At 41.2% G+C, this 204224-nt stretch overlaps 2 protein-coding genes across 6 annotated transcripts; both read left to right on the forward strand.

Annotated features, from left to right (window-relative positions):
• Positions 1-672: 672 nt before the first annotated feature.
• ALG9 (ALG9 alpha-1,2-mannosyltransferase) lies at positions 673-151782 on the forward strand. Of its 2 annotated transcripts, XM_036259035.1 has the most exons (13): positions 673-738; positions 5750-5838; positions 7982-8117; positions 13213-13300; positions 13590-13695; positions 35732-35854; positions 48101-48255; positions 50836-50941; positions 51903-52050; positions 53715-53844; positions 105954-106084; positions 150983-151101; positions 151386-151782. In XM_036259035.1, exons 2-13 carry the CDS (start codon positions 5787-5789, stop codon positions 151421-151423), a joined length of 1332 nt encoding a protein of 443 aa, XP_036114928.1. In that variant the 5' UTR covers positions 673-738; positions 5750-5786; the 3' UTR covers positions 151424-151782. The 2 variants fall into 2 exon arrangements, with proteins under 2 accessions (XP_036114928.1, XP_036114929.1); XM_036259036.1 differs by lacking the exons at positions 150983-151101; positions 151386-151782 and adding an exon at positions 108373-108480 and having other exon boundaries at positions 50812-50941.
• Positions 151783-168045: 16263 nt separating this feature from the next.
• On the forward strand, positions 168046-196835 carry PPP2R1B (protein phosphatase 2 scaffold subunit Abeta). 4 transcript variants are annotated; one of them, XM_036257616.1, is made up of 15 exons: positions 168046-168200; positions 169010-169100; positions 169501-169601; positions 172904-173136; positions 173474-173621; positions 180135-180290; positions 180502-180616; positions 181042-181112; positions 181470-181604; positions 182339-182512; positions 186175-186235; positions 193882-194036; positions 194648-194790; positions 195164-195255; positions 195654-196835. In XM_036257616.1, the coding sequence occupies exons 1-15, from the start codon at positions 168087-168089 to the stop codon at positions 195668-195670; spliced, it is 1806 nt and encodes a 601-aa protein (XP_036113509.1). In that variant the 5' UTR covers positions 168046-168086; the 3' UTR covers positions 195671-196835. The 4 variants fall into 4 exon arrangements, with proteins under 4 accessions (XP_036113509.1, XP_036113511.1, XP_036113510.1 ...); XM_036257617.1 differs by having other exon boundaries at positions 168082-168200; positions 180559-180616; XM_036257618.1 differs by lacking the exon at positions 181470-181604 and having other exon boundaries at positions 168068-168200.
• The last annotated feature ends 7389 nt before the right edge of the window (positions 196836-204224 follow it).

The following is a 204224-nucleotide window of genomic DNA, read 5'->3' on the forward strand; positions in this document are numbered from 1 at the left end:
AACCGATGGAAGGATCTCTCACATCGATGTTTCTCTGTCTCTCAAATCAATTTTTAAAAAATTAAAAAAATATATATATATTTATTTATTTATGGCTACATTTTAAAGAACACAGATAATCATCAACTAGAAAGCTTTGCTATGCTTGCTAAACATAGTGAAGTTTCTCAAAGGTCACAGCATGAAAACTTAAAACTGAAATGAAATCTGGAACACAGAAATGGAGTTGGTTTTGTTTACATCTATATCTATACAGTTGTCTTAAGAGATGCTTGTTGAATGAATAAGCTTTTTATAAGAATTTTTCCACATTTTTTATAACCATAAATTTTAATATCTGTGTAATAATTTATGAAATAGATACAGCATAATTTATTTAACCATTTCCCTATAACTGGACATGTTGTAGTTGTTAAAAAGTTTTTCTAAATTAATAGTGCTGCAATTAACATTTTCATGAATAGAACCCCCCCCAACCCATATTTACTTATGAAGTTACTTCTGTAGGCTAGAATCATAAATATTCATGGTTCTTGATACATATTGCTTTTCATAAGGATTATATCAATTTATAGTGGCATTAATGGCAAATGAGAGTGGTTTCATTGTTAAGATTTTGCTGAGTTGTATCTGTGACCTCTGTTTTTTTGTTCTGTGTTTCTTTCAGATTCTTGTCTTTTACTTTTTACGATGTCTTCTGGCTTTTGTGAGCTGTATCTGTGAACTTTACTTTTACAAGTGAGTATAAAAGCTTTGCTTCTAAAAGTGCTATGAGGAAGCCCAATGTAGCATAGATTATTTTTCTGATAGTATTAGCAGTGTTTAGAAATAGAAAACTCTTGCTAGCTCCTAATATTATATCTAAAATGCAATCTTTTGTATGCAACAAACCATTTGAAGGAGAATACATCTAATTAGCACTTTTTCCCCTGAATTTCATAAATACCATATCTTCATATTAACATTAATTCTATTACTACATATCTAACTAGTCTTCTATTTGGTAGGATTTAGTAGAGCCTTACTTTGAGTCCTAAATATAGATAGGATCAGATTTACCACTTCCCTTCAAGTTTAACTGATAGGAACTTAATCCCAGTGTGGAACTCACTGCTCTTATTTGTAACCACTAAGTTCACTTCACCAAGTACCATTGGTTGATTGAATGTTAGTGGAAGTAGTAAGCAATTTAGTGTTCCACTAATAAAAATTAGCTACATTTTTTATATGAAACCTAACAAACATCTTATTTTGATGATGCTATAAAAGGTATTTTCGCCCTGGCCAGTTTGGCTCAGTGGTTAGAGCGTCGGCCTGCGGGCTAGAGAGACCCGGCTTCGGTTCCTGCTAAGGGCATGTACCTCGGTTGCAGTTTGTCCCCAGCCCTGGTTGGGTCATGTGGGTGGCAAGCACTCGATGTGTCCCTTTCACGTCGATGTTTCTCTCTCTCTCTCTCTCCCTCCCACTCTATCTGAACAAAATATCGAAAAATGTCCTCAGGTGAGGATAAAAAAAAAAAATTAAAACAACAAAAAAGTATTTTTACTTAATAATCACTATTAAAAATCTTGCCCTGGCCGGTTTCTCAGTGGTTGGAGCATCAGCCCACGGACCAAAGAGTTGCCAGTTCAATTCTAGCCAAAGGCACATATCTTGGTTACAGTTCGTCCCCTGCCCTGGTTGGGGTCGTGCAGGAGGAAGCTAATCGGTATGTCTCTCTTACATTGGTGTTTCTCTCTTTCTCTTTCTCCCTCACCCTCTATCTGAAGATTTAAAAAAAAAATCTTCCTACTGCAAAGCATCTAAAAATGTCAGATAAAAAAATCTTGGACCTTGACTCTGGGTACAGTAGAGGAGAAAAAAGAAAGCCAGTTCTACCTTTGAGGATTATAACAAAAAGTTGGTCTTCATATGAACTCAGGACTGAATTCAAATCACACACATGGTCCCCTAACCCCCAAATTGAGAATTTGTTTTAAATTATTCTGGGCTGGTAGTGCCCCCAGGCAGTTTACAAAAACAAATGTAAAATTTCTTTAGAGGAGTGAATTCTTTTTTTTTTTTTTTTTTTTTTTTTTTTATCCTCACCCGAGGACATTTTTCCATTTTTTGTTCAGGTAGAGTGGGAGGGAGAGAGAGGAACAGAGAGAGAGAGAAACATCGATGTGAAAGGAACACATCGAGTGGCTGCCACCCGCACAACCGACCAGGGCCGGGGACAAACTGCAGCCGAGGTACGCGCCCTTAGCGGGAACCGAACCCGGGTCTCTCAGGACCGCAGGCCGACGCTCTAACCGCTGAGCCAAACCGGCCAGGGCTAGAGGAGTGAATTCTTAACCCAGGTGTCAAAGAATTACCACAGGTAAAGTTTTAGTGAACAAAAAATTACAATAAAAATAAATCACAGAGCCCTGGCTTGTGTGGCTCAGTTGTTTGAGCATTGTTCCATGTACCAAGAGATCACTGGTTCCATACCCAGTCAGGGCACATGCCTGGGTTGGGGACTTCATCCCCAGTAGGGGGCACGCAGGAGGCAGTGTTAGATGTTTCTCACATTGATGTTTCTCTCTCTCTTCCCCTGTCCCTTCCTCTCTCTCTAAAATCAATAAAAATGTTAGAATAATAAATCACAGAGCACAAAAGGGAACAAGACACTATGACTGAAAGTCAGCAGACATAACAACAGAAAGCTGACCTATAAAACTTCATTTATTAGGAATTATTAAAATATGAATGTAAAATAAGTATATTTAATATTTTTAAAGAAATAAAAGAGGGAATTGAAAACATGAATCAGAAACAAGAGACTAATAATTAATAGAGTGAAAAGAAACTTACAAAATAGGGGAAAAATAACTGCAAACCATCTATCTGATAAGAGGTTCATTTCCAAAATATATAAGGAACTCCTACAACTCATAGCAAAAATACTGTTAATTTGATTATAAAATGGGCTAAGGACTTGAACAGACATTTCTCCAAAGAAGGCATAAAAATGGCCAATAGATATGTGAAAAGATAATCAGTGTCACTAATCATCAGGGAAATGCGAGTGGAAACCACAATGAAATTACTTCATACCTGTTACAATGGCTATTGTCAAAGAAAACAAAGACAACAAATGTTGTGCAAGAATGTAGAGAAATTGCAACCTGCACACTGTTGGTGGGAATGCAAAATGGTACTGACACTATGGAAAACAGTATGAGGGTCCTCAAAAAATGAAAAATAGAATTACCAGCAATCCCTCTTCTGAGTATTTATCTAAAATAATTGAAATTGGAATCTCAAAGAGTATTTGCACTTCCATGTTCATTGTAGCACTGTTCACAGTAGCTAAGATTGAAAACAACCTCAATGTTCATTGACAGATGAATGGGGAAAAAGGTGGTATATTACCATGGAATATTATTTAGTCTTAAAAAAGAAGGTTTAACATGGATGAACCTTGTGGACGTTTTGCTAAGTGAAATAACTAGTCACAGAAGGATGAACACTGTACGATTCCACTTATATGAGGTTTCTAAAATAGTCATATGGAAGCAAAAGCACAGAATTGTGGTTGCCAGGAGTGGGGGAGGAGGAAATGGGAAGTTGCTAATCAATGGATATACAATTTCAGTTACACAATATGAATTAGTTCTAGAGATCTGCTGTACATTATGCTAATAGATAATAATACTATATTTTATACCTAGAATATCAGTTAAGAGAGTAGATCTCATATTGTGTTCTTACCACAATAAAATTAAAAAGGTAAAAGAACTAAGACTACACAAATAACCAGGCAGATTTGCAGAAGTATCAAACAGAACTTCTATAAATGAAGATATAATCATTGGTATTTAAAATTCAGTGGAGAGTTTAAACAGATGATTAGACATTGCTAATAAGTAAACTAGAAGATTAATCTGAAGAAATTACTAAGAATGCAGTCCAGAGTGACAACAAAAGGAAATTTAAAAGAGGTTAAGAGTGTTCATTGTCACCTGGTCGGTGTGGCTTAGAGGACTGAGCAAGGTCTGATGGACTGAGAGGTCCCATGGACTGAGAAGTCCCAGTTTGATTCCTGGTCAGGGCACATGCTGGAGTTGTGGGCTCGACCCCCTTTAGGGGGCATGCAGGAGGCAGCCAGTTGATGTATGTCTCTCATATCGATGTTTCTGTTTTTCTCCCTTCCTCTCCCTCTAAAAAAATCAATGAAAACATTAAAGAAAAATAGTGAAATTAAAAAAAAAAAAAGTTCATTGCCACACTTCAAAATATCCAAAATTGGAAACAAACCTATATATCCTCTGACATTGTGTACAGTAGAGTTGAAAGATCTGATGTATATCTAATCAGATTCTAGGAGAAAGAATGGGAAGAACCAGTATTCAGGGAGATAATAGATACGAATTTTCCAGAATTGATGAAAAAATGTGCTAATCCACAGATTCAGGAATTAAAAAGGAATAAGAAACTGTGTAGAACTTCAAGAACAAAGATCTTAAAAGTTGACAGTTAAACTTAATAGATTACCTATAAAGGAATGTTCGGCAGTTAGACTGACAGAAACCTTCTCAAAAGCCAAAGATAGCTCTGGCTCAGTGGTTGGAGCATCAGCCCCTCAGACCAAAGAGTCTCAGGTTCGATTCTGGCCAGTGGCACGTACCTTGGTTTCGGTTTGGTCCCCAGCCCTGGTCGGGGAGGCAACTGGTTGATGTATGTCTCACATGTCGATGTTTCTCTCTCTCTCTCTCTCTCTCTCTCTCTCTCTCTCTCTCTCTCTCTCTCTCCCACTCTATCTGAAGATAAATGGAGAAATGTCTTTGGGTGAGGATTAAAAAAAAAAAAAACCAAAGACAAAAAAAAGTAGTATCTTCAAAGTGCTAAGAGAAAATGACTGTCATCTTAAAATCGTATACTCCACTAAACCATCTTTTAAGACCAAGAGCTAAATAAAGACTTTTCAGACAAAATACAAAAGAAAGAAAAAGAAACCAAACAAAAACAGAATTTACCATTAACAGAGCTTCACTAAAGGAACTTCTAAAGGATATATTTAGGAAGAAGCAAAATTATTTCAGAAAGAAGCTCTGAGATGCAATAAGGAACCTGAGAAATAAAATGTTTCACATATGGGTATGTCTGAACAAATTTTGACTTAATGAAGTAATAATAATTTCTAATAATATTTCATTTATAGGGTTTTTGAAAACATACAAGAAAGAAGTAAAAAGAAGTGTATAATTGATTGCTTAAATCTGAGAAACACTGACTTAGATAACGACTTACTAATGCTTTGGTGTATCTCATAGTCTTTTTCTGATTACTACCATTTATTGAGCAGCTGTATGCCAGGCACTCTTTTAAGCACTGTACCATGTATTGTCCTCACAGAGACCTCACAAAGAGGTATTATTATCCTCTTTTTACAGATAAGGGATCTGACAGAATGATTATATAACTAGACAAGGGTGTCACTGCTAGTAATTGGTGGACCCCAAATTTGAACCTGTGCCCATCTGAGTCTGAGGCCTATTATTTTTCCACAAAATCATGCTGTTTTCCTATAATTAATAGACATACCCTTAGCACGGGAAGTATACATTCCCTATACGCACGAACATTGCTAACAAACCTGTGAACCCCATTTGGTATTTGACTTTAGATCAATTTCTCTCTGATGCAGGCATGATTTTGTCTTTTGACTTGAAATTTCCATTCCTAAGGTTTGCTGTGCTGAGAGTCTTTGCCTTTCTTCTAGGGCCGTGTGCAAGAAGTTTGGGCTGCATGTGAGTCGAATGATGCTAGCCTTCTTGGTTCTCAGCACTGGCATGTTCTGCTCATCTTCAGGTAAGTGAGGAGCAGGTGAGGACCTAACAGGTTCACTGATATTTCACAGTTGCATCAAAAGAAAGAACTTGGCCAGATATAGGTTATATCTGTCATATAACATCTGTCATATAGGTTATATTTGTCATATAACATGTCAGTAATTTGCAGGCTACTCTTACCTACACAAACTTGATTGACCTTTACAACATTAAGATATGTATTTTCTCATTTTTGCTGGAGCTTTGATGAAATGACTCACTCAAAGTCAAACAGTTCCTAAGTGGTAGAGCCGTTGTTTTCATCTGGTTGCTTTCTGTTACATTGTTGTACTTTTTTGTTACTGCAAGACTGAAAAACAGGCACCCCATGCCTTTCTTTGTTGTTCAGGGAAGGAAAACCGTTTTTTTATTTTTCTCAAGAAAGCTTTTGTGCCTAAAAACCCTGTTCTTGATGGTTCTCCTCTCTGCCTAATATTTGCAATGTATTCTCTAAAGGTATACATCTTCTGTTGGGCTTTTTTTATACCAAGCTTGTAGAAATTGAGAATAAAAACCTTAATCCAGAGTGGTAGCTTTCCAGCTGGGCTGCCAGAGAACATTTGTGTTCTGTGAGTTGAGCCAAGGTAACCTGCTGCCAAAAGGTAGCCTGTTCCCAATTCTCTGGAAAAATAAGTTACTATATATAACTACCTCAATTGTAATTTCTGCTTGCGTGTACCAGGATCTAGTATACACACTAAATATGCAAAAATATAGTATCCAGCTCAATAGTATATATTTTTTCTTCATTGGCTATCAAAATCGATATGGTTCTACAGTCACCTAAGGGCTCCACGCCCGTATTCTTTGAGAACCAATGTCCTAAATGAGACTGTGCTCCCTCCCTCTGAGCTGGCGGAGACCTGATTCCTCTGCTCCCCTTGCCTCTGTATTCGCAGTTGGAATCTACAGCTGTGGATGGCATCAGTACTATTTAGCACTTATCTGTGAAGGTTGTACCCCACAATTTTTTAGTTACTTTGCTACTCCTAAAATTGATTCTTCTGTGAATGTCTTTAGTTTTATAATCTCAGTTGAGGATGTTAAAGCACAGATCAGTTCAAGGCATCCTTTGATACAGAGCCTCATCTCTTTGCTGAATTTCTTTTTTTTTTATCCTCACCTGAGGACATTTTTCCATTTTTTGTTCAGATAGAGCAGGAGGGAGAGAGAGGAAGAGAGAGAGAGAGAAACATCGATGTGAAGGGACACATCGAGTGGCTGCCACCCGCACGACCAACCAGGGCCGGGGACAAACTGCAACCGAGGTTCATGCCCTTAGCGGGAACCGAACCCGGGTCTCTCCGGACCGCAGGCCGACGCTCTAACCGCTGAGCCAAACCGGCCAGGGCTCTTTGCTGAATTTCTTAAATCATATTGCCTGTTCATTGTGGTTCCTGGAGTTGGCACTGACTCTTTTTCCCCAATGCTAAGTGAGGTAGGCCTCAGACATCAGGGCAGATGTGCATTTTTTGTGTAGAGTTGGTGGAAACATTGATCAAATGTTACTGTTGCAGAGAATCTGAAAATAGTCTTCTGCCATATACAACAGCAAAGTAATGCCAGATGAAAATAATTAGGGGGACATTTAAAGACCAAATTTATCTATGTCCGTGGATGCAGGATGGAGAGCAGTATTGCCATCCAAATCTGGCCCTTGAGAAGGCTTCCTAGAACTCCAGTGGGGTACAGACTGACTGGTACCTGGATAGCCTCAGAAGACTATCAGAAGATAAACTTCTTCAGAAACAGATTGTCAGCAGTGGCTCTAAGTTTCTTGAAGCATATTCCCTGCCTGGATATATAACCTGGGCTTATACCTAGAGAACCTAAAATTCTATAAGTTTTAGATTTGGGGAAAAGGCTGGGAGAGGAATGGCATGGTTGCTGTTGTATAATTGGTCAATGTATTGGTACTTAAAAAACAGGAGTGAGAATATCAGAAAATCGTTGCATTTCATTTTTTTAAAGGTATATCACTTTACTGCCCATTTCTAATATAGCATTGCTCAAAATATGATCCTGGTTATTGACATTTTGCAATGCAGATAAATTTTTAATAATTGATACATAATAAATCTCTTGTCCCTGTTCCCCTTTTTTTCATTTCTTTACTCTTGCAGCATTTCTCCCAAGTAGTTTCTGTATGTATACTACACTGATAGCCGTGACTGGGTGGTATATGGATAAGACTTCCACTGCTGTGCTTGGAGTAGCAGCAGGGGCTATCGTAGGCTGGCCATTCAGTGCGGCTCTTGGGTAAGAAATTATTATTTTTAGCTTTTTTTTTCAATCTTTATTGTTGAATGTATTACAGATGTTTCTCATTTATCCCCCATTGACCCCCTCCTCTCCATCCCCCATCCTTCTCCTGCCTTTTCCCACACTGTTGTCTGTGTCCATTGGCCATGCATATATGCATATAAGCTCTTTGGTTCATCTCCTCCCACCCCCCAAACCCCCCTTCTCTTTGAGGTTTGTCAGTCTAGCAACCAATTTGTTCTTAATCCTTTCACCTTTTTCACCCATTACTCCAACCCCCCTTCCATCTGGCAACTAACAAAATGTTCTCTGTATCTATGAGAATGTTTCTGTTCTGCCTGTTCATTTTATTTGTAGATTCCATTGTCGATAGCTATGTATTCATTGCCATTTTGTTTCTTCATATTTTTTATCTTTCTTCAAAAAGACCCTTCAACATTTCATATAATAACAGTTTGGTGGTGAGGAACTCCTTTAACTTTTTCTTGTCTGGGAAACTCTTTATATGGCCATCGATTCTAAATGACAGCTTTGCAGGATAGAGGAATCTTGGTTGTAGGTTCTTGCTTTTCATCACTCTGAATAATTCTTGCCACTCCCTTCTGGCCTGCAAAGTTTCTTTTGAGAAATCAGCTGACAGCCTAATAGGAACTCCCTTGTAGGTAACTAACTGCTTTTCTCTTGCTGCTTTTAAGATTCTCTCTTTGTCTTGAACCTTTTCCATTTTGATGAGGATGTACATGTCTTGGTATGGGCCCTTTGGGGTTCACCTTGTTTGGGACTCTCTCTGCTTCCTGGACTTGTATGTCTGTTTCCTTCACCAAGTTAGGGAAGTTTTCTGCCATTATGGTTTCAAATAGGTTTTTGATTTCTTGTTCTCTTTCTTCTCCTTCTGGCACACCCCAGATGCGAATGTTGGCACGCTTGAAGTTGTCCCAGAGGCTCCTTACACTCTCCTCATTTTTTGGGATTCTTTTTTCTTTTTGCTGTTCTCATTGGGTGTTTCTTGCTTCCTTATATTCCAAATCAATGGTTTGCTTCTTGGCCTTCCCTACTCTACTACTGAATCTGTGTAAATTATTCTTTATTTCAGTTAGTGCCTCCTTCATTTCTGACTGGTCCTTTTTTATGCTCTTGAGGCTCTCACTAAGTTTGCTGAGGTTCTCACTAAGTTCATTGAGTATCTTTATAAGCGATACTTTGAACTCAGCATCGGTTAGGTTGCTTATCTCCATTTCGCTTAGTTCTTTTCCTGGAGATTTTTTCTGCTCTTTCATTTGGGACCAGTTTCTTTGTCTCCTCATTTTGGCTACTTCCCTGTGTTTGTTTCTATGTATTACTTAACAGGAGGAATGAGGCTAGCTGAGACCAGATGCTGCTTGTTTGAAAGGATTTAGGAAAACCTGAAGCAGGATCCAAGACAGACCAATCCTATGGTTAAGCAACTGGTAACAGCTTGGATGGGCCTGAAAGTTGGGTGGGGCAGGGCCTCAGGGAATCACCAGGGCGGGGCTACCAGTATGAGCCCGGTTGCTGGAGTCCCAGATATGGCTGCTGTCTGTCGCCCCAGGGAAGGGCTCACCAAAGGAACAAAGGCCTCTGACAGCACGTCTGTCCTGGAGAAAGCCCCCTCTCCAGCCCTTGCTCCAATGCCAAACAGCTCAGTTCTTCCCTGTATGTCTTTGGCGCCCTTCAAGCTGCCTCCCCTCCAAGCTGAGAGAGAATGAGTCCGATAAGTTCGTTCACAGGCCTTTTAACAGGAGCTGCCTGGTGGGACAGGGACCCCTCAATCATCAGGAAGGACGTTCCCAACCGAGGTGTCCTCCTGATTTTTATTTGCAACACGTGGGTGTGGGACCAGCCCGTCCTCCTTTGCCCCTCCTACCAGTCTCAATGTGGCTGCTGCTTTAATTCCATAGTTGTAGGACTTCCATTCAGCTTGATTTTAGGTGGTTTTGAATGATGGTTGTTCTGTAGTTTAGTTGTAACTTTGATGTGGTTGTGGGAGGACACGATACCGTGTTTACCTACGCCGCCATCTTGACCGGAAGTCCAGAAATTATTCTTGCATGTATAAATGCATACACACACATATATATACATACCAAAATTCTTAAATAGAATTATTCTGTACACATGTATATCTTCTCTTGTACACAGATTTATATTGTTCTTCATATTGATTGCATAGAATTCCATTATATGGCTGTCCATAATTTATATAGCCATTGCCTTATTGGTAGCAATTTGGTTTTCATTATTTTGCTATTACACAGATTGCTTCAGTGAACATTTTTGTACATATGTCTACAGTCGGCCCTCATTTATCGTGGTTAATCAGTTCCAGACTCTACCACGATAAATGAATTTCCGTGAAGTAGGATTCTTTATTTATATACAGTCGTTCCTCACCACTTCGCACTTCGACTTTCGAAGTGGCGAGGGACGACTATATATATTTGTAGAAATTTATCTATGGAATACATTCGAGAATGGGAGTTACTAAGTCATTGAATAGACATTTTAAGTTTTCTTAATTTTCTTTTAAAGACTGGTTTCTCCACCTTCAATCTTTTCTTCTATTCTGTATATTATCCTCAAATTATTTTATTCTTCAAGATTTTGTTTGAAACTCTCTTCTTTACTCTCTGCTATCTCTCAGCCATCTTGATGATTCCCATACCTTTATATCTAGTTAATCATCTCTTCAGCTTCACTGATATATTCCTAGCTGCCTATTAGATTTCTCCACTTATATTTACAAAACCAAACTCATTACTTTCCCTCCATTACTGTTTCTTTACCTATATTTCTATCTAAGCAAATGGTACCACCATCTGTGCTGAGCCAGGAACCTACAAATTATCTGTGACTCTTCTCTTTCCCATATCCTATTAATTCATTATACCTCCTGAATATCTTTTGAATCTCACTACTTTTTTTTCACCAGTGACTGCTCCTGGATCACTCTATAGCCTCCTGAATGATCTTCCTGCCTCTAGTATTGATCCTTGTAAATCTACTCTCCACATTCAAACTAGGGTTATCTTTCAAAAATGCAAATGATTGTATCACTTTCTACTTTCAAACTCTCTAATAGCTTCCACATTGCTCTGTGTCCCAGAGGTTGGCAACCTGTGTTTGCTATTCTATTCTATTCTATTCTATTCTATTCTATTCTATTCTATTCTATTCTATTCTATTCTATTTTAATTTTGGTATGTGCCCCTGGTGGGAACTGAACCTGGGACTCTCTGGTCTGCAGGCCGAGGCTCCAACTGCTGAGCCAAAACGGCCAGGGCAGTGTGTTTGCAATTTTAAAGGGTTGTTACAAAACAACATACACACAAGAATATGCAACAGAGACAATATGTGGCCTTGCAAAGCCTAAAATATATGCTGTCAGGTCCTTTAAGAAGTTTGCCATCCCCTGTTTTACGGTATCCAAACCTCTAGTATGACTCACAACACCCTATATTTTCTCCTTTTTACCTCCCAGCCACCTTTTTATTAATTCCTCCATTGCTTTTACTCTTTACTCCAGCTATATTGAACTTCGGGAGTTCCCCAGATATCTCTGGTCAGTGTTTTGATTGGTCTTCCTTTAGCAGAGATGAGTAATTTCAGGATCACACAGCCAATTAGCAATCTACCATCATTTATTGCATCCTTTGTGCTAGGCATGACACTGATACTATGAAAAATAAAACAGTTCTGGTTCCTGTTCTTTTGGACTTTGCATTTCAGTAGGAAAAACGGACATTGAACAAGTAATTAAAAGTATGATGACTTGTGTGTACATGCCATTGAGTTGGCTCTTACTCCTGGTGACCCTGTGAGTGAGTGACACCCATAGTGTACTGACCTCAACAATCCTGCTCAGTTCCTGTAGGCTCAAGCCTGACTTCTATAGAGTCAATTCATCTTCTCTTTGGTCTTCTTTTTTTCTTGCTGCCTTCTATTTTTCCTAGCATTATTGTCTTTTCCAAAGAACCCTGTCATTATTAAAGGAGAAATACACCACATGGAAATGTAAATAGTTGGGGAGGAAAAAAAATGAAAACACAAATGTTAATGCAAAATTTAGGTAATAGAATGTAGAAATTCAAATGATAAAAGATAATGTCTGCAGCAGCACATGCTAAGTTAGTGATAGATATATGTGGAGGAGGTGGGGATAAAGCCCATTGTTGACCTTTGGGTGGATTCTGGGTAAATAGACTGGTGTGGGGAGGGAATTCTTTGTGTTGGAGCATGGGTAAAGGCTCAGACTAGCGTTCTAGAGTTGGAAGTCATGGATATTAAGGTGATGTTCATGCAACAGGAGTGGAAATACCTACTGAGAAAATGAGGATTGCTAGGAGAAAATGAGTGTAGAGAAAGAAAAACAGAAGCTTTTGGGGAGCTATGACCATAATAGGCACTACCATGGGGTAGGGAAAAATGAACTCTAGAAAGGAGCACTAGGGAAGAATCCAAAAAAGAACAGGAGCTAGAGAGTCTAAAGAGGAAGGAAGAGATGCATCATGCAAAGTGCAGAAGAAAGACAAAAGGAGATGAGACTTGTGAAGAAGTAGTGGGTGTGGCCAAGAAGTCCGTCTTAATAGCTTGATGCTAGGCCTTAAGGAATAAATAGTGAAGGCATCACACATATTCTTTGTTTAAAGAATTTAAGTGAAAGGAAGAAGAGCAAATGGTATTAGAAGAGGATATATCAGAATTGAAGTCAAGTTTGTAATATCGTATTGTTAAAATAGTAATATATCATGAAAGGGACAAATCAGTATTTATTTGGTAGGGTGGGTGTAGGACAGTAGGCTATATTTACTTATTATATTTTAAATGTCCATTATACATAAATATGTATAAAACAGAGCTCATTCCCGAAGCTTAGTATTTTTATTTCTTGTGATGGGTACTATGAAGATAACTGTGTATTTTTGAGAAGACATTCTCTCATGTACCACCTTTACTCTTCACTGTAACTGCTAAAGGCATGTTATTCTCAGTTCAGCAGGAGGTATGTGTGAATCTGACCTGTCTATATTCTCTAAGTATTTAACTCCCCACTTTCTATTTTTCTGTTAAATAGTTTACCTATTGCCTTTGACTTGCTAGTCATGAAACACAGATGGAAGAGTTTCTTTCATTGGTCACTGGTAGCCCTAATACTCTTTCTGGTGAGTTTTCTCTGTTTCTTGTTTTGTTCTAAAGTAATAATGAAAGCAACTTCTTTTTTAACATTTAATTTAATTTAATTTATTGGGGTAACATCTGTTAAGAACATTATGTAAATTTCAGGTATACAATTTTATAATATATCATTTATGCGTTTCACTGCGTGAAAGCAACTTCTGATGTGGGAAAGAGAACGTAAGGAGTTGATTTTGAAGTGTATCCTATTAGCATTGTGAGAATGTTTCCAGAGCAAAATTCTGCCATTGCTATGTGTTTTCTGCTCTGTTTCAGGTGCCTGTGGTGGTGATTGATAGCTACTATTATGGGAAGTTGGTGATTGCACCACTCAACATTGTTTTGTATAATGTCTTTACTCCACATGGACCTGATCTTTATGGTAAGGCTTTATGAGATTGGGCAAGAATTAAGAGATGGCTTAATTTGCCTGGGCTTTAAAATTTTAATTCAATTGCCTCATTTTATCAAATACGACATTTCTTTTCTGGTAATATTCTTTTCTTATTTAAAAATAAATGTCATTTGAATATAGTGCAGTGATGATATGTTGCCACTAAATATTTTTCCTCGATTAATGTGATATTTAGATTTAGCTTTCTTTTGGCCCTGCTGTCTGGTATGCTCAGTTTCAAAGTAGTGAGGACTCTGTTGGGTAGGCCATAGTTTTTGATACTACCTTTTTTTTTTTTTTTTGAAAAAAAGTTACTTTTTTCTCTTCTCATTAGAAAATTAATATGATAACAAAGTAAGAAAATAAAACCCTGGCTAGTGTGGCTCAGATGGTTGAGCATCATCTGCTGCACCCAGAGGTCATTGGTTAGATTCCTGGTCAGGACACATACCCGGATTGCAGGGGTCAGCTGATTGATGGTTCTCTCTCACTGATGTTTCTCTCTCCCTTCCCCTCTCTCACTAAAATCAATAAAAACATTAAAAATAATAATAATAAAATAAAAACATTTATAATCCCCTAATCTCCAGATAGCGATTGTTAAAACCTTGGAGTATATATTTCCAGACATTTTCTATACATATGTCAACATAAGAAACATTAAAACCGTCCGGCTAGTGTGGCTCAGGATTGAGTGTCGACCCATGCACCAAGAGGTCGCCAGTTCAATTTCCGGTCAGGACACATGCCCCAGGTTGTGGGCTAATCCCCAGTAGGGGACATGCGGGATGTGGCCAGTCAATGTTCTCTCTCAATGATGTTTCTACGTATCTCTCACTTCCTCTCTTTCTAAAATCAATGAAGGAAAAACAAATAAATAAAAAAGAAAAAAGAAACATTCAAACCTATAGAGAATTTTTGTGAATTTGAACCAAACTGTTGACAGTTTCCGGGAAGCAAAATCTCAACGGATTGAGATAATGCTTCAGAGAATGGCAGTTTTGCACCTTATTTGATACATTCCATCAAAAGAAAAGACATAAGTGAGTTACATGAAATCTGGTGATAGATTAGGGAGGTAGGAGAAAGCAAAGGGGGGAAACCTCTGGGATTGGATGAAAAGTAAAATGATAGACACACACATCTTTTGCATAGGTGGTACAGGGTGGTTGAATTAGTGAAGGCTACAGGGGGATAAACTAGAGAGATCTTTCTGATATGATCATGCAAGTCAGTAAACAATTTATGAGACAGTTTTTTATTAAAATAAGTGTAGTTTCTTCTGTCTTAAACTTTTGAAGTTCTTAGAGCATTCTATATGATTGTCTTGGGCCTCTGCTATAAAGCAGGCTAATATTCTCCCTGTGACTCATCAGTTTATGCCATGCCCACCATTTTTGTGTGCTACCTGGCCAATAGAACTGACAGATTGACTGAGGAGATTTAAGGAAGCATATGAATAAAATTTAATTGGGCATCCTGAGGTTGGAGGAATATAATATTTTTTTTTAGATGGCAAATAATAGGTTAAAGCAAAGTGTTTGGTTCAGTGACTGGAATTCACAAACAGCATGGTTAAAGAATAATTGCTAAATGAAGGAACTTCAAAATATTTCTTTATGACTCCAAGATCCCCAAGGGTATGAGAAAAAGCCCCAATTTTAATCATTTGCCTGTAGATGTCTCCCTTTAGCTAGGGAGGCTTTGCATGTTTTTAATTGCCCTTTGCTTTAGCTCACTTATAAAATTTTATTTGCTTCTATAATACAAAGGTGACTTCTTCAGGCTCAGGTAGCACATTAGAAATTGATTTACATGACTTCCCGTCAAGATGGTGTAGGTAAACGTGGTGGTTGCCTCCTCCCACAACCACATCAAAATTACAGCTAAACTACAGAACAGCCACCTGAAATCGAGCTGAATGGAAGTCCTACAACTACAAAAGTAAAGAAGCAGCCACATCGAGACTGCAATCAAGACTCAGTTAAAACAGAAGGATGTAAAGTCCACACAAGGGGTGCACCTTGAGGGCCCAGCTGGATGACCAGGGAGGCTGTGTTATTGGACCCTAGAGGACACCTACTACAACCGGCCACCCTAGGAAGCCTAGGAGACATAGCAACTCTACCTAACACATAGAAACAAACACAGGGAGGCAGCCAAAATGAAGAGACAAAGAAACATGTCCCAAGTTAAAGAACAGAGCAGAACTTCAGGAAAAGAGCTAAACAAAATGGAGATAAGCAATCTAACAGATACAGAGTTAAAAACACCGCTTATAAGGATGCTCAATGAACTTAGTGAGAATTTCAAGGAACTTAGTGGGGACCTCAAGAGCATAATAAAGGACCAGTCAGAAATGAAGGATGCACTAACTGAAATAAAGAATAATGTACAGGGAATCAATAGTAGAGCAGGTGAAGCCAAGAAGCAAACCATCGAATTGAAATATAAGGAAGCAAAAAACACCCAATCAGAACAGCAAAAAGAAAAAAAGAGTCCAAAAAAATGAGGATAGTATAAGGAGCCTCTGGGGCAACTTCAAGCGTACCAACATTCACTTCATGGGGGTGCCAGAAGGAGAAGAGAGAGAGCAAGAAATTGAAAACCTATTTGAAAAAATAATGACAGAAAACCTCCCTAACTTGATGAAGGAAACAGACATACAAGTTCAGGAAGCACAGAGAATCCCAAACAAGATGAAGCCAAAGAGGCCCACACCAAGACACATCCTCATCAAAATGCAAAAGGTTAAAGACAAAGAATCTTAAAAGCAGCAAGAGAAAAGTAATTAGTTACCTATAAGGGAGCTCCCATAAGACTGTCAGCTACTTTCTCAAAAGAAACTTTGCAGGCCAGGAGGAAGTGGCAAGAAATATTTAAAGTGATGAAAAGCAAGGACCTACAACCAAGATTACTCTATCCTGCAAAGCTATCATTTAGAATCGATGGCCATTATAAAGAGTTTCCCAGACACGTAAAAGCTAAAGAAGTTCATTACCACCAAACCAGCATTATATGAAATGTTGAAGCGTCTTCTTAAAGAAGAAGATAAAAAAATACAAACAATAAAATGGCAGTAAATACATATCTGTCAACAATTGAATCTACAAACAAAATGAGCAAGCAGAACAGAAACACATTCATAGATACAGACAACTTTTTGTTGGTTGCCAGATGGGAGGGGGGTTGGGGGTGGGTGAAAAGAAGGGAGTAAGAAATACAAATTGGTTATTGGACTGACGAACCTCAGAGAAGGGGGAAGGTGGGATGGAAGAGAGAAACCAAAGGACTTACATGCATGACCAATAGATATAGACAATAGTGTGGGGAAGGCAGAAGGAGGGAAGGGGGTAAAGGGGAGGGGAAGGAGGGGCATCTATAATTCATTCAACAATAAAGATAAGTTAAAAAAAAGAAATTGATTTACATGGAACCTATTGGAAGCATGATATCTGATATGTCTGGGTGAACAAACTGATAATTTGAGTTTAATTTTGAAAATTTGACATCTCCACTTTTTATTTTATTTTAAATTCTTATTCGAGGATACTTTTTTCTTATTTTCATCTTCAGATAGAGTGGGAGAGAGAGAAATATTGGTATGAGAGATACACATCGATTGGTTGCCTCCCACACGACCCTGACCAGGGCCGGGGACTGAACCTCAACCAAGGTACGTGCCCTTGACCAGAATCAAACCCATGACTCTTTGGTCTGCAGGCTGACACTCTACCGCTGAGCCAAACCGGCCAGGGCGACATCTCCACCTTTTAAATGGGTTATTACATACTGATGTTCTGACTGCTTATTTGTAAAACTTTGTGTTACAGTATGTGAATCATATATATATTTTTTATCCTCACCTGAGGACATTTTTCCATTTTTTTGTTCAGATAGAGTGGGAGGGAGAGAGATGAAGAGGGAGAGAGAGAGAGAAACATTGATGTGAAAGGCACACATCGAGTGGCTGCCACCTGCACAACCAACCAGGGCCAGGGGCAAACTGCATCTGAGGTACATGCCCTTAGCGAGAACCGAACCTGGGTCTCTCTGGACTGCAGGCCGACGCTCTAACTGCTGAGCCAAACCGGCCAGGGCTGAATCATATTTTTAAAATTTATTTTTATTGTTGAGAGTATTACAGATGTACCCCATTTCCCCCCTATATCCCCCTTCACCTGGCTTATGCCCCGCCCAGGCCTTTACCACACTATTTGTCTGTGTCCATGGGCTATGCATATATACATATATGTTCTTTAGTTAATCTCTACATGGTATATGTCTCCACTTGTTTGTATCTTCCTCTGTTTCTTTTTTCCTATGGTTTCCTGAGTACAGGTCTTTTACTTCCTTGGTTCAGTTTATTCCTAGGTATCTTATTTTTCTGTTGCAGTGGTAAGTTTTGTGGGGGTTTGTTTAATTTCTCTTTCTGAGAGTTCATTATGGTGTATAAAAATGTCATTGATTTCTGGATGTTGGTTTTATATCCTGCTACTGTGCCAAATTCATTTATTAAATTTAGGAGTTAATTGGTGGAATCTTTATGATTTTTTTTTTTTTTTTATCCTCACCCGAGGACATTTTTTGTTCAGGTAGAGTGGGAGGGAGAGAGAGCGAGGGAGAGAGAGAGAGAGAAAGAGAGAGAGAGAGAGAGAGAAACATCGATGTGAAAGGGACACATCGAGTGGCTGCCACCCGCACAACCGACCAGGGCCGGGGACAAACTGCAACCAAGGTACATGCCCTTAGCGGGAACCGAACCCGGGTCTCTCGGGACCGCAGGCTGATGCTCTAACCGCCGAGCCAAACCGGCCAGGGCTCTTTATGATTTTTTATGTATTAGATACCATGTCATCTGCGAATAATGAGAGTTCTACTTCCTCATTTCCAATTTGGATGCCTTTTAGTTTTCTTCTTGTCTGATCACCGTGACTAGGATTTCTAGTACTATGTTGAATAAAAGTGGTGAAAGCCAGCATCCCTGCCTTGTTTCTGTTTTTAAGGGAAACACTTTTAGTTTTTGCCCATTAAGTATGATGTTGACTATAGGTTTGTCATACATACCTTTTATTTGTTAATTCCCACCTGAGGATATTTTTTTCCATTGATTTTTATAGAGAATGGAAGGGTGGGGTAGGGGAACAGAGAGAGACAGAAACAGAAAGACATTAATGCGAGAGAGACAAGGCATCAAACTCAAGACCCTTTGGTGTGTGGGCTGACGCTCTATAACTACAGAGCCAGGGCATATATATGGCCTTTATTATGTTGAGGCATGTTCCCTCTATGTCTATTTTTCTGAGAGTTTTTATGAAAAATGGGTGTTATGTTTTGTCTAATGCTTCTCTGCATCTATTGATATGATTATGTGATTTTTTATCCTTCAGTTTGTTTACACGGTGTATCATATTTATTGATTTGTGAATATTGTACCAGCCTTGCATCCCTGGGATAAATCCCACTTGGTCCTGGTGTATGATCTTTTTAATGTATTGCTCGATCTAATTTGCTAATGTTTTTTTGAGGATTTTAGCATCTATGTGCATCAAGAATATTGACCTGTAATTTTCTTTCTTTGTAGTATCTTTATCTGGCGTTGGAATTAGGATTATGCTGGCCTCGTAAAAAGAGCTTGAAAGTCTTTCTTCCTCTTGAATTTTCTGAAATAGTTTGAGGAGGATAGGTGTAAGTTCTTCCTTGAATGTTTGGTAAAACTTGCCTGTAAATCCATCCAGTCTAGGACTTTGTTTGCTGGGAGATTTTGATTACTGCCTCAATTTCATTTGTTATCAGCCTATTCAGGTTTTCTGGTTCCTCCTGATTGAGTTTTGGAAGATTGTATGTTTCCTCAAATTTGTCCATTTTGCCCAAGTTGTCCAGTTTGTTGGCATATAAATGTTCATAGTATTTTCCTACAACCCTTTGTATTTCTGTGGTGTCAGTTGTTACTTTGCATCTTTCATTTCTGATTTTATTTATTTGGGTCCTCTCTCTTTGTTTCTTGATGAGTTCTGACTAAAGGTCCATCAGTCTTGTTTATCTTTTTGAAGAACCAGCTCTTGGTTTCATTGATCTTTTGTATTGTTGTTTTAGTTTCTATGTCATTTATTTCTGCTCTGATCTTTATTATTTACTTTCTTCTAGTTCCTCTGGGATTTTCTTGTTATTCTCTTTCTAATTCTTTTGTTGTAGTGTTAGGGCACTTACTTGAGCTTTTTCTTGTTTCTTGAGGTAGGCCTATAATCTATGAACTTGCCTCTCAGGATTGCTTTTGCTGTGTCCCCTAGATTTTGCATTGTTGTCTGTTCATTTTCATTTGTTTCTGGGAATTTTTAAAATTCTTTCTTGATCTTCTTAGTAACCCATTCAATCTTTAATAACATGCTATTTAGCCTCCATGTGTTTGAATGTTTTTGAGTGTTTTAGTTGATTTCTAGTTTCATGCCTTAGTGGTCTGAGAAGATGCTTGATATGATTTCAATCTTCTTGAACTTGTAGAGACTTATTTTGTGTCCTAACATGTGGTCTGTTTTTGACAGGGTCCCATGTACACTTGAGTAGAATGTATATTCTGCAACTTTGGGGTGAAATGTTCTGTAAATGTCAATTAAAAATCTAGTGTGTCATTTAACGTCACTCTTTCCTTGTTGATTTTTGTCTGGAAGATATCTCCAGTGTTGCCTTTGGAGTGTTAAAGTCCCCTACTATGACTATATTGCTGTCACTCTCTCCCTTAAAATCCTCTAAGAGCTTTTTTATTTAATTAGGTGCTCCTATATTATGTACATACATGTTTACAAGGGTTATATCCCTTTGTTGTATTGATTCTTTGTTTCCTATTATGGCTTTTGCTTTGAAGTCTATTTTGTCAAATATAAGTCTTGCTACCTCTGCTTTTTTTAAATTTCCATTTGTATGAAATAAATTTTCCATTCCTTCACTTTCATCCTATGCAAGTCTTTTGGTTTGAGGTGGATCTCTTGTAGACTGCTTATATATGGGTCACGTTTTCTTATGCAGTCAACTACCCTATGTCCTTTGATTGGATTATTCAATCCATTTGCACTTAAGGTTATTATTGATAGGTACTTATTTATTGCCATTTTATTCTTTTTTGTATTTTTAATTAATTAATTAATTAATGTATCATTAATTAATTTATTTTTGTTACAGATGTTTCTTCTTTATCCCCCTCTGATTCCCCCTCTCCCTCCATCCCCACCCTGTCCCCAGCTTTGTTGTCCATGTCCATTGTCCATGCATACATGCATATAAGTTCTGTGGTTTATCTCTCCCCCACTACCCCCTCTTTTGGGGATTTTCAGTCTGTACCCCACTTCCATGTCTCTGGGACTACCCCATTCTTCAGACTGTTATGTTCATTATATTCCACAAATAAGTGAGATCATATGATACTTGTCTTTCTCTGTTTGGCTTGTTTCGCTTAGGATGAAACTTTGCAGGTCCCTCCATGTTGTCTCAAAGGATAAGAGATCTTTCTTTCTTACAGCTGCATAGTACTCCGTTGTGTATATGTACCACAGCTTTTTTTTTTTATAATGCAAAAACAGGTTTATTTGTACACACACTAATGAAGGAAAGCCATCTTCTGTCAAATGAGACAATTAAGATGCTTAAGTAGCTGATTTTGGGACCTACTACAATGGGAAGACTTGCTTTGTTGCCTTCAGACGTCTGTCTCTTTACCTGACACTTGAGCAGGCTTTTTAAAAGGGTCTTCCTCCTGGGCCTGCTTTTCTAATCTCTTATGATATGCAAGCTGTTGTTCCAGGTAGTTTGTGTTCCTCTTCTGTTTATCCAGGTACTTTCCCATGAAGTGTAAGAGATCGGTTTCCTCGTTGGCAGAAGCCATGGTCTTCAGGTTTTGCAGGAGGTTGGTTAACTTGTTCTCCAACTCCAGAGCAGACTCTAGAGCTTGTATTCCAGTTCTCCAGTTATCTGTGTCAGGCCTCTTTATCAACGGAAGGCAGATTTTACTCTCCCGTTTTCTTAAATATCTTAGGAATTGCTTTGCATGTTCCCTCTTCACCGCAGCTTGGTCTTCAAAGAATGCAGCAAAAAGAGGTGCTCCCATGTCTTGGTTGTAATAACAGGCCATAGATAAATAAGCATCACTGATGTGCAGCTCATAAGATGCCACGTGATTAATAGCCACCCTACAATCTTCAGAGAGGAGGTTGTGCCTTGGGAATAGCATCTCAGCATTAGAGAAAACCAGGCAGAAACAGTGCTACCACAGCTTTTTTATCCATTCATCTACTGATGGACATTTGGGCTATTTCCATATCTTAGCTATTGTAAATAGTGCTGCCACGAACATGGGGGTACATATACTCTTTCTGATTGGTGTTTCAGGCTTCTTAGGGTATATTCCTAGAAGTGGGATCACTAGGTCAAATGGAAGTTCAATTTTTAACTTTGTGAGGTAACACCATATTGTTTTCCATAGTGGCTGCACCAGTCTGCATTCCCACCAGTAGTGTACTAGAGTCCCCTTTTCTCCACACCCTCGCCAACTCTTGTTGTTTGATGATTTGTTGATGGTGGCCATTCTGACAGGTGTGAGGTGATACCTCATTGTTGTTTTAATTTGCATCTCTCTGATGATTAGTGATGTTGAGCATTTCTTCATATGTCTCTTAGCCATTTGTATGTCCTGTCTGGAGAGGTGTCTATTTAGTTCCTCTGCCCATTTTGTAATTGGATTCTTTGTCTTCCTTTTGTGGAGTTGTATGAGCACTCTATATATATTGGAAATTAACCCCTTATCTGATGTATCATTGGCAATTATGCTCTCCCATACAGTGGGTTGCCTTTCCCTTTTGATGATTGTATCTTTTGCTGTGCAGAGCCTTTGAATTTGATGTAGTCCCATGAGTTCATTTTTTCCTTTGTTTCTGTTGTCTTAGGTGATGTATCAGTGAAAATTCTGCTGCATATGATGTCCGAAATTTTGTTGCCTACATTTTCTTCTAGGATTTTTATGGATCCATGAATCACATTTAAGTCTTTTATCCATTTTGGGTTTATTCTTGTGTATGGTGTAAGTTGATGGTCTTGTTTCATTTTTTTGCATGTAGCTGTCCAATTTTCCCAACACCATTTATTGAAGAGGCTGTCTTTACTCCACTGTATGCTCTTGCCACCTTTATCAAATAGTAATTGAGCATATTGTCTTGGGTCCATTTCTGGGTTCTCTGTTCTGTTCCACTGGTCTATATGTGTGTTCTGCCATTTTATTCTTTTTTTTTTTTTATCCTCACCCGAGGACATTTTTCCATTTTTTGTACAGATAGAGTGGGAGGGAGAGAGAGGAAGAAAGAGAGAGAGGGAAACATCGATGTGAAAGGGACACATCGAGTGGCTGCCACCCGCACGACCAACCAGGGTCGGGGACAAACTGCAACCGAGGTACATGCCCTTAGCGGGAACCGAACCCGGGTCTCTCCGGACCGCAGGCGGACGCTCCAACCGCTGAGCCAAACTACCATTTTATTCTTTATGCCTATGTTTTTCTCTCTCTATTTCTTCTTCTAACAATAGTCCCTTAGCATTTCTTGCAATGCTGTTGGGTGGTAATAAACTCCTTTAGCCTTTTTTTTGGTCTGGGGATCTCTTTATTTCATCTTCCATTTGAATGATAGCCTTGCTGGATAGAGTAGTCTTGGTTTCAGACTCTTGCTTTTTATTACTTTAAATACATCATGCCATTCCCTTCTGGCCTGTAGTGTTTCTGTTGAGAAATCAGGGGACAGCTTTAAGGAAACTTGTAGGTAACTGACTCTCTCTCTCTCTCTCTTGCTTCCCTTAAGATTCTCTCTTTGTCTTTAATATTTGCCATTTTAATTATAATGTGTCTTGGTGTGGGTCTCTATGTGTTTATCTTGATTGGGACTCTTTGGTTCTTGGACATATGTGATTTTTTCTTCACCAGGTTATGGAAGTTTTCTGTCATTATTTCTTCAAACAGCTTCTCTATCCCTTGCTTACTTTCTTCTCCCTCTGATACCCCTATGATGTGGATGTTGTTTCATTTCGTTAAGGATTGAGAACCCTTAAACCAACGGTTCTCAACCTGTGGGTTGTGACCCCTTTGCAGGTCGAACGACCCTTTCACATGGGTTGCCTAAGACATAACAGTAGCAAAATTACAGTTATGAAGTAGCAACAAAAATAATTTTATGGTTGGGGGTCACCACAACATGAGGAACTCTGTTAAAGGGTCACAGCATTAGGAAGGTTGAGAACCACTTTTCTAGTGCTTTTCCAGTGATTTGTTTTTTTTCTGCTCTATTTGAGTGTTTTTTTCTACATTGTCTTTCAAATTGGTGATTCGATCCTCTGCTTCTTCAAGCCTGCTTTTAATTCCTTCCAGTATATTCTTGATGTCAGATATAGTATTCTTCATTTCCAACTTGTTCGTATTCATGGTTTCTCTGTCTTTTCGTGCTATCATTCCCACTAAATTCCTTATAGTTTCCGTTAAGTTCATTGTAGTTCTCATCAAGTTCCTTGCTCATTTTTATAACCATTGCTCTGATCTCTATATCTGGTAAATTGCTTACCTTCATCTCATTTAGGTATTTTTATGGACCTTTCTCCTTTTATTTGGGGGTTCCTTTGTCTCCCCAATTTAGTTGTCTCTTTGTGTTTTCTGTGTATCAAATGTACCTGCTCTGCCTCCCAGTCTGGGTAGGGCGGCCTTTTGTAGTAAATTCTTATGGTATTCAGTGGTGTGGTCTCCTTGAACTCCTGAGCTGTATGACTCTTCTGCAGATTATTTGGACTCTCCTGTTGTAATTGGGTCTTGATTGTTGTCCCGTTCATGGGTGGGATCCACTCTCAGGCTGCCTGTGAGGCTTAATCCTGACTACGTCATGCAAACTGTTGTATAGGTGCTGATAGGACAAAACAAAACTGGAAGCAAGGAAAAACACACAAAAGGGCCTGACAACAACAGCAAAAACAACCACAAAAGAAAAGAGAATTAGGAAAGAGAAAAGAGAACCAGAAAAGTAAATGAAAAAAGAAAAAGAAAAAGAATTATAAAATAAAAATAAAAAGAAGACTAGAAGAGAAAGGGGGAAGAAAAAGGATTCTGAAAGGAAAGAAGGGAGAGAAAAAATATAAAGGTAGAAAGGAGGCCCTGGCAAGTGTTGCTCAGTGGTTAGAGTGTTGGCACAATCACTGAAGGGTCTCAGGTTCGTTTCCTGGCCAAGGGCACATATTTGGGTTGCAGGTTTGATCCCAAACTCTGTCAGGGCATATGCGGGAGGCAACCAAGTGATACACTCTCTCATATTGATGTTTCTTTCTCTCTCTCCCTCTCTCTCTCTCCCACTCCCTCCCTTCTTTCCACTCTCTAAAAAAATCAATGGAAAAAATATCATTTGGTGAGGATTAACAAAAAAAGGGGGGGGGAGAATAAAGAGTAGTAAAAGGAAAGTGGTAAAAAAGAAAATGAGAAAAAATTATGAAAAGGTAAGAAGAATAGAAAAAAAACTAAAGTGAAAGAAAGGAAAGGTAAAATACATTTAAAAATTGAGTAAGGAGGGGGGCAATTAAGAGACATTAAAGAAATGAGACAAAAAATAGTAACAATAATAATAATACCAAAGCAATAAAAACAAAAAAGTAAAGAAAATAATGAAAAAAAGCGCCAAAAAAACCAACCAAGTGAAGTTTGTCTTAGAAGATTTTAGTGCCTGCTAGGATTTCCCTTTCGATCCTGCTCTTATGTTGTCTGAGGCTTACTGTTTTTTTATGCTGATTTTGGGCCTTCCAGAAGGTACTTTTGTGTTAGAAGGTACAATGTCAAAGGCTTTCCAAGTTTCGCTCTTCGTGCCCTGTTCAAAGCTTCAAGTGACCCACAACTTGTGGCCAACTCCACTGGGTGTGGCTGCTCACCGGAGGGGCTGAGCTGTGCTCCTCCACCTGCTTTTTAACAGCACAGGGACCTAAGGTGGGTCAGCAAATGTTCAGATTTCCAGGAAGATGGTTGGTGTGTACCTGAACTATTTCCCTGAACTTGGACGGGTAATGTCCCTCTCAGGAAGGCCGGTGGGGTCTGCTGGAAGCCAGGAGTTTCTATCAGCTCTGCAGTGAGAGGGAAGCACCAGCCATGTTCCCGGGAATGTGGCAGGTATGTCCCAAAGCCAGCCACTGACTCTCCCGATGCTCCTGTTCCCTGAGACTACTGCCTCCTCAGCAGAAGTCCAGATGCAGAGTGGGACGTGCTGGATTCCAGAGGGTAGGGTGAGCTGTATTCCAGGGCGCAGGGTATTTGCCTTTCCCCAGTCTTCTGCTGTTGGGAGGGCCTTGTGCCTCTCAGGAAAAATGGCTGCTATGATATGGGGGGGGGGGGGGATGACTCAGCACAAGTATCCCAGCAGCCACCCTCCCAGCAGCTCTCCCCAACTCCTTCCACCCCTGTCTCTCCTTAGGTGACTTTAGTCCACAATGCACTCCCTCTGCCAAAATGTAGGAGTGTTTGAGAACAAAAGTCCTGTGCACCAGCCCTTTTTAAAAAGTGGCTTTGTCCTTGGGCAGTTCAGTTCTAGACAGCTAGAAGCCCGGCTGCTGGTTGCTGCATGGGTAACTCTTACTGGCTTTGGCCATCTGGGTTGGGGAGCCCTGCCTGAGGTCCAGGCCTCTCTTCTCTCCAGGGGAACCCTTCTCACCCTTGGCCCACTGCTCCTGAGAGGTGGGCCAGTGCCTCTTTCAACCCCTTCCCTTCCTACCAGTATCAAGGTGTTTCCTGCCCTACCTTGTTAAAAGTCTCCCCTTCGCCCTGAGTGGTGTGCTCAGTGGTTAGAGCGTTGGCCCATGCACCAATGGGTGGCGGGTTTGATTCCTGGCAAGGTCAGATATCTGGGTGACAGGTTCAATCCCTGGCCCTGGTTGGGGCACGTGCAGGAGTCAACCAATCAATGTGTCTCTCACATCGATGTTTCTCACTCTTTCCCCCTCCCTCTGTCCCTTCCTTGCACATTTTCTAAAAATCAATGGAAAAATATCCTTGGTTGAGGATTAACAAAAAAAAGTCTCCCCTTCAGCCAGTCTTCAGCTGGTATTTCAGGGTGAATATTCTCTAATTTAGTTCAGTTCCAGTTAGGTTCTGGGAGGAGGTAGGAAAAAGATCCACCTGCTCTGCTGCCATCTTTCAATCGCCCTGAATGTTGCATATTTTTTGTAGTCCTTTAGCTTGATGAGGTTTGTGAATCTGGAAATAAGCAGGTTGGTAGGAAGAACAGAAAAGAAAGAATAAACTCTGATTTAAATTTATGTTTCTAGGTTAACATTGGGTGGGTCAAGGATTCCTGGTAGGTTTTGGGATCCAGCAGAGCAGTGGCCAGTCTTTCCCTGAACATTGGCATCTGCTTTCATTTCGGCCAACATTTTACTGGGAAGAATCTCTGGGGCACTGTTTGTTGCTTTGATGAACCTAGGATAGCTTCAGTTCAAATTTTGCTTGGATACACAGAAGCTGATCACTTTCACAGTGATAGAAAAACGTTCGGGACAGTGGGAATTGTCATACTGGGCTTCGGTAGGACAGATGCAGTGCTGTAGTCAGCCAGAAGGGTGGGGTTCTTTTTTTTTTTTTTTATCCCCACCCGAGGACACTTTTTGATTTTTGTTCAGATAGAGTGGGAGGGAGGGAGAGAGAGAGAAACATCGACGTGAAAGGGACACATCAAGTGGCAGCCACTTACACGACCCAATCAGGGCCAGGGACAAACTCCAACCAAGGCACGCACCCTCAGCAGGAACCGAACCCGGGTCTCTCCAGACCGCAGGCCAACGCTCCAACCACTGAGCCAAACCAGCCAGAGCTGTTTCTTTATTTTTGTCTAGGTAATATTGGTTAGTATTAGTATATAAATTTCAAGTGTATAACATTATAATTCTATATCTGTATACTTTATTGCATGCGCACCACCAAAAGTCTGGTTTCAATCTGTTGCTGTATATTTGACCTAGGGGTTTGTTGTTTTTGTTGTTGTTGTTTTTTTCATTTGTTTATTTTTAATCTTTATTGTTGAATGTATTACAGATGTTCCTCATTTTTCCCCCATTAACCCCCTCCTCCCCATGCCCGCCCCCCTCCCACCTTTTCCCACTCTGTTGTCTGTGTCCATTGGTTATGCATATAAGTTCTTTGGTTTATTTCTTCCCACCCCCCCAAGCCCCTTTTCCTTTGAGGTTTGTCAGTCTAGCAATGAATTTGTACTTCTTAATCCCTTCACCGTATTCCCCCATTCCCCCAACCCCCCTCCCATCTGACAACCAACAAAATGTTCTCTGTATCTATGAGAATGTTTCTGTTCCGCCTGTTCATTTTTTTTGTAGATTCCATTGTCGATAGCTATGTATTCATTGCCATTTTGTTTGTTCATATATTTTATCTTTTTCTTCAAAAAGACCCTTCAATATTTCATATGATAACAGTTTGGTGGTGAGGAACTCCTTTAACTTTTTCTTGTCTGGGAAACTCTTTATATGGCCATCGATTCTAAATGACAGCTTTGCAGGATAGAGTAATCTTGGTTGTAGGTTCTTGCTTTTCATCACTCTGAATATTTCTTGCCACTCCCTTCTGGCCTGCAAAGTTTCTTTTGAGAAATCAGCTGACAGCCTAATGTGAACTCCCTTGTAGGTAACTAACTGCTTTTCTCTTGCTGCTTTTAAGATTCTCTCTTTGTCTTGAAACTTTTGCATTTTGATGATGATGTGTCTTGGTGTGGGCCTCTTGGGGTTCATCTTGTTTGGGACTCTCTGTGCTTCCTGGACTTGTATGTCTGTTTCCTTCACCAAGTTAGGGAAGTTTTCTGCCATTATGGTTTCAAATAGGTTTTCGATTTCTTGTTCTCTTTCTTCTCCTTCTGGCACCCCCAAGATGCGAATGTTGGCATGCTTGAAGTTGTCCCAGAGGCTCCTTACACTCTCCTCATGTTTTGGGATTCTTTTTTCTTTTTGCTGTTCTCATTGGGTGTTTCTTGCTTCCTTATATTCCAAATGGATGGTTTGCTTCTTGGCTTTTCCTACTCTACTATTGAAGCTGTGTAAATTATTCTTTATTACAGTTAGTGCCTCCTGCGTTTCTGACTATGCATCCTTAATTTCTGACTGGTCCTTTTTTATGCTCTTGAGGCCCTCCCTAAGTTTGCTGAGGTTCTCACTAAGTTCATTGAGCATCCTTATAAGCAGTATTTTGAACTCAGCATCGATTAGGTTGCTTATCTCCATTTCGCTTAGTTCTTTTCCTGGAGTTTTGTTCTGTTCTTTCATTTGGGACCTGTTTCTTTGTCTCCTCATTTTGGCTGCCTCCCTGTGTTTGTTTCTATGTATTACTTAATGAGAGGTATGGGGCTAGCTGAGACCAGATGCTGCTTGTTTGAAAGGATTTAGGAAAAACTGAAGCAGGATCCAAGACAGGCCAATCCTATGGTTAAGCAACTGGTAACAGCTTGGGTGGGCCTGAAAGTTGGGTGCTCAGGGCCTCAGGGAGTCACCAGGGCGGGGCTACCAGTGTGAGCCAGGTTGCTGGAGTCCCAGGTATGGCGGCTGTCTGCCCCCCAGGGAAGGGCTCACAAAGGAACAAAGGCCTCTGACAGCACGTCTGTCCTGGAGAAAGCCCCCTCTTCAGCCCTCGCTCCAGTGCCAAACAGCTCAGTTCTTCCCTGTATGTCTCTGGCGCCCCTCAAGCTGCCCTCCCTCCAAGCTTAGAGGGAGAGAGTCTGATAAGTCCCTGCGCAGGCCCTTTAAGAGAAGCTGCCTGGGGCTCCAGCCACCTCAGCCTCCCTGAGCCTCAGTTCCAGCTGGTTTTTCCAGCCAGAAGTGATGGGGATTCCCTTCCTGGCACTGGAACCCTAGGCGGGGCACCTGGTGTGGGACGGGGACCCCTCAGTCCTCAGGGAGGACCTTCCCAGCCGAGGTGTCCTCCTGATTTTATCCGCCACACTGGGTGTGGGACCAGCCCGTCCTCCTTCGCCCCTCCTACCAGTCTGGATGTGGCTGCTGCTTTAATTCCGTAGTTGTAGGACTTCCATTCAGCTGGATTTCAGGTGGTTTTGAATGATAGTTATTCTGTAGTTTAGTTGTAACTTTGATGTGGTTGTGGGAGGACGCGATACCGCGTTTACCTACGCCACCATCTTGACTGGAAGTCTCTCTTTTTTTTTAATATTAAAAATTTTTAATTGATTTTTAGAGAGAGGAGGGGAGAGAGAGAGATAGAAACATGGATGAGAGAGAACATCAATTGGCCACCTCCTGCATGCCCCCCAGGATTTGGCCCACAACCTGGGCATGTGCCCTGACTGGGAATCAAGCCAGTGACTTCTTGGTGCATGGGTTGATATTCAACCACTGAGCACACTGGTTGGGCCAGTTTTTCTTGATGGTGGAATTTTTGTGCTTCTACCTCTTCTTTGAATTTGACAGCTTGTGGGGGGTTGCTTTCCATTCTTGTAAAGAACATTAACTTCTTTTTGCTTTAGCAGTCTTGTAGAGAGAATAGTTCTTCCACCTTAAGAGTAGGCAGTCTTTGTGTATTCTAGGTCCTGAATGAAGATTTGTCATGAATGAATGAATGAATGAATGAATGGACAAATTCTGGAGTATCCATTAAATTACATTAATGCCCTGATCATTTTAATGTCCCAGTCTATTTTGGTTACACCTGTTGTGGTATACTAGGTCGGGATTTTCTTGATACCAAATAAGAATAATAAAGGTATATGTACTTTTAAACCCAAAAGTATTTTATGATTGTCAGCTAATTTTGTTATAAGTGATGTGTTCGTTCAGCAGATATCAAAGACTTATCTTTTTTTTTTTTTCATCCTCACCCGAGGACATTTTTTTCCTTTTTTTTTTGTTCAGATGGAGTGGGAGGGAGAAAGAGGAAGAGAGAGAGAGAAACATTGACGTGAAAGGGACACATCGAGTGGCTGCCACCCGCATGACCAACCAGGGCTGGGGACAGACTGCAACCGAGGTACATGCCCTTAGCGGGAACCGAACCCGGGTCTTTCTGGACCGCAGGCCGATGCTCTTACCGCTGAACCAAACCGGCCAGGGCTCAAAGACTTACCTTTTAATAGACGTTTTGATGCTGTACAATTGTCACACAGTGAGACAGCATGTCTTTTGTCATGGAAACTTCAGCTCTTTTATTTTACTTACATGTTGGCACTATTTGGCATTATTTTGACTGTTTTTTGTAAGAGTTTCCTGCTCTGAGATCTTTATTAGTTATGGTAGGCACACCATTTCTTATCTGAAAACTAAAAATGCTGATCCTTTTTTTGCAAACATCCCTTAGTGCTGCTTCTTATATATAAGAACATAATAAGTCTATAAGTAACTTCTTGGATGAATCGATAAGTGGATTTGAGTTAAAGAAATGTTGAATACATTAATTTTGTACATTTATTATGTGTCCTCATAGAACTTACTTTCTTATAAGGCTGCAGACACAAATTAGATAATTATAGTTCAGTGTATTATGTGCCAGAGTGGAAAGATAGGGAATCATAGGAGCAAATCCATCTGGTGGTGTCAGGAAAAACTTCCTAGTGGTGGTGGTCCTTGAGCTGAGCCTGGAAGGAAGAGAAGGGGTTTGCTTAGTAGACCCTCGGGACATTCAGACTAGTAGAATGTCAAGTGTCAGGACTACTGAGACAGAAAGATTGAATATTGAGGGCTTTTAAACAAATTTTTTTTAAACTTAAAGTAGTTTTACAGCATTAGCTGAATTTTAAGTAGAAACTACACAGTCATGAGCAAGATAATTTGTCTCTCCATTGTGACTGTAATAAAGTAAATATTTACTCTCTATGGTTCCTGGTTTTCGGAGGGACCTTTCTATGCTTTCTTGGACAGATAGCATATATTAATGACACATTACAGACCTGCACATGTCTTTTGAAGCCAGGGGAAAGAAACAAAGTTTTCACAGCTATTAGTAGCTTCTGTTTATTGCATGCCTAAAATGTACCAGAAAATTTACACCTACTGAATTCTTCCCCTTACAAAAGCTTTGTGAGATAGGCATTATTTATCCTTATTCTCAGATGAGGAAACTGAGGAAGAGTTGGTGAGAGACTTGCCACATAGTTAAAGTGGCATACAAGAATCCCAGGGCTGTCTGACTGCAAAGCCTGTGCTCTTTCCACTGAGAAGAACCTTAGTAAAACCCTGGAGTTTGGCTATTGAGATTTTACAAGAGGATAAACTTGTAAACACACACACACACACACACACACACACACACACACACACACCAGTTGGGGGTAGTAGAATATAATATTCAATCTATAGAATGGGCAAGAAGTTTCACCTTGAAAGGTCTGGTGCAGTTTGGCGTGGAGGGTGACCAAGAGCCCTGCAGAGCTTCCATGGCCTAGGGCCGTGTGCACTGGCAGGCTCCTCCACCAGGGAGCGCTGCGCCAGGCCCTTGTCAAAGAAAAAGAAGGTTTGGATGAGGGAAAGAATACTTGGCACTTAGGAAACAACGTAGTGTTGACATAAAATTGCAAAGTCTTAGGTAAAACATCTCTATGGGGTCAGAGATTGAGAGATGAAATTTAGTGTTGCAGAAAAGAAAGTGGGCTTGGCACTGAATTTGCCTCTTATCCTTATAACATTTCCGGTCCTCATATGTTGAGGTTGGTAAGCATTTTGTGTGGTGAGTGAAGAGTGGTGCTTTCTGAGTACAAAGGCCCGCGGAGGGTTGGGGAGGACAGGTAAAACACGCTCTTCCCTCCAAAATAATAATGGGTCTGCGGCTTAGGATCTGATCCCTGACTGTTGTGTGTTTCATCAACATGTGTCCAATCACTGAACAAGACCTTTCACAGGGTAAGAGGGCATGCCCTCTGTTCAGAGGCCCACAGCTTCCCCTTCTTGCGGTAGCAGAGGACGCAGCCGCAGTGGAATTTTCTGAGGCCTGCTTGGAGTGGACTGCCAGCAGAACTCTTCCAGAGCCTTCGCTCTTGTTTGGTTGAACCTCTTGGTGGTGCAAATTTGACATTAATAAGGATGATTGACTATAATTTTCTACCTACAGTTCTATAAAATTATAGGCCTATAGAGCAGTTCCCTTCATTCAGTCTATGGAGCAGTAAACATCCCTTCTTTTAGCCTTTCTCAAAGCTCCCTTTAGCTCATTTGAATGAAAGGAATCGACTTTTCTAAAGAGAGAGGTTGGTGAGTCACTTCCTGCAGAGACCCCGCTTCCAGCTTTTTTCCACCTTGCCTTTTGCACCAGTTATGTGTTTAGCTTGTCATTCTGACGCAGTTTTTCTGCACAGTTCAGCTTTGATTCTTTCTGGGCAGCAGCACTGAATATCTCCCTGGAGATAAAAGTTTTTACTCTTTTCTCTTTTAAGGCAGAAGTCTCATCAAGTAGGGGAGGATACTGGCTAACAGAATTTACTCTTTTTGTCCCCCTTTGCCCTTATTTTTAATACTGTTGTCACTGGAACCTTTCTCACTCTTGGCTTATCCCCCAATTTTTGCCTCATCCTCCAGGAAAGTAATAGTCTATTATGAAATATTCACAGCATAGCTGTGAACTTGGCTCTGTGAGCACTGAACACAAAAAGAGCTTACCAATGTAAGTGCTTTCGGCTCTGCATCTGAGAGTTCAATGTACCTAGGTAAAAAGATAGTCAGCCTACAGGAAGATATATAGTAAGTTGTGGCAGAGACAAATATTTGCTGGAAACTGAAAAGCTTTCCTGAAAAAACACTATGTATTTGCAAGAATCAAAGAGAAAGAGGCTTTTTTTCTGCTGATGTTTAGCATCTGTAATAGATGATGTAAAGGATGACCCCTTTTCTCACTGGTCACTCTGATTTTTCTTCTTGGGCTCCAATTCCCAGAATTTGTGAAGGGAAAGGCGGGTCAAAGTTGATAGCACTGCCCACAGCTGGCAGTCAGGTGAGGACTGAGCAAAACCCTCTCTGGAGTTCTCCTAAAGAACTCCATTTGGTGATGTGTTGTTAAACAGTAATTAAAATCCAGAGAAGACACATACAGTTGGCGCTCGTTTATCACGGTTAATCAGTTCCAGACTCTACCGCGATCAATGAATTTCCACAAAGTAGGATTCTTTATGTATACAGTCATTCCTCGCCACTTCGTGCTTCGACTTCCGTGGCTTCACTCTATATACTATATTTGAAAAAACCACGATAGGGTGAAGCCACGAAAGTCCAAGCGGGAAGTGGTGAGGGATGACTGTATTTCTGTTTTGAAAGTAAGACCATTTATTTGTTTTCTGTAACCCAAAAGGTTATTTGTAAAGAATACAAGATATAAATGTCTCTAATGAATTTGGCCTGGGTCGGAACCTCTGTTCTTGAATAGTATCAGTCATTGTATTTCGACAGGAAGGAGTGAGCTTTCTCAAAAGGTGATACACAGTTGAACTTGAGTCCTTCCGCAGGGTACCAGCCTCTCCTGCTTATTCCTCCCCTTAGTGTCTCTAGCATATGGGTTTGGTTTCTAATCTTATTTTGCTGTGCAAGCTACAAAAATGTCAGGATTTTCTGACTGTTCCTCTGCCTTCTGATTACCCTTTTAAGCAATGCTGATTGCAGGAAATTGCAGTGGTGCGAGGCGGTGTCACAACACCGTGATTAAAACCTGGGTGTCATTCACTGCCTGATTGAAGTAATCACATGGAGGAAGAGCAGATGAAAAACCTCTCAAATGTGCAGAGGGGGCTGTTTCTCATCATTTGGGTTTAAAGATTTTGAGTTAAAGAATCAAAGCTAATGTGAGTTAGTCTTGTGTTTTTAGTCATTTTGTTTCATTCTGAATCTTCAAAATTTCTGAGCAGGGTCTGGGTCTCTGAATGTTGTTTTCCAAAGGAAAACAGGTTTTGCTATTTACCAAACACAAGGTCCCCTATATACATGATTATAAAGTAGTGATTGAGCATATCAAGGGGAAAGATACTAGAATGTCAATGGGATGAACAGGTGAGAAGGAAATGGGAAAGGTCCCTGTAGCTCAGCTCTACAAGACGGCCCCTTCCACCCCCCACCCCCTCTTCAGATGCCAGTGGAAAATCCAAGTGGTCACCTGTCCTTCTGATCGACCAGCTATAGATTGGAACTTACAACAGCCCCCTCCTTGGGTTCAATTAAGTTGCTAGAGTAGCTCACAGAACTTAGAGAAACATGTACTTAGGTTTACCAGTTTATTATAAAGGGATAGAAGAGAATAGCCAGATAGAAGAGACACGTAAGGCAAAGTAAGTGGGAAGGGGCTCAGAGCCGCTATGCTCTCCCTACACCATGTGTCCACCAACCTCTTGGATTTTTATGGAGGCTTCATTAAATAGGCTTGATTGAGTAAATCCTTGGGCATTGGTGATTGAACGTTATTGCCAGCCCCTTCTCCTCCCCCAAGGTCAGAATCCAGGGGGTAGGACTGGAAATTAGGACCCTCTCATCACAAGGTTGGTTTCCCTGGCACCCAGTCCCCAGCCTTAGGTTATTTAGGGGCTTTCCAAAAGTCTCCTAATTAACATAACAAAAGATATTTTATCACTCTCCTTACTTGGGAAATTCCAAGGGTTTTAGGAGTTCTGTACCCAGAATGGGGATGAAGACCAAATACATATTTTTTATCATATAAATCACATATCACCACTAACTTATTTAAATTATTTGGTTGTTCTGAAAAAGTATTAGTCCCATTTGGGCATTACTATTTGAACTAGATATAGTGGTCAGTATAGAAAATACATCTTAATATTTGAAACTTGATTTCTGTGTAAATCATGACCAATCCCATTCTCTTCCCGGCTTCTACTCTTTGCGTCCTGTGTGTGGCTGAGCCTGGAAAGAGTGGGTTTGTGGACTCTCTTTAACTCGGGGCATTGGATCATCAGTCAGCATTACTCAAATGAAGAGCATTGTGAGTCCAACACTGTAACAGGTAACCACTAATGATTTCTTATCTCTTTGTCTCCCTCAGGTACAGAACCCTGGCATTTCTATTTAATTAATGGATTTCTGAATTTTAATGTAGTCTTTGTTTTGGCTCTCCTGGTCTTACCACTGACTTCACTTATGGAATACCTACTGCAGAGATTTCATGGTGAGTGCCACAAGGGGAGATTGAGTTTTTTGGGAGGAAAGAGCAAGTAACAGTATACACCAAGAAATGAAAAAGAATCTGCTTATTTATTCCCCATTTTCTCCCAATGGAAATGGTTGGTTATTGATTTTTTTTATCGGATTGTGTAGATTATTTAGACCCCTGTGAAGATTTGGTTAAAAATTGCAAGTTAAACTGACAGGGAGGAGCTTTATATCCCTTAAAGTGAGGAAGTCAGTATAATTTGCAGATCCACTCAGAGAGGCAAAAACACTTATAAAATCTCAGAAGGTAAGCCTGTTTGATTGTGTCTTCTGTTTTTTTTTTTTTTTTTTTAATCCTCACCAGAAGAGATTTTTCTCTTTATCATCAGATAGAATGGGAAGGAGGGAGGAGGAGAGAGAGAGAGGGAGAGAGAGAAACATGTATGTGAGAGGAACACGTCAACTGGCTGCCTCCCACATGACCCCAACTAGGGCCGGGACAAACCACAACCAAGGTACGTGCCTGTGACCGGAATCAAACCCTCGACTCATTGGTCTGAAGACTGATGCTCTAACCGCTGAACCAACCCAGCCAGGGCTTGTGTCTTCTGTTTTTTAAAGAAGTGTGTGTTAACATAATCAGTATTAGAGGCAAACATTCTTTGGGAAATTACTTCCACCCCAAATCTGAAAACTAAGCCATTTAGGGATTCCCCCAAACTGGATACTGAAGTGAGAGAAGCTTTGGACTTCCTAAAAAGCATGATATTTCTCTTTGCTCCATGTTGCTTTGCTTTCCTCACTGTGGAAAGCTTAGGTGGTCATGTGTTTTGCTCACTCTGTTTCTGTATTGTATAGCCAGTGTTTTCTTAGGTTGCCATGGCTTTGTGTAGCTAGTGCCCATAGATTCTTTTATGGAAGACAGATCTGAGCAGACATTCATATGAAATTTAGAAAGAGGTTTTATTTTAGACTTTTTAGTCTGATTTGGATGCCATATGATTGAACCCCTCCACCCCACCCCTTATTTAGCTTGTCTACTATACATGATTTATGAAGAGTTTACTGTACTATGATGATAGAATAGGAGGGCAGCCTTCAGAGTCACTTTTGTTTTGTGTGAGGACTTTTGTTTTAACATAACCATGTGCCATTATTCTAACAAAATTAAGTCATTCCTTATATCATCTAATATCAAGTTGATATTGTCTGAAAAATAGCTTTTTACAGTTATTTTGTGGTTAAAGCAGGATCTAAACAGAGGTCATATACTGAATTTTGTGCTATGTTTCTTAAGCCTTTTAAGAGGCGCCCTACTCTCACCACTTTTCTCCTGAAGACTTCTAAAGAAATTAGGTGGTTCATCTTACAGTGACCCACGCCTGGGCTCAGCCTATGTCCCACTGAGGTGGAACTCAGTGCTCCATTCCTTGTATTTCTTAAGGATCACTTTTTTTATAAGCGTCCTTTTTTTCTTTTTCTTTTTACTATTAAAATAATTTATGCTTGTGGAAAATTTGGAAATGCTTGTAAGTATAGAAACAGTATATTAAGCTGTTTTCTACAGTATGAATCCAATTTTGGTTTAAAATGTATAATGTACACACATATCCACCTAGTAAGAAAAGGAGTGCTTTCTGTTTTTATTTATACTTTTTGTGTATTTTATTATAGGAACAATACTTTTTTAAAAGAAAAACACATAGAAAAATAGAAAGAAGTTGGAAAGAAACTACTCATTTATCCACATAACCATATATAGTACAACTGTGGTTATGATTTTGAATATTATATGGAGGACATTTCAAAGTTAAAACTTTGAAAGGCCATATTAAAATTATATTTGTTAGCCTTTGAGATACAGAAGAGAAAATGATTGTTTAAGAAAATTCCAACCTAAAATACTTCCTGGGAAGCGATCAATTCTAAATTATAGCCTGAAATCTCATGATAAAATTTTAGAGTGGAAAATTTAAAAGATAAGCTTATTGTAGTTCAAGAATTTTTATCTCTGAAGAGTTTCTTCACATATACAGATAACTTAGGAATGCTCAATTAGGCATCCTAATATGGATCTTTCTTTTAATATCAGAAAAGTCTTTTTTTGTTGTTGTTAATCCTCACCTGAGGATATTTTCTTCATTGATATTTTTTTTTAAGAGAGAGAGAAACATTGATGTGTCTCACATTGACTGGTTGCCTCCTGCACATACCCCAACTGGGGCCAGGGATTGAACCTGCAAATCAGGTACGAGCCCCTTACTGGGAATCAAACTGGAGACCCTTCAGTGTGAGTGCCGGAACTCTAACCACTGAACCACACCAGCCAGTACAAAAAATCAGTTTTTAAAATTTTTATTCTAAATTGGATTTTGATGACAATCATATTATCTGGATTTGCTCATTGTAGACATTGCGGACACCAGGTGGCGCTTTCTACCTACCATTTGCCAGTGATCCTATGCACTGCTCTTGATATTCATACAGTCGGCCCTCGGTTATTGCAGTTAATCACTTCCAGACTCTACCACCATCAATGAATTTCTGCAAAGTAGGATTCTTTGTTGGGTTTTTTTTTTTCTTCACCAGATTCTTTATTTTATTTTTAATTTTATTTAATTTATTTTTCAGTTACAGTTGATGAACACATATTACATTAGTTTCAGGTGCACAACCCAGTGTTTAGACATTTATATAATTTACGAAATGATCACCCCATCTGACACCATATATAGTTATTACAATATTATTAACTATATTCCTTATGCTATGCTTTATAACCCATGACTATTTTGTAACTACCAATTTATATTCCTTTTTTTTTTTTTTGAATCCTCGCCCGAGGATTTTTTTATTTTTATTTTATTTTTGTTTTTGTTACAGATGTTTCTCCTTTTTTACCCCATTGACACCCTCCTCCCCATCCCCCCGTCCCGTCCCTGGCTTTGTTGTCGATGTCCATTGGTTATGCATACATGCATATAAGTTCTGTGGTTTATCTCTTCTCACCCCACAAAACCCACTCTTCTGAGGGTTGTCAGTCTGTACCCTACTTCCATGTTTCTGGGTCTATGCTATTCCTCAGACTGTTATGTTCATTATATTCCACAAATAAGTGAGATCATGTGGTATTTGTCTTGTTCTGCTTGGCTTGTTTCACTTAGGATAATACTTTCCAGGTCCCTCCATGTCGTCTCAAAGGATAAGAGATCTTTCTTTCTTACCGCTGCATAGTACTCCATTGTGTATATGTACCAAAGCTTTTTTATCCATTCATCTACTGATGGACACTTGGGCTATTTCCAGATCTTAGCTATTGTAAATAATGCTGCTGTGAACATGAGGGTACATATATTCTTTCTGATTGGTGTTTCAGGCTTCTTAGGGTATATTTCTAGAAGTGGGATCACTGGGTCAAATGGAAGTTCAATTTTTAATTTTTTGAGGTAACACCACATTGTTTTCCATAGTGGCTGCACCAGTCTGTATTCCCACCAGCAGTGTACTAGAGTCCCCTTTTCTCCACACCCTTGCCAACACTTGTTGTTTGATGATTTGTTGATGGTGGCCATTCTGACAGGTTGAGGTGATACCTCATTGTTGTTTTAATTTACATCTCTCTGATGATTAGTGATGTTGAGCATTTCTTCATATGTCTCTTAGCCATTTGTATGTCCTGTCTGGAGAGGTGTCTATTCAGCTCCTCTGTCCATTTTGTAATTGGGTTCTTTGTCTTCCTTTTGTTGAGTAGTATGAGTACTCTATATATTTTGGAAATTAACCCCTTATCTGATATATCATTGACAATGATGTTCTCCTATACAGTGGGTTGCCTTTCCATTTTGATGGTTGTTTCTTTTGCTGTGCAGAAGCTTTTTAGTTTGATGTAGCACCATATGTTCATTTTTTCCTTTGTTTCTGTTGCCTTAGGTGATGTATCAGTGAAAATTCTGCTGCGTATGATGTCCGAAATTTTGTTGCCTACATTTTCTTCTAGAATTTATGGATTCATGGGTCACATTTTAAGTCTTTTATCCATTTTGATTTAATTTTTGTGTATGGTGTAAATTGTTGGTCTAGTTTCATTTTTTTTGCATGTAGCTGTTCAATTTTTCCAACACCATTTATTGAAGAGGCTGTCTTTACTCCACTGTATGCTCTTGCCACCTTTGTCAAATATTAATTGAGCATATTGCCTTCGGTCGATTTCTGGGTTCTCTAGTCTGTTTCAGTGGTCTATATGCCTGTTCTTGTACCAGTACCAGGCTGTTTTGATTGCAGTCGCTTTGTAGTATAACCTGATATCTGATATTGTGATCCCACCTACGTTGTCCTTCTTTTACAAATAGCTGTGGCTATTTGAGGTCTTTTTTGGTTCCATATGAACTTTTGAAGTATTTGTTCTAGTTCTGTGAACTATGTCATTGGTATTTTGATGGGGATTGCATTGAATCTATAGATTGCTTTGGGTAATAAGGACATTTTAATGATGTTAATTCTTCCAATCCATGAACAAGGTATGTGCTTCTACTTTTTTGTATCTTACTCTATTTCTTTTATCAATATCTTGTAGTTTTCTGTTAATAGATCCTTTACTTCTTTGGCTAAGTTTATTCCTAGGTATCTTAATTTTTTTGCTTCAATGGTAAATGGGATTGTTTTTTCAGTTTCTCTTTCTATGAGTTCATCATTGGTGTATAAGAATTCCGTCGATTTCTTGACGTTAACTTTGTATCCTGCTACTTTGCCAAATTCATTTATTAAGTCTAGTAGATTTTTGATGGAGTGTTTAGGGTTTTCTATGTATAATATCATGTCATCTGCAAATAATGACAGTTTCACTTCCTCCTTTCCAATTTGGATCCTTTTTATTTTTTCTTCCTGTCTGATTGCTGTGGCTAAGACTTCCAGTACTATGTTAAATAAGAGTGGCAAAAGTGGACATCCCTGTCTTGTTCCTCTTCTTAAAGGAAATGATTTTACTTTCTGCCAATTGAGTATGATGTTGGCTGTAGGTGTTTCATATATGGCCTTTATTATGTCGAGATACGATCCCTCTATTCCCACATTGCTGAGCATTTTTATCAGAAATGGATGCTGGATTTTGTCAAAATTTTTTTCAGCATCTATTGATATGATCATGTAGTTTTTATTCTTCATTTTGTTTATGTGGTGTATCACAATTATTGATTTGCGAATATTGTACCAGCCTTGCATCCCTCGGATGAATCCCACTTGGTCATGGTAAATAATTTTTTTGATGTGTTGCTGGATCCAATTTGCTAGTATTTTGTTAAGGTTTTGCCATCTATATTCATCAGGGATATTGGCCTGTAGTTTACTTTCTTTGTAGTGTCTTTTTCTGGTTGTGGAATTAGAATTATGCTGGCCTCATAGAACGTGTTTGGAAATCTTTCTTCTTCTTGAATTTTTTGAAATAGTTTGAGGAGAATGGGTGTTAGTTCTTTTTTGAATGTTCGGTAAAACTCCCCTGTGAAGCCATCTGGACCTGGGCTTTTGTTTGCTGGGAGAGTCTTGATTACCTCTTCAATTTCCTTAGTTGTTATTGGTCTGTTCAAGTTTTCTATCTCTTCCCAGTCCAGTTTTGGGAGACTGTGTATTTCTAGAAATTTGTCCATTTCGCTTAGATTGTCGAATTTGTTGCCATATAATTGTTCATAGTAGTTGTTAATGATCTTTTGTATTTTTGTGGTGTCGGTTGTTACTTCTCCTCTTTCATTTCTGATTTTGTGTATTTGGGTTCTCTCTCTTTGTTTTTTGGTGAGTCTAGCTAAGGGTCCATCTATCTTGTTTATCTTTTCGAAAAACCAGCTCTTTGTTTCATTGATCCTTTGAATTGATTTTTTGGTCTCTATGTCATTTATTTCTGCTCTGATCTTTACTATTTCCTTCCTTCTACTTGCTCTGGGGTTTTCTTTTTGTTTGCTTTCTAATTCTTTAAGTTGTGAGGTTAGACAGTCAATTAGAAATTTTTCTTGTTTCTTGAGGTAGGCCTGTAGTGCTATGAACTTCCCTCTCAGAACTGCTTTTGCTGCATCCCATAGATTTTGTGTTGTTGTGTGTTCATTTTCATTGGTTTCCAGGAAGCTTTTAATTTCTTCCTTGATCTCCTCGGTAACCCATTTATTGTTTAATAACATGCTATTCAGCCTTCATGTGTTCAAATGTCTTTGCCTGTTCTTGTTGCAGTTGCTTTCTACTTTCATGCCATTGTGAGCTGAGAAGATGCTTGATATGATTTCAGTCTTTTTGAACTTGTAGAGATTTAGTTTGTGTCGTATTATGTGGTCTGTCTTTGAGAATTTCCCATGTGCACTTGAGAAGAATGTGAATTCTGCAGTTTTGGGGTGTAATTCTCTGTAGATATCTATTAAATTCATTTGGTCTAGTGCTTCATTTAGAGTCTGTTTGTCCTTGCTAATTTTTTGTCTAGAGGATCTATCCAGTGGTATCAACGAGGTGTTGAAGTCCCCTGCTATGAGTGTATTGCTGTCGATTTCTCCTTTGAAGTCCTCCAGAAGATTTTTAATATATTGTGGTGCTCCTATATTGGGTGCATATATGTTTATCAAGGTTATATCTTCCTGTTGGAGAGATCCTTTCAATATTATGTAGTGGCCTTCTTTGTCTCTAGTTATGGTCTTCATTTTGAAATCTACTTTATCAGATATGAGTATTGCTACCCCAGCTTTTTTTTTGCTTTCCGTTTGCTTGGAAAATTTTTTTCCTTCCCTTCACTTTCAACCTATGTGAGTCTTTTGTTGTGAGGTGGGTCTCTTGTAAACAACATATAGATGAGTCATGCTTTCTTATCCAATCAGCTATTCTGTCTTTTTATTGGAGCATTCAGTCTATTTACATTTAAGGTGATTATTGATATGTACTTATTTATTGCCATTTTTGTTTAGTTTGGTTATATTTTTCTTCCTATTTCTTCTACTAATTACAGCAGTCCTTTTAACATTTCTTGTAGTACTGGTTTGGTGCTAATGTATTCCCTTAGACATTTTTTTGGCTGGGAAGCTCTTTATTTGACTTTCTATTTTGAATAACAGCCTTGCTGGGTAGTTTTGGATTCAGATCCTTGTTTTTCATGACCTTGATTACTTCATGCCATTCCCTTCTGGCCTGTAGTATTTCTGGTGAGAAGTCAGCTGAGGGCCTTATGGGGTTTCCTTTGTAGGTACCTGTTGCTTATCTCTTGCTGCTCTTAGGATTCTCTCTTTAATTTTTGGCATTTTAATTACTATGTGTCTTGGTGTGGGCCTGATTAGGTTCTTCTTACTTGGGGCCCTCTGTGCTTCTTGAACTTGAATGACTTCTTCCTTCACCAAATTAGGGAAGTTTTCTGTCACTATTTCTTTGAATATATTTTCTAACTTTTGCTCATTTTCATCTTCTTCGGAGACTCCTATGATGCGAATATTGTTACGTTTGCAGTTGTCCCACAGTTCTCTTAAGCTGTCTTCCTGCTTTTTAATTGTTTTTTTCCTTTTGGTTTTCTGATTGATTGATTTTTTTTCTACCTTGTCTTCTAATTCACTGATCCAGTCTTCAGCTTCCTCTACTCGGCTCTTTAGACCTTCCAATGTGTTCTTTATTTCTGATATGTCATTCTTGATCTCTTCTTGGTGGTTTTTAATTTCCAACTGGTTCATTTTCGGCATCTCTATGTTCTTACTCATGCTGTTGAGCTTCCTCAAGATCATGGCTCTGAATTCTAGTTCTGTTAACTTGCCTAACTGCTCCACATTGATTTTTTCTTTGGTGGAGGTCTCTTGTTCTTTCATTTGGCTTTTGTTTCTGTGTTTCACCATTTTGGCTATCACAGTGGGCTTTGGAGCCTGCCAAGTTTTCCCTGTGGGTACTGGTGTTCTGCACTTTGTGGCTCCCTCTCCTGGGTTTAGATGAGCGAGGGAGTACCCACATTAAACACCACTGTCAAGTCTTACTTTCCTGGTTAGAGTTGCTAGCCCAGGAATGGTACTGTTATTCTCTAGCTTTCTGCCTGGAGGCTAGCAGTTAAGGTTACTTGAAGAATTTTCACTTGTTAGTTGATTGAAAAACTCCCGCAGGTGCTCAGAGTAAGAGGATTTCCGAAGGGTGGAGCAGATGCTGGTTGTTTGTGAGCCTCAATTTGCATTTCAGTGGCCCACAGGGTGGGGTTGAATCTCTGAGGGAGGTGTCGCTGCCTCTCCCCAGAGCCCTGGGAAGGAACAAGATGGCCACCATCCTTTGTGGCTGCACTCAGCAAAAGCTGTGAGCGCCCTCCAAATCCCCAGCGTCCCCACACAGTTCCAGTTCAGTCTGCCCTCCCTCTGCTGGAGCCCAAGGTGAGTGGCTGCGGCTATTATAGCCTCTGTCCCGACTCTGTGCTGTGGAGCTGCTTGGGACTTTAACCCCAGGGCGCTGCTCACAGCTAAGGCTGCTGATGTCTGTGGGCTCCCAGACCCGTCTCGCGCCTGCGCAATCCTACCAGGATCGAGTCAGTCTCCCTGGTTATATGGTCCTTGCAAGCTGCTTTTCTTTTGCTCTTTCTCGTCAATTTGTCTGTGTTTTAGTTGTAATTCCAGTTTGGTCCTGGGAGAGGGTCTATGTAGCTTCCATTCACTCTACTGCCATTGGATTCTTTGTTTATAAATCTAATATTTTTGTAGTTAGAGCATAGAAAACATATTTATGACTTTCTAAATATGTTTTAAAAATTATTAGAGCCCTCCAGACATGAAATAATATCTTTAAGTCACCATTACACTCATATTACCCAATATATTAGACAAAATGAGAGAAAATAAGACATATTAGACATTACAAATATATTATTATTATTGTACATTTAATTACACACACACAGTTCTTACACACAACCACTAACCTATGAAAATAGTGCAACTTGTTCAATGATGAAGTGATGAAGATGAAGAGATGTACTGCACAGCAAAGAGAGCAAGGTTACTGCTCCTCTGAAGGCACGACCTCAGTAGGAGAGTCTTCAGGTGGTGCAGAATCAGTATCATCAGCAGGTGCATCATCGTCTTCTTCCGCTGAAGGAGCACTAGGAGTAGGCAGTGGGTGACTGAGTGCGCGGCTGAAGAACATCGTGAGAGGCTGTTGATGCTGTCTTTTTATATGCGTGAGGAGGCTTACGTAGGGTCTATCGCTACATCAAGTGCATTCCGGAACCGCAATGTAGGCATCATTTGTGGGTCCCATTCGCCAATCATGTCCTGCACTACCTCAATAGTTCTCACAACTTGCGAGAGATGCTCAAGTGGAAGGCCAACTTCCTCCTCCTGACCCCCAGGAACCTCTGGCTGCTCTTCCTCCTCCTCACTCGCAGACTTAGTCATCTCCACCAGATCCTCATCCGTTAAGGGATCTGAATGTGTCTCCGGCAGCTCATCCATGTCATCGCGGGTCATATCCACGACACCTTCTCCTTCCAGCATCCGGGCTAGCCTAACTCCCTTATCCACTACTGAGTTATTATATCCTCTGGAGTGAATCCTCTATAGTCATGGACAATTTCAGGCCACAACGTCTTCCAGCTGGCCTCCACGGTCCCCGTCTTTATGTCCTTCAACACGGCCTGGATGTTCTTCACACAGGTCGCGATGGTATACTGCCACCAGTACTCCTTCAGCAAGAAGGTCCCCTCAAGGTCCATGCCTTCGATGAGGTGCTGCAGGGTGTTTTGCATGTAGAGGGCCTTGAATGTGAGAATAACACCTTGATCCATGGGCTGGATCAGCGAAGTGGTGTTGGGAGGAAGGAACTTGATCCGCACACCGTCGTAGGATAGGTCTTGAGCATGACCTCCAGTACTGTCCATGAGGAGAAGGACATCAAACTCGAGTTTCTTCTCCGTGAGATACTGCTTGACTTTGGGTATGAAGCACTTGTGGAACCAGACCGATGACAGCTGCTCCATGATCCAGCCCTTGTCGTTGTGCATCCAATGCACTGGCAGCAGGTTCTTGTTTCTATTCTTCAGGGCCCTAGCGTTCTTGGCCCTGTAGGTAAGGGCAGGCTTGAGCAAAAGTCCCTCAGCATTTCCACACATAACCATGGTCACGCGATCCTTATATGCCTTGAAACCATGGATGACCTTGGCCGCATCTTTGAAAGTGAATGTCCAGGAAGGCATTCTTTTCCAGAACAGTCCTGTTTTGTCCATGTTGAACACCTGTTCTGGATGATACTTGCCCTCCTCAAGGGTCTTTGGAACATTTTGTTCACGTAGTCTTCTGCTGGAGGCTGGTCAGCAGAGGCAGCTTCTCCGTGGAGAACGACACTCTTCAGATGATACCCCCTCTGGAACTTCTCGAACCAACCCTTGCTTGCCATGAAATCCATGAACCTTGCAGAAGAGGGTCCTGGTTGAGGTTCGTCTGCCATAAAGCGCTGATAAAGCTGCCTCGCCTTCTCCTGGATGACCAGAGAATCCAGGGGAATGTTTTTCTTGAGACTGTCGCTGATCGAAATGGCTAGGACAGACTCCATTTTCCCTATGAACTTATTATGACTTGTCACAACGCGCTTTGTTTCCTTGTTGAAAGAGACAGTAGCCGTTGCACGGATGTTCTTTTCATCTTTACTGATGGAGTGAACGGTAGACTCATTCAAGTCATAATGGTGGGCAGCCTCCATGATTTTCTTGCCATCTTTGCTCATACCCAAGAGTTTCACCTTCTCCTGGATGGTAAGCATCTTCCTCCAGCGCTTAGTTTCATTGTCAGAAGGCTTAGAAGAAGCGGCACGTTTAGGAGCCATTGTGGGGCTTAGATAAAAGTTCTCAGAAATCACAAACACTTGCAAGAGCAGAGATGCTTCTGATGCTTAGTGATGTAGAAGCGTGTATGTGAGAAAGGAACTTGCATGAGGCTGAGCCAATCAGTGGCCAGGAGAGGAGAGGATAGGATAGCCAATCAGTGACCAGCATGTTCTAATTGGCTCAGTTTCACCACACCCAATTTTTTGCGAAAAAGTTTTTGCCCACATTCAAGGAGTGGTGGAGTGGTTGCACCTGGCGTTGACAGATTTGTGGGGGTGCTCGAATACATAGGCTTATAGTCCATACGTACAGTAATTTTAGTTTTAATTGTAATACAGGGGTGTATAATTGACTCAGACAACCAAGCATGCACTGTATCATTTTCACTGTCTCAATCCATTTATATTTGAAATAACTGCGATAGAATTAAGCTGCGAAAGTCGAAGCGTGAAGTGGCCAGGGACGACTGTCTAAGCACAGTAGGGCATGTCATCACTGTTGCAGCTTATCACGTAGTGTTTATGTGCCTCACCACAGCAGCTTTCCAGCAGGTGCTTGGTCTAAGTGTGCATTAAATTCCTTTAATTTTTTCATATGCTTTAAGTATATTTTGGTTCCAATTTTGGGATTCAGAGTGGATCGGTATTTGCAGAAAAATAACTTGATTAGTAAACTTCCTTTAAGAGTGTTTTTATTCCTGGCTGGTTTGGCCCAACGGTTAGAGCATGGGCCTGCGGTCCAGAGAGACCCGGGTTCGGTTCCCGCTAAGGGCATGTACCTCCATTGCAGTTTGTCCCCGGCCCTGGATGGTTTGTGCGGGTGGCAGCTACTCGATGTGTCCCTTTCACGTCGATGTTTCTCTCCCTCCCACTCTATCTGAATGAAATATGGAAAAATGTCCTCGGGTGAGGATTAAAAAAAACAAAACAGTGTTTTTATATGAAACATGGTCTTTGTCACTTTTGGTTTGTCAAAAACCAGTGATGGGTCTGAGAATCAGGCTTTTTTTCCTTTGATCTGTAGCTATTTGAACATACCAGTTGCTGTATAAGAAGATTAATGTATTAAGTGGAACATATGAAATGAGTTTTTGTTAGGCTTTTGGTTAATCTCAGGCATCTTTAGTCTTAGTGGCAGAACTCATTAGAGAGAGACCTTTTTTTTTCTTCATTCAATGTAGAAATTAAGCTTTTTTGCCCATTCACCTGACTGTTACTTGTTCTAGCCAAATCCAGTATTGTGCCCCCTTTCCATGTTGGATCTCTTGGGAGAGCTAAGGAGTACAATACCTCCTTGTACTTGACTCCTTAATTGCACTGGAGAAAGTGTGAATATAAGAGCTGAAACATTTTATGGGGTGCCTGCCCTAGGGCTTGTTTTCATGTCTGAGATCAAAAGAACATTGAAACTCAATGTGTTGTTTTGTTCTAACATGGTGAAAAGTGGATATTTTTCTCTGTCTTACAGTTCAGAATTTAGGCCACCCATATTGGCTAACCTTGGCTCCAATGTATATTTGGTTTATAATTTTCTTCATCCAGCCTCACAAAGAAGAGAGATTTCTTTTTCCTGTATATCCACTTATTTGTCTCTGTGGCGCTGTGGCACTTTCTGCTCTTCAGGTGAGTTTCAGGGAAATATATATCTGCTGCATTCTGTTTCACTTTTTAAATTGCTCCTAAAGCTTAAAGGCAAATTACAGAATGCTTCCACCTAAGATATTTTATCCATACAGTAAACCTGATACAGATCATGTTAAAGCTTTATGTAGTGACTGCTTAGCTGTTGATTGTACTCTTTTTAGCTGATTACATATTTGCAGTGTTGATTTATGTGTTATTTGTCTCTCTTGTCAACAAGAATCCATGTATTTTTAAGTCATTGTATGGGCCTCCCACAGAATGGTGGCACCCAGTAGAGCTAATGGAATGTCTGCTCTTCAGTGAGATCAGAATAAAACTTGCTCAGCTGTTTGGGATAACATCAGGCAGTTAGCAATAAGGGACACTTTGTAATCCTGGCTTAAGACCTGTCTAGGTCAATTGCCTGTTAGAATTAATCTTAAATATCTCTATATTTGTGACCCCAGAAGCCTCCAGACTCTTTTTTGAACTCTGCTACCATTTGCAAGTGGCAGGAAAGAATAATTAGGGTAATAGGTTTTCTCTTTAACAGATTTATGGAGATAATTCACAAACCATACAATTTACCCATTTAAAGTGTACAACTCTTGCCCTGGCCGGTTTGGCTCAGCGGTTGGAGCGTCGGCCTGCGGTCCCGAGAGACCCGGGTTCGGTTCCCGCTAAGGGCGCGTACCTCGGTTGCAGTTTGTCCCCGGCCCTGGTTGGTCGTGCGGGTGGCAGCCACTCGATGTGTCCCTTCCGGTCGATGTTTCTCACTCTCTCTCTTCCTCTCTCTCCCGCTCTATCTGAACAAAAAAATGTCCTCGGGTGAGGATTAAAAAAAAATAAAAAAAAAAAAAAAAAAATAAAAAAAAAAAAATAAAGTGTACAACTCAGTGGTTTTTAGTGTACCCACAGATATGTGTAACCATCACCACAGTCAATTTTAGAACATTTTCATCACCTCAGAAACCCTGTACTCTTTAGCTGTTGTCACTCCCCTTTCCCGTATCTCCCCATAGCTACTACTAATCTACTTTGTATCTCTGTAGATTTGCCTAATCTGGGCATTACGTATAAATGGAATCATACAACATGTGGTCTTTTGTGACTAGCTTCTTTCACTTAGCATAATGTTGTTAAGGCTCATTCATTGTTAGGATAACGGTTTTATTTTATTTTTTTAAATAAAATTTTCTACTTGGTTCCTCTAGTAGAAACTTTTTTTTTCTTTATTGATACTAGAGAGAGAGAGGGAGAAAGAGATAGAAACATTGATGAGAGAGAACATGGATTAGCCGCCTCCTGCATGCCCCCCACTGGGGATCTGGCCCACAACCTGGGCATGTGACCTGACTGGAAATTGAACCCGTGACCTTTTGGTACATGGGTCGATGCTCAACCACTGAGCCACACCAGCTGGGCAGGATGACTGTTTTAAATAATTTTAATTATAAAAGTAATTGAACTTCATTGCAGGTAATTTTTCTTTCATGACTTTCTAAATTAGTCCTACTACCCTAACAAAACGCCTTCCAGATTGTTGCCTGTCATGCATCAAAGTATATGTGGTTGTAATCTAAGTGTACATATAACTTCATATTCCTTTTAATAAAATTACATATATCATAACATTCTCTATGTTGCCACATCTATACCCCTTATTTTGATAGCAGTGTAACGTTCTGAACCGGCTATAATATATAACATTATTATGTAATTTATTACATATTATATAACATTGAATCAATTGTATATAAGGTAATGATTAGATATAATTTATTTAGAGTTTAACTTGCTTACTTATTTCAGTATTATAAATAATGCTAGGATAAATAGCTTCATTTAGGTATTTGTATTGTTTCCTTAGGACAGATTTCCCAAAATATGAAAGAATTCAAACATATTTATGGCACTTGTTATATATTGCAAAACTGCTTTCCAAAAGTAGCTCTAGTCTAGGATGGGACGAAGGAAGGAAATAAATCTAATAAGGTGGTACTCAAAGACTGTGCAACTCATGCATGGATAAATACATTGTAATAATATTCATCCAGTTTGTAAAGTAGTTTAGCAGATAATTGATTTTTCTAACGTTCTATTAGAGAAATTATTTTTTCTTTTTGTTTGGTCATGAGATATTTTGTTGATTCTGAAAACTTTTCAGCAAGGAAAGTAAAGACTAATACTCATATATCAAAATAGATTAATACTTCGTATATCAAAGCACTCCCAAGAAGCATTTTGTTCAAATTTTAAAAAATAAATCATTAGCATTTTAAGCATTAGAGAAATATCCAAATAATTTTCCTATGAAGCTACTGAGATTTCATTCTTGAGAAACCTCCTGGCCAGGCTAACCTGAAGATAGTCTCATGGAGTTTGCTTCAATCTTAGAATTTGGAGTGGGCACCTCACTAAGTGTTTGCAAATGCTCAGACCCTCAATAGAACCTCTTTGCTGCTTTTTCCATCTTTGTTTTACTGTGATGTCTTCTGATTATGTATATTCTGCAAGTTATGTCTTTTTTTTAAATACAGTTTTCTTTCCTTCTAGAAATGTTACCACTTTGTGTTTCAGCGATACCGTCTGGAGCATTATACTGTGACCTCAAACTGGCTGGCATTGGGAACACTCTTTCTGTTTGGACTCTTATCTTTTTCTCGCTCTGTGGCACTGTTCAGAGGTAAGTGTACTGAGCCTTAACCCATAGTCCTGAGGCACTTTACCTTGGGTTTTGCTTAATGTGTGATTGTTGAATACAATTTAGCTTAAACTGGGAGGGGGACTTTGCTATAGGGGATCCTGTGGATTTACTATTAAGACTGGGATGGGATTTGCGTATTTTAGGATTGAACAGAAGATTGAGAATTCCTTTTAATGTGGTTAACTAATTTTTCTTTTTTTTCTTTTTTTATTATCCTCACTCGAGGACATTTTTCCATTTTTTGTTAAGATAGAGTGGGAGGAAGAGGAAGAGAGAGAGAGAAACATCGACGTGAAAGAGACACATCGAGTGGCTGCCACCCGCACAACCAACCAGGGCCGGGGACAAACTGCAACTGAGGTACATGCCCTTAGCGAGAACCGAACCCGGGTCTCTCTGGACCGCAGGCTGACGCTCTAACCGCTGAGCCAAACTGGCCAGGGCTGATTAACTAATTTTTTATCTCTATTCTTGTTGACTTTTTTACCTTTTATTTTTATTTTATTTATTTATTTATCCTCACTCGAGGACACTTTTCCATTTTTTGTTCAGATAGAGTGGGAGGGAGAGAGAGAGAGAGAAACATCCCTGTGAAAGAGTGGCTGCCCTCCCGCACGACCCAGCCAGGGCCAGTGACAAACTGCAACTGAGGTACGTGCCCTTAGCGGGAACCAAACCCGGGTCTCTCTGGACCGCAGGCCGACGCTCTAACCGCTGAGCCAAACTGGGCAGGGTTTTTTTTTTTCCTTTTAAAGGATGAGTTAGGGAAGTTTTAAACTTAGGATGCAGATTTGGGGCTCAACTCCTGTGATTATATGTTTTGTTGTAATCTTTAATTTCACATAGATTGCAGTGGGACATTAACATGCATCACAATTAAATGTCAGAATCATATGTTACTTACTTATCTTTGGCTTTCATAAACCTTTCTTCCTTCCAGGGTATCATGGGCCCCTTGATTTGTATCCAGAATTTTACCGAATTGCTACAGACCCAACTATCCACACTGTCCCAGAGGGCCGGCCTGTTAATGTCTGTGTAGGAAAAGAGTGGTATCGATTTCCTAGCAGCTTTCTTCTGCCCGATAAGTAAGTTGTCCTTTAATCCCAGAGTTTTAAATCAAGGAGTAAAATAGCAATTCTATGGCAGTGTCTTCTTAATTTTTCTTTCTTTTTGGATTTTTCACAAGAAGTTGTGTTTTTTTATCCCCACCTGAGGACATTTGCATTTATTTTCAGATAGAGTGGTAGGGAGAGAGGGATGAAGAGAGAGAGAGAAACATTGATGTGAGAGAGACACATTGACTGGTTGCCACACACATGACCCCAACCGGGGCCAGGGACAAACTGCAACCAAGGTACATGCCCTTAGTGGGAACTGAACCAGGGACTCTCTGGTTTGCGGACTGACGCTCTAACCGCTGAGCCAAACCGGCCAGGGCTCACAAGAAGTTTTTTGTTTTTTATCCTCACCTGAGGACATTTTTCCATTTTGTTCAGATAGAGTGGGAGTTGAGAGGGGAAGAGAGAGAGAGGGAGAGAGACATCGACGTGAAAGGGACACATCGAGTGGCTGCCTCCCACACGACCCAACCAGGGCCAGGGACAAACTGCAACTGAGATACGTGCCCTTAGCGGGAACCGAACCTGGGTCTCTCTGGACCCTAGGCCGACGCTCTAACTGCTGAGCCAAACCAGCCAGGGCACAAGCGGTTTTTTAATTATCATCTCAGAGAACTGTGGGATCTGCACTGTGCACCCATTGCCTATGTTCAGTGGACTGAATGCTGCGTCTGGTTCTATACCCTGCACTGCCCTTAACACAGAGCTCTGGGGAATCCTAAAACCTCTTTGGGTCCCGGGTTCCTGCTAGTGGCTCCTCCTGAGGATTCATATTGAAATTTCTATAGTGATCTGATATTAATTTACTTCTAAAAGTGGTCTAGAAACTTTAGCAGGAAGAGTTTTTAGAGAAGAAATGTTTAATCTCACAACAGTGGAAGTTTTCCACCAGTGTATGGACACTAGGGGGAGCTGTGGTTGAGACATCTGAACCACTTTCCTTTAAGCTGTCTGTTGTTGGATGTGATAGCATAGGTTCTGGATTTCCTTGTATTGGCTTAATTCGGACACACAAGAGTGCTAGTTCAGGAAAAGGAAGTCAGGTTAAGGGTCATGTTGCTCCATTTGGGGACTGGCTTCAACATATTAGCTGGTGGTGGTATTTTGTGCTTGATAAAGATCCTGTATCAGCCATCAATGATTAAATAAAAACTTGTTTTTTTAAATGTTAACTTTACCTTTGCCTTTTCCATTTGAAATAGTTTCATAACTAAAAATACCTTTGGGGATTACTTAGGAACAAAGTCCTTTTCCCATAGTGAGTTCTTACATTTCACTCTTTTCTCTATACTCCTAATGAATTTGCTTTAATCTGGATAAGTGGTAATTGGCAATAAACTTTGATGCTTCTCTGGTTGTTTGATGGTATGACTATTTGGTTATATATTCATTGCTGAGAGTTGGTGAAATAGGTTGAGAGACCTCTAGTTTAAAATTTCTCAACGAGTTTGGACTGAATTGTGACCTCTGCCTCTCTGCTCCTGGGTTGAGGTTTTAGTAGAAATATTTTTTCTCCAAGTGAAATGAAATGTTTTTCACATGATTTTGTTTTTGGCTTGTTTATTTCAAGTACATTTAGCAATATGAATTCTCTGTGTTTTTCTTACTTTCCTTATTTGTGTTTCTGACAGTTGGCAACTTCAGTTCATTCCATCAGAGTTCAGGGGCCAGTTACCAAAACCTTTTGCAGAGGGACCATTGGCTACCCGGATTGTTCCCACTGACATGAATGACCAGAACCTAGAGGAGCCATCCAGATATGTAAGGACAACATTCTCCTTTTACTACTGTGAAAAGAGTTCTACCCTAAAACCTGTTGGCAAACATATTAGAACATTGATAAAATGGGACTTTCTTAGAAAGTGATTTCTTTAGGGTGAGGGATATAGCAACTTTGTTGAGAAAGAATGAACAGTATCACTTTTATTTTCAAATTACCCCCTTTATTTTCTAGGTAAAACATATAATTCACTATATTTTCTAAGCTGGGCTGGAAATTTTCTTATGTAGAATTTGAATCATCATTTTAAAACACATTCTGAAACTCTTTTCATTCCTTGACCCATTAAAATACTTAGTGGGGGACTTTCAAGTTCTCAGTAGACCTTTGGCCTCACCATCAGTATATTCTGGTTTTAGCAAATGGACAGTTATCAAAGGCTATTTTCTCAGTTTGTCCATGGAGCAATGTCTCTCAGGACTTTGCTCTTCTACCCACTGGTCTTTACTCACTCTGAGATTCCATGAGGATTTTATTTGTTTCTTTTAAAGGTGATGCCATTTGGTACCAGTAAAATTCTTGATTGTGGATAAGGTGAGAGCAATAAAGACAGTGCTTTGGTTCCAAGAGTCAATAAAAGATTATTTTATAGATTGGAAAGCACATTGTTGGGCAACATTTAACAATCTAAATGTAAAATGCATTTTATTTAGGTTTTCTTATGTCACATACTTGAAATGGGAAATACCGGGTCCTAGTTCCCTTCTGAAGCAAACCGCCAGCCACATCTGGCCTTTTGTCTTCTGTATTGGGGCTGGTTAGACTTCCATGGAGATCCTCAGGGCTTATGAGTGAGATTCTTATTGTGTGAGCTTTAGCTATAAGCTATGAAAATAAACATCATAAGATATAAACTTGGTTTGGCCCCCTGAGAAGGTAAGATATGTATTCTACTAAGTGGCTTATATTAGAGCTTCCTAACTTAGCCTCTGATTCCTGGAACAATGGAAGTACCCCTGAGCAGAGTAAACTGTTATTGGTCATTTTCATTTTAGCTGAGATACCCTCCTGAGAGCCGGCTTTGATGCACAGGGGATCACATCACCATGGGGACACTGGAGAGTTCAGAATGGCAGAATACACTGTGATGGGGAAGATATAATTTGAGCGTTGTCAGAGCTATGTTTTAGGAAGAGGTAGCATGGGGTAGTCAAAAAAGAGCATGGACTTTATAGTCAGGTAGGCCCAGTTCAAATCCCAGTTCTGTTGCTTATCTTGGTGATCTTTGACAAATTAGTTAACTTCTCTGTTTAATATCAGTTTCTGTCTGGAAAATGGGAATTGTGATACCTACTTTGGAAGATTATTATGAGATTAGATAATGTATCTCTTTGTCATATTTAGCATAGTGTTTGGTACATTGATGTTTCCACAAATGTTCTTAATCAGACAATGGCTTATGAGATGAATTAGAAGTAAAGGAACTGCTTCAGAGGATTTATGGTCTGCCTGAATTTAGCTCTTCTTCCTTACTTTTATTGTTCCTAAATCTGGTTTTTATTTCAGTTCATCCAGACCTATCATTTCCTTTTCTATTCCAAAGACTTTGCTTATCTTGATGACTACACTTATCTTCCTTCTGATGCTATCAAAACTCTCTTCTCTGAAACCTTTCCCAATTATAAGTCCATAGTGAGCAGTCCTTCTTAAATGCCTTAAATAGTTATCTGTATAGCTCATTTAGCCATTTAATTTTGTTGTCTTATGTTATTTAAATATTTCTGATATGTATGTCTTATCTTTCCCCATCATATTGTAAATGCTATAAAGAGAATGACTGCACCTTATTTCTTTTGTATTCTCCACAGCATCTAGGATAGTGTTGTACATCTAGTAGTTAGCCTGTGTATTCTTCCTTGCTTGAGAAATGAAAATTGACCAACATTGGGCTAGTGATGTTGAGAGAAAGCCTTTTGAACCTTTTGTAGATTTTTTAGACTTTGGGCACTGGTTGTCTCTGTGTGGATCTGATTTCCATATTCTCTGCTATCAGACACTGCTAAGTGGCTCTATATTAGGTGTACCTAAACGGTAAAGATTTTTTAGGAGTCACTAGAATGCTGGCTGATAAAAGCAGGGACAAACGAGTCAGATGTATCTGCTGAGGGTACAGTGGCTATCATATGTTCATCCACCTTCCTGTGGTTGAGAGTTTCCTACAGAGTTCTCTTTGGATTTTCCTGCATGGTGGGGAAGTGCCCTCCAGATCCAGTCTATTCACCTTTGACCCTTTGGAAAGCAGAAGAGCTGTTTGATGGCTTACTATGAATTCCACATGTACTATGATCGGGGATTCACTTGTTTTAGTTAACTGTTTAAAAAGATAGTTATTTTCCTCTGAGGATAAAAGTAATATACACTTATTGTATAAAATAATGAAAGCTATCAGTAAGGAAAGTAATCTTATAATCTCATTAAATAAATATTAAACCACTGTTAGCATTTTGATGGTTTTTTCTTTTTTTTTACTTTTTTTCTTGCATACGTATATAACATGTTTGTATGTAAAAAAAAAAAAATCTCAGTTATTTTTTAATAAAGTGCTGTAGTTTTTAAAAATGGTGCCAGGATCAAGACTGTAATGGCTAAATAACTTAGTCTGACACAGAGGAGGCCATGCTGTACTACCTCTACGTTTGTTATTTCTGGTATCATTCTTAAACGATATTTAATCTGGGTTCATTCTTAAAGGAAAATAATTGTTATTTCTCTTCCCTGAGCATGCCAAATAGCAACATTATTTTTATCTGCCCCTTGGCTCTGAGTGACAGGTTTTAGCCAACCCTTCAGTGCTGAGTGATTTGGATCTGTCTCCTGTTTCTAGTTTGCATGGAAACCAGTAAACATGTGTGACCTCCCTTTACCTCTGAGTTTATCAAGAATTAGGAGTGTGTGTAAAGGTTCTGTGGTTTCTACTGCATTGTTCTAACTATATGGCAGAAATAATTTTGCTTTACTTTCTCCTATAGCAGGTATTGAGTAGCTATTGAACATCCCATTATTGAGCAGTTAATAGTTTACACTGGTACATGCCAACATTTTCAGCCAGAATCAAGGTCTGAATTTAGAAGATGCATTTAGTTGACCTTGAAAAAGACCTCAAGTTTGCTCGTGGAAGTGGCGTTGGAAGGGTTGCAGCTTGTGAACTAGTGAAAGGTGTTCTGAAATATGACAGAAAGTTATAATACCAAATATATTGAGTGTGGCTCATAACACAACGAACTGAAGAAGCTGGGAGGTCTTTGAGTTGTGTTTGTATGTACTTTGCATATTCTTATGCTGAATGGTTTAACTGGGTGCAGTTTTCTGGAACACCAGTTTTTCTTGTGGATAAACTGACAGATAAGCAAAAGCATAAATTGAATTATGCTCAAATTGTTCCCTAATGTATCAGTTGGCATTAGAACAAATTTGCATTTTCAAAACAAATGTTACAACTTGTAACCAACTGTATATTCAGTCAAAGTTTTTCATATCTAGTTCTTCCTTATCCCTGCTTTTACCATTTAAACAGTGGAAAGAATTTTGGACTTGGAAAGAACTTAAGATATCATAAAGTCTATGATCTCTTCATTTTATGGGTAAAGAAACTGAAGCTCAGAGCGGTTATAATGTGACAGATTAGTCCTAGGATAAGAAGCTTTGTTTCAGGATTCCCCGATATTCTTTTCACTCCTCCTCTGTCTTCCAAAGCCACTTAGAGCTTATACCATATGGTATATCATTTGAATATATGTTTTCATGCAATGGTTCATCATTCTTGGATGGTTGAATAGACACTAAGAAGCTGAACATTACTTTTTAGAAAAATTACTTTCCATTTCTAGAGCTCTGTTATATATTTTCAGGTACTGTATGTAGTAATTATTGTGTTTATCAATTAATAGAAATAATCAGGGTCCACTCCCTTTTCTTTTTCTCTCTTTTAACTTTTTTTTTTTTTTTTTTTATCCTCACCCGAGGACATTTTTCCATTTTTTGCTCAGGTAGAGTGGGAGGGAGAGAGAGGAACAGAGAGAGAGAGAGAAACATCGATGTGAAAGGGACACATCGAGTGGCTGCCACCCGCACAACCGACCAGGGCCGGGGACAAACTGCAACCGAGGTACGTGCCCTTAGCGGGAACCGAACCCGGGTCTCTCAGGACCGCAGGCCGACGCTCTAACCGCTGAGCCAAACCGGCCAGGGCTCTTTTAACTTTTTATTCTACCCTTTTTAGAAGTCCTTATTGGAGGAGGAAATAAATTGCTCTATAGATAGTTTTACTAATTTTTATCAGCCTTGAGTATCAAAGCAAGCAGGTTCAAGTTGCTATAATATGCATCATGGAATAAGATTGGAATTCACTAAGAATTTAGGTGAAGGCTGTTCAAAATGCTTCTTTGACATTTATTCCCTAGTATCCATTGTGTTGGCACTTAGAAATTAAATGTTTCATCCGGCCTATGTGGCTTAGTGGGTTGAGCATTGTCCCATGGACTGAGAAATCACAGTTCAGTCCTGGTCAAGGCGCATGCCTGGGTTGTGGGCTTGATCTCCAGTGGTGGTGGTGGAGGGGAGGGGGAGTTCAGGAGGCAGTCGATCAAGGTTTCTCTCTCTCCCTTCCTTCCCCTCTAAAAAATCAATAAAGGCATATTTTAAAAAAGAGAGAGAGAAATTAAATGTGTCCATGATTTTCCACTGAATGACCAAGACATTTTACCTGTGAGTTTACATTGTTACAGTGCAGTGAATTTTACTTGTGAATTTAAATATTCAATTGAGCCCTGGCAGGTTTTGCTCATTGGTTAGAGCATTCTCCCACGGACCAATAAATATTCAATTGACAAATATATATTTAGCAAGGCTGAATGGGAGGTAATAAAACTATAAGACAGATTGTGCTACTTTAAAATTTTTAATTGGACTATATATTTTTTTTTAAATGGAAAGTCAGAAGAATACTTGCAGTCTTCCCTATCAAATGGTTCCTCCTAGGCCCAAGTATTCCTATTTCAAAAAAAGGAAATATTATAAGAGAATATTAGTGGCCAGAAAAATGGTGCAGTGGCAAGAACATTGAACTGGGAGTCAGGAGAACCTGCGATTCTTTTCTGGAATTGAATGAAGTGTGTTTTCTTATATGCCTTTGTGAGTTTCCAAGACCCTTTAAGTAGCTTTGCATCCTCTCTTTAATTTGCTGTAACTACACCTGAAATCCAGTTGCAGTGTTTAGAATTTAGCTAATTCCATTACCTGTTTTCTAATCAAATATTTTATGATGGCAGAGCTTATCTTGAGCCATGATTCTTGGGCCATGGGACCTAATGACCAGCGGTGGAAGTCTGTATGCTGCTTTTGTCCCAAAAGAAATGGTATCTGCCAGGGGCACCCTGTGCCGTGTCATGCTACCTGAGTGTGATATTGATGTTTGAGAGTTGAGAAGATTCCACTGAAGTGTTCATCCCAGGCAGGATCTCAGTAACAGCTGATGAGGAAAAGCTGTGAGAATACTGCCTATTGTCCAACTCCCCTTGACTCACTCCTCTCCCGACAGAATGTTCACCTTTTACATGTATTGACCTCTGTATCAGGCCTTCTTTTTTAGAATATGTATTTTTATTTACTTCTGAGGTGGTGGTAAATTTTCATCTTTAATCTATATTTATTGATAAGATGCAAACAATGTGATGTTGATTATCAAATTAGTTTGAATTTCCCCACCACCAGCTTTTTGTAGTTTAGAAGTACTGATTTGTTCTTCTCCAAAGCTTCTAGTGGGTTGTTAGAAAATGAAAGAAGTCACATTTCTTTCATAATGAGTCTTAAATGCTTGTATTTTATAAAAATTTAAACTAAGGCATATTTTTAGCTCTGACAGCTGGCTGATATGTAGCCTGTGACTAATGAAATGAAACACATTTTTGTTTCATGATCATGTGTTAATGTCACCCTACAATTTTGTTATTTTTGATGTAAGAAAGGATGATTAAATCTGAAGATATAAAAAATGAGCTCTTTAGTTACACTCTAAGACACTTTAAGACAGATTTAAATCTAGTCTTTTGATTTTGCTTCATAGATGAGGCAGCTATGGCGTGTGGTCTCAGATTTTGCACTGTGAGGTGATGATAAAACTGAGAGAAGAAACTGTTCTGTCAGATTCTGGCTCTTCGACTTAAGGGGCAGTAGTCACTTAATGTTACCAGGGAGTCAAATTGAGAAATGTCAAACGAAAGATAGAGTAAAACAGTGTATTTAACATTATCAGATTTTGTGAGAAAAAAATTGTGTCTGCAGAGAAAAAAACCTGGGACATATTCTAACAGGTTAATGGTGATTTTCTTTGGGTGGTAAGATTATTGCTGATTTTTAAAAAAAATTCTATTGTATATATGTACCACTACTTTTTAAAAAAACTTATTCTTGCCCTGGCTGGTTTGGCTCAGCGGTTAGAGTGTCGGCCTGCGGTCCTGAGAGACCCGGGTTCGGTTCCTGCTAAGGGTGCGTACCTCGGTTGCAGTTTGTCCCCGGCCTTGGTCGGTTGTGTGGGTGGCAGCCACTCGATGTGTTCCTTTCACATCGATGTTTCTCTCTCTCTCTCTGTTCCTCTCTCTCCCTCCCACTCTACCTGAACAAAAAATGGAAAAATGTCCTCAGGTGAGGATAAAACAAACAAACAAACAAAAACTTATTCTTATTGTTGAAAGTATTACAGATGTTCCCCACTTTGTCCCCCATTAGCCCCCTCTTCCCTGCTCCCACCCCCCTCCTGCTTTCCCCACACTATTGTCTGTGTCCATTGGTTATGCATATATGCATATAAGTTCTTTGCTTTATCTCTTCCCACCTCCACCCCCCTTCCCTTTGAGGTTCCTCAGTCTAACTGTTATAAGGTGTCAGCGAGATAACCAGAGATGCACAGCCGAATTGTAAAGGAACACTTTATTATACCGGCGGGCTGGGGGTTTTCCCTAAATCCCAGCCCCCAGCCTTCTTTGTTGCCCACTTTTAAAGGCACAAACTACAGAAAAAAAAATTCATTATCTTGGAGCTGCTTTTGGCACTGTTAAGGGGGGTAACTGATAGAAGGGGGGCGAGAGGAGCTGTTACTAAGGTCAGGGCAACCATTAATCTCTTTCTTTTCATGATTCCTCTGAGTTTTCCAGGGCTATCATTAACCCCTTATCTTTATAGTTTTTGGGGGGTTTCTCAAGACCCTTATGTTTACAGAAAAGAAACTGCCAGGGTGTGTACGTGCAGTAACTGAGGGTCAGAATGGAGTTATTACATAACAACCAATTTGTACTTCTTTAAAAAAAATTTTTTTTTTCTTTATTAATTTGAGAGAGAGAGGAAGGGATAGGGAGAGAGAAATATTGATGAGAAAGAACATTAGTTGGCTGCCTCCTGCATGCCCCCCACTGGGGATCAGGCCCATAACCTGGGCATGTACCCTGACCAGGAATCAAACTGGCAACCTCTTGGTGCATGGGTCAATGCTCAACAAGTGAACCACACAGGCTGGGCCCAATTTGTACTTCTTAATCCTTTCACCTTTTTCACCCATCCCCCACCTCCATCTGGCAACCAACAAAAAGTTCTCTGTATCTGTGAGTCTGTTTCTGTTCTGCTTTTACATTTTGTTTGTAGATTCAACTGTTGATAGCTATGTATTTATTGCCATTTTATTGTTAATATTTTTTATCTTCTTCAATACTGGTTGGGTGGTGATGAACTCTTTCTTACCTAGGAAAATATATATCTTGCCTATGTAAATTGATGCTAAATGATAGTTTTACAAAACAGACTAATCTTGGTTGTAGGTCCTTGCTTTTCATCACTTTGAATATTTTGTGCCACTTTCTTCTGGCCTACAGAGTTTCTGAGAAATCAGCTGACAGTCTTATGGGAGCTCCCTTGTAGGTAACTAACTGCTTTTCTATTGCTGCTTTTAAGATTCTCTCTTTGTCTTTAATATTTTGCATTTTGATGATGATGTGTCTTGGTATGGGCCTCTTTGGGTTCATCTTGTTTGGGACTCTCTGTGCTTCCTGGACTTACTTGTATGTCTCTTTCCTTCACCAAGTTAGGGAAGTTTTCTGTCATTATTTTTTCCAATAGGTTTTCAATTTCTTGCTCTCTCTTTTCTCCTTCTGGCACTCCCATGATGTGAATGTTGGTATGCTTAAAATTGTCCCGGGGCTCCTTACACTATCCTCATTTTATGGGATTGTTTTTTCATTTTGCTGTTCTCATTGTGTGTTTCTTGCTTCCTTATATTTCAAATCGATGGTTTGCTTCTTGGCTTCCCCCACTCCACTATTGATTCCCTGTAAATTATATTTTATTTCAGTTAGTGCATCCTTTATTTCTCACTGGTCCTTTATTATGCTCTTAAGGTCCTCCCTAAGTTCCTTGAGTATCCTTATAACCAGTGTTTTGAACTCTGCATCTGTTAGATTGCTTATCTCCCTCCATTTCATTTAGTTTTTTTCTGTTCTTTCATTTGGGGCATGTTTCTTTGTCTCTTCATTTTGGCTGCCTCCCTGTGATTGTTTCTATGTATTAGGTAGAGTTGTTATGTCTCCTAGGCTTCCTAGGGTGGCCTATTGTAGTAGGTGTCCTGTAGGGTCTAGTGGCTCAGCCTCCCTAATCACCCCAGCTGGGCCCTTGAGGTACACGCCTCGTGTGGACTGTCCACCCTTCTGTTGTAACTGAGTCTTGATTGCTATTGGCTCATCAGTGGGAGGGATTTACTCAGGCTGTTCAGCTACAAGGACTGGCTGTGCCCACTGACCACTGACCTCTGACTACCTTGGAGGATCAGCTATGCAGGGGCCCATCACACAGAACAAGACTTACTTCAGCAGGGCTCTAGTACTCACTGACTCCACTCCTTGAGTGTGTTGCTTATAGAGGTGGTTGGGTGGTGAAGCTTCAGTGTGGTCTGAAGCTGTCCACTGGGTGTGCTGGCTCTGGGGCAAGGTCAGCCACTGACTGTGTTAAACCTGTGGCCACCAGGCATAAGCTACAAAGCAATCTGCCAATGGCTACTTGTGCTGGGCTTGGAGGTGCCCAGGCAAAGCCAAGCTGTGATCCAAGGCTGGCTGCTTCTAGTGCCAGGCCTGGGGCCACTTAGAGAGAGGTATGGGGCTTACTATGGCCAGATGCTGATTGTTTGAGAGAATTTAGGAAAATCTGAATCAGGAGCCAAGACAGGCCAATCCTATGGTAAAGCCACTGGAAATAGCTTGGGTGGGCCTGAAAGTTGGGTGGGGCGGGGCCTCGGGGAATCGCCAGGGTGAGGCAAACAGTGTGAGCCAGGTTGCTGGAGTCCCACATACGGTGCCCCTCTGCCGGTCCCATTGGGGGAAGGGCTCACCAAAGGAACTCTGACCTCTACCAGTACATTTGTCTGGGAGAAAGCTGCCTCTCCAGTTCTCACCTTTGATGCCAAACAAGTCAGTTCTTCCCCGTATGTCTCTGGTGCCTTTTAAGCTGCTGCCCCTGTTCTGAGCTCAGAGAGCGTGAGTCTAAGTTAAGTCTGGGCCCTTTAAGTGGAACTGCCTGGGGCTCCAGATGCCTCAGCCTCCCTCAGCCTCAGTTCCTACTGGTTTTCCAGCCAGAAGTGATGGGGACTTCTCTTCCTGGCACTGGAACCCAGAGCCGGTGGCATTATGTGGGATTGGGACCCCTCACTCCTCAGGGAGGACCTTCCCTTCCGAGGTGTCCTGATTTTTATTCGCCACACGTGGGTGTGGGACCAGTCTGTCCGTGCCTCCGCCCCTCCTACCAGTCTCGATGTGGTTGCTGCTTTAATTTTGTAGTTGTAGGACTTCCATTCAGCTTGATTTCATATGGTTCTGAATGATGGTTGTTCTGTAGTTTCTTTATAAATTTGATGTGGTTGTGGGAGGAGGTGAGACTGCGTCTACCTACCTCCATCTCGACCAGAAGTTCCTATTGCTAATTAAAAAATTTTTTTAAATATTTTTATAGCCACATTTTACTTTCATTATTAAAAGTAAATAACCATAATAGGGGCTATAGATAGCAAATCTTTGAAACTATCAAGATCTCTGGTGTGCTTTGCAGACAGCACTGAGCATGCTGCTAGTTGACCTCTGGTTTCCTGTCTTTGAGGATAAGAGCTTCAGCTTAAAATTGTGACATAGATTCTCTATTGAGTTAAGTAACTTCAGTCATTATATCTGAGACTACTTTTGCTGCTCTTTCTGCAAACTAGATCTAGATTGCTTCAAAGAAATGAATTTGGCTTACCTATTCCAGGCTATGAGGAAAAATATTTTTAAAAACCAGAAGTAAAGAGGATGTTGCTGTGGCAAATAGACTATTCAAAAGAGAAATTAAAAAATTAAATGAAAATTTAAATAATGTGCTTACTGCTGAGGTTTGGACAGAAGGCCTGTCATCTAGTGCCAGAGACTGACTACCTATTGGCAGGGGCAGTCCCAACAGTGCCAAATCATTGGCTTAAGGAGACAGTGACCTGCAAATCTTATCAGCACAGTATCATTAACATCTAATCTTTTTTTCTTTTTCTTATTCTTCTAAACTTTGCTTTTATTTTTTATATTTATTTTTGTTACAGATGTTTCTCCTTTTTTCCCCATTAACACCCTCCTCCCCATTCCCCCCACCCTGTCCCAAGCTTTGTTGTCCATCCCCATTGGTTATGGGTACATATATATAAGTTCTGTGGTTTATCTCTTCCCTTCCCTCCACCCCCTCTTCTGCGGGTTGTCAGTCTGTACCCTACTTCCACATCTGTGGGTCTACTCTGTTCCTCAGACTATTATGTTCATTATATTCCACAAATGAGTGAGATCATGTGATATTTGTCTTTCTCTGCTTGGCTTGTTTCACTGAGTATAACACTCTCCAGGTCCCTCCATGTTGTCTCAAAGGATAAGAGATCTTTCTTTCTTACAGCTGCATAGTACTCCATTGTGTATATGTACCACAGCTTTTTTATTCAATCATCTACTAATGGACACTTGGGCTGTTTCCAGATCTTAGCTATTGTAAATAGTGCTGCTATGAACACTGAGGTACATGTATTCTTTCTGATTGGTGTTTCAGGCTTCTTAGGGTATATTCCTAGAAGTGGGATCACTGGGTCAAATGGCAATTCAATATTTAATTTTTTGAGGTAACACCATAGTGTTTTCCATAGTGGCTGCACCAGTCTGCATTCCCACCAGCAGTGTACTAGAGTCCCCCTTTCTCCACACCCTTGCCAATACTTGTTGTTTGATGATTTGTTGATGGTGGCCATTCTGACAGATGTGTGGTGATTCCTCATTGTTTTAATTTGCATCTCTCTGATGATTAGTGACATTGAGTATTTTTTCATATGTCTCTTAGCCATTTGTGTGTCCTGTTTGGAGAGGTGCCTATTTAGTTCCTCTGCCATTTTTTAATTGGGTTCTTTGTCTTCCTTTTGTTGAATGTATGAGCACTCTATATATTTTGGAAATTAACCCCTTATCTGATGTATCATTGGCAATTATGGTCTCCCATAGAGTGGGTTCCCTTTCCATTTTGATGGTTGTTTCTTTTGCTGTGCAAACATCTAATCTTTTGCCCTTTTTTATTCTTTTTTTTTTTTAATCCTCACCCGAGGACATTTTTTGATCTTTTGTTCAGATAGAGTGAGAGGAAGAGAGAGAGAGAGAGAAACATCGATGTGAAAGGGACACATCGAGTGGCTGCTACCCGCACAACCCAACCAGAGCCGGGGACAAATTGCAACTGAGGTACGTGCCCTTAGCGGGAACTGAACCCGGGTCTCTCGGGACCGCAGGCCGACACTCTAACCGCTGAGCCAAACCAGCCAGGGCTGCCCTTTTTTATTCTTTATCACTTTTCAATGTTTCTGATTCTGTTTCTTTATTGGTTCATTCATCCACCCATTCATTTAAAGTCAGGAACTTTTTATTGTTCCTGACTATGTGCTGAAAATACATAAGTGGCAAAAAAAAAAAATAGTGTCCAGTCATTTAAGACAAGTCCCTAGCAAGGAAAAAAATCATGGAATTGGGAAAAACAGAAACAGTGTAGGAAGCTAAAAATTTTTAAATAAAAGTAGTTTATTGATATCTTAGAGAGAGAGAGAGGAAGAGAGAGGGGGGAGAGAGAGAGAGAAACATCAGTTGGCTGCCTCCTTCATGTCCCCCGCTAAGTATTGAGACCCGAAACCCAGTCATGTGCTCTGACCAGGAGTCAAACTAGCAACCCTTTGGTGCATGGGACGATGCCCAAACAACTGAGCATACCAGCCAGGGCTGAAAAGAATTTTTTTTTTTATCCTCACCCGAGGACATTTTTCCATTTTTTGTTTTGTTTTGTTTTGTTCAGATAGAGCAGGAGGGAGAGAGGGGAAGAGAGAGAGAGAAACATCGATGTGAAGGGACACATCGAGTGGCTGCCACCCGCACGACCAACCAGGTCTGGGGACAAACTGCAACCAAGGTACATGCCCTTAGCGGGAACCGAACCCGGGTCTCTCTGTACCGCAGGCCGATGCTCCAACTGCTGAGCCAAACTGGCCAGGGCTGAAAAGAATTTTTAAACTTTTTTTTATCCTCACCCGAGGACATTTTTCCATTTTTTGTGCAGATAGAGAGAGGAAGAGACAGAAAGAGAGAAACATCGATGTGAAAGGGACACATCGAGTGGCTGCCACCGCATGACCAACCAGGGCCGGGGACAAACTGCAACTGAAGTACGTGCCCTTAGCGGGAACCGAACCCTGGTGTCTCCGGACCGCAGGCCGACGCTCCAACCGCTAAGCCAAACCGGCCAGGGCAAGAATTTTTAAACTTTTATAATTAATGTTCCCTGATAGGATAAAAAAATGTCCTGGGGCCATTAGACAAAAACATAATGCTTTGAAAAGGGAAGAAATGGAAAATAAGAGCTCCTGGAATTAAAAATAAGATGATGTAGATTTTAAAAAATTACATCAGAGAATAAAGTTGAGGAAACCTTCTATACCATGAGTGTACAAAAAACAAAGAGGTAGAAAGTTGGAAAAGGAAAAAAGAGATCAGAGGAAACGATACCTAGCCAATAGGAGGTCCAGAAAGAGCAGGACAAATGAAATGGAGGAGAGAAAACCACCAGAGACTGAAAACATTCCCTAGTGGAAGGACGTCACTGTCCAGCTCGAAGGACCCCGCAAAGTGTACCTAAAATGACTTGTGAGAATGATCCATACCAAGGTGTATCAAGCACCAAAAGAAGTTAGTATGTATTATTATTCCATCACTGAAAAACCAAAAACCAAAAAGGAGAAAAAGCTGGAATAAGTGTCTTTAGGAAGTGGGACCAGGAAATCAGGAGGGTACTGCTATTTTTTATAATAAGCTTCTTGTACTATGTAAGTTTCAAATTGTGTACATATATTCTTTTGATAAACCTGAAGATAAATTTAGAAAAGGACATAAATCTTGCCCTTCGAGTCCATAGGAGAGACAGTTCTAACACATTCAGCAGTGTAATGAGTGCCACAGTATGCTGTGGGAGCAAGAGAAAATAGGACAGATTCTTCCTACTTCTCAATTTGAGAACAGTTTCTCATAAGGGGTGGCATAGGATCTGGGTCTTAGAGGAGGATTAAGAATTCTCTGGCAAAGGAAGCGGAAATTCACATTCCTGTCAAAGGGAACCACATATGCAAAGGCTTGAAGTATGAAAGAGTCTGGAGTGTTTAGGGGAAAATAAATGGTTTGCGGCGTCTTGATTTTAATTAATTGGGCAGAACATTGTTCATTTCTTCCCGATTTCATTTCTTCTAATATATTTATGTATGTAACTGTGTTCTCTGCTAAATTATACATTTATTTAAGGACAAGGGTTCATGTCTTTGTCTTTAATGTTTGAAACCTCCACAGTATCTAACATAGGGCTTATACACAGCAGATGATTTAAAAATTTTTAACTAAAATAGCCTTTCATTTACTCTTCTTGAACTCAAGAGAGGCCTCCTGAAATCCTGCTAATAATAGAACTCAGGACTCAAGCTCTGTCATTCGTCAAGGTGCAGGTATACTGCAGCCAGGACGAGGTCACAAGCGCCAGGAGAAGAGAGACCACGTCCTTTCCATCACCGCCTCACCCACATGGCCCAGCACTGGATAGGTGGTTATTGAGTGAACCTTTTCAGTCTTCATAAACAGATCTGAAACTGGAAGACTTGCCTCTCCTGCTTCCTCTTGTTTCAGTTTGATCCTTAAATTGCCCCAAACCCTGATTTCTGTAGCTATCTCTGCCTACCTTTAGTAAGGAGTAGAACTAGATATAGGTTTATGTTATGTACCAAGATGCCAAACCACTAAGACCGTTCAGATTATTTATTGCCTTAATATAATGGCATTAACCACAAAACTGGTTAGCAGTTTATTTTTTAGAAAACAAAATTGGTATCTCTCTCTCTCTTTTTTGTTTTCTTGTTATTAACCCTCATCTGAGGATATTTTTCCATTGATTTTTAGGTAGAGTGAAAGGGAAAAAGGGAGGGAGAGAGGGAGAGAAACATTGTCGTGAAAGAGACACATCGACTGGTTGGGGACAAGGATAGAACTTGCAACCCAGGTGTGTGCCCTTGACCAGGAATTGAACCTGAGCAAGACCCTTCAATCCATACGCCAACACTCTAACTGCTGAGCTAAACCAGGCAGGTCTTGTATCTCCTTTGATTGATACTTCTTTTCTATTTTCCTTCAGGTCTCATCAGCATATTCAGTCTTCTCCATTTCGATTCTCTCTCTCTTTTTTTTAAAAAATTTTTATTATTTTTAATTTCTTTAGAGAGAGAGAGAGAGACATCAATGTGAGAGAGAAACAGTGATTGGCTACCTCCTGCACACCCCCTACTGGGGATCGAGCCCAAAACCTGGGCATGTGCCCTGACCGGGAATCGAACCGGGACCTCTCAGTCCACAGGGCAACCCTTAATCCACTGAACCACACTGGCCAGGCTCTCTTTTTTTTTTTAAATGAGACTCCCTTTTTAAAAATGTTTTTATTGATTTTTAAAAAATTAATTAATTTATTTTTGTTATAGATGTTTCTCCTTTTTCCCCCACTGATTCCCCTTTCCCCCTCCCTCCCCATCCTGTCCCCAGCTTTGTTGTCCATGTCCATTTTTCATGCACACATGCATATAAGTTCTGTGGTTTATCTCTCCACCACCACCCCCTCCTCCGGGGATTGTCAGTCTCTACCTCACTTCCAGGTCTCTGGGACTACCCCATTCCTTGGACTGTTATGTTCATTATATTCCACAAATAAGTGAGATCATATGATACTTGTCTTTCTCTGTTTGGCTTGTTTCGCTTAGGATGATACTTTCCAGGTCCCTCCATGTCATCTCAAAGGATAAGATATCTTTCTTTCTTATAGCTGCATAGTACTCCATTGTGTATATGTATCATAGCTTTTTTTATCCATTCGTCTACTAATGGACATTTGGGCTGTTTCCAGATCTTAGCTATTGTAAATAGTGCTGCTATGAACATGGGGGTACATATATTCTTTCTGGTTGGTGTTTCAGTCGTCTTAGGGTATATTCCTAGAAGTGGGATCACTGGGTCAAATGGAAGATCAATTTTTAATTTTTTGAGGTAACACCATATTGTTTTCCATAGTGGCTGCACCAGTCTGCATTCCCACCAGCAGTGTACTAGAGTCCCCTTTCCTCCACATTCTCACCAACACTTGTTGTTTGATGATTTGTTGATGGTGGCCATTCTGACAGGCATGAGGTGATACCTCATTGTTGTTTTAATTTGCAACTCTCTGATGATTAGTGATGTTGAGCATTTCTTCATATGTCTCTTAGCCATTTTTATTGATTTTTTTAAAGAGAGAGGAAGGGAGAGGGAGAGAGAGATAGAAACATCGATGAGAAAGAAGCATCAACATCAATTAGCTGCCTCCTGCGTGCCCCCTACTGGGGATAGAGCCCAAAACCCTGGTGTGTACCCTGACTAAGAATTGAACCAGTGACCCCTTGGTGCATTGGTCAGTGCTCAACCACTGAGCCACACCAGCTGGGCTTGACTCATTTTCAACAGTTTTCATGAGGATTTCACATGAGTTTTGCTATTTAGTTTATATTATTTCAGTTTGTTTTGAGAAAGTTAACTAGTTTTAGTCATACATACCATGCCCCCAAATCTTGAGTCTCTTTGATGCCTTTTTAAAAAAAATTTTTAAAAACTTTTTATTATCAGTCCCTGACTGGGTAGCTCAGTTGGTTAGAGCATCATCCCGATATGCCAAGGTTGCGGGTTCAGTCTCCAGTCAGGGCACATACTAGCATCAACCAGTAAATGCATAAATGAGTAGAACAACAAATAAATGTTTCTTGTGTTCTCTCTCTCACCCCCCTTTCTCTCCCTCTCTAAAATCAATAAAGAAAAAAATAACCTTTTTACTTTGAAATAAAGGTTCACAAGAAGTTACAAGAGAATACAGAAGTGTACGTGTACTCTTTATCCATTTTTTCCCAGTGTAACTATAGTTAATTCCCAAACCAGGAAATTGACAGTAGTATAATTTTGTGTCGTTTTATCACTTGTATAGATTTATGAAACCACCACTACATCAAGGTATAGAACTTTTCCATCACCACAAAGGTCTTCTTTGTACTACTCCTTTATCATCACACCCATCTTCCTCACCCCTAATTCTTGGCAACCACTAATTTGTTCTCCATCTCTATAATTCTATTATTTCAAGAATTTTTTATAAATGGAATTATATAGTGTGTCACCTTTAAGATTTCTTTTTTCTCTTCAGCATAACACCATTGAGATACATCTGAGTTGTGTGATCAATAGTTTGTTCCTTTCTATTTCTGAGTTGTATTCTACAGTGTACAACTTGGAATACCACAGTTTGTTTTAAACATTCACATATTGGTCCTATTGGAAGACAATTTGGCCCTGGCCAGTTTGGCTCAGCGGTTAGAGTGTCGGCCTGAGGTCCAGAGAGACCTGGGTTCGGTTCCTGCTAAGGGCATGTACCTTGGTTGCAGTTTGTCCCTGGCCCTGGTTGGTCGTGCAGGTGGCAGCCACTCGATGTGTCCCTTTCACATTGATGTTTCTCTCTCTCTTTCTCTCCCTCCCACTCTATCTGAACAAAAAATGGAAAAGTGTCCTCGGGTGAGGATTAAAAAAAAAAAAAAAAAGAAAGAAAGAAAGATAATTTGGCTCTTACAAATAAAGCTGTTATTAGTCTTTCGTGTGGATCTACCTTTTCTTTTTTCTGGATTAAATGTCCAGGAATGTGATTGCTGAATCATATAGTAGGTGTATGTCTAGTTGTTTAAGAAATTGCCTATTTTCCAGATGGCAGTGCCAGTTCGAGAATTATAGAGATCTTACCTCCCTTTACCTGCCCCTGTTTATAATTGTCTTAAATGTTTCCTCTATATATGTTATTATTTTGTTTAACCTTTAAACTTAATTTAGAAAACTTGAGATGGAAAATCTATTGTTTTTATCCGTATCCTTACTCTTTCTGTTGTTCTTTTTTCCTTCCTAATGTTCCATGATTCCTTCTTTTATTATTTTCTTTCTATTTAAAAAATTCTTGTAGCTGTTCTTTCAGGGTAGGTCTACTAGCAAAAATTTTTCTTGATTTTCTTTTATCTGAGATTGTCTTGATTTTCACTCCATGCCTAAAGAATTATTTTCTTCTGGATATGGAGTTCTAGTTGACAATTCTTTCCTTTCAGCACTTGAAAAATATTGCACCCCTTCCTTTGGCCTCCATGCTTTCTGATGAGTAATCTGCTGTCATGCTAATTGTTTTTCTCTTATAGGCAAGGTGTCATTTTTCTCTGGCTGCTTTCAGAATATTTTCTTTGTCCTTAGTTTTCAGAAATTGAATTATGATTTGTCTCGGAATGGATTTCTTTGAGTTCAGCCTGCTTGGGTTCACTCAGCTTCTTTATTCCATAAGCTTAAGTCTCTTCCCAAATTTGGGGAGCTTTCAGCCCTGCCCTCTTTCTCGTCTCCTTCTGGGACTCAATGACATGAATGTTAGATCTTTTGTTACTGTTCCACCAGCCCCTGAAGCTCTCTTCAGTTTTGTTTTCAGTTCTTTCTTTCTTTAAAAAAAAAAAATATATATATGTATATATATTCTTATTGATTTTAGAGAAAGAGAGAGGAAGGGAAAGGGAGAAACATCGATGAGAAAGAAATATTGATTTGCTGCCTCCTGCATGCCCCCTACTGGGGATTGAACCAGCAACCTAGGTATGTGCCCTGACTGGGAAGTGAACCCACCACTTTTTGGTGTACAGAATGATGCTCCAAACAAGTGAGCCACACTGGCCAGGGCTCAGTTTTTTTTCTTCCTGATATTCAGGTTGTGTAATTTTATTATTGTTTTCCAGTTCACTGGTTCTTTCCTCTGATTCCTGCCTTCTGCTGTTGAGCACATTTACAAGCTTTTTATATCAGTTATTGTCCTTTTCATTTCTAAAATGTCCTTTTGGCTCTTCTTTACTTCTATTTCTTTGCTGAGACTTTCCCTTTTTTGTTTCAAGCATGTTTGTAATTATTCATTGAAGTGTTTTTATCATGGCTGCTTTAAAATCTTTGTAGACAATCAATTCTAACTAATCTCTTTTGTTGTTATTTGTCTTGCAAGTTGAGATATTCTTTATTCTTGGTGTGAGTGAGTTTTCATTGAAACCTGGACATTTTGGGTATTATGTTATTAGACTCTGGATTTTAAGTCTTTCTGATTTATCTGACCTCTCTGACTCTACACTGGTGGGGGAAAGGGAGTGTTGCCTTGTTACTGCCAGATGGGAATGGAAGTCCAGACTCCCCACTTGACCTCCCTTGATACCCTCCACTGATGCTAGGTGGCAGCAGGAGTTCAAGCTCACCTCTAGGCCTATACTGATACCACCTTGGCCAAGACAAGCGGGGTGCCTTGTTACTACTCCCCATGTAGCCTCCAGTGATACCATGGCAGGGTGACCTCATTACCCTTTGACAGTAGTGAACATTCTGCCTCTCTACTAGACCTTCTCTGTACAAGGAAGGGTGCCTCATTTCTACCAGGTGGGGTGGAGGTCCAGGCTTCCTGCATGGTTTCCAGTGATACCATGGGTGGTAGAGAGGGGGCTTTGTTACTGCCCAGCAGGGTTGAAAGTCCTGGTTCCTGCTTGGTCTTTTCTGACAGCATCCAGGCCAGGAGGAAGGGGCCCCTCATTATATTCTGGTGAAGGTGGAAGTCTAGGCTCTCCACTGGACATTTACTCTCAGAGGTATGGGTGAGATGACAGTTTTTTGAGGGAGAGATGTTTAGCTGGTGCATTAGTTAGGATTCTCCAGAGAAATAGTCCAATAGAATGTGTGTGTGTGTGTGTGTGTAGACATATATACACACATACACATACACACACGCACATTAGAGAGAAGGAGAGACTGATTTATTTTAAGGAATTGACTCATACAGTTGAGGGAACTGATTAAGTCTGAAATCTACAGGGTAAGTTGGAAGGCTGAAGACCAGGGGAGAACTGACACTATAGCTCTAATCCAAAGGCAGTCTAGGGACAGAATTTTCTCTTCCTCAGGGCACCTCACTTTTTTTCTATTTAAGTCTTCAATTGATTAAATGAGGCCCATCCACATTATGAAGAGTAATCTGCTTTGCCCACAGTTTACTGATTTAAATGTCAATCTCATCTAAAAAAATGAGTGTTTCACCACATATTTGGGTATTGTGGCCTAGCTAAGTTGACATGTAATATTAATTATCACTGCTAGAATAGAATGATTATTGTCTGAAAGTATTGGTCCTTGGGTTCTAGCTGGCCTGCCCTCTTTTCTCTACCGTTTGGAGTCATCTTATGTTTGTTTCATACATAATGTTCAGGGTTTTTAGTTGGACTTAGCAGGAGGAGTATGGAAAAATGACTGCTTTTGCCTTTTATGTGTTGCTGATTTTCATCTGGGTGGGATTTTTTTCCTTCCACTTTCAGATTTTAATTAATTTTTTAAATTTAGTTGGATGTTTCTCCAAGCATGCTATCTCTATTATTGGTGGGATGCATTCTGACCCTTGCCAGGAACTAATTAGCCCATAAGATATAATCCAAAATACAGTCCTATGATTTGACTCCATTGTTTATACTTTACTGTTCACTTTTCTTTTATTTCTCTTCCAACATCTCAACCTTTGACTTGAAAAGAAATTGAAAATATCATCTTTTTGCTTCAAAGAAGCAAGTTTCTTACCTCTGACCTCAAAATCACTTGAGATACATACAGTCTGACTTTCTTCTGTCATTTGTTTCTAATGTGAATTGTCAATGTTTATTGTTTGGCAGATTTGTGTTTAGCTGGTTCCCTATCAAGTTTAATATATTGGAGGAAGATGGAATACTTTTCTTTTAATTATGTGAGGTCTGTTTTTACGTAGATGCCTCTTAACTCCCCAGTCAAGGTTATTATTATTATTTTTTTTTTCATTTTTTCAGATAGAGAGGGAGGGAGAGAGAGAGAGAGAGAAACATTGACGTGAAAGGTACACATCGAGTGGCTGCCACCCGCTCGACCCAACCAGGGCCTGGGACAAACTGCAACCGAGGTACGTGCCCTTAGCAGGAACTGAACCCCGGTTTCTCTGGACCGCAGGCGGATGCTCTAACCGCTGAGTCAAACCAGCCAGGGCTTATAGAAACTCTTATTCAAATCCTAGGAGCCTCCTAGGAGCCATAACTTGCCTCACATAACTTAGCTTCTTCCACCTAGCCTGTCTGTTTCACTTATACCTGTGAGTCTTTTTTTTTTTTTATACTCATCTGAGGACCTTTTTCCATTTTTTGTTCAGATAGAGTGGGAGTGAGACAAAGGAAGAGAGAAAGAGAGAAACATTGACATGAAAGGGACACATCAAGTTGCTGCCTCCCTCACAACCCATCCAGGGCCGGGGACAAACTGCATCTGAGGTATGTGCCCTTAGGGGGAACCGAACCTGGGTCTGTCTGGACCGCAGGCTGACACTCTAACCGCTGAGCCAAACCGGCCAGGACAAGTCTTTTTTTTTAATCCTCATCTGAGGCCACTTTTTCATTTATCTTCAGATAGAGTGGGAGAGACACATTGATTGGCTTCCTCCCGCATGACCCCAACCAAAGCCCGGGACCAAACTGCAACCCAGGTATATGCCCTTGACCAGAATCGAACCTGCGACTCTTCTGTCCGTGGGCCGATGCTCTAACCGCTGAGCAAACACTGTCTGGGGCACACCTGTGAGTCTTTACAAATGAGTTTGCTATTCCAGTAATGCCACTCTTTTCTGTTACCTTTCCTCCAGCTAGTCTGCCAATCCACTAAAGATCTTGTTTTCTATGGGAGTTCCTTGCAGATTGAGCAAAGGAGAGGTACTGATATTATTATTTTGTTACTGTAACACAATTTTCCCATGTCCAATCTTTCATTAATTATGTACTATCCGTTTCTCTTTTAAAAATCTAGTTAATCTTTTAAATCTGTTCTGTAACCCGGCCAGTGTGGCTCAGTGGTTGAGCATAGACCCATGCAACAAGAAGTCGCTGGTTTGATTCCTGGTCAAGGCACATGCCCAGGTTGTGGGCCTGATCCCCAGTGGGGGGCATGCAGGAGGCAGCCAGTCGATGTTCTCTCTCATTGATATTTCTATCTCTCTCCCTATCCCTTCCTCTCTCTCTAAAATCAATAAAGAAAAAAATATTTTAAAACATAAAAATAAAAAATCCATACTCTTAATACATGTAAGATAACCAGCCCTCAATTATCTGTGTTAATAAAAGAAATAGTACATAAATAATCCTTACTCCTGAATACATTTTTCTTTTCTTTTTTAAATCATGTGCAGATTTTATTTTATTATTATTATTTTTTGTGGTACATGCCCCTAGCAGGAACCGAACCCGGGACTCTCTGGTCCACAGGCCGACGCTCAACCGCTGAGCCAAACTGGTCAGGGCCTGAATACATTTTTCTATTAACACTTTAATATGAGGATATTTGGGATTTTGCAGAATTTGAAATAAGCTAACAAAGTTACCCATTGAAACCCAACATAAGATTCACCAGAAAATTGGTCACCTTCAGTCTATTTCCATAGGCTGATTCAAATATTAACCAGGGTAGAGCTTCATCTGTTGAATTTATACCCTTTGAGTGATGAAAATTAATGTGAAAGGTTTGAGTTTAAAAATCATCCTCTCTCCGTCCGCCTCCGGTCCGGAGAGACCCGGGTTCGGTTCCCACTAAGGGCATGTACCTCGGTTGCAGTTTGTCCCCGGCCCTGGTTGGTCGTGCGGGTGGCAGCCACTCGATGTGTCCCTTTCACATCGATGTTTCCATCTCTCTCTCTTCCTCTCTCTCCCTCCCACTCTGTCTGTACAAAAAATGGAAAAATGTCCTCGAATGAGGATAAAAAAAAAAAAAAAATCATCCTCTCTCTAGCCCTGGCCAGTTAGGCTCAGTGGTTAGAGCGTTGGCCCATGGACCAAAGAGTCCCGGGTTCGGTTCTCACTAGGGGCATGTACCTAGGCCCCAGTTGGGGTTCTGTGGATGGCAACCAGTTGATGTGTCTCTTTCACATCGATGTTTCTCTCTCTCTTCCCCCTTCTCTCCCTCCTGATCTATCTGAAGATAAATGCAAAAATGTCCTCGGGTGAGGCTTAAAAAGAAAATCAGCCCTGGCCGGTTCTTCAGTGGTTAGAGCATCCACCCACAGACCAGAGAGTCCCAGGTTTGGTTCCCACCAAGGGCACGTACCTCAGTTGCGGTTTGTCCTTGGCCCTGGTTGGGGTTTGTGGGTGGCAACCAGTAGATGTGTCTCTCTCACATTGATGTTTCTCTCTCTCTTTCTTCCTCCCTCTCTCCCTCCTGCTCTATCTGAAGATGAATGCAAAAATATTCTCGGGTGAGGATTAGGGAAAAAAAAAAATCATCCTCTCCAGAAACTGATCATAATGTCAATTGACTGATTGAGTAGAGAAAATTATAACAGCAAAAGATTCTTTGAGCATGTTTTGCCAACTTTGAATGATTAAAAATTAATTTCCTGTTACTTTGTGTTTATACTTTGGAATAATTGCTTTATTCTATTGGGTGAGTGCCATTTAAAGTTTCTTTTTTTATTCTCACCTGAGGACATTTTTTTTTTTTTTTAAATCCTCACCTGAGGACATTTTTCCATTTTTTGTTCAGATAGAGCGGGAGGGAGAGAGAGGAAGAGAGAGAGAGAGAAACATCGATGTGAAGGGACACATCGAGTGGCTGCCACCCGCACGACCAACCAGGGCCGGGGACAAACTGCAACCGAGGTACGTGCCTTAGTGGGAACTGAACCCGGGTCTCTCTGTACCGCAGGCCGACGCTCCAACCGCTGAGCCAAACCGGCCAGGGCCACTTAAAGTTGCTTTATCTGGTATTGTTTGTATTAGGTAGTAAGCTCCTTAAAGGGTAGGTATATATAGCTCTATGTTCATCTTCTGGTCCTGTTTTAAATTATAATGACAATATAAAAACTTTAAAGAAAAAAATTGAAAAATTTGACAAAACAGTTTATAGCTTTTTGTATACATGGTTCAACTTTAAAGTAGTAATACTCTATGAAAGTTGTGATTTATTTTTCTTTTGTTTCCTAATTTTGTACTTTTCTTGATGTTCATGATAGTGACTTTAGTTCTAAAAATGAATGAATTTTATTTTTTATTATAGATGTAGTCTTAAACTATCTCATATAAACCGATATTTTGAAAATCAAATTTATTATAAAAGAAAGCCTGAATTTGCTGTTGTAAGACAAAATAAATTATGCAAGCTCCAATGATTTCTCGGTTTTCTAACTATGCATTTTGTATAACACAGTAATTTCTTTTACATTGAAATATATTTTTAATATCTGACAGATATAGATTGAGCTTCTCTGAGTAGCATTACCACCATCCTGGGTGTTTACTTCGATGTACTGATCTAACAAGGAAAGTAAATTGTTTTCATTCATTTGACACTTCTGATCAATTGGATGTGACTTACTGGAGCCCCAGGTTGAAAAGCATGATGAGATTGTATTCAGGTTCAGTGAAGAGACCAATGATTAGTGATGTCTGACCTGAGCAATGGGACGGGAAACAATTAAGCTTTCTGATGTCATCACCCAACTTCAGGATAGGTCTATGTAATGATTCTAGGCTCTCCTGAAGAAGCTCTGTAAAAATTTAACAGTTTTCAGGCCTGCAAATCCACAAAATTTCTCTAACTCGTTCCATATATATCTCAATGTCAGAATAATAATAATATCTGGGTTTTAAACAGCTCCTTGACATCAGCAAATTCAGAGAACTGAATGATCTTATTTTGCCTTTGCCATTTCAGACAAATACATGTATTTAACAGTGTTAAATGACTAAGACAGACTTCCTAGTTGCCCGTGTCTTGGCAGATCCTATGTATTTGTTTCCTGCAGTGCAGGGATGCCTTTCAGTATGAAAACATATCTAATGGTGAGCAGCAATAGCTTTGAGAAGAGGAGACTCAGCAATGTGGATTATATTTACAATTGTGATGAAATTATTTTCTCTACAATGATTCTTTCTTAGCGTTGAGAGGGATTTCAGTGGTTTGCAGTTCAAACCCTTTGAAGAGATAGTAGAATCTCTGAAGCTATGTTAAGTGACTTCCCTAAATCATCCAGTGAGAACTAGAGGCAGAGTATTTAGAGGTCCTATTGACGCAAATGGTAACATTAGATAGATTTAAACAAAAAGAGTACTTAGTTGGAGGCAGGGCATTCAGAACATTATTCTGCTTTTCTGATGATGTTATTTCAGAGGGTTTGCTCTTTTGTTGGCTCTGATATAATTCACATCCAAACATAGTAGGATACATATACAGTAGGATTTCTTTTTATATTTGTATTTTCTATAATAAAAGTTTGTGGCTAAAATGGAGTCACAAGATAACATCTCAGAGAAATTCTTTAAATGCAGAAATTTCTGCAAGCTTTAAGAACTAGACTTACTTGTCTCCAACATCTTGTCTATGAATTGGGAATAAATAAGGAATATCCATGTGGAATTTTGGTTTGCTCTTAAATGTGATTCTTCTGTTCATTTTCTGTGCTCTTTGGATTCTCTAATCCCCTTAGTAATAACAGATGTACACTCATAGATCTGAAGGGAGTTATATATTCTCATCACAGCAGTGGGATCCAGGAATAATTATTTAAATTGATTTCTCTAGGCAACTCTCATACTTTAAGTTTTCATTCTATGAAATATTAAAGTAAGTCAAATATTGTTATGTGAATTAGTAGTCAGTTTACTGGAGTTTGAACTCATTTTGCTAGTTAGTGATTTTTTTAGTAGATTTATTAAAGTGTGATTTTATCTTTATTGTATGATATTTTAGAGGAAATAGACTGTCCTCTCGGAGCTAGAAGCTAAGGGAAGAAATTCTTGGCACTTACAGATAGCTGACCTTAATTTTTAACACTTGGTGTTTGAAGTTTTCTGGCATCTTGGTGCAGCTCATGACCTTTCTTTCCTTCAACAAATACTTTCTGACTGCCTGCTGTGTGCCAGGTACTGGACCAGGCACCAGGGGTATAGTGTTGATCAAGATAGACTCAGTCCCTGCCTTCCCAGAGCTTAGAATGCTCAGCTATCAGAGGTCCTGGGCCTTGCTGTAGTTGCTCACAGAGGAATATGAGGACACATAATGAATCAAAATTTATGATGTGTTTTGGAAAGAAAGAAGACATTCTGAATACAGCTTAAAGGTTAAGTATTCATAACATATATCAGCCACTGTTGCTATTTGATAGCCTCAGTTATGACCACATTTTACTTAGTTATGGGCAAAGTGTCTAAACAGTTTTTCAGCTTCAATTCTCCTATTTGCCTTAGAGGTTATAGGACAATTGATTTCGAACAATCTTTCACATTCTCCTCTTGAACTCTTAGAGGATTCTTTATTGCATTTGTTTACCAGAGAATTTTCAGTGACATTTGAGAAATAAGACCTATCTTGTCTGTGGAGATGGTTTCTCTGTGATGTTCCTAGAACTTTGTGTTGGCTCTTGCCAGAGATCTCTATTTTTACATACTACGTGCGTCACTGTCATTTCCAGCTGATAGATGCCTGAATTCAAGTTCACATCCTTCCTGTCTTAGGACTTGTGGGCTTGGCTCAGGCAGTTGGGTAGACAGCAGGGAAGGTCACTGAGACAAGGAGGTTGGACTATAAGTTCTTTCCTTGTCCCCACATGGCATTCTAAACTGATACATTTATTGTTTGGTACAGCTGTTGAACCCATTCCCATTGTTAGCTTTTCTCAGTCTTCAGCCTCCTCACAGCCTTTCTATGGCTTTTGAAATCCATTCTCCCCCTGAATTTCAGAACTATGTATTTCTCCGATTCTTCTCCTGTAACCTCTGTAATGGTTCCCTCTGTCCCTTGCTTTTTCCACCTCTTCTGCCCGTACTGTAGGCATCCTCCCAACTTGATCGTGGCTTTCTGCTCCTCTCTGATCTTTTCTTCTCTACCTTTTCCTGTGCTTTCACCTTTCCCTCCCTCCTAGTTTCACTTTTTTTTTCATGGATTCTTATGTGCATTTGTTAAATATACATGTACTTAGCACCTATTACTATACTATGCTAGGTTTTTGGAATGCATGAGTTAAAGATAGATGCAGCCCCAGCTTCCACAGAATTGACTAATATTCCAGTTAGTGGACAAGTACTGGTTGCTATGAGAATAAGTAAACTGGGGACCTGTCATAGTTTAAGTGGATAGTGAAGTCCTTCCTAAGGAAGTCATTTTTAGTTGAAGGAGGAGTAGTCATTTATGAGGTGGAAGCAGGAATGTTCTAGGCAGTAGGACTAGAAAACAACTCTCAGTGGTCCTGTCACATTGAATACACACTGCTTTTCCCACCTCAGCAGGTGTAAAACACAAGTCAGTCGTCTTCTCTAGTCTGCGCCTAACTGTTTCTTCATTGCAGCCCCTCTTTTCCCAGTTAACCGGATTAGAAATTCTGGTGCCATTGATTTCCTTTTAAATAGACCTGAAATTTACCCTTTCTTTGTTCTTCATTTTCACTGCCTAGAACTTCAAGATACCCTCACTTCACCAATAGGTGCTGCATTTAGTGGCTACTTTCAGGAGTCCTGCTTCCAGCCTCTCCTCCATGTCTTCCTTGGCCCGCCCTCCCCAGCTTAGCCAGTATGGACCTCTTTTTCAGAGACCCATTTTTAAATCATCTTACTCCTTGGCTGAAAAAACAGAGTGGATCTGATGCACAAAATGCAGGTTCTCCTAATTTGGGTCATCAAACTATCTCTCTAGTTTTGTTTCTCAACACATACCTCTTGGGACAAGCAGATATTCCTCTTTTTTTCCCTATAAACCATGCTCAGTTCTGCCTTTTTCCCTCTGTTCTCTTTCACCATCATCTCTAGGACATCTTTTCACCTACTGTGGGCCCCAGTGATTTCTCTCTCTCTAAATTCTGTTGCTCTTATAATACTTAATTACCATATTTCATATGTGCTAATGTCATTTCCTGACCTAAATTATAAGTTTAATAACAGGCATGCCTTATAGGAATTCACCAAATAGGTACTTAATAAAGGTTTTGATAATGCCCCAAAGATTCATTTAAATATTATTTACTGACTGCTGCTAATTCATCGCCATTCAACAACTATGAGTAGTTAGTATTATAACCCTTCTGTCCTACATGTTGGGCATAACTTGAATTGACAATAACAAGCTATCTAGGTTGAAAAAAAGAATGTTTATTTTAATGGTCTCCAGTGCTCTAGGGTTCTTTTCTATCAGTCAAGTTCTCACATTTCACCAAGTTAATGAAGGATTCCTTCTAATATGACAACTATTTGTACATTCCTTTTTAGTGTACAAGTTTTTTTAAATGAATCATTTAATCCTCATTACAACTTTTTGAGATAAATGGTATTATCCCTATTTTACAAAAAAAGTTGAGGTAAGAAAATTTAAATAAGTATGGGTCACCTAGCTATTTTATGGTAGAGTCCAGACCTGAATCTAGAGTTCTGACTTAGAACTCCTCTTCTAATTTTTTAAATAATTTTTCCAGCTTTATTGAGCTATAATTGAAAAATAACGTTGTATAAGTTTAACGTGTTCAGTGTGATGATTTGATACATGTATACATTGTGAAATGATGACCACAGTAAGGTTAGTTAACACATCCATCACCTCACATAGTCACCACTTTTTTGTGGTGATACAATTTAAGATCTACTCTCTTAGGAGATTTCAAGTATATAACACTGTATCGTTAACTATAGTCTTCTTACTTTACATTAGGTCGTCTTACAACTGAAATTTGTGCCTTTTGACCAACATTTCATTTTCCTGGCCCCTGGTAACCAGTTTCTGAGTTTGACTTTTTAAAAATATTTAGATAGAATGGAAGGGAGGAAGGAGGAGACAGAGAGAGAGAGAGAGAGAGAGAGAGAGAGAGAGAGAGAGAGAGAAAGAGAGAAACATTGATGTGACACATTGACTGGTTGTCTCCCACATGACCCCAACCAGGCCTGGTGATTGAACCTGCAACCCAGGTATGTGCCCTTGACTGGGAGTCAATCCCACAACCCTTTGGTCTGTGGGCTAATGCTCTAACCACTGAGTTAAACTGGCCAGGGCTATGTGTTTGACTTTTCTAGATTGCTCATTAAAGTGAGATCATACATTATTTGTCTTTTTCTGTCTGACTAAATACTTTAGCATGATGCCCTCAAGTTTCATGCATGTGTCGCAAGTAGTGGTGCCTCCTTTTTAATTTATTTTTATTTTTATTTTTAAAAATTATTTATTTATTTTTTTGTTACAGATATTTCTCCTTTTTTACCCCATTGGCACCCCCCTCCCCACCCCACCCCCGCCCCGTCCCCAGCTTAGTTGTCCATGTCCATTGGTCACGCATACATGCATATAAGTTCTGTGGTGTTTCGCCCCCACCCCCCTGCGCTTCTGAGGAATGTCAGTATGTGGCCTACTTCCATGTTTCTGGGTCTACCGTATTCCTCAGACTGTTATGTTCATTATATTCCATATATAAGTGAGATCATGTGGTATTTGTCTATTTCTGCCTGGCTTATTTCACTTAGGATCTTTCCAGGTCCCTCCATGTCGTCTCAAAGGATAAGAGATCTTTCTTTCTTACCGCTGCATAGTACTCCATTGTGTATATGTACCACAGCTTTTTTATCCATTCGTCTACTGATGGACACTTGGGCTGTTTCCAGATCTTAGCTATTGTAAATAGTGCTACTATGAACATGGGCGAACATATATTCTTTCTGATTGGTGTTTCAGGCTTCTTAGGGTATATTCCTAGAAGCGGGATCACTGGGTCAAATGGAAGTTCAATTTTTAGTTTTTTGGGTTTTTTTTTAATTTTTTGAGGTAACACCATATTGCTTTCCATAGTGGTTGCACCAGTCTCTATTCCCACCAGCAGTGTATTAGAGTCCCCTTTTCTCCACGCCCTCGCCAACACTTGTTGTTTGATGATTTGTTGATGGCGGCCATTCTGACAGGTGTGAGATGATACCTCATTGTTGTTTTAATTTGCGTCTCTCTGAAGATTAGTAATGTTGAGCATTTCTTCATATGTCTCTTGGCCATTTGTATGTCCTGTTTGGAGAGGTGTCTATTCAGCTCCTCTGCCCATTTTTGAATTGGGTTCTGTGTCTTCCTTTTGTCGAGTTGTATGAGCACGCTATATATATATTGGAAATTAACCCCTTATCTGATACATCATTGGCAATGATGTTCTCCCATACAGTGGGTTGCCTTTCCATTTTGATGATTGTTTCTTTTGCTGTGCAGAAGCTTTTTAGTTTCATGTAGTCCCATGTGTTCATTTTTTCCTTTGTTTCTGTTGCCTTAGGTGATGTATCAGTGAAAATTCTGCTCGGTATGATGTCTGAAATTTTGTTGCCTACATTTTCTTCTAGAATTTTTATGGATTCACGGGTCACATTTAAGTCTTTTATCCATTTTGAGTTTATTTTTGTGTATGGTGTAAGTTGATGGTCTAGTTTCATTTTTTTGCATGTAGCTGTCCAATTTTCCCAACACCATTTATTAAAGAGGCTGTCTTTACTCCACTATATGCTCTTGTCACCTTTGTCAAATATGAATTGAGCATATTGCCTTGGGTCCGTTTCTGGGTTTTCAGTTCTGTTCCACTGGTCTATATGCCTGATCTTGTGCCTGTACCAGGCTATTTTGATTATAGTAGCTTTGTAGTATAACCTGATATCTGGTATTGTGATCCCACCTACTTTGTCCTTCTTTTTCAAAATTGCTGTGGCTATTCGGGGACTTTTTTGGTTCCATATGAACTTTTGAAGTATTTGTTCTAGTTCTGTGAACTATGTCGTTGGTATTTTGATGGGGATTGCGTTGAATCTATAGATTGCTTTGAGTAATATGGATATTTTAATGATGTTAATTCTTCCAATCCATGAACAGGGTATGTGCTTCCACTTTTTTATACCTTCCTTTATTTCTTTTTTCAATGTTCTGTAGTTTTCTGCAAATAGGTCCTTAACTTCTTTGGTTAAGTTTATTCCTAGGTATCTTAATTTTTCTGGTGCGATGGTAAATGGGATTGTTTTTCAGTTTCTCTTTCTGTGAGTTCATCATTGTATATAAGAATGCTGTCGATTTCTTGAAGTTAATTTTGTATCCGGCTACTTTCCAAATTCATTTATTAAGTCTAGTAGATTTTTGATGGAGTCTTTAGGGTTTTCTATGTATAGTATCATGTCATCTGTGAATAATGACAGTTTCACTTCCTCCTTTCCAATTTGGATCCCTTTTATTTTTTTAATCGTGTCTGATTGCTGTGGGTAAGACTTCCAGTACTATGTTAAATAAGAGTGGTGATAGTGGACATCCCTGTCTTGTTCCTGTTCTTAATGGAAATGTTTTCGGTTTCTGCCCATTGAGTATGATGTTGGCTGTAGGTCTTTTATATATGGCCTTTATTATGTCGAGATATGATCCCTCTATTCCCACATTGCTGAACGTTTTTTATCAGAAATGGACGCTGGATTTTGTCAAATGCTTTTTCAGCATCTATTGATATGATCATGCGGTTTTTATTCTTCATTTTGTTTATGTGGTGTATCACATTTACTGATTTGCGAATATTGTACCAGCCTTGCTTGCATCCCTGAGATAAATCCCACTTGGTCATGGTGAATAATTTTTTTGATGTGTTGCTGGATCCAATTTGCTAGTATTTTGTTCAGGATTTTGGCATCTATGTTCATCAGGGATATTGGATTGTAGTTTTCTTTCTTTGTAGTGTCTTTTTCTGGTTGTGGAATTAGAATTATGCTGGCCTCATAGAACGTGTTTGGAAGTCTTTCTTCTTCTTGAATTTTTTGAAATAGTTTGAGGAGAATGGGTGTTAGTTCTTTTTTGAATGTTCGGTAAAACTCCCCTGTGAAGCCATCTGGGCCTGGGCTTTTGTTTGCTGGGAGAGTCTTGATTACCTATTTAATTTTCTTAGTTGTTACTGGTCTGTTAAAGTTTTCTATCTCTTCCCAGTCCAGTTTTGGGAGACTGTGTGTTTCTAGAAATTTGTCCATATCACTTAGATTGTCTAATTTGTTTGTTGCCATATAGTTGTTCATAGTAGCTGTTAACGATCTTTTGTATTTCTGTGGTGTCAGTTGTTACTTCTCCTCTTACATTTCTGATTTTGTGTATTTGGGTTCTCTCTCTTTGTTTCTTGGTGAGTCTAGCTAAGGGTCCATTGATCTTGTTTATCTTTTCGAAAAACCAGCTCTTTGTTTCATTGTTCTTTTGAATTGTTTTTTTGGTCTCTATGTCGTTTATTTCTGCTCTGATCTTTCCTATTTCCTTCCTTCTACTTGCTTTGGGGTTTTCTTTTTGTTTGCTTTCTAATTCTTTAAGTTGTGAGGTTAGACAGTCAATTAGAAATTTTTCTTATTTCTTGAGGTAGGCCTGTAGTGCTATGAACTTCCCTCTCAGAACTGCTTTTGCTGCATCCCATAGATTTTGTGTTGTTGTGTGTTCATTTTCATTGGTTTCCAGGAAGTTTTTAATTTCTTCCTTGATCTCCTTGGTAACCCATTTATTGTTTAATAACATGCTATTTAGCCTCCATGTGTTGAAATATCTTTGCATGTTCTTGTTGCAATTGATTTCTAGTTTCATGCCATTGTGATCTGAGAAGATGCTTGATATGATTTCACTCTTCTTGAACTTGTACAGATTTAGTTTGTGTCCTATCATGTTGTCTATCTTTGAGAATGTCCCATGTGCACTTGAGAAAGTGTATTCTGTAATTTTGGGGTGTGATTCTCTGTAGATATCTATTAAATCCGTTTGGTCTAGTGTGCTTCATTTAGAGTCTGTGTTTCCTTGCTAATTTTTTGTCTAGAGGATCTATCCAATGGTGTCAACAGGGTGTTGAAGTTCCCTGCTATGATTGTATTGCTGTCGATTTCTTCTTGGAAGTCCTCCAGAAGATTTTTAATATATTTTGGTGCTCCTATATTGGGTGCATATATGTTTATCAAGGTTATATCTTCCTGTTGGAGAGATCCTTTCAATATTATGTAGTGGCCTTCTTTGTCTCTAGTTATGGCCTTCATTTTGAAATCTATTTTATCAGATATGAGTATTGCTACCCCAGCTTTTTTTTGGTTTTCATTTGCTTGGAAAATTTTTTTCCATCCCTTCACTTTTAACGTATGTGACTCTTTTGTTTTGAGGTGGGTGTCTTGTAAACAACATATAGATGAGTCATGCTTTCTTTTTTTTTTTTTCAAATCTTTATTGTTCGATGTAAAATATATTACAGATATTCCACATTTTTCCCCCATTGACCCCCTCCTCCCCACTCCCGCTCCCCCCAACTTTTCCCACACTATTGTCTGTGTCCATTGCTTATGCATATAAGTTCTTTGGTTTATTTCTTCCCACCCCCCAAACCCCTTTCCCTTTGAGGTTTGTCAGTCTAGCAATGAATTTGTGCTTCTTAATCCCTTCACCTTTTTCACCCATTCCCCCAACCCCCTTCCCAACTGGCAACCAACAAAATGTTCTCTGTATCTATGAGAATGTTTCTGTTCTACTTGTTCATTTTGTTTGTAGTTTCCATTGTCGATAGATATGTATTCATTGCCATTTTGTTTGTTCATACATTTTATCTTTTTCTTCAAAAAGACCCTTCATCATTTCATATAATAACGGTTTGGTAGTGATAAACTCCTTTAACTTTTTCTCGTCTGGGAAAGTTTTTATATGTCCATCAATTCTAAATGACAGCTTTGCAGGATAGAGTAATCTTGGTTGTAGGTTCTTGGTTTTCATCACTCTGAATATTTCTTGCCACTCCCTTCTGGCCTGCAAAGTTTCTTTTGAGAAATCAGCTGACAGCCTAATGGGTACTCCCTTGTAGGTAACTAGCTGCCTTTCTCTTGCTGCTTTTAAGATTCTCTCTTTGTCTGGAACCTTTTGCATTTTGATGATGATGTGTCTTGGTGTGTGCCTCTGGGGGTTCATCTTGTTTGGGACTCTCTGTGCTTCCTGGACTTGAATGTCTATTTCCTTCACCAAGTTAGGAAAGTTTTCTGCCATTATTGTTTCAAACGGGTTTTCGATTTCTTGTTCTCGCTCTCCTCCTTCTGGCACCCCCAAGATGTGAATGTTGGCATGCTTGAAGTTGTCCCAGAGGCTCCTTACACTCTCCTCATTTTGAGGGATTCTTTTTTCTTTTTGCTGTTCTGATTGGGGATTTTTTGCTTCCTTATATTCCAAATCGATGGTTTGCTCCTTGGATTTACGTACTCTATTATTGAAGCTGTGTAATTATTCTTTATTTCAGTTAATGCCTCCTTCAATTCTAACTGTGTATCCATGATTTCTAACTGGTCCTTTTTTATGCTCTTGAGGCCCTCCCTAAGTTCACTGAGGTTCTCACTAAGTTCATTGAGCATCCTTATAGGCAGCATTTTGAACTCAGTATCTGTTAGGTTGCTTATCTCCATTTCACTTAGTTCTTTTATTGGGGTTTTGTTCTGTTCTTTCATTTGGGACCTGTTTCTCTGTCTCCTCATTTTGGCTGCCTCCCTGTGTTTGTTCCAGTGTATTACTTAATGAGAGGTATGGGGCTCGCTGAGACTCGATGCTGCTCGTTTGAAAGAATTTAGGAAAAACCTGAAGCAGGATCCAAGACCGGCCAATCCTATGGTTAAGCGAGTGGCAACAGCTTGGGTGGGCTTGAAAGTTGTGTGGGGCGGGGTCAGGCCTCAGGGAGTCAGCTGGGCAGGGCTACCAGTGTGAGCCAGGTTGCTGGAGTCCCAGATATGGCTTCTGTCTGCCACCCCCAGGAAGGGCTCACCAAAGGAACAAAGGCCTCTTACAGCACGTTTGTCCCCGAGGAAGCCCCCTCTCCAGCCCTCGCTCCAGTGCCAAATAGCTCAGTTCTTTCCTGTATGTCTCTGGCGCCCCTGGAGCTGCCTCCCCTCCGTGCTTAGAGGGAGAGAGTGCGATAAGTCTGTGCTCAGGCCCTTTAGGGAGCTGCCTGGGGCTCCAGCCGCTTCAGCTTCCCTGAGCCTCAGTTTCCGCTGGTTTTTCCAGCCAGAAGTTATGGGGAGTTTCTTCCTGGCACTGGAACCCTGTACGGGGCACCTGGTGTGGGACGGGGACCCCTCAGTCCTCAGGAAGGACCTTCCCAGCCACAGGAGCCTCCTCATTTTTATCCACCACGCTTGGGTGTGGGACCAGCCCGTCTCGCCGCTGCACCGCAGCCACCGCCGCCGCCACCGCCCCTCGAGCTGCCGCCCGTCCTACCAGTCTGGATGTAGCTGCTTTTTTTTTTTAATTCCATAGTTGTACGACTTCCATTCAGCTTGATCAGGCGGTTTTGAATGATGGTTGTTCTGTAGTTTAGTTGTAACTTTGATGTGATTTGGGAGGACGTGATACAGTGTTTACCTACGCCGCCATCTTGACCGGAAGTCTCCGAGTCATGCTTTCTTATCCAATCAGCTACTCTGTGTCTTTTTTATGGGAGCATTCAGTCCATTTACATTTAAGGTGATTATTGATATGTACTTATTTATTGCCATTTTTGTTTAGTGTGGTTCTATTTTTCTTCCCATTTCTACTGCTAATTACAGCAGTCCTTTTAACATTTCTTGCAGTGCTGGTTTGGTGCTACTGTATTCCCTTAGCCTTTTTTTTTGTCTGGGAAGCTCTTTATTTGACCTTCTATTTTGAATGATAGCCTTGCTGGGTAGAGTATTCTTGGATTTAGATTCTTGTTTTTCATGACCTTGATTACTTCATGCCATTCCCTTCTGGCCTGTAGTGTTTTTGTGATAAGTCAGCTGAGAGCCTTATGGGGTTTCCTTTGTGGGTAACCTGTTGCTTATCTTTTGCTGCTTTTAGGATTCTCTCTTTGTCTTCAATTTTTGACATTTTAATTACTATGTGTCTTGGTGTGGGCCTGTTTGGGTTCTTTTTACTTGGGACTCTCTTTGCTTCTTGAACTTGAATGCCTTTTTCCTTCACCAAATTAGGGAAGTTTTCTGTCACTATTTTTTTGAATGTATTCTCTATCCCTTGTTCATATTCTTCTTTTGGAAGGACTCCTATGATGCCAATATTATTACGTTTCCAGTTGTCCCACAGTTCTCTTAAGCTGTCTTCCTGTTTTTTAATCGTTTTTTCCTTTTGTTTTTCTGATTGGTTGATTTTTTCCTACCCTGTCTTCTAATTCACTGATCCGGTCCTCAGCTTCCTCTACTCTGCTTTTTAAACCTTCCAATGTGTTTTTCGTTTCTGATATATCATTTTTTAATCTCTTCTTGATGGTTTTTAATTTCTAATTGGCTTATTTTCAGCGTCTCTATGTCCTTACTCATGCTTTTGAGCTTCCTCAAGATCACGGCTCTGAATTCTAGCTCTGTTAACATGCCTATTTGCTCCACATTGATCTCATCTTTAGTGGAGGTCTCTTGCTCTTTCATTTGGCTTCTGTTTCTGTGTTTCACCATTTTGGCTATCACAGTGGGCTTTGGAGCCTGTCAGGTTTTCCTTCGGTGTTGATGTTCTGCTGTTTGTGGCTCCCTATCCTGGGTTTAAATGAGCGAGGGAGGACCCACGTTAAACACCACTATCAAGTCTTACTTTCCTGGTTAAAGTTGCTAGCCCAGGAAAGGTACTGTTATCCTCTAGTTTTTTGCCTGGAGGCTAGCAGTCGAGGTTACTTGAAGAGTTTTGGGTTGTCTGTTGATTGAAAAACTCCCTCAGGTGCTCAGCATAAGGGGATTTCACGAGGGTGGGGCAGATGCTGGTTGTTAATGAGCCTCAATTAGCACTTCAATGGCCCACAGGGTGGGGCTGGATCTTCGAGGGAGGGGCTGCTGCCTCTCCCCAGAGCCCTGGGAAGGAGCAATATGGCCACCGTCCTGCGTGGGTGCAACTCAGCAAAAGCTCTGAGCGCCCTCCAGATCCCGAGTGTCCTGACACAGCTCCAGTCCAGTCTGCCCTCCCTCTTCCGAAGTCCAAGGTGAGTGGCTGTGGCTGTTTCAGCCTCTGTCCCGGCTGCGCTGTGGAGCCGCCCGGGAGTGTAACCCGAGGGCCCTGCTCCCAGCTGAGGCTGCTGCCGAGCTGCCGACCGTGGGCTCCCAGCCCCGTCTCGCGCCTTCCCAAGCCTACCGAGATGGAGTCAGTGTCTCTCGTTGTATGGTCCTCGCAAGCTGCTTTTCTGTTGCTTTTTCCCGTCGATTTGTCTGTGTGATAGATGTAATTCCAGTTTGGTTCTGGGAGACGGTCTGTGTGGCTCCCGTTCACTGCGCCGCCATTTTGGAATCTCCTCAGTGCTTCCTTGTTTATGACTGAATATCTCATTGTGTGTGCTACATACATATCACATTCCATCCACTGATGGACACTTCGGTTGTTTCCTTGTCTTGGCTGTTGTGACTAGTCCTGCAGTGAACATGGGGTGCACATATCTCTTCAAGATAGTGATTTAATTTCCTTCACATATACCCTAAGTGGGATTGCTGGATCATATTATAGTTCTGTTTTTAATTTTTTTTTTTATCCTTGCCCGAGGACATTTTTCCATTTTTTGTTCAGATGGAGTGGGAGGGAGAGAGAGGGAGAGAGAGAGAGAGAGAGAGAGAGAGAGAGAGAGAGAGAGAGAGAGAGAAACATCTTTGTGAAAGGGACACATCGAGTGGCTGCCTCCTGCATGACCCAACCAGGGACAGGGACAAACTGCAGCTGAGGTACATGCCCTTAGTAGGAACCAAACCCAGGTCTCTCTGGACCGCAGGCCACCGCTCTAACTGCTGAGCCAAACTGGCCAGGACTGTTTTTAATTTTTTTGAGCAACCTCCTTACTGTTTTCCATAATGGCTCACCAATTTACATTCCTAGCAACAGTGTTCCAAAGGTTCCCTTTTCTCTATGTCTTCACTAGCACTTGTTACCTCTTGTCTTTTTTATAGTAGCCATTCTAACAGGCATGAGGTGATATTTGTTGTGGTTTTGATTTGCATTTCCCTAATGATCAGTGATATTAAACACCTTTTAATGTACCTGTATGTATTCTTTGGAAAAGTATCTATTCAGGACCTTTACCTGTTTTATTTTTTATTTTTTGGAATTTAATATGAGCATCTTTTTTAAATTTAAATTTTATTTTATATTGTTGAAAGTATTACAAATGCCCCCCCTTTTTTCCCTTTTGACCCTCTCTTTCCCACTCCCACCCTGCTCTTGCTTTCCCCATCCTAATGTTACTGTGTCAATTGGTTGTGCATATATGCATATAAGTTCTTTGGTTTGTCTCTTCCCACCTCTGCCCTCCCATCCCTCTGAGGTTTGTTAGTCTGTTCCCTACTTCCATGACTCTGGATCTCTTTTGGTTGACAGCTTAGTATGTTCATTATGTTACACAAATAAGTAAGATCATGTGGTACTTGTCTTTCTCTGACTGGCTTATTTTGCTTAGCATAATACTCTCCAGGTCCATCCATGTTGTCTCAAAGGGTAAGATATCCCTCTCTTGTATAAAAAACTTTTTTCTTTATTGATTTTAAAGAAATAAGGGAGAGGGAGAGAGATAGAAACATCGATGAGAGAGAACATCGATTGGCCGCTTTCTGCATGCCCCCCACTGGGGATTTGACTCACAGCCTGGGTATGTGCCCTGACTGGCAATTGAAACGGCGTCCTTTTGGTGTATGGGTCAACACTCAACTACTGAGCCACACCAGCTGGGCATACCACAGCTTTTTTATCCACTCATCTGTTGATAGGCATTTGGGCTGTTTCCAGATCTTAGCTATTATGAATAGTGCTGCTTTGAACATAGGGGTGCATATATTCTTCCTGATTGATGTTTCAGACTTTTTAGGATATATTCCAAGAAGTGGGATCACTGGGTTAAATGGCCATTTTATTTTTAATTTTTTGAGGAAACACCATATTTTTTATAGTGGCTTCACCAGTCTGCATTCTGTATATCTTTGCCAGCACTTGTTTGAGGTGATATCTCATAGTTGTTTTAGTTTGCATCTCTCTGATGATTAGAGATGCTGAGCATTTTTTCATATGTCTCCTGGCCATTTGTATATCCTATTTGGAGAAGTGTCTATTCAGGTCCTGTGTCCATTTATTAATTGGATAGTCTTTCTTCCTTTTATTGAGTTGTATGAGCACTCTATGTATTTTGGAAATTGACCCCTTATCCGATGTTTTGTTGACCAATATGTTCTCCCAGAGAGTGGGTTCCCTTTTCATTTTGTTTCTGGTTTCTTTTGCCATGAAGAAGCTTTTTAGTTTGATGTAGTCTCATTAATTTTGTTTGTTTGTTTGTTTGTTTGTTTGTTTGTTTCTCTTGCCCTACACAATCTATCAGTGAAAATTCCACTATGTATGGTGTCTGAGTGAGATTTGCTTACATTTTCTTCTAGGATTTTTATGGCTTCATGAGTCACATTTAAGTCTTTTATCCATTTTGAGTTTATTCTTGTGTATGGTGTAAATTGTGGTCTAATTTCATTTTTTTTTGCATATAGCTATCCAATTTTCCCAACACCATTTATTGAAGAGACTGTCTTTTCTCCATCGTATGCTCTTGCCTCCTTTGTCAAATATTAATTGTGCATACTGCTTTAGGTCAATATCTGGGTTCTCTGTTCTGTTCCATTGATTTATATGTCTGTTCTTGTGCCAGTACCAGGCTGTTTTGATTACAACAGCTTTGTAGCATAATCTGATATCTGGTACTGTGATCCCTTCTACTTTGTTCTTCTTTTTCAAGATTGCTGTGGCTATTTAGGGTCCTTTATGGTTCCATATAAACTTTTGGAGTGTTTTTCTAGATCTGTGAAATATGTTGTTGGTACTTTAATCAGAATTGCATTGAATCTGTAGATTGCTTTGGGTAGTATGAACATTTTAATGATGTTGATTTTTTTCAATCCATGAACATGGTATGTGTTTCCACTTTTTTATGTCTTCCTCTATTTTTTTTTCAATGTCCTGTAGTTTTCTGAGAACAGGTGTTTTTACCTCCTTGATTAAGTTTATTTCTAGGTATTTTTTATTGTTACAATGGTAAATGAGATTGTTATCTTAGTTTCTCTTTCTGCGTGTTCATTATTGGTGTATAAAAATGCCATTGATTTCTGGATGTTAATTTTGTATCCTGCTACTTTGCCAAATTCATTTATTAAATCTAGTTGATTTTTTGATGGAGTCTTTAGGGTTTTTTATGTGCAATATGTTATCTGTGAATAATGACAGTTTCATGTTCTCCTTTCCGATTTCGATCCCTTTTATTTTTTTCTTCTAGACTAATTGCTGTGGCTAAGTCTTCCAGTATGATGTTAAATAAGAGTGGCAAGAGAGGGCATCCTTGTCTTGTTCCTGCTAGATCATCATCATTATTATTATTATTGCTATTGAATTTTATGGGTTCCTCGTATATTTTGAGCATTAACACCTTATGAGGTATATGGTTTGCAAATATTTTTTTTTTCTATTTTATAGGTTGCCTTTTTATTTTGTTGATGGTTAGGACTTCTTTTTATAATTACCTTATTTCTTCTCCAATGGAGAACCTGCCTTTGATCATACTAACCATTTTTCTGCTGGAGGCCTTTGTCCTTGTGTGTTTTAGTTGTTCAGTAACTATTCCCCACAAAAAAAGAATCTTTAGCAGCTTTTTCCTAGGAAGGATTTAAAGAGATTATATTTTTAAACATGGATTAGTATTGCAATTAATATGATTTTGCCTTGGTATCTATCTTTCTAAACACCGTACTTTAAATGGAATTTACATATGAATGATTGACGAGTGGAGCCTACAGCTAACTGGTATAGTTTGGTATTACTTAGGTACTACCTATATCTCTGAAAGACTATGTATCCAACACCAAATCTAGATAATCAGGCCTGTAGTATGCCTGGCTGAGGTCAAGTATTGAAATGTCATACTCAGAGCTCCCTCACCAAAGGAGGTCTAGGCATGAGACTATGAGAGTCTCTGCCCTTTGCTGCTTCTGTTTGAATAAAGATGCTTGGCACTTGGAAAACTTTTTAAAAAAACGCATTTCATGTTTTTAAAATCCTTGGGAGCTACAGCATGGGTGTTCAGACCAAAAAGGCTGCTCCCTGCAGTGTTTGTGTAAAAGGTCATTTTTAGAGAGTTATGTGGACTGGAATCGGATCTGACGTCAATTCTCAGTGTGCTTTCTCTCCCCTGGAGGAATCACCCATATGTAGAACCAGATGTGAGACTGAAGTCTTTTTTACATAGAGAATGAGACTATTACTCTGAGTTAGAGGTTGGGGAAGGACAGAATTTACTGTAAGCCAGAGATGACCAAGTTATTCTTATATGCACTTTAAAAAAACTTCAATTGTGTGTAACCCATAAGCCTAAATGTGCATAAAACATAAGTGTACAATAAATTAATAATAGTATAAAAATAGAGCACATACCTGTGTAACCATCACCTAGGTCAAATATGATAACTGCCAGCACCCAGAAGCTCCTAGCAATTCCTTTTGTCACTACCTACTCCCCCTGCAGATGGAGTTTCCTGACCTTATGGTAATAATTTCCTTGCTTCTCTCTTTACATATACTCGTTTTATATGCATTCCTAAGTAGTATGAGATAGTTTTGCCTGTTGTAGAACTTCATATGCCTGGAATCATTCTGCATTTTTTTGTGCCTTAATCCTTTTGTTCAACATTTTGTTTGTGATAATCACATGTGTTGCTGCATGTATCTGTAGTTCTCTTTTATTACTATATGGTATTGCATTATATAACTGTTCCACCATTTATTATTTTACTGTTGGATGTTTGTTTTTCCAATCTGGTTCAACTGCAAATAATGCCACTTTGAACATTCTTGAACTTGTCTTTTATTGTTTGCATTTTCGTTGGATATAACTTAGTTTGAACCATGTGAAATGACTATTTTTGTGCATTAAACAGTCAATAGTAATAATTTCATATGGTTCATTCTGATACCTAGGAGTATAATTGTTGGATCAGGAAATATATATGTTCAATTTTAGTTGATTCTGCCAAACAGTTTTTCTGAAAATCTTGTACCAACTTAATCAATCTCCTGTAGCAGTATATAAAAGTTACTTCATATTCTGGCCAACACTGGAACTGTGATTTTTTGTTGCAGTTTTGATCTACATTTCCTTTACTAACGTGGTTGAGCACTTTTTCATTTGTTTTCACCATTTAAATTTCTTGTTATGAAATACCTATTCAAGTCATTTGCCCATTTTTCTATTGGAAGGTCTATCTTGGTCTTACTGATTAGCAGGTATTCTTTATATATTCTAGATATGAGTCCTTGATTGTTGAATGTGTTGTATATGTCTTCTCCCATTCCATGGCTTGTTTGTTCACTTTCCTAGTGGTATCTTTGATGAATAGATATTCCCAATTTTAATGTAGACAAATTTATTTATCATTTCTCTTATACTTAATGATTTTTGTCTTATCTAAAAAGACTTTTACCATAAGATCTTGAAGACATTCTCCCATGTTATCTTCTAAGAGCTTTATTGTTTTGCTTTTCACATTTAGCTGTGTAATCCATCTGAAGTTGGTTTTTGTGTACAGAGTGAGGTTGAAGTCCCAATTTTATATTTCCCCCAATGGATATCCAGTTGTCCTAACATCAGTGAAGGACACCATCCTTTCCCCACTGTTCTGAGGTGTCACTTCTGTCATAAGTCAGCATCCATATGTGCCTGCATCTGTTCTAGGCTCTATTTTGTTCATTGGTCTGTTGTATTTCTGCACTAATACCTCACTCTTAATTATACTAACTTTATAGTAAGTAAGTTCCTCTTTTCTAAGAGTGCCTTGCTAACCTTGTCTTGCATTTTCATGTACATTTATTATTACTTTTTTATCCTCACCCGAGGACACGCTTTCATTAATTATGGAGAGAGGGAGAGAGGGAGTGAGGGAGAGAGAGAGAGAGAAACATCATGCGCTGGAGAAACATGGATCGGTTGTCTCCCGTATACATCAAACATGCCCTACATGCCAAATGCACCCTACACGCCCCCACCTGGGATAACCTACAACCCAGGAATGTTCCCTGACTGGGAACCAAATCCATGACCTTTTGGTCCACAGGACAACACCCAACTAACTGAGCCACACTGGCCAGGGCTCCACATACATTTTATAACCTGCTTGTCAAGTTCCACACAAAAAAAATTTGTTGGGATTTTTATTAAGACTATTTAATTTGCCCGGCAGGTGTGGCTCAGCGGTTGAGCGTCAACCCATGCACCAGTAGGTTGCCAGTTCGACTCCCAGTCAGGGCGCATGCCCAAGGTTGTGGGCCCAATCCCCATTGGGGGGCATGCAGGAGGTGGCCAGTTGATGTTCTCTCTCATTGATGTTTCTATCTCTCGCTCCCTCTCCCTTCCTCTCTCTCTAAAATCAATAAAGAAAAAATATTTTAAAAGACTATTTAATTTATCAATTAATTTATTTAGAATTTTCATCTTTATAATAGTGAGCTTTTGATCTAGGAAAAAAGGTTTATCTCTTCATTTAATAAAGTCTAGTTTATTACCTATCAACATTTTTTGAGATCAAATTTATCGTTTCAGTGATTTTCCTATGGTAAATGTACTATTTTAACCATTTTTAGGTGTACAGTTTACTGGCATTAAGTGCATTCACACTGTTGTGCAGCCTTCACCACTCTCAAAACTTTTCATCCTCCCAAACTGAAACTCAGTCCCCTAACCAAACATTCTTTATCTATTCACCCTCAGACGGACCTTTTGTCAATTGTGGATAATGCTGCTGTGTTTTGAGTCCTTGCTTTCTGTTCTCTTGGTATACACCTAGAAATGCAGTTGTTGGATCTGATGGTAATCAGTAATTTTAAAGAGTGCTACTCGGTGGCTTTAGTACATTCATGATGTTGCACAGCCATCACCACTATATAATTTAGAACATTTTCATCACCGCCACCTAAAGGTATGCCCATTAAGCAGTCAGCCCAATTCTTAGCAACCACTAATTTGCTTTCTGTCTCCATGGGTTTGCATATGGTAGGCATTTTTTGTGAATGAAATCATACAATATGTGGTCTTTTTTTGTCAGATTTCTTTCACTTAATGTAATGTTTTTGAGGTTTATGTTGTAGCATTGTATCCTTTTAAAGACCAAATGCATGTATATACCACATTTTAATTTTATGACTATACCACATTGTAAATTCATCAGTTGATAGACATTTGTCAATAAAATTTTATTATTTTTTACAGGACTTTTCCATATTTTCTTAGCTTCATTCCAAGACACATGTTTCAAATCTTCAAAAATTATATATTGGTAATATAACTTAAAAATACAGTATTTAAGGAAAACATAATTTTATATATTGTTTACTGCTGTTTATAGGAATATGTGAAATTGATTTTATAAATCTAAAGTTTGGTAAATTCTCTTAGTTCTGAAAATTTATGTTCTTTTGGATTTTATATGTAGCAATCATATCATTGTGATAAATGTATTTTGTTTCTTTCTTTCCAGTTCTTCTGCTATTTGTTTTTTCTTATCTTATCCTACTGATTAGAACCTCTAGTACAATGTTAGAGTAGTAATAACAAGCAGCTTTCAGTTATTCCTGATTCCAAAGAAAAACTTTTAACCCTTTACTGTTAAATGTGAGATTTGCTTTATATCTATTTGTTTCAAATGGTGGTGTTTTTTTTGTTAATCCTCACCGAAGGATATTTTTCCATTAACTTTTTTAGATAGAGTGGAAAGAAGGGAGAGAGAAACATCGATGTGAGAGAAACACATTTATTGGTTGCCTCCAACATGACCCACCAGGGCCGGGGATTAAACCTGCAACCCAGGTATGTGCCCCTGACTGGGTATCAAACCCGCAACCCTTTGTTCCTAGGGCGGACCCTCTAACTGCGGAGCCAAATTAGTCAGGGCTCAAATGGTTTTCTTTTAATGTTTTTTAAAAATACTCTTTAGTCCTGGCCGGTTTGGCTCAGTGGTTAGAGTGTTGGCCCATGGACCAGAGAGTCCTGGGTTTGATTCTGGTCAAGGGCACATACCTCGGTTGTGGTTTGGATCCCGGGGGTCGGGGTCATGTGGAAGGTGGTCAGTCAATGTGTCTCTCTCACTTCAAAGTTTCCGTCTCTCTGTCTCTCTCTCTCTCTGTTTCTCCCTCCCTCCCACCCTCCCACTCTATCTGAAGATTTTTAAAAATGGAAAACTATCCCTGGGCGAGGATTTAAAAAAAACAACTTTTTTATTTTTTTAAGAAGTGGATTATCTGGATTTAAAAAAAAATGTTTTTATTGATTTTTTTTAGAGAGAGAGGAAGGGAGAGAGAGGTAGAAACATTGATGTGAAAGAGAAATGCCTGATCGACTGCCTCCTGCATGCCCCCTACTGGGAATCGAGCCCACAACCTGGGCATATGCCCTGACCAGGAATCGAACCGGGACCTCTCAGTCCATGGGACAGCGCTCAATCCACTGAGCCACACTGGCCGGGCTGTACTTTTTATTTTAAAATAACAGTTGATGTACAATGTTATATTAGTTTCAGGTGTACAACCAGTAATTTATATAGCTTATGAAGTGATTACCCCAATAAATCTAGCACCCATCTGATACCGTATGTAGTTATTACAGTACTGTTGACTATATTCCCTGTGCTATACTTAACATCCCCATCACTATTCTGTAACTTCCAATTTGTACTTCTTACTCCTTCACCTTTTTCACCCATCCCCTCTTCCCATCTGGAAACTGTCAAAATGTTCTCTATGAGCTTGTTTCTGTTTTGCTTATTTGCTTATTTTGTTTTTTAGATTCCACATATAAATGAAATTATCTTTCTTTTGTCTTTCTCTGCCTAACTTATTTCACTCAGCACAATACCCGCGAGGTCTGTTCATGTTGTTGCAGATGGCAAAATTTTGTTCTTTTTTATGGCTAAACCATATTCAGTTGTATATATGCCTCACATCTTTATCCATTCATCTCTTGATGGACACTTATGTTACTTCCTTATTTTGGCCATTGTATATAATCTTCAGTAAACATATTTAAGTATGTATCTTTTCAGTTTAGTATTTTAGGTTTCTTCTGATAAACACCCAGAAGAGGAATGCTGGGTCCTTTTTTGTCCCTTGTTACAGCCTTTATTTATTTATTTATTTTCCAAATCTTTATTGTTGGATGTAAAATGTATTACATATGTTCCACATTTTTCCCCCATTGACCCCCGCCTCCCCACTCCCGCCCCCCCCCCCCCCTTTTCCCACACTATTGTCTGTGTCCATTGGCTATGCATATAAGTTCTTTGGTTTATTTCTTCCCACCTCGCCAACCCCTTTCCCTTTGAGGTTTGTCAGTCTAGCAATGAATTTGTGCTTCTTAATCCCTTCACCTTTTACACCCATTCCCCCAACCCCCCTCCCAACTGGCAACCAACAAAATGTTCTCTGTATCTATGAGAATGTTTCTGTTCTACCTGTTCATTTTGTTTGTAGATTCCATTGTCGATAGATATGTATTCATTGTCATTTTGTTTGTTCATACATTTTATCTTTTTCTTCAAAAAGACCCTTCATCATTTCATATAATAACGGTTTGGTAGTGATGAACTCCTTTAACTTTTTCTCGTCTGGGAAAGTTTTTATATGTCCATCAATTCTAAATGACAACTTTGCAGGATAGAGTAATTTTGGTTGTAGGTTCTTGGTTTTCATCACTCTGAATATTTCTTGCCACTCCCTTCTGGCCTGCAAAGTTTCTTTTGAGAAATCAGCTGACAGCCTAATGGGTACTCCCTTGTAGGTAACTAGCTGCCTTTCTCTTGCTGCTTTTAAGATTCTCTCTTTGTCTGGAACCTTTTGCATTTTGATGATGATGTGTCTTGGTGTGTGCCTCTGGGGGTTCATCTTGTTTGGGACTCTCTGTACTTCCTGGACTTGAATGTCTATTTCCTTCACCAAGTTAGGAAAGTTTTCTGCCATTATTGTTTCAAACGGGTTTTCGATTTCTTGTTCTCGCTCTCCTCCTTCTGGCACCCCCAAGATGTGAATGTTGGCATGCTTGAAGTTGTCCCAGAGGCTCCTTACACTCTCCTCATTTTGGGGGATTCTTTTTTCTTTTTGCTGTTCTGATTGGGGATTTTTTGCTTCCTTATATTCCAAATCGATGGTTTGCTCCTTGGATTTACGTACTCTATTATTGAAGCTGTATAATTATTCTTTATTTCAGTTAATGCCTCCTTCAATTCTAACTGTGTATCCATGATTTCTAACTGGTCCTTTTTTATGCTCTTGAGGCCCTCCCTAAGTTCACTGAGGTTCTCACTAAGTTCATTGAGCATCCTTATAGGCAGCATTTTGAACTCAGTATCTGTTAGGTTGCTTATCTCCATTTCACTTAGTTCTTTTATTGGGGTTTTGTTCTGTTCTTTCATTTGGGACCTGTTTCTCTGTCTCCTCATTTTGGCTGCCTCCCTGTGTGTGTTCCAGTGTATTACTTAATGAGAGGTATGGGGCTCGCTGAGACTCGATGCTGCTCGTTTGAAAGAATTTCTGAAGCAGGATCCAAGACCGGCCAATCCTATGGTTAAGCGAGTGGCAACAGCTTGGGTGGGCTTGAAAGTTGGGTGGGCTTGAAAATTGGATGGGGTGGGGCGGGGCCTCAGGGAGTCAACAGGGCGGGGCTACCAGTGTGAGCCAGGTTGCTGGAGTCCCAGATATGGCAATTGTCTGCCGCCCTGGGAAGGGCTCACCAAAGGAACAAAGGCCTCTGACAGCACGTTTGTCCCCGAGAAAGCCCCCTCTCCAGCCCTCGCTCCAGTGCCAAACAGCTCAGTTCTTTCCTGTATGTCTCTGGCGCCCCTGGAGCTGCCTCCCCTCCAAGCTTAGAGGGAGTGATCTGACAAGTCTGTGCGCGGGCCCTTTAAGGAGCTGCCTGGGGCTCCAGCGATGTCAGCCTCCCTGAGCCTCAGTTCCCGCTGGTTTTCCAGCCAGAGGTTATGGGGACTTCTCTTCCTGGCACTGGAACCCTGAGCGGGGCACCTGGTGTGGGACAGGGACCCCTCAGTCCTCAGGAAGGACCTTCCCAGCCACGGGAGCCTCCTGATTTTTATCCGCCACACGTGGGTGTGGGACCAGCCCATCAGTCGCGCAGCTGCCGCCGCCGCTGCCCCTCGCGCCTCCGCCCCTCCTACCAGTCTGGATGTGGCTGCTGCTTTAATTCCGTAGTTGTAGGACTTCCATTCAGCTTGATTTCAGGCAGTTTTGAACGAAAGTTGTTCTGTAGTTTAGTTGTAACTTGGATGTGGTTGTGGGAGGACGTGATACCGTGTTTACCTACGCCGCCATCTTGACCGGAAGTCACAGCCTTTATTTTAAAGTGTATTTTGTCTGGTGTAAGTATTGCTACACCAGGTTTTTTTTTTTCATGAAATATTTTTTTTCTCCCTTTACTTTCAGTTTCTATGTGCCTTTCTATTTGAAATCAGACTCTTATAGACAGCATATGTCTTTTGATTGGAGCATTTAATGCATTTGCATTTGAAGTAATTGTTCATAGATATGTAGTATTGTCATTTTATTATTCATATTTTTTATTGTTTTTCCATTCTTGTTCTTCTTTTTTAACTAATCCTCACGTGAGGATATTTTTCCATTGATTTTCTAGGTAGAGTGGAAGGGAGGGAGGGAAGGAGAGAGAGACAGAGAGAAACACTGATGTGAAAGAAACACATTGATTGGTTGCCTCCCACACAACCCTGGTTTCGGTCAGGGATCGAGCCTGCAACCCAGGCACTTGCCCTCCCCTGGAATGAACCAGAGGTGCCTCAGTCCTCAGGCCAACATTCTAACCACTGAGTTAAACTGGCCAGGGCCCGTTCTTCTTAAAGAAGACCCTTTAACATTTCTTGTAATATTGGTTTGGTGGTGATGAACTCCTTTAGCTTTTTCTTGCCTGGGAAGCTCTTTATCTAAATGATAGTTTTGCTGAGTAGAGTAATCTTGATTTTAGGTCTTTGCTGTTTATCACTTTAAATATTTCATGCCAATCCCTTTAGCCCACCAAGTTTTTGTTGAGAAATCAGCTGACAATCTTGGGGCTCCCTTCTAGGTAACTAACTATTTCTATCTTGCTGCTTTTAAGATTCTCTGTCTTTACTCTTTGGCATTTTAATTATGATGTGTCTTGATGTGTGCCTCTTTGGATTCATCTTGTTTGGGACTCTCTGTGTTTCATGGTCTTTTATATCTGTGTCCTATATCAGGTTAGGGAAGTTTCTGTTATTTTTTTCAAATAGGTTTTCAATTTCTTGCTCTCTCTCTTTTTCTTCCAGTATGCCCATGATGTGAATGTTGGTATGCTTGAAGTTGTCCCAGAGGCTCCTTACACTTTCCTCATTTTTTTGGATTTTTTTTTTTTTTTTTTGCTAATTTGATTCGGTGTTTGCTACTTTCATATCCTTCAGATCTCTCATTTGATCCTCTACTTCAGCTACTCCACTGTTGATTCCCTGTAATGTATTCTTTATTTCAGTTAGTGTAGTCTTCATTTCTGAATGGTTCTTTTTATATGGTTTCTAGTTCATTTTTATGTTTCTTATCTCTTTGTTGAAGTTCTCACTAAGTTCATTTACTCTTCCCCTAAGTTCATTGAGCATTCCTATAACCAATGTTCTGAACTCTGCATTTGGAAATTTCTCTTAACTTTTCATCTTGGGGAACTCAAGAATGCCAACACCTGGTAATAGACCTACTGTATATGTAACATAGTTGGCATGTAAAAAACAGTGAAAAAGAATTATGTTCTTTCCTTGAGATTTAGTTTTCTTTAGCTGACTACATTAGTGATTAAGAGGATTCTGGGACCCAATATCTATTGTGTGTCTGGGTTTCTTCACAGTAACAATTCTCAGACACAAGCTGGGTGTCATACAATTGAACTCAATTCTAACACCGTACCTGGAGATAGCAGCAGATTCCACAGGTTGAGGTCTCAGTCCTACAGGACTGCCTCCCCCCCACCCCAACTTCAGACACCAGTCTTAAGTCTAGGTTGTTACTGTACTTATGACCTACAGGCTGTAAATTGGAGGTTCCCATGACCCCCTCCTTGGATTTGATTAATTTGCTAGAGTAGTTCACAAAACTCAGAGAAACATTTTACTTAGTAGATCACCAGTTTATTATAAAAGTTATAACTCAGCAATAGCAGGTGGAAGAGATGCACAGGACAAGGCATGGGAAAGGGCACACCTCTCCCAGGCCCTGTCCCAGCACACCGCTCTCCCTGAGTCCTCGGAGTCACCAACCCAGCTCTCTAAGCCTGTCCTTTTGAATTTGTGTGGAGGCTTCATTACACAGGCACGACTAGTTAACTCATAGGTCATTGGTGATTAACTCAATGTATGACCCTCTCCTCCTCGGAGTTCAGGGGTGGGACTGAAAACTCCAACCCTCTAATCACATGGTTAGTTCATCTGGTGACCAGCCTTCTCCTCAATTTTTAGGTGCTTTCCAAATTAACATAAATTAAGTTGTGGTTGAAAGAGGCTTGTTATGAATAATGAAACACCCCTTTCACCTTTATGGCTTTGAAGAAATTCCAGGAACTGAGGACAAGATACCAAATATTACAACAGAAAGATGCTCCCACTGCTCTTACTGTTCAGGAAATAACAGGGTTTGAGAGCTGTGAGCCAGGAACCCTGGACAAAGACCAAAATAGATATTTATTATAAATCACAGTATCACAGATATTTTCTGTTGTTTAGTTTTATTTAACTTCACAGAAACTTCTGTGTTGTCTTTATTTTTTTATTTTTAATTGAATTTATTATGGTGATATTGTTAATAAAATTATGTAGGTTTCAGGGTTACAATTCTATAATTCATCATCTTTATATTGTATTGTGTTCGCCATCCCAAGTCTTTATTTTTTTAATTTAAAAAAGTTAAAACTATTTAAAATTCTAAAGGTTTAAAAATTTTCCTGGTGGCTATTAAATATTCTGATGACATCAAGATGAAAGAAAGAATGTAATTATTGTTTGAGGTGAACTATTAACTACAGAAATATCCTATAGTCTATAGTATGTTCCACTGAACTGATTTTGTTGTAAGCACAGGACCCACGTGGTTCTGAATGAATGTACTAGGTGTTCTCTTACGAGCACCTGTGATGCTGTGGTGTGTCCACGTTTGAGCAGCTGGATGACTATAGTTTTGCTTATAGTTACTATATATTATTCATATTCTTCTCCACTCTTTTTTTTTTTTATCCTCACCCGAGGACATTTTCCCATTTTTTTGTTCAGGTAGAGTGGGAAGGAGAGAGAGGAACAGAGAGAGAGAGAGAAACATCGACGTGAAAGGAACACATCGAGTGGCTGCCACCCGCACGACCGACCAGGGCCGGGGACAAACTGCAACCAAGGTACGCGCCCTTAGCGGGAACCGAACCCGGGTCTCTCAGGACCACAGGTCGACGCTCTAACCGCTGAGCCAAACCGGCCAGGGCAATCTTCTCCACTCTTATAGTTCTGATATCTCTGTTTTATTGCAGTAACAGTTCCCATGTCTCTGCCAGTTCTGTTGAATTTTTGAAGGAGACAATATGAATGATATTTCTGTACCATTTTGAGGTGTAGGGTAGCCTCACGTGGCTCTGTCAGCAGATACTGGGTTTCCTCACACATTACGATGGGTGTTTAGTCATGTCCTTTCAGTCTCCAGAATAAGAACTGATCATTGGAAGGGAGCAATAGTAAGCAGAAGAAGATAGTTTTTTCAAATAGGTTGTAGACTCATGCTAGTTTCAAAAGTGCCTGTACAATTAGAAGGATTTAGTGCCCAAACTAGAGTCAAAACTCTCAGGGCTTACAAATACTTTGGCTGGCCCTGGCCAGTTTGGTTCAGTGGTTAGAGCGTCAGCCTGTGGTCCAGAGAGACCTGGGTTTGGTTCTCACTAAGGGCATGTACCTCGGTTGCAGTTTGTCCCCGGCCCTGGTTGGATTGTGCGGGTGTTAGCCACTCGATGTGTACCTATCACGTCGATGTTTCTCTCTCTCTCTCTCTCTCTCTCTTCCTATCTCTCCCCCTCTGCTCTGTCTGAACAAAAAATGGGAAAATGTCCTCGGGTGAGGATAAAACAACAACAAAAAAACCCAAATACTTTGGCTGGTTGAGTGCCTGTCTCCCCCTTACTCCCAGGAGCCTAGGTAATACCCCAACACCCAACACTCTTATCTGAGTGGAGAGGGCACAGGTAACATCTTCTGAGGATTTGGATGCTTGTGCTTCTAAAACCCTGTGGGAATGCTTAGAATTACAATTGATGTTCTTTATCCTGAAAGGACCTTTGTAATTACTGATGAAGAGTTGGCTTTTCTCCACTGCAGATTGACATCAGTAAATGCCATTATTTAGTGGATTTGGACACCATGAGAGAAACACCCCGGGAGCCAAAATATTCATCCAGCAGAGAAGAATGGACCAGCTTGACCTACAGACCATTCCTTGATGCTTCTAGGTATGTGGCTTTAATCCTAAGAGATGTACTAAGAGGAGTAAGGGTGAAAAATGGAATCTAGGATTGAATAACTTCCATTCCTGGGCTGACGGTGGTAGCCATCTTTTACTTTATTTGGATCGAAGCATGTCTTCTATCCTTGTCCAGTTTCCTGAGAAAACTAAAAGAGCACTCTTTTTTCTAGGCACCAGGATACAAAGTATATTCTGGTATTATCTAAGTAAAAGAATCTAAGTACGCCCTGGCCGGTTTGGCTCAGCAGTTAGAGCATCGGCCTGTGGTCCAGAGAGACCCGGGTTCAGTTCCTGCTAAGGGCATCTGCCTTGGTTGCAGTTTGTCCCCGGCCCTGGTTGGGTTGTGCGTGTGGCAACCACTGGATGTGTCCCTTTCACGTCGATGTTTCTCTCTCTCTCTTCCTCTCTCTCCCTCCCACTGTATCTGAACAACAACAACAACAACAAAAGAATCTAAGTAAAGTAGATCTACTAAAGAAAATAAAAATAAGTGTTTAACATTGATTATTTTCAGCAACCAACTTCAGTTATTTTAACTGAGAGTACTCTAACATAGTCAGGAAGATTGACTATATCCTTTAAGGAGGTAGAAGTTCATATCCATTAGTTTTAGGCACAAGGCTCAGTCAGGGATGGGATAGGCCTTACTAGATCCTAAATAGGGAGACCAATAGTCGAGGGCTCTTCAGAAAGGTCTAGAATTAATGAGGAGAAGGGAGTCAGGGGATTCAGGTAAAGTAATAATGGTGGTGGTGGGGTGAGTTTGGTTGGAAGGGTCAGGTTGTCTGTGGGCAGAGGTCTAGGTAAACAGACAGCTGAAGTTAAGGAGGTTCAAGGAGGCCTGGTGGGCAGAGCCCAGGATCCAGGAGGTCAAGCAGAGACTAAAAGGTAGAGGAACATGTCTTGGGAGGCAGATTGGGACTCAGAAACAGGGAAGAGAATTTTTGTTGTTGTTTTGTTTTTTTATCCTCACCCGAGGACATTTTTCCATTTTTTGTTCAGATAGAGTGGGAGTGAGAGAGAGAGAGAGAAACATTGATGTGAAGGGGACACATCGGGTGGTTGCCATCCGCATGACCCAACCAGGGCCGGGGACAAACTGCAACTGAGATATGTGCCCTTAGCGGGAACCGAACCCGGGTCTCTCCGGACCTCAAGCCGACGCTCTAACTGCTGAGCCAAACCGGCCAGGACGGGAAGAGAATGTTTTTAGGAGGTGGGGCAATCAGAAGCTGCTGAGAAATAAAGTAAAATGAAGGATAACTGTCCATTGGGCTTGGCAGCTGATAAGAGCAGTTTTGGTGAAGTAGTGGGGCAAAGCACTTGAGAGGTTAGATGGGTCAGAGCAAAACCAGAAGGAAAGAATTGGAGAAGGCAAATATAGACAAGTCTTTTGGAAAGTTTTGCTCTAAAGGGAAACAGAGAAATAGGGCTATAGATGGTGGTTGGTTCAGGAAAGTGTTGGCTAGAAAGATTTTTATCCTTAAAAAATGTTTTTTATTATGGTGGCATATATATGACATAAAATTTGCCATTTTAGCCACTTAAAATTCAGTGGCGTTAATTACATTTACAGTGTTGTGCAACCATTACCATTATCTTTTTTTAAATTTGAAATATAATTGACATATAACATCCATGTAAATTGCAGGGGTGGGGAACATCCAGTCCGTGGGCCATTTAAGACCCAAGAATTCAATACCAGCTAACATCACATACCTCACCAAATTAGTCTGACCAAATATAGCAGGCTAATTTTTTGTTGTTGTTAATCCTCACCCGAGAATATTTTCCCACTGATTTTTAGATAGAGTGGAAGGGAGAGAGAGAGAGGGAGAAACATCAGTGTGAGAGAAACACGTCAACTGGTTGCCTTCTGCACGACCCCAACTGGGGCTGGGGACTGAACCTGCAACCCAGATACGTGCCCTTGATCAGGAATCGAACCCATGATCCTTCGGTCCATGGGCTGACGCTCTAAACGCTGAGCCAAACTGGCCAGGGCTAGTAGGCTAATTTTTAAGTTGACAATTTTGTATGTCCCAACAATGATGTTATAAATATTCAAATGGCCCTTGGCAGAAAAAAGGTTCCCCACCCCAAGGTATACAGCTTGTTGGTTTGATATATTTGTGTATTACAATGTGATTACAACAGTAGCATAAACTAACACCTTTATCATGTCACATATTTATAATTTCTTTTTCATGTTGAGAATATCACTATTTCCACAACTTTACATGGCCTCAAACTGTTCCTCCCTTATTTTTTAAGATGAGGAAAATAACAGTCATGAGGAAAAGAAAACTGATAGAAATGCCCTCTTACAGAGCTGAGACCTGCTTAAGTAGGAGAAAGGAAAGAATTGCTGGAACCGTTTTCTTGACTTAGGTGAGGAGATGCACAAATAGGTGAGGGCGTGTGTCAGATGGACGCACAGGTACATCATCTCTGAGCAGCACTGTCCAGTAGAAGTTTCTGCAGAGATGGACATGATCTACATCTGCACTGTCCAACACAGGGCACAAGCCACTTGTAACTAGTAATCATTTGAAAAGAAACTACTAAGAGTAGGGAACTGAGTTTTCAGATTTATTTAATCTTTTTTTTTTTTTTTATGTTTTTATTGATTTTTTAGAGAGAGAGAGGAAGGAAGAGATAGAAACATCTGTGTGAGAGATACGTTAGTCAGTTGCCTCCTGCACACCCCCTACTGGGGATCAAGCCCGAAACCCGGGCTTGTGCCCTGACCAGGAATTGAAAAGGGACCTCTCAGTCCATGTGATGATGCTCAATCCACTGAGCCACAGTAGCCAGGCTATTTTTTTTTTTTTTAAATTCCTCAATTGCTGACATTTTAAAAACTTTATTTAATTAATTTATTTATTAAGTTCACACCCGAGGATAATTTTCTAATTATCATCAGATAGAGTGAGAGGGAGGGAGAAAAAGAGATAGAAACATCTACATGAGAGAGATACACTGACTAGCTGCCTCCCGCATGATCTGACCAGGTTCAGGGACGAGGTATGTACCCTTAACCGGAATCAAACCCAGGACTCATTGATCCACAGGCCAGCGCTCTAACCACTGAGCAAAACTGGCCAGAGCCATTTTAGTTTTATTTCATCTTAATTTATTTTATTTATTTATTTATTTATTTATTTATTTATTTATTTTTATTTTTTTATCCTCACCCGAGGACATTTTTCCATTTCTTGCACAGATAGAGTGGGAGGGAGAGAGAGAGAGAGAAACATCGACATGAAAGGGACACATCGAGTGGCTGCCACCCGCACGACCAACCAGGGCCGGGGACAAACTGCAACCGAGGTACGTGCCCTTAGCGGGAACCGAACCTGGGTCTCTCCGGACCGCAGGCCGACGCTCTAACCGCTGAGCCAAACCGGCCAGGGCTATTTCATCTCAATTTAAATAGCCAAACATAGCTACTAGACAGAGCATAATAGTAACAGGTAGTAACAGGCAGCAGGCAGGTGTGATGATGGGAATCTGGAACTTCTCTTCTGATGGCCTCAGTTTTCTCAGTGAAGAAGAAAGTAGGATTATCAGATGAAAAGGGAGAATAGGGGGGTGAGGTGTTAGAGATTTGAGGAGAGAGAAGGTGTGAAATAATTGAGCAGAGTAAGAGACAAAAGGAGCTTGAGAAATATAGTATGACTAGAGGACAGAATCAAGAACTCACTTGATTCTTGGCAGGGTAGCTCATTTGGTTAGAGCATCATCCTGATACCATGGTTGCAGGTTTGATCCCTATCCAGGCCACATACAAGAATCAAGCAATGAATGCATAAATAAATGGAACAACAAATCAATGTTTCTCTCTCTCTCTCTCTTTTCCTGCCTCCCTCTCCCCTTTCCTTCTCTCTCTAAAATTAGTAAATTAAAAAAAATTTTTTTAAAATACTCACTTGAGCCTTAAGTGGGACCAGTGTGGTTTTTCTTTCTTCCAGCAATTTATAGCTGGCAGTAGTGAATCACCAAACAGGCAAATTTAATAAGTTTTGTTGTTGTTGTTGTTAATCCTCACCTGAGGATATTTTTCATTGATTTTTTTTTTTTTTTAAGAGAGAGAGTGGAAGGGAGGAGGAAAAGGATAGAGTGAGAGAGAGAGAGAGAGAAACATTGATGTGAGAGAGACACATCGATTGATTACCTCCCACATGACCCCAACCAGGGCTAGAGATCAAACCTGCAACCAAGGTATGTGCCCTTGACCGGTATCAAACCCAAGACCCTTGGTCCAAGGGCTGACACTCATAACCGCCGAGCCAAACCAACCCAGGCACTAGTTTTTGTTTGTTTGTTTGTTTTTTAACAATTTATTGAAGTATAATTTATATAACATAAAATTTACCTATTTTAAGTATACAATTCAATAATTATTAGTAAATTTACCAAGTTGTGCAACCATCACCACAATTCAATTTTAGAACATTTCCATCACTCTGATAAGATTCCTCATTCCCACTCCCAGCTCCAGGAAACCACTCTTTATTTTCTATTTCTATAGATTTGCCTTTTCTGAACTTTTTATATAAATGAAGTTATATAATATTTGGGGTCTGTATCTGGCTTTTTTCACTTAGCATGCTTTTGAGGTTCATTCATGATAGCATAGCTCAGTGTTGTACCTTTTTATTGCTGAATACTGTTCCATTCTATGTATATACCCATTTTGTGTGTCCCTTTACTAGTTGGTGGACATTTGGGTTATTTCCACTTTTTGGATATTATAAATAATGCCGCTTGGAATATTCATGTGCCTGCCTTAGTGTGTAGGGTTGGGTTTTAGCCTAAAAAGTTCAACAAAACATGAAAGGGCAAGGGAATGGAAGGTTTCTGCAGGGAAGTGATATGATGATTGATGGCCTTAATTAAGGTAAGGAGGGAGAGGGGAAGGCATTGAGGAAGTAGGAGACTGAAGGATGGTAGGGTCACGCATGGATTGATGTTCAAAACATTGTCAGAGTTGCAGAGTAAGAGGAGAGCTGGCAAGAGAAGCAGCCGTGAGAGGGTGACGTTGTCTGTGTCACACATGTTCTTTGGTGCCTGGCTTACTATTTGACATAGTAGTTGGGGTGGGTCTCTGTCGTGACTTCGTTCTGGGGTTGAGAAACTGTGATAACATGAGATCTGGGCCTGGGAAGATCTCCAACTCTGAGGGGCAGCAGGTCCCAAACAGCATTCCTGCTGATAGGGGAACTCAGTGGCTGGCCAGCACTGACCAGCAGCATGTTGCTCACAGAACACTGTCCATAGCACCTGGGCAAGCGAGTCTTTTTAGGTGACCTTCTCTTTTCCTTTTGGTTTGGAAGGGTTGGCTGGTACACATACATAAACTGAGAACCTTGGGACAAGGCGAAGACACATGGTATTTGTGTGCTTTTCACTGGAAAACTTGGAATCTTTTGAAGAAAGAACAGAAGGTTTTGGTCACCTTCCCACCTGCCTTGTGGTGAACAGAGTGACTGGAGGTGATCATACAGTCATACAAATGATGTGACTGAGAATCACTCCTCCAGGCCCCTCTCTGTTCAGCATGCTCCTCAGCCAGTGGGTACAGGTGACACTGGGGGACATGAAATATGAGTGCCTTTCCCAGAGATGCTACTCGCTGTTCCCCACTGAACATTTTGCTTCCCTAACAAGCAAGATTTTAAGGGCAGAAATAAAGCATAACTAGATTAATTTGATAAGCATTTATTCAACATCTTCTACATCTAAGACACTAGACTGTGCAGACAGGACCACTGCCTTGGGGAGTTTATTGTATATGTGGAGAGACACACCATAGTTCAGAGAAGTGCTGTTGGAGTATAGGAGGGAGGGGTTCATTTCAAAAAGGCTAGGGGAACCAAGGAAGAGTTCAAGAGAAAATGTCATTGAAGATTGCATTGGTGATAGTGTTGTGAGGGGTGGACTGAAAGGAGGGGAAGTTGGAGGCATAGAAACAAGTAAGGAGGCTCTGCTAGTGGACTAGGTGAAAGGTAATGAGGGAGTGACCCCAACTGCAAAGGGATAGACTCAGGTCACATTGTTTCAGAGAAAGATCAGGCCACATTTTAGATCTCAGAAGCTCATGACTTTCCCCTGTGGCCTGTGTCAAGCTTTGAAATTCTTCCTTTGCTGTTACAGGTGTGATACTAGTCATTGTTATGGATTGCTTTCTCTAGCTGGGCTAGAAGGCTTTGCAAGTTGAGCAGAATGTCTTAGAGAGACCGGACCCTAAGTTTATTTCATTGCACATCCTGTTTCTCCTATTGGTTCCTACTGTTTTATTTCCCGTGTGCTCACTGCACACACCTCTAGTGTGGGTGGAGAGAAGGAGAAGGTTCCTGGGAATGCCTTCAGAGGCTTTTCATTCCCCATAAGTCGGCATTCTTTTCGTTCTGATGCTGAGAACTAAATCAGTTGGCTTAAGGATTGAAGAGCTGCAGTGAAGGTGTGCAAGGTGTAGTGGAAAGAGCATGGGTCAGAAGACATGCATTGCATCTTGGCTACTTCCTGGGTGTTTCTCTCTGATTCCCAGTTTCCACATCAGTAAAACAGATCACTTTTCCTACTTTATGGGAATGTTGTAAGGATTCAATGAGAGCAGAAATAAGAGTTTTTCAATTCTAAAGCATTATATAAATACGAGGCCTTTCAATTATCAGGCTGCCTACTGTTCCAAAATTATACTTATTTGTTTTACATTTCTCTTTCTCAGTATTTCATAGTATATATTGATCTAATTGCAAAATAGCTGGATCCTATAGCCCAGTTTGCCACAGCAGGCTGTAACTGTCAGCACCGTAAGTGACATCCTCATGTTGCTGACTATGGGCCAGTCAAGCTAGACTGTGCTGTCAGCGTCTGTGCCTCAGAGCTGTCTTTTGGAGATGGTGCATGAAATGCTCTTGGGAGCGTGGTCCTTGAATGCCTTTGAGCCAGTTCACTAGGGCTGCTACAGTGCCTCTGTCTTCTTGAAACAGTGGTTTTTATATGTAAGAAATTTGTATAACAAGGAGAAATAATGGTACCATTGCATGTAGTGGTCACTCATGTCTGTGATCCTAGCTCAAATGGGACTGTAGGCCTAACTATTCTAGCTGTTTCTGAGGAAAGGAGGTTTTTTGTTTTTTTTTTATCCTCACCCGAGGACATTTTTCCATTTTTTGTTCAGGTAGAGTGGGGGGGAGAGAGAGGAACAGAGAGAGAGAAACATCGATGTGAAAGGGACACATCGAGTGGCTGCCACCCGCACAACCAACCAGGGCCGGGGACAAACTGCAACCGAGGTACATGCCCTTAGCGGGAACCGAACCCGGGTCTCTCAGGACCGCAGGCCGACGCTCTAACCGCTGAGCCAAACCGGCCAGGGCAGGAAAGGAGGTTTTAATAAGCCTGTGACATACCACCAACATCACCATTTTAGAAATGTAAGCAGTTTTGTTTCTCAAATGCTTGCCCCTAAAATTTAAGTCTTTGTTATAGTTCCCTTTGAATAATTTCCCCCCATTATTCATCTGTTTGTCCTTCTGACATCCATCCAATAAGCAGATATCTCTTTAACAGTTCCTGTGACCAACAGTCCATGTTACCATGTGGATTTGCCCATAGTTTACTTACTTGGTTTAATTAGCTGGCATTCCTTGGTCATTTCTTTCATTTCCAGTCCATTCCCGAGATCGGTCTTAACTGTTTGAAAGGGAAGTAATCGGGACAGTTTGAAGATAGTACCTGTACATGAAAACATCACACTCTATGTGTGTGTCAGTGGAGACTCAACTCCAAAGGGAATCAACATAAAGATTATTAGGATATTATTGTGATTGGTACAAATTAAGGAATTCTGAATATCTATGAAATATGCAAAGAGGTTTGTTTTCTTTTGAAACTGTTGGAAGATAAGCAAAGTCTTTATTGTTGGACTGCTGGAGAAGGACTCTCTAAATTGTGCTAAATGGTGTTAGTCCACTGGGAGAAGGGCGGCCCAGATGCTTGTCCATCCTGTTCTCCACAGGCTTCTCCTCTGCTTTATCAGAGAACTGGAGGCCCCAGATCTCATTAGTCTGAGAGACGATGCAGGCATAAAATCTTAATGACCATTTTCTAGTCACCCCTTGCACATAGCTGGTACCATAGCTTCAACTTACACTCCCTGAGTTTGCTATGTCTGTGTCTGGCTAATTTTATAAAGGTTTATCAAATTCTGCGGCCATCTCATATTACATAGTTTCTAAAGTAAGAGAAACTTTCTTTGAAGGATGATATAATTGCTTTCTATTTTTATCCTCACAAGAGGACATTTTTGCATTTATCTTCAGATAGTGCAGGAGGGAGAGAGGGAGGAAGAGAGAGAGAGAGAAACATTGATGTCAGAGAGACACATCGGGTGGTTGCCACCCACATGACCCCAACCAGGGCCAGGGACAAACCACAACTGAGGTACGTGCCCTTAGCGGGAACCGAACCTGGGACTCTGGTCTAAGGGCCAAGGCTCTAACCACTGAGCCAAACCGGCCAGGGCTATAATTGCTATTTGTATACAATATTCAACAAGTAGGTGGATGTAATGCCTACTTTGTGATTCCCGGAAGAGGAGGGAAGGAGAGTGTTGCAGTAAATTACCAGCTCAATGGTGGGCTCCTTCCTAAGTGTGGAGGGAATGTGTGGTGGGGGGGGGGTCTGAGGAAATGCCTCTCCAGGATGTTGGGGTGGCCTCCTGAGCAACAGGGCCAGCTTGTAGCTTTGGAAATAGTTGGGAGGCCCTCCCATGGCTTTGCACAGCTAGCTGTTGCCCACTCTTTCCTCCTGCATTGCCGGTCCCTTTGTGTTGCTTGCTTTGCCCTCACCTTTGGTTTGTGGAGTGTGAGATTTTATTCTTCCCTATTTTGGAGCAGATTAGCCTCTTCTAACTGAATTGTAGCCTTGCCTGATTAGGGGTTTAAGATAGTTTGGGGAGATTAAATAAGGCAGAGTTTCAAAGCTTTGCAAATTTATAATTATATGTGAAGAGTAGATGCAAGAAAGGAGTTAGAAATTTGCACCTTTGGCTGGTGTTGTGGAGGGACATGTTCTAGTCGGAGGACACCAGCAAGGTGGGGCCGTGCACAGCAGCATGCTATGTTCCCACAGGCTCCATACAGGACTTGGTGGCCACTGAGCTGTAGATGCTGCGGAGACTTTTTCACAGAGGCTCTGACTCTCCTTTTAGCCTCCACAAGGCAGTGAATCTAGCAATGTTGAGGCCATACGAGTCCATGGCACATATATCCATTTTGGTCCTACGTGGTAGTTGAAAGGGTTGGTAACATTTTATTTATTTATTTATTATTTTTTAAAGGTTTTATAAGGGTTGGTAACATTTTAAAGGGTAAGGGTAAAAGCTTGCAAAAGGTGGAAACTGAAAAACGCGTTGCTACATGACCTTTGCTCAGCCTTCTGTTGAGTAGGGATTATTGGATTATCCACAAGAGAATGAATCACCCAGCAGATGCAGGATGTGATACCAGACCAGTCCAACTGCAAAGTGGACAATGGGCCAGGCAGAGTACGTCAGCAGGAGCTGCTGGAAGCTAGGAGTAGAGTATGTAACCTACACCCCAACTATTATCTGAGGCTGACCCCTTTTTGGTTCAGCCCACTTGCACCCAGGCACATGTAATAAAATCATTTTGCTCTACATTGGCCTTGTGTTGTGGATGTGATTTCCCGCTGGCTCAGACCTTTTATTTGGTACTGAAACCCGGGAGGTCTGTGAGGATCCTGCATAGGGCCCAGCCGCAGGCCCCCTGAGTCCCCCCGGCCTCCTGTCGGACCAGGATTCATCACATCCTCAGCCGGATACTGGACCTCCAACCTTTCCTGCTGATCCAGCATCAACACTGGACACTAATTCGCTGGTGAGTGTTTCTGCCTACTGGTCTGATTCTCTGGGCTGTCCTGTTATCCCCCGTCCCGGACATGAGAGAGAGAGCCAGGTCTCTCGGTAACATCTGTGTGATCATCCCTCCTGAAATCCAGTGCTGGTTGGGACACGCTCCTCGGGAACCAGGTTTCTTCAGCTCATCATATATCTAGGGATGCCTGATATAGGTGAGTAGCACGTCTGTCTACTCTAGGGGAGAAGGGGGGATGGGACAACATCTTCTCTCACTAGTGTATCCGTCAGACCACTAGGCCGAGAGATCTCACACCACAACATGGGATAACACCCCTAGGATGTCTCCTAAAAAAATCTACAGACGCTAGGGCTCGCTCAGGACTTACATCCCAAGCAACTCATTTTTTTACTGCAACACCGTGTGGCCTCAATATAAATTAGATAATGGGTCACAATAGCCTGAGAACGGCACTTTGGACATTCTCACTGATGTAGACAATTTCTGTCAAAGGCAAGAAAATTGGTCTGAGGTTCCTTAACATCCAGGCCCCTTTGCACTCAGATCACACCCCTCTTTATGTGACTCTTGCTCTCCCTCCCAAATCTTCCTGCTACACTTAATCCCCTCAAACCTCCCTCTGAAGACAGCAGCTAACTTCTTCTGTTTACTCCTTTTACCCAGCCAGTCTCGCTCCACCTCCTCCTCCCTCAGCCCCGCCAGCAGGGCCTCCTCCTCCTGCCACTTCTGCGGCCCCCAACCCTACACTGAACCTCCTACTCTGGCTCCCACCCTTCTACCCCCGCAAATGACTCCCTCACACATGCAATCGGGAGCCATCTTTGGTCTCTATCCATCCCCTACCTCGGCCCCGTTTTAGAATGCCCCTGAGGGAAGTAGTGGGGGCTGAAGGGATTGTCAGAGTTCATGTCCCCTTCTATCGCTCGGATTTGTCCCAAATAAATAAAAGACTGGGATCCTTTACTGAGAATCCACCAATTATACTCAAGAATTCGAGTACCTCACCCAGTCCTGTGATCTGACTTGGAATGATATTCATGTTGTTCTCTCTTCCACCCTTAATCCAGAAGATAAAAATCAAGTCTGGGTTAATGCCCAGGACCATGCCGATAATCTGAGGTGACAGGCCCGTACTAATTGGTAGGAGCCGAAGCAGTCCCTCGCCAGGACCCCAGGTGGAATTATCAGGACAGTGGGGCCAGTAGGAAAACCAGAGACCATATGGTAATATGTCTCATTGAGGGACTTTAAAAAGCCTCACAGAAGGCCATTAACTATAAAAGACTCTGCAATAATCTAAGAAAGGAATGAAAACCCTTCAGCCTTTCTATCCCCCTTACGCAGGCCATGAGAAGATATATTTACTCAGATCCCACTAGCCCAGAAGGGACTGTCATTTTAAACCTGGGATTTATCGCTCAGTCGGGCCCAGACATTAGGAGAAAATTACAAAAACTGGAAGATAGCCCTCAAATTCCTCAACAGGAACTTCTAAATCTAGCCTTTAAGGTTTTTAATAATTGTGATGAAGAGGCTAAACAGCAAAGAAGAGCAGAATTCCAAATACTCGCCTCTGCCATCAGATCCCCCACTAATCAGAGGGATCAGCAAACCCCCTTCAGGAGACAGAAGGACACCCACCAGTATCAGCAGAGCGGACCCCCAGGTCCCTGCTTTAAATACAGACAGACTGGCCTTTGGGTGAGGCAATGCCTCCATCCCCAGCCACTGCCTAAGCCATGTCCTCAGTGTGGAGGACCTCACTGGAAGCTGGACTGCGGACAGACTGCACAGAGTTGGTCCTTGTCCCTTCCTCGGGCTGGTGGAACAGGCAGTCCAGGCCTTGATCTGATTGGCCTTGCGGCTGAAGACTGAAGGTGCCCAGGAATAGGTGCCCTGACTGTCATCTCGAACTCCGAACCTCGGGTAACTCTGAGGGCAGCAGGTAGGCCAATTTCATGTTTAATTGATACCAGGGCAACCTACTCTGCCCTCCCTGAGTTCAGGGGACCTCTTCGATGCTTCGGGGTTTCAGTTGTGGGGATTGACGGCCAAATATCGCAACCCAGACACTCACTTGTTCTTTAGGCCCTTATATCTTTCTCAACTCTTTTAGTCTTATCAACCTGCACCACTCCCTTGTTAGGGCGGGACAGTCTATCTAAACTTTATGCTATTTTAACCTCTGTTTCTACCCTCCCACCAACCACTCTCATTCTTTATTTTGCCTCCTTCAAGAATCTGCTTCCTGCCCTGGCCAGTTTGGCTCAGCGGTTGGAGCGTCAGACTGCAGACTAGAGAGTCCCAGGTTCTGTTCCCGCCAGGGGCACATACCAAAAAAAAAAATTTCCTCTCCGAACATAACCTCCCCCATGCCCCTCTGTCCCCTCAAGGGGGCAGGGTGGGGTTTGCCAGCCTTGCTGGCTGCCGGTGAAATAACACTACTCTTACCATTTTTTTACCTACCCAGTGAGGGGGGCGGGGACAAGCCCCAAGGGGCTCTCGCTTCTGGCACCAAGCTCCTGGCCTTGCTGGCCAGGCATGACCTGTTCCAGGGACAGTGCCAGGTAGGGAGTTTGCACCAATAAAAGGTCTGAGCCGGTGGGAAATCACATCCACAACACAATACCAGTGTAGAGCAAAACAATTTTATTGCATGTGCCTGGGTGCAGGCGGGCTGAGCCCGAAAATAGGTCAACCTCAGCTGCGGATAACAGTTGGGGTGTAGATTATATACTCTATTTCTAGCTTCTGGCAGTTCCTGCTGACATACTCTGCCTGATCCATTGTCCACTATGCAGTTGGACTGGTCTGGTATCACATCCTGCATCTGCTGGGTGATTCATTGTTTTGTGGATAATCCGATAATCCTTACTCAACAGAAGGCTGAGCATAGGTCATGCAAGCAATGCGTTTTTCAGTTTCCACCGTTTTCGAGCTTTTGCCTTTACCCTTTAAAATGTTACTAACCCTTTCAGTAGTCTGGTTGATGGCTCTAGCTGGCCCCTAACCCAGTTTAAGTAGAACTATAAATTTCTGGAAGATAATAATAATATCATCGGAGGACACTCTGAAAAGGGCAAATTAGTTGGAAACTCTTGTTCCAGGTATTCCATGTAAATCATCCCAAACTTAGTGATATAAAACAGCAATTATTTATTAGTTTTCTCTCATGGTTCTGGGCTCAGAAAGGCAGTTCTTCAGCTCTCAGGGTGCTTATGCATTGGCTGTCAGAACGTGGTCAGGACTGGAGGCACTGAGAAGCTTTCTCACATGTCTGTCTGTTAATGCCGCCTGCCAACTAGATCTCGGCCACAACACCTACTGTGGCTTCTCCATGTGGCCTGCATTTCCTCACTGCGTGATGGCAGGCTTCTAAGAGCTAGTATCTCAAGATCTATGTAATTTTTTATTTTATTTTTATGACTTAGCCTTGGCGTTCACACAGTAACATTCCTGCCTCATTCTGTTCATTGAAAGTAAGCCACTAGAATAGACCCTGTTCAAGGGAGAGGAATGAAACTATTTCTGTTGATGGGAGGAGTGTGAAAGAATTTATGGACATGTTTTAAAACCATCACAGCTCTTTTGATGCCAGTCCTCATTCAAATTGGATAATTTAAAAATTTTTTCTTTTTAAAGGAGATTTCTTTCAGAAGGGACATATGGCACACAAAATAGTCCAGTAGTCTGTTTCCATCTGCAGCTTGCTTGCTTATTTATGTATGTATGTATGTATGTATGTATTTATTTTTACCCTCATCTGAGGACACTTTTGCATTCATCCTCAGATAGAGCGGGAGGGAAAGAAGGAGGAAATATCGATGTGAGAGAGACACATCAAGTGGTTGCCACCCACATAACCCCAACTGGGCCTGGGGACAAACTGCAACTGAGGGACGTGCCCTTAGCGGGAACTGAACCCGGTACTCTCTGGTCCGCAGGCTGACGCTCTAATTGCTGAGCCAAACCGGGCAGAGCTCCATCTGTAGCTTCTTGCTGCCCAGGTGGAAAGGGAGACTGCACTCCGTGGACTTTGGTTGCATGCCAATAGTTTGAAACGCCTCCAGTGGTGTTCAGATCTTTTGTGTAGAATTAGTTCTTCCTCCTAACCAGTAATTGAAGTGATTTGTCTTTCCATATACATCAATCATGGTGGTGTCTTCAGCTCCTTCATCTATACCAAGAATACAGAGAAACTGTTAGGAAGAAGAGGTCAGAGTTTCTCTACTTTTGTAATTCTTTATTAGTTCATTATTCTCTTATATTTGCTGTTTCTTTACCAGTTTTTAGCCTTTCCTTTTTTTCTTCTCCCCAGATACTTTTCTGAGACCTTTTATCTACAGAGCTACCCCTGGCTAGATTTGACTTAAAAACACATAGGTGTTTTGCTCATTGTTTATTCAGCTGCTTTAATTATTGAGATCTGCTGACATTTTAAGATAAATACGCCTTTTTTGTTTTTCTGAAGCTTAGAGAGTCTGTTTTCCATTGTTATGAAATTAGTTCTGTAGAAAGAGCCTATGTACTGACCTGTGCTCCGTGTCCGTTATAAAGAGACTCGCAGGTTTGAAGACAGTGTTTTAGGACAGCCACTGCTTGTAGCTTAGACCAAGTAGCTGGCATCATCGGAGGTCTCTGTGCTGAGGTCCTTGAGAGTTAGAGCCATATCTCGTTGATTCTCTTCTACTCCTAGCATATAGTAGTGTCTCAGAAAATATTTATTGATTATTTGATGTATTTCATATTCTTAAAACTGGATTTGTGTCAGAGTAAAAAGGAAAAAATGAAATAAGGATTTTTTAAAGAAATATTTGATGCCTTTATTTGGTATAATAAAGATTGTTGAATTATTTAAAAATACACTCATTATGGGGACTTCCGGTCAAGATGGCGGCATAGATAAACACAGTACTCAACTCCTCCCACAATCACATAAAAATTACAACTAAACTAAAGAACAACCATCATTCAAAACCACCTGAAATCAAGCTGAATGGAAGTCCTACAACTACATAATTAAAGAAGAAGCCACATCGAGACTGGTGGGAGGGGCAGAGGTGTGGACGGGCTGGTCCCACACCCACATTTGGCAGATAAAAATCAGGAGGGACACCTTGGCTTTGGAGGAGTGAGTAGTCCCCATCCCACACCAGGCTGCCCATAACTTCTGGCTGGAAAAACCAGCATGGTTAGAGGCTGAGGGGGGCTGAGGCTTCTGGAGCCCCAGGCAGTTCCTCTTAAAGGGCCCGAGCACAGACTTTCTTGGACTCATTCCAGCTTGGGGGAGGAAGCTTGAATGGCACCAGAAACATACAAGGAAGAATTGAGTTGTTTGGCATTGGGATGGGAGCTGGAGAGGCAGCTTTCTCCTGGACAGAGGTGCTGGTGGAGGCCAGTATTTCTTCGGTGAGCCCTTCCCCCATGGAACCAGCAGAGGGGCACCATATCTGGGGCTCTAGCAACCTGGCTCACACTGTTTCTTGTGCCCTGGTGATTCCCTGAGGCCCTGCCCCACCCAACTTTCAACTGTTTCCTATGGCTTTACCATAGGAATGGCCTGTCTTGGCTCCTGATTCAGATTTTCCTAAATTTTCTCAAACAAGCCACATCTGCCCTCCCCAAGCCCCATAGCTCTCACTCAGTGGCTCCAGGCCTGGCACTAGAAGTAGCTAGCTTTAATTCACAACTTGGCTTTGCCTGGGCATCTTTAAGCCCAGCACATGAAGCAGCCATCTGCAGAGTGCTTTTTAGCGTATGCCTGGTGTCCCCGGGTAGAACCCAGGCAGAGGCTGACCTTGCCCCAGAGCCAGCACACCCAGTGGACAGCTTCACCATGTACCATCACACAACTACCTTCACAAGTGACACACTCAAGGAATGGACTCAGGGGGTACTGCTGAAGTAAGTTTTGCTCTATGTGGTGGGCCTCTGCACAGCTGGTCCTCCAAGGTAGTCGGAGGTCAGTGGTCAGTGAGCACAGCCAGTCCTTGCAGCTGAACAGCCTGAGTAAATTCCTCCCATTGACATGCCAACAGCAATCAAGACTCAGTTACAACAGAAGGGTGGACAGTCCACACGAGGGGTGCACTTTGAGGTGATCAAGGAGGTTGTACCACTGGACCCTATAGAACACCTACAATAGGCCACCCTAGGAAGTATAGGAGACATAACAACTCTACCTAATACATAGAAACAATCACAGGGAGGCAGCCAAAATGAAGAGACAAAGAAACATGCCCCAAATGAAAGAACAGAAAAAAAACTCCAGGAAAAAAACTAAATGAAACGAAGATAAACAATCTAACAGATGCAGAGTTCAAAACACTGGTGCCCTGGCCGGTTTGGCTCAGCAGTTAGAGCGTCGGCCTGCGGTCCTGAGAGACCCGGGTTCGGTTCCCGCTGAGGGCGCATACCTCGATTGCCGTTTGTCCCCGGCCCTGGTCGGTTGTGCGGGTGGCAGCCACTTGATGTGTTCCTTTTACATCGATGTTTCTCTCTCTCTCTCTCTCTGTTCCTCTCTCTCCCTCCCACTCTACCTGAACAAAAAATGGAAAAATGTCCTCGGGTGAGGAAAAAAACAAAACAAAAAACACTGGTTATAAGGATATTCAAGGAACTTAGGGAGGACCTCAAGAGCATAATAAAAGACCTGTCAGAAATGAAGGATGCACTAACTAACAAAGAATAATTTATGGGGAATCAATAGTAGAATAGGTAGAGCCAAGAAGCAAATCATCAAAGTGGAATATAAGGAAGCAAAAAACACCCTGGCCGGTTTGGCTCAGCAGTTGGAGTGTCGGCCTGTGGTCCAGAGAGACCCGGGTTCGGTTCCTGCTAGAGGTGTGTACCTAAGTTGCAGTTTGTCCCCAGCCCTGGTTGGGTCATGCGGTTGGAGCCACTCGTGTCCCTTTCACGTCGATGTTTCTGTCTCTCTCCCTCCCAATATGTCTGAACACTGAGGATAGTGTAAGGAGCCTCTGAGACAACTTCAGGCGTACCAACATTCACACAATAGGGGTGCCAGAAAGAGGAGAGAGAGAGCAAGAAATTGAAAACTTATTTGAAAAAATAATGACAGACAACTTCCCTAACTTGGTGAAGGAAACAGACCTACAAGTCCAGGAAGAACAAAAATCCCAACAATCTGAACCGAAAGAGGCCCACACCAAGACACATCATAATCAAAATGCAAAATATTAAAGAAAAAACTTTGTTGTTCGTGTCCATTGGTTATGCATACATACATATAAGTTCTGTGGTTTGTCTCTTCCCTTCCCCCATCATCCCTCTTCTGAGGGTTGTCAGACTGTAACCTACTTCCATGTCTCTGGGTCTACCCTATTCCTCAGACTGTTATGTTCATTATATTCCACAAATAAGTGAGACCATGTGGTATTTGTCTTTCTCTACTTGGCTTGTTTCACTTAGGATAATACTTTCCAGGTCCCTCCATGTGGTCTCAAAGAATAAGAGATCTTTCTTATAGCTGCATAGTACTCCATTGTGTATATATGTACAACATCTTTTTTATCCATTCGTCTACTGATGGACACTTGGGCTGTTTCCAGATCTTATTTATTGGAAATAGTGCTGCTATGAACATGGGGGTACATATACTCTTTCTGGTTGGTGTTTTAGGCTTCTTAGGGTATATTCCTAGAAGCGGGATCACCGGGTCAAATGGAAGTTTAATTTTTAATTTTTTGAGGAAACTCTATAGTGTTTTCCATAGTGGCTGCACCAGTCTGCATTCCCACCAGCAGTGTTCTAGAGTCCCCTTTACTCCACACCCTTGTTGTTTGATGATTTGTTGATAGTGGCCATTCTGACAGGTTTGAGGTGATAGCTCATTGTTTTAATTTGCATCTCTCTGGTGATTAGTGATGTTAAGCATTTCTTCATATATCTCTTGGCCATTTGTATGTCCTGTTTGGAGAGGTGTCTGTTTAGCTCCTCTGCCCATTTTTTAATTGGGTTCTTTGTCTTCCTTATGTTGAGTTGTATGAGTACTCTGTGTATTTTGGAAATTAACCCCTTATCTGATGGTATTATTGACAATGATGCTCTCCCATACAGTGGTTTGCCTTTCCATTTTGATGGTTTTTTTTGCTTTTGCTGTGCAGAAACTTTTGAGTTTGATGTAGTCCCATAAGTTCATTTCTTCCTTTGTTTCTCTTGCCTTAAATGATGTATCAGTGAAAATTCTGCTGTGTATGATGTCTGAAATTTTGTTTCCTCCATTTTCTTCTAGGATTTTTATGGATTCACGGGTCATATTTAAGTCTTCTATCCATTTTGAGTTTATTCTTATGTATGGTGTAAGTTGATGGTCTACTTTCATTTTTTTGCATGTAGATGTTCAATTTTTCCAACATCATTTCTTAAAGAGGCTGTCTTTACTCCATTGTATGCTCTTGCCTCCTTTGTCAAATATTAATTGAGCATAATATCTTGGGTCCATTTCTGGGTTCTCTGTTCTGTTCCACTGGTCTATATGCCTGTTCTTGTGCCAGTACCAGGCTGTGTTGATTATAGTAACTTTGTAGTATAACCTGATATTTGGTATTGTGATCCCACCTACTTTGTCCTTCCTTTTCAAAATTGCTGTGGCTATTCGGGGTCTTTTTTGGTTTCATACTTTTGAAGTATTTGTTCTAGTTCTGTGAAATATGTCGTTGGTATTTTGATGGGGATTGCATTGAATCTGTAGATTGCTTTGGGTAATATGGACATTTTAATGATATTAATTCTTCCAATCCATGAACAAGGTACTTGCTTCCACTTTTTTTTTATATCTTCCTCTATTTCTTTTCTTTTTTTTTTTTTTTGCATAGTTTTATTTTTTAATTTTATTTTTGTTACAGATGTTTCTCCTTTTTTACCTCATTGACGCCCTCCTCCCCATACCCCTTGCCCCATCCCTGGCTTTGTTGTCCATGTCCATTGGTTATGCATACATGTGTATAAGTTCTGTGGTTTATCTCTTCCCACCCCCACCACCCCCTCTTCTGAGGGTTGTCAGTCTGTACCCTACTTCCGTGTTTCTGGGTCTACCCTATTCCTCAGACTGTTATGTTCATTATATTCCACAAATAAGTGAGACCATGTGGTATTTGTCTTTCTCTACTTGGCTTGTTTCACTTAGGATAATACTTTCCTGGTTCCTCCATGTGCTCTCAAAGGATAAGAGATCTTTCTTTCTTACAGTTGCATAGTACTCCATTGTGTGTATGTACCACATCTTTTTTATCCATTCGTCTACTGATGGACACTTGGGCTGTTTCCAGATCTTAGCTATTGTAAATAGTGCTGCTATGAACATGGGGGTACGTATATTCTTTCTGATTAGTGTTTCAGGCTTTTTAGGGTATATTCCTAGAAGCGGGATCACTGGGTCAAATGGAAGTTCAACTTTTAATTTTTTGAGGTAACACCATATTGTTTTTCATAGTGGCTGCACCAGTCTGTATTCCCACCAGCAGTGCATTAGAGTTTCCTTTTCTCCGCATCCTCACCAACACTTGTTTGATGATTTGTTGATGGCAGCCATTCTGACAGGTGTGAGTTGATACCTCGTTGTTGTTTTAATTTGCATCTCTCTGATGGTTAGCGATGTTGAGCATTTCTTCATATGTCTCTTGGCTATTTGTATGTCCTGTCTGAAGAGGTGTCTATTCAGCTCCTCTGCCCTTTTTTTTTTTATCCTCACCTGAGGACATTTTTCCATTTTTTGCTTACAGTGTGAGGGAGAGAGAGGAAGAGATAGGGAGAAACATCGACATGAAAGGGACACATCGAGTGGTTGCCACCCACACAACCCAACCAGGGCCGGGGGCAAACTGCAACCAAGGTACGCACCCATAGCGGGAAGTGAACCCGGGTCTCTCGGGACCGCAGGCCAACGCTCTAACCGCTGAGCCCAACTGGCCAGTGCCCATTTTTTAATTGGGTTCTTTGTCTTCCTTATGTTCAGTTGTATGACTACTCAATATTTTGGAAATTAACCCCTTATCTGATGTATCATTGACAATGATGTTCTCCCATACGGAACATCATAGGGTTGCCTTTCCATTTTGGTGGTTGTTTCTTTTGCTGTGCAGAAGCTTTTGAGTTTGATGTAGTCCCATGTGTTCATTTTTTCCTTTGTTTCTGTTGCCTTAAATGATGTATCAGTGAAAATTCTGCTGCATGTGATGTCTGAAATTTTGTTTCCTCCATATTCTTCTAGAATTTTTATGGATTCATGGGTCACCTTTAAGTCTTTTATCCATTTTGAGTTTATTTTTGTGTATGGTGTAAGTTGATGGTCTAGTTTCATTTTTTTGCATGTAGCTGTCCAATTTTCCCAACACCATTTATTGAAGAGGCTGTCTTTACTCCACTGTATGCTCTTGCCACCTTTGTCAAATATTGCCTCGGGTCCATTTCTGGGTTTTCTGTTTGTTCCACTCATCTATATGCCTGTTCTTGAGCCAGTACCAGGCTGTTTTGATTACAGTCGCTTTGTAGTATAACCTGATATCTGGTTTTGTGATCCCACCTACTTTGTCCTTCTTTTTCAAAATTTCTGTGGCTATTCGGGGTCTTTTTTGGTTCCATATGAACTTTTGAAGTATTTGTTCTAGTTCTGTGAAATATGTCATTGGTATTTTGATGGGGATTGCATTGAATCTATACATTGCTTTGGGTAATATGGATATTTTAATGATGTTAATTCTTCCATTCCATGAACAAGGTATGTGCTTCCACTTTTTCATATTTTCCTCTATTTCTTTCTTCAATGTCCTGTAGTTTTCTTCAAATAGGTCCTTTATTTCTTTGGTTAAGTTTATTCCTAGGTATCTTAATTTTTTTGGCGCGATGGTAAATGGGATTGTTTTTTCAGTTTCTCTTTCTGTGAGTTCATCATTGGTGTACAAGAATGCCGTCGATTTCTTGACGTTAATTTTGTATCCTGCTACTTTGCCACATTCATTTATTAAGTCTAGTCGAGTTTTGATGGAGTCTTTAGGGTTTTCTATATATAATATCGTGTCATCTGCAGCTAATGACAGTTTCACTTCCTTCTTTCCAATTTGGATCTTTTTTATTTTTTCTTCCTATCTGATTGCTGTGGCTAAGACTTCCATTACTGTGTTAAATAAGAGTGGTGAGCCCTGGCCAGTTTGGCTCAGCGGTTAGAGCGTCGGCCTGCGGTCCGGAGAGACCCGGGTTCGGTTCCCGCTAGGGGCACGTACTTCGGTTGCAGTTTGTCCCCGGCCCTGGTTGGTCGTGCGGGTGGCAGCCACTCGATGTGTCCCTTCACGTCGATGTTTCTCTCTCCTTCCTCTCTCTCCCTCCCACTCTATCTGTACAAAAAATGGAAAATATCCTCGGGTGAGGATAAAAAAGAAAAAAAAAAAAAAAAAATAAGAGTGGTGAAAGTGGACATCCTTGCCTTGTTCCTGTTCTTAAGGGAAATGCTTTTAGTTTTTGCCCATTGAGTATTATGTTGGCTGTAGGTCTTTCATACATGGCTTTTATAATATTGAGATATGATCCTTCTGTTTCCACATTGCTGAGCGTTTTTATCAGAAATGGATGCTGGATTTTGTCGAATGCTTTTTCAGCATCTATTGATATGATCATGTGGTTTTTATTCTTCTTTTTATTTGTGTGGTGTATCACATTTATTGATTTGTGAATATTGTATCAGCCTTGCATCCTTGGGATGAATCCAAGTTGGTCATGGTGAATAATTTTTTTGGTATATTGCTGGATTTGATTTGCTAGTATTTTTTCATGATTTTGGCGTTTATCTTTATCAGGGATATTGGCCTGTAGTTTTCTTCCTTTGTAGTGTCTTTTTCTGGTTTTGGAATTAGAATTATGCTCGCTTCATAAAACGAGTTTGGAAGTCTTCCTTCTTCTTGAATTTTTTGAAATAGTTTGAGCAGAATGGGTGTTAGTTCTTTTTTGAATGTTCGGTAAACTGTCCCGTGAAGCCATCTGGACCTGGGCTTTCGTTTGCTGCGAGAGTCTTGGTTACCTCTTCAATTTCCTTAGTTATCATCAGTCTGTTCAAGTTTTCTGTCTCTTCTCATTGCAGTTTTGGGAGAATGTGTGCTTCTAGAAATATGTCCATTTCACTTGGATTGTCAAATTTGTTGCCATATAATTGTTCATAGTAGCTGTTAACGATCGTTTGTATTTCTGTGGTGTCAGTTGTTACTTCTCCTCTTTCATTTCTGATTTTGTGTATTTGGGTTCTCTTTGTTTTTTGGTGAGTCTAGCTAAGAGTCCATCAATCTTGTTTATCTGTTCGAAAAACCAGCTCTTTCTTTCATTGATCCTTTGTTTTTTTGGTCTTCATGTCATTTATTTCTGCTCTGATCTTTACTATTTCTTTCCTTCTACTTGCTCTGGGGTTTTCTTTTTGTTTGCTTTCTAATTCTTTAAGTTGTGACGTTAGATAGTCTATTAGAATTTTTTGTTTGTTTGTTTCTTGAGGTAGGCCTGTAGTGCTATGAACTTCCCTCTCAGAACTGCTTTTGCTGCATCCCATAGATTTTGTGTTGTTGTGTCTTCATTTTCATTGGTTTAATAACATGCTATTCAGCCTCTATGTGGTCAAATGTCTTTGCCTGTTCTTGTTGCAGTTGATTTCTACTTTCATGCCATTGTGAGCTGAGGAGATGCTTGATAGGATTTCAATCTTCTTGAACTTGTAAAGACTTAGTTTGTGCCCTAACATGTTGTCTGTCTTTGAGAATGTCCCATGTGCACTTGAGAAGAATGTGTATGCTGTAGTTTTGGGGTGTAATTCTCTGTAGATATCTATTATATCCATTTGGTCTAGTGCTTCATTTAGAGTCTCTGTTTCCTTGCTAATTTTTTGCCTAGAGGATCTATCCAGTGATGTCAGTGGGGTGTTGAAGTCCCCTGATATGATTGTATTGCTATCGATTTCTCCTTTGAAGTCCTCCAGAAGATTTTTAATATATTTTGGTGCTCCTATATTGGGTGCATATATGTTTATCAAGGTTATATTTTCCAGTTGGATAGATCCTTTCAATATTATGTAGTGGCCTTCTTTGTCTCTAGTTATAGTAGTTTGAAATTTATTTTATCAGATATGAGTATTGGTACCCCAGCTTTTTTTTTTGCTTTCCGTTTGCTTGGAAAATTTTTTTCCATCCCTTCACTTTCAACCTATGTGAGTCTTTTGTTGTGAGGTGGGTCTCTTGTAAACAACATATAGATGAGTCATGCTTTCTTATCCAGTCAGCTACTCTCTTTTTATGGGAGCATTCAGTCCATTTACATTTACGGTGATTATTGATATGTACTTATTTATTGCCATTTTTGTTTAGTTTGGTTATATTTTTCTTCCTATTTCTTCTACTAATTACAGCAGTCCTTTTAAACATTTCTTGTAGTGGTGGTTTGGTACTAATGTATTCCCTTAGCCTTTTTTGTCTGGGAAGCTCTTTATTTGACTTTCTATTTTGAATGACAGCCTTGCTGGGTAGAGTAGTCTTGGATTCAGATCCTTGTTTTTCATGACCTTGATTATTTCATGCCATCCCTTCTGGCCTGTAGTGTTTCTGGTGAGAAGTCAGCTGAGAACCTTATGGAGTTTCCTTTGTAGTTAACCTGTTGCTTTATCTCTTGCTGCTCTTAGGATTCTCTCTTTGTCTTTAATTTTTGGCATTTTAATTATTATGTGTCTTGGTGTGGGCCTGATTGGGTTCTTCTTACTTGGGGCTCTCTGTGCTTCTTGAACTTGAATGACTTCTTCCTTCACCAAATTAGGGAAGTTTTCTGTCACTATTTCTTTGAATATATTCTCTATCCCTTGCTCATTTTCTTCTTCTTCAGGGACTCCTATGATGCAAATATTGTTACGTTTCCAGTTGTCCCACAGTTCTCTTAAGCTTTCTTTCTGTTTTATAATCGTTTTTTCCTTTTGGTTTTCTGATTTGTTGATTTTTTTCTACCCTGTCTTCTAATTCGCTGATCCGGTCCTCAGCTTCCTGTACTCTGTCTTTAGACCTTCCAATGTGTTCTTTATTTCTGATATATCACTCTTGATCTCTTCCTGGTGGTTTTTAATTTTCAACTGGTTGATTTTTAGCATCTCTATGTCCTTACCCATGCTGTTGAGCTTCCTCAAGATCATGGCTCTGAATTCTAGCTCTGTTAACGTGTGTAACTGCTCCTCATTGTATCATCTTTGGTGGAGGTCTCTTGTTTTTTCATTTGGCTTTTGTTTCTGTGTTTTACTATTTTGGCTATCACAGTGGCCTTTGGAGCCTGCCAAGTTTTCCCTGTGGGTATTGGGGTTCTGCTGTTTGTGGCGCCCTCTCCTGGTCTAGATGAGCGAGGGAGGACCCCCGTTAAAAACCACTGTCAAGTCTTACTTTCCTGGTTAGAGTTACTAGTCCAGGAATGGTACTGTTATCATCTAGCTTTTTGCCTGGAGGCTAGCAGTCCTGGTTACTTGAAGAGTTTTGGGTTGTCAGTTGATTGAAAAATTCCCTCAGTTGCTCAGCATAAGGGGATTTCCCAAGGGTAGGGTAGATGCTGGTTGTTAGTAAGCTTCAATTTGCATTTCAGTGGCCCACAGGGTGGGGTTGAATCTCTGAGGGAGGGGCTGCTTCCTCCCCCCAGAGACCTGGGAAAGGGCAAATGGCCACTGTCCTGTGTGTCAGCAACTCAGCAAATCTCTGAGCTCCTTTCAAATCCCGAGTGTCTCCACACTATTCTAGTCTAGTCCACCCTCCCTCTGCCAGAGCCCAAAGTGAGTGGCTGTGGCTATTTTAGCATCTGTCCTGTGTTTCTGCCCTGTGGAGCCACTTGCGAGTTAAACCCCAAAGGCACTGCTCACAGCTAAAACCGCTGCTGTCCGTGGGCTCCCAGCCTCCCTCTTGTGCCTCGGCAGTCCTACCAGGATCAGTTCAGTGTCCCTGGTTATATGGTTCTCACAAGCTGCTTTTCTGTTGCTTTTTTCCTGACGATTTGTCTTTATTTTAGTTGTAACTCCAATTTGGTTCTGGGAGATGGTCTGTGTAGCTTCCACTCACTCTGCCGCCATTTTGGAATCTCCCAAAAAGAGAATCTTAAAAGCAGAAAGAGAAAAGCAGTTAGTTACCCTTCATAAGACTGTCAACTGATTTCTCAAAAGAAACTTTGCAGGCCAGAGGGAGTGGCAAGAAATATTCAGTGATGAAAAGCAAGAACCTGTAACCAAGATTGCTCTATCCTGCAAAGTTATCATTTAGAATCAGTGGACATATAAAGAGTTTCCCAGACAAGAAGAAGCTAAAGGCATTCATCACCACCAAACCAATATTATATGAAATGTTGAAGGGTCTTCTTGAAGGAGAAGTAGAAAAAAAATATGAACAATAAAATGGCAATAAATATGTATCTATCAATAATTGAATCTACAAACAAATGTACAATCAAAACAAAAAACAGACTCATAGATACAGAGAACATTTTGTTGGTTGCCAGATGGGAGTGGGGCTGGGGGAATGGGTAAAAAAATTGAAGAAATTAAGAAGTACAAATTGCCTGGCCAGTGTGGCTCAGTGGTTGAGCATTGACCCATGCACCTAGAGGTCGCCGGTTTGATACCCAGTCAGGGCATATGCCCAGGTTGTAGGCCAAATTCCTAGTGTGGGCGTGCAGGAGGCAGCCAGTTGATGAAATAAACCAAAGAACTTGTATGTGTATATTCATAACTAATGGACACAGACAATAGTGTGGAGAATATAGGAGGGGGTGGGAATGGGGAGGAAGGGGGTCAATAGAGGAAAAAGGGGGGACATCTGTAATACATTCAACAATAAAGATAAGTTTAAAAAATAAATAAAATGTATTACAAAGCAAAAAAATAAAATAAACTCATTATTATTTCATCTCTAAGAGCTTGTCAGAGTCATGTATATGATGTGGCCTTCAGTGCTACTTCCTATTTGTAGCATAGAAGCATAGCCCAAATGAGGGTCCAAAGAGCAGGGGAAAACACCTTGAACACTGTGCAGTGTTTTCTCCACAGAAATGGTGGATGGAGCATATAGTACCTTCATATCCGAGTAGCTATCAGATGGAAAATAGAGCATTTCCTCAGCAGCCTTGGTGGGACTGAAGGTCAAAACATGGCCAGTTGCGTAACATCAATTTTTTCTCAATTCTCATTCTGAATATTGGCTAAAGTTGACTGTTCAAGAGGTTATGATGTTGTCAGATGATTGGCCAAGGGCCACGAGTAAGTGAGGTGACTCAGTCAGTAAACCAGTCATGCAGTGGTGTGAATCCAGTCTGTGCCTCAGCAAACTTCCAAATCATTACATGGTATGGATCTTTGGAGATTGTTACCAAATAGTCAAAACTGTGAATGTATTCATTGACTGTCAAGGGTCTATTGTACATGCATGCTGAAAATAAATGTCATCACTTGGGTAATGATGATTGAGCAAATTTGTGTAAACTGAAACCTGGCTAAGCTACTTGACCTTTAGCATTAATATTTTCTTTGCTAATATGGATGCCCTTCACAAATCCTTGTGCCCTAACCTCTCATGGGCCGCTGCAGTTTCCCCTCCCCACACTGTGCACCTTAGACTCCTTCTTTGTTCAGCCCCACCAAATGGCTTTAGGACTGAATTTTTGGAAAGTGAAGAGGAAGAAGGGCTTCATATAATTTTTGATATTTCCTTTGCCTTGTGGAGGATGAATATTGCCAGAAGTGAGTGAGGTAAACTACTGCTCTGATTTAAGAGTCTGGGCATAGTCATTCATTCATTCACAGACTACTGACTGAGCACTTTTTGTGGCACTGTTTTAAAAGTTGGAGGTACAGCAGTTAAACAGGTAAAGTTCTGTCTTCAAGGAACTGACATCCTTGTAGAGTATAAATATAGCATGTGACTCCTGTGTTGGTTTCTCTTTCATGTTATAAATGTCACCTGTGCATTACTTACTGAACATTAATGTCCCTCACCCTATTTCCTGTTAAGGAATATTAAAGAACAATCACAGTGTTGCTGCATATGAGCTTTTGAGCAGTTCTCAGAACTATAGGTTGACCATGGCTAAGATGAATTCTAGAGGGAATTCTGAGTTCTCTTCAGAACCGAAGATCGCTGTGTAAGTCCTGTTCCACGTGAGTTGTAGAGAGTTTCACTGAAATGTGAACTACGTGCAAGAGAACAACAGACAGAGACACAGGGAGAGGAAACTAGCTTCAAAAAGAAAGAACTGGCAGTCAGCTTAGACTACAGACTCACATGGATTTAATAGTTGGATGGATGGATAAATAGATAAAAATAAAAGAGAAAACCTGAGTACTAGGATGCTTTCTTTTTAAAATGAAAAATTGACCCAGCATTTCCATTTGTGCCTGCTGAACTGGAGACATCAGGGACTGGCAGCCAGTCTTCCATCCACGTCAGCAAGAGCAGATTTAAATCTCCACAGCAGAATGCTTCCTCACCCTGATAAATACAGCTGGTAGTTGAATTAGAAAACATTCTGAGTTGTCAGCTAATTATGCTATTCAGACAGTTGCTTTGTCCAAGTCTGTTTCATCTTTGAATTGCTTGAGTGACTTGCTCACTGGTGGAAGTATTTCCATTTCCATGAGAGAGGCATATATTTCACATCTCCCTAAATTATGCTGCCCATGTTGCCCCAGGGCAATGCGCTGGCATTTCACAGTATTACAGACATTATTGTACACATTTGGTAGGCATTAGTCTTGTTCTAATTTGTGATTCAGTCTGATCTTTGTTTCCATATGTATGAATGTGTGCATACATGTTAGTCCAGTGCTCAACTGCTCTTTTCTTTTTCTTTTTTTCCAAATCTTTATTGTTGAATGTAGAATGTATTACAGACGTTCCTCATTTTTCCCCCATTGACCCCCTGCTCCTCACTTCCGCCCCCCTCCCACCTTTTCCCACACTATTGTCTGTGTCCATTGGTTATGCATATAAGTTCTTTGGTTTATTTCTTCCCACCCCCCCAACCCCTTTCCCTTTGAGGTTTGTCAGTCTAGCAATGAATTTGTGCTTCTTAATCCCTTCACCTTTTACACCCATTCCCCCAACTGGCAACCAACAAAATGTTCTCTGTATCTATGAGAATGTTTCTGTTCTACCTGTTCATTTTGTTTGTAGATTCCATTGTTGATAGATATGTATTCATTGCCATTTTGTTTGTTCATACATTTTATCTTTTTCTTCAAAAAGACCCTTCATCATTTCATATAATAACGGTTTGGTAGTGATGACCTCCTTTAACTTTTTCTTGTCTGGGAAAGTTTTTATATGTCCATCGATTCTAAATGACAGCTTTGCAGGATAGAGTAATTTTGGTTGTAGGTTCTTGGTTTTCATCACTCTGAATATTTCTTGCCACTCCCTTCTGGCCTGCAAAGTTTCTTTTGAGAAATCAGCTGACAGCCTAATGGGAACTCCCTTGTAGGTAACTAGCTGCCTTTCTCTTGCTGCTTTTAAGATTCTCTCTTTGTCTTGAACCTTTTGCATTTTGATGATGATGTGTCTTGGTGTGGGCCTATTGGGGTTCATCTTGTTTGGGACTCTCTGTGCTTCCTGGTCTTGAATGTCTGTTTCCTTCACCAAGTTAGGAAAGTTTTCTGCCATTATTGTTTCAAACAGGTTTTCGATTTCTTGTTCTCTCTCTTCTCCTTCGGGCACCCCCAAGATGCGAATGTTGGCACGCTTGAAGTTGTCCCAGAGGCTCCTTACACTATCCTCATTTTTTTGGATTCTTTTTTCTTTCTGCTGTTCTGATTGGGGATTTTTTGCTTCCTTATATTCCATCTCAATGGTTTGCTCCTTGGATTAACATACTCTATTATTGAAGCTATGTAAATTATTCTTTATTTCAGTTAATGCCTCCTTCAATTCTAACTGTGTATCCATGATTTCTAACTGGTCCTTTTTTTTCAATCCTCACCCGAGGACATTTTTCAACATTTTGTTGAGATAGAGTGGGAGGAAGAGAGAGAGAGAAACATCGATGTGAAAGGGACACATCGAGTGGCTGCCACCCACACGACCCAACCAGGGCTGGGGATAAACTGCAACCGAGGTACATGACCCTAGCGGGAACCAAACCCGGGCCTCTCCGGACCACAGGCTGATGATCTAACTGCTGAGCCAAACCTGCTAGGGCTCTAACTGGTCCTTTTTGATGCTCTTGAGGCCCTCCCTAAGTTCACTGAGGTTCTCACTAAGTTCATTGAGCATCCTTATAAGCAGTATTTTGAACTCAGTATCTGTTATGTTGCTTATCTCCATTTCGCTTAGTTCTTTTATTGGGGTTTGGTTCTGTTCTTTCATTTGGGACCTGTTTCTCTGTCTCCTCATTTTGGCTGCCTCCCTGTGTTTGTTTCAGTGTATTACTTAATGAGAGGTATGGGGCTCGCTGAGACCCGATACTGCTCGTTTGGAAGAATTTAGGAAAAACCTGAAGCAGGATCCAAGACTGGCCAATCCTATGGTTAAGCAAGTGGCAACAGCTTGGGTGGGTTTGAAAGTTGGGTTGCTGGAGTCCCAGATATGGCGACTGTCTGCCGCCCCCGGGAAGGGCTCACCAAAGGAACAAAGGCCTCTGATAGCATGTTTGTCCCAAGAAAGCCCCCTCTCCAGCCCTCTCTCCAGTGCCAAACAGCTCAGTTCTTCCCTGTATGTCTCTGGTGCCCCTGGAGCTGCCTCCCTTCCAAGCTCAGAGGGAGAGAGTCCGATAAGTCCGTGCGCGGGCCCTTTAAGGAGCTGCCTGGGGCTCCAGCCGCTTCAGCTTCCCTGAGCCTCAGTTCCCGCTGGTTTTTCCAGCCAGAAGTGATGGGGATTCTCTTCCTGGCACTGGAACCCTGAGCGGGGCACCTGGTGTGGGACGGGGACCCCTCAGTCCTCAGGAAGGACCTTCCCAGACGCGGAAGCCTCCTGATTTTTATCTGCCACACGTGGGTGTGGGACCAGCCTGTCTCGCCGCCGCCGCCGCCGCCCCTCCTACCGGTCTGGATGTGGCTGCTGCTTTAATTCCGTAGTTGCAGGACTTCTACTCAGCTTGATTTCAGGCGGTTTTGAATGATGGTTGTTCTGTAGTTTAGTTGTAACTTTGATGTGGTTGTGGGAGGACACGATACCGCGTTTACCTACACGCCATCTTGACCGGAAGTCTTCAACTGCTCTTTTCTTTTTTTTAATTTTTTTTTTTTTTTTATCCTTACCCGAGGACATTTTTTTCCATTTTTTGTTCAGATAGAGTGGGAGGGAGAGAGAGGAAGAGAGAGAGAAACATCATTGTGAAAGGAACACATCGAGTGGCTGCCACCCACACGACCCAACCAGGGCCAGGGACAAACTGCAACCGAGGTACGCGCCCTTAGCGGAACCGAACCCAGGTCTCTCTGGACCGCAGGCCGACCCTCTAACCGCTGAGCCAAACCGGCCAGGGCTTCAACTGCTCTTTTCAAAGATAAATGACCAATTTCATTTCCTTTTTCCAGCACTAATACAAGATAGCCATTTAAAAGACCCTGGTCATGCTTAGCATATTAAAGCTATTCATGGTAAAGAAATTCATCTGGAACAGCAGTTGCAGTTTTAGAAATGAAGAATTCAACCCAACTTGTTCTTTTGTTTTTGTTGTTGTTGTTGTTGTTGTTTTTAAATCATAGAATGTTTCCATCTCAGCTCAGAGCTGTTTATATTGACTCTTCCTCACTTCATCTTCTTGAAGAAATTGGTGGCTTTAGATGTTAAAGATAAATAATGCGCCCTGGCCGGTTTGGCTCAGCGGTTAGAGCGTCAGCCTGCGGTCCACAGAGACCCGGGTTCGGTTCCCACTAAGGGCATGTACCTTGGCTGCGGTTTGTCCCTGGCCCTGGTTGGGTCATGTGGGTGGCGGCCACTCAATGTGTCCCTTTCACATCAATGTTTCTCTCTCTTCCTCTCTCTCCTTCCCGCTCTGAGTAAAAAATGGAAAAATGTCCTCGAGTGAGGATTGAAAAAAAAAGTTAAATAATGCTATTAAAGATCAAACATAGAATCCGCAGGAGAAAAGGAGGTTCATTTTCTAATACGGATTTTTCTTGTACCAAACTCTGATGATAAATATATTCTTCTTAGCTTCTTCTTATATTTAGTCCCTACCTTTTCTACAGCTTTGTGTTCTGGCTTAAATAGAAATGCCTCCTTGTTCTGGCCAGTTTGGCTTAGTGGTTGAGCATCGGCTTGTGGGCCAGAGAGTCCCGGGTTCGGCTCCTGCTAGGGGCATGTACTACAAAAAAAAAAAAGAAATGCCTCCTGAACACGTGTTCTAGAATTTGATGCTCTATTTCTTCTGATTATACACTGAGGAAGCATGGCAGAATCAGGATTTTTCTCGGATCTCTTGATGTAGCCAATAAGTCAGACCAGTGTTTGTCCTTAGCAAGATGGTTATTTGAGTTATCATTGAGAGTAGGAACCCTCACTATCTATCATTGTATTCCTGGAACTTAACCCTTTGCTTGACATGGTGCTTAATTACTTGTGATTGAACTGAATCGGATTAAACTTAGATCTCATTTGTATAAAATCCCTCCATTGCTCCCTCCCTCCCTCCCTCCCTCCCTTCCTTCCTTCCTTTGTTCCATGTATCCATCTATCCATATGTTTTTCAGCACTTACTACATGCCAGGCAGTATGGTAAATAAAACAGACTTGGTCCCAAAAATCTGGGGGTGGGGGGACAGATAAGTTAACAAATAAATATATATATATAAAATATATATAAATATATATAAAATATAAATATACAATTACAAATTGTGACGTGTAATGAAGAAACACACAAGGTGCACTGAGAGAGATTCAGTGATGAAAGTGGAAATCTAGGCTTTCCCTAGATGGTTGGAAGACCTCTCAAAGGTAATTTTTAAGATAAGGAATGAAAAATGATATGGGTTTAGTGATGAGAAAAACAGGGTGGAAGAGTGTTCCGGGCAGCGAAGGGGAAGCCTATGCAAAGGCCATAGGGTAGGAAAGAACTTAAAGTTTTGAGGAGCTAAAAGGAGGCTGGAGTGTTGGGAGTGCAGTGGGCAAGGGGGAAAATGGCAGGAGCTGAACTGGGACAAGTAAGCAAGGGCTAGATCTCCTGGGCTCTAGGTCATGAGAAAGAGTTTGAATTTTATTCAGGGATTCTCCAGTTGCTGCTGAGTGAACAGAGCATTTTACCTAAGATGCCTGTAGATTTGCTTATGAATGGGCAAGCTACTTTTCTTGATGAGTGTACCTTGGAATGTTGGATGGATACAATGAAATAATGTATAGTAAGTGCTTCTTCCACACCTGTGCAACCTGTTTGTCTTCTCTTCTGAATGTGTACATATCACTTTGAATGTTACCAGCTATTTAGTATCCAGTATTTGCTAAGTATGGTTACTTATCATTCATATACTGTTTCTACCCACTAGCTTATTAGCTCATTGAGAACAGAGACTTTTGTGTCATCAGAGCCTACACACAAAGCTCCACACGTGGTAAACACATAGGCTTGTTTTAAGGATTTGAGATTTCTGTTATTTAAAATTTTATCTGTTGGTTTTTTAAAATAATTACAAGAATACAGTATTTGGCCTACTCTTGTATGTTTGAAATTTTTTGTCTTAACAAATGGAAAGCAAAGTAGGTTGTAAGAAGAAAGCAATATGGGTCAAGTACAAAATAAAAATCCCCCACTGTATGTATCACAGGGGCTGCATAGTTGGTTTGCATTGATACTGCTGGTTGCCTTCTTCAGTGGCTGTGCAGTTTTCCACTTTCTGTGGCAATATGCTTCCTAATTCCTCACTTGTGTTTGGTAGTGTCAGACTTTTTAACTTTTGCAAACCTGAGTATTGAAAAATCATATCTAGATTTACATTTCCCTGATAATAGTAAGTATTAATTCATATGTTCATTGACATTTGCATTTCTTTTCTCTGTTCATATCCTTTGTCATTTTTTTCCTATTGAGTTGTCTTATTGATTGCAGGAATGCTTTATATATTCATGACACTAATCCTCTGTTATATATATTGCAAATATTTTATCCCAATCTCCTTTGTCTTTTACCTTTGTTTCATCTCTGCCTTTTGCATTCAGCAATAATTCTTAGTGGCCTTTCTCCTCCTTCAGGATAGTGAGTATTTTTGCTGATGATATGTCTTGTGTATAGCCCAAGATGGTGTTTTGAAATGATCTTTTAGAATTTTTTGGATTATCTATCAGCGTACCAGGAAAAATAGTCATCACCATTTACTGTCTTGGCCCAATAGATCCTTTTTGTTTTTTTATATATTTTTAGCTATTTTGTAAATAACTTTTAAAAATAAGAATAAAGGATAGTAAAAAAAACAAAAACAAAACTTTATTTTCTCCTGATTTAGAATGTGTGTGTGTGTGTGTGTGTGTGAGAGAGAGAGAGAGAGAGAGAGAATATAACTAACTGCTCCTCAACTGTCATGCATGAACCTGGAATATACTCATCTTGAAAAGACGGGTTCTAGGCTTCAGATATATCTCTAATAGATTCTAATTTATTGCTTCTGATTGTTCTTGTACTTGTATCATCAAAATGCAAAATTTAGTGAAACCTTTAATGGCTCAATTTTGTCAAAGAGAGGACAGCTATTTCTTTTATTCTATAAGTCAAACATTTTCATTTTTAGATTAATAAACACCAATTAAAATGATCAATTCATTTAATTTTTTATTTCTTTGTCATCTGTATCCTTTGAGTCACCTTTGTGTATGAATCTGCCTTCAGCATTTTTCCACTTATGAACTTTATTAAATAAAATTTGGCACATGCAAGAATATGGTCATATGCCTTGTTAGCATAACAGGATGGTCCAGGTTCTTGTTGAATATTGCGTAATGAAGTCTTTCCTGTTTGTTGAATTACTAACTGGATGAAGATAGTTTATTTCCTTCTTATTCTTAGAAGTATATTGTTTACGCATTAATTCTTTAGTTTGAGAAAGTTTGTCCAGTATATTTTCATCTAAAGATGCACAGTTTGCTTGTTTGATCAATTTCACCATCATCATTCAAGTCTTGAGTACTGGTGTTTGTGTCTTTGCATTCATCTGCTGTTTTTTCTGATACTTGTGAAATGTCTTCTTTCAGTCTTCTTCTCATTGCCATTATGGACTGAAAGTTTTTAAATTTTGAATTCTCAGCGGTGCTCAGTGAAAGCTAAAAGCAGACTCCAAAGATAATGTGTTCAGGCTTTTATACCTTATTTAACCATGGTGCAATACTTTGGGCAATGCAATGAGGAAATTGAATGATAACGCAGTAGTGATTATTTATTTCACTTTTGCATCATTCTGTTTGGTAATGTCATCGTTTTCCTTTTTGTTATTATTTTAGTATGCTTTTAAAAAGCATAGTTGTAAATAATCCAAGATACAGAAAATTATAAGACCACTAATATCCTATTATATAGACTAAATTCATAAAAGGTTACAATGGATCCATATGGTAATTACAAGGTAAAATGAGTTTTATTCTGTTTTTAAAAATAGGTATAATGTCTCTTTGTTCTTTGGAAGACTCCAAAAAACATTAACAGTATGAAATAATAACCCTCCCAAATAGTAAGGAATTGTTCCAAAAAGAAAGTGAAAAAAGAAAATTGGGCCCATTGTCCCTAAAGTTATACCAAGGACTGAGTAGACTGGTAAAATATGCTGACTCTGTAAATCAAGCTTTTATCATGGAGTCAACTGAAATGGAAATGATGCTTAATTAGTGTTAGCCTCTCACCACACTTACACTCAGGAGTTTGCTCTGGCTTACAGCCTTCTGTTGTGATCTTTCCCTTATCTGTGTAGCACAGACAGAGAGAATAAATTAACTTCTTTCTGACTCAGGTAAGTGCTTCCTCTGTTCATTCTGTTTGCAGCAGTCCTGCTTTGTCTCCTATGTCTCTTCTAAGCCTCTTTCTCTATCAGAGCCCTTGAGCTGTTAGCTGTTGAAGTGAAGTGCATCTATCTCGGTTGAGCCCAGAGCACTGCCAGTGTCCCAGTTGGGAACAATCTCTAAGAGGTGTGTATGCTAAGCACGATATCATTGTGTGCAGGCATTGCAGGAGTCTGCCAGACTCAGGGCTAGGCTGCCAGTCAAATGCCACATTGACATGACATTTACAAGTTTAGAGTATGGAAAAGTACTGGCAATGGAACGTTCTTCAGCTTCCTCATTTAGGGTGGCAATAACTGGGCCAACTTTGATTTTTTTTAACTCAGAAATCACAGTCAAGAAGTAGTACTTGATACAGAATTTTAACCTATCACTGACACGTTTTCCACGATGCGATGAATCCTGCTGTCCTGTTCCTGGAATGCAGGATAAACCATGGTGGTTGAGTGCAGAATCTGGAATCAGTGTAGGTTTGAATGAGGGCTCGGTCACTTACCGTGTGACCCTGAGCAAGTTACTTAATCTATGTAAGCCTCAGGTCCCATCTATAAAATAGGGATAATAATATCCCTTTCCTCTTTGTGTTATTGGATAGATTAAATAGTACAGTCCCTTGCTACTTCGCGCTTCGACTGACTTTCGCAGCTTCACTCTATTGCAGTTTTTTTCAAATATATTCATTAAAAAGTTGTTTGAGCCCTGGCCAGTTTGGCACAGTGCTTAGAACATTGACCCGGGTTTGGTTCCTGCTAAGGGCACGTACCTTGGTTGCAGTTTGTCCCCGACCCTGGTTGGGGTCGTGTGGATGGCAACCAGTCGATGTGTCTCTCTCACATTGATGTTTCTCTCTCCCCCCCCCCCCTCCCTCCCGCTGTACCTGAAGATAATTGCAAAAGCGTTCTTGGGTAAGGATAAAAAAAAAGTTGATCAAGACAGTGAAAATGATACAGCGCACTCTCGGTTGTCTGAGTCAATTATACACCCTGTATTACAATTAAAATTAAAATTACCGTACGTATGGACTATAAGCCTATGTATTCAAGCACCCCCACAAATCCTTTAACACCAGGTGCAACCGCTCAACCACTCCTTGTGTGTGGGCAGTAACTTTTTTCCAAAAAATTGGTTGTGGTGAAACCAAGCCAATCAGAGCGTGCTGGTCACTGATTGGCTATCCTAGCCTCTTCCTATCCTGGCCACGGATTGGTTCAGCCTCATGCAAGTTCCTTTCTCTCATACACGCTATTACATCGCTATGCATCAGAAGCATCTTTGCTCTTGCAAGTGTTTGCGATTTCTGAGAACTTTTATCTAAGCCCCACAATGGCTCCTAAATGTGCTGCTTCTTCTAAACCTTCTGACAATGAAACTAAGCGCTGGAGGAAGATGCTTACCATTCAGGAGAAGGTGAAAAACCCTTGTGTATGATCAAAGCTGGCAAGAATATCGTGGAGGTTGCCCACCATTATGACTTGAATGAGTCTACCGTTCACTCCATCCGTAAAGATGAAAAGAACATCTGTGCAATGGCGAGTCTCTTTCCACAAGGAAGCAAAGCGCGTTGTGACAAGTCATAATAAGTTCATAGGGAAAATGAAGTCTGCCCTAGCCGTTTCAATCAGCGACAGTCTGAAGAAAAACATTCCACTGGATTCTCTGGTCATCCAGGAGAAGGCGAGGCAGCTTTATCAGCGCTTTATGGCAGACGAACCTCAACCAGGACCCTCTTCTGCAAGGTTCATGGATTTCATGGCGAGCAAGGGTTGGTTCGAGAAGTTCCAGAGGGGGTATCATCTGAAGAGTGTCGTTCTCCACAGAGAAGCTGCCTCTGCTGACTAGCCTCCAGCAGAGGACTACGTGAACAAAATATTCCAAAGACCCTTGAGGAGGGCAAGTATCATCCAGAACAGGTGTTCAGTATGGACAAAACAGGACTGTTCTGGAAAAGAATGCCTTCCTGGACATTCATTTTCAAAGATGCGGCCAAGGTCATCCATGGTTTCAAGGCATATAAGGATCGCGTGACCATGGTTATGTGTGGAAATGCTGAGGGACTTTTGCTCAAGCCTGCCCTTACCTACAGGGCCAAGAACGCTAGGGCCCTGAAGAATAGAAACAAGAACCTGCTGCCAGTGCATTGGATGCACAACGACAAGGGCTGGATCATGGAGCAGCTGTCATCGGTCTGGTTCCACAAGTGCTTCATCCCCCAAGTCAAGCAGTATCTCACGGAGAAGAAACTCGAGTTTGATGTCCTTCTCCTCATGGACAGTACTGGAGGTCATGCACAAGACCTATCCTACGACGGTGTGCGGATCAAGTTCCTTCCTCCCAACACCACTTCGCTGATCCAGCCCATGGATCAAGGTGTTATTCTCACATTCAAGGCCCTCTACACGCAAAACACCCTGCAGCACCTCGTCGAAGGCATGGACCTTGAGGGGACCTTCTTGCTGAAGGAGTACTGGTGGCAGTATACCATCGCGACCTGTGTGAAGAACATCCAGGCCGTGTTGAAGGACATAAAGACGGGGACCGTGGAGGCCAGCTGGAAGACGTTGTGGCCTGAAATTGTCCATGACTATAGAGGATTCACTCCAGAGGATATAATAACTCAGTAGTGGATAAGGGAGTTAGGCTGGCCCGGATGCTGGGAGGAGAAGGTTTCGTGGATATGACCCGCGATGACATGGATGAGCTGCCGGAGACCCATTCGGATCCCTTAACGGATGAGGATCTGGTGGAGATGACTAAGTCTGCGAGTGAGGAAGAGGAAGAGCAGCCAGAGGTTCCTGGGGGTCAGGAGGAGGAAGTTGGCCTTACACTTGAGCATCTCTCGCAAGTTGTAAGAACTATTAAGATAGTACAGGACATGATTGGCGAATGGGACCCACAAATGATGCCTACATTGCGGTTCCGGAATGCACTTGATGTAGCGATAGGACCCTACGTAAGCCTCCTCACACATATAAAAAGACAGCACCAGCAACTGCCTCTCACGATGTTCTTCAGTCGCGCACCCAGTCACCCACTGCCTACCCCTAGTGCTCCTTCAGCGGAAGAAGACGATGATGCACCTGATGAAGATACTGCACCACCTGCAGAGTCTCCTACCGAGGTTGTGCCTTCAGAGGAGCAATAACCTTGCTCTTCTTTGCTGTGCAGTACATCTCTTCATCTTTATCTCTTCATCATCGAACAAATTGCACTATTTTCATAGGTTAGTGGTTGTGTGTAAGAACTGTGTGTGTGTAATTAAATGTACAATAATAGCCCTGGCCGGTTTGGCTCAGCGGTTAGAGCGTCGGCCTGTGGTCCAGAGAGACCCGAATTCGGTTCCCACTACGGGCACGTACCTTGGTTGCAGTTTGTCCCCGGCCCTGGCTGGGTCGTGCAGGTGGCAACCACTCGATGTATCCCTTTCATGTTGATGTTTTTCTTTCTCTCTACCTCTCTCTCTCTTCTGCTCTATCTGAATAAAAAATGGAAAAATGTCCTAAGGTAAGGATAAAAAAATAAAAAAATGAAATAAAATAAATAAATGTACAATAACAATATGATATTTGTAACATCTAATATGTCTTATTTTCTATTAGTTTGTCTAATATATTGGTTAATACGAGTGTAATGGTGACTAAAGGGTGTTATTTCATGTCTAGAGGGCTCTAATGTTTTGTTTTGTTTTTATAAATTTTTTATTTATTTTTTTGTTACAGATATTTTACCTTTTTTACCCCGCTGGCACCCCCCACCCCACCCCACCTCCACCCCGTCCTCGGCTTAGTTGTCCATGTCCATTGATCATGCATACATGCATATAAGTTCTGTGGTTTATCTCTTCCCATCCCCCTAACCCCCCACCCCCTCTTCTGAGGGATGTCAGTCTGTGCCCTACTTCCATGTTTCTGGGTCTACTGTATTCCTCAGACTGTTATGTTCATTATATTCCATATATAAGTGAGATCATGAGGTATTTGTCTTTTTCTGCTTGGCTTCTTTCTTTCTTTCTTTCTTTTTTTTTTTTTTTATCCTCACCCGAGGACATTTTTTCCATTTTTTGTACAGACAGAATGGGAGGGAGAGAGAGGAAGAGAGAGAGAGGGAAACATCGATGTGAAAGGGACACATCGAGTGGCTGCCACCTGCACGACCAACCAGGGCCGGGGACAAACTGGAACCGAGGTACATGCCCTTAGCGGGAACCGAACCCCGGTCTCTCCAGACCGCAGGTGGACGCTCTAACCGCTGAGCCAAACTGGCCAGGGCTGCTTGGCTTCTTTCACTTAGGATAATACTTTCCAGGTCCCTCCATGTCGTCTCAAAGGATAAGAGATCTTTCTTTCTTACCGCTGCATAGTACTCCATTGTGTGTATGTACCACAGCTTTTTTATCCATTCGTCTATGATGGACACTTGGGCTGTTTCCAGATCTTAGCTATTGTAAATAGTGCTGCTATGAACATGGGGGTACATATATTCTTCCTGATTGGTGTTTCAGGCTTCTTAGGGTATATTCCTAGCAGTGGGATCACTGGGTCAAATGGAAGTTCAACTTTTAATTTTTTGAGGTAACACCATATTGTTTTCCATAGCGGCTGCACCAGTCTGCATTCCCACCAGCAGTGTATTAGAGTCCCCTTTTCTCCACACCCTTGCCAACACTTGTTGTTTGATGATTTGTTGATGGCGGCCATTCTGACAGGTGTGAGTTGATACCTCGTTGTTGTTTTAATTTGCATCTCTCTGATGATTAGTGATGTTGAGCATTTCTTCATATGTCTCTTTTTTTTTTTTTATCCTCACCAGAGGACATTTTTCCATTTTTTGTTCAGGTAGAGTGGGAGGGAGAGAGAGAAACAGAGAGAGAGAGAGAAACATCGATGTGAAAGGAACACATCGAGTGGCTGCCACCCGCACAACCGACCAGGGCCGGGGACAAACTGCAACCGAGGTACGTGCCCTTAGCGGGAACCGAACCCAGGTCTCTCAGGACCCCAGACCGACGCTCTAACCACTGAGCCAAACCGGCCAGGGCTCTTCATATGTCTCTTAACCATTTGTATGTCCCGTTTGGAGAGGTGTCTATTCAGCTCCTCTGCCCATTTTTTAATTGGGTTCTGTGTCTTCCTTTTGTTGAGTTGTATGAGCACTCTATTGATATTGGAAATTAACCCCTTATTTGATACATCATTGGCAATGTTGTTCTCCCATACAGTGGGTTGCCTTTCCATTTTGATGATTGTTTCTTTTGCTGTGCAGAAGCTTTTTAGTTTCATGTAGTCCCATGTGTTCATTTTTTCCTTTGTTTCTGTTGCCTTAGGTGATGTATCAGTGAAAATTTTGCTCCGTGTGATGTCCGAAATTTTGTTGCCTACATTTTCTTCAAGAATTTTTATGGATTCACGGGTCACATTTAAGTCTTTTATCCATTTTGAGTTTATTTTTGTGTATGGTGTAAGTTGATGGTCTAGTTTCATTTTTTTGCATGTAGCTGTCCAATTTTCCCAACACCATTTATTGAAGAGGCTGTCTTTACTCCACTGTATGCTCTTGCCACCTTTGTCAAATATTAATTGAGCGTATTGCCTTGGGTCCATTTCTGGGTTTTCAGTTCTGTTCCACTGGTCTATATGCCTGTTCTTGTGCCAGTACCAGGCTGTTTTGGTTACAGTTGCTTTGTAGTATAACCTGATATCTGGTATTGTGATCCCACCTACTTTGTTCTTTTTTTTTCAAGATTGTTGTGGCTATTGGGGGTCTTTTTTGGTTCCATATGAACTTTTGAAGTATTTGTTCTAGTTCTGTGAACTATGTCGTTGGTATTTTGATGGGGATTGCATTGAATCTATAGATTGCTTTGGGTAGTATGGACATTTTAATGATGTTAATTCTTCCAATCCATGAACAGGGTATGTGCTTCCACTTTTATATATATTCTTCCTCTATTTCTTTTTTCAATGACCTGTAGTTTTCTGCAAATAGGTCCTTTACTTCTTTGGTTAAGTTTATTCCTAGGTATCTTAATTTTTTTGGCGCGATGGTAAATGGGATTGTTTTTTCAGTTTCTCTTTCTGTGAGTTCATCATTGGTGTACAAGAATGCCGTCAATTTCTTGACGTTAATTTTGTATCCTGCTACTTTGCCAAATTTATCTATTAAGTCTAGTAGATTTTTGATGGAGTGTTTAGGGTTTTCTATGTATAATATCATGTCATCTGCAAATAATGACAGTTTCACTTCCTCCTTTCCAATTTGGATCCCTTTTATTTTTTCTTCCTGTCTGATTGCTGTGGCTAAGACTTCCAGTACTATGTTAAATAAGAGTGGCGAAAGTGGACATCCCTGTCTTGTTCCTCTTCTTAATGGAAATGATTTTAGTTTCTGTCCATTGAGTGTTATGTTGGCTGTAGGTCTTTCATATATGGCCTTTATTATGTCTAGATATGATCCCTCTATTCCTACATTGCTGAGCATTTTTATCAGAAATGGATGCTGGATTTTGTCGAATGCTTTTTCAGCATCTATTGATATGATCATGTGGTTTTTATTCTTCATTTTGTTTATGTGGTGTATCACGTTTATTGATTTGCGACTATTGTACCAGCCTTGCATCCCTGGAATGAATCCCACTTGGTCATGGTGAATAATTTTTTTGATGTATTTCTGGATCCAATTTGCTAATATTTTGTTCAGGATTTTGGCGTCTATGTTCATCAGGGGTATTGGCCTGTAGTTTTCTTTCTTCGTAGTGTCTTTTTCTGGTTTTGGAATTAGAATTATGCTGGCCTCATAGAACGTGTTTGGAAGTCTTCCTTCTTCTTGAATTTTTTGAAATAGTTTGAGGAGAATGGGTGTTAGTTCTTTTTTGAATGTTTGGTAAAACTCCCCCGTGAAGCCATCTGGGCCTGGGCTTTTGTTTGCTGGGAGAGTCTTTTTTTTTTTTTTTTTTTTTTTCGATATTTTGTTCAGATAGAGTGAGAGGGAGAGAGAGAGAGAGAAACATCGACGTGAAAGCGACACATCGAGTGGTTGCCACCCACACGACCCAACCAGGGCCGGGGACAAACTGCAACCAAGGTACGTGCCCTTAGCGGGAACCGAACCCGGGTCTCTCCGGACCGCAGGCCAACGCTCTAACCGCTGAGCCAAACCGGCCAGGGCTGGGAGAGTCTTGATTACCTCTTCAATTTCCTTAGTTGGTATTGGTCTGTTCAAGTTTTCTATCTCTTCCCAGTCCAGTTTTGGGAGACTGTGTGTTTCTAGAAATTTGTCCATTTCATTTAGATTGTCGAATTTTTGCCATATAGTTGTTCATAGTAGTTGTTAACGATCTTTTATATTTACGTGGTGTCGGTTGTTACTTCTCCTGTTTCATTCCTGATTTTGTGTATTTGGGTTCTCTCTCTTTGTTTCTTGGTGAGTCTAGCTAAGGGTCCATTGATCTTGTTTATCTTTTCGAAAAACCAGCTCTTTGTTTCATTGATCCTTTGAATTGTTTTTTTGGACTCTATGTCATTTATTTCTGCTCTGATCTTTACTATTTCCTTCCTTCTACTTGCTCTGGGGTTTTCTTTTTGTTTGCTTTCTAATTCTTTAAGTTGTGAGGTTAGACAGTCAATTAGAAATTTTTCTTGTTTCTTGAGGTAGGCCTGTAGTGCTATGAACTTCCGTCTCAGAACTGCTTTTGCTGCATCCCATAGATTTTGTGTTATTGTGTGTTCATTTTCATTGGTTTCCAGGAAGTTTTTAATTTCTTCCTTGATCTCCTCGGTGACCCATTCATTGTTTAATAACATGCTATTTAGCCTCCATGTGTTGAAATGTCTTTGCATGTTCTTGTTGCAATTGATTTCTAGTTTCATGCCCTTGTGATCTGAGAAGATGCTTGATATGATTTCAACCTTCTTGAACTTGTAGAGATTTAGTTTGTGTCCTATCGTGTGGTCTATCTTTGAGAATGTCCCATGTGCACTTGAGAAGAATGTGTATGCTGTAGTTTTGGGGTGTAATTCTCTGTAGATATCTATTATATCCATTTGGTCTAGTGCTTCATTTAGAGTCTCTGTTTCCTTGCTAATTTTTGCCTAGAGGATCTATCCAGTGCTGTCAACGGGGTGTTGAAGTCCCCTGCTATGATTGTATTGTTGTCGATTTCTCCTTGGACGTCCTCCAGAAGATTTTTAATATATTTTGGTGCTCCTATATTGGGTGCATATATGTTTATCAAGGTTATATCTTCCTGTTGGATAGATCCTTTCAATATTATATAGTGGCCTTCTTTGTCTCTAGTTATGGTCTTCATTTTGAAATCTATTTTATCAGATATGAGTATTGCTACCCCAGCTTTTTTTTTGCTTTCCATATGCTTGGAAATTTTTTTTCCATCCCTTCACTTTCAACCTATGTGAGTCTTTTGTTGTGAGGTGGGTCTCTTGTAAACAACATATAGATGAGTCATGCTTTCTTATCCAATCAGCTACTCTGTGTCTTTTTTATGGGAGCATTCAGTCCATTTACATTTAAGGTGATTATTGATATGTACTTATTTATTGCCATTTTTGTTTAGTGTGGTTCTATTTTTCTTCCCATTTCTACTGCTAATTACAGCAGTCCTTTTAACATTTCTTGCAGTGCTGGTTTGGTGCTACTGTATTCCCTTAGCTTTTTTTTGTCTGGGAAGCTCTTTATTTGACCTTCTATTTTGAATGATAGCCTTGCTGGGTAGAGTAGTCTTGGATTCAGATTCTTGTTTTTTATGACTTTGATTACTTCATGCCATTCTCTTCTGGCCTGTAGTGTTTCTTGTGAGAAGTCAGCTGAGAGCCTTATGGGGTTCCCTTTTTAGGTAACCTGTTGCTTATCTCTTGCTGCTTTTAGGATTCTCTCTTTGTCTTTAATTTGTGGCGTTTTAATTACTATGTGTCTTGGTGTGGGCCTGTTTGGGTTCTTCTTACTTGGGAATTAGAGGGCTCTAATGTTAAAAAAAATAAATAAATAAACATATTTAGAAAGTTGTAAACAGGTTTTCTATGCTCTAACTGTGAAAATATTCTATTTATAAATAAAGAATCCTACTTTGCAGAAATTCATTTATTGCGGTAGAGTCTGGAACTGATTAACCACAATAAACGAGGGCCGACTGTATCTTTTAAAGTGTAAGCACTTTTCCCAGGGTTTGTCCAATGCTAAGTGTTCAATAAATGTGAAATATTTTTCACACTTTTCAGAAACTCAAAAGAAATTCAGGTTTTCATCTGTTCCTATATTTTAATAACAAATATATACATATTATAACTTGCCAGGGACATGTCATGACATGAGGTTATGTGAAAGACTCTCTTTGACTTAAGAATTGCTAGAGCCCTGGCCAGGCAGCTCAGTTGGTTAGAAAGTCATCCCCATACACCATGGTTGCAATTTGATCCCCAGTCAGGGCACATACAAAAATCAACCAATGAATGCATCAATAAATGGAACAACAAATCAGTGTTTCTCTCTCTCAAATCAGTAAATAACAATTAAAGAAAAAAAAAAGAGAGAGAGAGAAAGAATTGCTGGAATACTATGCACAGGATGCTCAGGACATACTTCTCTTTATCTCTCTAGGAAAATTTAGTGCTGGAGTCAGGGTCACTTGGGCATCTCTATAGTTTTTTAGTTGCAGAAACCCTTGGGTATTAAGAATTTAGTTAGTAATAGCAGTCCTTTGGCCTGGAACTTTCCTATGGTATAGTCTAATGCAAATTGAAGACCTAGAGCTATTTTGAAGGATATACTGTGACTTGATAGGGAGACTCTTTTTCATGTGGGTAACAAGGTACTTGGTTTTGATTGTCTTCATCATGATCTAGTAACTAAATAACAGATTTTGCTATGCTATTTATATAAAATATCCATACTATAGCACTTAGTTTATTTCCTTGAATCATTTTCAATACATTAGTAAATTCTCTCAAATGATAAAATTCTGTCTTTTTTTTTTTTTTTGCCCTTGTTTTTCAGATCTTCAAAGCTGCTGCGGGCATTTTATGTCCCCTTCCTGTCAGATTGGTATACAGTGTATGCAAACTACACCATCCTCAAACCCCGGAAAGCAAAGCAAATCAGGAAGAAAAGTGGAGGTTAGCAGTACGCCTGTGGCCCCAGAGGACAACCATCCTGACCTAGTGACTGCACTGACAGGACTTCCTCCAAGTCATTGCCTGTAACATTTGTAATAAAAGCCATCTGACACAAATCCTGGAGTCTGGGTGCTTTGGGCTGGTCAGAGTCCATCAGATTCACTTCTTGCCTGTGTCTCTGTTCTGCATGTAACCTTTTTGCAGCTAGGCAGAGAAAGGGCCTAAGTCCAGGTAGATAAAGTATTCCACATCTCATTGTTTTCTTCTGTTCAATTATTTACTAGACCGGAGAAGAGCAGAATCAACTCACAGGAAGAATTGAAAATCTCAGAACTGGATGGCTGTGTCGAGCTGTTCTCCACACTCTGGCCTGGCGTCTGAGAGCTAGCAAGCCTCTTCTGGGCTCTGTGGGTTTCTCCACCAAAGCTGCTTGGCAGCTTCTAGCAGACCTTCTTGTTCAATTACTAGTGCCGAAAATGCGCACAGCATAGTTACCAGCCTACCTGTCCTTCACCTCCAGCAAGACTGAGTTTCTCTGAAGTACCTCACAGACTAGGGCCCTGTCCTGGAGGCATCTCAGGAAAGCAGCAGCCATGTGAGGAGCTGAGACGTAACTTCATTATGTAGGACGCCTCTGATTTTCGTTTTATTTCCTTTACAACAAACTATAACTTTGTGGGTTTGGTTTCTTTTTCTTTTTTTAAGTTTTAGCATGCTATTTCTTGAATTCAAGACTTCCCTGTGTAAAGGTATCAATAGACCACACTATAACTGTACAGGATATATGTGGAGAAAATTCTATCAATTGGTTGATTTGGATAACATCACATTTTTAAGGAATGCATTCTGTGGCCATTTCTGAGGAAATTGAGAATTTCTCTTTTTAATGCAGCCCTAGTGGGAAAAAAACAACAACAGTGTATATTTATAGCAGCTATTTTTGAGTCTGTATATTGCAAAGCACATCCCACAGGGGCATTTCTCATCAGATAGGACCTAATATTTTAATAAGTATGTACTATTGCTTTACCTTTACATACATTATTTCATAGTTTATAAAGTACTTCTGCATTATCTCATTTGATCCTCATCCACAATGTGAGGTAGACAAGGCAAGTGGTTTTATAGCCATTTTACAGATTAAGAAACTGAGACTACAGGGGGAAGTAAAGTGACTTGCTCAAGGTTACACAGTCAGCAAGTAACAGCACTTGGACTAGAACCTAGGTGGCCTAATTTCCATATTTCCTCACTTGACTATGAAAACATTACTTAAAAGAATGATGAGATTGGCCAGAGACCTGATCGATAATGTAACTCTGTATTTAATGAAGGATTTTATCTGCCTGTCTGAGCGCTCTGGAGCCTGCAGTCTGTTGTTAACTCTCATCGCAGCAGTGCTCCGTGGTCCAGCCCGGCTGTGGCGGACAGCAGTGCTCCTGTTGCAAGTCATGCTCCCTTGTAGCCACCCAGCATCCAGTAGAAGTTCCATTTCTGTGGTCAGTCTGGGGTCACACTATAGGTGCCTTATGTCCCTAAGGGTAATTGTGTCTGGTATCTGCAAATAGGTTGAATCTATTTTTCAGTTTCCATCTTTCATTTTCCAAGAGAAGGGCTTTCAGGAACTGATCCCAAGAGAGAAGAGAAGTGATAAGGGGAGAAATGGCTGGTGACCATAAAAAGTCTTCCCTCTGAAGGAATATCAGGTGGGAGCACCGGATATAACAGGTCTGAGTAATGTTGAACGATAACTAGAGAGTGAAGATAAACCAGGGTCCCACTTGCTGCTTTCTTTTTTTTTTTTTTTATCCTCACCCGGGGACATTTTTCCATTCTTTGTTCAGGTAGAGTGGGAGGGAGAGAGAGGAACAGAGAGAGAGAGAGAAACATCGATGTGAAGGGGACACACTGAGTGGCTGCCACCCGCACAACCAACCAGGGCCGGGGACAAACTGCAACCGAGGTACATGCCCTTAGCGGGAACCAAACCCGGGTCTCTCAGGACCGCAGGCCGACACTCTAACCGCTGAGCCAAACCGGCCAGGGCCCACTTGCTGCTTTCAAGATGTCTGGCATTTAATTCCCAAATACTTGATTACTTTTTCCAAAATACTGGCACATTTAGTCTGACTATAAGATAGAGAATTTTCAGTGAATAACTTGCCTTACCTATGTTAATAGTGCACCGAGTTGCTTCACAGTGGTTAAAGCCCTGTACTTTTGCAGAGGTAAATAGGAGAGTTCGATAAGGGAGGTCCATGATGAGTGGCTTTCTTCTAATCACAGTGTACAATGCTGACCTATTTTATTATCTTGCATGTGGGGGGGAAGCCTTCTGAGCAAGAACTTACTGTAATATAGCACAATAAAGGTCGTGATTGATCCATGGATTCCTTGGGAATATCAGATCCTGTCCCTTTTAAAACCTGGCTGTTTTTCTCTGTTCTCTGTGTATCTTTAGTGAGAGCACAATACATTGCAGAACACTGTGCCAAATGCTCTGTGTCAGGGATTAAAAAATGTTATGAAGGCGTTGTTCACGTGATATTTATATAAGCACATTTACAAATGTCCATCTCAGCAATACAGGGAGGTTAGCTTGCCTGGGAAACAGTTTCAAACACCTGGTCATTGGAACATTTCTCTTGTAGAGAATCGATGTTCAGCATGAGCTGAGTGCTCTGCCCATTATAAGGATAAATTACTTATTTTTCCATAGATTGTTGAGTATCAAGGAGTGAAGGGCTATACATTATTTGTAATAATCTTTGATTATGGAGCTGAGTGCAGGAGGGGCGGGTATACTTGACAATGCCAGGACTCTGATCTCTGATTTCTCTCTCTCTTTTTATTAAATCCTCACCCGAGGATATTTTTTAATTTTATCTTCAGATAGAGTGGGAGGGAGGGAGAGAGAGTGAGAAAAACATCGATATGAAAGAGACACATTGACTGGTTGCCTCCTGCAGGACCCCAACCAGGGCCGAGGATGAACTGCAACCGAGGTACATGCCCTTGACCAGAATCGAACCTGCGACTCTTTGGTCTGCGGGCTGACGCTCTAACCGCTGAGCCAAACCGACCAGGTCTGATCTCTTAAGCAGCCATATCTGGATGCTGGATCTTATGACACCGAATAATCCCATCACTGAACCAAACTGTACATCTGTTATCAAAGTTTACCTGTCACCTGGTAGTTGTCATCTGATAAGAAAGAAGACTGCTCGTTTTATTTTTATTGATTTGAGAGAAAGAGGAAAGGTGAGAACGAGAGAGAAGAAAACAAACACTGATTTGTTGTTCCACTAATTTCTACATTCATTGGTTGCTTCTTGTATGTGCCCTGAACAGGGATCAAACCCGCAACCTTGGTGTATCAGGATGACACTAGCCCACTGCACTCCCGGCCAGGGGTAATCACAGAAAATTGAAGCCCATAGTCTTTATTGCTGATTCAAGTTTAGAAACAGATTGTTTTAAATCAAGGTGGTTCTTGATCCCAACCGTTTATTTGGGTCATTTTTTCCTGGTTTGAAGTTCTGGGAAAGAACCTTGAAACCCCCACGTGTTTCTGCAGCGTGAGACCTGGAGTGACCATTTGGGCAAAGTTCCAGGGGCAGTCCTTCGTCGTGTTTTGCATTTCCTGGGGCTTATTGGAATAAGAACTCACTGTAATCGTGCTGTCTTCGGGCCAGTGTCAGGCAGCTGTGCTTTTAATTCAGTTAATTTTATTTTCTCTAGAGAGGGAAAAGAGGCACACTTTAATCTTTGCCTCCTCAGGCATATTAAAGCTCATGTGTTAATTCATTCTTATGCTCCTACATTAAATTAAATGCCTCGGTAAATTGATAAATGGGCACGTGTTCAGCTTTATTTATTTTTTGCAAGAGAAAGATGAGACTTCTGTATGGCATTGTTGAATTTCAGAGGCTCTCTGGTGTTTCAGTATGTCTAAATGAATGTTTCCTTCCATTTTTTCAATATATATAACCATGTGATTCACACTGCAAATGAGCAGGAGGCAGTCCAGGGCTGGAGCAAGAGTACTGTCCAAGTGAATTGTCAGTGTTTACCTTGCATACTTGTATTTTCTGTGAAAGAAAAAGTTAAATAAATCTTGGCAGTTTGATTTTCCTTTTCCTAAGGTACCATTTTCTCTTTTGCTTTTAGCTTTTAAATCCTTGGCGGAGATTGGAAACTGAAGCTCAGCTCCTTCCATCTACCTCACTCCCACCCTTCAGGGCATACACCTGCCTTCTATGGTCCAAATAGCTCAAAATACTTATTCTGAAAACTAGGAAGAAGCCTTGGGAAACCCAACAAGGGTTGATTGCATTTTATTTGTGAAAAACTATGCACAGTAGAAATTACTCAGTGTGTCAGTGTTGTAAATAAAAGAGTTTCCGGGTTTCATCTTACGTTTTTGGGTTAAGAATTTCCATCATGTGAGGAGTTTAATATTCATAGAAATGTGGATCTAGTGCTATCTAACATTTAGATAATTTCCCCCATTGTCAGGGGTTGTTAGAAGCAAAGAAACTTGTGTGTGTGAATGAATTCCTAATATCCTTATACCTTGCACCTTATAGCCAGTAACTCCTTATAGCCACCTGGTTTTATACCATTGGTTGTTCATTTTCTTCCCATAGGATCCAAAATGCCCATGAAACAGATGGATTTCTTTCTCCCAGGTAGTTTTACAGAGGGATACTTTATTAATATAATTGTTTCTCCCTGTCTAGGAGGGTCATCCTTCTCTCTGTTACTTTTACTTACAGGGCCAGCTCAAGTCTCCCTCTCTTCTAAGAAGCCTTTATAGACTTCAGACCCCCGTGATAACTTCCTTTTCTTAACCCTCTCGAGCACCTAGTGTTTTTGCTAATGACATGAACACACATCCCTTGTAAACCTGTCTCTCACACATTGCTGGCATGTCTAAGGACAAAGAGCATGTCACACATCACAGTTCCCTGAGCAGGTTGGTACTGTACATGTTTATAAACAATGAAGAAAGAAAAGTACAAAGACACCTGAAACTACTATACGACTAACTGATGCTTTCAATTTGGCAGCTTCCTAGACTGCAGAAAATATAGCAAATCATATGTCCCATAGTAACCAAAGGGCAGTTTGGAAGATGTGAATGAGACTTGACACTTTTTTTGTGAATGAATTCCTAATATCCTTATACCTTGCACCTTATAGCCAGTACTCCTTATAGCTACCTGGTTTTATACCATTGGTGGTTCATTGTGCACATTTTGGGAATTCTGAAGTACACAGGCTTTCGCACACAGGCAGATTCCTCAGAGTACCTTCCAAAAGGAGCAATTGGGTACCTTCATTGAATTTTTCTATTAATCCGTGATCTGGAGGCCTTCTGAATGTGAGGCCAAAAGCCGGCCCTCCAGGAGTGAAGAGGTGCTCTGTCACTTCCAGCTACACGCCCTACTAGGAAGAGGAAACCCAATTGCAGGATGATTTCGTAGTGATACATTCAAATTCAATAATATCAAGTAGCAAGTGATATTTTTAAAACTGAAAGCTGTTTTGGCTTTTGTAGCTATGGAGTTCAACATAGACCTGACATTGAAACAAATTTGTAACCAACATTTGGCAAATGAAGCAAGGCAAATTTAGATATGAGATTACAGAATTGTAGTGGCACAGACTGGGAACTCCTATTGTAGCTTCTTAGAATAATAATTATTAATTATTAAATTAATAATTGGGTTAAATAGCACTTTACCTGGGTATAAGCATTTTTTAAAAAAATTTTAAGATAAGCTCATAAAATACTTCTAGGGTGTAGGGTTTTTTTTCCCCCCTTTATTTTGCTTCTAGTCTCTGGGCTGCTTGTTCTGTCCTTACATGTCTGGAGATCAAATTATAGACCAGGTGACTCTGGAGGGTCCTAATAGCCAAAAGATTGTGTGAATTAAAACAAACTTCTTTTTATTATTATTATTATTTTTACCTTCACTGTAAGAACGAGGCGGTGCTGAGGAACCAGAAGAATGCAGGCTTATTGAGGGAAAGACCTGCCGGGCTACCTCTAAGGAGAAAATAGCAACCGGCTCATCCAGACTAAGGGTTTTTAAACTTAGGGCTGGGGTGGGTGGTCGTTTAGCCGAGGAGTTGTGTTCGTCCTAGACTGGTTGGGGCTGGGGTCTCCCAAGTTCTTGATTGGTCAGGGCCGGGTCTTCTGAAACTTGTTTTTCTTGTGTTTGCAAGTTTGGGTGGGTTAGGGTGGTTCCGTCATTCCTTCGCCTGACTGGAGTGATGGGTTTTGGTTTCCTGGAATGAGAGGCTTAGGGCAAGGTTAAACGATAAGAGGCTTGGGGCATCAATATGAAAGTAAAAGATTTAAGAGGCTTAGGGCAGTAATATGGAAGTTAGAGCTAACACTCACCCAAGGACATTTTTCCATTTTTTTGTTCAGATAAGAGTGGGAGGGAGAGAGAGGAAGAGAGAGAGAAACATTGATGTGAAAGGGACACATTGAGTGGTTGCCACCTGCACAACCCACCCAGGGCACCCAGGGCTGGGGACAAACTGCAACCGAGGTACGCGCCCTTAATGGGAACCGAACCCGGGTCTCTCTGGACCGCAGGCTGACGCTCTAACTGCTGAGCTAATCCGGCCAGGGCAAAACAAACTTCTTTATCACAGACCTACAGCCATGGATATCAGCCAGAACTTGCCTTATGAGGCTTTCTCTTTGACCTTTATTTGCCCGCAGAACTAGTATTTGGCAACTGGTGCCACTGGTCTGTAATTTGCCCTTTTAACTCTTGAGTCCCAAGTTGTCCAGTGAGAAGGCTTTGCTTTTCGGTGTTTGCTACCTGCCTCAGCAGCATTGTACTCCGTGCTGGAGAAGATGTACCTACAGAGCAGTGATGCTCAACCAGAGCTGCCCAAGAGAATCAATCACCTGAGGACCCTTTTAAAATTTCCACTCTCTGCTTGCTCCCACCCATCAATGTCAGGTCTATGTTGAATTCTGAGTTAATGGTCCTAGATGGGCCTAGACATTATTTTTAAACAACTCCTTAGGTGATTTTTCTAATCCAATGCTATTGATATTAGAGACCAAAGGCCAATGATTTGGTGTCCTTTTCCAATACAACCAGAGGCCTCTTCCCCTCCCCATCCCCTTTTCTCTGCTTTTCGCAGCCTATCAGACCCTCGCTGCCCTATCTGCCATTCTCTCTGGGCCCTGCTTTCTGGGAAACAATGAACTGATAAGGTACTGAAGTACACTAATGGATGTTAATAATTCACTGCAGTTCTCTTTCCATTGATCCCCTTATCTTATTATACCTGAATGATAACACCTGGAAAAAAGGAATGGCTAATTTTGGCAATTTCAAGTGCCATTTTCACTTATTAGGCAGGAGGAAGGAGTTTGAGCGGACAGATCCAACCTTTGGGAAGACCACCTGGCCTTGAAGTTTCACACCCTATTCACTGGCCCTGCTCGGCTTACTCAGATAAGGACCTGTGGCTGACGACAGTAGGAGAATTGAAAATAAGCCCTAGCCAGTTTGGCTCAGCGGTTGAGCATCGGCCTGCAGACCAGAGAGTCATGGTTCGGTTCCCGCTAGGGGCACGTACCACCACCACCACCACCAAAAAAAAAAAAAAAAGAATTGAAAATAAAAAAGGGGGTATTTTAGGCCCTGCTTCTCAGGACTGTTGTGGGGGGCCTGTTTAATAGATTTCATATACGTAGCTCTGTTTGAGACAAGTATTGTGGTGATTTCCCCTTTGCTGTTCCACCACTGGTCTACAGAGCTTCCCGGGGGCCTGCTGCTACCTCCTCAGACACGAGAGCAAAGGTTAATCCCATTTTGAGAGAAATGACCTGAAGTGAGTTCACTCCACCAACAAGAAAACACTAAGTGTTGTTCAGGAATTGGTCTTGCTTCTTTCCTGTCTCCCTATTATTAATATGTCTCTAAGCCTCCCTGGTATTTCCTATAATATGCTCCCCCCCTTTTTTTCCTTGCCAGTGAAATGTTTGTGGCATATGGAGAAAAGTGGACTGGTTTCACAGAGCGACATTTGTAAAAGAATCTTAGGAATTTTAAAATAAACATCCCTTTCATCTTTCATTGGGCCTTTTTCTTTAATTGTGTTTCCACAGTCTGTTATTACTGGAGATAGTATGAAAAGTAGCACCAAAGTTTTAATTTGTTGTCATGCAGTTTTGGTTTTGTTTTACTCCCAAGTGTCACTTGTTCTGGAAAGCTTGAGGCAGCTTTTCCTGCAGAGCCATCATAGACTCCCCTGTTGTCCAGCAGAGGGCAGCCTCTTCTCACGAAACATTTCAGAGCTCCCTTTCTTCCAGGAATCAATCTAGTTTCAGTATTTGCTATGTTCTTGGTGTCAAAATTCCAGTGTAAATTGAAATATCTGAATTGCATTTCTCTTGAATCTTTATTCCTACATTGCAGTCTTATATTACTATAATTGCAAAATTTTCCTGGAGAAAACCATGTCCATAATTCATGGGAGATGCCACAGATCAATTCTTGGTTAATTTCAGTTCTATCTGACATGGCCTTATGGTATTCATAGGTGATAAAAGATAAGTATTTGGTTAAGAAAGGGAAGCAGCTATTTGTTCATGTGCAAAGTTCCAAGCAAACTGTGTCATACCCACAGCTCTAACTTTGCCTCTGCTAACTTGCTGATATCGCCAAAGACAACCCAAAGTATGCATGAATGTCCAGGGTTCAACCCTCCATCAGATGCCAAACACATCTGTTAGCTCAACACTTAGCAGGGCCGAGTCCTGGAAAGTAAAAGACCTTAGAATAGCTTTGATAATGCCTCATGCCTATGTCTGGGTTGAAAAGCAAACACTGCAGAAAGAAGTAGAATTGCATCTAAAAGTACAGGTCATCTACCTAGGGAGACTTAAACCTTGAGGAACAGACAGGGTCAGCTCTTTGGACTCTTTTGAACTCAACCTTAGGGAAGAATATTGGGATTTGGTGTGGGGTTTTAGTGTTATTTTGGGATGTTTTTCTGGTTTTGTTTTTGGGGTTTTTTACACCTATATTGTCAGATTAGCTGTATTGAGAAATAATATGAGTAACTGCTAACATTTATTAAGCATTTACTATTTTTTAGGAATGTATTAATTGCCTTTTTCTCATAAAACCCTTGCAACAATCTTAGGAGGCCTATAACTATTGTTATTCTGTTTTTTAGAAGATGGGGAGACTGCCCTGGCCAGTCTGGCTCAGCGGTTGAAGGTGGGCTCGCAGACTGGAGTCTTGGGTTTGATTCTGGTCAAGGGCATCTGCCTCAATTGTGGCTTGGTCCCTGACCCTGCTTGGGGTCGAGGGGAGGCAACCAATCCATGTGTCTCTCTTGCATCGACAGTTCTCTACATTTCTATCTCTCCCTCCCTCCCTTTCTCCCACTCTATCTGAAGATAAATGGAAAAATATCCTCGATTGAGGATTAAAAAAAAAAATAGCCCAGCTGGTGTGGCTCAGTGGTTGAGCATCGACCCATGCATCAAGAGGTCACCAGCTCGATTCCCAGTCAAGACACATGCCCAGGTTGTGGGCCAATCCCCACTGGGGGGCATGCAGGAGGCAGCCAATTGATGTTCTCTCTCATTGATGTTTCTATCTCTCTTTCCCTCTCCCTTCCTTGCTCTCTAAAATCAATAAAGAAAAAATTAAAATAATACTAATAAAATAAAATAAAAGATGGAGAAACTGATACTCAGAGATATTAAATGCCCTATCCAAGATCACCTAGGCAGAAAGTTGCGGACATGGGATTCAAACTCAAGTAGTCTGACTCCAGGCTCTGTCTCTTAACCATGACCTTATGCTCCCTATTTCATGACCTCTTTGAAGTCCACAGCCCTTGACCCTCTACTTTGGCATATGGTGTTGAGATATCGGGAATGATCAGATGGGCAAAGATAAGAATAGGATCTAGTGTAAGTTGTTTCACATTTTGTTTTGTTTTTACCACCTTCTTAATCTGCCTCCAGTAATTACAGCCTAGAGGTTATACTCCTAAGACGGAACACACAAACAATACATCAATCTTTGTAGGAACTTTTCTAGAACACTGTGGGCCCCCAGCTAGTTTTCTTTATGGATCAGACAGGGAGCTGATTTCCTGAAGTCCTAGAAGTTAGTGGAAATTGCGGTTTCTGATTACAGTCCCAGCTGAATTTCTGCTGGGATGTGAGGGTTCTTGGCACTGGTTCTTTCTTACTCCTGTGCTCTTTTCCCTAACAGTTCTGCTGGGCAGATCAGAAAAGGAGATGGCAAAGAAGACCGTCTTTAGGGGACACCGCAGAGAAAGCTTTCAGGGGACAAGGAATATTTTAAGTAATTCCTGCTGTTGCTAAATCAAACCTCCGTCTAGTTGGAGTTTGGGGACAGTATGTCCAGATGCTGAAAGCTACTTCTGTTTGTTTTGTTAATCCTCACCCGAAGATATTTTTTTCATTGAATTTTAGATAGAGGGGAAAGGAAAGGAGGGAGGGAGAGAAGGAGGGAGAGGGAGAGGGAGAGGGAGAGGGAGAGAGAGAAACACCAATGTGAGAGAGACACATTGATTGGTTGAGTTGAGGATTGAACCTGCAACCCAGGTCCATGCCCTTGTTCAGGAATCAAACCCAAGACCCTCAGTCCTCGGGCTGACACTCAAACTGCTGAGCCAAACTGGCCAGGACTGAAAGCTACTTCTTATGTTGGCTAAGTCTAGTGCAAGACACAGTGATAAGGGCTTCTGAAAATATAAGAGAAGGAAGAAATCTGGACTTTACCCTCTGGACATAGCAGGGCTAGATAGGGAACAGCGGGCAGGAGCGGGTTATTGTACACATCTACAACGCCACAAGGCAGACCAGCCAGAGGACACAGTGTCCAGTCTATAGTGTGGTAACCAAAAGCCAAAAGGTTATTTGAATATGTAATAATTTTTATGGTTCAGAATCCAAAAAGCCTAAATGCAATGCAATATTTTGGATTGGGTTCTGAAACAGAAAAAAAGATAGTGGAAAAATGGATGAAATTTTAGTAAAATCTTAAGTTTAGTAAGTAGTAAAAAATAAACAATAGGACAAATGGATATTCCCTTCCATTTGTGTTCCCAAGGTACCCAGTTACCTTACCACAATTAACCGATGTGATTAGTCACATCTGTCCCAGGGATTTTTTTTTTAATCCTCACCTGAGGATATTTTCCCATTGATTTTTAGATAGAATGGGAGGGAGTGGGGAAGGGAGAGAGAGAGAGAAACGTCAATGTGAGAGGGACACATGGATTTGTTGCCTACCGCAAGACCCCAACCAGGGCCAGGGATTAAACTGCAACCAAGTTATGTGCCCTTGACTGGAATAGAACCCGCAACTCTTTGGTCTACGGGCCAACACTCTAACCACTGAGGCCAACCAGCCAGGGCTGTCCTAGGGATTTTTTAGGCTTATACAAGCACACATGTGTGCATTCTATTTGAAATAATAAGATACTGTATGCAGTGTTTTGGCACTTGCTTTTGAAAATCTTAAGATATTTTAATATTACCTGTTTAGGAGCAATCTATTATTTCCAAACAGTTTCAGTTTAAATGACACCCCACAACTTCAGTAACAGTATGTATCTTGCTTTTACAGTTTTATTAACACTGTAATATAGGGGTTTTGTTTGGCAAGATAACCAGGTGTCTGACCTAAAAACATGAGAGAGAGTCCATGATAGATCTCAAAGGCCTAAAACTTCTGAGAAAGGTCACTATGCCTGTTTGATCTCCAGGTTTGTTGTAGCTCAAATCTACCCTTGTGGTTAGAGGAAGTACTAATTCTCTTCTTGGGGAGTTGGGGGCCTGCATACCTTGAGCAAAGGCCTCCAGGTGTTGTTTGTGTTTGGGTTAGGCACCAGGTTCAGTTAGGCACCTTGGTAATAACATAACTTCTAATATTTGCTTAGTGCTTTCCATCGACAAAGAACTTTACATTATGGATATTACTCCTCACAACAACCCCGAGAGAGAAGGAAGGTAAGATTTGCCCATTTTACCAATGAGAAAAACTTCTGGAAGGTCTAGAGTCAGGTTCTGATTTTAAATCATGTGATCCTTTCATTCTTTCACACTGGTCCTCCTTGCCAAAGCTCAATTGATTGGAATGTTTTCTTACCTGCTTCTACTTCCTCACTAGATAATAACTATTAATGGTTAATATCTAAAGGCTTACTTGTGTCAAGCACTAATCTAAGCACTCCATATGAATTATTTAAGCTTAGCAACCACAGGAGGTAAGCTTCACAGCCCCCCTGTACAGATGCAGAAACCAAGATACAGAGAGCATAAGCCCAAAGTCACACAACCAGTAATTGACAGAGCTGAGATGTCAATCTAGGGCTCCCTGATTGCAGTGTTACTCTCTTAACCATTATATACACTGCCCTGAATTGGGACTGACTGTCCATCTCTTTGGTTTGCTCTTCCCAAGAATTCAAGCAAAGTTTTGTTCTGGAAACTCAATACCTTTTTATATATAGTGATAAACTATAGCATGGATGTAGGAGATGAAGCAAGAAATAATGATAATACCTGATTATGAGTTCCACAGCTGCTTCTGATTCACTGTGTGACTCCAGGTAAAGTCTCTTTCCTTCTGTTAAGTATTCTCAGACATAAAGATAGGATTAAAATCTGACCACAAAGAAGAGAAGAGAAAGAACATTATATATATATATTTTTTTTTATCCTCACCCGAGGACACTATTACATTTTTTGTTCAGATAGAGTGGGAGGGGGAGAGAGAGGAAGAGAGAGAAACATCGACGTGAAAGGGACACATCGAGTGATTGCCACCTGCACAACCTAACCAGGGCCAGGGACAAACTGCAACCGAGATACGTGCCCTTAGAGGGAACCGAACGTGGGTCTCTCTGGACTGCAGGCTGATGCTCTAACTGCTGAGCCAAACTGACCAGGGCAAGAACATGAATACTAAGGTGAAGGTGAGGGGAAAATAATTTAGTCCCAGAGAATGAAGACATTCTTTGTACAGACAGAAATTTGAAATATCATTAATGCTATGGCGATTACTACTACCTCATAACAAGTTAAATTCAGACCTGGTAGTCTGTTTACCAGGGTCATCTTACTAAAGTAAGATAGTTGGAAATGCCTGCATGAGCCTTAGGTTTTCTGTGCATGAACTTTCTTGATGGCCTTTTCAATAGGACAACACTTCAGAGTCTGCACTGAGAGAACCACCTACATACAGGATTTTCTCATACACTGTGAGGAAGAGGCCAGAGAGCCAACAGTGATGTCATTCAGTCTTGCTCAGGACTGACCATTTTCTGTGCAGCACTGAGAGCTGTTACAAGCACAAGAGTTGATGGCTGTTGATCCCATCTGTCTGTGCTTCTCTACATTCTTGATCCTTTGTCTGACGGGAACTGGGCAGTCTAACCCTGTCTTCTCTTGATTCATTGAATGAGTGAACTGTATGTGGGTGTCAGAACTCAGTACTTTTGTGCTAGGAATGTCATATTGTTTCCCCTTGAGTTGCCTTAAATTCTCAACCTAATCTCAGCTGTTGCCTCTGGTGCTCCCTGGTCATTAGTTTCTTGTGGTGTGTGTGGGATACGGAGAGGAGACCACAGGGAGCAACAGAGAGGAGAAGAGGATATGGAGACAGCTCAGTTCTATACTTGTGCTTAGCTGACTTCCAGGAAGCCAGTGAATGGGGATCATTTTAACCTGGCAACAACCACAGCCAATTGGGACAGAACTGCTTATTGATAAGGTTTTGTAGCTGTCATTTGCTTTTTCTGAACAGAGACTCTTTTAAGACTCTCCCTGAGCAGATGTCTTTTTGTGGACATGGAAATTTTTTTCCAGATCAACTTTTAAAATCAATCTAATATACACATTAGAATCACAAGGGGCGCATGGTAAAATGTTCCACCCCATTCTCAGAGATTCTGATTCCAGTAGGTCTGGGGTGGAGGCCAGGAATCTGCATTTTTAAGCATCTTAGGTGATTCAGATAGTCAGTGGACCACATTCCCCTAACACTGTCTTAGATTTTATTACAGTTTCCATTTGCTTAGCTTTTAAAATAGCCCTTTCTTCTGCAGTCTGTTTTATTCACTTTCTTTATTGAAGGGTTTATTAGCATCTCCATGTTTACTATCTGTTTTATTGTTATATCATCACTGTAGCAGAGAGGAAACCAGAGGTGGTTATCTCCATTTTATTGGTGGTAAGGGGGTGGGAGGTGACATTGAGGCATAGAGAGAGGTAGGTCACGATGAGTCATATGTCTGAGTGGTGGGAACTGAAGTCCAGAACTGATGACTCTCAAACCAGCCAATTTTCTGAGGCCTATTTTCTCAGCTTGTGATTTCATATTTAATCATAGTTATTCCTTAGGTGTCCAATTAATTGTGCTTGGGTAAGCAAAGCATATTTGAGTTTTAAACAAAATAGTTTAGCATCAGTGTGCTCATTTTTGCTCAGCATATTGAGGCTCGCCTAAGCTTGAGCTAATATCCTGATGATGATATGTGTGGAGCTGACTTAATGTGCTTCTCTCTGTTCTTGCTTCCTTTATCATTTCTGAGGAGTTTTATATAAAGTATAAGGTAACAGATTTCTCTTCCCCTTTCCAATAAGAACCTCTCTGATCTTCTAACTGGTAAAACACTAAATCAAAAAACCTCTTAGTGCTCTGCTTCTCAAACTTGAGTAGTATTTGGATTCATTTCTAAAGACCAAAAAAAAAAAAAAAAAAAAAAAATCTTGAAAACTCTCAGTCAACTTAAATTATTTTTATTACCATGTTACTTAAATTTATAAATATAAAGTAGAAATATAATGGTCTTTTGTTCATTGTTCTTATGCAACTAAAACACCAAAATAGATTTACAAATAAAGTACAAATAAAACCACAAAACTAACATGACTTATATTGATATTATAGTAATATAACATGACAAATGATGTACTTTGCTGAGACTAAATTACCCCTTGTGTTATGACTATGGTATTGCCTTTGTTTTTTTTTAATCCTCACCTGAGGATATTTTTCCATATTTTGTACAGATAGAGTGGGAGGAAGAGAGAGGAAGGGAGAGAAAGAAACATCGAGGTGAAGGGACACATCGAGTGGCTGCCACCCGCACGACCAACCAGGGCCGGGGACAAACTGCAACGAAGTACGTGCCCTTAGCGGGAACCGAATCCGGGTCTCTCCGGACCGCAGGCCCGGACCGCAGGCCGACGCTCTAACCGCTGAGCCAAACCGGCCAGGGCTATGGTATTGCCTTTGAAAGCTCAGCTTCTTTTGCGTCAATGTGCCACCAATCAACCTATGACACCTCTATTTTTTTTCTCACCACTGTTCTGTTAGCACTAGCGACAATACGGTCCCATGGTGTCATTTGGCTTTTATTTTGACCGTGAAAACGCAATTTTCATTTTAAATCTACCTCTGTTCTTTTCTCATTATCCTAGAACAATAAAAGCAGCACTAAAACACACATGCAAACACAGGTACTGAAATAGTGTGGCGACACCAGGTAATGAAGCAGTCATTCAATCCAGAATATGCTATGCAAATCCAAAAAACTGTCCAAGTTAAAACTTTAGAGAATACATCCACAGACTTAATTTGAGAAATACTGTTCAGGTCCATTTGTTCCCAAATCTCCACTACTATCAAACTCCTTATCTATTGTTTTTACGTCCAGGAACCCCACAATTGAGAAAAAAGTACCCTAAATTGCATTTATTAATATTTTTATTAATTAGCCACACAGAATTCCCATTTTAGAGCTTGTGATCATCATATGTAGTTATCACTCAAAACTGCTTATAGTTCAAAACAAACAGAAAAGACTGGATATTCTAGTAATTCTGTGCTGTCCTAACAAGGGTAAACAGAAACTTTCCGCGAAGTTTTGTAAGAAAGAATTCTGTGCCCTCACCTTCTCCCTCTGCCGCCTTTGACTTGGAGAGCCCCGGAGGCTAGTTCGGCTTTTCTCGTACAAGCAGAGTAGCCACTCCATCCAATTTGGAAGGATTCATGCTTGTCCTACTTTTGCTTGATTGTTGTACTGTTAAGCATGTTAAAGACCTAAAAAAGGGGAAGAAAATACAACAGAAGGCACCATTCCAGTCCCAAACTGAAAAGAAACACAAAAACAAGAGAGCAGCATGTTTTTAACAGCTTGCCTGCAGAAAGCGGAAAAAATACTGACTGGGGCGTCTGGACAGCACTGTTCTTTTTCTCACCGCCCGCGTTATTTGTCTCACGGAGCAGGAGCCAGACAGGCAATTCTGGAAGGAAGAGGTGGAGGGGTTTGGTGGAAGCCTGAGGCTACTAGGGAAATGGCCCAGGGCCAGGACGCAGTCAGGGGAGGCGCTAAATCTTCTTCCTCCTGCCTTTGGGCATCCTCTTTGGCCCGCCTGAGTCCTAAGAGGTCACACAGCACAGGTCACTCAGGTAGGTCCCGGACCTCTTCAGACCACCACGAGCAGGATGAATCCCTGCCCCTGTTTCTTTTGGCAAGGGAAAGGACCTGGGGGCTTCATTCGCTTTTCCAGTCCACCTTTCTTCTGGCGTCCAGACCTACAGTTCTCGCAACGGAGGTCGGGCGCAGGCCTCCACCAACCCAGCAGAGCCTTGGCTCCCCCACCTTCCCAGAGCCTGAGCGCGGGCCACAGCCCTGCCTGCCCGGGCGCGGGGCGGGGCCCGGGCGCGGGGCGGGGCCCGGGCGCGGGGCGGGGCCCGGGCGCGGGGCGGGGCCCGGGCGCGGGGCGGGGCCCGGGCGCGGGGCGGGGCCCGGGCGCGGGGCGGGGCCCGGGCGCGGGGCGGGGCCCGGGCGCGGGGCGGGGCCCGGGCGCGGGGCGGGGCCCGGGCGCGGGGCGGGGCCCGGGCGCGGGGCGGGCGGTGGTGAGCAGGCGGAGGAGAAAGAACATGGCGGGCGCGGCAGGGCCTGGGACCGGCCCCGGGGCGGCGAGTGGAGATGGAGACGACTCGCTGTACCCGATCGCGGTTTTAATCGACGAACTCCGCAATGAGGACGTGCAGGTACTGGAGTCGCGCCGGAGAGAGCAGGCGGGCTCGGTGGGCGCGTGGTAGGGAAGGGGGAAGGCCGGCAGTGAGGTGGGAGACGCCCGGGATTGAAAGAAAGAGCTGGACTCGAGCAGAAACTTGAGGGAAAGGGAAAGACCCCTGAGGGGCTCGACCCTACCCTCCCGGGGACCTCTCCAGAACCCCTCCTTCGACCCCGCCGGCGTCGGCCCGGTGTCCCACCCGGGCGGTTGTGGGAGAACCGGCTTCCCGCCCGGGCGCCCCTTCCGGGCGGTGCGGTGAGGGCGCCGCGCGCAGCGCCGCGCCGGGGTCTTGTTGAGGTTGAGGAGCGAGCGGGAGCAGGGGGGCGCTGGGCGGCGAGGCTGCGGGGGTGCCGAGGGCTGAGCGCCTTCCTCTGGGCTTGGAAACTGGCCGGGCTTGTTGGGTAGAACGAGGGTGGGATGCTAATTACCCCGGAGGAGCCGGTGTGTCAGCCCGATGAGCCCTTCCCGGAAAAGGCAGGAGTTGCCGGCGACCGCCCGCCTGCTTCCCCACTGCCCGAGCGCCCTGCAGAACTCCCTTCCAGGGGCTGTGTTCTCGCTCATTCATCTTTCCAGTGGGCCCTGCAGAGTGTTTCGCCTAAGAAATGCCCCTTTGGCTAATGCATGTTACACTGCTCCTGAGTTTCCTGGTGGAATAAGTCTAAATGGAAGGTTTTCCTCCTTCTTACCAGTATGCCAACATCTCAGCAGTTTGCAACTTTAGTCTTTGGTCTAAATCACAACTGTTTCTTTAGTTTGTTCTTCTTTCCACTTTTATTTGTAAAGCTCCGTCTCAACAGTATTAAGAAGTTATCAACAATTGCTCTCGCACTTGGAGTAGAAAGGACACGAACTGAACTGCTGCCATTCCTTACAGGTATGTAAACCTCTGTTTAAAGAAAGGCACAGGCATTACCGTTTTCCAGTTGCTTTTGAAGCTTGTTGTTTTAGAATTTGTTACCCACAGTGTTAAGTACTAAATTGAGCCTGATGCTTCTGTGCAAAAGAAACAGGATGGAGCATATTGTGATGTGGCCACACATGTTCAAACATTAACTGTTTACCTCATAGGACAGTCATTGATACGGGATTATGAGTTTCTAATTCATTCTGAAAAACAGATCCAGGAAGACTCTTAAGGGAGAAAAAATTGAAAACACTGTTAGGATAGTGACAGGACCATCTAGTTACATATTGAGTGTATTCTTAGTTTTGTTTGTGTCCAGCTCTGGGCTAGCTGTCCTTATCGATGACTACTGGGTTGTTGTTATTTCCAGATACAATTTATGATGAAGATGAGGTACTGTTAGCTCTTGCTGAGCAGCTGGGAAATTTCACCGGTCTGGTGGGAGGTCCTGACTTTGCCCACTGTTTGCTGGTGAGTATATTCTGCCTACCTTCCTTTTAGAACTTTTGCCGTATAAATGGTTCATTGTTTGGTGATAGGCAAACTGCAGCAATTTTTATGCAGACCTTTTTATGGATAGTCTCAGTGTTAGCTGTGAAGAGAACAAATAATGTAGGCACGTTGGATTCAATTAATCCATTCTTATTTTTTCTGACGATGCATATAAGAACTTCTTTTCTTGTCTGCCTCTGTCGACTTATTGGTTAGTTAGAGGTTGGGAGAAGAATTGATTGTTTTTGTTTATGGTTTTTTTTCCCCCCTGAAATTAGAAATCTTAATCTCATCGAGCAATGTCATGATTTTGGAAACATTTATATACACATACAGTGGAACCTTGATTTTCAAACTTAATTCATTCCAGAAAGCTATTTGAAAACCGAAGCATTTTTTCCTATTAGAAATAATGTAAATTGAATTGATTCGTTACAGATCCCCACATGTTTCTGTTTTAACCTTTCTTATATACAGCGTATGTCTAATGTACTGTTTAATCTATAAACACTTTAAAAACAAAAAGGACATGAAATGCAAATGAAAATTTAACAAAAAGGAAATAAAATGTACAGTAACAAAGGAAAATTTAATAATAATAAGCAGCAACAAAAGCAGAAAATATTCACAGCACAATTTCCTGAGGTGTTAACAAGGGTAAACTGACTTATACTCACACATTCTCTCCTTTATTTGTTGCCCAAGAGACTCCTGACTAATCATATAAGTATCAACATGAAAGAGTTGGAGGGTTGAGAAGCGAGTTGTTCAAAATGGGAGACGTAGGAAAACCTAGGTTTGACTGTATTAGCTTTCTGTGTTTGATTGTAAGCATAACTTTTAATTCTGACTTGTTTTGTGAATTTGATGAGTTCAGTTCAATTTAGTTGCCAATTAAAAGCCTACTGTATCAGGCACTGAAGTTGCAGTTTTGTTATTAAAGAGACCAGTGTGAATGGAATGAGGTCTCTGTCCTTGTGTGTCAACAAATAATTTCTGTACAGTGCTTGATGGGAAAATAGAAGCCCATACAAGGTACCAGGTAACAGAGAAGAAAGGAATTAATCTAGAGTGATGAGGGAAAACCTTTTGGGAAATGATGTCTGAACTAGGTTTTGAAGGATGACTAGGAATTTGACAGTTGGACAAGACAGGGATGTATGATTAAAGGCTTAAATACTGTCTATATGACACTGACTCATCATTTCTATACATCCAACTTTTCGATGAAATTCCAGGTGTAAATGTAAAAAGATGTATGTATGTGTATATATGTTTGTCTCCTCTATACCTGCTTATGATTTTTCTACTTGGATATCAAGCAATATTTGAAACTTAACATGCTAAAACAGAACTCAGTTTTCTCCCCCAAGTTTGCCTTTTATGTAATTGTCCCATTTCAGTAAATGGCATCACCTTCTACCCAGTTATACAAGCAAAACTTAGAAGACATTCTTGACTCTTCTTTCCCTCATTTTCCAAATGTAATCCATTAGTAACTCTTGTAGATTCTATATATATTTAAAATCCATCTGCTTTTTGCCATCCCTACTCTACTCCCTTCTCTAGTATTTTCAGACTACATGATCTTTCCTCTTGATTACTGCAGTAACTTCGTAACTAGTTGCCTTCCATTCTTGCTTCTCATCCACTCTTAAGTTCACTCTTCACTTCACAGATGGATCACTCCCTGTCATGGCTCTTAGAAGATCGTATTTCTGCTATAGCTTGTACCTTAGCTTATAAAACCTTGCCTTATAAGGTTTAATGCTGTTGCTCTAGGTAGTCCCTCTAATTAAATGTTCTTTTGAGCTTCCTGTGACTGGATCCCTGTCATTCAAATATCAACTTCAATGTGTCTACTCAAAGAGTCCTTCCCTGAAATTGCCTCCCAGTCATCTCTTATTACATCATCCTGTTCTGTCTTTTTGCAGAGTACTTATCACCATCTAATTACTTTCTTGATTAGTTGTTGTCTTCCTCCATTAGAATATAAACTACACTAGAGCAAGGAACCTGTCTTCCTGTTTCTTCTTTATCCTCAATGTTGGAATATAACACTAATTCTTTATTGAAAGAGCTTGGATACACGTTGTGTTGCTGAAGGATGAAGTGTTGGTCTAGCGTAGGCAGGACTGGTGGTCAGGGGACAGTAGGTAAAGGGCACAGAGAAATAGGCAGAGTTCAAATCAAGAGACAACTCATATGCAGTTGTCAGGAACTTGGCCTTATTTTTAGTAGTGATAGAGACTATACAATGATACTACATGAGAGAAGGTGAGAAGACATGGACATATCATGAAAGACCTTCACAAGTAAGAGAGCAATATCTTTGAAAGGGTTTCTGAAGTACCTCTTACGAAAGCTGAGTACTTTCTACCTTTGTGTATCAAATAATTTTCTAAATGGATTGTTAAGTAGACGTGCTTCTTTCCTTTGATTTATTATAATTGTTTAACTCTTTTGGTCAGTTCTAAGTGTGCGTTATGTAGAAATGACTAAATTCAGCTCATGGCATATGCTGAATGTACCTGACAAACCCAGAAAGGACGAGGTTCAAAGAACCAGCTGCTTTTGCTTCTCACTGGGCGGTGTCACTTAGGGATCTTAAACCAGACCAACCCCTTTGGTCTTTTCTGTTTCAAAGCTGCAAGCAAGGATTACCACCGTCTCTTTACTTAATTGTTTTGTTAGAAATTCCTGCTGTATGTCTGGCTCATGGAAATATCTGGATGTACTCTGAGAAAGTCATTTTGTACTCAGCCTTTTATAGGTTGGATAAGTTGTGTGGACCTAGTCGACATGGGTTGCTTACATCTCCAGGAATGGTAGAATAAAAATACTCCAAAGGCAGTGGACTCAGTGGCCTGATGAAATGTCATCATGTTATTGTGGTGCCCAATGCTGGTCATGTTTTTACACTACTTTTGAGTAAATATGCATGATCCTGTCTGAATTTGGCTACATATCTTTTAATCCTAGTGAGTCAGCTCACAATAATATTAATATTGTGTCGAGTCTCTTCCACTGTGTCATTTGTAGATACCATCTGGGTATTGCCATCTGGACATGGGATTTTGGCTGTCCTACACAAGTCGTGTCTTCAGGTTGGACACACCATATGTTATCACTGTGTGAACTGAAAGTAACCATTTGGTGTGATATAGCTAACATTCTGGTTACATGTAACAGCTCCCTTCAGTCACTTTTGATAATCTGCATCTAACCTTATTCAGTAAGTTTTCTTCTTTGGTTTTTTTTTTTTTTTTTGATCTATTCAGCCTCCTTTGGAAAGTCTGGCGACCGTGGAAGAGACTGTGGTTCGAGACAAGGCTGTGGAGTCCTTGAGGCAGATCTCCCAGGAGCATACTCCTGTTGCTCTGGAAGCTCACTTTGTACCCCTGGTGAAACGCCTAGCGAGTGGGGATTGGTTCACTTCTCGCACATCTGCATGTGGTTTGTTCAGCGTTTGCTATCCCAGGGCTTCAAATGCCGTCAAAGCAGAAATTAGACAGTAAGATATGGTGTTTTTTTTTAGTTATTTGGGGTTATTGGGAACTCATAGCTGACAATTTCCACAGTACCCTGTTTCCAGTGAGTGGATGATAGCAGGTTAATAGAATTGACAGCATCAATTTTTATTTTCCACTTGATTATACTAGTGTTCTATCTTTGTTTCTTCCATGAGTAGAAGCTAAAACACAGTGTATATGAGAAAACCTCTAAAATGTCTTGCCGTGTGTGTGTGTGTGTGTGTGTGTGTGTGTGTGTATTGTGGTGGTGGTGGTATGGGGGGGTGTTTAATCAATGGTCTTTGACAGGAAGTACTTTCATTATCTTATTTGTTCTAGGCACTTCCGTTCCTTGTGCTCAGATGACACACCAATGGTACGACGTGCTGCTGCTGCCAAATTGGGCGAATTTGCAAAAGTTTTAGAATTAGACAGTGTGAAAAGTGAAATTGTTCCATTGTTTACTAGTCTAGCTTCAGATGAACAGGTAAGTTAACTCTTAGTATTTACTATCTTTATTGTTGAATTTATTACAGACGTTCCTCATTTTTCCCCCACTGACCCCCTCCTGCCCATTCCCACCACCTCTCCTGCCTTTCCCCACACTGTTGTCTATGGCCATTGGTTATGCATGTATGCATATAAGTTCTTTGGTTTATTTCTTCCCACCCCCTAACCCCACTTCCCTTTGAGGTTTGTCAGTCTAACAACCGATTTGTACTTCTTAATCCCTTCACCTTTTTCACCCATTACTCCAACCCCCCTCCCATCTGGCACCCAACAAAATTTCTCTGTATCTATGGTAATGTTTCTGTTCTTGTTCATTTTGGATGTAGATTCAATTGTCGACAAATATGTATTCATTGCCATTTTACTGTTCATATTTTTTATCTTTTTCTTCAAGAAGACCCTTCAATATTTCATATAATAATGGTTTGGTGGTGATGAACTTCTTTAGCTTTTCCTTTTCTGGGAAACATATGGCCATTGATTCTAAATGACAGCTTTGCAGGTAGAGTAATCTTGGTTGTAGGTTCTTGCTTTTCATCACTCTGAATATTTCTTGCCACTCCCTTCTGGCCTGCAAAGTTTCTTTTGAGAAATCAGCTGGCAGTCTTATGGAAACTCCCTTGTAGGTAACTAACTGCTTTTCTCTTGCTGCTTTTAAGATTCTCTCTTTGTCTTGAACCTTTTGCATTTTGATGATGATGTGTTTTGGTGTGGGCCTCTGGGGGTTCATCTTGTTTGGGACTCTCTCTGCTTCCTGGACTTGAATGTCTGTTTCCTTCACCAAGTTAGGGAAGTTTTCTGCCATTATTGTTTCAAATAGGTTTTCGATTCCTTGTTCTCTGTCTCCTACTTCTGGCACCCCCAAGATGTGAATGTTGGCACACTTAAAGTTGTCCCAGAGGCTCCTTACACTATCCTCATTTTTTGGATTCTTTTTTCTTTTTGCTGTTCTGTTTGGGTGTTTTTTGCTTCCTTATATTGCAAATCGATGGTTTGCTTCTTGGCTTTCCCTACTCTACTATTGAATCTGTATAAATTATTCTTTATTTCAGTTTAGTGCCTCCTTCATTTCTGACAGGTCTTTTTTTTTTTTTTTTTTTTTTTTATCCTCACCCGAGGACATTTTTCCATTTTTTGTACAGACAGAGTGGGAGGGAGAGAGAGGAAGAGAGAGAGAGGGAAACATCGATGTGAAAGGGACACATCGAGTGGCTGCCACCCGCACGACCAACCAGGGCCGGGGACAAACTGCAACCAAGGTACATGCCCTTAGCGGGAACCGAACCCGGGTCTCTCCAGACCGCAGGCCGACGCTCCAACCGCTGAGCCAAACTGGCCAGGGCCTGACAGGTCTTTTTTAATGCTCTTGAGGCCCTCACTAAGTTTGCTGAAGTTCTCACTAAGTCCATGGAGCATCCTTATAAGCAGTGTTTTGAACTCAGCATTTGTTATGTTTCTTATCTCCATTTTGCTTAGTTCTTTTCCTGGAGTTTTGTTCTGTTGTTTCAGTTGAGACCTGTTTCTTTGTCTCCTCATTTTGGCTGCCTCCCTGTGTTTGTTTCTATGTATTACTTAATGAGAGGTATGGGGCTAGCTGAGTCCAGATGCTGCTTATTTGAAAGGATTTAGGAAAACCTGAAGCAGGATCCAAGACAGGCCAATCCTATGGTAAAGCAACTGGCAACAGATTGGGTGGAGCAGGGCATCAAGGAATCACCAGGGCGGGCAAATTGTGAGCCAGGTTGCTGGAGTCCCAGATGTGGCGGCTGTCTGCCACCCCAGGGAAGGGCTCACCAAAGGAACTAAGGCCTCTGACAGCTGTCCGGGAGAAAGCTGTCTCCCCAGCCCTCTCTCCAGTGCCAAACTCAGTTCTTCCCCATATGTCTCTGGTGCCTTTCAAGCTGCCTCCCCCACGCTGGAACCTGGAGGGTGCGAGTTCGAGTAAGTCTGTGCGCGGGCTCTTTAAGAGGAGCTGCCTGGGGCTCCAGCAGCCTCAGTTCCTGCTGGTTTTTCCAGCCAGAAGTGATGGGGATTCTCTTCCTGGCACTGGAACTCTGAGCTGGGCGCCTGGTGTGGGACAGGGACCCCCTCAGTCCTCAGGGAGGACCTTCCCAGCCAAGGTTCCCTCCTGATTTTTATCTTCCACATGTGGGTGTGGGACCAGCCTGTCCGCCTCCACCCCTCCTACCAGTCTTGATGTGGCTGCTGTTTTAATTCCGTAGTTGTAAGACTTTCATTCAGCTCCATGTCAGGTGGTTTTGAATGATGGTTGTTCTGTAGATTAGTTTTAGCTTTGATGTCATTGTGGGAGGACGTGATACCGCGTTTACCTATGCTGCCATCTTGACCAGAAGTTTTCCTCTAACATTTTAATAATTTCTTTGGGGAGTTTGATTCTCATATTAGGATTTTTTTGCAAAATTAATACTTAATTCTAGCCTCGATAAAGTTTAATATGACCCATTTCAATATTTTTATATTTCTTTCTTAATCAGATCATGATTTTCTCTTACATTGGCAGTTGTTATAAAAGGGGGAAGTCAGCCCTGACTGGTTTGGCTCAGTGTTTAAAGTGTCAGCCCGCAAACAGAAAGGTCACAGGTTCAGTTCTGGGTCAAGGGCACATACCCGGGTTGCAGGTTTGTTCTTGGCCCTATATGGGGTGTGTGTAGGAGGCAACCAATCATCAATGTTTCTCTCTGTCCCCCTCTTCTTTTCTTTTTATATATATATTTTTTATCCTCACCCGAGGACATTTTCTTGATATTTTGTTCAGATAGAGTGGGAGGGAGAGAGAGAGAGAGAAACATCGATGTGAAAGGGACACATTGAGTGGTCGCCACCCACACAACCCAACCAGGGCCGGGGACAAATTGCAACCGAGGTACGTGCCCTGAGCGGGAACCGAACCCAGGTCTCTCCAGACTGTAGGCCAACACTCTAACCGCTGAGCCAAACCGGCCAGGGCTCCCCCTCTTCTTTTCTTTCTCCGTCCCTCCCTCCTGGTCTCTAAGAATCAGTGGAAAAAATATTCTCTGGTGAGGATTAACCAAAAAAATAAAGTGGGGGGGTGGGGGAGTAAGAGGAAATAAGATCCATAATTAGAAAGATCAAAGCTGCTTTAAGGGGTAACATGCCCTTGTGCATTGAATGCTGGATTGTCATATGGGAGGCTAATATTTCCTGGAATTTTGGACTTCCAGATAAATAAACATAGAATGTGTTAGGAAAGCTTTTTGACGCTTTGTATCCTCTGTGTGAGTGTATAGGATAATCTCTTATAATAGCGATTTTAAATCTAAGGATCTAGATCTCTAGTGTAGAAATAATAATAATAATAATAACAAGCACCTAAATGAAGTATTTAATCTTTCTTATCATGTATAAAGTGGTTTACGTAAATAAAGTAATTCCGTTCTAACAATAGCCCCATGAGGTGTTGAACCCATTTTACATTTTAGGAAACGCACAGAAAGTTGAAGTAACTTGCTCAAGGTTGCGTAGTTAGTAGCAGTGGAGTTGGGATTGGAATCTAGGCAGTTTGGCTCCAGAGTTCACAGCTTCACAGTGAGGTGTCCTGCCTCTTTGTGTGGTGCTTCAGAGGATCAGACGCCAGAGTTCTGGACTAGAGCGAGAGTCCTTTTGGGTTTTTAATTTGCCTCGGGTCTGCTCTAGACTCACTTCATATGTACAGGACTAAGAGCACCAGGCACATGCTGACAAGTCTCATTTTTAGATTCTAAATCTAAAGATGATAAATATTACTTCCAAAATAATTCTTGCCCTGGCCAGTTTGGCTCAGCGGTTAGAGCATCGGCCTGCAGTCCAGAGAGACCCGGGTTTGGTTCCCGCTAAGGGCGTGTACCTTGGTTGCAGTTTGTCCCCTGCCCTGGTCGGTTGTGCGGGTGGCAGCCACTTGATGTGTTCCTTTCACATCGATGTTCCTCTCTCTCTCTGTTCCTCTCTCTCCCTCCCACTCTACCTGAACAAAAAATGGAAAAATGTCCTCGGGTGAGGATAAAAAATAAATAAATAAATAAATAAAAAATAATAATTCTTAAAAGTTATTAAAGTTGCATAGAAAGCGGCACAAAATCTACAGCGTGATGAACTATTATAAGGTAATGTCTTGTAGCTATCGTCTGTGAAACACAACAGAACTTTGACATCCACTACCCCAGAAGCCCTCCATGACCTCCCTTCTAAACTCAGCACCCCCATCACTCCCCACTCACCACTTCTGTCCCTAAAACTAACACTTTATCTTGACTTTTATGGTAACTACCTCTTTTTCTTTGCACTTCTATTACTCAGACATAGTTTAAAACATTTGTCCAACAGAACTATAATGTAAAGTACCAGTTAATTTTAAGTTTTCTAGCAGTCACATTTTAAAAGGTGAAAATAATTGTAATGATATATTTAACCCAAGATACCCCAAATGATTATCATCATCACTAGCCACTTCTCAGATGGTTACCACATTGGACAGCACAGATTTAGAGTCCTCATTTGGGATTTTGTTGATTACATTTTCTATAGTATAATTTAATATTTTCTTTGTCCTCTGTATTTCCTGCAAAATAGTGGTTGAATCTAGAGTGGAGGTTTGCAAACTTTTTTGTAAAGGACAAGATAGTGATTACGAGGTAGTGTTTTAGTCTTTGTGGCTGGCAGTCTGTGTTGTAACTACTCAGCTCTGCTGTTTTAGCATGGAAACATCATAATATGTAAACTAATGGTCATGGCAGTGTTCCAGTAAAACTTTATTTACAAAACCTAGCTGTGTCCTGGATTTGGCCAGTGCTTGTCCCACCTTTGATCTAGAGACTCAATGAGATTTAGGTTTGATATATTTGGGGTGATAAATCACTTCATAGTGGGGTGTACTTTTCATCAAGAGGCATGTAACGTCTAGTGGTATTAGCAGCAATTAATGCTAAAAAATATTAAGTGCTTAGTTGTAAAAATATGTATATTCCTTCTACCCACTGATAGAATTGCTGGTTCTATCCAAAAGAGTGGAAACAGGTCATGGCTTATTTATTCATTGAAAGAAAAAATATTTATGAAGTACCTACTACATATCAGATACTGTTCTTGTGTTGGGGTTCGGTGTTAAACAAGGCATACAAGGATTATGCTGTCATGGAGTTTACATTTTGATGAAGGAAAACAGGTGATAAACATAAATAAGCGAAATGTCAGGGATAAATACTATGATGAAAATAGAGTAAGGTGATATAATTGGGGGTGATTATAGGACATTTCTCTAGACTGGCTAGTCAGAGAAGGACTGTGAAGAGGTGACGTAAACTGAGACAAGAAAGAAAAATGTCAGCTATGACCTTTCTTAGAGTGTCAGCTCTAGGAACAGAATTCCAGGAAGAGAGGACATAGTCGGTTAGTGGTCCTAGATTTGGAACGTAGTGGGTGAGAAGATAAGCAAGGGCCTTTAAGCCAGGGTAGAGTTTGGGTTTTCTTTTCTAGGTGCAATGAGAATACACCTAGATTTTAAACAGGGGTATGACTTGATGTAATTTACATTAAAAATGTTTTTCTGGCTTTATTGATTTTAGAGAGGAAAGGAGAGGGGGAGAGAGAGAAACATTGATGAAAGAGAACATTGATTGGCTGCCTCCTGCATGCCCCACACTGGGAATTTGGCCCACAACCTGGGCATATGCCTTGACTGGGAATTGAACTGGCAACCACTTGGTACATGGGTCAGTGCTCAACCACTGAGCCACACCAGTCGGGCTGTGATTTACATTTTTAAAAGATCATTCTGGCTTCTTGTGGAAACTAAATTGTAAGGTTGGGGATAAGAGTGGAAACAGGAAGACCAATTAGGAGGCTTCTCTATAATCCAATCATGACAGTTGGTGAACTAGGGAGGTATAGTGAAGATGGAGAGAATCTGTAGATAGGTTTGGAATAGTACAACCATGACTGGGTTGGGTGAGGGGAAGAGGCATTAAGAAGATCTTGATTTTTGGCTTGAGCAATTGGGTAGGCGGTGGTGTCATTGCTGAGATGGAGAAAATTCTGGGAGGAGCAGGTATAGGGGAGAAAATCAGGAGTTCTTGAAGAAGTAATTGATTAATTTAACATATTTATTGGTATATTTTTTTCATAGATGATAGTAGTCCCTTAGCATCATTTTGGGAATCAAAAAATATCTACAGCTACTACCAAGAACCTAGTACAGTCTTTTTTAGCTGTTCATTTGGATAGAGGAGTGTCTTGGGCATCTAGTAAGTTATTGTTTTGCTATTCACTTATCGAATAAGTTTCTATCTTTATGGCTTTGATATTACCACTCCAGGCAAAGGGGGCAGTTGTTTCAAGACAGAGAGTCATGAAGCTGCATGTAGTGTGGTTGGTTGGTTTCTGTTGTTTTTTTAATGACACCCACAGCACCACCCTACACCATACATTCTGTGGCTGTCGAAATATTGTCTAACAGAAAGAAATTGTGTTCCTTTAGGATTCAGTGCGCCTCCTAGCTGTGGAAGCTTGTGTCAGTATTGCCCAGTTACTGTCTCAGGATGACCTTGAGGTTTTGGTGATGCCTACACTTCGACAAGCTGCGGAAGATAAGTCTTGGCGAGTTCGCTATATGGTAGCTGACAAATTTTCAGAGGTAAAATTATTGCACTTACATTTTTTTAAGTATTAAAGAAAAAAACCAAGAAACCCACAAGTTTGCTGCTCTACCAAAAGTTTCTGAATTAATTCTTACGATTCAGAAGTGTCCGTGGCAAAAATGTATACCTGAAAGTTGTGCTATTTTGTTTTGTTCATGTTAATTATTTTGTTAGTAGGCATTAAAACTTGTACATATTCTTTTATAGCTCCAGAAAGCTGTGGGTCCTAAAATCACCCAAAATGACCTCATCCCTGCCTTTCAGAACCTACTTAAAGACTGTGAAGCTGAAGTCCGAGCCGCTGCTGCCCACAAAGTAAAAGGTTGAGGAGTTCAATTTATGTTGCAGCATGGGTTATTTTGGTGCATATTTTTCGTCAGTGAATTTTGTATATATTTTTTCTAGAATATGTTTTCAAATAGATAGAGGTGATTTTCTTTATAGAAATATTACATTATCAAAAAAAGCTACTCCCATTATATTTAAAGCCAAACAGTCATTTTACCTTGTTTCTTTCTTGTTTTTTTAAAATGCCTTTTAGGTTGGATTAGTGTGACACACAGTAGCATCTAGAGTGACGAAAAAGTGCATTTAGAATAAGAGCCACTTTTCCTTCTTGGAGATTGTTTGCTTAAACATATGATTTGATTTTACTTGAAACTGTTGATGAAACTGGTTAAATTTCTTCATTTGGCTCCTTGTAAATGGGTCTATGTAAGCAAATTTTTTTCTATTTATCTCTTTCAGAACTGTGTGAGAACTTGCCCATTGAAGGTAGAGAGACCATAATTATGAATCAAGTTCTGCCCTATATAAAGGTAAATCTAACTTTAGTTTACTCTGCCCTGTATGAAGGCAAACCTTGCCTCTTTTTTTGTTTGTTTTACCTTAAAGCTTTTTTGAGTTTAAAGGTGGACAAGGGATGAATGGGATTGGTGTGTTAACGTGTGACATTATTTTTTATTACCCATTAGTGTGCTGTAATTGTAAAATCCTCTTTGGTGCATATGTTTGTGTTATCTGACAGATGATCTGAGGAAACATTATTAACTAATCAATATTGAAACATTATTAACTAATCAATAGTGCTGTCTTTTTTAATTACTTGGGAAGTAGTATGAAAGTTTCTGTTGTCTTGCAAAAAAGGAAGGCTTTTAATTTTGATTTGGTTTTAGGAATTAGTATCTGATACAAATCAACATGTCAAATCGGCTCTAGCATCTGTAATTATGGGATTGTCTACCATTTTGGGCAAAGAGAATACCATTGAACATCTTCTGCCTCTTTTTTTAGCTCAGTTAAAGGATGAGGTGAGTCTGGCTATAAATTCTGTTGCTTGATAGTCAGTGATGTGGTTTGGTTTTGGTTTGGGGTTTCACTAACATAGAACTCAAAACAGGGATGATGGAATTTTAAAAAGTAACTTATTTTAAACCAGAGACAGTCCTTGTGTTTGAGTATGGTTTGCAAGTTCCCCTGAAAATGGATACCAGGAGCCATTAAAATAGACTAAAAAATTCTTGTCTGATTCCTGCTGAGAGGCACTGGTTTCTTCTCTTCAAGCTTAATGTATCTTTGTTTTAACAGTTTCTTTTATTTAAATTTAAATTTAAATATAATATCAACATTATATTGATAGCTAACATTTATTGAGTAAAACTATATGCCAGGCATGATCATACATTTTTTGTCATGTATTATTACATGTAACCCTCACAGCAATCTGATGAGGTAGGTCTTCTTATCCCCATTTTACAGATGAGGATGAGGCACAGAGAGATAAAATAACTCACCCAAGGTCTTTTGGCAGATCTGGGAATTGAATGCATGTAATGATTCCAAAGCCTATGCTCTTTGCCATCCTATTGAGAGTTTTGGTTAAGAACATTTACATTTATATGCTTTGAATTATTTGGGTGCTCAGTATTAAGTATTTCTTCCAAGACTATACTTTTTTACCTGAGTCACTACTTGACAATAAGAAAATATTGGGCAGAAAACCTGGTGTTTATATGTGTTCTTTTGGGGCTTGTGTACTTGGCAGTGTCCTGAAGTTCGTTTGAATATCATCTCCAATTTGGATTGTGTAAATGAAGTGATTGGAATCCGTCAGCTCTCTCAGTCTCTTCTTCCTGCCATAGTGGAGCTGGCTGAAGATGCCAAGTGGAGGGTCCGGCTGGCCATCATTGAGTATATGCCACTGCTGGCCGGCCAGCTGGTGAGTATGTGCTCCATGGAGTGAAGGGTAGCATCAGATGGTGGAGATCTACCATGGCAAGTAGGAGGTCCCAGTAATTTGTATGATTATGTTCATTTAGATGCATCTAAGAAGTATTGTAGGTCCTAGCTGCCTGTCATTAGTGCATTAACTTTTAACAAAAAGGAGTTATAGAACCACATTTCACCCTCACCACCGTCTAAAAGCAAAGCCATAGAGGAATATAATGTCTTTCAGTATGTAGCACAGGTTGTGTATTATTTAATATCTCTGTGACTTAAGGAATGTTTAACAGGAAAAGGGAGTATGGTTTAAAGATAAGTCAGCTTTGATTTTTGCTCAGAACAGCTTCCCTGTTTGCCTATATACTGAACAAAATGTCCCTGGTTACTACTTTTTCTGCACAGAGAGTTGAGGATTCAGACTAGAAAAGGAGTATTGAAGTCTTTAATGTTAGTATTTTGGCCAGAGTCCACATTATCAAATTATCTGTTACTCTGAGTTTCATGATTATTTTTACTCTAACCGTTGTCATGTTAATAAAAATTTCAATGCTGGGTTTTATGACTACATCCTTTCCCTTTTTCTGTAGCGGCCTTAGACAGTTCTAAGTTTGATATACCCTTACCCTGTTGGTAGCACTTAATTACACTTACAGTGTGTTGTGACTGTTTAAAACTAGTTGGGGAGATAGACAAGGAATCCTTTGATTACGTTCAGTGTTTTATTTCCAGTGCCTACTATAGTGCCTGGCATTAATCAGGCACTTATCATTTGTTGAGTGTTGAGTAAATGAATAACCCTAATATTTTTTGAGAAAGCTTGTAATATCCTGTCACTGTACAGCTAACATTCCTGCAGCTTGTTTCCCCTCTTGCCCCACCTTCCATTCCTTTCAGACCATAGCATATGAGGGTTCCTTTTTACTTTCTTGAACCATTGCTAATTTGGTATATTTAGTTTATGAAATGCATCTTGTGTTTGTCACATCATATGTTTTATAAAATTGAAGTGTCCCACTCTTCAAAATGGATGTCAGAATATCAGTATATAGCTAAAAGGGTCAGGTGAAGTCATCTTGTCACCTTTTTTCCCTCTGTCACTCCCAAGTGATGAGGTTTATCTTCTGTTCTTCATTGGTGACTGTCATGGGTCACCTGTCCAGAAGGGAAGGCAGTAGTGGCTAACTGGTTGGCTAAAGGCTGAAACAACTGTCCAGAAGGGAGGGTGAATTTTAGTACTATTTTTAAAACCTCTGTTCCTTTTAGATCTGGGAGGTCAGCAAAGATTGGTAGCTCTAGGGAGGAGTATGGAAACCAATAGATGGTGACTTTGGCTGACTCATAAACCTGTCAGGCAGGGGTGACATGCATCGGTCATGAACATTTTGTAATACAACTTTAACTTCTTATTAGTATATATCTTATCTTTATTATTTGTGAAGATTTTATATCAGGTAATTTACAAAATTCTTTCAGGGTTATATGTATGGCCTAGCTTATGGACCATGCCGAATAAATGTAAAGTTAAACCACAAAAATCAGGAAATTAAGATTCAAGAGCCCTAGCTGAGTTTGTTGGAGCATCATCTGGATGCACCAAGATTGCGGGTTCTACCCCAGTCAAGGCACATGTAAGAGTCAACCAGTGAATGCACAGATATGTGGAGCAGCAAATTGATCTATCTCTCTCTCTCTCTCTCTCTCTCTCCCACCCATCCCTTTCTCTCAAATCAGTAAAAAAAAAAATTTTTTTTAAAGAAAAATGCATAACCTGAAATGAAAAAGAAATATTTGAGAGCTGACATGATGATATAAGTGCATACTAAAACCTGTTCATGATTTATTATTATAGTCATTTCATGTTTTTGAACCACTATTGTCAGAATACTGAAACTTTATAATACATCTCTTTATTTAAAATACATAATCACTGTTCAGGAACTTCTTGGATCCAAAAAAACATGTAGATCCCAAAAGGAAGGCATTAGGAAAGCATATATGAAAGCCTTCTCTCTCATGGTACAGAATTCCCACCCACAGTGACAGATCTGTGTAAATCCGCTCCAGGAGCTTGTCCCCACCCTGTGCTGGAGTGGCCACCTGTTGACAGGAAGAGCAAAAGTGGGAGAGCTAGGATGCTGGGCCACATCACCTGTAATGTTAGGCCTGCTTAATTCTACCTCTGCTTCCTCTCATCATCTTAGAAATACTCGATTTATTTGGGAATATCTCTGTTTCTTCATATCAATTTCTTCATCCTTAATGATTTATTATGATCTTAATAAAAAATGGAAAGAATTTGAGAATATTGAGAAATACAGATTGATAGTTACAAAATAGTCACGGGGCCCTGTCCAGTTTGGCTTAGTGGTTGGAGGGAGCATTGGCCTTTGGACCAAAGAGTCACGGGTTTGATTCTGGTCAAGGGCTCATACCTTGATTGCGGTTTGGTCCCCGGCTCTGGTTGGGGTCATGCGAAAGGCCACTAATCGATGTGTCTCTCTCCCTCTCTCCCACCTACCTATCTAAAGAGAAATGGGAAAATATCCTCTGGTGAGGATTTTAAAAAAACAAAATAGTCATGGGGATATAAAGTATAGCAAAGGGAATGTAGTCAATAATATTGTTGCCCTGGCCAGTTTGGCTCAGTGGTTAGAGTGTCGGCCTGCGGTCCAGAGAGACCCAGGTTCGGTTTCTGCTAAGGGCATGTACCTCGGTTGCAGTTTGTCCCCGGCCCTGGTTGGTTGTGCAGGTGGCAGCCACTCGATGTGTCCCTTTCACGTCAATGTTTCTCTCTCTCTCTCTCTTCCCCTCTCAACTCCCACTGTATCTGAACAAAAGGTGGAAAAATGTCCTCAGGTGAGGATAAAAAATAATAATAATAATAATAATATTGTATAACTGTGGATAGTGCCAGGTGGGTACTGGAAATCACCAGGGAGATCACTTTGTAAAATGTATGATTATCTAACCACTGCGCTGTACACCTGAAACTAATATAAAATAATATTGAATGTAAAGTGTGGTTGAAGACAATTTTAATAAATATATTATTGACAGGTATTTTCGTGGGTAATTTAGTTTTACAAATAATCTAGGTTTTGCTTGGCAGACCGTCCATGCTGCATTCTTTCTACTCATTTGCAGTATTGTATCTGGCTCCTAGCCACCTGATTCTCTCCCACTTAGCAGGGCCTGGGCCATCTTTTTTTTTATTTATCCTTACCCCAGGACATTTTTCCATTTCTTGTTCAGATAGAGTAAGAGGGAGAGAGAGGAAGAGAGAGAAAGAGAAACATCGATGTGAAAGGGACACATCGAGTGGCTGCCACCTGCACGACCCAACCAGGGCCGGGGACAAATAGCAACTGAGGTATGTGCCCTTAGCGGGAACCGAACCTAGGTCTCTCTGGACCGCAGGCCGACGCTCCAACTGCTGAGCCAATCCGGCCAGGGCTGGGCCACCTTACTTATGCTTTCTTTATGATTTCTGTCCAATGAAATAGATTTTCAGTTTGTAAATAGAATCCCATGGTATTCTTTTTCTGGCTGGTTCATGAACTCAGCTTATTAGGAAACAAGTGTTTTTTAGCTTTTAGGTCACTTTTGTGTAATGTGAACTTTGGAGATATATATTAATGGAATCTTCTGTATCCATAGGGTATGGAATTCTTTGATGAAAAGCTGAATTCTTTATGTATGGCCTGGCTTGTGGACCATGGTAAGTAAATAAGTTAAAATCAGGTTGTTACAGCCCTGGCTGGTTTGGCTCAGCGGTTAGAATGTTGCCCCGCAGACCAGAGAGTCCTGGGTTTGTTTCCTGTTAAGGGCACGTGCCTCGGTTGTGGTTTTTCCCTGGCCCCGGTTGGAGTCATGTGGGTGGTGGCGACCTGTTCATGTGTCTCTCTCACGTCGATGCTTCCCTCTCTCTCTTCCACTCTATCTGAAGATAAATGCACGAAATGTCCTCGGGTGAGGATTAAAAAAAAGAAAAAATCAGGTTATTATGGGGTGCTTATGTTTTTGCATATATCCCATTTTGTTTATATATTTCTTTTTTAGAAAGGAATTCTAATCTGACCAGATATTTTGCCTTCCTGGTATTGGGATGAAGAAAGACTGATTAAAGTCTTGTTAGTTTCCTCTGAAACACAAGTTTGATATTTCTATTTGCTACCAATTTTTTTGTCTTAAACTTTATACTCATTCTATTACATTATTTTCAGACTGTTTTATGCATATACTCCTTTCTTATGGTCTTCTGCTTGATCACGCTGTCTGGGTTGGACAGGGATTGGAATCAGATGAAAGGCCTACGGGGAAGAAATGGCCGCTTGGCTTCTTTGAGTGACACAGAAAAGGAGAAAAACAGTGGCACAGAAAGGAGTCCAGGAGTGGGAGATGTCAGCTGTGACCCAAGACAGGGCTCAGATTTCGGTTTTGGTGAAGTGCAAGCTTATTGCCTGTACCCTTGGCTACTGCTGCCACAATGCTAAGACAGAGTGAGCTGTGAGCTCAGGGCAGGGTCAGATGGGACAGCATTTAGAAAATAGGTTTTTCAATACTTTAACTTCTCTTTGCATTTATAACATAATTTGCAGAATCCTTTTCTTTAGTGCCATAAACTTAAATACGAAAACTGGTACTGCTGCTTATCAAAATATACAAGACTTTTTATGTTATATATAAAACCATTTTATATGTTAATTTGTTAGCAGTTGACTTTTGACAAGGTCTCAGGTCCATATGTCTACTCTTTTCTGCCAGGAAGTGGTGCGTAGGAAGGATGCCCTCTGTACTAGTAAGGTCCAGTGTCAGGCTCCAGGTGCAGACATGGCATCTTCAATATGGACTGAGACCTGTTCAGACGAGAGCTGTGGAGGCTCATAACATAAAGTTCTATGAGCTTCATATTCTGGTGGATATGGTAGGCATTCTGTTTCTGTTCCACTGCATCCTATGCATACTTTATGTACTGAGTGTATCTCTATTTTTCTGTGGCTGCTTGTGCCTGGATATTTAGGAAGAGTGGAGATACTCATGTCTGCTTGGACATGTAGGTGGTTGACATGTAGGGGGTTTTGTTAAGGGCGTGTTTGGATCATATAAGACGTCATATGGTTAAGAGTGTGAAGAGGAGGGGTATAAAAATGCAAATCTCTTAAAGGCATATATATATATGTAGATAATTTCAGTGTTTTCAAACTAGATTTTGAGGACTATTTTTTCTTATCCTTTAAATTTACCTTTTCATGGCCAATTTTTTTTCTTTTTAAATGAAACTTAAATATGGTGAATCAGGAAAAAAATATCTCTCTTTTTAGAAAGAGTTTATGTTATTTCTGATACATATTTAACATTAGTGAGAATGACATGTCCCAGAAGATTCAGTACTTTCTTTGAAAGCTGGCATTCTAGATTTATTCTGAGGAACTTTCAAAGTCTTAATGGTCCACAAAGAAGTACATTCCTGACACTCTTTCTATGTAGGATTGTTCTATATAAGTTAATTATTCCTTTTTTTTTTTTTTTTTTGGTAACACATCATCTGTACACTGTATTGTGTGTTCATTACCCCAGTCAAGTCTCCGCCCATCACCATTTATGCCCCCTATATCCTCCTCCACATCCCCTCACTACCCCTTGCCCTGGCAATCACCACACTGTTTGTGTCTGTGAGTTTTTTCTGTTATTTGCTCAATCCCTCCACTCCCAGCAACTCCTCTTTCCCAATAGCTATCTGCCTGCCCACCACTATCTATGAGTCTGTCTCTCTATTTTGCTTGTTAGTTCATTTTGTTCATTAGATTCCCACATATGAGTGAAATTATACAGTACTTGTCTTTCTCTGACTGGCTTACTTCATTTAGTGTAATGCTCTAGATCCATCTATGCTGTTGGAAAGGGTAAGATTTCTTTCTTTTTTCAGCCAAGTAGTATTCCATTGTGTAAAATCCAACCATCTACTGATGGACACTTGGGCTGCTTCCAGATCTTGGCTATTTTAAATAATGCTGCAGTGAACATAGCGGTGCATATATAATTTCTAATTAGTGTTTCGGGTTTCTTCAGATAAGTTTCCAGAAGTGGAATTGCTGGGTCATAAGGTGGTTCCATTTTTAATTTTTTGAGATACTGCTTTCCACAGTGACTGCACCAGTCTGCATTTCCTCAGGAAATGTACAGGAGTGTTCCCTTTTCTCCACATCCTCACCAACACTTATTGTTGATTTATTGATGATAGCCATTCTGACTATCAGAATGTGGTGTGAGTTGTGATTTTAATTTGCATTTCTCTGATGATTAGTGATGGTGGAGCATCTTTTCACATGCCTAGTGCCCACCTATATGTCCTCTTTGGAGAACTGTCTGTTCAGGTCCTTGACCCTTTTATTTTAATTCTCACCCAAGGATATGTGTTTTGTTTTGTATTTTAATCCTTAACCAAGGATATTTTTCCTTTGATTTTCAGATAGAGTGGGAAGAAGGGAAGAAGGGAGGTAGAGAGAGAGAAACATCAATGTGAGAGAGATACATTGATTGGTTGCCTCTTGCACAACCTGGACCAGCCCCAGGGACAGAACCACAACCAAGGCATGTGCCCTTGACTGGAATCAAATCCGCGACTCCTTGGTCCAAGGACTTATGCTCTATAACTGCTGAGCCAAACTGGCCAGGGTGTTTTTTTACTGATTTTAGAGAGGAAGGGAGAGAGAGAGAAACATCAATCGGTTGTCTCCTATACTTGCTCCAGGGATCAAACCCAAAACCTAGGTATGTGCCCTGATCAGGAATTGAACCTGCAACCTTTTGGTGTACAGAATTACGCTCCAACCAGCCGAGCCACCTGACCAGGGTCCTTTTGCCCATTTTTAATTGTGTGTGTGTGTGTGTGTGTGTGTGTGTGTTGAGTTTTATAAGTTCTTTATAAATTTTGGATAATAACCTCTCATCAGATGTATCACCATATATGTTCTCCCATTCATATGTTTTCCCATTCAGTGGGTTGTCTTTTCATTTTGTTGATGGTTTCCTTTGCTGTGCAAAAACTTTTTGGTTTGATGAAATGTCATTTATTTATCTTTTGTTTTCCTTGCCTGAGGAGATATATCAGAAAAAATATTGCTGTGCTTATGTTTTTTTCTAGGATTTTTATGGTTTCGAGTCTAACATTTAAGTCTTTAATCCATTTTGAGTTTATCTTGTTTATGGTAAAAAAATGGTCTAGTTTCACTTTTTTGCACGTATCTGTCCAATATTTTCCACATCATTTATTGAATAAACTATCTTTATCTCATTGTATGTTTTTGCCTTTGTCAAATATTGACTAGAAAAGCCTGCATTTATTTCTAGGCTCTCTATTCTGTTCTTTTGATCTATATGTCTGTTTTATGTCAGTATCATGCTGCTTTGATTATTATGGCTTTGTAACGTAGCTTGTATCAGGTACTGTGATTCTTCCAATTTTGTTGTTCTTTCTCAAGATCACTGTTGCTATACTTTTTCATTAAAAAAAATGTTTTATTGTTTTTTGGGTTTTTTTTTAGAGAGAGGAAAGTATAAGGAGAGAGAGATAAAAACATTGATGAGAGAAGCATTAACATTGATTGGCTGCCTCCTGTACACCTTCTACTGAGGATTGAACCTGCAACCCAGGCATGTGCCTTGACCAGGAATCAAACCAGTGACCTCCTGGTGCATAGGTTGATGCTCAAACGCTGAGCCACACCAGCCGGGCTATACTCCTTCCTTATTTATTATTATTTTTTTAGTTAAATTTTTTTTGTTGTTTATTGATTTTAAAGTGAGAGGAAGGGAGAGGGAGAGAGATAGAAACATCAATGAAAGAGAACATTGATTGACCACCTCCTGCATGCCCCTACTAAGGATTTGGCCCACAACCTGGGCATGTGCTCTAACCAGGGATCGAACCGGCGACCTCTTGGTACATGGGTCGCTGCTCGAACACTGAGCCACATGGGCTGGGCTGCTTATACTCCTTCCTTTTAAAAAAATTTATATTGACTGATTTTAGAGAGAGGAAGGGGAGAGAGAGATTGATTTGTTGTTTACTTATTTATGCATTCATTCATGGTTGCCTTTTATATGTACCCTAACAACAAATTGAAACTGAAATCTTGGTGTATTGGGACGACGCTCTAACCAACTGAGCTACCCAACCAGGGCCTCCTTCCTTTTTCTTTCTGACTTTTTTCTTCCAGTTTGGTAGCAGGAGAGACCCTTGTTTTGTTGTTGTTGTTGTTGTTTTGAGAGAGTGGGAGGGAGAGAGAGGAAGAGAGAGAGAAACATTGATGCGAAAGGGACACATCGAGTGGTTGCCACCCACATGACCCAGCCAGGGCCGGGGGAAAAACCTCAACCAAGGTACATGCCCTTAGCGGGAACCGAACCCGGGTCTCTCCAGACCGCAGGCCAACGCTCCAACCGCTGAGCCAAACCGGCCAGGGCTGTTTTTGTTTGTTTTTTAATAGCAATATACTAAAGTGGGCATTACAGGCATTCTTTGAACCAATGAGTGTCAGGTCTGAAATTCTTCTGTACTTAGTCACATGGGATTTTTGTTATTTTGTGTTTACATGTTATTTTATTCATTTATTTTGTTAAACAACATTTATTTTTCATTTTTTTCTTTATTGATTTTAAAGAGAAAGGAAGGAAGAGGGAGAGAGAGATAGAAACATTCATGAGAGAGAACATCAATTGGCCGCCTTCTGCATACCCCCCACTGGGGATATGGCCCACAACTGGGGCATGGGCCCCGGCCGGGAATTGAACCAGCTACCTCTTGGTGCATGAGTTGATGCTCAACCACTGAACCACACTGGCCGGGCTGTGTTTACATTTTAGATAACTGCTATATAATAATTGATCAATGAATTTTTTGGAATTTTTTTTTGATTTATTAAACTACTAAAAGAATATTGTGAAAAATCCAGAGAAGTATAAGGAAGAAAGTATCACTCACCTTTATTCTTGTGGTTAAGTGGACAGTATTGATGGGGGAATTTTGAAGAATTTATTTTTAAATAAATTATAAATGTAATAATTTTATTTTTAATAAATTATATGGGGAGGAATTTAGGAGAATTTATCTTTTATAGAAGAAAGGAAAAAATATCAAAGTTAGCATATAGAGTGTGCCAGATATTTAGAGGAACCTTACAAGTCAGGCAGACCTTGAAGGATAGAGAGAGAGAGAGAAAGACAAAACAAGGAGAGAAGACAGAACTGTGGAATGGTTTTCATTTTGGCAACAAGTTTGAGAGGAGCTAAGAACATTGTAAGCATCTGGCCAAGTAGAGTTGATTGCAGCTACTATATGGGTCAAGGCCAATCATGTGTGCACTCTGTCTGTTTTCTCTGCTGGTGAGATCCCTTCCTGTGGTGATGGTAGGATGGGAAAAATCTCTAGCCAGTCGAACACAAGAATTGAAGGAGACGCCTCTGCAGTAGTCAGCACCACCTCGGGAGGCAGTGCGTGGGGGTGTATCAAAGACAGATTCGAAGGGAGAGAATCTGTAGATAAAACGCTTGACTGGAGCTTACCTGAGAGTCCTTCTAAGTATTACTGATAGGTTGATTGTCCTACAGACTTTGGTCAGATTGCGTGTTGGTGATAGTTTCTTGACTATGCTGTCTTGCCTGTTTTCAGAGTTGGATATTTCCTGTCCAGAAGCTTTATATAAATTGTCCAGGATTGGGGTGGTGGCTTAGATAGCTATCCTTGCCCATCCTATCACTTTAGGAGGGTTGGGCCCACCTGGAGAGAAAAGAAGGAATCAGTACACACCACCCTAGATTTGTTATCCAGGCCCCGATTTTTAGTTGTACTGGACCTGTGAAATGAAGTAGCACCAAGCGGGCCTGTGTTCAGTGCTGTATGCAGCAACCGGTTGTTGAGAAGATAGTAGTTTGGGCCTTTCTTATCTAAATTTATGATGCCTTTGATAAATGATCTTGTAGGGAATTATGATTATTTTTTTTAATTAATTAATTTTTTTTATCCTCACTCGAGGACATTTTTCCATTTTTTTGTTCAGATAGAGTAGGAGGGAGAGAGAGGAAGAGAGAGAGAGAGAAACATCGACGTGAAAGGGTCACATAGAGTGGCTACCACCTGCATGACCCAACCAGGGCTGGGGACAAACTGCAACCAAGGTACATGCCCTTAGTGGGAACCGAACCTGGGTCTCTGAACCGCAGGCCAACGCTCTAACTGCTGAGCCAAACTGGGCAGGGCAGGGAATTATTATTTTTTAATTAATTGATTTTTATTGACTTTTATAGATAGGAAGGGGGTAAGGGGGAGAGAGAGAGAAACATCGATTGGTTGCCTCCTGCACGTGCTCTGACCGAGAATTAAACCTGCCACCTTTGGTGCACAGGACAACACTCCTTCCAACTGAGTGACACCAGCCAGGGCTTATAGGGAATAACTAAATGTTAGAGCAGGTACATTTATTCACAAAAGACATTTAACATGTCTCAACATAGACATTTTTAAGGGAAAACAGGCAAGATGGTCTAAAGTTTGTATTTGCTGTTGTGTAAATGACCACAGTGACCTCTAAACTACCTCCGAACTGTCTTTCTCCCCTCAGCTGCTCTTGCCACTGCTGGAATAATGTTCCTAAATACCCCCTGGTCAGCAGCTGACAGCTTTGCTTTAAAAACCCATCTTTTTTATTTTTATTTTTTTAACATCTAAATGTAGCTTTCAAGTTTTTCTGTGTTTTGGGTCTATCATAACTGTCCAACTTCACATTTTCCCAGATTCCAGTTCTTTCCTTTGTGCCCAGGGTAAATTTTTTTACCCTTTCCAGGAATTACCACCCTCTTCTCTCTACTTACATAAATCCTCTCTAATCTTTGAGGCCAAGACCTCTCTTTCCCAAAGCGTTTTTAGACCTGCCTGTTCTCTTTTCTCCACTCCTATAGCCCTCACGATCTTCACTGCACAATTTCACACTTTAGTATTGTCAGTCTTATACCGTGTGACTGCTTAGCTTTCATTTCTCTGAGGGTATGATCTTGAAGGGAGGCTCTCATGTTTTTTTCCTGTAACACGTAGCACATAGTAAGTACTCATTTGTTAATTAATTAGTGATGCCCATAATGAGCTCCTCGTCTCCTTTTTTCTTGGGCACATTACCCATTTTGAAACTGTAATAAGACCAAATCATTGTATTATGAGTTGTAGCTGAGCACATTTGCCATTGCAGTATGGCTAACTTTGGAGTGTGTCTGAGAATTTGTGTTTTGGTCCACCTTTGATGATGGTGTATGTAAACTACGTTATGCTTACAATGTGAGCAGCATGACGGTATGTTCTTCCCTCCTCTGCAGTGTATGCCATTCGTGAAGCTGCCACTAACAATCTCATGAAACTAGTTCAGAAGTTTGGTACAGAGTGGGCCCAAAATACCATCGTTCCCAAAGTGTTAGTCATGGCAAATGATCCTAATTATTTACATAGAATGACCACTTTATTCTGCATTAATGTAAGTATTACACAGCTGTTATTGCTGAGCTCAGGCATTAAAGTAGTTGTTTAAGACTGTTTCTGCGTTCTGAATATATCTTCTATTTAGAATATATTTCTTTTATTTATTTATTTATTCATTTTTTATTTAATTTTATTTTTGTTACAGATGTTTCTCCTTTTTTACCCCATTGACACCCTCCTCCCCATCCCCCTCCCCGCCCCTTCCCCGGCTTTGTTGTCCACGTTCATTGGTTATGCGTACATGCATATAAGTTCTGTGGTTTATCTCTTCCCAACCCCCCCCCCACCCCCTCTTCTGAGGGATGTCAGTCTGTGCCCTACTTCCATACTAGAATATATTTCTTACACTTATTTATTTGGGTAGTTAAGAGATGAGAGAAAATGTCAGTTTGTTAAAATCTACAGTAGTGAAGTCAGTTTTGAATTTTGGTTTTAATTCTGGGTTTTTTGTGGATGCTACTTTGTATCCCTCATTTAGTGCTCAAACCGGAAACATTTTCCTATAGGTCAGGTACTTTCTTATTAAGTATTAATTTGTCTCTTTAGAATTGGAGCTACTTTAAAAGTAAAAGTGTCTTCAATGTGCCATGTTCTTTCTTTTTCTAGGTATTGTCTGAAGCCTGTGGTCAGGAAATAACCACTAAGCAGATGCTGCCCATTGTATTGAAAATGGCAGGAGACCAAGTGGCCAACGTCCGTTTCAACGTGGCCAAATCTCTACAGAAAATTGGACCAATTCTAGATACTGAGTAAGATTTTAATAGTATTCTTATTTTAAAAGGAGATTTAAATTTTTACCTTCTAGTAAGGAGTAATAGCTAAAAGTAAATACAGTGATTTTCACTTAACCTAAGGTGTGGGTTTGTTTAAAGAAAATAATAAAGTAACTTAACCATTTTTGCAGGTGTCCACTCACTTTTATATTTAAACTTGTATATGTGTAGATCATTGTCTGAAATTTTCTCTGCTGAGAACTTTAGATATCATTTAGTACATGTCAAACTTATACGTGTTTTAAAATTTTTTTTTTAAACTTTAAAAATTACCTTAGAGCATATATACTGTAGGGCATTTTTCTCACCCAGTAGACTGCCTTTCACAGATAATGCTGTTGGATTTTAGTGCTTTGCAGGAGGAAGTGAAGCCGGTACTGCAGAAGTTAGGCCAGGATGAAGACATAGATGTCAAATACTTCGCACAGGAAGCTATAAGTGGTATGTCCTTCTGTTGTCTGCCTTGCAGATTTTGCTTTGGTTGACAGGGTGTAAGTGACGTTAAGTGGGCAAGGCTTTAAGCATATGGGAGACAGGGAGGCTGCTGAGCGCCTGGAGTGCTTGTGCCCCTCTTTTTGGCCCGCCGCTGAGCAGGCGGTCTTTCAGTTCCGTGCCTGGGGCTGGGTAGGAATGTGGTTCTTAACTGGTAAGAATAGTTTTTCCTTTGGATTTTAATCAGTTTCTAAAGTTTAACTTGATTAGCCTGACAGAATAGAGAAACTAACCACAATGCAAAGTTCATAGTCTCTGCTTTCCAATCACTGTTGTCATGCTCAGTAGTCACAGAGACAGTCGTGAACGCTCTGTTCCACTAACCTGATTCTGTTTGGATTTTCCAGTGCTTGCGTTGGCATGATGAGGAGCAGGAGGGAAAAGACTTTACTAGATTCTTACAGCAGATCTCTAGTCACTGTGTTCTTAAACTGGGTGGAGAAATAAATGGAAAACCTTCAAGACTTCATCCAAGGAAATGGCAACAACTTACAAGAAATCAAATTTCAGTGACTTGATTCTTTCTAAAGATGAAATGGGATTGTTTTTACTTGTCTTCCTTGTTGGGATAATTATAAACCATTCTTTTTGTTTGTGACCAGTTCCTGACACTTGGTACAGTTGTTTCTCGATTGTCTCCAGAGATTTATTCGGCATCATCTGCGCTCCTGCACCCTCGCTGCTCTATCAGGCCCTGGCCACTTACTATCCTGACCAAGCCCGAGTGTTTGGGATCCAGACATGCAGTGGAGTGATTCTATTGGTGTCTACTTATATCTGTGTGTCTCTCCATCATTTCAAAGTTACATGTACATGGTTTAGAATAACTTATTTTATAAACCCTCTATTTGGGAGACACATCGAGATTTAACTGTAGTGAAAGCCACATTTTCCTAGATAATGATGGTCTGCACCAGCATCTTACATGAAGGGAATACGGAAGCTCAGAGTTCATGTGTTGTTTGTTCTGGTTCTTATTTGCTTGATTTTTTACTGTAATCATGTCACTCAGAAACCTGATGTGCAGATGTGTTGCTGCTGTGTGATGTTAAAACCTAACAATTTCTACAGCTTATACCACTGTGACTGCATTAAAAAATATTTCTCTCTCTCCTCGCTGGAATCTGAAATAGTGCCTCCTGATAAGCAGTAGTTCCGTGTCATTGTAAGACTGCTCTTTTGTAATTCTGATGAGAAAAGGAACCACTGGTATAACACTCAGGGTTTCCTGCTCTTAACCTCATTCTGCATCCAGCTGTGTTACTGTCTGGTCCTTGCTACCTTGTGCACTGTGGCTTCCAGCCTGAAGCTTTACTACTACTATTCTGGACTCTTATAATTTGAAACTTTGTTTTTCTGCTTTTATAGTAAAACCTCATTAATTTCTCCTAGAACTTAAGATAATGAGTTAAGCTGATGGAAGGGTTTCCTGGAGCATATTAATAGTTTGTAAGGAAACCTGTTGGATCTGAACTACTTAAACAATTTTAAAGCTTTATTTCATTTTACTTTTTCTTCCAAACCTTTTTTTTAAAACTTTATTGTTGAATGTATTACAGATGTCTCTCTTTTTTTCCCATTGACCCCCTCCTCCACAATCCCATCCCCTTCCTGCCTTCCCCCACACTACTGTCTGTAAAGCACCCTTTTACCAATTGATAGGCCAATTACTAATCACTCTTCTCAATTATATTAAAATACCTTACATGAGGGTTTTTATGAGGCCACACTGTTTTGTTTTGTTTTTTTGGATGTATTCAATTTATCTTTTTTTGGATGTAGTCTTTATCTTTAATCTAATACATTTGTATTTCATGGAGTTTGAATATTTTTCCATTTAAATTCATTTACATTGTCACCTACTCAAGCTTGCCTTGTCCCTAATGAATTTTAATTAATGAGGTTTTATTGTAGCTTATTTTTCTCGGTGCACCGTGCTTGTTTCCATTTTGGTTTGGGAATTATTTCTTTTATTCACAACCGCTTAAACCCTACGAGCCCTGTTCCTTTGTTTTGAAAACCAAGTTTGAGCAAATTTCTTTCAAGTTTGTCTTATCGTAGAAAAACAGAACATTTTAAGTCAGAAATTGCCTGCATTTAAAATTGTCAAATTTATAGTAACTTTCTATTTTATTATTTTTTGGGCTAATAATTATTTTCCTAAGCAAAAATCTTTTATACACTCATTTTATATCTTAAACTATTCTGTAAACATTTTTATTTTAGTTTAATAGTTCTTTTATTTTTTATTACTTGTAGGTTATATTCCTCTTCACTGAATTTCATATTTCAAGAGGCTGTTGTCTTGATTCTTGAAACGAATGTGTACAACCATTGCTTTACTCTTTGGTTGGAAATGCCCTTAGTTTTGGGATAGACTTTTAAATGCTCTTGTGCGCCCCCCTGGGAGCCCTGTGCATTGACCTTCTGCCCTAGACAGTGGCAAAGGGGTGCCCTTTGCTTTTTCAGGCGTGGGTCAGGGAGCTCAGCAGGGCCCTGCCTTTTCACATGACTTCTTAGGGACTTCATCACTCCTTTCTGACTCAAACAGCAGGGAATCCCTTTTGCTACAGCTCAGAGGAGTTGTTCTTTGGCTAATAGCTTGGTCATTTTCTCCACGGGTTTTCATGATCGACCTGACTGTAAGCTCCGGGAGCTCTGTGAGGGCAGGATTCTTGTCTGTTTTGTGTTCTGCTCTATCATCAGCGCCTAGAGCAGTGTCTAGTGTACATTGTAGGTGCTCAATAAAAATGTGTTCAATGAATTTCTAAAATCTGTCCTCTGATATGTTGCGTTCGTGGAACAAATCATCAAAAGTACCAGACTACATCTCATTCTCCCATTGACAAAATGAAAGGATTTTACTGCTCTTAATATATAAGCTTTATGTGACCCTTCTCCAGGCCTGTCTTAGGCAACAGTTCCATTTGGATTGGGCAATGGCCTCCGACATAGATTGCTGTCGTTTTCATCCCAGGCAGTTCATATCAGTTGTTTGCTCAGCTAGGAAAGGGAAGCAGAGACAAACACGCAAACCTGTGTCAACAAAAATGCTCAACAGTGGAATTCACCTCTGTGTTTCTTTACAATTTATGTGAGGTTTATTCCTCACAGATTTGAGAAATCAGATCTTATTTCTCCATGCTGCCAGGAGGGTATGAACCTGAAGATACATCCTGTTTCACAGGAATAAACAGGTTAATGTGTGGTGTGTTTGAGGCCTTGTTGAAATAAATGGCTCTCAGCTCAGAAATACCATAGCTTGACCGCTGTAATGCATGGCCTGGGGGGTCTTTGCCAGACAATGTGTTCTAACTCAGAATAGACAGCAGTCTAACCTTTGAGCTGTCATAAGCACTCAAGATAATGCACAGATCTCCAGAGGAAAGAAAAATGTCATCTTTCACCCGACAACATTTTTTCCATTGATTTCTTAGAGTCGGGGGAGGAAGCGGGATAGAGAGAGAAACATGGATGTGAGAGAGACACATCGATTGGTTGCCTCCTGCACGACCCTGACCGGGGCTAGGGATCGAACCTACAATCCAGGTATGTGTCCTTGACCAGGAATTGAACCCGTATGGGCCAATGCTCAAACCACTGAGCCATACCAGTCAGGGCAGAAAAGTATCATTCTTGACCCAGTGGTTAGCTGTGGCAGTTCTCTCCTGTTGCCACTAGTAACCACGGTGTCGGTGCTGTCCTGTACAGTCCCCTGGTGCAGTCCCCACAGAGGGCAGGGCAGGGCAGCCAAAGCAAGTCAGGTGTTTGTCCTGTCCTTTTGCCTTTTACTTCAATTCTTCTAATACTTTTTTTTTTTTCTTCATTTTGACACTTACCTTCAAGTCTTCTGTTTGCCTGCTGCTTGGATGTGGCACTGGAGGGGGAGGAGCTACCTTGTCTCCTTGGTTAACGGATGAAGCGACTGGTCTGATGTTATGTAATTGTTTCCCTCTGCTTCTCCTGTTCCTGTTTCCATCCAGTTCCTTGCTTCTCTCTTCTGTCACTCACGTGTCTCCAATCCTTTTTTTGTACCTAGAATAGTCCCTCTATCCTCCCCTTGAGCTTGCTGTGCCCAGGAAATTGCCTAATGTTGAGCTGAGGTGGAAATCTGGAGGATGGAGAGAGTTCATCCTCACTGGGTAGGACAGCCAATCCCTTCTTCCTCCAGAGCTGTTCTTTTAGCAGCCCTTGTGTCCGGTTGGGGCCCTGTAGCCATCAGTGACCAAGACTTGGGGAGGTTCCCGCTGCTACCATGAGGCTGATGGTGGCATTTTCTGTGGCTCTGGAGGAAAAGCACCTTCGGTAAGATGATGGGGTCGACGCACTTCCCCGGCCGGCCTGTGCCTCCCACTGCAGTGCTGGGACGACTGGGCGTCTGTTTCGGAAGCGCAGGTGTGCGTGAGGGACGTGCCGCGCGGGAGCGTTACAGTGCTGCTGTCTGTCTCCAGTGGTGGCCCACAGGCTGAGGAAGCTAGACGTTCCCGTGAAGGACAGGGAAAAGCCCAGCACCCCTGGGGCTGACAAGGACCGCATCCCGAGACCCAGAGGGCCTGGCGAGGACCCCAGGAAGGTAAGTGCCATGCACAGCCCGGCCCTGAGCCCTCCCCTCTCGGGGCCTCGGTGTGAGAGCGCACCAGCAGGGCCTGTGCACAGCAGGCAGGGTGGAGCAGCAGTGCCTTTCACTCTGTCTGGAGAGGACAGTCACGTTGCAGGGCCGAGCGTATACAGGGTGGCCCCAAGTAGGGTTACAGTTGTTTGTATGGGCAGTCATGTGATAATGAATACATAACAGTACAAGAATAAACTGTGTCTCACATACTCATGACTAAATTTTCTTTTGCCCACCCTGTACTTTTGGAGCCTGCTGCCCTGTTTCTTGTCCTTTGTCCTGGGAATGCTTTTGAGGGATGGAGTGGATGCCAGAGCCCTGTCACTTCTGTGGCGTGAAATCTCCCCTAACCCGGTCAGAGCCAGCGAGGCTCATGCCGAGGCCGGAGGGGTGGCCTGGTCCAGCTGCTTATGGAGAGGGGTTGTACCCTCTTACCTCACAGAACTGAGACAGTTCTTATTTGCTGTAGTTCCCCTCAGGTAGTCATTTTGTTCAAGGAAAACACCGTTCCTGTGCTTTTCACTGTAACAGCCAGTGCTGTACAAGCCCGTCTGATACCACCCTGGAGAAGGCGTGCGGATGATCGGCCGGCAGAGCAGGTGTGGCCTCGCCCTGGGGCTGTTCGTCAGGGGAGCGGCTTAAGGCTTAAAATACATTCCGAAAACCAGGGCTCTGTTCTGAAGTCAGGTTGCATTTCGTTGACCTGGAAGATAAAATGGGCATCTCACATCCACTCCAGTGGGTTTGCTTGGTGATGGTTTTAACATAAACACGTTTGCCTTCCAAATCTCCGTGGCTTTTCCTTCATTGTATGTGAACCAAGGCCATGAGAACTTTCTTCTGTTGTCCAGCCTGCGCCGTCCGTGCAGGGTGCGCTGTCCTGTGGTTGTCCCGGGCCAGGGTGCCAGGCGTGTCCGAGCCGGGCAGCTCTGGGCTGTCCCTGCCCCGGAAGAAGTGCTGGGCCGACAGGTGTGAGGTGGTCAGCCCTCGTCCATCTCCCAGACCTTGCGAAAGGGGCAGGAAGCGTAGTTGTATGTTTTTAGGTCTAAACCACAGGCTTCCTTGGGAGGAAAAGGACAAATTCAGGGTCACTGGCCATGCCATGAATTGTGGCATGCCCCTGATCTGGCACGGACCGCTTGAGGCGACCCCCACGGCAGACTTGCTCAGTCTGTAGGTGGCCCTGTGGTGGCCACAGTGGTGGGAAGTGAGCTGCCGCTCCTCAAGCCTGGAGCTGCAGTCTCCATGCAGTCACTGTCACCCAATTCTCCCAGCTTCGGGGGGTGTCCTCCAGCTCGCAGCATTTGTGAGCATCTGCGGACCCTCCGCAGCCTGCCTGCCCACGCAGGGTCTCCTGCCGCCGAGGCCGCCGTGCCCACCAGTGACCCGCAGTTCATTCACCCAGGGCACCCTGCTCCGCACGCGGGAGCCTTCCCTGCTTGGGGTTCACTTAAGGGAAATGCCCTGGGGCAAGATGGGCCGGGTATGGGCTGTTGGGTATTGGCTGTTGTGGGGCAGAGCCCTGCATGTCAGGGGACAGCGGCCAAGTGAGTGATCCAGGAAGTCATCCGATCGCAAACCAGAAGTTGTTCTTAACCCCTCACTCACTGGTGCACAGCAAGCTTGCCCAGCTGCCCAGATGGGGTCCGAGTGGGCCCTGGGAGCTCTCCTCAGCGCCTGGCCGGCTCCAGGCCCCTGTGGGAGCCAGTCATCCTCCCAAGGGCTTAGGGCTGCCTGGTCCAAGAATGAAGGGCCCCAATGGGGGGTGGGGGGGCAGGTCCTTTTGGTCCCCGGAGACTGGCCCTCGGCGTCTGCAGAGCTGTCTGCTCTGGACCTTGCATGTGTCTCCAAGGCAGGACCTGCCAGGGACACTGGGCCACCTTGCATCCCTGTCAGCACGGTCCTGGCAGTGGACAGGTGGTCTGTCCCAGCCGGGTGGGACTGCCCTCCTGGACAGTATGCAGGTTGCTCTCTGACGACAGAGCTGCTGGTGGGCCTCCGTCAGGCGAGGGTTAATAGACAATTTGTTTATTGAATCACCAAGTAGCTGTCACATGATTTTAATCAAAACACCATTTCCCTGACAACAGTGATGTCAGTCTTGTTATTGCGGGAAGGAGCAGCTGTGAGGGACACTCAGACTCCATGCCGAGCCCAGGTCTGCAGGCAGAGCTCACAGGAGGGGAAGCACCCGTAAATAATAGTCGCAGGCTCGGACATCCGAGTCCACCCTCCTGTTCCTCTTCTCTATCCTGCAGGGACATGGCCGGAGCCCGGCTTTGCACCCCGAGTCTCCACTGACATCTCCCCTTCTGCACACCTTGCTCCTACTTCTGATTTTCCAGTCTAATTTTCTCCAAACTCCAAGAGTCTTTGGGGCCCCAGGATCTCTGGCTGCCGCCTCCGGGCACCTGTCTCTCCCTGCTCTCCACTAGCACCTGCCGGTGAAGCGGGCGGTTCCAGCCTGAGGTGGGCCATTCCGGAACCAGCCTCGCGGGGGAGGAGCGGCTGCTTGTCCTCTCCTGTCCCTCCTGAGACAGCAGGTTGGGGGCCAGGTGCTGCCCCAGGGTCTCCGGGGCAATTCTAAGGAGCTTGGCTGTGGCAGGGCCAGAGGATTAATTCTCTCGAGCCCAAAGGCTACAGGAGGCCTGAGTCCAAGCAAGCTGAGGCCTGACGACAGGCTGCTGCCCAGGGAGGTCAGCAGTGAGCCGGTCCTGGGCGGCGGGAGCAGTGCCCACAAAGTCCACTGTGAGGCAGAGAAAGACCCCTCTCCAGGCCCTCTAACCCTTCTCCACTCGGGAGCTTGACCTGAAGGTTGGAGACTCATGAAAAAGGCCTCTTTCTAGGGGAGCATGGATTCTCATGGTACCGTGGCTGTTCTGCCCAGGACTCAGCACTGAAAATGAAATCTTGGGCAAAGTTCTTGGTTCTTAACCTGGAGCTGGGACTCCGAGTAGGACAGCCATTCTTCAACGAGTGAGAGGTTCCCTAGGCACCAAGCGGCTGTTCTCTCTGTCCATTGTTGGGACAATTAAGAGTTGAATGGAAGCAAGACAGGTAGGAGCGAGATGCGGTGACAGCCACCCGGGGAGCTGGGGCTTCTGGGTACTTTCTGGTCAGAGGGCAGGGTCAGGCCAGGCTGCATTTGAACTGATGGTAACCCTGGGAGTTAGGTCAGCCAGTCTGTTTCTAAGTTACCAGTGGGGTAGCGAGCCTTTGCAGTGACTTTCCCCGTTAGTGGCAGGGCAGGGAGAGGTGCCAGGGGCTGAGCGTTTGCTGCCTCCAGCCCGGCCCTGGCAGAGGACGGGTAGGCACCACCCTGCCTGGAGGGACTTTCTGGCCAGGGCACTGCTCGCGGGAGGGCGGTTCTCGTCCCGTTCCGCACAGGCCCTCCTTGCCCCGCCCTCTCATCCTGGGGCCCCTCCCCTGCCTGTCCGCTGGTCCTCACTTTGCTGGGCCCAGGCCGAGGGGGCGCTCGCGCTGCCCCTGGGAGAGCTTTGGGCGCTTCCTCACCCCGGGCCCCAGTGTGCTGCTGGCCCCATCGTTCCTCCTTTTCTTTGGGGAATTAGGGAGACTGAGTGAGAAACTCGAAGCCTGCCTGGTGGGTGGACTCACTTCTCCCTCGAGAGGCGGAATCCCTGCCTCATTTCTGCTGGGCCCAGGTTTTCTGAGGGTTCTGCCCAGCCAGCTCTTGGGGCGTCAGCTGCAGGGGGAGTTGCTTCCCATGGTGCCATATACCCCCCCCCCCCAATCCCAGCACCTCGCTTGGTGGCTCAGCCTGCACCCACTCTGCCCAGGCTTCAGATGGCCAGTTTAGACCTGCCGAGTCAGGCGTGCCTCGGAAAGCCCCCTGGAAATGCAGGCACAGGGAGATGCCCACACTCCCAAGGGGCATTTGCGCCGCAGGCCCAGAGGTCAGCTGTGGAGTGGGCTGGGACGTCGCAGCGGGAGCTGAGTGGCTCGGGGCCTGCAGCCCCGGCTGGGGGTAGATGTGCCAGCGATGGTTGAGTGTCTGAGGTGAGGGTCCAGTACCTTCACTTAAGACTCCATCTGTCTCCCAAGGGACACTGCGTAGTGTGAGCCGTACAGTGTTCCATCCCTCCAGAGCCACTCAGCCTTGTCGTTTCTGCAACATGACACATCGGCTGGGGCTAGACTGAGAAGGGCAGAGCAGCTGTAGCCTGTGCAGGTGACTTATTTTGTAGCCACGGGGCACCCAGGATTTAGTGCACAGAGCCCAGACGTGCCGGGGCTGCAGGCAGCATGGGGACCTCCCTCCCTCACCTGCACCCAGGGAAGGATTTGA

Source organism: Molossus molossus, unplaced genomic scaffold (assembly GCF_014108415.1).
Source record: "Molossus molossus isolate mMolMol1 unplaced genomic scaffold, mMolMol1.p scaffold_m16_p_13, whole genome shotgun sequence".
Classification (NCBI taxonomy): domain Eukaryota; kingdom Metazoa; phylum Chordata; class Mammalia; order Chiroptera; family Molossidae; genus Molossus; species Molossus molossus.

Coding starts and splice junctions, on each gene's coding strand:
- ALG9 (XM_036259035.1), top strand. CDS start 5,787: ATGATGCTAGCCTTCTTGGTTCTCAGCACTGGCATGTTCTGCTCATCT. Junction 13,696..35,731: donor ACATGGACCTGATCTTTATG/GTAAGGCTTTAT, acceptor TGTCTCCCTCAG/GTACAGAACCCTGGCATTTC. Junction 35,855..48,100: donor CCTACTGCAGAGATTTCATG/GTGAGTGCCACA, acceptor TCTGTCTTACAG/TTCAGAATTTAGGCCACCCA.
- PPP2R1B (XM_036257616.1), top strand. CDS start 168,087: ATGGCGGGCGCGGCAGGGCCTGGGACCGGCCCCGGGGCGGCGAGTGGA. Junction 173,622..180,134: donor GTCTAGCTTCAGATGAACAG/GTAAGTTAACTC, acceptor GTGTTCCTTTAG/GATTCAGTGCGCCTCCTAGC. Junction 182,513..186,174: donor CACTGCTGGCCGGCCAGCTG/GTGAGTATGTGC, acceptor CTGTATCCATAG/GGTATGGAATTCTTTGATGA.